We start from the raw sequence: 288,358 nt of genomic DNA on the forward strand, positions 1-288,358 counted from the left end.
CTCTAGGTTCTCCTGTGGCATGATGTTTTGGAATTTGCCTTTATAGCGTGGATCCAGAATGCTAGCCAACCAGTAGTCGTCATCGTTCATCATTTTGGCAATGCGGGGGACCCTTTTTAGGATCTGCTAGGCACAATCAGACATATGGGCCAATGTTCCAGGTGTCAATGATGCATTGCGAGTGCTGGGTGGAGGAACACTTTCTGGCAAATCAACTTCCCTCCAGTCACACACAAACGCTGTACCTGACCTTGCCACGCCAACATTTTTTCTTGCCCCCTGAGAAGCATCCTCCTCCCCAAAATAATCATCCCCATCATCCTCCTCCTCTTCTTCCTCCACCTCGTCCATGAGACTTCCCTGAGCAGACAATGGCTGACAGTCATCAAGGCTTCCCTCCTCCTCTTCCTCCTCGGCTGCAGACACCTGCTCCTTAATGTGCGTCAAAGTTTGCATGAGCAGACGCATAAGAGGGATGCTCATGCTTATGATGGTGTCGCCTGCGCTTACCAGCTATGTGCATTCCTGAAAACACTGAAGGACTTTACAGAGGTCTTTCAGCTTTGAGCACTGCACACCAGACAACTCCATGTCTGCCTGCAAACTGCCTGCCCGTGTATCTTCCCACAAATGAATTACAGCCTGCCTCTGTTCGCAAAGCCTCTGAACCATGTGCAGGGTGGAGTTCCACCTTGTTGCAATGTCGATAATTAGGCGGTGCTTGGGAAGGTGGAGCAATCGCTGCAGCTTCTGCATACGAGTGGAGTGTACGGGCGACCGGCGGATGTGTGAGCACAGTCTTCGCACCTTATGGAGCAGGAGTGTTAACTCTGGATAATTATTGAGGAAGCACTGCACCACAAGGTTCAAGGTGTGAGCCAGGCAAGGTATGTGTCTGAGTTTTGAAAGGGCTATGGCTGCCACAAAATTCCTGCCGTTATCCCTAACTACCTTGCCTGACTAAAGATGTAGACTGCCCAGCCATGACTCAGTTTGTCGCTGCAAGTAGTTGGCCAGTATCTCCGCGGTGTGTCTGTTGTCGCTCAAACACATCATCTTCAACACAGCCTGCTGACGCTTACCACTAGCTGTTCGATAGTGGGACAACTCGTGTGCAACAATGGCAGCAGCGGATGGAGTACTCGTGCGACTGCGGTCTGTGGACGGGCTTTCGCTTCTAAAGGAGGAGGGACAAACGCCTACAGTCAACTGTTTCCTATACCGTGGGCTAGGCAGCAATGTCCCACCGCCGCTGTCCCCTGTGGACCTTGCACCCACATTAACCCAGTGCGCAGTGATGGACACGTAAAGGCCCTGACCATGCCTACTGGACCATGCATCTGTTGTGAGGTGCACCTTTCCACTCTCTGATTGCTTGAGTGCATGGACAATGCGGTCTTTCACATGCACGTGGAGGGCTGGGATGGCTTTTCGAGAAAAGAAGTGCCAACTGGGTAGGTAATAGCGTGGGACTGCGTAGGCCATGAGCTCAAGGAAAGCTTCGCTTTCAAACAAACAGTAGGGCATCATCTCTAATGAGATTAGTTTGGCAATGTAGGCATTCAAACAAAGTGTACGAGGATGAGTACTTTCTTGTCCTACTCAGAGTCTCTGGTAGAGTAAGCTGGACTTGAGAGCTGCACATGGTGGAACTAGCGGTGGACATGGCGGACTGAGAGAGGGTTGGTGATGGTGTTGGTGGTGTTGCTGATGGCTTAGATTCAGTCTTTTGTAGCAATAACATTGTGATTCCATGACTGCTTTGCCCTTGCGACGACACCTCGACATTTGCTGCTGGTGGTGTGCTAACCAGTGGGCTTACAGTGGGGGAAGCGATGTAGCGTTGCTGACTACCTTCATTCGGAGCAGGTGCACATGTGGTACATGAGGTTTGGTATTCCATCCACGCTTGCAAGTGCATGGTGGTTAAATGTCTAAGCATGCAACTGGTATTCAAATTTCTCAGATTTTTCCCTCGGCTAAAGGTCTTTGCACACTTCTTACAGATAACCTTTGCCTGATCATTAGGATTTTGCTCAAAAAAGTGCCACACTGCACTCTTCCTACTATGGAAGACATTTTGAGACCTTGCACGCTGTGCTAACTTGACCGTCTGGCCAAGCTGTCCTGCAACTCTTTTGGTTTTTGTAACACGTTTTTGGACTGCTACGGTCATGCCAGATATCAGCTGTTGCGATGTCATTGCCTGCTGCGGATCCTCCTCCTCCTCTTCTGAGCTATTGACAGCAGCACCCTCTTCCCCCAATGGATGCCAATATGGGTCAACAACTGGATCATCCATCACCTCCTCTTCAATTTCATGTGCACCTTCCTCTGTGTCACCGTGTAAGGTGGTATAGTATGCGGGAAGGGGCACCTGAGTTTCATCAGGGTCTGATTCTTCCTCAGTACACTGCGAGGACAATGTAGTGCTCTGAGTGAATGTACCAGCAGAAAAATCTAGCAGTGGCTGTGCATCAGTGCACTCCATGTCAGATTTATCTTGGACTGGAGAATTCACGATTTGACTTGCTAACCCAGGCATGGTATGTGAAAAGAGCTCCATGGAGTAATCGGTAGCGTGGCCTGCCACATCCTTCACTTTTGGTAGGGGTGAAGAACACAAGGAAAGGTGTTGTTCCTGACCAGGAGCCTCCACTGACGACTCAGTGCTTTTATTTTTTGAAACTTCAGAAGAGGAGGTGAGAGCTGGAGGCGGTGTCAGCAATGTAAGCCAAAACTTGTTCCTGAAGCTCCGGCTTTAAAAGTGGTTTACCTACTCCCAGAAAAGAGAGCCTTCGAGGCCTTGTGGAGCCAGACGATGACGCAGGCTCAACACCTCCTGCCTTAGATGCTATTGTGCTTTTGCCACTACCAACAGATGCAACAACACCACCACCACCACCATCGGGACCAGCTGGCAACCCCCGCCCACTTCCATGGCGTCTTCCATTTTTGTGAAAATGTACCCAAAATACCACCAACTATATGGTACTGTAAAACAAGGTAGAAGATGTATCTACTATTGGTGAGAATTTGAATCTCACTATAGATTTGAGGACGCAGAACTTTTGTCTCAGGACAAGTAGAGATTACACCTCAATGTAACAGGCTGAAATTGGATGGTGTATGACAAGGTGGAGGGTGTCTATAGGATTGGTAAGAATTTGAATCTCATTATCAATTTGAGGATGCAGAACTATTGTATCAGGCCCAGGAGAGATTACACCTCAATGTAACAGGCTGAAATTGGATGGTGTATGACAAGGTGGAGGGTGTCTATAGGATTGGTGAGAATTTGAATCTCACCATAGATTTGAGGATGCTGAACTGTTGTGAGTTAATTCTCGGGTTCACCAGTTGTGAGTTCCCCTTCTGGACTCCCTCTGGTGGTGACGGGAGGTGGTGCGGCTTGTTTGATCGGTGGAGATCTGCCACCTGAGAATGAGGATGACAATTGGATCTCAGGATTCTCAGATTGGATTTAAGACAGCTGACGCCCTATTCAGTTGATGGTGATTCCTTCTGGCTTGTCAGCTCTTGGTTTTCAGCTCTGTTCCAGTCACCTAAAGCTAAGTTTTTCTGTTAATGTTCACACTTGATTTTGTTGGTCTATTCAGTTTTTTGTGTGGTCTGCCAGGGGCGGGGCGGCTGGGGGCTGAGCTGAATTTCCACTCTTATTTATCAGTATTGGCTTTTTGTCCCTTACTAGTTCGGTCTCTTTTTGCTCTGTCTCAGAATATTTCAGAGTGCTTATATAGTGGGAGAAGTCTAGTGACTTCAGGGTTAATTTTGCTCTCAGAAGTGTTGGACATTATTTTTGTAGGGTTTTTTGCAGGTTGCAGACAGTGTCTTCCCTTTCCTGTCTAGATAGTTTGGGTCCCATCATTTGCTCAGCCTATTTTCCTGCTTGTGTTTGTGCCTTCAACTTGTTTCACCGTCAATACATGTGTGGGGGCTATCTATTCCTTTGGGGTCTGCTCTGGGGCAGTTAGCTTTCCCTTTTCTTGCTTTAGGCTTATGTAGTCCTCCGGCCGTGACGAGGTGTCAAGGTTCATCGTAGGCACGCTCCACGGCTACTGCTAGTTGTGTGGTAAGATCAGGGATCTGCAATCTGCATAGTTACCAACTACTCTGGTTTTCTGTGGCTTAGCTTGTTTTGCTTTTATCTCCTCGGTGACCCATTCATAACAGAATCACCAGCCATACCGCAGATTCTAGGGTACTCAGAAGCAGGACAGAATTGTAAAAAAAAAAAAAAAAAAAAAAAAAGGTGTCAGAATTTTTTTTTTTATATGTATATTTTTTCCTCTTTTTCTTTGGGGCCGTAGGAGGATTTTTTTTAAAATGGAGATTAAGCAATTGTCTGATCATGTGGAGCAGCTCACTGCTGAAGTGTGGGGAATTTCCGCCTATCTCACTCATTCACATGCTGCTGATGTGTTTTTTGGGGATCGGTCTAAATTTTTGAATTTTAAGAATAATTGTAAATTATTTCTTGCCTTGAAGCCTAATTCAGCGGGGAGCTCTGCGCAGCAGGTCAAAATTGTCATCTCTTTGCTGCGCGGCGATCCCCAGGATTGGGCGTTTTCTTTGACACCTGAAGATCCTATTCTGACTAATGTGGATGCATTTTTTCAAGCCTTGGGGTTGTTGTATAATGAACCTAATGCTATTGATCAAGCTGAGAAAGTCCTATTGGCATTGAACCAGGGTCAGGATTCTGCAGAGTTATACTGTCAAAAATTCCGAAAGTGGGCGGTACTTACTACCTGGAATGATGGTGCCTTGGCAGCTCTCTTTCGGAAGGGTTTGTCAGAAACCGTAAAAGATACTATGGTGGGATTTCCTGTTCCCTCTGGTCTTTTCTCCTCGGTGACCCATTCATAACACTGAACTATTGTCTCAGGCCCAGGAGAGATTACACCTCAATGTAACATGCTGAAATTGGATGGTGTATGACAAGGCGGAGGGTGTCTATAGGATTGGTGAGAATTTGAATCTCACTATAGACTTGAGGATGCCGAACTATTGTCTCAGGCCCAGGAGAGATTACACCTCAATGTAACAGGCTGAAATTGGATGGTGTATGACAAGGTGGAGGGTGGCTATAGGATTGGTGAGAATTTGAATCTCACTATAGATTTGAGGATGCTGAACTATTGTCTCAGGACCAGCAGAGATTACACCTCAATGTAACAGGCTGAAATTGGATGGTGTATGACAAGGTGGAGGGTGGCTATAGGATTGGTGAGAATTTGAATCTCACTATAGATTTGAGGATGCTGAACTATTGTCTCAGGACCAGCAGAGATTACACCTCAATGTAACAGGCTGAAATTGGATGGTGTATGACAAGGTGGAGGGTGGCTATAGGATTGGTGAGAATTTGAATCTCACTATAGATTTGAGGATGCTGAACTATTGTCTCAGGACCAGCAGAGATTACACCTCAATGTAACAGGCTGAAATTGGATGGTGTATGACAAGGTGGAGGGTGGCTATAGGATTGGTGAGAATTTGAATCTCACTATAGATTTGAGGATGCTGAACTATTGTCTCAGGACCAGCAGAGATTACACCTCAATGTAACACGCCGAAATTGGATGGTGTATGACAAGGTGGAGGGTGTCTATAGATTTGGTGAGACTATGGAACTCTGTGCCATATGATGTTGTAATGAGTGATTCACTACTAAAATTTAAGAAGGGACTGGATGCCTTTCTTGAAAAGTATAATATTACAGGGTATATACACTAGTCTCCTTAATATTGCGTTGATCCAGGGAGCTAGTCTGATTGCCGTATGTGGAGTCGGGAAGGAATTTTTTTCCCCAATGTGAAGCTTACTGTTGCCACATGGGTTTTTTTTGCCTTCCTCTGGATCAACATGTTAGGGCAAGTTAGGATAGGATATGGGTTGAACTAGATGGACTTAAAGTCTCCCTTCAACCTTAATTACTATGTTACCATGTTACTATAGATTTGAGGACGCTGAACTATTGTCTCATGCCCAGGAGAGATTACTCCTCAATGTAACAGGCTGAAATTGGATGGTGTATGGCAAGGTGGAGGGTGTCTATAGGATTGGTGAGAATTTGAATCTCACTAGAGATTTGAGGACGCTGACAATGATGCTCTCAGTCCAAGTATGGACGCAGGCAGCCTAATAAGCAGGACTGCTGCACACACAAAAGGGTGGAAAAATGAACGCTTGGTAACTGTGCAGAAAATAGGAAAAAAAAGTATTTTTGCTTTTAAAAAAGCAATTTGCACAGCAGTGTGCAAACAGCAATGCAGCTATCAGTGAGCCTTATAAGGCAGCCTAATTACCAACAGAGCTGATGCACAAAAATAGAGCCTCCCCTGTCACTGCACACAAAGTGTTGTGCTGTAAGTGAAAATCGCTAACAGCAGAAGCAGTTTTTTGGTTCTTCTTTCCTGCCTAATGCTCTCCCTTATTCTGAATGAGCAGCTGCAACCTCTCCCTAATGCTAAGATCGGCAGAAGTAAGATGGAGATCGGTGTGCACGCCCTTTTATAGCCCCTGTGACGCCACACAAAGCCAGCCAATCACTTGCATGCCCTTCTCAAAGATGGTGGTGACTGATGCCTATGTCATTGCGTTGCCCACAGTGTGCGTCCTCCATCATTGGCTGGACTTCAGCGAAAGTCGCCGACTTTTGAATATGACTGACCCGTTTCGCTCAACTCTAGTCCTATCTTCCATACTGGGGATCACTTTAAGAGAGGCCTGGCGTCAGAACCAGAGCGCTGAGTGGATTTGCCCTGACTTCCATACCAATGATCCCTTTAATAGAAGTCTGGGGTGAGAATCAGATCCCTGCTTTTATCTGTGAAGAGCAAAGGGCACCAGTGGCGAGTTTACCAATCCTGGTGTTCTGTGGCAAATGCCAAGCGTCCTGCACGGAGTTGGGCTGTGAGCACAACCCCTATCTGTGGACGTCGGGCGCTCAGACTATCCTCATGGAGTCGGTTTTTAACCGTTTGTGCAGACACATGCATGTTTGTGGCCTGCTGGAGGTCATTTTGCAGGGCTCTGGCAGTGCGCCTCCTGTTCCTCCTTGCACAAAGGCTGAGGTAGCGGTCCTGCTGCTGGGTTGTTGCCCTCCTATGGCCCCCTCCACGTCTCCTGCTGTACTGGCCTATCTCCTGGTAGTGCCTCCAGCCTCTGGACACTATGCTGACAGACACAGAAACCTTCGTGCCACAGCTCGCATTGATTTGCCACCCTGGATGAGCTGCACTACCTGAGCCACTTGTGTGGGTTGTAGAGTCCGTCTTGTTAGGAACTGCGGAACGCACCAAATAAAAATAATAATGTGCGTTCGCCACTCGGGGTCCACCGTGCAGTAGATGATATGACTGCTGCTAAGTGGTGGCAGGCAAGCAATATGGCGGAAATGCGCACGTGGGTTAAACATCACCCAGGTGCGCAGAGCAATCTCTGTTAAGTCAAAGAGGTGCCAACAAAGACACGCTAGCAACTGTGGATGATGTAGTAGTGGCGCGCTGGTGCAGACTCTAAGCTTAGTCCCTGTCCACATACGTAATATCAGAGGGAAGGGGTTTCAAATGAGTCATTCACCAGAATCAAACATCCATCATCATTCACACAGTAGCAACTAGAGACTATACTAGTGCATGGCAGAACGGCCATGCGCGCTTTTTATAGCAGCCGGGACCTTCCGGAAGCTTCCACATCTCCGAGATGGACCAATGAGATCTGGAGCAGGACCTGAGCACATGACTCCCGATCTCCAATGGGAAATCGTCTCATGAGCATGCTCAGTAGGAGGACAGAGGGACTTCGCCCCTGGAGAGATATGCTGCAAGGCAATCTCCTCTGCGGTAGATAAACAGCCAGAGACCGCAAAATGTAAGGGTCTGTATTCCTGCAGAGCAGAAACCTGAAGCCTAACACGTCTGATGCTACCACGAGTGTGAAAGCACAACCAACATTCAAAAGTGAAAAACGTCAGCCAGAAAGTATTGGTACTGAGATGTGGTCTGTGGTCCCCACCTGCAGAACCACTACTTTATTGAGTGTCTCTTGATAATTGCCAATAATTTCCATCTGTTATCTATTCCATTTGCACAACAGCTTGTGAAATTGCTTGTCAATCAGTGTTGCTTCCTAAGTGGATAGTTTGATTTCACTGAAGTTTAATTTACTTGGAGTTATATTCTGTTGTTTAAGTGTTCCCTTTATTTTTGGAGCAGTGCATATATCTTATATGTACAGTATATAATATATACTGTATCACTGCATCACTGACAGCTATATATATTTACTAGCTGAAGAGCCCGACGCTGCCCGGGCATAGTAACTAACTGTGGTTAGTTATAGAAAATTATAATTATCCTCCATCCCATAGTCCCGTGCCCATATACCCATCATACATATCCACGATCCCATAGGCCCGTGCCCATATACCCATCATACATATCCTCCATCCCAAAGTCGAGTGCCCATATACCCATCACACATCCTCCATCCCATAGTCCCATGCCCATATACCCATCATACATATTCTCCATCCCATAGTCCCATGCCCATATACCCATCATACATATTCGCCATCCCATAGTCGAGTGCCCATATACCCATCACACATCCTTCATCTCATAGTCCCGTGCCCATATACCCATCATACATATCCTCTATCCCATAGTCGAGTGCCCATATACCCATCATACATATCCGCCATCTCAGTCCCGTGCCCATATACCCGTCATACATATCCTCCATCCTATAGTCCAGTGCCCGTATACCCATCACACATCCTCCATCCCATAGTCCCGTGCCCATATACATATCCACCATCCCATAGTCCCATGCCCATATACCCGTCAAACATATCCTCTAGTCCATAGTCCAGTGCCCATATACCCATCACACATCTTCCATCCCATAGCCCCGTACCCATATACATATCCGCCATCCCATAGTCCCGTGCCCATATACCCGTCATACATATCCTCCATCCCATAGTCCAGTGCCCATATACCCATCACACATCCTCCATCCCATAGTTCCGTTCCCATATACCCATCATACATATCCTCCATCCCATAGTCCCGTGCCCATATACATATCCTCCATCCCATAGTGCCGTTCCCATATACCCATCATACATATCCTCCATCCCATAGTCCGGTGCCCATATACTCATCACACATCCTCCATCTCATAGTCAACCATTATGACATCATAATGAGCGGTGGCGGGGCTTGCAACATTTGAGGACATCAGCGTCGCCATGGCAACCATTGTGATATCATAATGAGGGGCGGGGCTTGGCGCGCACACACTGCTTCCCCAGTATGCAAATAGGGTCATTGTGACATCACAATGAGGGGCGGGTGTTATGATTGAGTCACCGTAGGAGGCAAAAACAGAAATGCTAGCTAAGTTCAGAAAACCAGAGAAGTTGGCAGCTATCGGATTGCAGACCCCTGAACCTATCAACACAACTAGCAGTAGCCGTGGGGGGTTCCTACGATGCCCTAGACCCCTCGATCACAGCCAGAGAAATAAATAGGCCTAAAGAAAGAAAGGGGAAATCTAAACTGCCCCAGAGCAGACCCCAAAGCAAAAGGCAGCCCCCAACATATAATGACGGTGAAGCAAGATGAAAATACTAACACAGGCAGAACGATAGACTGAGCAAAGATGGGGCCCAAGCTAAACTAGATAGAAAAGGACAGGAAGGCTGCTGTCTGCAATCCGTGAAAAACCATATGAAAATAAGAGCCAACAGACTGACAGTGAAAAAGGCCCTGAAGACGCTAGGCTTCAAAAAAGCTATGTCAGTACTCAGGAATATTCTGAAGACAGAGCTACCGGCAAAAGGAGACTCAGCTCACCCCAGCAGGGAATGGCAGAATCCACAAAAGCAAGGAAAACAAAAACAAAACACTAATGCTAACAGGGAAAGCAGAAAACTTAGCTTTAGAGGAGCAGGAATCAGACTGGTGTCCTAGAAGTCCACAGAGAAATCACCCGCAGGGCAGAAAGGCGTCGGCAGCCTTATATCCAGTCCGTGACTCCACTCAGCCAGTCATCCTCATTAGACTCAGGTGCCTGATAATCAGGCTCACTACCTTCCTTTACCAGAATAGGGAGCTCACCAGACCCCAGTGACGAAGGGGAAAATGAACTCACAACAGTACCTCCCCCTTGAGGAGGGGTCACCGAACCCTCAACCACGCCACCAGGGCGATCAGGGTGAGCCCGATGAAATGCACGCACCAATCTTTTGGCATGAATATCAGAGGCAGAGACCCAGGAATTATCCTCCTGACCGTAACCCTTCCACTTAACCAAATACTGGAGTCTCCGTCTAGCCAGACGGGAATCCAGTATTTTCTCTACCTCATATTCCATGTTACCTTCAACCAATACAGGGTCTGGAGGTGCCACCCCAGGAACAACAGGTTCAACAAACCTCTTCAACAAGGACTTATGGAACACATTATGGATTTTAAATGTGACAGGAAGAGCCAAACGAAAAGAGACCGGATTAATAATCTCCAAAATCTTGTAAGGTCCAATAATTCTAGGCTTAAACTTAGAAGCAACCTTCATAGCAATATTTTTTGATGATAACCACACCATATCACCAATTTTAAACTGGGGACCAATGGTCCTATGTCGATTGGAAAACCGCTGGGCCTTTTCCTGGGAGAGAGATAACTTATCCACCACTTGGTCCCAGATCTGGTGCATTCTCTCCACCACAGTGTCAACACCTGGGCAGGCAGAAGGCTCCACCTGCCCTGAAGAAAATCGAGGATGAAACCCAAAGTTACAAAAAAAGGTGACATCAAAGTGGCAGAACTAGCTCTATTATTTAAAGCAAATTTGGCCAAGGGCAAAAATGAAACCCAGTCATCCTGATCAGCGGAAATAAAACATCTCAAATACGACTCCAAGGTCTGGTTTGTTCTCTCTGTCTGCCCATTGGTCTGAGGGTGAAAAGCAGAGAAGGACAACTGAATTCCCAGCTTGGAACAGAAAGTCCTCCAAAATCTAGACACAAACTGAACTCCTCTGTCAGATACAATGTTCTCAGGAATCCCGTGTAAGCGAACCACCTGTTGCAAAAACAGGGGCACCAACTCAGAGGAAGATGGCACCTTAGGGAGTGGTACAAGATGAACCATCTTAGAGAACCTATCACAAATAACCCAAATAACAGTCATTCTTTGAGAGACCGGCATATCAGAGATGAAATCCATTGAAATATGGGTCCATGGCCTCCTGGGGACCGGCAAAGGCATCAGCAACCCACTAGAGTGAGAACAAGATTTAGACCGGGAGCAAGTCCCACAGGACTGCACAAAATTCCTGACATCATGAGACAAGGTGGGCCACCAAAAAGAGCGACTCACCAGATCTCTAGTACCAAAAATACCTGGATGACCAGCCAATGCAGAGCAATGAACTTCAGACATCACTCTCTTCTTCCACTGGTCAGGAACATACAACTTTCCACTGGGACAACGCTCAGGTCTGTCCTCCTGGGACTCTTGCAGAGCAAGTCTCAAATCGGGCGAGATGGCAGAAAGAACTACCCCTTCGCCTAAGATGGTAGCAGGCTTGGTCATCACAGGAGAATCAGCAAAGAAACTCCTAGAGAGGGTGTCTGCCTTGACATTCTTAGTTCCAGGAAGAAAAGAGACCACAAAATCAAAACGTGTAAAAAACAAGGCCCACCTAGCCTGTCTAGGGTTCAAGCGTTTAGCCGACTCTAGGTAAATCAAATTCTTGTGGTCAGTGAGGACCACAACTTGATGTTTAGCTCCCTCCAACCAATGTCTCCACTCCTCAAATGCCCATTTCATGGCCAACAGTTCCCTATTCCCCACATCATAGTTACGTTCAGATGGAGAGAACTTTTGGGAAAAGAAAGCACAGGGATTCATTTTAGATGTTACAGGATCCTTTTGGGACAAAACAGCTCCTGCACCAATCTCAGAAGCATCCACCTCTACCTGGAACGGGAGTGAGACATCAGGTTGCCGCAAAACCGGGGCGGAGGTAAATCTTCGCTTCAGCTCCTGAAAGGAAGCAACAGCCTCAGGAGACCAATTCAACACATCAATACCCTTCTTAGTCAGATCAGTCAATGGTTTGGCAATACTAGAAAATTTTGCTATAAATTTCCGATAAAAATTAGCAAAACCCAAAAACTTCTGGAGGGCCTTCAAAGAAGTGGGCTGAACCCAATCATAAATGGCCTGTACCTTGGCCGGGTCCATTTCAATAGTTGACGGAGACAAAATAAATCCCAAAAATGAAATCCTCTGTACTCCAAAAGGCATTTCGATCCTTTGACATACAGGGAATTCTCCCTCAAGATCCGGAACACAGTCCGAATATGTTCCACATGAGAATCCCAATCCTTGGAGAAGATCAAAATATCATCCAGATAGATAATCAAAAATTTATCGACAAAGTCTCGGAAAATATCGTTCATGAAGCACTGGAAGACAGAAGGGGCATTAGTGAGCCCAAAAGGCATCACCAGGTACTCAAAATGTCCCTCCGGAGTATTAAACGCCGTCTTCCATTCATCCCCCTGCTTAATGCGGATAAGATTATACGCCCCCCTGAGGTCAAGCTTGGTAAACCAGCAAGCACCTCTAACTCTAGAGAATAGATCCGAAATCAGGGGTAACGGATACTGATATTTAATAGTAATTTTATTGAGAGCACGATAATCAATACAAGGCCTTAAAGAACCATCCTTTTTGGCCACAAAAAAAAATGGCGCCTAAGGGTGAAGAGGATGGTCTAATATGACCCTTCTCCAACGCCTCCTTAATATAGGACCGCATAGCCTCGTGCTCGGGTACAGATAAATTGAAGAGCCGACCCTTGGGAAATTTACACCCCGGGCTTAGTTCAATTGCACAGTCATAACTCCTATGAAGAGGCAAGGACGCAGACTCATTCTCACTAAATACATCATAAAAGTCCGCCAAATAGTCAGGAACATCATGCGACTGAGGAGAGGTGGAAAAAACCGGAGCCTCACTAAAGGCACACCGACAACCCCAACTCACCACAGACACAGATTTCCAATCCAAAACTGGATTATGAATTTGCAACCAGGGAAACCCCAGAACAACAGCATCATGCAGACCATGCAATACCAAAAATCTGCAATTTTCTTGATGGTCTGGGGCGACCCGCATGACCACTTGGGTCCAAAACTGAGGTTTATTTTTAGCCAAAGGAGTAGCATCAATCCCCCTCAAAGGGATAGGCGTCTGCAGAGGTGTCATCGGAAATCCACAACGTTTAGCAAAATCCCAGTCCATTAGGTTTAGCGCTGCTCCCGAATCCACAAAAGCCTTTGCGGAAAATGTGGACAGGGAGCAGATCAGAGTAATTGCCAGAAGAAACTTAGGTTGAACACCACCTACAGAAAACGTGTGTGGAAAACGTTTCTCTCGTTTAGGACACACAGAAATAAGATGCGAGGCATCTCCACAAAAAAAACACAGCTTATTACGCCTTCTGAACTCCTGACATTGCTCCATGGACAAAACTATCACATTGCATAGGTTCAGACACTTGTTCAACAGGTGGCAACACCTCTCGTGCAGTCCTGCGTTCACGTAAACGCCGATCAACCTGAATGGCTAATGACATAGAATCGTCAAGACCAGAGGGAACAGGAAATCCCACCATAGTATCTTTTACGGCTTCTGACAAACCCTTCAGAAAGAGAGCTGCCAAGGCATTATCATTCCAGGTAGTAAGGACCGCCCACTTTCAGAACTTTTGACAGTACAACTCTGCAGAATCTCGACCCTGGTTCAATGCCAACAGGGTCTTTTCAGCCTGATCAATAGCATTAGGTTCATCATACAACAACCCCAAAGCTTGAAAGAATGTGTTTACATTAGTCATAATAGGATCATCTGGTTTCAAAGAAAACGCCCAATCCTGGGGATCGCCACGCAGCAAAGTTATGACAATTTTAACCTGCTGCGCGGAGCTCCCTGACGAGTTAGGCTTCAAGGCAAAAAATAATTTACAATTATTTTTGAAACTCAAAAATTTAGATCGATCCCCAACAGCATGCGAACGAGCAAGGTAGGAGGAAATTCCCCACACTTCTGCAGCGAGCTGCTCCACACGATCAGACAATTGTTTTATCTCCATTGAGAGAAAAAAAAATTCCTCCTACGGCCTCAGAGATATAGAGGAAAGAATAAACACACCTTTTTTTTTTTTTAAACACAATTCTTTCCTGCTATAGAGTACCCTAGGATCTGCGGTATGGCGGGTGATTCTGTTATGATTGAGTCACCGTAGGAGGCAAAAACAGAAATGCTAGCTAAGTCCAGAAAACCAGAGAAGTTGGCAGCTATCGGATTGCAGACCCCTGAACCTATCAACACAACTAGCAGTAGCCGTGGGGGGTTCCTACGATGCCCTAGACCCCTCGATCACAGCTGGAGAAATAAATAGGCCTAAAGAAAGGGGAAATCTAAACTGCCCCAGAGCAGACCCCAAAGCAAAAGGCAGCCCCCAACATATAATGACGGTGAAGCAAGATGAAAATACTAACACAGGCAGAACGATAGACTGAGCAAAGACGGGGCCCAAGCTAAACTAGATAGAAAAGGACAGGAAGGCTGCTGTCTGCAATCCGTGAAAAACCCTATGAAAATAAGAGCCAACAGACTGACAGTGAAAAAGGCCCTGAAGACGCTAGGCTTCAAAAAAGCTATGTCAGTACTCAGGAATATTCTGAAGACAGAGCTACCGGCAAAAGGAGACTCAGCTCACCCCAGCAAGGAATGGCAGAATCCAGAAAAGCAAGGAAAACAAAAACAAAACACTAATGCTAACAGGCAAAGCAGAAAACTTAGCTTTAGAGGAGCAGGAATCAGACTGGTGTCCTAGAAGTCCACAGAGAAATCACCCGCAGGGCAGAAGGGCGTCGGCAGCCTTATATCCAGTCCATGACTCCACTCAGCCAGTCATCCTCATTAGACTCAGGTGCCTGATAATCAGGCTCACTACCTTCCTTTACCAGAATAGGGAGCTCACCAGACCCCAGTGACGAAGGGGAAAATGAACTCACAACAGGCGGGGCTTGACGCGCACCCACTTTTTCCCCCAGTATGTAGATAGGGGCACAATTGTTTGGTGAATTGGAACGCGCGGGGTTAAAATTTCACCTCACAACATAGCTTAGGATGCTCTCGGGGTCCAGACGTGTGACTGTGCCAAATTTTGTGGCTGTAGCTGCGACGGTGCGGATGCCTATCCCGGACAAACATACATACACACACACACACACACATACATACACACATACACACTTTGAGCTTTATATATTAGATATATTATATTAGATATATATATTATATATTAGATATATGTAATCTATGTGTATCTATCTAGTGTTTTGTGAGCGGTCTGTGATTTTACAGTAGCAGGACATGAATTGCCGGCTTTTCAATGGACACCGATGTGCAAAAATCGGACAGCACTCGCATGGTGTGAGTGCTGTGTGATTTTTTTCTCGCACCCATAGACTTTCATTGGCGAGTCTCGGCCAATATACGGTGCAAATCATAGCACCGCAGCATTTTCTTCCATGAATAATACGGCCAAGAAAAAAATTGATGATGGGAGCTGGCCATAGATTAACACCTGTCCGAGTGAAATGCGATTTTTTTATCGCATAGCACTCGACCTTATTCCTCACTAGTGTGACTCCAGCCTTACAGTGATTGACTGGCCACACAGCATCATCAAGTCTAAGAGACCTGCCGCCAACCAGCTCATCACAGTCACGCCCAGAATCAGACAGTGTAGGGAGAGCTGCTGCTGAGATAGGGTCAGATTTGGGGGTTTATAAGTCAGTGTGGGTATACCATCATAGAGTTCACATATCCAGCTAAACCAACAGTCCTTCTAAGGACTAATTACAGGGTATATTGATTGCAGTGCTAGGTAGGCAGGGAGTGTATGTGGCTATATACACATCAGTGCAAGACATGCACTGTCAAAAAAAAAAAAAAAATGCAGGGCCGATATTTGAAAGTGGGCTATCTCCGTCAGACGCCTCATCTATCTGTGGGCTACAAATTGTTGCATTTCAGGCCTACATTCCCCTTTTTTTGCTGTGTCTTACCCTAGTTCTATAGACTATTTTGGGGTAAAAATAAAAAAATACAGGCCACATATTGAATAGTATGGTATCTCCATCAGATGCCTGATCTATCTGTGGGCTATAAATTGTTGCATTTCAGGCCCACAATCCACTGTATTTGCTGTCTGTTACCCCTAATTCTATACACTATTTTTAGGGTAAAAAATAAAAAAATACAGGCCACATATTGAACCGTGTGGTATCTCCGTCAGACGCCTGATCTATCTGTGGGCTACAAATTGTGACATTTCAGGCCTCCATTCCACTGCATTTGCTGTGTCTTACCCTAGTTATTGATACCAGTTTGATAAAAAAATAATTTTTTACCTAAATTCCAGATATTTTAAAAGTGTGGTTTTCCCGCACACTGATCACATAGAAGTTCTCTCCCAATTCAGCCATTTATAGTGAACGTGGAAAATATTGTAGTCCATTTAAAATGGGCAAGGCACGTGGCAAGGGACAGGGAAGTGGACGTGATGGTGATGGTGCATGCAGAGGCCGAGGTGGTGGGCAAGCTGAAATTGTGCCACAACAAACACAGACATCTTCTCGCATGAACTTCCTGTCCGAATTCATAGGGGACCGCAGAATAGCAATATTGAAATTAGCAGTGTCAAAAGGTTGTTGGTTGGATAGCGGATAATGCTTTCAGTCACTTTTCCACCTTCACCAGCACCCTTTCTTCCACACGGTTAAGTCTGAGTAGCCGTGAGTTTGGACCGCCTATTCCTCACCATGATCCTCCTTCCTCCCACCATGCCGAGTGCCCCCAGACAACCTATCCCACACTTGGACATTCCAAAGAGCTGTTCACTTTTCCATTTATAGATTTGGGTCTCTCGTCCAATCCACTTGAAGCGGGGCAAGATGAGATTGCATGTAGCGATGACAAAATATTTGAGCAGCCACATTCACATGAAGGCAACGGTGGGAATGTGTCACAACAGGTGGACGATGATGAGACACAATTGCCAGAAAGTCAGGAGGATGACCAGGGTGCGGAAGTGGAAGCAAAGGTGGTGGATGATATAGTAACTGACTCAACTGGGCAGGAGGACATGCAGAGCAAGGACAGCAGCATACAAGGGAAGGGAGGCGTAGCATCCCAACAGGCAGGACGAAGCAGTGTGGTGTCCACAGACAGAAGGCGGGCAACCGTTCCTCGTAACACCAACACAACGGAAGTTGGCAGTACAACTGTTAGTTCTTCCCGAGTATGGTTGTTTTTTAAAGACTCTACAGATAACTCCAAACAGGCCATTTGCACCACCTGCCATGCCCGCATAGCAGGGGTAGCAAAACTAACAGCCTGACCACCACCAGCATGATCAGGCACATGGCAGCAAAGCACCCGACTTTGGAAGCCGAACACCAGGTTCCAGGAACAGTGTCTGAGGGTGAAAACACTGCTTCTCCCACTGTTGTGCATGCAAGCCAATCCCCTGATCACGTTGCATGCGAATATGCCTCCTGACCTGCACCTGTCATTGCCCAGACTCAACTACCACCATCAACAAGCACGTCCATGTCCTTGTCCCAGCGCAGCCTTCAGTTGTCCATACCCCAGTCATTAGAACGCAAGCGTAAATATGCGGCCAACGCGCCACAGTACTAAATTCACACATTTTTCGTCTGCTTGCGCGTCGAAATGTTGCCTTTTAGGCTTGGGGATACAGCTTTCCGCATCCTGATGGAGGTGGCTATCCCAAGGTACTTAGCCTTCACTATTTCTCCTGGTGTGCCGTCCCAGAATTACACAAGCATGTGTCCCACAACATTACCCAAGCCCTGAACAATGCTGTTACTGGGAAAGCCACCTAACCACGGACACGTGGACAAGTGCTTGAGGGCAGGGATGCTAAATCTCGTTGACAGGATACTAGGTTAACATAGTGGAAGGCGGGACCCAGAGGAACCTTGGGAAGGAACATGTCCTCCCGACGTCGAGGTTTGCGGGCCATATGTCAATCAGGGTTGCCCCCACAACCTCATCCTCCTCTTCAGCCTCCATCTCCAAAATGATCACATCAGGCACAAGCTGGAAGCACTGCAGCACTGCCTCAGCCAAGCATCAACAGGCTGTACTGAAGCTAATATGCTTAGATGACAAACCACACAATGCTGAAGAGTTGTGTGGACAGCTCTGAAAGAGCAGGTAGATGTGTGGCTGACACCACTGAATCTACAGCCAGACATAATAATAATCTTTATTTTTATATAGCGCTAACATATTCCGCAGCGCTTTACAGTTTTGCACACATTATCATCACTGTCCCCGATGGAGCTCACAATCTAAATTCCCTATCAGTATGTCTTTGGAATGTGGGAGGAAACCGGAGTACACGGAGGAAACCCACGCAAACCCAGGGAGAACATACAAACTCCTTGCAGATGTTGTCCTTGGTGGGATTTGAACTCAGGACCCCAGCGCTGCAAGGCTGCAGTGCTATCCACTGAGCCACCGTGCTGCCCATGGTTGTGTGTGACAATGACTGGAATATGGTGGCGGCTCTGAGGGGAGGTGAGATCACACGTACCATGCCTGGCCCATGTGCTTAACCTCGGTGTTTAAGTTTTTCAAAAGCTACCCGGAGCTGCCGGATCTGCTTGTCAAAGTACGCCTTCTGTGTGCCCATTTTAGAAAGTCAGCTCCAGCTTCGGCCCTCCTTGCCATGCTTCAGCAGCGTTTGCAGATTCCGGCTCACCCACTGGTGTGTGATGTCCCAACGCTTTGGAACTGAACATGGCACATGTTGGAAAGGATTTGTGAGCAGAAGAGGGCAGTTCTTGACTACCAGCATCAGCAAGGCCGTCGGTATTCAGTTCTGTCTCCACACATAAGACCTCAGGAGTCGACATGGATGTCAGACATATGTACCATCCTACAAAACTTTGAGGAGTCCACCAAGATGGTGAGCGGCGATGACGCCATAACTAGCGTCACCATCCCGCTTCTCTATCTTCCGAAATGCTCTCTACTCACAATCAAAGAGGTGGCATTGCAGGCTGAGCACAAGGACATGGGGCAAGGAACCATACAGTGTGATTACACACAGCCCAGCCTCAGGCCTTCCCAATGTGGATTGGTTGACAATGAGGAAGAGGAGGAACAGGAGCTACTTTCATGAGCTATAGACAGCATTACAAGCACAACTGTCTTACCGTCTGTTCAGCGTGGATGGCCAAAGGACAGGGAGGAGGGGAGCATGGTCAGTCATACTCTTGGAGAGGACAAGGAAGTCTTGCCTGTTAGTAGTCTGCCACGAATGGCTGACTTTACGTTGCGCTGCCTTTCCTGGGACCCTCATATTGTCAAAATTTTGGCTGACAGTCATTACTGGTTGGTGACACTTCTAGACCCATGCTACAAGGAGAGCTTTCAATATCTTCTTCCAGATGCAGACTGATGTACTAAAATGTTGTAGTATTAGAAGGCCCTTGTTGCAGAATTTATTATAAAATTCCCATCTGAAAACGCTGGCGGCAGTGGTCATTGTTCGTTGGACAACCAAGGAGTACAGACGAGAGAGAACTCCAGTCCAGCAGAGGCAGGGGAACACTGGCAACGTTCTGGGAGTTTTCTCAGACCCTCCCATCGCAGTGGCCGTGAGGCACGGTGTAATCTCACAAGGAGTGCAAAGTTTTGGAAGATGGTGAGGGAGTACCTTGCTGACCGTACCAACGTCCTCCAAGATTCCTCTGTGCCTTTTAATTATTGGGTCTCAAAGCTGGATACGTGGCATGAACTGTCTCTCTACACCTTAGAGGTCCTGTCCTGCCGCTAGCGTTTTGTCAGAGCGCGTCTTTAGTGCTGCTGGTAGAATTATAACTGATAAGCGCATCCGCCTGTCAACTGAAAATGCTGACAGGCTGACTCTGTCTGGGCCAGACTTCTGTACACCACCGCATAATAACAGTGAAACCCAACCTCAAATCCGGTGTCTTTTTTTGGGTGGTACAGTTGTGGCCAAAAGTACTGACACCCCTGCAATTCTGTCAGATAATACTCAGTTTCTTCCTGAAAATGATTGTAAACACAAATTCTTTGGTATTATTATCTTCATTTAATTTGTCTTGAATGAAAAAACAAAAAGAATTGCCCTAAAGCTAAATTGGATATAATTCCACACCAAACATAAAAAAAGAGGGTGGACAAAAGTATTGGCACTGTTCGAATAATCATGTGATGCTTCTCTATTTTGTGTAATTAACAGCACCTGTAACTTACCTGTGGCACCTAACAGGTGTTGGCAATAACTAAATCACACTTGCAGCCAGTTGACATGGATTAAAGTTGACTCAACCTCTGTCCTGTGTCCTTGCGTGTACCACATTGAGCATGGAGAAAAGAAAGAAGACCAAAGAACTGTCTGAGGACTTGAGAAAACAAATTGTGAGGAAGCATGAGCAATCTCAAGGCTGCAAGTCCATCTCCAAAGACCTGAATGTTCCTGTGTCTACCGTGCGCAGTGTCATCAAGAAGTTTAAAGCCCATGGCACTGTGGCTAACCTCCCTAGATGTGGACGGAAAAGAAAAATTGACAAAAGATTTAAACGCAATATTTTGCAGATGTTGGATAAAGAACCTCGACTAACATCCAAACAAGTTTAAGCTGCCCTGCAGTCCGAGGGTGCAACAGTGTCAACCAGTACTATCTGTCGGCGTCTGAATGAAAAGGGACTGTATGGTAGGAGACCCAGGAAGACCCCACTTCTTACCCCGAAACATAAAAAAGCCAGGCTGGAGTTTGCCAAAACTTACCTGAAAAAGCCTAAAACGTTTTGGAAGAATGTTCTCTGGTCAGATGAGTCAAAAGTAGAGCTTTTTAAGGCATCAACATAGAGTTTACAGGAGAAAAAAAAAAGAGGCATTCAAAGAAAAGAACACGGTCCCTACAGTCAAACATGGCGGAGGTTCCTTGATGTTTTGGGGTTCCTTTGCTGCCTCTGGCACTGGACTGCTTGACCGTGTGCATGACATTATGAAGTCTGAAGACTACCAACTAATTCTGCAGCATAATGTAGGGCCCAGTGTGAGAAAGCTGGGTCTCCCTCAGAGGTCATGGGTCTTCCAGCAGGACAATGACCCAAAACACACTTCAAAAAGCACTAGAAAATGGTTTGAGAGAAAGCACTGGAGACTTCTAAGGTGGCCAGCAATGAGTCCAGACCTGAATCCCATAGAACACCTGTGGAGAGATCTAAAAATGGCAGTTTGGAGAAGGCACCCTTCAAATATCAGAGACCTGGAGCAGTTTGCCAAAGAAGAATGGTCTAAAATTCCAGCAGAGCATTGTAAGAAACTCATTGATGGTTACCGGAAGCGATTGGTCGCAGTTATTTTGGCTAAAGGTTGTGCAACAAAGTATTAGGCTGAGGGTGCCAATACTTTTGTCTGGCCCATTTTTGAGTTTTGTGTGAAATGATCAATGTTTTGCTTTTTGCTTCATTCTCTTTTGTGTTTTTTTTTAATTTAAGACAAATTAAAACAAAGAATTTGTGTTTGCAATCATTTTCAGGAAGAAACTGAGTATTATCTGACAGAATTGCAGGGGTGTCAATACTTTTGGTCACAACTGTATATTCCCATGCACCTCTTCACACCCACACATGTGTATATGCTTCCTGATTTTGGCTATTTGCTGTTATCCTCCTCCTTCTCCTCATGCTCATCATCCACCACCACTAGATCACCATGGTGACCGTGGTCCGTGATGCAAGTCACTAGAAATTTTTGCAAGGGTGTTTATGATGCCCATTCCAAAAATGTTTACACACTATGTTGAGGTGCCTCCCCTTCTCCAGGGGAAAATGTTTTTCAGCCTATACACTTAGTGAATGGGCATTACAAGTATAGGAGACCAGTTCCTTTAAATTGGGAAAACATTTTTCAGAGGCCATCCTCCACGTCTCTTCCGACACGACTAGATCACCAGCGTGAACGTGTTCCATGATGCAACAGTCAAGTAGTTTTTTTCAAGGGTGTTTATGATGCCCGGTCCAAAAATGTTTACACTCTATGTTGACGTGTCCCCCCAGGGGAAAATGTTTTTCAGCCTAAAACTTAGTGTATGGGCATTACAAGTATAGGAGACCTGATCCTGTAAACTGTGAAAAGTTTTTGTAGGCCATCCTCCACGTCTCTTCCGACACCACCACTAGATCACCTAGATCACCAGGGTAATCGTGGTCCGTGATGCAACAGCCACTATAGTTTTGTGCAAGGGTGTTTATGATGGCCGTAAAAAAAAATTTACACAGTAGGTTGATGTGTACCCCCCAGGGGGAAATGATTGTCAGCCCATACACTTAGTGTATAGGCATTACAAGTATAGGAGACCTGCTCCTTTAAAGTGGTAAAACATTTTTCGGAGACCATCCTCAACATTTCTTCCTTGGGGGATTGGGGAGTGTGCAAATTTTGGGTAGACACTGTATTCACTTCCTTTGCCAAACTTTAATTGACTTAAAAAAAACAGAATGGGAACTTTGGTTTCATGTGGTCATCCATGACATCTGTTCAATGGGTTGTTAGGTTGTGTCCAAATTTTGGGCAGCCCTGCCACTTACTGCATATGCAATAACAATATAAGGGACCCAATGTTTAATAATGGGAACAACAAACCCCATGTGTTCAACTTAAACTATAAAGGGGGCTGTAATTTATAAAAAGATTAATTAAATATTACTTCTTGAAAGATTGCTCTTTTACGGTTATAAGCAGATTTATTCAACACTACAAAAATAGATTTAGAAATTATGTGCACTCAAAGCTATAAACTGTACCCTGATACATACCTGTGCTACATTTCTATATAAACTTTAGAATTCCACATCTTATCATTTTACAACTTTAATGCTTGAAAAATCCTATTTTATAGGCACTAGCAAACAAATGGCAAAGTATAATGGATTTTTAATGTATAGTATGGACAATGCATCTTGTGAATATCGTATCTGACTTATAAATCGTGGGTATAATTAAGCATATGTATTAGTGACAATACTTGGGCATGTGTTTTTCATTAGCGACTAAAATGTTGGTCTCAACAGGCACAGACGTTTCATTAGAACTTGTATATATATTCAATAGCTGTAGCGAAATACATGTTATATGTTGTGATTTTTATACTATACTGTAAAAATACAAAAAAATACTAAATATTGTAAAAATAAAAATATTACAAAATCATTCTTGATTTTGGATTACAGATTACAAGTCTCATAATTAACAGCAAATTAATTAGACATTTGTCAATCATCAGCTAATATAAACAGATTACGTCATAGATTTCTACTCATGATAAAACCTGCACATAGACATGGCGTGAAACAATTTTCATATTATGCAAAATATGCTTTAACAATCTAAATTATTACATACAAAACAAATGCTCTATATGGACAAAAGTATTACGGCACACCTCTTTATCATTCAATTTAGATTTTTTCCTTCAGTCTCGGGTATATAAAATTAAGCACCCAGACATGCAACCTTTATAAATCATTTGTGAAAGAATGGATCATTCTAAAAAGCTTACCAAACTTGAGTGCAGTACTGTGATAAGATGCCACCATTATAAATCAGTTTGTGAAATGTCTTAATTCCTAAATATTCCACGATCCACTGTGAATTTTATTATTCAAAAGTGGAAGCATCTAGGAACCGCAGCAACCCAGCCTAGAATTGGACACCACCAAGAGGATGTTACTGAACAAGGTCACTGAATGCTGAGGCGGCCAGATTCATCAAGATAGGCATAGTGCACGCCAGTCTTGATAAGGTGGTGTGCTGGAGTCAAATGCTTCCGTTTCATGAAGGGTGAATTTGGATTGTCTGAAGAGTGGCGTGTGCCTCCGTGCACGATGCCAAAAATCTCGAACTAGTCAGGTATTGGAGTGAGATTTCTGCAAAGAAAATGCCACCGCTCATCATTATGTTAGAAGAGCTGTGGTGTCTTGCCCTAGCTCTCCCCTTTTCGGCACAACTTTGAGTTGCAACTAAATTTGGAGACTTTTTCAAAGCTTTTACGTCAGAATTGTAATGTAGAAGCTTTGATAGATGGGCCCATATTGCAGAAAAGTCACCAATGCTCTGCAAACGCCATAACTAGTACCAAACCTCCTCTGGCATTAACAACAAAAACTGTGTCAGAAGCTTTACAGCTTGGGTTTCCCTGGTTGAGTAGGACCTTGCAAGCGTTCCATCACCAAACACAATGCCAAGCATTGGATGGAGTGGTTTTAAAGTATACTCACACTGCACTTTGAAGTAGGGAAAAATGTGTACTTTGGAGTGATTAAAGGGAATCGGTCACCCATTTTTTGTGATATGATGTAAAGATATCATTCAATTTAGTGTCACATAAGCATTATAGCAGTACTTTTAGTACCCCCTGACTCCCCACCTTTGATGCATAAATACCGTTCTTATCTCTCCTGCGGTGTATGTAAATCACCGCGGTCCGGTCCGATGGGCGGGGCTTATTCTCCGTCTCCCCCCATCCTCGGCTTGCTGTACGTATTGTGATCTGTGAATATCACAGATTCCGTAGAGGTGCCGCGTGTGCGCATTGAAATGTCCTCTCGCGCATTGCACAGTAAGCTTTGCCCAACTATGGGCAAAGCATAAAATCATTACTGTGCATACGCCATGGCGTTCTATGGCCCGGAAGTATCGTAATACTTTCGGGCCAAAGAACATAATGGCGCATGCCGGCGCATGCGCAATAATAATTGTATGCTTTGCCCACAGTTAGGCAAAGACTACTGCGCACGCGCGGGAGGACATTACAATGTACACGCACAGCACCTCTACGGGATCTGTGATATTCACTGATCACAATACGTACAGCAAGCCGAGGAGGGGAGGGGGAGAGAAAGAGAATAAGCCCCGTCCATCGGACTGGACAGCGGTGATTTACATACACCTCAGGAGAGCTAAGAACAGTATTTATGCATCAAAGGTAGGGAGTCAGGGGGTATCAAAAGTACTGCTATAATGCTTATGTGACACTAAATTGAATGATATCTTTACATCATATCACAAAAAATGGGTGACAGATTCCCTTTAATCACACTTCACAAGCAGTTTGTTGGGCAAGTGTGGGTTTGGAGAATGACAGGAAACCATAACCTACTTAACTGCGCTGTATAAATTGTACAGTTTGGAGGAGGAGGGATAATGCTATGGGATTGTTTTTGGACAACTGTATGCTTCCAACATTGTGGAAATATCCTTTCCCGTTCCACCCTGTGCCCAAAATAAGGTTCATAAAAACATGGTTCCGCGAGTGTGGTGTGGTAGATCTTGACCGGCCAACATTGTGCCCTGTCTTCAACCCCATTAAAGATCTTTGGGATGAATTGGAACGGAGATTGTGAGCCAGGCTCTCGTTCACCATCAGAGTCTGACTTCATAAATGTTCTTCTGGATGAATAGGAATTCATTCCCAGACACACTCTTTGTTTAGAAAGTTTTCCAAGAAGAATGTAAGCTTTAATAGCTGCAAAAACGGGAACCAACTCCGTATTAATAGCTATGGGTTTAGAATGTGATGTCATGCATGTGTCTCTATACTTTCGTCCATACGGTGTATTATACAGGATTAGAAGCAATTTGTAACCTTACTTTTTAACAAATAAAAAACTAACTTTACACATATCAAGAAGTTTATACATTTTCATTTGTACTAGTATTAGTCAAGTTTTTGTGCTATAATGTTACATTCTTTTGCATAGGGAAATCATGAGAAGTTATTTAACAGTTATTACTAGGAAGAAAACAACATTTTACTATCTGACTATGCAAGTGTCAAAGTGTGCATATAAAACGTGGGATAACAGAAATATACATTTAAGCTAAGGAATCTAAATATACAGGATGATTCAGTACTACATTTTAATACACTATATTTTGAGTGTAATTTCACATTTTGTATAGAACGGTCATTAACGTCAGTTTTTAATAAGCTAAACTCACACCATGCTCATTTTCAGAGAACAGTTTCAAGTGATCCTGCTAAATGTAAGGCCAGACACATGCTTATACAATTACATATGTCTATCATTATAAAAACCTGTATACATTGTACTATTTATGTAGTTCTACTGAAAGATAACACATACACACACAATAGAATACTCCAGGATCTTGACATATTCGGGCCAAACATATGTCAAAAGGACAATAATGTTTATGGGCAATGTCTGCACATTTTGCCAGCATACAAATATGCTGACCATGCACCACAGTTGTAGTGTGAAACATACCATGACTCCCTGTATTAATGCCTATAACAAAAAGACATTACACGTTAACAACAGACTTAGAGTGTAAAAAATGCATTTTGTGTATTTTTGTCATAAACGGTACTTTTTAGCAAGAAAATCCATGAGACAAGTGTGGAAGCAGACAATCCTGTACTCTAAACCACCGTTTTAGAAATTTTCATTGTCTTTTCCAAGTGTGTTTTCTAGTCTGAAAAAAATAAAAAAATAAAAATATTGCATTGTTCTTTATATTTAGGAGCTTGAGTAGTCCCACAGAAGACACAAAATGTCCTAAACAAACCATTCACAGATCATCACTACCTAAATGCACCTGCAATAACTTGTCATCATACCGACGTGGCACTTGATGACAATGAAAGATAATTAGCAAGTGCCAGTAATTCAAGCTGCTAATTATTTTTGTGTTGCTGGGTCAGAAGACAATGTGAAAATGATCGTTTTACATATAAACTAATAGACCCCATCACAAAATGTGCTAATGGCAGAATGTCAAACTGCCTGATCAGTAACAATTTTACTACATCACACAGTTCAGTATGGCTTTACTTTTGTTAACGGTGATCACACATTATAGAGTATGATAAATCACCACTAAACTAATTAGATATTTTACTGAAACTAATAAAAAAATTTAGACCTAGGTTTAAACATTAGTCATACCTGTTAAGTCGCCTCTGGAGGGAGGCCGCTTATTCTGTGGACTGAAGTCACATTTCTCTTAGTGAACTAAGACCTTAAATTGCTTTACACCTTAGATTACACAGGAACCTGTGCTGCATTTATGAAAATTCATATTGATTTACTCAAGAATTCCCATTCAAGGTGTACTTAATTTTTTGTACCTGAGGGTTCAGTTAGATGAACATTTGTTGAAGTACTAGGTGACAGATTACACAAACAATCTGTATTGCCCGCATCAGTCGTATCAACTATTATTATACTGCCTGCATCATCTTCTTTGCAGAGTTCATTCTCCTCTTCCCGAGTGGGCGACTTAATGGCATAGTCAACGATTGGATGCAACACTGCTTTTGGAGAATGTTCTGAGCTGGAATCATCCTTTTCAGATTCAGTTTTAAACCCCTGCTCATTCCCATCATCCACACCTTCCACCTTGCTGTTCACATCACCAACTTGTTCTCGTTCCATCCTTTTGTCTTCCACTGAAACACTTTGTAGTCTTTCTAGGCTATTTCCCGTCTTGGTATCCTTAGATTTTTGTGGATTTTTCTTCAAAGATCGATTTAAAGATGTCTTTTTTATAGCTTTGTTTTGCCCAGACTTTGGCTTCTTCTGTGGCCCCCAAATAAAGTGCCCAGGGGGTTGGTAATGAAGAGAAGCAAAGCGTAAAAGTTCCCTCCTTTGCCTTTTCTCTTTGACGGTGTACACAAAATACTCTAATGCACTTTGTTTCATGTTTGGGATTGTGTTCTCAACAATAGACTCTTCAAGAAAAGCCTTCACCAAAGGAGACTTAAAAATCTCATATCCAAGTTCCCCAAGACTTTTTAAAATGCGGGTAATTCTCAAGTAATTGTGCTGAGACCTAGAATGATACAAACATGACAGTTGAAGAATATTCTCAACAATATTTACTGTGTATCAAAATTATTAAGATAGAATATTTTCAGAAATCAGTCAAGCACAGTAAATGCGTACATTTGGAAAAACCTGCAGTGTAAGCAGGGTCCTGTCGCTGGAACTTGCTTTCACAATAAATAAATATGGCCTATATTATATAACTTTCTAACTTTATGACAATGTTAATATCATTAAGCAATTTCCGATTTATGTAAACTAGAACTGGTCTTTATAAATGGAGATTCTGAACCACTCTTATGCATGTCTTTATTTACAATACACACAGTAAAGAGAATCTATCACCAGGTTTTCTCTACCTAATCTGAGAGCAGCATAATGCAGAGGCAGAAACCCTGATTCCAGCGATGCGTCACTTACTGGGTTGCTTAGTGTAGTTTTTATAAAATCACTGTTTTATCAGCAGGATATTAACAATAGAGGACCAATAAACCTGGTTCTGTGTAACCATGTCCTCACCAATGATAGGCAGTTTTCAACCTTTACACAGTGTACACAGACAGCTGGCAATCAGTGATGTGTGCGGATTTTACAGAGCCCAGCATTCAGAAAATTGGTAGATCTGCAGCAGATAAATCAGTTTTTAATCAAACCTGCATCATCCAGCAAAGTAAGTGCTACATTGCTGAAATCAGGGTCTACCAATCTCATGGGGACAGATTCCCTTTAAGAACCTACGGATAAAGAACAAGCACATGGAACACACTAGTTGGTGTAGAATACTACCCAAAGAACAAAATGCACAATGAAAATAACTACATGAAAAAGTAGAGATGGGCGAACCTGTCAAGGTTCAGTTCGACGAAAGTACCCGAACCCCATTACATTCAATGGCAGGCCAAACCAAACGTATACACAACACATTAAGGGGTGACAAATAGCTTTCCAAACTGTTAAAATTAGGGGGAGACACCATGAAAAGTGGTATCAGTTGACCAACAGTCAACTATGGGTTAAGCATGAGGTATCAGGGTCTGAGTCAACATTTACTGCTTTGAATTGACGTTTCAAAGAAGATCTTGTATTTAAGGGAGCAGTGTAAGCATTCTTTGCTGGGTGCCCTCATACCTCATAAACAGCTCCAATTTTTAATTTCCCCAGCCACACTCAGATGGCACAAACATCAGTTTCATAGAGTACAATTGATAGAAAAATCTAAAAAAAGTAACACAGGTAGTCGAGTGAAAGTAAGTGTAGACCTGCCTATCTGGGAGCCCTACTTTTTTCTACAGGAAACATACATGAAAGAGACCCAAATTGGATTTTCCACGTTTCAAAAAATTATCGTTACATACCACTAAAGTGGCATCAATTTCCACAGAGTAGAAACAGTATAACAGGCCTCTGACACACTTTCCACTATAGGCAACCAACCAGATGGAGACCCATTATCAAGTCTCCACATTTTAAAAAATGGTTTGTAACAGGAGAAACAGCAGGCACAGAAGCCACAACAATGGTGGAACAGACTGCAATACGGCAACATCAATGCATGATGCTAAAAACGACACCATTGCCTAGTCTGCCCAGTCCCCAGTCTGCGATGAGGGTGCAAAAGTCATTGAAGATCCATGACTTGTTCATTTTGATGACAGTTAGGAGGCCTACACTTTCAGGGGACAGGTGGATGTGCTTATCCATCAGGACACTATTAGCAGCGCTGAAGACACGTTCTTAGAGAATGCTGGCTGCCGGGCATGACCAAACCTCCAAGGCGTTGACAGGTGAGCATTTAGATGACCAAAAGGGTCCAAACCCCCTAATGGCATTGATACTGAGCTCAAGATACTCCTGCACCATCCGCTCTAGTCGTTCACACGGGCTGGTCAAAAAAAAAAAAGTGTGAAATTGCTTATGCCATTTACATTGCTGCTTCTAATCTTTTTGCAATGACGCACTGATATTCCCAGGGTTGGAAGTTTAGAACTGCGATGCACACTGTGCCTCGCTGCTGTCTTAGGGGAAAACCACTCTTAAGATTGTCTATAAGCATCTTTTGATACTCTAGCATGCACGCATACCTTTCCAGGGGGGAAGCATTTGGCAAAATTTATTCTTGTACCGTGGATCTAACAGAGTGGCAACCCAATAGTCAGTGCTATTTCGAACCCTAAGGTTGCTTCCTCCGTTCCTAACAGTTTGTCTGGAACCTTAGGCCCCCTTGATCGCTGTAATCCACCCTCCCAGGGCACCCGCCCGTGCAATTACAGTCCAGAATTTAGAGATATTATCAGATCCACATCCTCCTCTGCTTCCACCTTTTCCTTTGGGACCACCACCTCCTCATGCAGATTACTCGAAGTGTGCTCCAGCATGTAGATGACCAGAATAGTGATGCTGATGATGGCATCATTAGTGCTAACCATCTTAATAGCCATTTTGAATCTGTGCAGAAGTGTGAGATGGGGAAATGAGGCCTCCTGATTCATCACTGCAATTCAGTTTTTGCCCAAATTATTTTGATTAGCAAATGGGGCCTCCTGACTGCAACACAGTTTTAGCACAAATCTAGTTAGATGCTGGAAGATTTCACACAGGACAGGATGCTCTCTAGCCAACTTGAAAAAAGCACCATAATCTGCACCGCTGATATACCTGTTGCCAACTGTGTCAGTCCTCACAGGAAAAGCTGGATATACCACCTCTGGGATCTTGGGTGCCCACCCAGAAATAACAATTCAGGCAATGTCTGTGAGAAAAAGGAATAAGGGTGGCTCTCACCGTCCAGTTTAAAAATACTTTTTATTGATTCACATTAAATATGGAAGCAGGATAGTCCTCTGTGGAAAGTGTTGGACGACAGCCGTTTCATGCTAAATGCGCTTCAATGGGTCCTATGGTGAAGGGGAAGTGATGAAGCCCTTATACAGTGTAAGATGGCCGCCAGACTGGTACTTGAGGGGAGATATGTGTTATCGTGGTTATTAACTGCGGTGATGTAAGATTCGAAGCATGCTCCAGCACAAACTTCGGAAAGTATTCAGGCCCCTTTAAATTTTTCACTCTGTTTCATTGCAGCCATTTGGTAAATTCAAAATTCGTTATTCAGGCCCTTTGCTCAGGCAGTCATATTTAAGTCACATGCTGTTCATTTCCTTGTGATCCTCCTTGAGATGGTTCTACTCCTTCAGTCAAGCTGTGTTTAATTAAACTGATAGGACTTGATTTGTAAAGGCACACACCTGTCTATATAAAACCTCACAACTCACAGTGCATGTCGGACTAAATGAGAATCATGAGGTCAAAGGATCTGGCCAAGGTTACAAAAGAATTTCTGCAGTACTCAAGGTTCCTAAGAGCACAGTGGCCTCCATAATCCTTAAATGGAAGAAGTATGGGATCAACAGAAGTCTTCCTAGACCTGGCTGTCCAGCCAAACTGAGCAATCATGGGAGAAGAACCTTGGTGAGAGAGGTAAAGAAGAACTCAAAGATCACTGTGGATGAGCTCCACAGATACAGTAGGGAGATGGGAGAAAGTACCACAAAGTCAAGTATCACTGCATCCCTTCACCAGTTGGGCCTTTATGGCAGAGTGTCCCGACGGAAGCCTCTCTTCACTGCAAGACATATGAAAGACCGCATAACGTTTGCTAAAAAACACATGAAATTTCTCATAGTTTGGGAGCCCAAGATTCTATGGTATGATGAGACGAAGATAGAACTTGGTGATAATTCTAAGCGGTATATGTGGAGAAAACCAGGCACTGCTTATCACCTGCCCAATACAATTCCAACACTGAAACATGGCAGCACAATACTATAGGGGTGTTTTTTCAGCTGCAGGGACAGGATAACTGGTTGCCACTGAAGGAAACATGAATGCGGCCAAGTTCAGCGATATTCTGGATGAAAGCCTCTTCCACAGTGCTCTGAACCTCAGACTTGGCCGAAGGTTCACCTTCCAACAAGACAATGACCCCAAGCACACAGCTAAAATAACAAAGGAGAGGCTTCAGAACAACTCTGTGAGCATTCTTGACTGGCTCAGACATAGCCCTAACCTCAACCCAATTGAGCATCTCTGGAGAGACCTGAAAATGGCTGTCCACCAACGTTCACAATAAACCTGACGGAACTGGAGAGGATCTGCAAGGAAGAATGGCAGAGGATCACCAAATCCAGGTGTGAAAAACTTGTTGCATCATTGCCCGGAAGACTCATGGCTGTACAAGCTCAAATGAGTGCTTCTACTCAATACTGAGCAAAGGGTCCGAATACTTATGACCATGTGATATTTCAGTTTTTAATACATTTGCAAACATTTCTACATTTCTGCTTTTTTCAGTCAAGATGGGTGCAGAGTATACATTAATGAGAAAAAAAATGGACTTTTTTGAATTTACCAAATGGCTAATGAAACAAAGTGGAAAATTTAAAGGGGTCTGAATACTTTCCGTACCCACAGTTTTGTGCTGAGAGTGTTTTTAAGCCATTCCAGGGATGGGTTTTACGAGCAGTCATAAGAGATGGGTGGGACTGACTGTTCACATATCCCAACCCCAGGGGCGTGGTTTGGCAAATTGTCTCATTCAGTGTCTGGACCTAGAGATGTGTGGATCTCCTGTGTATTGGTATGTGCTGGGACTTAAAGAGCCAAAACACAAACCTGAGCGGGTGTACCTGCTGTATTGTATGGACTTTTTATTTTGTGTTTTCACCTTGTGCTGGAAAAGGCCGTTTTTTGTTTGCCATACTGAGCAGTTTATGAACTTTACATAAACTTGCTTGGACATTTCAGCAATACCGCTTCCTGTGCCTACCTCAACAGCGGCTGAGTACAAATCTCTATAACTGGAGTTTCGAATGCAGGCAGCGATCAAGGAAAATGCATAGCGGCTGTGGACACATTGCATGTCATGGGTAAAATCCGCCCATCCAGCACGAGATGTCTGCAGCATGGAGGAGCTTGTGAAGCATTTGGTCCAGGTCCAACAGCAGCACCAGCTCCCCAGTCAACAGCAGCAAATGGTACAACAAGAACAGAATAAGCTTTTGGCACAGCAGCTCCAGCATCACCAGCAGCAGCGACAGCAACAGGAGGCGCTAACACGACAAATGGAACTCTTCGCAGAGGTGGTTCGTGGGAGACCGGCGATCTCCTTCCCAACTCCAGGTGATAACTCATACGCCAAGAAGATGGTAAGAAGAGAATCGTAAAAGATGACCCTGGGGGATGACGTTGAGGTGTTTGAGAGGATGGCGAAGAGGGAAAAATTGCCTCCGGGGCAGTGGGCGGAGGATCTGGCGCCATATTCATATTTAACAGGTGAACCACAGAAAGCCTATTATGACCTTGCCTTGCAGGACACTAAGGAGTATGCTAAGTTAAAGACAGATCTTGGCACGCCTAGGAGTAACTCACTGCCAGGGCTCAGGGCGTACACCACTGGGCCTATTGCGGTAACAATGCTTAACCTCATACACCTTTTCCAAAAATGGTTACAACCTGAATATTCCTCCCCAGCACAGATGGGGAGAGGGTCATCATGGACAGGTTCATACATTCCCTTTTGACACCAGTGCAATCCTTGGTTGCCCAGGTGGATCCCCGTAATGCCGATGAACCAGTGGGTCTGATCGAAAGGTACCAGGCCATCGAGAGCTCCATGACGAAGCAAGGTGACTTAGTATCTCCATATCAGGTTTCCCAAATGGGGAGCAGACACCCAAAAGAGGGGAACTAGAGCCACATCCAGGGCTGTCCAAGCGCCCAAGAGGCATCTGAGTTATTGCCTAAGTTCCCATCCCATAGCGTGATTTGTGGGAGGTGTCATACCCCAGAACACATAGCCTCCCATTGCCCCATGAATACCAAGACAATGTACTGCAGTCCCATCACTGCTCATATTTTGCATATCATGCCTGCAGTGCTGTCTCAACAAGGTGAGGGACTGCAGGCGTGCCCTGTAACGGTGAACGGAGTGCAAATGGGTGGCCTGCTGGACTCCGGTAGTTGGTAACCCTAGTGAGGGCCACAATACCTCATCGACTGGTTCCTCGCAAGATAGTGGGAGTCCACTGTATCCATGGGGAAGCCAAGAACTACCTTGTGGCCCGAGTCGTCAAAGGCATAAACTGTGGTACTGTGTCCCATGTGGTGGGCGTAGTCAAGGACCTATTGCATCCTATTGGAAGAGGGCGGGACTTTGCATTATTTTAGGACTTGTGGGGGAAAGAGTACACCTGGTTGCCAGGACAAAAGCAAGGTCCCTCCCAAAGAAACATCGTCACAGGCTGCAGCTGATGAGCTTCCTTTTTGTGTCCGTGTTTGCGATGAGGATGAAGATGCATCCCCAGAGGCCAACATCCCTGAGCTGGAGGTGTCCAACTCAGATTTAACCATAAAAGGGGCGTTTAACAATGTGATATCGCTTAATGGTGTTGCTCAAGAGCTGGGGGCTGACACGCGTTTCCCGTACTTTGCTGAGAGGGGAGGTAATTGAGCAGTTGCTGGTGCCAGGGCCATACATAGCCTCATGTTCGGGTCAACTTAAAGCCATATCGGATTCCCGAAACCCTTCGAAAGGCGATCTCGAAAGAGGTAAAGTGGATGTGGATGCCGAGCCTGGGAGTCATCGAAGAATCCAAGAGTGGCTGGTCCAGTCCAATAGCCTTAGTATGAAACCAGATGGAGAATAGTAGTTTTGTAATGACTATAGGAAGCTTAATGAGGTCTCTAAGTTCGATACATACCTAATGTCCCATGTTAATTGAGGGGCTATGGCGGGCTCGGTACGTCACTACCGTTGACCTCACAAAAAGGTATTGGCAAATCCCCATGTCCTAAGACGCCAAGATGAAGACTGCCGTTTCAACGCCAGATGGATGCTTCCAATACACTATTATGCCGTTTGGGTTACAAGGCACTCCAACCACATTCCAGAGAGCCATGGACCAGATACTAGCTCCCCACAAGAGGTACGCAGCGGCCTACCTGGACGACACTGATCTTCAGCCAGGATTTGGGAAGCTATTTGAACAAGGTCCAGGCAATAAAAGATGCTCTACGGAAGGCGGGGTTTTCCATAAACCCCAAAAAATATGCCTTGGAGGAAGCTAAATACTTAGGCTTTGTAGTAAGTAGAGGCAAAAAAGCCCCAGATAAATAAAGTTGAGGTGATCCAGAATTGGCCACAACCCCTTTCAAAGAAGAGCGTTCGCCATGGTAGCGGCCTCTCTGACGGACGTCCTTAAAGGGACAAAGATGGCTATGTCCAAGTGGTCTCCAGAAGCTGACTGCCTTCCAGGAACTGAAGCTAACCCTGTGTAAACAGCAGGTGCTGGTGGCACCAGATTTCTCCAAGGAGTTTGTGGTCCAGACAGACGCGTTGGATGTCAGGCTGGGCACTGTCTTATCTCAAGGTGTACGGGGAGAGCACCACATAATGTGTTTGAGTCGGAAGTTGTCTTCCTGAGAGAAGAATTACTCCATAGTGGAAAAGGAATGTTTGGCCATCAAGTGGGTGTTAGACAGAACTTTCTGCCTAAAAGTATGTTAGACTAGTGTCAGATCATGACCCACTGAAGTGGATGAGGAAGAAGGGGAACAATGCCCAAGTGACCAGGTGGTTCCTAGCATTTCAGGATATTAACTTCCATGTGGAGCATAGGCCAAGGAAACTGTATGGTAATTTTTTTTTATTAATTATTCATTGCTTATATAGCGTCATCTTATTCCGCAGCGCTTTACAGACATTGGGGCTCACAATCTAAGTTCCCTTTCAGTATGTGTTTGGAGTGTGGGAAGAAACCGGAGTACTCGGAGGAAACCCACACAAACACGAGGAGAACATACAAACTCCTTGCAGATTTTGTCCTTGGTGGGATTTGAACCCAGGACCCCAGCGCTGCAAAGCTGCAGTGCTAACCACATGGCAATGCTGATGCTCTGTTGAGGGTCCACTGTTTGATGGCAGAAAGTTCCAAGCCTGGCTTTGGGCAGAGGGGGGGTATGTAAGATGGCTGCCAGACGGGTTCTTGAGGGGAGATATGCATCATCGTGGTTATTAGTTGTGGTGATGTGAGCTCAAAAGCATGCTCCAGCACATATAGTGTTGAGAGTTCTTCGGCCATTCCAGGGCTGGATTTTACAAGCAGTCATAAGTACAGAATGATTGCTCACATATCCCAACCCCAGGGGCGCAGTTTGGCAAATAAAATGGAGACCTAGTGTCTCATTCAATATCTGGACCTAAAGATATGTGGATCTTCTGTGTGCTGGTCTGTACTAAGACCTAAAGAACCGGATACTATCCCGAGTGGGTGGACCCACTGTATTGTATGGACTTTTTACTTTGTGTTTTCACCTTGTTCCGGAAAAGGCTGTTTTTTGTTTGCTAACCTGAGCAGTTTATGAACTTTAAGTAAACTTGCCTGGACATTTCAGCAATACCGCTTCCTGTGCCGACCTCAACAGCAGCTGAGTGAGTAAAAATCTCTACAACAGGCAACAGAAAGAACCTCCCCACACAACATCTCTATATACAAATTAGAACGGAATACATTATTCCTGCATCATAAATGGTCCTCTAAAGCTGTCATAAAGGGACCAAGAAAATTTCCAGCTTGGAACACTCACTAAATGCTGGCATACAAAAAAAAACAAACAAAGTGTGGATCCAAAATAGAGATAAAAATTCAATATTTTATTTATATATGAATATCACCACATAAGATTTCATTTACATAAACAATAAAGGGTCCAAAAAAAGAGAGTGGAAGGAACAAGCAAAGAAGTATATAAACTGAGCCTTAGATATACATATGTAGAGGTGGGGAGGTGACAACACTAATAAATCTAAAATGAATACTTCCTAACAGCAGCCAAAAGTGCAAGTGCCAACATGTAAACAAATAGTATTATCCCATGAGGGTCAGTAGTAAAGTGCAAACACAGAAAAAGGTTTTTCCATAAAAGCTGCATAACACGCTGTGAACAGCATAAGATATTTAGAAAATCCTAATAACTACAAGACCCACTAAAAGCAGTATAGGATATCCAAAAAAATAAATAAGGTAACAAAAGGCCACTCTTTAAAAGAGGGACTATGGGTTTGAGTGGCCTTTTGTTACCTTATTGATTTTTTTGGACATCCTATGCTGCTTTTAGTGGGTCTTGTAGTTATTAGGATTTTCATGGGATAATACTATTTGTTTACATGTTGACACTTGCACTTTTGGCTGCTGTTAGGAGGTATTCATTTTAGATATATTAGTGTTACCATCTCCCCACCTCTACATATGTATATCTAAGGCCCGGTTTATATACTTCTTTGCTGGTTCCTTCCCCTCTCTTTTTTGGACCCTTTATTGCTTATGTATATGAAATCTTATGTGGTGATATTTATATCTGAATAAAAGATCGAATTTTTATCTCTATTTTGGATCCGCACATAATGTCAATATGTAGCAAGGAAAAGCCCCATCACTTTTAAAATCACACACAAATAGAATGGGAATACAACATTTTGAGCCCTATCTAGCCAACTGACAAGTTCACTTTCAGCAGGATCGGCCTCTCTATGCTGTGACACCGAGAAAATGGTGACAGCAAAACAAGATGTCCGCTTTTTATATGGACAGGGACATGTGACTTCAGCAGCCAATCATGACAATGTGGATGATTTTTACGTGCCGATTGGCTGCCAGAATGTACACACATTAACCCCTTCACCCCCAAGGGTGGTTTGCACGTTCATGACCGGGCCAATTTTTACAATTCTGACCACTGTACCTTTATGAGGTCATAACTCTGGAACGCTTCCATGGATCCCGGTGATTCTGACATTGTTTTCTCGTGACATATCGTACTTCATGTTAGTGGTAAAATTTCATTCAAATAACTTGCGTTTATTTGTGAGAAAAACGGAAATTTGGCGAAAATTTTGCAATTTTCCAACTTTGAATTTTTATGCCCTTAAATCACAGAGATACGGCACACAAAAAACTTGATATCTAACATTTCCCACATGTTTACTTTACATCAGCACAATTTTGGAACCAAAATTTTTTTTTGTTAGGAAGTTATAAGGGTTAAAAGTTGACCAGCGATTTCTCATTTTTACAACACCATTTTATTTTTAGGACCACATCACATTTGAAGCCACTTTGAGGGGTCTATATGATAGAAAATACCCAAAAGTGACACCATTCTAAAAACTGCACCCCTTAAAGTGCTCAAAACCACATTCAAGAAGTTTATTAACCCTTTAGGTGCGTCACAGGAATTTTTTTGAATATTTAAAAAAAAATGAACATCTAACTTTTTTTCATAAAAAAAATACTTCAGGTTCAATTTTTTTTATTTTACCAAGGGTAACAGGAGAAATTGGACTGCAAAAGTTATTGTGCAATTTGTCCTGAGTACGCAGATACCTGATATGTGGGGGGGAACCACTGTTTCGGTGCATGGCAGAGCTCAGAATGGAAGGAGCGCCGTTTGACTTTTTCAATGCAAAATTGGCTGGAATTCAGATTGGACGCCATGTCACGTTTGGAGAGTCCCTGATGTACCTAAACAGTGGAAACCCCCTACAAGTGACCCCATTTTGGAAACTAGACCCCCCAAGGAACTTATCTAGATATGTGGTGAGAACTTTGAACCCACAAGGGCTTTACAGAAGTTTATAACGTACAGCGGTACAATTAAAAAATCATATTTTTTCCACAAAAATGATCTTTTCACCCCAATTTTTATTTTCCCAAGGGTAACAGGACCCTAAAAGTTATTGTGCAATTTGTCCTGAGTACGCTGATACCCCACATGTGGGGGTAAACCACTATTTGGGCGCATGGCAGAGCTCGGAAGGGAAGCAGCGCCATTTGACGTTTTTGGCTGGAATTGAGATCGGACACCATGTCGCGTTTGGAAAACTCCTGATGTACCAAAACAGTGGAAACCCCCCACAAATGACACCATTTTGGAAACTAGACCCCCTAAGGAACTTATCTAGATGTGTGGTGAGCACTTTGACCCCCCCAGTGCTTCACAGAAGTTTATAATGCCCGGGCGTGAAAATAATTCGTATTTTTTCCACAAACATGATCTTTTAGTCACCATTTTTTTTATTTTCCCAAGGGTACCAGGAGAAATTGGACCCCAAAAGTTGTTGTCCAATTTGTCCTGAGTATGCTGATACCCCATATGTGGGAGAAAACTACTGTATGGGCACACTTCGGGGCTCGGAAGGGAAGTAGTGACGTTTTGGAATGCAGACTTTGATGGAATGGTCTGCGGGTGTCATGTTGCCTTTGGAGAGCCCCTAATGTACCTAAACAGTGGAAACCCCCCACAAATGACCCCATTTTGAAAACTAGACCCACTAAGGAACTTATCTAGATGTGAGGTGAGCACTTTGAACCCCCAAGGGCTTCACTGAAGTTTATAATGCCAGGGCATGAAAATAAAAAAATCGTATTTTTTCCAGAAACATGATCAATTAGTCCCCAATTTTTTCATTTTCCCAAGGGTAACAGGAGAAATTGGACCCCCAAAAGTTATTGTCCAATTTGGCCTGAGTACGCTGACACCCCATATGTGGGAGAAAACTACTGTATGGACACACGTCGGGGCTCGGAAGGGAAGCAGTGACGTTTTGGAATGCAGACTTTGATGGAATGGTCTGCGGGTGTCATGTGCGTTTGGAGAGCCCCTGATGTACCTAAACTATTGAAACTCCCCACAAGTGACCCCATTTTGGACACTAGACCCCCCACGGAACTTATCTAGATGTGTGGTGAGCACTTTGAACCCCCAAGTGCTTCACAGAAGTTTATAACACTCGGACGTGAAAATAAAAAAATCATTTTTTTCCACAAAAATGATATTTTTGCCCCCAATTTTTTATTTTCCTAAGGGTAACAGGAGAAATTGGACCCCAAAAATTGTTTTGCAATTTGTCCTGAGTAGGCTGATACCCTACATGTGGGGGTAAAACACTGTTTGGGCGCATGGCAGAGCTTGGAAGGGAAGGAGCACCATTTGACTTTTTCAACTGAGAATTGGCTGGAATTGAGATCAGACGCCATGTTGCATTTGGAGAGCCCCTGATGTGCCCAAACAGTGGAAACCCCCAATTATAACTCCAACCCTAACCCCAACACACCCCTAACCCTAATCTGAGCCCTAACCCTAGCCCTAACCCTAAGGCTGTGTGCACACGCTGCGGATTTTGCTGCGGTTCTGCAGCGGTTTTGGCTGCTGCGGACCCGCAGCAGTTTCTGCTGCGGTGTACAGTACCATGATTCCCTATGGGAATCAAAAACCGCAGTGCAGACGGTGCGGAATTTTCCGCGCGGATTATCTGCGGTTTTCAATCCGCAGAAAGAATTGACATGTCAATTCTTTCTGCGGATTCTCCTGCGGTTTGCCATCTCCTCTATTGAGGAGATGAAAAACCGCAGGACAAAACCGCAGAGCAATCCGCAGGTAAAACCGCAGGTCTTTTGACCTGCGGTTTCACCTGCGGATTTTACAAAATCCGCGCGGATGAATCCGCACCTAATCCGCAGCGTGTGCACACAGCCTTACCCTAACGGGAAAATGGAGATAAATACTTTTTTTTTAATTTTATTATTTTTCCCTACCTAAGGGGGTGATATCGGGGGGTTTGATTTACTATTTATGGCGGTTTTTATGTTTGGCGGCTGTCGCACGCTAAAAGACGCTTTTTATAGTAAAATAGTTTTTGCATCACCACATTTTGAGAGCTATAATTTTTCCGTATTTTGACCCACCGAGTCATGTGAGGTCTTATTTTTTGCGGGACGAGTTGACGTTTTTATTGGTACCATTTTCGAGCATGTGATATTTTTTGATCGCTTTTTATTCCTATTTTTGGGACGCAGAATGAACAAAAACCAGCGTTTCATGAATTTCTTTTGGGGGGGTGCGTTTACACCGTTCCGCGTGCGGTAAAATTGATAAAGCGGTTTTATTCTTCGGGTCAGTACGGTTACAGCGATACCTCATTTAGGTCGTTTTTTTATGTTTTTGTCGGTTTTATGCAATGAAAACTATTTTATATAAAAAATAATTATTTTTGCATCGCTTTATTCTGCGAGCTATAACTTTTATATTTTTTCGCTGATGATGCTGTGTGGCAGCTCGTTTTTTGTAGGACAAGATGACGTTTTCAGCGGTACCATGGATATTTATATGCGTCTTTTTGATCGCGCATTATTACACTTTTTGTTTGGCGGTATGATAATAAATCAATATTTTTTGCTTCGTTTTTTATTTTTATTTTTTAAGGGGTTCGCTAAAAGGGTTAACTAATGGGACAGTTTTATAGGGCGGGTCGTTACGGACGTGGCGATACCTAATATGTGTACTTTTATTGTTTTTTTTTTTATTATTTCCAAAAAATGGATTTATTGGGGGAATATATATTTTTTTTTTCTAATTTATTTGGCGATTTTTTTTTAATTATTTTGACACTTTTTTTTATTTTTTTTTTTACTTTATTAAATAGTCCCAGGTGGGACATCACTGTCCTGTGACAGATCGCTGATCTGTCACATCACAGATCACTGTGACAGATCAGCGATCTGACACAGGCACTGCAGAAGGCTTCCTCATGCCTGCGCTTTGCAGGCACTGAGGAAGCCAGCTTCCTCAGGCCCCCGAAGGCCTCCGTCGCCATCTTGGATTCGAGGGCCTGGAGGAAAGGAGTCCCCCGCAGCAGCGCTGCACATTGCGCTGCCGTGGGGGGCTCAGGGAAGCACGGAGGGAGCCCCCTCCCTGCCGATGCTTCCCTTTAACTCCCGTTACACCGCGATCATGTTTGATCGCGGTGTACAAGGGGTTAACGTGTCGGGGGCGGTCCGTGACCGCCCCTGACATATTGTGCCGGGTGTCAGCTGTGATAATCAGCTGACACCCGGCCGCGATCAGCGGCGCTCACCACGTGGGCGCCGCTGATCGCGCCCGACGTATTATCCCGTCCATGGGCATAGGGGCCCAGGTCCCATGGACGGGATATACCGTCGGATGTCGGGAAGGGGTTAAAGGGAATCTGTCATCAATTTTTTTGCCTATCAGCTGCGGCCACCGGCAACAGGGGCTTATCTACAGCATTCTGTAATGCTGTAGATAATACCCCGATGTAACCTGAAAGAGAAGAAAAAGTTATATTATACTTCAGGTCCAGAGGGAGTTGCGGTCCGGCGCCTCCCATCTTGCAGCAATGACGTCCTCTTCATTCCTGGCCGTCGCGGCTCAAGCGCACTGCTCTGTCCTGTTGAGGGCAAAGCAGATTACTGCAGTGCGCAGGTGCCGGAAGAGGTCCTGCGCCTGCGCACTGCAGGACTCTGCTCTGCCCTCAACAGGGCAGAGAAGTGCACCTGTGCCGGAGCCACGACAGGAAGGAAAGAAGAGGACGGCATCGTATGAAGATGAGAGGCGCCGGACCGGACTCCCCTGGGTGAGTATAATATAACTCCTTTTTCTTCTCTTTCAGGTTACATCGGTGATTATCTACAGCATTACAGAATGCTGTAGATAAGCCCCTGATGCCGGTGGCCGCAGCGGATAGGCAAAAAAATTGATGACATAGTCCCTTTAAGATATTAAAGAAAAAAAACCACCATGGTTACTTACCGGTAGCCGGTTTTCCCGGAACCCATGACAGCACACCTGAGAGAGGGATCCGTCCCGCCAGGACAGGAACATACTGAAATATAAGGGGCGGCACCTCTCCCCCGCTTCAGTTGGTTACAGAGCATTGAGAGGACTTCCCGGTTAGTCACATGTTTATCTGACACCACATCACACAAATACACCCTACTAACGTGCACACCCATACGGTGAAAAAGGGGGGGGAATATATGGGTGCTGTCATGGGTTCCGGAAAAACTGGCTACTGGTAAGTAACCATGGTAGTTTTCCCTTCACCCATGACAGCACACCTGAGAGATTTTTGGAGACTTCGAAACATCTTAGGGAGGGACCACCGCTTGCAGCACCCTTCTACCAAAGGTTAAGTCAGCAGAGGAGGATAGATTTAATCTATAGTGCTTAAAAGAGGTTGAAGGTGAGACTCAGGTAGCGGCTTTCAAGATTTGCTCAATCGATACCTCTGCCTTTTCAGCCCAGGAGGTCGCCACAGCTCTGGTGGAATGAGCCTTGATGCCGTCAGGAATCGGAACGCCACTAGCTGAGTAGGCTACACTAATGGCCTCCCTAATCCCTCTGGCAATAGTCCTTTTTGATACTCCATAGCCCTTCCTGGCACCCTGGAAGGCTACAAATAGGGACTGGGACCTCCTCCACTGGCTAGAAACTGATATATACTCTAACAGGGCTCTTTTAACATCTAGTTTGTGGAATTTCTCCTCTCCTGGGTTTTTTGGATTCTCACAGAAGGAGGGGAGGACAATCTCCTTGCTACAGTGGAAATCTGATACAACTTTCGGTAAATAAGCAGGGTCTGTTTTTAGGACAACCCTGTCCTGGTACACCTGGGTATAAGGTGGATTAACTGAGAGGGCCTGCAAGTCACTTACTCTACGGGCCGATGTAAGGGCCACTAAAATAATAGTCCTGAGGGTGAGATATTTTACTGGCAGCTGCTGAACCAGTTCGAATGGCTCTTTCGTGAGAGCTTCTAACACCAGGTTTAAATCCCACGGAGCTATTCTTGGTAATGGAATTGGTCTAGACCTATGGCAGGATTTAATGAATCTGGCTACCCATCTGTTTGCTGCTATGTTGCAGTTATATAGAGCGCCTAGTGCTGACACCTGTACTTTAAGGGTATTTACCGCTTGGCCTAGCTGTAGTCCTGCCTGTAAGAATTCCAAGATGGCCTTGATCGGGGGTTTTTGGTCTAACGGCTTCCCCAGGAACTGCAGAAACTTATTCCATGTTCTACCGAAAATGTTAGTTGTTACTGGCTTTCTACTTTTCATCAGCGTAGCCACCAACCCAGGAGAGAACCCTCTATTTCTTAAAAGTGACCTTTCAAATTCCACGTCGTCAGATGGAACCCCTTGACTTGCGTGTGGAATACTGGACCCTGAGCTAGCAGGTCTGGAATCTCTGGTACCCATGGATCTGAGAGGGACATCATTTGCAGTAGCGAGAACCAGTGCCTTTTCGGCCAGAACGGGGCTATTAAGATCACTCTGGCCTGATCTTCTCTTATTTTCTTCACCACTGCTGGGATTAGAGCTACTGGAGGAAAGGCGTAACCCAGTTTGAAATTCCACGGAATTTGCAATGCGTCCACCGCCCATGGTTTTTCTTTTGGGTTCAACAAACAGAATCTCTCTACCTGTCTGTTGTTTTTGTTGGCAAAGAGGTCTACTACCGGCTCTCCCCAGAGTTGTACCATCTTCTGGAACACTAAGTGATTTAGGGCCCATTCTCCTTGCCTCAATGTGTTGCGGCTTAGGAAGTCGGCTTGTATGTTTTCTACACCTCTTATGTGTAGTGCCGTTAGGGAGAGTAGATGTCGTTTTGCTCTGTGAAAAACTTCGTTGGCCTCGTTCATTAAGGAGTGTGACCTTGTCCCTCCCTGGTGGCTGATATACGCCACTGCCACTTTGTTGTCCGACCTGATCCGGATATTGCGGCCTTCTAGGCTGGGAATTAAGATTTTTAAGGCTTTGTTTACTGCCCGTAGTTATCTTAGGTTGGAGGATGCGTTTTGCTCTTGGGGTCCCCAGGGTCCCTGGGCTTCCTGTCCCCTTAGGTGTGCCCCCATCCCGAGGAACTTGCATCCGTCAGGATCACATCGGACACCGGTCTGTGCCATAATGTTCCCGCTACCAGGTTTGCCCTGTCTAACCACCATCTGAGAGAGTTTTTGACCTCTAAAGGAAAGCTCCAGCCTTCCTTCCAAACGCCCTCTTAGCGATTTCTGTGCTGATAGGATTTCTGCCTGCAGTTGACGGGTATGAAATTGTGCCCATCTGACCGCTGGAATACCAGCTATCAGGGTGCCTAGTAAGGACATCGCACCCCTCAGGGTCGTGTGAGGCTGGTCTAGAGCTGCCAAGGTCATATTCCTCACCTTTTCCACCTTGGCCTCTGGCAACAGACAAGTTTGTTGTTCCGAGTCCAGGATGAACCCTAGAAAGATCTGCCTCTTCAGGGGTTGTAGTCTTGACTTCTTGATATTCACCATCCAGCCAAGTCTCTGTAGGGTATTTGTTACCCTTTCCACCTGCTCTATGCAGTGATGTTCCGAGTTGCCCACTATTAGAAAATCGTCCAAGTAGGGTATTATAATTGTGTTGTGGATTCGGAGGAAGGCTGTCATCTCTGCTATGACTTTCGTAAACACCCTCGGGGCTATGGATATGCCGAATGAAGGGCTCTGAATTGAAAATGCCTGAAGTTGCCCTGGATGTAGAGAGCTACCCTTAAGTATTTTTGGTACTCTGGATGGATTGGGATGTAATAGGCATCCTTTAGATCGACTACGGCCATAAAACAATTGTGGTGTAATAGTTTTATGGCCGAAGTTACCGACTCCATTTTGAAGGTCTGGTTTTCTATCCATTGATTGAGGCCTCTGAGGTTTATAATCGTCCTGAATGACTGGTCCGGTTTTTTTTATTAGGAAGAGGGGTGAGTAGAACCCCCTTCTCTCCTGTCCGCTTGGGACTTCGGTCAGAACGCGTTTGTCTAGCAGACTTAAGATTTCTGACTCCAGGGCCAACTGCTTTTCTAGCCCCTTCCTGACGGGGGTCACCACAAATGATGCTCTCGGCTGTTGAAAAAAAAGGGAATTTGAGGCCTTTTTTTTTTTTTATAATGTTTAAGATCCAGGCAATGGAAGAGATACTTTCCCAGTCCTGATAAAAGAGCATCAGTCTCCCCCCTACCGGGATCCCAGCGTCATTGTGGGGATTTTTTTTGCGGATGAGGTGGCTCCGCCGAACATAAATCCAGACTCCTTCTTCCTTTTGTCCTCCCATCTTTTCCTCTCCGAAAGGACGGCCTTCTTTCATCTCCTGGAAATCTGGGGAAGCCCTTCTTTCTATCACTTGCTTTTTCCAGGATGTCGTCCAAATTTTTTCCAAATAGAAATTGTCCATCACATGGAAGAGAGCACAACTTAGCTTTTGATTGTAGGTCTCCTGGACAGCCTTTAAGCCATAATGCACGCCTTGCTGCGTTTGATAATCCTGCTGCCCTCGCCGTCAGTCTCATGGAATCGGCAGAGGTGTTGGCCAAAAAAGCTGCTGCTTCATGTAGAAGATACATATCCGCCAGAATTTTTTCCCTCGAAACTTTACATTCGAGTTTTTCTTCCAGCTGCTGTAGCCAAATCATTAAGGATCGTGCTGTGCAGGTGCCGGCTATTGCCGGTTTCACTCTCCCTGCCGCTGCTTCCCATGTATGTTTTAGGTAGGAGTCTGCCTTCTTATCTAGTGGGTCTCTCAGTACCCCTGAGTCTTCCAGGGGCAGGGACAATTTTTTGGATGATCTAGACACTGCTGCGTCAATCTTTGGGACTTTGTCCCATATTTCCGTGTCTTTAGGCTCAAAGGGGTATATCTCCTTTTTGAGGAGGAAGGAAGGCTTCCTGATCTTTCAGGCTTCTTCCATTCTCTTTTAATGAGTGCCTGGATTTTCTCATTGACTGGAAAGGTGCGCTTTTTCCTTTCCTGTAACCCCCCCGATCATGATGTCTTCTAGGGACTTAGTCGTTTTCTCCTCCTGTAGGCCCATGGTTGTCCTAATGGCTTTAAGGAGAGCATCCGTATCTTCTACCAGAAAACACGGCTTGCCCCTCGTATCACTATCCGAGGAAGAGGAGATGTGTTCGGCCTTAAATATTCAGCCGAGGAGGAGTCTGATGAAGAACTAGGGGAGTCTCTCCTACTCTTTTTCTTTAATAACACTTTAAGTGAGCCTTCCACCTCAGACCTGATGACTGATCTGAGGTTAGTTGCCAAGCTCGGCACCTCCTCCGCCATAGTTCACTGGATATAGCTGGCGAAAAGGTCCTTTTGCCAACATCTCGCTAGGGGGCTCTGACATATGGCACACTCCCTATTATTTCTTTTGCTCCCTGCTTTTTTGGCTTTTCCCTAAGGGAACATAACACACAAGAAGGACCCCATTAACATGAGTCTAGCATTCACGGAGATCACTCACCACCCATAAAGTCGGGTACCGGACTCGAAGGCTGTGTTACAGAATGTGGCCTGTGCTCTCTCGAGCTTGAGGAATCCCTCGATCTGTTGCTCGGGTGACTGCTGCTTTGGCCGCTTGAACGGCTGCCATGCTTACGAGCGGAGGTTTGCGATGGGGGCAGAGATGGTGGAGATGGTGAACTTTCCTGCTGTGACCCCATTGTATTACCTGGCCGCCCTGCCGCCCGTCCTCCTTTAAATAGGTCCGTCCGGTGAGCGATTCGTCTTCCCCTCCCCCTGCGACCGCGCCATTCTTAATGCGGCCGGCGTCGCACCAGGCGCCATCTTGCCGTCGTGTCTGTGACATCAGCCGGCGCGCTCCCAGGGTGCCCTGCATCGCTGACGTCAGACGCCGGAAACCGCCCCCGGCTCTCCCTGACGTGTCAGAGGGAGAAGGGTCGGGCGCGCGCAAGGGGAGGGAGGCACGGAGGAGCGCCCCGCTACAGAGGCCGCCTAGCCGCAACCGCACGAACCCGGGGCCTGCAGGAGGATCCCCGGGTACTGCGCTTTCAGGCCACCGACGGCCGGCGCTGCAGGTAAGCTGACCTGCTCTTCCCGCGCCAGGACGGCCCTGGGTCCATTTCATCCATGACAGGCACCGCCACTGTCAGACTGGGATTCCGTTCCAGGACAGGACCCAACTGAAGCGGGGGAGAGGTGCCGCCCCTTATAGTTCAGTAAGTTCCTGTCCTGGCGGGGCGGATCCCTCTCTCAGGTGTGCTGTCATGGGTGAAGGGAAAATTACACTTCACAGCTCCCCTGACATAGACACACCCCCTCACCTCAAAAAACATGTCCCCCCACTCATTATACAACACCTTCATCTTAGACAAAGTTAAAATTAAAGCATTAGTGGAAAAGCAAAAATTTACTGAACTGTGACCGAATTTTGCCAACTTTGAGGAAAAATGCTTGTGAAACCAAACACGAATTCCGAATGTGTTATTTTTGTGACAAATTTTAAATTGGTGAACGTTTTCCGAACAAGTTCGCTCATGTATAATCATAAGCATTTCTAAAGAAGGGTTCCATTTATAATAGGCGAAGCCAGCAATGTTTTCAAAAATGTCTGTGCTAAACATGTCCCAATAAGTAAACCTATACACTGTCTACCATTTCTAACTTACATAGATTAGTAAAAGCTGTGGAAGGCAGTGGGCTATCAGTTTAACAGCAGTCTTTGGAAAGAAACAACGTACAGTACCCTACCAATTTTCACACGCATCCAATAGTTTAGACCTCAGAGAAGATCTTTTTTTTTTTAATAAGGTTTCAATATTGCATTTAACCTTTTTATGCTGTAACAAAAACAACCTTATCTGTTCATTTTTGACTAAAATCATAAATGTCATTTCCATATTCTATTTTTTCAAACATCTTTTAACATTTTCTTATTTGTTGCTTTTGATTTTGGTAGAATTCCATATGGGAGATTAGGGGAGATAACACAAACCCAGTATGACTGCCAAGACATAATACCAAGTCAAATGTCTGGGATCTGTTGTGAAAATCGACCTCCTAGTTCCTCTTAGGCTGAATTCACACGTGGCGTTTTTTTCGCGTTTCCGCGGCGGTTTTAACCGCGCGATTTTGCCGCGAAAATTAAGCATCCCATGCATTCCTATGGGATTCCGCAATGCTGTGCTAATGCTGCGGTTTTTACCGCGGCGGAATCGCTTTGCGGTAAAAACCGCAGCATGCTCATTAATTTGCGGAATCGCGGTGATCCCGCACCCATAGGAATGCATTGTTCCGCTTACTTCCCGCATGTGGCTGTGCACACCATGCAGAAAGTAAGCAGAACATTTGCGGATGGTACCCACGGTCCGGAGGAGAGGAGTCTGTCCTCCGGGCTTTGGGTACCATATCCCTGTAAAAAATAGAATTTAAAAATAAAAAATATTGTTATTCTCACCCTCCGACGTCCCGCGCAGCCTTCCCGCTTCTCTTCACGCTCTCGTTCCCAGTAGTCCTTTGCGAAAATGCCCGCGATGGCGTCCGTTCTCGCGGGATCGCGAAGTCTCGCGGTCATTCGCGCGACGTCATCGCGAATGACCGCGAGACATCGCGATCCCGTGAGAACGGACGCCATCGCGGGCATTTTCGCAAAGGATTACTGGGAACGGATGCGCGGGACGTCGGAAGGTAAGAATAACACCATTTTTTTTTTTACATTCTATCTTTTACTACTGATGCCGCATAGGCGGCCTCAGTAGTAAAAAGTTGGTCACACTTGTCAAACACTATGTTTGATGAGTGTGACCAACCTGTCAATCAGTTCTCCAAGCGATGCTACAGATCGCTTGGAAAACGCTAGCATTTTGCAAGCTAAATACGCTTGCAAAATGCTAGTTTTTCCGCGGGAAAATCGCGGGAATTTAAAATGCGATTTTCCCGCGGACTGGAATTCCGGAATTCTCGCGGTAATTTCCGCGAGAGTTCCGGTACGTGTGCACTTGGCCTTACAGTTTCATTTATGGATTTAAAATAGTTTATTAATAACTAGTCATGAAAAGAAATACAATGTAAAGCGACACAGTGGGTCTTATGCTAATTACACTTGTGCCCAATTATGTGACTCAGGGGCATTTATTCCCACTGAAGAGCCAACTTCTTCACCTTATTCCCTGTCAGGCTATGAAAAGCTTCTGTTATTAACACAATATACCGTATTTTTCGGACTAAAAGACATTTTTTTCCTCCAAAAAATTTGGAGAAAAATGAGGGTGCTTCTTATAGTCCAGATGTATATGCTGTGGCTGCGGATGGAGAGCGGCAGAGGTAGGAGACGGCTGCTGCACGTAACTCCTGTGCCCGCTGGTAAAGAGAAATGAATTTTCACTGCTCCCTACTCCCATAGTCCTTCCCACCTCTATGCACTGAAGCCGGCGCTGTCAGGTGAGAAGGACTATGGACGTGAGGAGCAGTGAATATTAATTTCTCTTTAATAAAAGGCACAGTGTTAGATGCAGCAACCAGCTCCCGCAGTCGCCAGGCGATCAAGTGTGCCCCCTATTAAAGAAAATGAATATTTACTGCGCTCCTCTCCCATGGATATGGGGAGCAGTGAATATTCATTTCTCTTTAACAGCGGGCACGCTGCTAGCCGGAGCTGCCGACTCCAGCAGCTGCCGGGTGATCATCTGTGCCTGCTATGAATATTCACTGTTCTCCAAGGCCATGGGAGTGGATAGCAGTGAATGTTAATTCTCTTAAGTAGCAGGCACACATGATCGCTCGGCAGGTGTGGACTGATGAGGTTAAAATAGAACTGTTTGGTCAATGATCAAAGGTATGCGTGGCAAAAAAAGGGTGCAGAATTTCAGGAAAAGAACATCTCGACACATATTAAGCATGGAGGCGGATCAATGATGACTTGGGGTTGGGTTACAACGAATGGCAGAGGGAACATTTCACATGTAGAGGTAAGAATGTGTTCAATGAAATTTCAACAAATTCTTGATGGAAACAAGTTGAAAAGAGAATGGCTTGAAGAAATTGATAAGGATCCTAAACACACGGCAAAATCCACAATAGACTACCTTTAAAGGCGCAAGCTAAAGATTTTATAACGGCCCTCACAGGTCCCCTTTATCTGATCATCATTAAAAATCTGTGGCTAGACCTAAAAAAAAAGCAGTGCATGCAACTGCAATACGACTCAGGAATCTCACAGAACTGGAAGAATTTTTCAAGGAAGAATAGATGAAAATCCTTCAAATAAACAAATAGTTGAAAGACTCTTGACTGGCTACAAAAACGTTTACAAGCAGTGATTTGTTCAAAAGGGGGTGCTACTAGGTACTGTGTTATCTTTCACTTTAGCCTTTTAGAGATCATTTCATTTAACCAGGGGTTCTCAAACTTTTACATGCCACTGTATACAAGACCTTAGATTGACCACTAATTAGTCTCATAACATTTATCTAGAGAATTGCTGCGTCCCTTTTAAAATTTTCTCAAGATTGTTCACATTGAATTTAGGTAGCATATCTGGTATTTGATTTGAAAACGATCCTGCAACATACACTGCCTGCATCAAATATCCTAAGTTTTCAAACTTGTATTGACATTGTTATCTTGCAGCTCAAAGTAAGAACCAAATATTTATTACCTGAAGCAGGACTGAAGCTAAGTCACTGCCACAGGATCAGATCTTTTTTTATCTTAGCTCAGTACTGCCTTAAACTCTTAAGGCCCAGTCACACACTGCGATCTCGCTAGAGAGATCGCTGCTGAGTCACAAGTTTTGTGACACAACAGCGATCTCACCAGCGAGATCGCTGTGTGTGACAGCGATCAGCCCCCCTGCTGGTATCGCTGATCGCTGCAGGAAAGCCCAGGACATTTCTTTGGTCGCTGGGCTCCCACTGGCCAGCACGCATTGCTGCGTGTGACCGGCGGGAGCCCAGCGATCAGCTGGTAACTAATGTACACATTGGGTATCCAAGGGACGCATGTCCCTTGGATACCCGATGTGTACGTTAGTTACCAGCTGCCTGCATCAACGCACTGGTAACTAACAGAACACAGCGATGCCACGGGCTCGGCATCGCTGTGCTAATCGCTGGTGAAGCTGTCTGTTTGACAGCGATCACATAGCAACTTACCAGCGATCCTGACACGTTGATATCGTTGTCGGGATCACTGGTAAATCGTCATGTGTGACGGGGCCTTTAGGTAAAGAGGTCTTGTAAGATATATCTGCACATTAAAGGGGTATTCCCGCCTCCAAGGTCCAATCCCAACTGTAGTAGGTGCAATAAAATTATCAAATACCTCCAATTAGAAATGTAGCATACTTCTCTTGATAAGCTATGTCGCTTACCCCATGTGCAGGGCACTACAGTAGCTTACAAATCCATGATTACATCCACTAGCAACTAACTGTCACTATAAGGGTACCGTCATATTTAGCGATGCACCAGCGATCCCGACAATGATACGACCCGGTCAGGATCGCTGGTGCATCGCTAAATGGTCGCTAGTGAGCTGCCAAACAGGCAGATATCACCAGCGATTCAGCAGCGGTCGGTGGTCGTTACTTACCTGTCAGATGCGGCGAAGAAGACGTCCTCCCGCCCGCGTCCACGTGTCGCTCATCGGCGCCAGCAGGAAGCCCAGCAGGAAGCGGCCGACGAGCAACGGCCCAGGATGTTCTTGCGTGATCAGCGATAGACAGCAGAGGAGACGGTCGGAGGCAAGTATCACACATAGCGATATCGCTAGCAATATCGTTGCTGCGTCACAAAAATCGGTGACACTTAAGCGATATCGCTAGCGATCTCGCTTAGTGTGATGGGGCCTTAAGACTGGTTGGAACCATTGATATCTAGCTACTGCAATGCCCTGCACATGGGGTAGGCAACGTAGTGAATTAGAAGAACTATACTACATTTCTGATTGGAGGTATCTGCTAATATTTTTACATCTACTACATATTGTGTAGAATTTTGGGAGATGGGAATGCCCCTTTAAACACTGTTGAGCGTACTTTCTTTGCACCAGAATAAAATTACACCAATACAATTGATTTTTACCTGATAATTAACCAAGGATCATTCGTAAAAATATAAGTGCATTATCCTGAAGGCAATGATTAAAAAGTATACATACTCATTTAAGTGCTGGAATCTATCTTGCCAGTTTGCAGCCCGTGAAACAGTACCATTCTTGTCCACAAGTTTTAAGCCAAAGAAATCCAGCATCATTTTGTACGCAGAGATAAATCTCTTAATAGCTTCTTTTGTTTTTTTAAATTCCTTAAAAAAAAAAAAAAAAAAAAAACTTACTTTCTTACTTTTACAATTTACGCTCCTCAATGACTACACAATCACAGTCATGCCCAATACTCTATACTGATTTCCCATAACTCAACAAAAAGGGGGGGAGAGAGAGAGGGAAAAGGGGTGGGGAGAGAGAGAGGGAGAAGGGGGAGGGAGAGAGAGAGAGAGAAAAGGGGGAGGGAGAGAGAGAGGGAAAAGGGGTGGGGAGGGAGAGAGGGAAAGGGGTGGGGAGGGAGAGAGGGAAAGGGGTGGGGAGGGAGAGAGGGGAGAGAGGGAAAAGGGGTAGGGAGAGAGAGGGGAGAGAGAGGGAAAAGGGGTGGGGAGAGAGAGAGAGAGAGAGAGAGAGAGAGAGGGGGAGGGGAGAGAGGGAAAAGGGGTGGGGAGGGAGAGAGGGGAGAGAGGGAAAAGGGGTGGGGAGGGAGAGGGAGAGGGGGAGAGAGAGAGAGAGAGAGAGAGAGAGAGAGAGAGAGAGAGAGAAGGGGTGGGGAGAGAGAGGGAAAAGGGGGAGGGAGAGAGAGAGAGAGAGAGAGAGAGAGAAAAGGGGTGGGGAGAGAGGGAAAAAGGGTGGGAAGAGAGAGAGGGGAGAGGGGAGAGAGGGAAAAGGGGTGGGGAGGGAGAGAGAGAGGGGAGAGAGGGAAAAGGGGTGGGGAGAGGGAAAAGGGGGGAGGAGAGAGAGGGAAAAGGGGGGAGGGAGAGAGGGAAAAGGGGGGAGGGAGAGAGGGAAAAGGGGGGGAGGGAGAGAGGGAAAAGGGGGGGAGGGAGAGAGGGAAAAGGGGGGGAGGGAGAGAGGGAAAAGGGGGGAAGGGAGAGAGGGAAAAGGGGGGGAGGAGGGGGGGAGAGGGAAAAGGTTCAAGTTCTGGTTCAAGTACACTTTGGTACCAGAATCGAACTTTGGAATAAAGTTCGGGTCGGGTACCAGAACTTCCAAGGGTCTGGTAATCCACAAATCAACACATGCCACAACAGAGGTCTCATTGTGTGGATAAAGTTCCTGTAGTGGTAACGTGTGTTAACGCTAAACTGCTAGATTATATATTTTTCATAAAAACATATTGCAAGAAAAAAGAAGAGGAAATTATGAGAGTCAATATTGTCGCTAAAATAGTAAGTGAAAAGTTTTGGTTAGTGTGTTGTGCTCTGAATATAGTCTTAAACATTTTAGTTTTCCTAAAACAAATACCTAAGAGACAATAAATGTAGCCTATAAATATATATTATGTTTGTACTTTCTTTTTTGTTTGCGAGGATTAAATATTAGGTATTCTATGTTGGATATGGGTTCCAAAAGCATTCAATTTATTCTTAATGCTAGGCCATTTAAAGAAAAATATCTGGGGACAAGGAAGGATGCTTTGTCTTTAACTGAGAGATTCTGAAGCAGCAACCTTCCCACGCTTAATACCCTTAGCCATCTTCCACCCAAAAAGGAATGCGGAATGGAACAAAGGTGATGGATTCATTTCACTCCATTAAGTATGAATATGCAGACCTCAACACATCATCTAGTCTTAGTATAGCGTTTCATATCAAACATACAGTTAGGTCCATATACTGTATATTTGGACAGAGACAACATTTTTCGAATTTTGGTTCTAGACATTACCACAATTAATTTTAAACAAAACAATTCAGATGCAGTTGAAGTTCAGACTTTCAGCTTTCATTTGAGGGTATCCACATTAAAACTGGATGAAGGGTTTAGGAGTTTCAGCTCCTTAACATGTGCCACCCTGGTATTAAAAGGGACCAAAAGTAACTGGACAATTGACTCCAAGGCTATTTCATGCACAGGTGTGGGCAATCCCTTCGTTATGTCATTCTCAATTAAGCAGATAAAAGGCCTGGAGTTGTTTTGAGGTGTGGTGCTTGCATTTGGAATGTTTTGCTGTGAAGGAAACATCCGGTCAAAGGAGCTCTCCATGCAGGTGAAACAAGCCATCCTTAAGCTGCAAAAACAGAAAAAACCAATCCGAGAAATTGCTACAACATTAGGAGTGGCAAAATCTACAGTTTGGTACATCCTGAGAAAGAAAGCAAGCACTGGTGAACTCATCAATGCAAAAAGACCTAGGCGCCCACGGAAGACAACAGTGGTGGATGATCGCAGAATAGTCTCCATGGTGAAGAGAAACCCCTTCACAACAGCCAACCAAGTGATCAACACTCTCCAGGAGGTAGGTGTATCAATATCCAAATCTACCATAAAGACAAGACTGCATGAAGGTAAATACAGAGGGTTCACTGCATGGTGCAAGCCACTCATAAGCATCAAGAATAAAAAGGCTAGACTCGACTTTGCTAAAAAACATCTAAAAAGCCAGCACAGTTCTGGAAGAACATTCTTTGGACAGATGAAACCAAGATCAACCTCTACCAGAATGATGGAAAGAGAAAAGTATGGCGAAGGCGTGGTACAGCTCATGATCCAAAGCATACCACATCATCTGTAAAACACGGCGGAAGCAGTGTGATGGCTTGGGCATGCATGGCTGCCAGTGGCACTGGGTCACTAGTGTTTATTGATGATGTGACACAGGACAGAAGCAGCCGAATGAATTCTGAGGTATTCAGAGCCATACTGTGTGCTCAGATCCATCCAAATGCAGCCAAACTGATTGGTCGTCGTTTCATACTACAGATGGACAATGCCCCAAAACATAAAGCCAAAGCAACCCAGGAGTTTATTAAACCCTTCATGACCCAGCCCAGGGCCGGCCCGAGAGATTACGGCGCCCTAGGCGAAACTATTTTGTTGCTCCCCTACTATTCTTGGCAGTAGATGAAAACTTGGGATATAAATTTAGGAGCAAAATAAACCACAACAACAATTAATTAACTCTCTCCTAACTCTTTAATCTTCTGAGAAGTTGTATAGGACAAATATATACAAAGTAATCAATAACACAAAACAAAAACGACCATAGGTAATTAAAATTTTTGTTTCCTTGCCTTTTTTTTTTGAAAAGGATGACACTAAGTCACAGAGATTAATTTGTTTAGCAACTTCAGATTCTATCGAAATTGTTGCCAACCCAACCAACCTCTCTTGCGTCATATTTGCCCTTAAATATGTTCACTTTTCTTTCCATCCCTAAAACTTTTTGCCTTTTGAAAAGAATTTTTATAATTTTTTCTATTTCTTCTCTGGCGCCCCATTTGGGTCGGCACCCAAGGCGGCCGCCTAGGTCGCCTATACGTTCGGGCCGGCCCTGACCCAGCCTATTTTGACCTTAATGACATGGCCATTTTTTGCAATTCTGACCAGTGTCCCTTTATGAGGTAATAACTCAGGAGCACTACAACGCATCCTGGCGATTCTGAGAATGTTTTTTTGTGACATATTGGGCTTCATGTTAGTGGTAAATTTAGGTCGATAATTTTTGCGTTTATTTGTGAAAAAAACAGAAATCTGGCGAAAATTTTGCAATTTTGAAATTTTTAATTTTTATTCTGTTAAACCAGAGTTATGTGGCACAAACTAGTTAATAAATAACATTTCCCACATGTCTACTTTACATCAGCACAATTTTGGAAACAAAATTTTTTTTTTGTTAGGAAGTTATAAGGGTTAAAAGTTGACCAGCGATTTCTCATTTTTACAACGAAATTTACAAAACCATTATTTTTAGGGACCACCTCACATTTGAAGTTACTTTGAGGGGTCTATATGGCAGAAAATACCCAAAAGTGACACCATTCTAAAAACTGCACCCCTCAAGCTACTCAAAACTACACTGAAGATTATTAACCCTTCAGGTGCTACACAGGGACTAAAGCAACATGGAAGGAAAAAATGGACATTTTAATTTTTCCAACAAAAATTTTCTTTTAGCATCATTTTTTTCATTTTCACATGGGTAACAGGATAAAATGGATCCTAAAATTTGTTGGGCAATTTCTCCTGAGTACACCGATACCTCATATGTGGTCATAAACCACTGTTTGTTTTGCACGGCAGGGCTCAGAAGGGAAGGAGTGCCATTTGACTTTTGAATGGAAAATATGCTGGAATATTAAGCGGTTGCCATGTCACGTTTGGAGAGCCCCTGTGTGCCTAAACATTGGAGCTCCCCCACAAGTGACCCCATTTTGGAAACTAGACCCTCCAACGAACTTATCTAGATGCATAGTGAGCACTTTGAACCCCCAGGTGCTTCACAAATTGATCCGTAAAAAAAAGTACTTTTTTTTCACAAAAATTTTCTTTTATCCTCAGTTTTTTCATTTTCACATAAGCCACAGGGTAAAATGGATCCTAAAATTTGTTGGGCAATTTCTCCTTAGTACACTGATACCTCATATGTGGTCATAAACCACTGTTGGGTGCATGTCATGTCGCGTTTGGAGAGTCCCTGTGTGTCTAAATATTGGAGCTCCCCCACAAGTGATCCCATTTTGGAAACTAGACCCCCAAAGGAACTTATCTAGATGTGTGGTGAGCACTTTGAACCCCCAAGTGCTTCACAGAACATTATCACACAGAGCAGAGAAAATAAAAAATCATTTTTTTCCCTCAAAAATTATTTTTTAGCAAGCTAATTTTTATTTTCCCAAGGGAAACAGGACAAATTGGATCCCAAAAGTTGTTGTCCAGTTTGTCCTGAGTACGCTGGTACCCCATATGTGGGGGGGGGGGGGGGGGGACCGCTGTTTGGGCGCACAGCAGGGCTCAGAAGGGAAGGAGCGCCATTTGACTTTTTGAATGGAAAATTAGCTCCAATCGTTAGCAGACACCATGTCGTGTTTGGAGAGCCCCTGTGTGCCTAAACTTTGGAGTTCCCCCACAAATGACCCCATTTTGGAAACTAGACCCCCTAAGGAACTTATCTAGATGCATAGTGAGCACTTTGAACCTCCAGGTGCTTCACAGTTTATAACGCAGAGTCTGATTTTTTAGACCGCTAATTTTTATTTTCACAATGGCAACAGGAGAAATTGGAGCCCCAAAGTCGTTGTGCAATTTTTCCTGAGTACGCTGATACCCCATACGTGGGGGTAAACCACTGTTTGGGCTCACGTCATGGCTCGGAATGGAGGGAGCACTGTTTGACTTTTTGAACGCAAAATTGGCTGGAATAAATGGTGGCGCAATGTCGCGTTTGGAGACCCCCTGATGTGCCTAAACAGTGGAAACCCCTCAATTCTAACTCTAATCCTAACCCCAACACACCCCTAACCCTAATCCCAACCCTCATCATAATCCTAACCACAACCCCAACCACAAGTCTAACCCTAATCCCAACCTCAACCCACCCCTAACCCTAATTCCAACCCTAACCCTAATCCCAACCCTAACCCTAACCTCAACCCTAACCCTAATTCAAACCCTAACCCTAATCCAAACCCTAACCCTAATTCAAACCCTAAGGGAAAAATTAAAATATTTTCTTTATTTTATTATATGTGCCTGCCTATGGGGGTGATAAGGGGGGCGGTGATTTACTTTTTTTTTTTTTTTATTTTGATCACTGTGAGAGTTTATCACAGTGATCAAAATAAATGAGTGAATCTACCGGCCGGCATATTAAGGCGGGCGCACTGCGCATGCACTCGCCATTTTCCAAGATGGCGGCGCCCATGCAGGAGGGACGGAGGGAACACCGGGAGCCAGAGCGGGACATAGCAGGTACCGGGGAGGGTGAGGAAGGGGGGGAAAATCGGACTGTGGGGGGGAGCGGCAGATCGTGACAGCAACGGCCGATCGCTGCTGTCAGTTCGTGGCGGGGGCGATCGCCGGTGTGAGGGGGGTCAGGGTAGTGTCTCCAGCTATGTCCGATGCTACTGCAGCATCGGCCATGTCTGGATTGTAATATTTCACCAAATTTCATTGGAGAAATATTAGAATCGTACTGCGCATGCGCCTGCCATTTTCCAAGATGGCGGCGCCCATGATCCGGGACGGCGGGGCACCGGGACAGCCAGAGGGACATAGGAGGTACCGGGGAGAGTGGGGGGGGGGGAAACGGACTGCGGGGGGAGCGGAGGGAAGGGGATTGGGAGCAGATCCTGATGGCAGTGTCTGATCGCTGCTGTCAATCCGTGGCAGGGGGCCGATTGCCCCTGCCAGCAATGTGTGTGTGTGTGTGTGTGTGTGGGGGGGTGTCATGTTAGTGTCTCCAGCCATGTCCGATGCTACTACAACATCGGCCATGGCTGGATTGTAATATGTTATCAAATTTCATTGATGAAATATTACTATCGCTCCGATTGGCTGTTTCACTTTTAACAGCCAATCAGAGCGATCATAGCCACGTGAGGGCTAAGCCACGCCCCCTGTGGTGAAGCACAAAGCCTCCTGTCTGTGCGGGTCAGGTGACCTTTCAGTGACCCCGGTCACCCGACCCGCAGGAGGGTGATTTATACCATGACGCCTATGTAGGCGTCATGGGTCGTTTAGGCACGACTTTTCAGACGCTTATGTAGGCGTTATGGGTCGGGAAGGGGTTAAACCAAAGAAGTGGAATATTCTTAAATGGCCAAGTCAGTCACCTGATCTCAACCCAATTGAGCATGCATTTCACTAAAGACTAAACTTCAGACAGAAAGGCCAACAAACAGCAACTGAAAACCACCGCAGTGAAGGCCTGGCAGAGCATCAAAAAGGAGGAAACACAGCGTCTGGTGATGTCCATGAGTTCAAGACTTCAGGCAGTAATTGCCAACAAAGGGTTTTCAACCAAGTACTAGAAATGAACATTTTATTTACAATTATTTAATCTGTCCAATTACTTTTGGTCTTTTTAAAAACAGGGTGGCACATGTTAAGGAGCTTAAACTCATAAACCCTTCATCCAATTTTAATGTGGATACCCTTAAATGAAAGCTGAAAGTCTGAACTTCAACTGCATCTGAATTGTTTTGTTTAAAATTCATTGTGGTAATGTCTAGAACCAAAATTAGAAAAATGTTGTCTCTGTCCAAATATATATGGACCTAACTGTAGTTTTATGCCACAGATACTTGTCAGTTGTTAATTTTACTACAATTTTATTTCTTACCTAAATGCATGCAAACAATCCCAATTTTTTTAAAGGAACCCAGGTGCAAAAAATATTTTTAACCTAATTCAAGAATTTAGGCAAGAAAAAAAAAAAAAAAAAAAAATTGCCCACAAAGGTGAACAACCCCTTTAAAGACAATTTTACCACACTGCGCCAAGACTAAATTTGATAACAATCCCAATAATACATTTGTTTTAAACATTTTTTTATACCTCCTCCATTTCAAACCAAATCATCACATAATTCTCCTTACATATTTATTTTTGTACTAAACGTAATGCTTTAGAGTCAGATCGAGACAATACTTGCAAACCTCAGTATCTTGTGCTAAGGGGAGACGCTAAGCACTCATAAAAAAAGAAAGCTTATTACAGTTAGCACAGGGGTGACAATAAATGGGAGGCTTTTCTTGTCATCTGTTTGCCTAATATTTGTGCGCTGCGTGATGTATTATTAGATGGCATATGGGAACTTGTAAGAACATCAAAGATGTGGCCTTCTCCATTTCCGAGGAATCCATTACAGCAGCCGTCAGCTCTCAGAGCAGTCGCGTATCGGTGAATTCATGCTCTCAACATTTCATCCTCTACTTGTAAAAGGAAAAGTAATTTTCATTAGAAAAGCGGTCTTCATGAAAGAATACTGGTGAAAGACAGCATGTATATTGCTTTATTCTGTAAAAAAAATAATTAGAAGCAAATATTTACAATTACTTTTCATATTAACAGTGTGGGTGCTGGTTTTACCTCAATTTCATAGGAGGTCAGCTCCTTAGCGTAAAAATTTAAGCCTTGCTCTCGAAGAGGGAAAAGCCTGCAAAAATGAGAAAATTAGCAATAAATCTGGATTCTCGTACAAAAAAAAAAAAAAAAACCCAGAAGAGGCGCTGATATCAGGTAACAAAAGGAATTGATTTTTCACAGATGATTTACTGTAGTATTAGGACATTTGGCCATTATGCTGGCAAACATAGCTCTAAACTCAGTCTTCCCCAGGCATTTTTAAAGGTATAAGAAAATTGAGATTTGCTTGCTACAGACTTCCATAATGTAAAAGAAAGCACAAATGTCAGTAAGTACCGTAAATTAAAAAAAGGTCTGAATTCTTTTGCTACACCCCTAAAATGTATTATACAAGTTTATCCACATGTAATAAGTGTTGGCTTTTTCTTGTGCAAGCCAAAAATTATCCTCAAACTTAAATGGAGTTCACCTAAATAAGGCCTCTTTCACACATCAGGTTTTCGCCGTCAGGCGCGATCCGGCGCTTTTGACAGAAACCGGATCCGGCGAAATGCAATGCCGGATCCGGTTTCCCCCCCATTGACTTGCATTTGCGCCGGATCGCGCCGGATGGCCATGCGTTTCATCCGGTTTTCGCCGGATCCGGCAATGTGTCGCAATGTGTCGCGATCCGGCGTCTGGAAAAAACGTCTACTGTAACGTTTTTTGTCTCCGGCGAAAAAGCCGGACACGCCGGATCCGGCGCGTCCGGCTTTTTCACACAATGAAAGCCTATGAGCGCCGCAATGCGCCGGATCCGGCGAAAGCCTGATCCGGCGGCCGGATCCGGTTTTTTGGTCTGAGCATGCTCAGTAGCTCTGCCCACAAGACATATATAAAAGCAAGACAGTGGGACCCACAGCCACACCCAACATGCCACCCAAGACAGCAACCAGGCGCAGGAGAAGGCAGGAGACATCTGCAGCAGCACCATCAGCACCACCCCAATTGGAGCAGCATGCTGAACAACGGGAGGGGAGTCCAGCAGCAGATGAGAGACGGTAATTATCAAATCACCCATTCCTCCAAACTAGGGCTATTGAATATCAAGATATTCATTGGCCCTTTGTTTCTCTTTATTCAACAGCCGCCCAATAGATGCAGCAGCAGCAGCAGCAGCAATGGCAGCAGCTGGAACACCACCCACAGGCATGGAGTGTGGCCACCAGGAAGACAGCACATCATCTTCTGGGAGCCCTCCCTCGCATCGTCAGCGTTTGACGGTAAGTTTTTATTTCCAAAATCCATCTTCTCTGTAATATATGTCTATTCATGGCCTTTTATTTCAAAACAGGAATCACAAGATGAAGAGGAGCTCCCAGAAGAAGAAGGAAGGGGTGGACAGACACCTGGAGTGGGCTCACAATTCGTAAGTTTTTTGCATCAAACGCAGAAACACAACATCACACTACACACAACACATAGAAAACAATGTTCTGCAGACCACACACAGCAAACAAATGCCTACATCCAAAGACATAACTTTTTTTTGTTTTCTTCTCTAGTCTTCCCAATCTGGTGCTTGGCCAAGAGGTGCTCGCAGTGCCTCCCAGGGTCGTCGGCGACAGCAACGCGGCGGTCACCAGCGTGTAAGTATAAATATTTTTGCTTTGTTTTTTTGCACTTTTTATTTCATTTCTTTTGTGGAGGCTAATTATGTTATTTTTGTCTTTTTCTTTAACAGCCTTCACAGCGTGCTCCCGACTCTGACGTTGAGGATGGAGGGATTGATGTGGACCGCCTCATCGATCTCGTCAGAGAAAGGGAGCCGCTCTGGAATATGGCTGACCGCCGCCACGCTGACCTGATCGTTACCCGACGACTCTGGGAGGAAATCTGTTCGCTCCTTGTGGGCCGCTGGGAGGACCTCGATGTTCGGGCCCAGATTACAGAGCGTAAGTATATACAGTACCGGTTGCTTGATTTAAACCAGTGTTTCCCGAACTCCAGTCCTCGTGGTCCCCACGGATCATGTGTTCAGGATTTCTATTTACTATGGAAATCCTGAAAACATGACCCCTGGGGACCATGAGGACTGGAGTTTGGGAAACACTGATGTTGTATACTAACCACTCCTTTCTCGTTTCAGGGAACAGAATTGTGAATCGGTGGCGGTCTGTGAGAGATCGTTTCAAGAAGGAGTTCAATAAAGAGATGCGGGCCCCGAGTGGATCTGGAGGACGCAGGAGCAAGTACAAGTACGCAGAAGCCCTGTCGTTCCTCCGGGAAACAATGGTCACCAGAAGGTAAATATTACACACCACATGTGAAAAAAAATGTTAGATGTAAATTTTTTTTTCAGCCAGGGCCATACCATGTCAGTATTTTAATTGTTTTTTTTTCTCTTTATTCCACAGCACGGTGAGCAGCACTCGGGAGCCGGCACGATTGGACCCTTCTGAGGCGATCCCTGAGGAGACCGGCACCGAGGGACACTTCGACCGCCCCGGTACATCTGCACCTTCCCAGCCTTCCCACACATTCGACCCATCTGTCCCATCCACCAGCACAGGAGCATCGTGGCCGCCTACATTACATGAAGCTGCTGGTGAGGAGATCGCTTTCCCTTTACCCCACCCTTCTGCCCCTGCCGCCTCTAGTACACCTGCGGGTACTGGGCGGCAGCGGCAGAGGGGTCAGGAAAAGACTTATGCGCCAGAGTTCTTGCATCTGAATGCATCTTTCCAGAACTGTCTAAAAGTCTTGTCAGAGCAAATCTCCGCAGGCTATCAGCAGATCAACTCCAGCATTCTGGAGGTGAAGACACTTCTGCAAACCATGCATTCAGAAGCAAGATCTTCGCCAAACCACACCTTTTTCAGGTCTGTTGTGGAGCGCATGGAAACGCTCTCTCCTGCCCAGCAGATGCATGTAATGCATTCATGCCACGCTGCTCTCCAGCAAGTTACCTCCCAACCTCCTCCTCCTCCTCCCACCACAGTAGTTCCTCCACCTGCACCCCCTCCAGCCACTTTCCATCCTCCCCCTCCTATTACATCTACACCCCCTCCAGCCACTTTCCATCCTCCCCCTCCTATTACATCTACACCCCCTCCAGCCACTTTCCATCCTCCCCCTCCTATTACATCTACACCCCCTCCAGCCACTTTCCATCCTCCCCCTCCTATTACATACCATCCACCTCCAGCCACTTTCCATCCTCCCCCTCCTATTACATACCATCCACCTCCCCAGCACCATCCACCTCCCCAGCACCATCCACCTCCCCAGCACCAGCCACCTCCCCAGCACCAGCCACCTCCCCAGCACCAGCCACCTCCCCAGCACCAGCCACCTCCCCAGCACCAGCAACCTCCCCAGCACCAGCAACCTCCCCAGCACCAGCAACCTCACCAGTACCAGCAACCTCCACAGTACCTGCAAACTCCCCAGTACCAGCAACCTCCCCAGTACCAGACATCTCCCCACTTCCAGCAACCTGCCCCGTACCAGACATCTCCCCACTTCCAGCAACCTGCCCCGTACCAAACTCCTTCCCCATACAACTTGCCATCAACATCATCTGCTCCTACAGTCCCTGCCCAACCCTCCACTCCACCACCCACCACCTCTTCTGCTTCCCACATGTCCACCCATTCAGTAGTTTTTTCCACACCTTCACCTCTAACTGTTCCTTCCCCACAACGATCCCAGTCCTCTCTCCACACTCCCAGTGTCGAAGTGTCCCGCAGCCCCTACAGCAGTATTTCCACCACACACTACACAGAATTATAATGTGTGTATTTAAATAAAAATGACCAGTTTTATGGTTTCAGTTTTATAGTTTCAAATTTTTATTAAACATGTTTATTAAAATTTTAAAAAAGTTTACTAAAAAAAACATTTTTCAATAAAAGTTAAATTATTTTACACTGGTTGTCTGTCATTTCTTTCTGCGGCGAAAAAGGTTAAATACAGGGTATTTAAAAGGTGAAATGGTATTCAAAACTAGGTATATAACTGTGGGTAAATTTTAGCTTTTTGCCACAGTTGTGTTCCTGGTTGTGTTTGAAGCAAAGTATTTCACCTAAAAAGTTGTGTTTATTGTTGGTGATTTCCGAACAATGTACACAACTTTTGTTAAAAGGTGAAATACTTTGCATAAAACACAACCAGGTACACACCTGTGGCCTAAAGCTAAAAATAGAGACCATGACAAGATAGCCAACTTTGGTTGGCAAAGGTATATACTGTTGGTACAGAAGGTACACAAGTTTGGTTAGGGCACAAATCTTTCACACTCTGTCATCCTGCCAGTGTACTCTGCCTTGAGGTGACATAAAGTATAGTGCAAAATTGTCCCTCATTACTGAAACCGTCACAGAACTTCTAGTGGTAATGTCATGGTAATCTTGCAAGGTGGTTTCTTCAGAGGTGTCCTCAATGGAAATGGGTTCCTTGCATATAACAAAATTGTGGAGTACCACGCACGCTTTGATCACCTCGTCCACAGTTTCTGTCTTGAGGTTGATCGCAGTCAATAGGACCCGCCATTTGGCTGTCAGAATACCAAAGGTACATTCAACCATTCTTCTTGCTCTTGTGAGGCGGTAATTAAAAATGCGTTTTGGTCTTGTCAATCCTCTGCTAGAGTACGGTTTCAAAAGGTGTTCTGACAGCTGGAAGGCTTCATCCCCTACACAGACAAATGGCATAGGTGGACCAGATGTTTGCGGCAGCGGTCTAGGTGGTGGGAACTGGAAGGTGTTTCCATACAGTTTACGCCCCATGGCAGACAGTTTGAAAACTTGAGAGTCATTGGAGCGGCCATAGGCCCCAATATCAACCGCAATAAATTTGTATTCCGCGTCAGCGATGGCCATGAGGACAATTGAAAAATATTTCTTGTAATTGAAATATTCCGATCCAGATGGCTTTACAATGCGGATATGTTTCCCGTCCACAGCGCCCAAGCAGTTTGGAAACTGACATATCTGTTGAAACTTGTCAGCAATTTCAATCCACCTCTCTGTTGTGGGCTCTGGTAAAAACTCTTCAGCTAAGGAGTCCCACAGTGCACGGCATGTGTACTTCACAATTCCAGATATGGTGGAAATCCCGAGTCTGTACTGGAAATGCAGTGACGAAAGGGATTCTCCAGTTGCAAGAAATCTGTGGGGAATTAACAAACAATAAATTAGTTTTAAATCACAGCATTACAAACCAAAACTGACCTAACACTTGGAGATACAAATTACCACCAACAAGATTGCAGTGAAAGTGTGCTCTGATGCGATCATATCCAATAAATGTGGCTTACCTTAAAGTCACCATCAGACGCTCTGCGGGTGAAACGGAGAAGCGGCAAAAGGTGTCCGCTTTTCTTATGAGGTGTGCAATGCGCTCCACCAAGTAATCAAAATTCTCCATTTTCATCCTAACATATCCAAAAAATTTATCCGGGTTTCGTCGAAGGTCCATGCATAGTGTAGAATAGACCCCACGCGTCATTCTCTTGGCTGTGATGGGGTGGATCCACAAACGTCGTCTACGATGCCTGATGCGCTGCTGTCTCGCTCTCTCCTTCTCCAGAACAATCACCCTCAAACGATTTGCCTCCGCTGTAAAATCCGCCAAATTCTTCAAAATATTTCCAATGACAACATCCATCTTCGCCAGTAAACTTGCTCTTCTCTCCAACCTGCACTTTCTCCTCTACAACCTGTCAAAGAAGGGCTGTAGGAACATGCTATATATAGTTTTCCAGTAGCCAATCCCGTTCGGAAGGCCACAAGGGTCAATTTTAAAAACCGGATCCGGCGTAATCCGTCGAAAAACGGATAGAAAAACGGATGAACCGGATGAGACGGATCCGGTTTTGTCTGTCAAGAAAAAGACGGATCCGGCAGAAAACCGGATCCGTCACATCCGGTTTTACTAAACATTTGCCGGATCCGGCGTTCCGGCACGACGCCGGATCGCTCCTGACGCCGAAAACCTGATGTGTGAAAGTAGCCTAAACAATCTTTTCTCAAAATCAAGTAGTCCACGTCATCAGATACTTAAGAGTAATGAATCTTCACCTTTCTGGGCATGGAGAGAGGTGAAGATTAATTTCTCTTAAGTAGAGGCACACATAACCGCCAGCAGCAGCAGCAGGACGGCTACGGCTGACACTGTGCGCGCTGCTGAAGAGCTATGAATACCCACTGCGCGCACAGTCCCGGCGTGGAGAGCAGTGAGTATTCCAGCAGCCTTACTCTGCTTGTGAGCAGCGCATGACGTCCCTGCCATGTGCTGCTTGTAAGCATAAGGCAGCTGCTGGCAACGGAGAAGGACTCTGCGAGGGAGCGCCAGGAAGGTAAGTGTAATTATTTTTTACGTTTTCTGATGCCAGAATAAGGATGGGGCCATTCATACTAGGATGACGAAATGGGGGCCCTGCATACCAGGACAGGGAAGGGGCCATGCATAATAGGACGAGATGGAGGACCTGCATACCAGGAAAGGGATGGAGCCATGCATACTAGGACGAGATGGGGGCCCTGCATACCAGGATAGAGATTGGGGCCAAGCATTCTAGGACGAGATGGGGGCTCTGTATACCAGGATAGGGATGAAGAGGCATGCATACCAAGATAAGGATGGGGCCATGCAAACTAGGATAGGGATGAGGGCGATCATTCCTGCCAGAATAGGGATGAGGGAGCCAGGTGTATCAGGATAGGAATGAAGGGATGTTTTACCAAATCAAGTTAATGAGGGCAAACATGCCCTTACTTACGAAGCGTTCACTAACATGCGAGTTAGGCACACTGAAAACAGTTTTATGGTAAACAGAGTATTTTATTTATATATATAATAGCAGTTTTAAGCATGAATTAAAGGATATATAGTGACTATCAGAGTCATGTCAAACATGTAACAAATTACATAGGAATGAATAAGCATTAATACATCACCGGATATTACAGCTTCACTCCTCAATCGGAGGGACCTCGATTCAGTGAGGAGGGGGGAATTCCGGGAAAAACATCAATACAGTCAGCACGTCTGCTTCGCCCGTCTGAAAAGTCCCTCCCCACTGAGAAAATCCCTGTCTTTTTATACATTATGTAAATCTACCAGCACATGCGTAGTTAATATAACTGTTCACGCTAGCGCAGTCGCGGTTCAGTTATCTCGAACATTCCAGCACGTGATCAGCTCGTGTGGTCATGTGCAATTATCCTGTTTTCCAAAAGGCCTTAACAGTTATTTTGTTCTTTTTCAAGGACATACATCCAGCTAAAATCAGAATTTTCCACTTATGCGAGAGCAATTATGAACTTAAATAACTGTATTCTGCACAAATAAGTTTATACCAAGTCAAACCTCGTGCTCATAAATTATACAATATAAACCATATTATACAAATATATACCATATTATACAATATAAACCATATTGATCACGATACCTATTTAGATATCACTAACACTCATTCTTATCACATTTGTATCACAAGGGACCATATATACACCAGGAAAAGGGATATTAAGTATAGAATTGACCACGTTTTGCTTCAATTTTTTTTCCTAATTTCCTCCTCTAAAATCTAGGTGCGTCTTTTGAGCAGGTGAGTCTTAGGCTGTGTGCACATGTAGCGATTTTTAAGCGTTTTTGCCGCGATTTTCGGCACGAAAACGCTTAAAAATCGTGTACAGAACGCCCCCCATGCATTCCTATGGCATTCCGCACATGCTGTGCTAATGCTGCGCTTTTTTCCGCGGCGGAATCGCATCGCGGAAAAAAATCGCAGCATGCTCATTCTTTGTGCGGAATCGCAAAGAATTGCCGCAATTCCGCACCCATAGGAATGCATGAGAATCGCTTACTTCCCGCATGTGGCTATGCCCACCATGCGGGAAGTTAAGTGTCTCATGTGCGGTTGGTACCCACGGTGTGGAGGAGAGGAGACTGTCCTCCAGGCCCTGGGTACCATACCCCTGTAAAAAAATAATAAAAAATAAAAAAAAAAAAAATCGGGGTATATTTACCTTCCGACGTCCCGCGATGCATTCCCGGCCTAAGCGTTCCCAGTAATGCCTTGCGGCAAGGACCTGTGATGACGTAGTCTCGCGTGACTCTAGTGGTCTCGCGAGATCGCTATAGCAACGCGAGACTACCTCATCACAGGTCTCGCAAGGCATTACTGGGAACGCTGAGGCCCGGGAATGCAGTGCGGGACGCCGGAAGGTAAATATACACCGATTTTTTATTTTTTTTTTAGCATTTTAACAACCTATCTTTTACTATTGATGCTGCATAGGCGGCCTCAATAGTAAAAACCTGCTCACACTTGTCAAACACTATGTTTGACGAGTGTGACCAACCTGTCAATCACTTTCCAAGCGATGCTTCAAATCGCTTGGAAAGTGCTTGAATATCGCACGCGAAAATCGCGGCGAAATCGCGATCATAATCGCGGTAAAATCGCGGTGAAATCGCGATTTCTGGGAAGGAGTCCGGTTTTTAGTAAGCGTTTTAAAACGCTACGTGTGCACATAGCCTTATAGTCCGAAAAATACAGTAAACTGAAATAAATTTTTGAGAGAAATACTTCATTTTCTGGAACAATTTCAAGAGTGCCAACTAGTGCTGGGCGAGCTCTAAAATGCTCGGGTGCTCGTTGCTCGGGTTGAGCAAATTGGAATGTTTGGGTGCTCGACCCAAGCAACGAGCCCAATGTAAGTTTATAGAAAACACAAGCATTTTTGCCGTAGCCCTCCCGGGGGGGTCTTTTAAGGGTCTAAAAACGGCAAAAAAAGAAAAAAAAAAAAAATCAATGGGAACAGCATGTGGAAGACCCTTGGAAGCATTTCTGACTCTCAGGTCATTGCTGTGTGAACAATGTTGTCAGAGTCTTACGTCACTTTTACAGGTGTACAATAAAGCATACTGTAACTACAGTAAATCAAAATGGATTTTCCTGGGAAATATATTAAGGAACATCCTTTCCAGGTTAATGATTTGTATGTAAGGCAAAATTTATAACCCAAAACAAAAATGTTCCTCCACCACATGAGCTATTTTAACACATAGCGTTTTTGATGCGCTTTTCAACTTTAGCATTGCTTCCAACCAAGACGTGTGTGACACATCATCTGACACATCCTATTTCATTTATGAAGGAGGGACTCTGAAAGTCACAAAGCCTATTTTTATAGGGCAATCAGGTGGCCTTAACTATTCTTAAAGGTCCAGCAGTCAGTCCTCACTATTCTTAGAGAGCCATCAGCCACCTATGCTTTGTTGTTCCCATTATTAAAAAGTGGGTCTCCCATACTGTTATTGCCTATGCACTGAATGCAAGGCCTGCCCCAAATTTGGAGGCACCCCAATAACACTTGTTTGAACAGACATCCTGGATGGCCACATGAAACCAAAGTTCCCATTATTACTCATTTGGTACTCCCATAATGTTTGCCTATGCATTCAATGCAAGGCCTGCCCTGCCCCAAAGTTATACGTACCTGAATAACCCATTGAAGAGATGTCCTGGATGGCAACATAAAACCAAATTTCCCATTATTACTCATTTGGTACTCCCATACTGTTTTCCTATGCAGTGAATTGCAGTGTTGGAAAGTGCTTGAATATCGCACGCGAAAATCGCGGCGAAATCGCGATCATAATCGCGGTAGAACCTGCATTGGAGCATTACAGTGTTGAGGCTGAACACCCGGCAGTGCAGCATTTCAGTCTTGAGCTTTAAGAACCAGCAGTGAAGAATTGCATTGTTGAAGCTGACCAACCAACAAAGTTCACATTATTAGGAAGTGGGTCACCCATACTGTTTGCCTTTGCAGTTAATGGAAGGCCTGCCCCAAATTTGGATGCACCCCAATACCCCTTGAAAGAGACATGAAGGAGAGCCTCATAAACATCTGTTCCTACCCATTACAAAGGAGCAGGTCTCCTATACTTGTAAGGCCCATGCAGTAAGTGTATGTATGGACTGACAAAGATTTCCCCCGGGGGGGGGGGGGTGTTATACATAAACATACTGTATAAAAAAAGATTGCGGGCATCATAAACACACTTTTCACAACATTATGTGGGTGTTACATCACGGACCACAGTCACCCTCGTGGTATAGTGGTGGTGGATGATGAGGATGAAGAGAAGGAGGAGGACAACAGCAAATAGGCCAAATCAGGAAACGTATACCCATGTGTGGGTGTGAAGACGTGCAAGGGAATAGACCTCCCAAAAAGACACTGGATTTGAGTTTATGTTACGCTGCTATAATTCGGTGGTGTAGAGAAGTCTGGCCCAATTCAGCCCTTGTTCATTTTTTATAAGAGTCAGCCTGTCTGCATTTTCAGTTGACAGGCGGAGCGCTTATCAGTTATAATTCCACCAGCGGCACTAAATACCCGCTCAGACAAAATGCTAGTGGCAGGGCAAGCGATGACCTCCAAGGGGAAGAGAACCAGTTCATGCCACGTATCCAGCTTGGATACCTAATAAATTATAAGCCACAGAGGAATCACGGAGGACGTTGGTACGGTCAGCAAGGTACTCCCTCAGCATCTTCCAAAACTTTGCACTCCTTGTGAGAGTACCACGCTCCTCAGGACCAGTGCAATGGAAGAGTCTGAGAAAAGTCTCCCAGAACTTTCCAGTGTGCCTCTGCTGGATAGGAGTTGTGTCTCTCTCACATGTACTCCTTGGTTTTCCAACGAAGTGTGACCTCTGCCATCAGCGTTTTCAAATGGGAATTTTTTTAATAATTCTGCAACAAGGGCCCTCTGGTACTGCATTTTTGTACACCTGTCTGCCTCTGGAATAAGAGATTGAAAGTTCTCATTGTAGCGTGGGGATCTAGAAGTGTCACCAACCAGTAATGACTGTCATCAAAAATTTTGAGAAAGGGAGGGTCACGGTCAAGGCAGCGTAACAAACTCAGTCATGCATGCCAGACTGCTAACAGGCTAGATTTCGTGTCCTCACCAAGAGGACAACTGACCATTATCTCCTCCTCCTCGCTGTTCTCAGGCCATCCACGCGGAACAGATGGTATGACAGTTGTGCTTGTAGTACCATCTATAGTGCATGAAACTAGCTCCTGTTCTTCCTCCTCCTCCTCATTGTCACCCAATCCACGTTGGGATAAAATGAGGCTGGGCTGTGTGTAATCACTCTGTATGGTTCCTTGCTCCATCTCATCGTGCTCCGCCTGCCATGCATCCTCTTTGATTGTGAGCAAACAGAGTTTCAGAGCACACAGAAGTGGGATGGTGACGCTAATTATGGTGTCATCACCGCTCACCATCTTGGTGAAGATCTCAAAGTTTTGGAGGATGGTACATATGTCTGACATCCATGGCCACTCCTGACATCTTATGTGTGGAGTCTGAACTGAATTCTGACGGACTTGTTGATGCTGGTAGTCAACAAACTTCCCTCTTGTGCTCACAAATCCTTTCCAACATATGCAGTGTAGAGTTCCAACTCGTGGGGACATCACACAACAGTTGGTGAGCCTGAAGCTGCTGAAGGACGGCAATGGCAGAAGCCGCAGCTGACTTTCTAAAATGGGCACACAGGCGGAGTACTTTCACAAGCAGATCTGGCAGCTCCAGGTAGCTTCTGAGAAACCATTGATCAACGAGGTTAAGCACATGGGCTAGGCATGGTTCATGTGTGAGCTTACCTCAAAGCTGCCACCAGGTTCCAGCCATTGTTACACATGACTATGCCTGGCTGTAGGTTCAGTGGTGTCAGCCACAGATCTGCTTGCTCTTTCTGAGCTGTCCACAACTCTTCATAATTGTGTGGTTTGTCATCTAAGCATATTAGCTTCAATACAGCCTGTTGCCGCTTGGTTGAGGCAATGCTGCACTGCTTCCAGCTTGTGACTGATGTGGTCATTTTGGAGATGGAGGCTGAAGAGGAGGAGGTGCAGGAGCTGTGGACTATGGGGGCAACCCTAATTGATGTGGGTCCCGCAATCCTCAGCGCCGGGAGGACGTGTTCCATCCCAAGGTCTGACTGGGTCCCAGCTTCCACTATGTTAACCCAGTGTGCCGTCAGCGAGATGTACCGTCCCTGCCCACAAGCACTTGTCCACGTGTCCGTGGTTAGGAGGACTTTTCTAGTAACTGCATTGTTGAGGGCACGGCTAATGTTGTGGGATACGTGCTTGTGTAATGCAAGGACAGCCCTTCAGGAGAAATATTGGCGACCGGGGACCGAGTACCAAGGGATGTCCGCCATCAGATTGAGGAAAGCTTCCGTCTCCAGAAGCCTAAAAGGCAACATTTCTAGTGCAAGCAGATGAGAGATGTGTGAATTTAGTAGTGCGGCCGGTGGGGCGTTGGCTGTGTATTTGCGCTTGCGTTCCAAGGACAGGGGTATGGACAACTGAACGCTGCGCTGGAAAATGGATGTGCTTGATGGTGCTAGTTGAGTATGTGCAAAGACAGGTGCAGGGCAGGAGACATCTTCGCATGCACCATGGACAGGGGATCAGCTTTCACACACAACAGCGGAAGAAGCAGTGGTGCACCCGCAGACACTGTTCCTGGACTGGGGTTCGGCCCACAAAGTCGGGTGCTTTGTTGCCATGTGCCTGATCTTGCTGGTGAGGCTGGTAGTTTTGCTAACCCTGCTGATGCCGACATGGCAGGTGGTGCAAATGGCCTTTATGGATTTATCAGCAGAGTCTTTAAAAAAAACAACCACACTCGGGAAGACCTAACAGTTTGACTGGCAACTTCCGTCGTGTTGGTGTTATAGGGAGTGGTTGCCCACCTTCTGTCAGCAGCCACAACACTACTTCTTCCTGCCTGTTGGGGTGCTACGCCTCTCTCGACTTGTGTGCTGCTGTCCTCGCTCTGCATGTCCTCCTGCCAGCTTGGGTCAGTTACTATAGCATCCACCACCTCGTCTTCCACTTCCCCACCCTGGTCCTCCTCCTGACTTTCTGGCAATTGTGTCATCATCGTCCACCTCTTGTGACACTTTCCCACCATTCGTCTTCGTATGATCGTGGCAGCTCAAATATTTGGGCATAGCTACATGCGATCTCCTCTTGCCTCGCTTCAAATGGACCAGGTGAGAGGCCAGAATCTATAAATGGAAAAGTGAACACTTCTTCGGAGTGTCCAAGTGTGGGATCAGTTGTCTAAATTTTTGAATTTCAAAAATAATTGTAAATTATTTTTTGCCTTGAAGCCTAACTAGTCAGGGAGCTCTGCGCAGCAGGTTAAAATTGTCATCTCTTTGCTGCGTGGCGATCCCCAGGATTGGGCGTTTTCTTTGAAACCAGATGATCCTATTCTGACTAATGTGAACGCATTTTTTCAAGCCTTGGGGTTGTTGTATGACGAACCTAATGCTATTGATCAGGCTGAAAAGACCCTGTTGGCATTGAGCCAGGGTCGAGATTCTGCAGAATTGTACTGTCAAAAATTCCAAAAGTGGGCGGTCCTTACTGCCTGGAATGATAATGCCTTGGCAGCTCTCTTTCGGAAGGGTTTGTCAGAAGCCGTAAAAGATACTATGATGGGATTTCCTGTTCCCTCTGGTCTTGACGATTCTATGTCATTAGCCATTCAGGTTGATCGGCGTTTATGTGAACGCAGGACTGCACGAGAGGTGTTGCCACCTGTTGAACAAGTGTCTGAACCTATGCAATGTGATAGTTTTGTCCATGGAGCAACGTCAGGAGTTCAGAAGGTGTAATAAGCTGTGTTTTTTTTGTGGAGATGCCTCGCATATTATTTCTGTCTGTCCTAAACGAGAGAAACGTTTTCCCCACACGTTTTCTGTTGGTGGTGTTCAACCGAAGTTTCTTCTGGCAATTACTCTGATCTGCTCCCTGTCCACATTTTCCGCCAAGGCTTTTGTGGATTCGGGAGAAGCCCTGAATCTAATGGACTTGGATTTTGCTAAACGTTGTGGATGTCCGATGACACCCCTGCGAACGCCTATCCCTTTGAGGGGGATTGATGCTACTCCTTTGGCGAAAAATAAACCTCAGCTTTGGACCCAGGTGGTAATGCGGGTCGCCCCAGACCAAGAAAATTGCAGATTTTTGGTGTTGCATAATTTGCATGATACCATTGTTCTGGGGTTTCCCTGGTTGCAAATTCATAATCCAGTTTTGGATTGGAAATCTGTGTCTGTGGTGAGTTGGGGTTGTGTGCCCTTAGTGAGGCTCCGTTTTTTTCCACCTCTCCTCAGTCGCATGATGTTCCTGACTATTTGGCGGACTTTTATGATGTATTTAGTGAGAATGAGTCTGCGTCTTTGCCTCCTCATAGGAGTTATGACTGTGCAATTGAACTGAGCCCGGGGTGTAAATTTCCTAAGGGTCGGCTCTTCAATTTATCTGTACCCGAGCACGAGGCTATGCGATCCTATATTTAGGAGGCGTTGGAGAAGGGTCATATTAGACCATCCTATTCACCCTTAGGTGCCGGGTTTTTTTTCGTGGCCAAAAAGGATGGTTCATTAAGGCCTTGTATTGATTATCGTGCCCTCAACAAAATTACTATTAAATATCAGTATCTGTTACCCCTGATTTCGGATCTATTCTCTAGAGTTAAAGGTGCTTGTTGGTTTACCAAGCTTGACCTCAGGGGGGCGTATAATCTTAGAATCATAGAATCGTAGAGTTGGAAGGGACCTCCTGGGCCATCTGGTCCAACCCCCTGCTCAAAGCAGGATTCGCTAAATCATCCCAGTCAGATGTCTGTCCAGCCTCTGTTTGAAGACTTCCATTGAAGGAGAACTCACCACTTCTCGTGGCAGCCTGTTCCACTCATTGATCACTCTAACTGTCAAAAACTTTTTTCTAATATCTAATCTGTGTCTCCTCCCATTCAGTTTCATCCCATTGCTTCTAGTCTTTCCTTGTGCAAATGAGAATAAAGTTGATCCTTCTACAATGTGACAGCCCTTTAGATATTTGTAGACAGCAATTAAGTCTCCTCTCAGTCTTCTCTTTTGCAAACTAAACATTCCCAAATCCTGCAACCTTTCCTCATAAGACAGGGTTTGCAGACCGGTCACCATTCTGGTCGCTCTTTTCTGAACTTGCTCCAGTTCTTATCTGCATTAAGCAGGGGGATGAATGGAAGACGGCGTTTAATACTCCGGAGGGACATTTTGAGTACCTGGTGATGCCTTTTGGGCTCACTAATGCCCCTTCTGTCTTCCAGTGCTTCATGAATGACATTTTCCGAGACTTTGTGGATAAATTTTTGATTATCTATCTGGATGATATTTTGATCTTCTCCAAGGATTGGGATTTTCATGTGGAACATGTTCGGACTGTGTTCCGGATCTTGAGGGAGAATTCCCTGTATGTCAAAAGGATCGAAATGCCTTTTTGGGGTACAGAGGATTTCATTTTTGGGATTTATTTTGTCTCCGTCAACTATTGGAATGGACCCGGCCAAGGTACAGGCCATTTATGATTGGGTTTAGCCCACTTCTTTGAAGGCCCTCCAGAAGTTTTTGGGTTTTGCTAATTTTTAATCGGAAATTTATAGCAAAATTTTCTAGTATTGCCAAGCCATTGACTGATCTGACTAAAAAGGGTGCTTATGTGTTGAATTGGTCTCCGGAGGCTGTTTCTTCCTTTTAGGAGCTGAAGCGAAGATTCACTTCTGCCCCGGTTTTGCGGCAACCTGATGTCTCACTCCCGTTCCAGGTAGAGGTGGACGCTTCTGAGATTGGTGCAGGAGCTGTTTTGTCCCAAAAGGATCCTGTAACATCTAAAATGAATCCCTGTGCTTTCTTTTCCTGAAAGTTCTCTCCATCTGAACGTAACTATGATGTGGGGAATCGGGAACTGTTGGCCATGAAATGGGCATTTGAGGAGTGGAGACATTGGTTGGAGGGAGCTAAACACCAAGCCGTGGTCCTCACTGACAACAAAAATTTGATTTACCTGGAGTCGGCCAAACGCTTGAACCCTAGACAGGCCTTGTTTTTTACAAGTTTTGATTTTGTGGTCTCTTTTCTTCCTGGCACTAAGAATGTCAAGGCAGACGCCCTCTCTAGGAGCTTCTTTGCTGATTCTCCTGTGGTGACCAAGCCTGCTACCATCTTAGGCGAAGGGGTAGTTCTTTCTGCCATCTCGCCCGATTTGAGACGTGCTCTGGAAGAGTTCCAGGAGGACAAACCTGAGCGTTGTCCCAGTGGAAAGTTGTATGTTCCTGACCAGTGGAAGAAGAGAGTGATGTCTGAAGTTCATTGCTCTGCATTAGCTGGTCATCCAGGTATTTTTGGTACTAGAGATCTGGTGAGTCGGTCTTTATGGTGGCCCGCCTTGTCTCGTGATGTCAGGAATTTTGTGCAGTCCTGTGGGACTTGCTCCCGTTCTAAGCCTTGTTCTCGCTCTAGTGGGTTGTTGATGCCTTTGCCGGTCCCCAGGAGGCCATGGACCCATATTTCAATGGATTTCATCTCTGATATGCCTGTCTCTCAGAGAATGACTGTTATTTGGGTGATTTGTGATAGGTTCTTTAAGATGGTTCATCTTGTACCACTCCCTAAGTTGCCATCTTCCTCTGAGTTGGTGCCCCTGTTTTTGCAACAGGTGGTTCGCTTGCACGGGATTCCTGAGAACATTGTATCTGACAGAGGAGTTCAATTTGTGTCTAGATTTTGGAGGACTTTCTGTTCCAAGCTGGGAATTCAGTTGTCCTTCTCCTCTGCTTTTCACCCTCAGACCAATGGGCAGACAGAGGGAACAAACCAGACCTTGGAGTCGTATTTGAGATGTTTTATTTCCGCCGATCAGGATGATTGGGTTTCATTTTTGCCCTTGGCCAAATTTGCTTTAAATAATAGAGCTAGTTCTGCCACTTTGATGTCACCTTTTTTATTTGTAACTTTGGGTTTCATCCTCGATTTTCTTCAGGGAAGGTGGAGCCTTCTGCCTGCCCAGGTGTTGACACTGTGGTGGAGAGAATGCACCAGATCTGGGACCAAGTGGTGGATAAGTTATCTCTCTCCCAGGAAAAGGCCCAGCGGTTTTCCAACCGACATAGGACCATTGGTCCCCAGTTTAAGGTTGTTGATATGGTTTGGTTATCATCAAAAAATATCGCTATGAAGGTGGCTTCTCCTAAGTTTAAGCCTAGATTTATTGGACCTTACAAGATTTTGGAGATTATTAATCCGGACTCTTTTCGTTTGACTCTTCCTGTCACATTTAAAATTCATAATGTGTTCCATAAGTCCTTGTTGAAGAGGTTTGTTGAACCAGTTGTTCCTGGGGTGGCACCTCCGGACCCTGTATTAGTTGAAGGTAACATGGAATATGAGGTAGAGAAGATACTGGATTCCCGTCTGGCTAGACGGAGACTCCAGTATTTGGTTAAGTGGAAGGGTTATGGTCAGGAGGATAAATCCTGGGTCTCTGCCTCTGATATTCATGCCAAAAGATTGGTGCGTGCCTTTCATCGGGCTCACCCTGATCGCCCTGGTGGCGTGGATGAGGGTTTGGTGACCCCTCCTCAAGGGGGAGGTACTGTTGTGAGTTCATTTTCCCCCTTCACCATTGAGGTCTGATGAACTCCCTCTTCTGGTGAAGGAAGGTAGTGAGGCTGATTACAAAGCACCTGAGCAGAATGATGATGACTGGGTGACTGGGATTGCTGACTGGATATAAGGCAGTCGACGCCCTTCTGCCTTGCGGGTGATTACTCTGAGGGATTCTTGGAGACCAGTCTGATTCCTGCTCTTCAAAAGCTAAGTTTTCTGCTCTACTTTTTGCATTTGTGTTTTGGTTTTGTTTGCCTTGTTTTTCTGGATTTCTGCCTTTCCCTGCTGGGTGAGCTGAATTCCTTTTTGCTCTGTCTTCAGATAATACCTGAGTACTGATATAGTCTTTTTGAAGCCTAGCGTCTTCAGGGCTTTTTTCCCTATCAGTCTGTTGGCTCTTGTTTCTGAGAGGGTTTTGGCGGATTGCAGACAGCAGCTTTTCTATTCTGTCCTATTTAGTTAGCTTGGGCCCCATCATTTGCTCAGCTTATCTTTCTATCTGTGTGAGTGTTTTTTCATCTTGCTTCACCGTCATTATATGTTGGGGGCTGCCTATTGCTTTGGGGTCTGCTCTGGGGCAGTTTAGATTTCCCTTTCTGTCTTTAGGCTATGTAGTTCTCCGGCTGTGATCGAGGGGTCTAGGGCCCCGTAGGAACCCCCCACGGCTACTGCTAGTTGTTGTTGTTAGGTTCAGGGGTCTGCAATCCAATAGCTGCCAACTTCTCTGGTTTTCTGGACTTAGCTAGTATTTCTGTTTTTGCCTCCTATGGTGACTCATTCATAACAGGAATCATGGTTTCTACTTTTGTTTATACTTAATTTGTAGTTTGCTATGTTCAAAGGTCATTTTAGCAGAAGTTATGAGAGCACTAAACAATGAGTTCTATATGTATATGTCCTCAATCTGGCTAAGCAGGTGGGGCACGCTTCTACAGTCATACAATTGCTTAAAGAGCACTTCCATGGTGATTAGTTTGAGTATACTTAAATAAAAGTTAAATTTGAGAGTAAACTTCTTGGTTTTAAAGGGGTTATCTGGTCTAAAAATTATGTGACTGCCGACTTCTGAATTCTCACATCATGCACATTGCACACTGAAGAGTCTCCGGTGTCGGCAACAAGAACAGTGATCATGTGGCCACAAGTATGGGATATGCATACTCCCGACCACATTCTGAGTAGATGGGCATGGCAAATGTATTGAGCGAGGCCGAAAACAGTCTAACTGGATTGTGACTGGGAATATTGCATACTTGCAGTCACATGATAGCCGTTCCTGGCACTAACATCGTAGAATCTGCGCGCTGTGAGGATTCACAAGTTTGCAGTCAAATGGAGTAACTGCATACTTGTAACTTAAGACAGGACAACCCTTGTAATGGAAAATCGACAACACACCTTTACTTCATTTCAGTGTCTTCTCTACTACATTTAACACTTACCACTGTATATAAGTGTGATTATGTTCTAACTTGTCATAGTCGCCTTTCCATTTATTTAAAATTTCTTCGATATAAACACCTAAAAATATTTAAAGATACAGTTAAATAATGCTGGTATACAAATGCAATACAAACAAATAAAATACTACAGAAATTAATATAGGGAATTGAATTACGAGAAATTTGTAAAATGCGCAAACTAGTGTAGCTAAAACTTGTGAAAAGTCAGCATAGGAGAGTAAGATCATACAAAGCTCCTTCCTCAAGCAATTAACAATACCACTGGACTAATACAGGTTTATGCTAACAAATGGGAACATCTAGACCTATTACAATAAGATCGGTGTCTATAATAAATCTTATTGTGGCCAAAAATGAATACATAACATACCTGTTGGAATACTTACTTTTAGAATCTTCTTCCATTCCACTGCTGCCATTGTTTGGGTCCCCCACCACATTTTTTTATTTGCCCGTTTGATCATCATGAGAGATGGCCCAACAACCATGGGCTGCTGCAGTAATGTGTTTCTCATGTACAGTCATGGCCAAAAGTTTAGAGAATGACACAAATATTATATTTTCACATGATATGCTGCCCTCTGGTTTTTATGCGTGTTTGTCAGATGTTTTTATCACATACAGAAATATAATTGCAATCATATTATGAGTAACAAAAGGTTATATTGACAGTTAGAATGAGTTAATGCAGCAAGTCAATATTTGCAGTGTTGACCCTTCTTCTTCAGGACCTCAGCAGTTCTCCCTTGGATGCTCTCGATCAACTTCTGGATCAAATCCTGACTGATAGCAGTCCATTCTTGCAAAATCAATGCTTTTATTTTGTCTGAATTTGAAGGTTTTTGTTTGTCCTCCCGTCTCTTGATGATTGACCACAAGTTCTCAATGGGCTTAAGATCTGGGGAGTTTCCAGGCCTTGGTCCCAAAATCTCTATGTTTTGTTCCCTGAGCCATTTAGTTATCACCTTTGCTTTATGGCAAGGTGCTCCATCATGTTGAAAAAGGCATTGTTGATCGCCAAACTGCTCTTGGACGGTTGGGAGAAGTTGCTCTTGGAGGACATTCTGGTACCATTCTTTATTCATGGCTGTGTTTTTAGGCAAGACTGAGAGAGAGCCCATTCCCTTGGCTGAGAAGCAACCCCACAGGTGAATGGTTTCAGGATGCTTGGCAGTTGGCATGAGACAAGACTGGTGGTAGCGCTCACCTGGTCTTCTCCGAATAAGCCGTTTTCCAGATGTCCCAAACAATCGAAAAGGGGATTCATCAGAGAAAATGACTTTACCCCAGTCCTCAGCAGTCCACTTCCTGTACCTCTTGCAGAATATCAGTCTGTCCATGATGTTTTTCCTGGAGAGAAGTCGCTTCTTTGCTGCCCTCCTTGAGACCAGGCCTTGCTCCAAGAGTCTCCGCCTCACAGTGCGTGCAGATGCACTCACACCTGCCTGCTGCCATTCCTGAGCAAGCTCTGCACTGCTGGTAGCCCGATCCCGCAGCTGAAACACTTTTAACACTTGGTCCTGGCGCTTGCTGGTCTTTCTTGGGCGCCCTGGAGCCTTTTTGGCAACAAGGGAACCTCTCTCCTTGAAGTTCTTGATGATGCGATAGATTGTTGACTGAGGTGCAATCTTTCTAGCCGCGATACTCTTCCCTGTTAGGCCATTTTTGTGCAGTGCAATGATGACTGCATGTGTTTCTTTAGAGATAACCATGGTTAACAGAAGAGAAACAATGATGCCAAGCACCAGCCTCCTTTTAAAGTGTCCAGTGGTGTCATTCTTACTTAATCATGACAGATTGATCTCCAGCTGTTGTGAGTTCATTTTCCCCTTCATTACTGAGGCCCGAGGAACTCCCTCTTCTGGTAAAGAAAGGTAGTGAGCCTGATTATCAAACACCTGAGGCTGATGATGATGACTGGCTGAGTGGAGTTACTGACTGGATATAAGGCTGCCAACGCCCTTCTGCCCTGCGGGTGATTTCTCTGTGGGATCCTTGGAGACCAGTCTGAATTCCTGCTCCTCTAAAGCTAAGTTTGCTGCTCGGCCTTTTGCTTTGGTGCTTTGACTTTGTTTTTCTGGATTTCTGCCATTCCCTGCTGGGGTGTGCTGAATTCATTTAGCTCTGTCTTCTGAAAATACCTGAGTGCTGATTTAGTTTTTGAAGCCTAGCTGCTTCAGGGCCTTTTTCATATCAGCTTGTTGGCTTATGTCTTTGATAGGGTTTTGGCAGATTGCAGACAGCAGCCTTCCTGTCCTTTCCTATCTAGGTAGTTTTGGGCCCCGTCTTTGCTCAGTCTATCTTTCTGTCTGTGTTAGTATTTTCATCTTGCTTCACCGTCATTATATGTTGGGGGCTGCCTATTGCTTTGGGGTCTGCTCTGGGGTAGTTTAGATTTCCCCTTTCTTTCTTTAGGCCTATGTAATTCTCCGGCTGTGATCGAGGGGTCTAGGGCATCGTAGGAACCCCCCACGGCTACTGCTAGTTGTGTTGATAGGTTCAGGGGTCTGCAATCTGATAGTTGACAACTTCTCTGGTTTTCTGGACTTAGCTTGTATTTCTGCTTTTGCCTCCTACGGTGACTCATTCATAACATCCAGCCCTGTCCTCCTCAACACCCACACCTGTGTTAATGGAGCAATCACTGAAACGATGTTAGCTGGTCCTTTTAAGGCAGGGCTGCAATGATGTTGAAATGTGTTTTGGGGGATAAAGTTAATTTTCCAGGCAAATATTGACTTTGCAAGTAATTGCTGTTAAGCTGATCACTCTTTATAACATTCTGGAGTATATGCAAATTGCCATTATAAAAAATGAAGCAGGAGACTTTGTAAAAATTAATATTTGTGTCATTCTCTAAACTTTTGGCCATGACTGTATTGCTACTGCTGGCTGTGATTAGCTTGTGCAATAAAGTGATGTCCATATGGATGATGACTCATTGTTCAAGCATGGAAACGAGCCACAGCAAAGGAATGGTGAGGAATGTTAGCTTGCATTATTAAGTGTATTGTCTAAAGAAGTCTGAAATCCACTTCCATTCTCAGCTCAAGCTGCTGATCAGTCTCAACACAGAACCAGCAGATATAAAGGCAAGAAAAAAGGTATCGGATATATACTTACCTTGTAATGTCTTCACATCATGTTCCGTCCAGATGTGTCCGGATCCCAGAATTCCAAGCAGCGGAAGTTCTCCGACCGCTATATTGGGACACCCAAGTGATGGGAGTCTCAATATGGAAACTGCTGGTGGTACCAGCCTCTTGCGCGGTACCACCAGCGGAACACTGTCACTCCACACACACACACTGTATATGCCGTACGCACCACACACACACTGTATATGTCGTATGCACCACACACACTGTGTATGCCGTACGCAGCCTCTTGCGCAGTACCACCAGCGGAACACAGCCGCGAAGACGACGCCACTGGGATCAGCCGAATGAATCACTGGCCGCTGCCATCTTTGTACAGGAGGAGCGCATGCACAGTTTTAATGTGACTGCCACTATCTGTCTGCACAAGGATTGCCGCGGTCTGATTTTCTCCGCAGGCGCAGTGAATCATTCGGCTGATCCTGGCGGCAGATGCATGATGTGTCTACAGGCAGAGGAAGCCGGTCACATTAAAGAGGTTTTCCCACGAACAAAAGTTCATTTTAAAAATTGTCTGTGTCTGACCGTGTACGGAGCATACCACATATGCTGGGCAGGGGAGGAAACAAAATACTATACTGACATTACAGCAGGGGATCACAGAGGATTCATTTTGTGAGGTAAAATATTTCACTGACTGTTTTTAAACAATATTTTATCTCACAAAATGTATCCTTTGCAATCACCTGCTGTAATGTCAGTATTGTCTTTTGCCTCCTCCCCTGCCCAGGAGCTGTGGGGAGACAGCTCAAATGAGAGAAGAAGACAACACAGTGGTGGGGAGAGAGAGAGAGAGAGAGAGAGAAGACAAAGGGGGAGAGCACATGGGGGTACACAGGTCAAAGAAGAGATGACATGACAGGTGAAGACTGTAGATGGGGGAGAGAAAAAGCGCACAGGGGGGACAGCTCAAATGGGACAGCACGTGAGGTGAGAACACAGCACAGGAAGGAGCGAGACAGCAGACAAGGGAGATAGCACATGGGGTAGAGAGGTCAAAGAAAAGAGTACATAGTAAAGTAACTTGGCAATCAACTGAATAATCCTTTACAGATGGTTTATTTTATATTTTTGCAGTCGTAGAGGACTCTCTAGGAATGCAAAAATATAAAATAAACTTCATCTGTAAAGGATTATTCAGTTGAGTGCCAAGTTACTTTATTATTCACTTTGGTCTGGGTAGCCTACTTGTGCACCTTGTGGTAGTGCCACGCTATATTTGACAAAGAAAAGAGTACAGACGGGAGAAGTCAGCACATGGGGAAAGAGAGAGTGGATAGGTGGGTGAACACATGGAGGGAGGGGGGAGATTCTCAAGGCTGCGCAGCCTGCCCCCATGGCGACATTTCCGCCCTCGCATCGGGCCTCCATCTAGTACTTTATAAACTTAATTTGCAAGCAACTATAAACTAGCTTTAAGAAAAAGAGCTAGTAATTGGAGGTGGTCAGATCTAGAGACCAGCATTTCCTTAAAGTGGCAAAATTATTCAAAATGACAAGAAAGCATATACCAGTTATGTTCTTTAAAGAGGTTATCCAATACTTTTTCTTTGATGACCTATCCTAAGGATAGTCAAACAAATAAGACAACACTCTGTAGCGCCATAGCATGCAAATATGAAAATTGAATTGCATTACTGCACTGGAAATATGAAAAATGTTAAATGCTTAGTGCATAAATTGGCTAATTCATGTGTACCTGGAAGCCACGTTAAGGCAACTCTCATTTCCAGGACCTAACTTAATGCCAATCCTCTCTTAGACTAATGTCTTCATCTGTATGGAAACCTAAATGTGAATCCTCTCTTGGACTGAAATCTATATCTCTGAGGGGTAGGGTCCTGCTGTGATTAAAAATGCCAGAGGCGAAGAGGCGGAGTGCTCAGTCAGAAGGCTAATGAATACAAATTTTAAAAAATCTGACCGTCACATCCAAACATAAACTAGACATGAACAGGTGCCTACCAAGAGTCACCAACTCATATACAATCAAACAAATAAGGCAGCATTCTGTAGCGCCATAGCATACAAATATGAAAATTGAATTGTATTACTACACTGGAAATATGAAAAATTCAAAATGCTTAGCACAATATGGTGCTTACCCATAGTGAAACCAGACTTGCAAAGACCTTCCCACGGCCCCTGAAGTGCATTTCGCGTGTTCGCTTTATCAAAAGGGGATGATTACCATTTGGATATTTCAATATATGCTCTTTGACTACTATAATGTGTTTGCACACCCATGCTTTCTTTTCCCAAAATTTTATGCCCTGACCCGCCTCCCCTGCTCATTTTGTACCGGCAGCTTCCCTTCTTTCATGCATTTTTGTAAGAAATATGGTTATGATTTTGCAATAAATTGAGATTGTGATATTGAAAAAGGATATTTGTATATTTTATATACAGTGGTTTTTGCTACTCATTTGTTTTGGTTTCATACTATGAGTAGTGCTTCTAAAGTGTTCTTGTCAGATCAGGTGCCTTCACAATAAGCAATCATGTGTGTACATGAGGAATAACACTTATTTATTATCATTATTTGATGTGTGTACTATACTGTACTTTTCACCAATTCCCCCAGCCACTCCCCAGTATGTACGTTTTCTAATTTTCAATTCTCTCTGAGCTGGTGGGTGGAATCTAACTTTGTTACACATTGAATACACAATGAAATTAGCCGGAAGTAGCAGCAGAATAGAGGACAATATAGAGCAGCACGGCTGTGAATCCGCAATAGAATGGTCACATGCACAAGTTGAGTATTTGGTGAGGTTTTTTACCTCAGTATTTGTAAGCCAAAACAAGAAGTGGAACAATCAGAGAAAAACTATAATAGAAACAGGTTATCACTTCTGTATTTTTCACCCATTCCTGGTTTTGGTTTATAAATACGGTACTGAGGTAAAATACTGAACGTGTGTACATGTCCTAACAATTGAACATTTTGCCACCTGATATTTGTGATGTTTAATTCCTTCACGACGCAGCTAATTCCTACATGGTGTACTGAAAAATGGAAAAACAAATTAAGCGGGGAGAAAATGAAAAAAAAAATTAAATGCAATTCTGAAGGGCCTGTCACACTAAGCGATATCGCTAGCAATATCGCAATAAAGTCACTGGCATTGTGACGCTATAGCGATATCGCCATGTCTGATACTTACCTCCGACTGGCTCCCCCGCTGGTTATCGCTGATCGCGCAAGAACGTCCTGGGCCGTTTCTCTTCGTCAGCTTCCTGTTGTGGTGACGAGCGACATGTGGACGCGGGCGGGAGGACGTCAGGATCGCCTCGTCTGACAGGTAAGTAGCGACCGCAGACCACTGCTATATCGCTGGTGAGATCTTTGTGTGGCAGCTCACTAGCGACTACTTAGCGATGCACCAGCGATCCTGACCGCGTCATATCGTTTGTCGGGATCGCTGGTGCATCGCTAAGTGTGACAGTACCTTGACAGTTTTTTGGGAATGGTTTTTATGGTGTACATTTTGTGGTAAAGATTAGAAAGTGGGCGGACACCCGGATGTTCGGGTCCGGCTGAACAGTTACAAAAAGTTCGGGTTCCAGAACAGTACCCGGACTTGAATGGGGGTCCCGAACATCCAGTGTTTGCCACGCTGTCATGTGCAGGACAGCACAGCAAACACCGCTTCTTAATCGGCGGTGAAATCATCCCTGCTGGTCTGAGAGCCGCAGTTCCCACGCTGTCAAATGACAGCATGAGCACTCAGCTGTGATCAGAGGTATACAGTTTACCTCCAGTCACTTGTGTCAGCTGATGGGAAAACCGCTCCCATCATCCGACACCTGCTGCCGCTAACAAAAGTGAGAACAGGCGCTGCGGATGGGAGTACTCAGCCGCTCCTGAACAGTAAATAAATAATAAAAAAAGACACACGGAGTGGGTTCCCCTGTATTTTTGCTAACCAGCCAGGCAAAAAACTCACAGCTGAGGGCTGCAACCCTCAGCTGTCCGCTTCAGCAAGGCTAGCTATCAAGAATAGATGTGTCCCCACGCTGTTCTTTAATTCTATAAATAAATTAAAAAAAAAAAAAAGGCATAGGGTCCCTCCCATTTTTGATAACCAGCCTTGCTAAAGCTTTGTAATTGAGATGCCTCAATAAGACGCCCCTATTACTAACCCCATAGCCACATTGTAAGAAACCACAGACACCGAGAAAAAAGTCCTTTAATTGAAAGAATGACACAGACTCCTTTAATAATCTTAATTAAACCATACTTACGACAACGCCTAATTCCACCGAAGCCCTCGATCTCCTGTAATAAAACTAATAAAAAAGTCAACAATAAACCTTACCTGTCCGTCGTTCTGTCCCACACCGTAATCCATGTATGGGGGAGAAATTGTTTTCAACCTGGACAGTGCCAAGATGTGACGGTAAAGGCTGAGAACCACTCGTAATCATCAGTAATGTGACCGCTCACCACACCAGCTGCAACACACTGAGCGGAGAGTGAGAACCGCTGCCTATGACTGGCAGTAAACTTTGCAATGTCACCGCCGGTCACCAGCAGCCGCGTTCTGATGTCAAGCTCAGCATGGTTAGCAGTAGCACTGTTGGCCCCTTTCTGGAATATTAACACCAGATTTCTGCTCTCCCTCAGCTGGTTAGGAAAATTAAGGAGTACCCCACATCATTTTTTGTATTTATTTATTGAATAAATACAAGTACACGAAAAAAAAGCAGGTAATGCACTGATTATATATCAAACTGACATTTCTCTATCTATCATGTTCCCCACCGCTATCTATCTCAATCAATGAACATCTTTAGTACATAACACTATTTAATTTCCATGCTGCATTTCATTCCACATTTTTTTCACACTCACAGCACACGGACTCGGGCATCACGCGGATGTCCCATACGTGGTCGATATTCATGTATTTCACCAGTAGTGATTTTTCCAGCACCGGAATCACCAGGACATGTGAACGGGGTCTAATACACAGACATCACCTTCCGGGTATGGGGGCGGGCTTGCTGCGCGATTCCACTCCATACACCCGCTTACGACTTGCAACATACTTTTCCTACATTTTTTTCACGTTACACCACAAATATATTTTATTTTAAAATAGCAAGTATTTGTGAAGGGTAAAAGGAAGGGATACATGATTTTCTAATTATTTTAAAATTATAAACCTAAAAATTATGACGTGCATTTGAGTTCAGCTCCCTGTAGTCAATACTTTGTGCGACCACTTTTTGCTGCAATTACTGTAAGTCTTATGAAGTGTGGCTCTACCAACCAGCTTTGCACAGCTAGAGACTGATTTTTTTTCCCACTCTTCATTGCAAACTAGCTCTAGCTCAGTGAGACTGGATAGAGAGCATCTGTGAAATGTAATTTTAAAGTCTTGCCACATACTCTCAATGGGATTGGTGGCCGTAAAAAAAAAAAAAAATCATCATCAATTTGAAATTAATTCTGCTATAATTGGTCAAACAATTAAATTCACCACCAATAAGGTGATGGCTGGAGTTGCTTCTCTTTGGCAAGGCGTGTTATGTTAGGTGGAAGTGAATGATGAGGATAATACTTGCAACAGCTTTTCCAGGTTTGTGTTGGTCTGGATCCAACTCTTTGTGATGAATTTTGAGAAGAACTTGCAGCAGTAGGTTCTGAACACAGCAGACACTGGCGGCATTTACATCATAGGAGACGCTAGGGGGATTGTGACCTCCGTCTGGTGCGAGTCCGGACTGCAATTGAGACAGCACCCCGAGCAACCCCGAGCCCCTTTACCCCTATACAGGGATCTGGAATTAAAGCAGAGCCCAGTAGGTGGCTGTCTGTATAAGAGCAGTGGACCAGAGCAGGACGGTCGCCAGAAAGGTATAAATTAACGGAACCAAAAGCGTAGTCTAAACCAGGCGGGTGGCAGAGGTACAAGATCGGCAGGCAGTAGCAGATTCGGAATCCAGGCCAATGTCAGTCATTAACCAGGAGGGCAGCAGAGGTACAAAATCGGCAGACAGTAGCAGAGTCAAAATCCAGGCCAAGGTGAGAGTATTAAGCCAGGAGGGCAACAGAGGTACAAAATCGGCAGGCAGTAGCAGAGTCAAAATCCAGGCTAAGGTCAGGGATAGCAACAGCAAATAACACACTAGCACACTGGGGAAATCAAGACTATATCTGGCGGCCAGCAAGACAGGCCCCAAGGTATTTGAAGGATCAGGCTATCCCTCACAGGCTCACAATCTGATGACATCATTTGGACCTCCCCCAGGACCAGGCCAGATGGTGATGCAACAACCCCTTCATGACTGACAGAGAAGCGGAGCCTGCGCCCACCAGATGCCTGCGTAGGAGCCCCTTCTCTGTCACCACTACCCACGGGCGAACCACGGCGCCTCCTAGTGGCCAAGGCAGGAACAGCCGTCCCCGAGTCTGACGGCGACGTGACAGTCTGATGCCTCCCAGTCGCCGAAGCAGGAACAGCAGTCCCTGTGTCTGATGGCGACGTGACAGGGATATTATATATAAACACACATCACAGGAGAGGCTGAGGCACATACAGTTGTGTGAAAAAACAGGGTTTTGGTTGCTTACCGTAAAATCTGTTTCTCAGAGTCTTCATAAGGGGAAACATGAACCGTGGGTGTGTGCTGCTGTCAATAGGAGGTTGACACTATGCATGAAAAAAAATGTTAACTCCGCCTCCGCAGTATACACCCCTCCGACCGGCTGTAGGACAATCAGTTAGTGAAAAAGCAGTAGGAGGAGACATCATGTAAGTCATCATATATTCATTACACGTAATAAAATCATGGGAGGGCGCTGTGTCCCCCAATGAAGACTCTTAGAAACAGATTTTACGGTAAGCAACCAAAATCCTGTTTTCTCTTTCGCCTCACTGGGGAACACAGGAACCATGGGACGTCCAAAAGCAGTCCCTGGGGTGGGAAAAGACAGAAACTTCCTTCAGGTCGGAGAACTCACCACTGCCGCCTGCAAGATTCTTCTGCCTAGGCTGGCGTCGGCTGAAGCATAGGTATGGACCTTATAGAACCTTGAAAAGGTATGCACGGATGACCATGTGGCAGCCTTGCACAACTGCATGGCTGATGCCCTGCTGTGTACCGCCCAGGAGGCGCCCACCGCCCGGGTTGAATGGGCCTTGGCCCCAGCAGGGGACACCCTGTCCTTTACCCGGTAGGCTTCCAGAATTGCCATTCTGATCAAGCAGGCAATTGTTGCCTTAGAGGCCGGCAGGCCTCTTCTCACCCCATTGGGGATAACAAAGAGCGAGTCCGCCTTCCTGAAAGGAGCGGTCCTGGCCAGATAGAGCCTTATCGCCCTGACCAGGTCTAGCTTATTCAAAGAACGCTCCAGAGGATGGGTTGGAGCGGGACAAAATGACAGAAGGATTATATCCTTGTTCAGGTGGAAGGCCGCTACCACCTTGGGAAGAAAGTTAGGAGGAAGCCGCAAAACAACTTTGTCCTGGTGCATAATTAGGAATGGAGGACGACAGGACAATGCCGCTAATTCTGAAACCCGCCTAATAGAGGTGATGGCTACGAGAAATACCACCTTCCAGGACAACAAAGACATGGGAGCTTCCTGTAGGGGTTCAAAGGGTGAACCTGTCAAGGCTTCCAAGGCCAAGTTAAGATCCCATGGAGCCACAGGGGATCTGTAAGGAGGGGCCGCATGTGCCACTCCTTGCAGAAAGGTCTTAACCTGTAAGCGGGAGGCAACATTTTTTGGAAAAAGAATAGAGAGAGCAGATACCTGGCCTTTCAAGGAACTTAGGGCTAGACCGCCATCTAACCCTGCCTGGAGAAAAGCTAGGACAGATGGCAGGGAACAGGGTATAGGCGTGACGTGATTAGACTCACACCAGCCAAAATAGGCCTTCCAGGCTCAATAATGGACCCTGGAAGAGGAAGGCTTCCTAGCCTGGATCATTATATTAATGACTCGGTCCGAAAAACCCGCTGCTCTCAGTATTGTGGTTTCAACGGCCATGCCGTCAAATTGAACAACCGAGAATTCGGGTGGTAAAACGGTCCCTGAGCCAGGAGATCTAGTCTATGGGGGTGCCTGTGAGAAGATTGATAATTTCTGCGAACCAGGCCCTCCTGGGCCAGTACGGGGCGATCAATATGACCGGCACCCCTTAAGCCGTGATCTTCTTTAGCAGCCTGGGCAGGAGAGGAAGGGGAGGGAACAGGTAAGGGAGTCTGAACTGTGTCCACGGAATAACCAGCGCGTCGACCCCTATTGCTAGAGGATCGCAGTATCTTGAGACAAACTGTTGGACTCTTTTGTTCTGTTGCGCTGCCAGGAGGTCCACATCTGGAGTCCCCCATAACTGGCATATCTGACGGAACACTTCCTGGTGTAAGGACCATTCCCCTGCCGTGAGCCCCTCCCGACTGAGGAAGTCGGCGGCCGTGTTGTCTGTGCCGGGAATGTAAACTGCCGAAATTGCGGTTTCTGCCCAGTTGAAGATTCTGGATACCTCGGCCAGTGCCCGGGGACTTCTGGTTCCCCCTTGGTGATTGATGTCTGCCACCGCCGTGGCGTTGTCCAGTTGAATCTGGACTGGCTGGTTGTTGAGGTATCTTTCCCAATGTAGAAGTGCTAGAAAGACCGCCCTCAGCTCTAGAATGTTGATTGATAGTGAGCATTCTTGCCTCGACCATCGTCCCTGGACAGTCAGGTGGTGGAATACTGCACCCCAGCCCAGGAGACTGGCATCTGTAGTTACTACCTGCCAGTGGACAGGGGGAAAAGGCCATCCCAGATGAACAAGGGCAAAGAGTATTGCCTCTGAAGCTGCCACCATTCTTCCCAGTTCCCAGGACTCTAATGGCAGCGCGAAAGGCTAGAAGCCGGAATTTCAACAGAGAGCGAATTCCCTGCTGGAGGGTAATCCACTTTATTTCTGGGAGAAAGACCCTTGAGCGGCAGGTGTCGATTACCATTCCTAAGAATTCTAGGCGTTGTGTTGGCGCTAAGTGGGATTTCTCCCTTTTTATGATCCAACCAAACCGGGAGAGCGTGTTTTAAAACTACCGCTAGATTTTCCTGAGCCTGAGCGAAGGAGGGCGCCTTGACGAGAATATCGTCGAGATATGGTACCAATATTATGCCTCTGACCCTTAATATAGCTACCATCACTGCCATAATCTTTGTAAAAATTCTGGGGGCTGTTGCAAGCCCAAATGGCAGGGCCACAAACTGGAAATGCTGCTTTTGGACAGCAAAACGCAGAAACCTCTTATGCCCCTGAAAAATGGAGACGTGTAGGTAGGCATCCCAGATATCTATAGAACAAAGGAATTCCTGATCCTCCATAGACGTAATTACCGACCGAATCGATTCCATCCTGAAATGGCGTAAGCAGACCCATCTGTTTAGCCTTTGGAGGTCTAGTATGGGACGAACTGAGCCATCCTTTTTTCGTATCACAAACAGGTTTGAGTAAAAGCCGGTAAAACATTCCTGCTCGGGAACGGGGACGATTACTCCCGCGTTGAGGAGAGAGTCGACTGCCACAAAAAAACCTAGAGCCATAGCAGCGTCTTTTGGTGGCTGCGATAGAAAGAAGCGATCTCGCGGAAGCGCGTTGAAGTCTATCTTGCATCCTGATGGTACTGCCTACTTTACCCAGATATCCTCTACTGAATTCTGCCAGACATCTCTGAAGAGGAGAAGGCAGCCTCCTAGTCTGGGAGAGGTACTGGGAAGGGAGTTGGACTCCCTGCTGGCGTCAGGCTGAAGTGGCTCTGCCCGGCCCTGACCTGGTAGCTCTGCTGTTGGAACTGCGGGAATGCAATGACGGGGTGGCCTGAAATGATACCTTCCTCTTATCTCTCGGTGCTTGCGACCTTTGCAGGCCCTGAGCATAAGTGCCTGTCGCTGGGGTACAGCGAAAGGGCTGAGCCCTACGTTTGAAATCATATCGACGAGGTTTGGCCTGAGGGAGAAGGGAGCTTGTACCCCCCCCGTTGCATTCTTAATGATTTGATCTAACATTGACCCAAAGAGCCGGGTGCCTTGAAACGGAAGATTGGTCAGTGATTTCTTTGAGGACAAATCAGCCTGCCAAGCCTTTAGCCAGACCGGCCGCCGGACGGCTACCATGTTATTGGATGCTTGAGCTGTGCAAGACGCAGCATCCAGGGCTGCTGATACCATATACCTCCCGGCATGAGAGATTTGATCTGCGAACTCCGCCAGTTCCGCTGGTGGTGCCCCGGCCAATATGTCCTGTCTACGCTGTTTGGCCCATTCTGTAACAGACTTAGCTACCCAGGGTGAGGCGAAGGCTGGACACAATGTAGCGGCTGCTGCCTCAAAGGCAGATTTTGCCAGGGATTCTATCCTCCTATCATTGGGATCTTTTAGGGCTGCCCCACTGGCGAGTGAGAGAACTGTATTGGTAGCGAGTCTGGACACTGGTGGGTCCACCGAAGGGGAGGCGGTCCAGTTGGCAGTGAGATCTGGAGGGAAGGGATATAGAATCCCAAAACTTATGAGCTCATTTTCTCCTTCACCTTTAATGTCCGATGAACTCCCTCTGCTGGTGAAAGGAGGTAGTGAAATTGATTTGGATGGGAAAAACCTGTCATCTGAACAGGTGGAGTGTGATTGGACATCCGGAATCTCTGAGTGGATATAAGGCCGCCGCCGCCCTGCTGGGTTGCTGGTGATCCGCTCTGCTCTGAGCTCTGGCCTCCAGTTTAGTCCTGTCTACTAAAGCTAAGTTTTTGCTCTGCTATTGTTCCATGAGATTTTGTCTGTTTACTTAGTGTTTGTGTTCAGCCAGCCCTGGTTGGGACTGGCTGAACTCCATTTTTGTCTCTGATCAGTTGATCTCTTTGCTCTGTTTTCAGAATATACCTGAGTGCTGATATAGTGATTTTGAAGTCTAGTGACTTCAGGGCCTTTTCTATCAGACGTGTTGGACATTATTTTTGGCAAGGTTTTTGCGTGATTGCAGACAGTTGCTTTTCTTTCCTGTCCTATCTAGTTAGTGAGGGCCCCATCGTTTGCTCAGCCAGTCTTTCTGTCTGTGTTTGTGTTTTCATCTGTTTTCACCGTCAATACATGTTGGGGGCTGTCTATTGCTTTGGGGTATGCTCTGGGGCAGTTTAGATTTCCCCATTCTTTCTTTAGGTTTATTTAGTTCTCCGGCTGTGATCGAGGTGTCTAGGACCACCGTAGGAACACCTTACGGCTACTGTTAGTTGTTGTGAATAGGATCAGGGGTCTGCAATCCGCTAGCTACCAACCTCTCCGGTTTTCTGGACTTAGCTTGTATTTTTGTTTTTTCCTCCTCCGGTGACTCATTCATAACACAAAACGATTTCCTTTCTGAAACCGCCTGGTTGGGTTTTCCCTCTTCCTGGTCAACACTTCCTCAAAATCCTTGTGGGAGGCGAAGACCCTAGAGGGGGACTTGACGCTTAAATGAAAAAACCTGATCATTAGGTTTTGATGTGGTGTCCCCAATGTTAAAAGTCTCATTGACTGCGGCAATGAGGCCCTGAACCATATCCTTGACCTGGGACTGTTCTGGTCCGTACTCAGAACCCTCCTCTGAGTGTGTCTTTGATAATGCCTCGCCTGATTCCGGGGATGAGGACCGGGAGGAAGCAGATGGCCAGATGAATTCTGGAGGTGAAATGGAGTGAGAAGGGGACCTGGGTTGGTGGTCCTGTCTAAACCTTTTACGGCCTCTAGAAGGCCCAAAAGGAGGCTCCTTTGGTGCTCCCGTGTCCACTGGAGTCTGAAGTGGCAATCTGTTAAGCACCATTACCAAGGTCTGTGATACCTTGGTAAGGTCGGCCACGGACTTAGATAAGGAAGAGGCCCATCCTGGACACTCGCTGTCTCCCGTGGTGATGGATGGCCCATGGGCGGCAGGCAAGGTGGCTTCCTCCTGCTCCAGGGGTAATGTGGGAGCTCTGACAGGCAAAGCAGGGGGGCTGCACCTGCTCTCTAGCATAGGTGACACCGTAGGTCTGCTGCAATCTGAGCAGAGTGGCAAGGACTGACATGAAGGAAGCCTGACATTGCATTTGGTACATACAAAATATTTGACCAAGGTCACTGAAGCAGATGAGGAGGAGGAGCGGGACTGCTCTCCCTTGGGCATACTGACAAGTCTTACCTGATGCCGACCGTCGGGGGTAGAGAGCGGAGTGAGGGAGCAACCTGTAGTGCAGTACTCACATACCCACGACCTGTGTCCCCGCCGCAGCTGCCGCCCGAATTCTGATGAGAGAGAGAGAGAGAGAGAGAGAGAGAGAGAAAGAGAGCGAGAGCGAGTGAGATAAACAGCCCTGCCGCTGCCTAGAAGCCTTATGAAACACCTGCCCGAAAGTGGTGGGCGGGGCCCTACTCTGGCCTCCTGGAGCACCAAGATGGCGCTGGTACACGAAGACGAAGCCGGGGGCGGTGCCTGCCGGGAGCCGGAATCTGGCGTCGGCAGTGCTGCAACGCGTGCTTGAAAGTAAGTGTTGGCTCTTAAACTAAGTATAGAGCCATCGGCTGCAAGCCCGAGTGCTGATTACAGCGGTCACATTCAGCCATAGCGGCTGGTGAGCAGATCATACAACGCTTCAGCCTCTTACCTCCATTTCCCCCCGTAAAGGGGCGGTTTACCTGCATGAAAAGATTGCTGTCCCAAACCTTTTCTGCAGGGCGTCTCTCTCGATCATCAGGCTCTGGTGGGCGAGTGATGGGAGACGAAGGTCAGGACCAGGAACTGCCACCTGAACACGAGTACTGTATTAGGGGATAGGGTCCTGACCGTGGGATTCAAGAGGATACGGGGTGGCAGTACACGCCATACTCATAATCCTGGTGTGGGAATACAGATGTAGCATATCTACTCTGTATCCCTCCATGGTTACCTGAAAATGAACAACGCACATTGAGGTAGGCATGGGTCTGCGAGAGACCTCTGTCCACCTCCTGCTGACACTAAGCAAAAACTGATTGTCCTACAGCCGGTCGGAGTTGTGTATACGGCGGAGGAAACTTTTTCATGCATAGTGTCAACCTCCTAGTGACAGCAACACACACCCACGGTTCCTGTGTCCCCCAATGAGATGAAAGAAAAAGTGTTTGCCCCCTTCACGAGTTCCTATTCTTTCGCAAGTTTGTCACACTTAAATGTTTCAGATCACCAAACAAATTTAAATATTAGACAAAGATAACAATTTAAAACAAAACGCAGTCTTTCAATGAAGGTCTTTATTACAGAACCCTGTATGAAAAAGTGATTCCCCAACCTTAAAACATAAATTAACTGTGGTATATCACATGTTTGGGGAGCAAAGTTCAAATTACCTAGCCACACCTAGGCCTGATTACTTACAGTAAACAAACAATCAAACTAACAATCACAGACTGATACAGAGGGGAGATGACCCTGCCCTTGCAGGTTTTCATTCTACAGGATGGTGGGAAAAGAGACAGTAGGTTGGGGGGTTGTAGCAGCTCTGGTGTTGGTGAGGCGGTAGCTCCAGTAGCGGCGAGGAGACAGTGGGGTCATTGCACGCTGTAAGCTTTCCTGAAGAGGTGGGTTTTGATGTTCCGTCTGAAGGATCTGAATGTGGGCGATAGCCGGACGTGTTGGGGAAAAAAAATTCCAGAGGATGGGGGATATTCGAGAGAAGTCTTGGAGGTGGTTGGGTGAGAAGCGAATAAGTGTGGAGGAGAAAAGGTCTTGGGAGGACCGGAGATTACGTGAGGGAAGATATCGGGAGATTAGTTCAGATGTACATGGAGGAGACAGGTTATAGATGGCCTTGTAGGTAAGTATTAGTAATTTGCAGAACACAAGCCGCGGAGACACCATCACATGTTTCTCAACGCAAGCAATGACTAGCCAGGTCTTTCCCCGGGAAGGAACAACCACGGGAAGGGCAGTCTCCAATGAAGGAGACCACCTATGCCAAAACATGGTATCCATCCACATCTGTGGAGACTGCCCTTCCCGTGGTTGTTCCTTCCCGGGGAAAGACCTGGCTAGTCATTGCTTGCGTTGAGAAACATGTGATGGTGTCTCCGCAGCTTGTGTTTTGCATATTTTTATATATTTCTCATAAGGGATGGGGGCTTTGCTCTAGAATCACTGCGTTGAGAAACATGTGATGGTCTCTCCGCAGTGTTGGATGTTGATCTCCATGAGTTCATTCATCCTCATTTTTCACAGTATTAGTAATTTGAACTGGATGTAATGAGGGAATGGGAGCCAGTGAAGAGATTTGCAGAGGGGAGAAGCAGAGGAGTAGCGAGGACAGAGATTAAATATTCGGGCAGCAGGGTTAAAGGATGGACAGGAGAGGTGCGACAGTGTTAGCAGGGAGGCTACAGAAAAGGATGTTGCAATAGTCAAGGCGGGAGATGAGGGCATGCACAAGCATTTTAGTAGACTGAGGGTTGAGGAAAGGACGGATTCTGGAAATATTTTTGAGCTGGAAGCGACAGGAGGTGGAAAGAGCTTGGATGTGCGGTTTGAAGGACAGGGCAGAGTTAATGTTTACTCCGAGGCAGCGAACTTCCTGTACGGGGGAAAGCATGATGTTGTTAATTGTGATAGATAGGTCAGGTAAGGAAGATCTGTGAGATGGAGGAAAAAAAATGATGAGTTCAGATTTGTCCACATTGAGTTTGAGAAAGCGAGAGGTGAAGGAGGATATGGCTGATAGACACTCTGGGATTCTGGAGAGCAGAGAGGTGATGTCTGGGCCAGAGAGGTACATCTGATTGTCATCAGCATGAAGGTGGTACTGGAATCCATGTGACTTTGAGTTTTCCCAGGCCAAGTGTATCGTGTGAGAAGGGGAGAGGTCTTAGAACAGAGCCTTGGGGGACTCCACCAGAGAGAAGGTGGGATGAGGAGGTAGTGTGGGAGATGCTGAATGTGCGGTTGGAAAGGTATGAGGAGATCCAGGATAGGGCGAGGTCTTTGATGCCAAAGGAGGAGACGATCTATATAGTAGGAGGCAGTGGTCAACTGTGTCAAAAGCAAAGGACAGGTCTAGAAGGAGGAATATAGAGTATTGTCCATTAGCTTTGGGTGTAAATAGATCGTTCGTTAGTAATTTTGGTCAAGGCTGGCTTAGTGGAGTGATGAGGGCGGAAACCAGATTGTGGATTCTCAAAGAGCAAGTTAGATGAGAGGTGGGAGGAAAGTTCAGCGTGGACATGCTGAATGGGAGCAGCGATATTGGGCGATAGCTTGATATAGCGGTTGGGTCAAGGGTTGGCTTTTTAAGAATATGCGCATTTGTGGCATGTTTGAAAGCAGAAGGGAAGATACCAGAAGTTAGTGCTAGGTTGAAGAAGAGGGTTAGGGATGGGATAAGAGTGATAGTGAGGTTGGACAGGAGGTGGGATGAGATGGGGTCGAGTACACAGGTGGTGAGGTGCGATTTGGAGAGGAGACAATTAAGCTTCCCTTCAGTGATGTTGGAGAGGGAGTTTACAGGTTTTGGCATTTGTCTGGTATACAAAGGGGTTGTGGTGGTTGATCAATCAAGACTTGCCTTGTTTGGTTGATCTTATTTTTGAAGTGTGTGTCAGAGTCCTCAGCAGATATGAGGGAGGTTGGAGGGGGCAGTGGTGGGCGAAGGAGGGAGTTATAAGTTTTGAATAACTATTTGGGGTTGTAGGATAGGGAAGAAATGAGGGCTGTGAAGTAGGCCTGTTTAGCAGAGGTGAGGGCAGATTTCAAAGCAAGTGTTGCTTATTTGAATGCAGTGAAGTAGTCTTGCAAATCTGTTTTCTTCCAACCTTGCTTTGCATCCCTGGACACTTGCCAGAGCTTATTAGTGGTGTTATTGTGCCAGTGTTGTCTGTTGATACGTTGCAATCTGCCATGAACGAGAGGGGCGACTGCGTTAATAGCTGATGTGAGAGTGGCATTGTAGAAAGCAGTGGCACTGTGTTGTGAAGTGAGGATATGGATGCCAGTGGTAGAATAGAATCAGAGCGTGTGGGTGTCTAGGTGTGCGAGGGTTCTGTGGGGGTGCGCATGTTGCTGGACATGGGTGACAGGTGAGGTGGACAGGGCTGAGAAAGTGAGTAGATGGTGGTCAGATAGAGGGAGAGGGGAGGTGGTGAATTTAGATTTAGCAAAGACGGGTGAAGACAAGTCTAATGTATGTCAGTCTGTGTGGGTGGCTGAGGAGGACCACTGAGCAAGTCCAAAAGATGAAGTAAGGGACAGGAGTTTGGAGGCTGTTGACTGAAGGGTATCAGTGGGGATGTTGAAGTCACCCATGATGATAGTGGGGACGTCAGTGTAAAGAAAGTGAAGAAGCCAGGTAAAGAATTGGTCAATAAAGGCAGTGGCCCGGCCCGGAGGTCGGTATATGACAGTCACTTGGAGGTTGGAGGGAGAGTAGATGAGGACAGAGTATATGCAATCCCCTTCTCATGTGCAGCACCATGGAATCAATGGTGCTATATAAATAATATTATCTAATATATAAAGCTCAAAGTGTGTGTGTGTGTGTGTGTGTGTGTGTGTGTGTGTGTGTGTGTGTGTGTGTGTCCGGGATAGACATCCGCACCGTCGCAGCTACAGCCACAAAATTTGGCACAGTCACACGTGTGGACCCCGAGAGCATCCTAAGCTATGTTGTGAGGTGAAATTTTAACCCCGCGCGTTCCAATTCACCAAACAATTTTGCCCCTATCTACATACTGGGGAAAAAGTGTGTGCGCGTCAAGCCCCGCCCCTCATTATGATGTCATAATGCTCCTATCTACATACTGGGGAAACAGTGTGTGTGTGTCAAGCCCCACCCCTCATTATGATGTCACAATGGTTGCCATGGCGACGCTGATGTCATCAAGCCCCGACGCTCATTATGATGTCATAATGGTTGACTATGGGATGGAGGATGTGTGATGGGTATATGGGCACTGGACTGTGGGATGGAGGATATGTATGACGGGTATATGAGCACGGGCCTATGGGATGGTGGATATGTATGATGGGTATATGGGCACGGGACTATGGGATGGAGGATAATTATAATTTGCTATAACTAACCACAGTTAGTTACTATGCCCGGGCAGCGCCGGGCTCTTCAGCTAGTTTATTTATATAGCACCATTAATTCCATGGTGCTGTACATGAGAAGGGGTTACATACAAAGTTATAGATATCATTTACAGTAAACAAATTTACAATAACAGATTGGTACAAAGGGGAGAGGACCCTGTCCTTGCGGACTTAAATTCTACGGGATAATGGGGAAGAGACAAAAGGTCAGGGGTGTAGCAGCTCTGGTGGTGGTGAGGAGGCAGCCCAGGTGGTGGTGAGGTGGCAGAATGGTTATTGCAGGCTGTAAGCTTTCCTGAAGAGATGGGTTTTCAGGATACGTTTGAAGGATCCGAGGGTGGTGGATAATGAGACGTGTTGAGGCATGCAATTCAAGAGGATGAGGGATATTCGGAATAAATCTTGGAGGTGGTTGTGTGAGGAACAAATAAGTGTGGAGGAGAGTAGGAGGTCTTGAGGGGGATCGAAGATTACATGAGGGAAGATATTGGGAGATTAGTTCCGAGATATAGGGAGGGGACAGGTTGTGGATGGCTTTGTAGGTCAGTGTTAGTTTGAACTGGATTAGTTTTGGAACTGGGAGCCAGTGGAAAGATTTGCAGAGGGGAGAGACAGGGAAGTAGCGAGGACAGAGGTGGATTAGATGGGCAGCAGAGTTGAGGACAGACTGGAGTGGCGCAAGAGAGTTAGCAGGGAGGCCACAGAGGAGAGTGTTGCAGTAGTAAAGGCGGGAGATGATGAGGGCGTGTACAAGAGTTTTAGCAGATTGAGACTTGAGGAAGGGATGGATTCTGGAAATATTTTTGAGTTGGAGGTGACAGGAAGTGGCAAGAGTTTGGAAGCGTGGTTTGAAGGACTGGGCAGAGTCGAGTGTTACTCCGAGGCAGTGGATTTATGGTGCAGGAGAGGGCGTGATGCCATTTACCATTAAATAGATCAGGTAAGGAAGATACGTGAGATGGAGGAAAGATGAGGAGTTCGGTTTTGTCTACATTGAGTTTTAGGAAGCAAGAGGTGAAGGAGGTGAAGTATTTTGCTGTGTTCCGGGGCTTAGTTAACCGGCGCATGCGCAGTCCGGCTTTTCAGCTTTGCCCGCAGTTGGGTAAAGCATACTGCGCGTGCGCTAGCTATGAATGCTTAGCGCACGTGCAAAAAATGGTGTACACCTACTCCAATTCAGCAATAATCTGCAGACGGCAGGCAAGGATGGGGAGGCGGCACACATCAGGAACACCGCCCATCGGACCGGACCGACCTCGTTTTCATCGCCCGCCAAAGGGTAGGTGACAGATTCCCTTTAATGTATGTCCATCTGTGTGGGTGGCTGTGGAGGACCACGGAGCAAGTCCAAAGGATGAGGTAAGTGACAGGAGTTTGGAGGCTGCTGGCTGGTGGGTGTCAATGAGGATGTTGAAGTCTCCCATGATGATGGTGGGGATGTCAGCAGAGAGAAAGTGGAGGACCAAGGTGGAGAATTTGTTAATGAAGGCAGTGGCTGAGCCCGGTGGTCGGTATGACAGCCATTTGGAAATTAGAGGCAGGGTAGATACGGACAGAAGGGAGGGTGGGGGGTTGGATAGGGTTAAAGGAGCAGTTTTTAGAAAGGAGGAAACCCACTCCTCCACCATGTCTGTTGCCAGAGCGAGGAGTGTGGGTAGAGTGGAGGCCGCTGTAACTCAATGCAGCAGGGGAGGCTGTGTCAAAGGGTGTCATCCAGGTCTCAGTGAGGGCCAGAAAGGAAAGGTTGCGGATGGGTAAGAGATCATGTATCACGTGGAGCTTGTTGCAGACGGAGCGGTCATTCCAAGGTGCTCCAGAGAGGGAGCAGGGGGTAGAGGTCAGTGGCACAGATTTTAAGTGTGAGGGATTGCGGTAGTTACGCTTAGTGTGAGAAAGATAGGGGTGAGGATTAGTGGGATGTAGGAGGTGGGTCCAGGATTGGGGGATATGTTGTCAGCAGTGAGAAGAAGCAGAGAAAGGGAAAGCAGGTGGGTGAAGGAGAGTGACCGACTTGTATTATATTTTATTTGTAGAGGTCTGAGGTTAAGGAGCAGGTCTGCAGATGAAGCGAGGTGGGGGGGTAAGAGAGAGGGGGAGATAGTTGTTCGGTTCAAGAGTGCAGCGTAAGAAAAGAAAGGAAGGTAAAATTAGAAGACAGTGATTATTCTTACCTTTCTGGCCAATTTCTGGACTATTTCTGGTATTTTTCTGATGTAACACTTAAAAGATGTCACATTTCAAATGATGTCACATCTGACCAAGGTCAGATCTTAACTACTCCATGCAACTTATACCGTTCAAATGTCCATGAAATAAGCCACACCTGTCTCATTTAAATATGATCTGTATGACAAAGTGAAGTAGAAAGCAATTACTAAAGCTTTGGGACTCCAGCAAACCACAGAGAGAGCCATTATCCACAAATGGCAAAAACATGGACCAGCAAGTCCACCTCTGTATGGCTTAAGAAAAACAAAATTAAAACTTTAGTGGCCCAGTCAAAGTCCTGATCTTAATCAGACTGAGATGCTGTGGAGTGACATTAAAAAGGCAGTTCGTGTTCGGAAACCCTCCAATGTAGCTAATTTACAACAATCCTGCAAAGATGAGTGGGCCAAAATTCCTCCAGAGCGTTGTAAAAGACTCATTGCCAGTTATTGCAGACACTTGATTGCAGTTGTTGCCGCTAAGGGAGACCCAACCAGTTATTAGGTTTAGGGAGCAATCACTTTTTCAACACAGGGCCCTGTAGGTTTGGATATCTTTTTCCCTTAATAAAAAACTTCATTTAAAAACTGCATTTTGTGTTTACTTGTGTTATCTTTGTCTAATATTTAAATTTGCTTGGTGATCTGATATATTTTAAGTGTGACAAACATGCAAAAGAATAGGAAATCAGGAAGGATGCAAACACTTTCACCCAACCGTATATATTTATGTTTTATTCCTATTTTCAAAATTAGGTCTGTAGCACACAACTTTACATAAAGCTGAAACTGTGAATATCATGTATAAATCGAATGTAAATTAATCATACCATCAGGCTTAAATGGGATCTTGTTCATGTAAAATCTGAGATTGCACAAGTCATTTTGACAGCGAAGATCCTTAAAATTCTGCTGAGAAAAAAAACAGCAATGTAATAAGCTTATGAAATTTTATATACAATTATTCATAACATGTATTTGAGACACAAGAGGTTGAGTTTTCAGAAAAAGAAAAAAAATAAAACCCCACCCCATTCGCTACAGCCAAACTACCATATTCCTTACATCAATACAAGAGAATAGACTTTCAGGCAATCTGAATACACGATTATATGTTTAAAATTATTTTAAGTAACTGCACTTTTATGGATATGGCAGAACTAAAACATGTTTATTGTTATTTTATTTTAAGACTTGAAAAAGGTCTATCTTCTTTAGTTGAATTATTTAAATGACTGACTAATCGTTGCTGTTATGGGCAGATGCCTGCTATATATTACAGCCAGATTTTGATCTGTACTCGGCTCCTGAGCCTGCTCATACAAGCACAACCAGACCATGACAAACATGTAAAAGCAGGGTGTGCAAAGTGGTTAAGACTTGAAAGTGAAGCTCACATATTGAAAAGGAATCTGTCACCAGGTTTTTGTGACCCTATTTTAAAACAGCACGATGTAGAGAATGAGATCCGGATTTCAGCACTGTGTCATTTACTGGGCAGAACTCACAATTTTGATAAAAATCACTTAAGTGCTGCAGATCTACCAGTTCTCGAATTGCTGAGCTCTGTATAACCCCGCCCACACCACTGATTGGCAGCTTTCTACCTATGCACAGTGTACACAGAAAGCTGCCATTTAGTGGTGGGGTCAGGGCTGCAGACAGTTCCTCTGCTGTCAGACTTTGAATACTTTCATTTAAGGTAATTTACCCGATTTTGAATCACTATGACCTAATCTCTGTCCCTATTACTGCATTGTATACTCCCCATGTATCCCTATGGGCAATTATGCCTTCATTACTATTATATTAATGGGGTGTTGTTGTAGATTTCTACAGGCCATTGTTTGCTGATGTCTGACTTGTTTGTGGACCTAGTCTGCCCTTGTCTGTGAGGGTTTATTAAGACTCATGTATTTTGCAACCATTTTTATCTGTTTCTCCATTTAACCCCTTAACGACTGCTGATACGCCTCTTAACGGCGGTAATTAAGGGTACTTAAACCACAGCGCCGTTAATTCCCGGCGCTGTGGAGAAAGTGAATAGCGCCCCCAGTGTCGGATTTTCTCCGGGGTCTTGGCTGCCGGGGGTAGCCGAGACCCCAGAGAACATGAATCGGTCGGTTTTTACCGATCCCGCTTTTGCGATCGCCGTTATTAACCCTATAACGGCGACCGCAAAAAAAAAAGCCGCGATTTTACATTTAATTTCTCTTTCGTCTGATGTGATCGCACATCAGAGGAGAGAGAGAGAAAGAGGGACCCCGATCCCCCCCCGGTACCTCTCCGTGGTCCTCTGTCCCCTCCCGGTGGTCCTGTGTCCCCGCCGGGAATCTGCCGGCTCCGGCTGGCAGATTCCATTCATTCATTTTGATCACGATGATAAACTATCATCGTGATCAAAAATAAACAAAATAGTACATAACCCCCCCGTTTAGCACCCCGTTAGTTAGGCCAACATAACGAAATAAAGAAAATTTTTTTTTTTCAGTTTTCCATTAGGGTTAGGGCGAACTAGGATTAGGGTTAGAATTAGGATTAGGGTTGGGATTAGGGTTAGGGGTGTGTTGGGGTTAGGGTTGGAGCAAGAATTGAGGGGTTTCCACTATTTACCAACTTTGGGGGGTCTGAAAATTGGGTCTAAAAAAAAAAAAAAAAAAAAAAAAAAAAAATCACTTGTGTAAATAAAAAAGACTTTTCACGGCTCTGCGTTTATAAACTTCTGTGAAGTGCTTGGGGGTTCAAAGTGCTCACCACACATCTAGATAAGTTCCTTAATGGGTCTAGTTTCCAAAATGGGGTCACTTGTTGGGGGGGTTTCCACTGTGTAGGCCCATCGGGGCTCTGCAAATGAAACATGATGCCCGCAGCCCATTCCATCAAAGTCTCCATTCCAAAATGGCACTCCTTCCCTTCCAAGCTCTCCCATGCGCCCAAACAGTGGTTCCCCCCCACATAAGGGATATCAGCGTACTCAGGACAAATCGCACAATAACTGTGGGGGTATGATTTCTCCTGTTACCCTTGTAAAAATAAAAATTTGGGGGTGAAAAGATCATTTTTGTGGGAAAATATGGATTTCTTATTTTCACAGCCCTACGTTATAAACTTCTGTGAAGCACTTGAAGGTTCAAAGTGCTCACCACACATCTAGATAAGTTCCTGGGGGGGGTCTAGTTTCCAAAATGGGGTCACTTGTTGGAGGTTTCCACTGTTTAGACACATTAAGGGCTCTCCGAACGCAACATGGCATCCGATCTCAATTCCAGCCAATTCTGCGTTGAAAAAGTCAAACGGTGCTCCATCACTTGCGAGCTCTGCCGTGTGCTGAAAAAGTGGTTTACCCCCACATATGGGGTATCGGCGTATTCAGGAGAAATTGTACAAGAAATTTTCTGGTTGATTTTCTCTTTTAACACTTGCGAAAATTAAAAAAATTGGTTCTGAAGTAAATTTTTTGCAAAAAAAAGTTAAATGCTAATTTTTTCCTTCCACATTGCTTTAGTTCCTGTGACGCACTGAAAGGGTTAATAAACTTCTTGAATGTGGTTTTGAGCACCTTGAGGAGTCTAGTTTTTAGAATGGTGCCACTTTTGGGTATTTTCTGTCATGTACACCCCTCAAAATGACTTTAAATATGATGTGGTCCCTAAAAAAAATGGTTTTAACCCTTATAACTTCCTAACAAAAAAAAAAAAATTTGCTTCCAAAATTGTGCTGATGTAAAGTAGACATGTGGGAAATGTTATTTATTAAGAAATTTGTGTGACACAGCTCTCTGATTTAAGGGCATAAAAATTTAAAGTTTTAAAATTGCAACATTTTCGCCATATTTCCGTTTTTTTCATAAATAAACACAAGACTTATCGAAGAAATTTTACCACTACCACGAAGTACAATATGTCACGAAAAAACAATGTCAGAATCAGTGGGATCCATGGAAGCGTTCCAGAGTTATAACCTCATAAAGGGACAGTGGTCAGAATTGTAAAAATTGGCCCGGTCATTAAGCTGCAAACTGGCTCTGTCACTAAGGGGTTAAATAAAATTTTGTATTCTTTTACACTACCATCTGTGTCAATTGTTGTGTTGGTTTCCCCCCCCCCCCCCTTCATTCAGTGGTGGGAGCAAGGTCATAAAGAGTTCATGAATATGAAATACTAGCTGAAGAGCCCGGCATTGCCGGGGCATAGTAACTAACTGTGGTTAGTTATAACAGCGGCAGTTAAGGGGCCTTATTCCTCCTGCACCTCATGCCCCTTTTTACACAGCCTCCTCCTGCACCTCGCGCTCCTCCTTTATACACAGCATTTTTCTGCAGCACAGCTTTTATATACACACAGTGGCAGGCAGTATAACCGGGCAGACAGCGCTGCCCCATCCCCTCCATGCCAGCACTGCCCCATCCCCCTCTACGGCAGCAGTGGCCCTCCTCCGCTCAGGTCGTTCCTCCTATTAGGCTTGTGGGGACCCGTAGTGGGGCACGGGTGTGACTTACGCTTTCTGCAGGGGTTTGCACCTTTTCCTGCCGGCGTACATGATGTTGGTGTTCATGTTGCTGCTGTTCTCCAGTGCAGACTGACAGTGGGGGTCCGCCTGTGTGTGGAGGGTTTCTTCTTTCCTCCTTCCTGCCAGGCCAGAAGTTGGTGCACAGATCCAATCCCGAGTCCAGAAAGTTTGAGATTTATGTCCCCATCAACACACTCACGTCAGCGAGCAGCACATACCGAGTGAAACTCCGGAGAGGGGCCGACACTGCTGCCGCCCCACGCGCTGCTTTTTTCCCCCTCTCTTCCCTGCCTGAACTCTCGGCAGATGCGAGATCCTGGGCAGCTAAAAGGACCTGTGATGATGTCACGACCATGTGACCTGTCACGTGCTCGGGAGGATGAGTCAGACACAGGGCTGTGCTGGAGTAGAAGTGTCAGCAGGTGTCACAGAGCAGGGTCTTATATCACATCACTGGGGGAAGTATACATGGGATCAGAGGGTCCCTGCGGCAGAACTGTGTGTGCAATGTATGTGAGGCCAAGGTGTGTGTCACATCTGTTGTCGCGAGTCCCCGGAGCAGGGCTATGTGGAGTGGGCGTGGCTTGATACACTAAAATATAAATATCAATATATACAAAAAAAAACAAACAAAAAAAAAAACGAGCAGCACCTCCTAGTGTGAACACGTGCAAGCTGCACAATATAGACAAAAAGAATACAGCAGCACACGTGCATGAATCTAGGCCATGTGAAAACACAAAAACACATAAAACCATTCAATTTAGATAATAATCCTCAAATACTTTTTTCAAAAATTTTTTTTAAACTTACAGTAAGATGAAAATGAAGGTTCTTAGTGCACAAATTGGCCAATACATGCAAGTCCATCAACCACGGCAAGGTGACCTCCCCTGATGGGTCCCTGCTCTACAGTACATAAGCCACTTCTGGGCCACCAGCCTACAATTTTGGACAAATATATATATCATGGCAGTAGGTTTTCTAGTCCTCTGGTGATCATCTCCTGAAGATAAACAGTGTTTTTATAAAAATGTTAAAATGACAGCAAGCAGCCCAGTAAGTGACACATCACTTAAATGGAATTAAACTATAAAAATCAGTGTGCAGAACTAGGAAGATTATGAAAATGGCAAACAAGGTTATTCTAGGCTAAGGGTACCGTTACACTTAGCGATGCACCAGCGATCCCGACAACGATATGCATCGCTGGTGCATCGCTAAGTGGTCGCTAGTGAGCTGCCACACAGGCAGATCTCACCAGCGACATCGCAGGGGTCGGGGGTCGCTACTTACCTGTCAGACGCGGCGATCCTGCGTCCTCCCGCCCGGCTCCACGCTCGTCGCTCGTCTCTCCACAGGAAGCCCAGCAGGAAGCGCCCGACGAGAAATGATCCAGGACCTTCTCGCGCGACCAGTGATAATCAGCGGGGGAGCCGGTCGGAGGTAAGCATCACACATAGCGATATCACTAGCAATATCGCTGCTGCATCACAAAATCGGTGACGTTACGGCGATATTGCTAGCGATACCGCTACGTGTAACGGGGGCTTTACAAATGCTTCTGATAACCTTGGAGTGCTATGGATTCAAACTATTAATGCAGAGTGACAGTGACTCAATTACAAAAAAAAAAAAAAAAAGAACCCCCCCCCCCCCACACACACAAAACGACATGTATTTAGACGTCAACCCCTTGTACACTAGGTCTAAGAACACAGAAAGCAAACAGTAATAATTTGGGTAGCCTTGCCGTCATCTACATGCATTTGTCCCACAGTAATTGGGAAAGACATCCAAAATGACAGTATTTTAACCCCTTTCTGTCATGTGACGTACTATCCCGTCCATGTGCCCTGGGACTTATTTCCCAGGGACGGGATAGTACGTCACAGCGATCAGCAGCGCCCACGTGGTGAGCGCCGCTGATCACGGCCGGGTGTCAGCTGATTATCACAGCTGACACCCGACACAATGTGTCAGGGGCGGTCACGGACCACCCCCGACACGTTTACCCCTTGTACACTGCGATCATACACGATCACGGTGTACCGGGGGTTAAAGGGAAGCATCGGGAGGGAGGGGGCTCCCTCCATGCTTCCCTGAGGGGGCTCCATCCCTGCAAGTCCCCGAATCCAAGATGGCGACGGGGACCTTCGGGGGCCTGCAGGGAGCCGGCTTCCTCAGTGCCTGCAAAGCGCAGGCATGAGGAAGCCTTCTGCACTGCCTGTGACAGATCACTGATATATATATATATATATATATATTCCCTAATAAATTCATTTTTTGGAAAAAAAAACACAATAAAAGTACACATATTTGGCATCGCTGCGTCCGTAACGACCCGCCCTATAAAACTGTCCCATTAGTTAACCCCTTTAGCTAACCCCTTAAAAAAAAAAAAAAAATAAATAATTTATTATTATACCGCCGAACAAAAAGATGCATATAAATATCCATGGTACCGCTGAAAACGTCATCTTGTCCTGCAAAATACGAGCCATCGTACAGCATCAGCAGCAAAAAAATAAAAAAAGTTATAGCTCGCAAAATAAAGCGATGCAAAAAGAATTATTTTTTATATAAAATTGTTTTCATTGCATAAAAGCGACAAAACATAAAAAACTACCTAAATGAGGTATCGCTGTAACCGTACTGACCCGAAGAATAAAAGTGCTATATCAATTTTACCGCAGGCAGAACTGTGTAAACGCACCCCCAAAAGAAATTCATGAAACGCTGGTTTTTGTTCATTCTGCGTCCCAAAAATCTAAATAAAAAACGATTAAAAGATGTCACGTGCCCGAAAATGATACCAATAAAAACGTCAACTCGTCCCGCTAAAAATAACACCTCACATGACTCTGTGCGTCAAAATATGGAAAAATTATCTCTCAATATTTCGTGATGCAAAAACTATTTTTACAATAAAAAGCGTCTTTTAGCGTGCGACAGCCGCCAAACATACAAACCGCCATAAATAGTAAATCAAACCCCCGTTATCACACCCTTAGCTAGGGAAAAATAATAAAAGACAAAATGTATTTATTTCCATTTTTCCATTAGGGTTAGGGCTAGGGTTAGGGCTAGGTATAGAGTTAGGGCTGAGATTAGGGTTAGGGATGTGTTGGGGTTAGGGTTGGAGTTATAATTGGAGGGGTTTCCACTGTTTGGGCACATCAGGTGCTCTCCAAATGCAACATGGCGTCTGATCTCAATTCCAGCCAATTCTGCGTTGAAAAAGTCAAATGGTGCTCCTTCCCTTCCAAGCTCTGCCATGCGCCCAAACAGTGTTTTACCCCCACGTATAGGGTATCAGCCTACTCAGGACAAATTGCAAAACAACTTTTGGGGTCCAATTTCTCCTGTTACCCTTAGAAAAATAAAAAATTGGGGGCAAAAATATCATTTTTGTGGAAAAAATATGATTTTTTAATTGTATGGCTGTACGTTATAAACTTCTGTGAAGCCCTTGTGGGTTCAAAGTTCTCACCACATATCTAGATAAGTTTCTTGTGGGGTCTAGTTTCCAAAATGGGGTCACTTGTGGGGGGTTTCCACTGTTTAGGCACATCAGGAGCTCTCCAAACGTGACATGGCGTCCGATCTGAATTCCAGCCAATTTTGCATTGAAAAAGTCAAACGGCGCTCCTTCCCTTCTGAGCTCTGCCATGCGCCAAAACAGTGGTTCCCCCCCACATATCAGGTATCAGCGTACTCAGGACAAACTGCACAATAATTTTTGCAGTCCAATTACTCCTGTTACCCTTGGTAAAATAAAAAAAAAAATTGAACCTGAAGTATTTTTTTTGTGAAAAAAAAGTTAAATGTTCATTTTTTTTTGTAAATATTCAAAAAATTCCTGTGAAGCACCTGAAGAGTTAATAAACTTCTTGAATGTGATTTTGAGCACCTTAAGGGGTGCAGTTTTTAGAATGGTGTCACTTTGGGGTATTTTCTATCATATAGACCCCTCAAAGTGACTTCAAATGTGATGTGGTCCGTAAAAATAAAACGGTGTTGCAAAAATGAGAAATCGCTGGTCAACTTTTAACCCTTATAACTTCCTAACAAATAAAAAAATTTTGGTTCCAAAATTGTGCTGATATAAAGTAAACATGTGGGAAATGTTACTTATTAAGTTTTTTTGTGTGCCGTATCTCTGTGATTTAAGGGCATAAAAATTCAAAGTTGGAAAATTGCAAAATTTTCAAAATTTTCGCCAAATTTCCGTTTTTTTTTCACAAATAAACGCAAGTTATATGAATGAAATTTTACCACTAACATGAAGTACAATATGTCACGAAAAAACATTGTCAGAATCACCGGGATCCATGGAAGTGTTCCAGAGTTATTACCTCATAAAGGGACAGTGGTCAGAATTGTAAAAATTGGCCCGGTCATGAACATGCAAACAACCCTTGGGGGTTAAGGGGCTAAAACACCCCCAGAAAGGGCCAAAATATTAAAAGCAAATCCACAGATTCCATTTTTCTTGCTACATTTTATTACAGCTACGGTAACTGCACCTTATGTGTAATGTAAATAGGAAACTGCTCCAACCAGTTATGTTTGACACATAAAAAGGGTACATTACTTTTAGAAGTCTGCAAATGTCTTACTGGATATTGGTGACGATACTTGTACAAATCTCTCGCTGCATAAAAGCTCCTCTTTGGCTTGATGTTCAGCTCGGCTGTGCTGCAGTCACTCTGTAAAACACAGGCACATTGTATGTGTTCTTGTGAAATTTACATGAAATTATTATCACTTTATATGTGGTAACAGCCATCATACACCGAGATGTGTCATAAAAAGAAATCAACACTTCATGTTCTGTATATCTGTAAGGTTGATAATATATTATGTGCAAAAAAATGTCCACAGTCTTGTCTGGTGACAGCAGTATAGAGGTGAAAAACAGTAAAAAAAAAAAAAAAAACTCTTGATATTAGAAAGAATCTCTAGTCCTCCATAGAGAAACATTAAAAAGCTTGTCTAGGCTTATGATATTGATGACCTACAGGAGTCCCTTTAGTCACTATGAGACTGCAGACTGTGCGCAGCGAGTATTCTCTGGTGCCAAGGCGGGCACATGAGCACAAGTAGGCGAGTTGCATATATGTGGTCACATGCAGACTAGACAAGCACAGCTTCGCTCAACACGTCCAGTCAGAATGTGGCTCGAAGTATGCAAATTGCATACTTATGGTCACAAGACTGCAGACTTGTCTGCTAAGGCCACTTTCACCTGATTTCAATCAGTTTACTGTGCTACATGTATTTTTTTTAAAAATACACATATTTCTCTTTGTGGCCTTATTTTTTCACATGGTGATCTTTATTAACTAGTTCATAACCAGATCACTTACCTCACTTCCTGATACGTACTGTCAACTTATTGTACGTGCGCCTTTAACGACACTAGATTTTTCCTCTCGTTCAGATATTCAAATTAATTTTACCTCTTTTTTGCAACACACAAGGCTGACTTTATATAATTTTATTTTTTTTTTTGTTTGCTGACATCAGGGGAAAAATGAAGAATAGGAAGTGTGTACATTTTTCATAACCACAAAAGACCACTACAAACATTATAAATTGCATTTTCCTTTCTGTAGGAATTATTCTTATACATTGGGCATACCGTATTTTTTGGCCTATATGACGTACCCAGGTTTTATACGTGGAAAATAGGGGGGAAAAAAAATATTTGAAGCAAAAAATGTGGTAAAATATTTAACAACAAACATACTATATGTGGTAATATTATCTATAATAATAAATGCCCTAACCAGCTTCCGGTTGTAACAACTTCCGTCCAGTTGTAACCGGTGACGTCACCACACACACGCACATGTTAACCCTCAACACACCACACCGCCTCAACACACACTCCTCTCACCTTTCACCTCCACTCACTCTTTCACTCCACATACGTTCCTTTCTCTCACTCCGTTTCTCATACTCACACCGTCATCGTCGCTGCCCCGACATCTTCCTCCGCGATCCAGGATCCAGACGTTCTCCAGGCCGCCGACATGTTCTTGCGGGACGCCATCTTGGATATCGTGAAGTCCCGCGATATTAAAGATGGCGTCGCCGCAACAACATGTCGCTGGCGTGGACGACATCGGGATCCAAAAAGATGGCGTCGGCGAAATCTCGCGAGATTACGCCGACGCCATTTTGGATCCCGATGTCGCCCATGCCAGCGACATGTTGTTGCGGCGACGCCATCTTTAATATCGCGGGACTTCACGATATCCAAGATGGCGTCCCGCAAGAACATGTCGCTGGCGTGGGCGACATCGGGATCCAAAATGGCATCAGCCTAATCTCGCGAGATTTCGCCGACGCCATCTTTTTGGATCCCGATGTCGTCCACGCCAGCGACATGTTGCGGCGACGCCATCTTGAATATCGCGGGATTTCACGAAATCCAAGATGGAGTCCCGTAAGAACATGTCGGCGGCCTGGAGAACGTCTAGATCCTGGATCGCGGCGGCGGAGGAAGATGTCGGGGCAGCGACGATGACGGTGTGAGTATGAGAAACGGAGTCAGAGAAAGGAACGTATGTGGAGTGAAAGAGTGAGTGGACATGAGTGGAGGTGAAAGGTGAGAGGAGTGTGTGTTGAGGCGGTGTGGTGTGTTGAGGGTTAACATGGCAAGAGGTGTTAACGACGTCGGCGAAATCTCGCGAGATTTCGCCGACGCCATCTTGCATTCGTGAAATTGCGTCATTTACCTCACGCCGACTTGCTGTGCGGACGCTTGGCATTGCCTGTACCACCATAACTACTGCTGCCTTGGTCCTATGCCTGTTTACTGCCGGTGTCTAATTACTGGACCAATTTGCCTCTACCGCCATAACTATTGCTACCTTGCTACTCTGCCGGTGTCTAATTACAGGGCTAATTTGCCTCTACCGCCATAACTACTGCTGCCTTGCTCCTCTGCTGGTGTCTAATTACAGGACCAATTTGCCTCTACCGCCACAACTACTGCTGCATTGCTCCTCTGCCGGTGTCTAATTACAGGGCCAATTTGCCTATACCGCCATAACTACTGCCTTTGTCCTCTGCCGGTGTCTAATTACAGGACCAATTTGCCTCTATCGCCATAACTACTGCTGCTTTGGTCATCTGCCTGTTTACTGCCGGTGTCTAATTACAAGGCCAATTTGCCTATACCGCAATAACTACTGCTGCCTTGCTCCTCTGCCGGTGTCTAATTACAGGGCCAATTTGCCTATACCGCCATAACTACTGCTGCCTTGCTCCTCTGCCGGTGTCTAATTAGAGGGCCAATTTGCCTCTACCGCCATAACTACTGCTGCCTTGCTCCTCTGCCGGTGTCTAACTACAGGGCCAATTTGCCACTACCACTTCATAACTACTGCTGGGCAATTACAGGGTCAATTAGTGTCTGTTTACTCTACAATACTCCAGGACGCCTTCTTCACTGCCAGATAACTGCCAAATAGACTCCTTTACCTGTGTCAACATGAGTCATAACAAAAAGTATGCCAATGCCAGTGAAAGGAAAGCAGCTTTAGCACTACGACAAAAACAACGCCGTGCTAATGAGACTCCTGAGGAAAAACACCATCGCCTTGAGAAGATTAAGGCTTATAAACGCCGTTGCCTCACACACAAATCTCCTAACTCTAAATCCATAAGATTGGCTGAAGAAGCCTCTGCACGCCGTCACCGCCGACAACAGACGGCCTCTTCCTCATCATTATTATTAGACTCACAACAGGATGCTTCCACATCAGCATGTGGAACAATTTACTGTTACACTTCATCCCATATGCCGTTCACTGACATAACTAATCAGCAATCTGTTTCTGCCCTATCAATACCACCATTAGTCAATACCAACGCACAGTTTCTTCACATACAAGCTGCAGTTAGCCCGCAGAAAGTGCAACCAAGACAAATATACGTTGGTCTCAAAACTAGGCGCACCCCATCGGTTGGACATACACTTCTACTACAACCTCACATTTTCACTAATGATGAAAATAGTATTACCGAACACAGCTGTGGTGACATGACCCATGTATGTGAGCATTGCGAAGCTTTGCATTTTGTAGCAGAGATACCTTCTGATAACAACTTTACGCTCTGCTGTCAGAAGGGTAAAGTCCATGTACACATACTACAATATCCTGATGTCTTTACACGTTTGCTGAAAGGGCAAAGTGAATTTAGCAAAAAATTTCATGGATAATATTCGAAGTATTAACAGTTCCTTTGCTTTTGCCTCCATGGGTGCAAATATTTCACCACCTCCTGGATATGGCCCATACTGTTTCCGCATACATGGCCAGATCTATCATAGAACTGAAACACTACATCCCTCAGATGACCAGCAACGCGCATTTGCCCAACTTTACATTCTCGATACCACTACCGCAAACGAACAACGCTTACGATGTAAAGAAAATCAAAAATGTCATCCTACATTGATGAACATTATTGCCCTTCAAATCCAAACTATTAATCCTTTTGTGGAAGCTTATCAAATGTTACGTGATGTGGAAGAACAAGAAAAAATTAAATCTCTACAAAACGGAACTGTCATGCCAAACATCACTATGGCTATTAAACAAGATCGTACTCAAGACCCTCGACGCTACAATAATCCCACTGTCAGTGAAGTAGCAGTCGTGTTTCAAAATGACAATGGTGAGCCACTAATGTCCACTCGCAGGATTTCAGAATACTCAAGATGGCATGGCCGCAAGAACATGTCGCCGGCGTGGACAATGTCGGGATGTCGGGATCCAGGATGGCGCCGGCGGAAGAAGATGTCGGGGATCGTGGAGCAGCGACGATGACGGTGAGTATGAGAGACGGAGTGAGAGAAAGGGTCGTATGTGGAGTGAAAGAGTGAATGGACGTGAGTGGAGATGGTGAAAGGTGAGAGGAGTGTGTGTGGAGGCGGTGTGGTGTGATGAGGAGGTGTGTGTGTATTGAGGGTTAACATGGCAAGAGGTGTGTCACTATCCTCTCGATGCGATAGCATCGGGCCTTAATCTACTATAATAAATGCGCTAAGCAGCTTCCGGGTTGTAACAACTTCCGTCCAGTTGTAACTGGTGACGTCACAGCACACCACTTGCCATGTTAACCCTCAACACACCACTCCTCAAAACACACTCCTCTCACCTTTCACTATCTCCACTAATGTCCACTCGCAGGATTTCAGAATACTCAAGATGGCATGGCCGCAAGAACATGTCGCCGGCGTGGACAATGTCGGGATCCAGGATGGCGCCGGCGGAAGAAGATGTCGGGGATCATGGAGCAGCGACGATGACAGTGTGAGTATGAGAGACGGAGTGAGAGAAAGGGTCGTATGTGGAGTGAAAGAGTGAGTGGATGTGAATGGAGATGGTGAAAGGTGAGAGGAGTGTGTGTTGAGGAGGTGTGTGTGTATTGAGGGTTAACATGGCAAGAGGTGTGTCACTATCCTCTCGATGCGATAGCATCGGGCCTTAATCTAGTCTATAATAATAAATGCCCTAAGCAGCTTCCGGTTGTAACAACTTCCGTCCAGTTGTAACCGGAACACCTCTTTCCATGTTAACCCTCAACACACCACTCCTCCTCAACACACACACTCCTCTCACCTTTCACCATCTCCACTCACTCCACATACGACCCTTTCTCTCACTCTGTCTCTCATACTCACGCCGTCATCGCCGCTGATCCACGATCCCCGACATCTTCTTCCGCCGGCGCCATCCTGGATCCAGACGCCCTCCACGCCGGCGACATGTTCCTGCGGCGATGCCATTTTGGATCGGCGAAATCCTGCGATACTCAAGATGGCATCGCCGCAAGAACATGTCGCCGGCGAGGACGGCGTCGGGATCCAAAATGGCGTCGGCGAAAACTTGCGAGATTTCGCCGACGCCATTTTGGATCCCGACGTCATCCACGCCGGCGACATGTTCTTCCGGCGACGCCATCTTGAGTATCGCGGGATTTCACAATACTCAAGATGGCGTCGCCGCAAGAACATGTCGCCAGCGTGGACAACGTCTGGATCCAGGATGGCGCCGGCGGAAGATGTCGGGGATCGTGGAGCAGCGGCGATGACGGCGTGAGTATGAGAGACGGAGTGAGAGAAGGGGTCATATGTGGAGTGAAAGAGTGAGTGGAGATGGTGAAAGGTGAGAGGTGTGTGTGTGTTGAGGGTTAACATGGCAAGAGGTGTGATGCTATCGCATCCTCCCGATGCGATCGCATCGGGCCATAATCTAGTCTACTATATAATTGTCTAATTCTGTCTGCCTGTCTGTCATGGAAATCCCACCTCGCTGATTGGTCGCGGCAGTTAGGCCGCGACCAATCAGCGACAGTTGCTTAGTCGTCGTTGCAACACAGCCGCATTGCTTATTGTACAGGCACATTACAGCCGTTAAAGGCATCACTGCTGCGTTGCTCATTACACAGGCACAGTCCTGTACGTATTCTGGAGTACAATACATTAGGTAATTAGGTAACAGTAGAACAGTGACTGCAGCTCTGGGTGTAACTAGCGTAGAATACATTAGGTGACAGCAGCTCTGGGTGTAACTGGAGTATAATACATTAGGTAACAGCAGAACGGTGACTGCAGCTCTGGGTGTAACTGGACTACAATACATTAGGTAACAGCAGAATAGTGACTGCAGATCTGGGTGTAACTGGAGTTCATTAGGTAACAGCAGAACAGTGACAGCAGCTCTGGGTGTAACTTGAGTACAATACATTTGGTAAGATCTGAACAGTGACTGCAGCTCTGGCTGTAACAGGAGTATAATACAGTTGTGGCCAAAAGTATTGACACCCCTGCAATTCTGTCAGATAATACTCAGTTTCTTCCTGAAAATGATTGCAAACACAAATTCTTTGGTATTATCTTTCATTTAAGACAAATTAAATGAAAACACACAAAAAGAATTGTCCTAAAGCCAAATTGGATATAATTCCACACCAAACATAAAAAAGAGGGTCGACAAGAGTATTGGCACTGTTCAAAAAAATCATGTGATGCTTCTCTAATTTGTGTAATTAACAGCACCCGTAACTTACCTGTGGCACCTAACAGGTGTTGGCAATAACTAAATTACACTGAATGAAAAGGGACTGTATGGTAGGAGACCCAAGAAGACCCCACTTCTTACCCCGAGACATAAAAATGCCAGGCTGGAGTTTGCCAAAACTTACCTGAAAGTATTAAGTTACGTACCGGTAACGGTATTTTTCGGAAGCCCATGACAGCACCACAAGAGAGGGGATCCGCCCTTCGGGAACAGGAAACCTACAGATACAAAAGGGTGGCACCTCTCCCACACATCAGTTGGATTACAGAGCTTGAGAGGCTACCATGATTAGTACACCGCATATACAACCTATCTATCCTATTTACAATTCTTTATACCATCTCCCACATAAGGTAAATTCGTGAAACAATCTTCTAAAGGGGTGCACCCCTATACGTGAACAAGGGAGGGAACTAAGGGTGCTGTCATGGGCTTCCGAAAAATACCGTTACCGGTACGTAACTTAATACTTTATTCGGACTCCCATGACAGCACCACGAGAGAATTACAGAGATGTAAACTAATTTAGGGAGGGACTACAGCCTGCAGCACCCTTAGCCCGAAGGTGAGATCTGAGGAGGCACCCATGTCTAACCGATAGTGGTTAAAAAAGGTGGAAGGAGATGACCAGGTGGCCGCCTTACATATCTGGTCAATTGATACTCCCGCTCTCTGCCCAGGATGATGCCATGGCACGAGTGGAATGCGCCCTCAGGTTCTGAGGAGCCGGACCGCCACCTGCTGTATAGGCAAGAGAGATAGCCTCCTTAATCCACCTCGCTAACGTGCGCTTTGACACTCTATACCCCTTCCTGGAACCTTGGAAGGATAAAAATAATGCGTTCTCCTTCCTCCAAGGATCTGTGGCTGCTAAATATTTAAGTAGGCATCTCTTAACATCTAGAGCCTGAAGTTTTTGTTCTTTAGAATTGGTTGGATTAGGGAGGAAGGAAGGCAGAACTATCTCTTGTATCCTATGAAAATGAGATGCTACCTTGGGAAGGTATGCCGTGTCTGGCCTTAGGATTACTCTATCCTGTAAGAATTCTGTGTACGGAGGTAATCTGGAAAGTGCCTGTATGTCGCCTATTCTACGTGCCGATGTTATTGCTACCAAAAAGGCTGTCTTAAGTGATATCGTTTTTAGTGAAGCCGAATCCAGAGGCTCAAACGGTCTCTCTGTCAGGACTAAATTTAAGTCCCAAGGCATACACCTATCTTTGAGTATGGGTCTCGATCTGGTAACTGCCTTAATGAATCTTGCAACCCAATGGTTACCGGCAATGTCGCATGCAAATAGGGCCCCTAAAGCTGAAACTTGTACTTTCAGTGTACTCGTGGAAAGGCCCAACTCGAGACCCCTCTGGAGGAATTCTAGAATTTGTTTTACGGGTATTCCATCCCTGATATCAAACTCACAGGTGGACAGGAATCGCCTCCAGGTTCTAGCATATATACCTGTGGTGGTTTGTTTCCTACTTTTTAGAAGTGTATCGATTAGGTTTTTTGAGAACCCTCCATCCCTCAATAGTGTCCTCTCAAACACCATGCCGTCAAACGGAGTCTCGCTACTTGTGGGTGGTTGACTGGCCCCTGGTAGAGGAGATCTGGAAGGTTCGGCAGTACCCAAGGATCGCTTACTGACATGGTCCTCAACCATGCAAACCAGGGCCAGAAGGGGGCAATCAATATGACTCTTGCCCCGTCTTCCCTGATCTTCCTCACTACCAGAGGTAGAAGGTTTAAAGGCGGAAAGGCATAAGCCAGCGAGAAGTCCCATTTTATTAGGAGGGCGTCCACTGCCAGTGGATTTTCCCTGGGATTTAGGGAACAGAAAGTTTTTTCCTTCCTGTTTTCCTTGGTGGCAAAGAGGTCCACCTCCGGTTGACCCCATTTGTGGACAATCTGGTTGTAGATGTGTGAGTTTAACGCCCATTCTCCCTGCCTTAGGGCCCTGCGGCTTAGAAAGCCTGCCTTCATGTTGTCTTTTCCGCTGATGTGGAGCGCGGTTAAAGATAGAAAATTTTTCTCTGCTATCTGAAGGAGACGTTCCGTTATCCGCATCAGGGCGTTGGAGCGGGTTCCACCTTGGTGGTTGACATAGGCTACCGCTACCTGGTTGTCCGAGAGTATCCTCACATGATGGCCCTGTAGATACATGAGTTTCTTAATGGACAATTCAATTGCCAGCAGCTCCCTCTGGTTAGAGGATATCTCAGCATCGGAGCCCCATTGCCCCTGTACCACTATTTCACCCATATGGGCCCCCCAACCCCAAGGACTAGCGTCTGTGGTTATTACGCGGGTTATCTGTATTACCCAGGGCATCCCCGAGGCCAGATTTCCGACATCGAGCCACCACCTAAGAGATGTAATAGTTGAGGGGCTCAGCAATACTTGACCCTGCAAGGAGCCTTCTAAGGTTCTACTATTAACCAGGACGTCTTTCTGAAGGGCCCTAGTGTGGAATTGTGCCCACTTGACCGCTGGAATACATGAGGTTAGGGAGCCTAACAGGGACATGGCCTGCCTGAGGGTCATGGAGGGTCTATCGATTGCCCGAAGAACCTGCTGCTGTATCTGCTGTAATTTATCTACAGGTAACAGACACTGCTGAGTTTCTGAATTTAACAGCAAGCCTAGAAACTTCTGGACCCTTAAGGGCTGAAAACGGGATTTCTCGTAATTTATTATCCATCCGAGGTTCTCTAATCTGGACTTAGCTTTTTTTAATCTGAGATAGACAATGGTCCACCGAATTTCCCACAATCAAAAAATCATCCAAGTATGGAATAATTAAGATGTCAACTTCCCGTAAATGAGCCATAACTTCGGCCACTATTTTTGTAAATACCCGGGGCGCTGCTGAGAGACCAAAGGGAAGGGCTCTATATTGATAATGACGGATTATACCGTCTATTGATACCGCCACTCTCAGGAACTGCTGAAAAGCTGCGTGAATGGGCACATGATAATATGCGTCTTTTAAGTCCACTACCGCCATAAAACACCCTTCAAACAGCATCTTTATTGTCGAACTAATGGACTCCATTTTAAAGGTGCGTTTAACCAAAAACTCATTAAGGAAACGTAAATTGATAATCGTTCTGAATGTTTAATCCGGCTTTTGGATTAGGAATAAGGGAGAGTAGAACCCTCTTCCTCTCTCAGACTCTGGAACCTCTATCAGGACATTTTTTAGACACAGGCTCACGACCTCTGCTTCTAAAGCCGCCTGCTCGAAGGGTGAAGACCTTAAGGGTGTAGGTTTAAAGGTATCCCGTGGGACCTCAGTGAACTCCAACTTGAGTCCGGTGGATATCACATTCCGCACCCAGTCACTATTGGTGATCTGCAGCCATGCTGGGAGGAAGGATGACAGTCTACCCTCCACGGGAATTGCTAGTCATTGATTTTGTCTTTTACGCTCTCTCGACGAGCGTCTGAACATGAAGCCCGTACCTCTTCTCCTTCTATCCTCCCATCTGGGACGGTCTCTATTAGGTGACGGGTTACGCCTTCTCCCTTGACCGAATCTCCTTCTATTAAACGGACGTCGGTAAGATGCGGACCAAAGATTTGGGAATTTCTTTTTATCATCCCCGGCCTTCTCCAGTAGCTCGTCCAGGACTGCTCCGAATAAATATTCCCCCTCACACGGGATAGTGCAGAGTTTCGCCCTGGACTGAACATCTCCCGGCCAGCACTTCAGCCACAGGGCTCTCCAAGCCGCATTAGAAAGTCCTGCCGCCCTGGCGGCTATTCTGACTGCATCAGCTAGAAAGGCTGCGCCATCCTGGATTATTGGAAGGGCCCCCGAGGATTGCCTGTCTAGATGTTCCTTGTTTTAACTGTGACTCTAACTGGTCCAACCAGACCATCATGGACCTGGCCGTGCAAGTCGATGCTACTGCTGGTCTTAAGGAACCGGCTGCCATTTCACAGGTATTTTTAAGGAAGGTGTCTGCCTTCCTGTCAAGAGGATCTTTAAGGGACCCCATGTCCTCAAAGGGTAGCGAGGATTTTTTCGATGCTTTCGCTATAGCTGCATCTAACTTGGGGGCCTTGTCCCAAGTATTCATTGCTGTATCGTCAAAAGGATATCTCCGCTTGAGGGCTGGTGGTAGCGACCCTTTTTTATCTGGCTTTTTCCACTCTCTGCGGATGAGATCCTGGATCTTTTCGTTTAGTGGGAAGACCCTACGCTTCCTCTGCTCCAGCCCCCCGAACATCACATCCTGCATGGATAATTGAGGCTTCGGTTCCTCCACCTCCATTGTTCCTCTGACCGCTTTTACCAATTTGTCTACACGGTCGAGCGGCAGGCAAAACCGACCAGAGTCCTCGTCTTCTGAGGAGGACGAGGGAGATGAAATGTGGGAGCCTTTACTTCTCCTCCACTCTGTTGAGGAATCCGACTCCACCGGGTCCTCACCTCTCACTCTCTGGTTGTGACAGGGATTTTAGGGTTTCCTTCATCTCTGCCCTTACTATATCCCTTAAACACGCCGCTACTGCAGGCGACTCCTCCGCCACTGTCTGCTGGATACAGGGGGGACATAACTTTTTGGGGCATGAATCTGGTAACGGGCATGCACAGAGTGCGCATTCCCTGTGTCTGGTTTTACTCGTAGCTTTCTTCCCCTAGAACAAAACACAGAAGGAGGCCCTGTCACTGAGTGAACATTCACGAAGATCACTTACCAGTGCCACAATCAAGTACCGGAGAATGAGGGGGATTTTTCTCAGTCGATGCTCCTGTCCGCCTAGCGGAGCTCTTATGACTGGACTGGTCACTTCGTCCCGGACGCTCCTTACTGTCACGGGCCTCTTTCTTCTTCTGTTTGACCTGCCTAAGGTCATCCAGGGGCGGCAGTGAAGATTGTCGCTGTTGCCGCCGTAGCTGCTGCTTTTGCTGCTGCTGCTCCTGATCGCTCTCCATTACTGCTTGCAATAATGTGGCCAAGGCAAGGCACCCATCTAGGGTCCTGCCTATATACCCCTCCTCCGGACAGCAGCCATCTCCTGCCGCGCCCCCCCTTCTACTAGGGCTCCCCCCCCAGCTGGCGCCGCTTCTAGCAGGGGAACTGGCGCCTACCGGCGTCCTCCCGATGGGCGCCGCCATCTTGGGTTCCGGCGCCTGCGCAGTGCGCCGCCGACCTGGAAGCGCCCCGAGGCTCCGCCCCCTGACGTCACCGCGACTCCCGGCGTAACCGGAAGTCACGCGGAACGCCCGGGCCCTGCACTATGGAGCGCTCCCTGGCCCCAACGCCCTGCAGCCGCGCCGCCCCCCCCCGACCACCGCGATCGCACCGCTGGAGCTGGGAGTCCCCGGGGGGCATACTCACCGGCGCGGCCTGCTTATGGAGACGGACCTCCTCCGGACGCCGCTCCCTGCTGTCTACGCCACTGCCGTGCCACCCATCCTGGGCCACCGTGGCGTCTTCCAGGAGCTCCGCACCAGGCCGAGGTAGGAGACCCCCCCGCTACCTGAACCGGCTGGCCGGCCTGGGATCCGGTCATCTGCAGGATCCCGTCCCCTCAGGAACAGGAAACCAACTGATGCGTGGGAGAAGTGCCGCCCTTTTGTATCTGTAGGTTTCCTGTTCCCGAAAGGCGGATCCCCTCTCTCGTGGTGCTGTCATGGGAGTCCGAATAAAAAGCCTAAAATGTTTTGGAAGAATGTTCTCTGGTCAGATGAGACAAAAGTAGAGCTTTTTGGGCAAATGCATCAACATAGAGTTTACAGGAGAAAAAAAAAAAAAAAAAGAGGCAGTCAAAGAAAAGAACACGGTCCCTACAGTCAGTCAAACATGGCGGAGGTTCCCTGATGTTTTGGGGTTGCTTTGCTGCCTCTGGCACTGGACTGCTTGACCGTGTGCATGGCATTATGAAGTCTGAAGACTACCAACAAATTCTGCAGCATAATGTAGGGCCCAGTGTGATAAAGCTGGGTCTCCTTCAGAGGTCATGGGTCTTCCAGCAGGACAATGACCAAAAACACACTTCAAAAAGCACTAGAAAAAGGTTTGAGAGAAAGCACTGGAGACTTCTAAGGTGGCCAGCAATGAGTCCAGACCTGAATCCCATAGAACACCTGTGGAAAGATCTAAAAATGGCAGTTCGGAGAAGGCACCCTTCAAATATCAGGGACCTGGAGCAGTTTGCCAAAGAAGAATGGTCTAAAATTCCAGCAAAGCATTGTAAGAAACGCATTGATGGTTACCGGAAGCGGCTGGTTGCAGTTATTTTGGCTAAAGGTTGTGCAACCAAGTATTAGGCTGAGGGTGCCAATACATTTGTCTGGCCCATTTTTGGAGTTTTGTGTGAAATGATCAATGTTTTGCTTCATTCTCTTTTGTGTTTTTCATGTAAGACAAATTAAATGAAGATAAGAATACCAAAGAATTTGTGTTTGCAATCATTTTCAGGAAGAAACTGAGTATTATCTGACAGAACTGCAGGGGTGTCAATACTTTTGGCCACAACTGTACATTAGGTAAGAGCAGAACGGTGACTGCAGCTCTGGGTGTAACTGGACTATAATACATTAGGTAACAGCAGAACAGTGACTGCAGCTCTGGCTGTAACTGGAGTACAATACATTAGGTAACAGCAGAACAGTGACTGTAGCTCTGGCTGTAACTGGAGTACAATACATTAGGTAACAGCAGAACAGTGACTGCAGCTCCGGGTGTAACAGGAGTATAATACACTAGATGGTGGCCCGATTCTATCGCATCGGGTATTCTAGAGTCTCTGTTAAAATAAAAAATAGCGATATACTCACCTCCCGACGGCCCCCGGACTCTTTCTCTCCTCTCACCACGTTCCCGGCATCTTCCGGTCCCAGTAATGCTTAGCGAGAAGGGCCAGAGATGACGTCACTCTCGCGAGAGCGCGACGTCATCAGCGGTGTTTCGCGCTAAGCATTACTGGGACCGGAAGATGCCGGGAGCATGGTGAGAGGAGAGAAAGAGTCCGGGGGCCGTCGGGAGGTGAGTATATCACTATTTTTTATTTTAACATAGACTCTAGAATACCCGATGCTATAGAATCGGGCCATCTAGTATATAATAGTATGTTATGTCGGAAGCTACGGGTAGAAGATGGTGCTGCGGGACCAGTGTGGTATCTGTAAAGTACTATATGAAGATGCTGGGGGGTGAGTATAAGAATGGGGGCACACGGCTTATATTTAAAGCCCTGAAAAATAACACTGGAGTGTTTAAGATCCCATGGGAGAACTATAACTCCCAGCATGTCCTGCAGATCCTACGACATGCAGGGAGTTATAGTTCAAAACAGGAGTTACAGAGTGCTTTTTTGTGTGTTGTAATTACTAAACTTTTAATTCTTAATTGTACAGGCTGTGCTCACATCAATGCAGGTCTTGCAGCCAGCCATGATAGAAAACAGAACATCTCTCTCTACAGCTTACAGGACCTGTGGTGAGGTAATGAAGGGCTGGAGCCTCACAGGACCACACAGAGCCGTCCTTCTTATTACCACACCACAGGTCCTGTAAGAGGAAGTTGCATTGTTTGTAGTGCGGTGTCTGCAGGACCTGTTGTGACATAGGGAAGAGGGAGGACTCTGTGCTGTCATATGATGCTCCAGCCTGCACTCTTCATTCCATCACTACAGGTTCTATAATGATGGGAGCACTCAGCATCAGCACAGCTTTTTTTACCCTATACATTTTATTTTTGCTTTTAATTTGCCGATTTCCCTTGTACTTGGGGAGAACATATTAGCTGCAGATAAATATCAGCCTCCTGGCTGCATAGCAGAGATGTCAGTTTCATAGGACCCAGCAGCTCCTGTTCTCTCACTATACCTAGTAATCACATGTTCACTGGGTTTGGAGGAGGAAGCAGGGTAAGTGCTGCCTAATTTATGTACACACAGCAGCTAGTTCAGCACTATGTATACAGGGATTAAGAAGGTAACCATGATAATAACCCATGCTTATCTTCTCTATGGGAAGTCTGGCTGTATTTGACAGCCAGCTTCCCTCTACCAAAGCTTCACGATCTTGTGAAAGTTGCTTAGACTGCATTGACGTTTTTACAACGTCAGCGAAGGGATAAGAGTGGACTGCCAGACGTTTAAATTCTACAGGCAGTCTTAAAGTAGTAAAAAACAAAAACGTAATTTTCCAATTTTCACGCAGGCCAACCAGGCTTTTTTCAGACTAATACTTCATGCTCTTTCAGGAAGAGTTTTCAGCAGCCTCTTATCAGAGTCAGGTGTACAATGAGAGAACATCTCCTAAACAACTCGGTACACAACTAATAAAACAGGATACACCAATTCCAATAGGCGGTCACACCAGCTCCACCTCCCTTACAGTGATCTTTCCACATGCTCATTAGATGGTTCAATACAAAAAGATAGGGCCAGAGTCTTTTCATTGCTGGTAATGTGTCATGGTTAGGACATGGTTAATGTCCTGTTCTCACAGGTTTAACTTTTGTGTATACTGCATTGATTGTTTGATTCCCGTGTATGACCCGGTCTGTCCCCTCACTCAGTTCTCTGTCTCTTGGTATTATTGTCTTCTCCGGTTCTGACCTCCTGGCTTGGCTATTGTTACTCCGTTACAGTTTGTCCCTATTGTACCGTCCATTGCCCGTTCTGGTTTTCTGATCTATTGCTACGTCCTGACTATTCGCTCTGTCTAACCCTTTGGTACTGTCCTGCTATCTCGTGCTTTGACCCGGCTTGATCTGGTTTACGTCCCTGTCTATGCCCCTTGGTAAATTGTCCAGTAGTTACCTTTCTAGGAGTTTCCCTGCAGCTCTGTGGAGCTTAGGTCACGCCCCCGGCAGTCACGTGCTTCAGGTCCTGATAGTCTGAAGCACGCATCGTCACCACTGCTGCCCTGCTCCACAGGTATCTTTGAGCACTGTTTTTGAACTCAGGACACGCGCACTGGCTCAGTGAGCAAGTGCAGTGCGGTATTCCTGACAATTTCAGTTTTTTTCCCTCTGAAGGATAAAAAAAAAAAAAAAAAAAAAAAAAAAAAGTGTGTGGTATCCTCATGGATCGCATACAAGCTTTGGCTAATCAGCTCAAGCACCTGACCCAAATGTTCCACAAACAATGTGGAACAGCGCACGATGGCCCACACCCAGCAACAGTTGGTGGATACTGTGCAGGGGCTCCTAGTGCTGGGGATAGAGATGTGTCATTGGCATCCCCAGAATCTCCGGTCAAATTGCCAGACCCACTCTCAGGGGATAAAAGGGAGTTCAGGTCATTCAGAGAAGGATGGAAGCTTTTTTATTTCTGAGGCCCCGCTCCTCCGGAGATGAATTCCAGAGGGTGGGGGTTGTCATTTCCCTAATTCGGGGGGCTCCACTGGCATGGGCTCTCTCTCTCTCTTCCTCTGCTCCTGAACGTATGTCTGAATTTGTTCTTTGAGGCTCTGGGGCACATTTATGATGTTGTGCGTCTGGCAGAGGATATGGTGAGGAGTGTGACACAGGGGAGGCACTCTGCTGAATGGTTCTGCTCAGAGTTTAGATGTTGGACCGCCGAAGTATCCTGGAACGACGACGCCCTGAGGGGGTTGTTCCGCAGGGGCCTGTCTGACCGTCTGCAGGACGCTCTGGCATTACATCCTCCCCCCCGATACCCTGGAGGACGCCATGATGCAGGCGGTCCGTATGGACCAGAGACTCCGTGCTAGAGGAATGATGCAACAAGAGTCTCCCTTGTACCCCAAATTGTGTGACACTGCACCTGTATCTGAGCCCATGGAGGTTGGGTCAGTCTCTGTTAAGGAAAAAGAGAGAAGGCACCATAGAGACAATTTACTATGCTTTTACTGTGGAGCCTCTGGACATTGGAAAAGGAATTTCCCCTCCTGCCCTTCTTCAGAGAAACCATCAGAGAAACGACTGAGTCTGGGCAACAATCGAGGAGGTTGTCCAGACTCCCAGGTACATTTTTTTTCCATGTACAAAGATGGTGCTCCAGGTTGAATTGGAACGTGCTGGCGGTCCTGTTATGACCACCGCCTTTGTTGACTGTGGTTCCTCCATTAATCTGATTGATGCCCAAGTTGTAACTCTTAACAAGATAGGGACAGTCAGGTTAAAAGAACCTGTTAAAATTGTGGCTGTGGATTCATCCCCTCTTACCCGGGATGGAATTTGCTTTATGTCTGAAGTTTTTTCTATGAAAATGGGTTCCACTCATGTGGAAAAGTTAAGTTGTTTCGTTATGAATAATCTGCCTGCAGGACTGGTATTGGGGATGCCCTGGTTGCAACGCCACAATCCTCTCATTGATTGGTAGAAGGGGGAGATCATCCGATGGGGATGTAATGATAATGGTCTGTGTTGTAACCCGGTGCCTTTTGTCAATCCGATAAGATCTGTATCTGTGTTGTCTGTCGGTCTGGAGGGTATTGCGGAGTACCTGAGAGACTTTGAAGACGTGTTTTCCGAAAGCGAGGCTGAGGCGCTCCCACCACATAGACCATATGATTGTGCTACCGATTTAGTACCTGGAGCCAAATTACTCAAGGCTCGTTTGTTTAAATTTGTCCGGGCCTGAGCGCCAAGCTATGAAAGAGTACATCAAAGAGAGCCTTCGCAAGGGGCATATTCGGCCCTCGGTCTCACCCGTGGCAGCGGGGTTTTTCTTTGTAAAGAAAAAAGATGGTGGGTTGCGACCGTGCCTCGACTTTCGGGAACTGAATAAAATTACTGTTAAGAACACGTACCCTCTCCCGTTGATTCCTGATCTATGCAACCAACTCACTGGGGCCAAATGGCTTTCTAAGCTCGATCTACGAGGTGCATATAACCTTATAAGGATCCGGGAGGGGGACGAATGGAAAACAGCGTTCCTGACAACTGAGGGGCTGTTTGAAGACCTGGTTATGCCCTTCGGCCTCACTAACACGCCTGCTGTTTTTCAGAACTTCAGTAATGTTGTTTTTTCTGACTTGATTGAGCGTTATGTAGTCATCTACTTGGATGACATCTTGATATACTCTGAGGACAGTCAGTCACACTTACACCATTTACGTACGGTTCTTGTGAGACTCCGGGAGAACCATTTGTATGCCAAGCTCATTTTTTATGCAAGAACTGTCTTTTCTGGGTGTAATTGTATCCGGGGAGGGATTCCGCATGGATCCAGGGAAGGTTCAGGCCATTACCGACTGGGTGCAGCCTCATGACCTGAAGGGGTTGCAGCGATTTCTGGGCTTCGCTATTTATTATAGGAAGTTCACTAAAGGGTTCTCGCAGGTGGTGAAACCCTTGACGGACCTCATTCTTAAAGGGGCAGATGTAAAAAATTGGTCCGTGGCCGCAAAAAATTCCTTCCTTGCATTAAAGAAGTGTTTTACCACAGCCCCTGTGTTGGTACAACCCGATTTGTCAAGACCTTTTATCGTCGAGGTCGACGCTTCAGAGGTGGGGGTGGGGGCAGTATTGTCACAGGGCCCCTCTACCCTGACTAACCTCAAGCCCTGTGCCTTTTTCTCTAAGAAGTTCTCTTCGGCCGAGAGAAACTATGTCGTCGGTAACAGGGAATTGTTAGCGGTTAAATTGGCCTTCAAAGAATGGAGGCATTTTTTGGAGAGGGCCGCTCATCCCATTACGGTCATCACTGATCATAAAAACCTGGCCTATATCGAGTCTGCTAAGAGATTGACCCCCAGACAGGCTCGGTGGGCGCTTTTTTTTTTTTTTTTTTTTTTCCTCCTCGATTTCATCTTACCATCACGTTCCGACCAGGGTCTAAAAATGTAAAGGCGGATGCCTTATCCTGAAATTTTGATTCTGTGTCCCCTCCAGAACCTCCTTCCTCCATTCTTCAACCAGGAGTGGTTGTAGCCAAAATCTCCTCTGAGTTACAGAGAGAGATTCTGGAAGCACAAGCTCCCAGGAATAAACCTCCAGGTAAATTGTTTGTACCCGAACAATTCCATCTCACACTCCTTCAAGAACTTCATGATTCTGTGTTAAGTGCACACCCTGGTATTGCAGCTACCCGGGGGGGCAGCAGCTAGGGGTTTTTGGTGGCCCTCTATGGGAACTGATATAAAAAGGTTTGTAAATACTTGTGGGGTGTGCGCGCGCTCTAAAAGCTCTCAGGTCCGGCCGGGGAATTGGTGACTTTGCCAATTCCGGATAAACCATGGACACACCTGTCCATGGACTTTATCACTAATCTTCCATCTTCCAAGGGCAACTCAGTGATATGGGTAGTGGTTGATAGATTTTCTAAGCAAGCCCACTTTGTGCCATTACCTGCGTTACCATCTGCTGAAACCTTGGCCCGCTTGTTTATACAGCACATTGTTCGATTCCGTGAACGTGGTGTCGGACAGGAGTGTGCAATTTGTGGCTAGGTTTTGGAGAGCGTTTTGTATGAAGTTGGGGGTCACGTTGTCATTCTCCTCTGCTTATCACCCGGAATCCAATGGACAGACTGAACGCACAAACCAGTCGGAGCAGATTCTGAGATGCCTGGCCTCCTCCAGACAGGAAGACTGGTGTGAGGTATTGCTCATAGCAGAATTTGCATTCAACTGTCGTATTAATCAGCCTACCGGAAAGTCTCCCTTTCAGGTCAATTATGGGTTTGTTCCGCAGTTTGGGGAATTTTCCCTTATGGATTTGGATTGCCCTGGTGCCGAGGGGATGGTACAACAGTTAAAAACCCTCTGGAGGGAGGTGCAGGGGAACATCTCCAAAACCCAGAAGAAGTACAAACATTTTGCGGACAGGAGGAGGGGGTTGGGTCCTGCGTTAACAGTGGGGGAAAAAGTCTGGTTGTCCACCCGTAACATCAAACTTAAAATACCCTCTATGAAGTTGGGCCCAAAATTTATTGGCCCATACAAGATTGTGGAGGTGATCAACCCGGTGGCATACAGATTACAGTTGCCCACCTCCTTCAAAATATCCAACGTCTTCCACAGGTCCCTATTAAAACCTGTGGGGACAGTTAGAGAAGATCCCTCATCTGTGGCTCCACCAGTGTTGGTAGAGGGTCAACTGGAGTCCGAGGTAGGGCGCATCATTGATTCACACAGTGGGTGCGCCGGAGACTTCAGTACCTTATTCACTGGAAGGGATATTCCGTTGAGGATCGGTCATGGGTTCCGGCCAGTTCGGTGCACGCTGATTGACTGGTGCGGGCTTTTCATGCCAGAGACCCTGAGAAACCTGGGGGTCCAGTGCCCCCCCCCCATTAAGAGGGGGGGGTACTGTCATGGTTAATGTCCGGTTCTCACAGGGTTAACTTTTGCCAGCCTCTCTTTGGATCTGGGAGGGGTATTTATACTCACTCCAGACTAGGATTCCCTGTCAGCTATACTGTTATTCTGGCTGTGTGTCTGACCCCCCTGGTGTGCTTTAATGAGCAGTACCATGTGACCAGCACAGGAAGAAGACAGGAAGGGAGATGCAGACGCCAGAACCGAGATGTGGCAGAGCCGGATATGCAGACGCCAGGAGGGGGAGGGCGAGTAGAAGTGGGGGAGGGTGCATTGCTTGTTTGATTCCCATGTATGACCCGGTTTGTCCCCTCACTCTGTACTCTCTCGTTTTGGTACTATTGTCTTCTCCAGTTTTGACCTCCTTGCTTGGCTATTGTTACTCCATTACAGTTTGTCCCTATTGTACCGTCCATTACCCGTTCTGGTTTTCTGACCTATTGCTACGTCCTCACTATTCGCTCTGTCTAACCCTTTGGTACTGTCCTGCTATCTCGTGCTTTGACCCGGCTTGATTTGGTTTACGTCCCTGTCTATGCCTACCGTGTATACTCATGTATAAGCTAAGTTTTTCAGTCCCTTTTTGGGCTGAGAAAGACCCTCTCGGCTTATACACGAGTCTTACACCTGAAAGCCGGTGGGGGAGGGAGGAGCAGGAGACATCATACTCACCCTCCTGGCATCTGCAAATCAGGCTCTGCTACATCTCGGTCCCAGCGTCTGCATCTCCCTTCCTGTCTTCTTCCTGTGCTGGTCACATGGTACCGCTAATTAAAGTCATGAATATGGATGTGTCTCCACTCCCATAGGGGTGGAGAGCATATTCATGACTTTAATGAGCAGTACCATGTGACCAGCACAGGAAGCAGACAGGAAGGGAGATGCAGACGCCAGAACTGAGATGTGGCAGAGCCGGATATGCAGACGCCAGGAGGACGAGTAGAAATGGGGGAGGGGGAGCCAGCCATGTCATATTCACCTGTCCCCGATCCACCGCTGCACGGTGTCTCCAGGCTACTCTGTCAGTGACGTTCCGGTCAGAGGGCGCGATGATGTGGTTAGTGCGCGCCCTCTGCCTGAACAGTCACTACAGAGCTAGCGACGCTGAGGAGCAGCTGGCAGCGAAGAGGAGAGTTTTTGGTTTTTTTTTTTTTAAATCGTAGCAGCATTATTATATGGGGCATATATATTAATATGGAGCATCTTATGGGGCCACCAGTTTACTTTTATTAATATATATTTTTACTTTTGAAATTTACCAGTAACTAATGCATTTCCCACCCCCAGCTTATACTCAGTTTTTGTGGCAAAATTAGGGTCCTCGGCTTATACTCAAGTATATACGGTATGTGAAATATAGGTCACATTTTATGCTTAAAACCCAGGACTAAGGGATTTGGAATGCTTCACACTGTACAAGTGATTTTGTGTTAATAGGGTAAGTGATGCACATATTCCCTTACCTAATCTATAGGATCAGGCAGATTGTTACATGAATTCTCAGGGCGCAGACTATGTTGATGAAGTCTAGTTATTCTGTCTGCATTAGCAGGTTCTCGTAATTAGTCTATTTTGCCAATCTAAAATTGTAAAAAAAAAATAAATACTTACCGTATTTTTCGGACCATAAGACGCACTTTTTTCCCCAAAAAATTTGGGGGAAAAAATGGGGGTGCGTCTTATGGTCCAGATGCACTTACCAGGAGACACCATCCGAGGCTGATGGGTGGCGATTTGGCAAATGATCTGTGTTGCGGGGGCTCTGCCGCATTGGTGGAAGTTCCAGAGCCCCCGCACATCCATCCCGGGCTGGTGCGGCACTTTTGCAGGTGATCGGCGGTGCAGGGGCTCCGCCGGCATTTTGTGAAAGGAGCCCCCGCACTTCCATTGTTGTAATGCTGAATTGATGGCCGCGCATAGTGAGATCTTGGGAGACGAGATGTCGTCCCGGAAGACGAGATCTTGTCTCCCGAGATCCCACTCTGCGCTTGCGCGCCTCCTGCGGCCATTTTCCTGAAGCTGAATTAAGCTTCAAGAAAATGACCGCAATAATGCTGAATTGAGCTTCAGGAAAATGGCCGCCGGAGGCGGCGCATGCGCAGAGTGAACTCAGGAGACGAGATCTCACTATGCGCGGCCATTTTCACATCAGCACTGCAACAATGGAAGTGCGGGGGCTCCTTTCACAAAACGCCGGCGGAGCCCCTGCACTGCTGATCACCTGCAAAAGTGCCGCACCAGCCCGGAATGGATGTGCAGGGGCTCCGGGAATTCCATCAATGCCAGCGGAGCCCCTGCACCACCGATCATCTGCCAAATCGCCACCCATCAGCCTAGGATGGATGTGTGGGGGGGGCCCCCCCTTCACAAAATGGCAGAGCCCCCACACCACCAAACCTGCTGCACCAGCCAGGGATGAGCCAGACCACCTCCTGTGGCCCCACTCCACCAGCGTTCCACATCACACCCTACCCCCCAGGTAAGCTGAATAATTCGGACTGTAAGACAGACGCTCATTTGACGCATTCATTTTTTTCCCTATTTTTCTTCTGAAAATTTGGAGTGCGTCTTATGGTCCGGTGCGTCTTATAGTCCGAAAAATACGATAATTTTCAAAGATAATACAGCAGCCATATCAGGCCTAAAAGATCAAGTTATAATGTATGCAGTTGGTACTGTGAAATCTGGTGACAGATCCGGTTTAATCCAGGTGTTAGGGACTCTTGAAAAAAATTTTTTAAGAGAGAGCTCAAAAGCCTATCAACCTAGGGCTGCCATTATTATTTCATAAAAAAGAGTTGACAGCCCAGATTGGTGATTTTTCTACATATCTACAATAAAACCGCTTAGACGCATCCTTAATCCCTAGCAGAAGTCAGACCCAGACTTCCGAGTGTAATGCTGATGGGTGTGGACAGATAGTGCTATGGACTGGCACAATGTCTAAGTTAGTGAAAGTGAGAAAAATTATAGGCATAACTTAAATTTGTGATCAAATAACTAAAAATTGGCATGTGTATATGTATTCATCCCTTTTGTGATGAAGACCATAAAAGTTTCTGGTGCAAGCAATCACCTTTATAAGTCACATGCTAAGGAAGTCCCCCTGTGTAAGTCCCCCTGCGTGCAATCTAAGTGCCACATGGTCTGTCAGTATATACACATACACACCTTTTCTGAAAGGCGACTGAGGCTGCAACATGATTAAGCAAGAGGCGCCACTAACCAAACACCATGAAGATCACACACACGGTACCACAACAAACCTGCCAAGTGAGGGACAGGCACCAAAACGCTCAGCCCAGGCAAGGAGGGCATTAATCAGAGAGGTAGCACACAGACCAATTAGGTAACCCTGAAGGAGTTGCAGAGTCTCCAAGCAGAGACTAGAGTATCTGTGCATAAGACCACAATAAGCCATACACTCCATGAAGGTGGCCTTTATGGAAGAGTGGACAGAAAAAAAGACGTGAGAAACTCCCCAAATGTATGGAGTAAGGTGTTGTGGTCAGAGGTGCCCAAAATTTAACTTTTGTGCTATTAAAGGTAAACACTATGTGTGGTGCCAAACTAACACAGCTCAAGAACATCATCCCCACAGTGAAACAGTGATGGCAGCATCATGCTGTGGGGATGTTTTTCGGCAGCAGCGACAGGGAAAATGGTCTGAGTCAGGATAAAGATGGATGGTGTGAAATACAGGGATATACTTGAGCGAAACTTGTTTCAGTCTGTCAGTGATTTGAGACTGGGACGGAGGTTCACCTTCAAACAAGACAATGGCCCAAAGTATACTGCTAAAGCAACACTGTGTGGTTTAAGGGGAATCTTGTAAATGTTTTGGAGTGGCCTATTCAAAGCTTAGACCTTAATCCAATTGAGAATCAGTGGTCAGCGTTGAAGATTGCTATTCACCAGAGAAAACCAGTTAACTTGAAGGAACTGGAGCAGTTTTGCCTCGAGAAATGGGCAAAAATCCTAGTGACAAGATGTGGAAAGCTCATAAACTTATCCAAAGCGACTTGCAGCTATAATTGCCGCAAAGTAGGAATTAGTCCTACAGGTAATGTTTCCAGGAGTCAATCATGACAGCACCACCAGGAGTTTGTCCTTCATATCCTTGACAGGGACTCAGAAGAGGTTAAATAGCCCCTCCGCACCACCACCCTTCAGTGTCTTTTCCAAGTACCACACCAGGATGGATGCAACGCTATTTTATTGAATTTTCCCTTTACACGTTTATCTCACATATCAGATAGGAAATCCAAGGGAGGATATATAAGGGGTGCTGTCATGATGGACTCCTGGAAACATTACCGGTAGGACTAATTCCTACTTTCCAGGATGTCCCTCCTGACGGCACCACCAGAAGAATACCAAATAACTCCTATTAGGGCAGGATTACTGCTTGGAAGACTTTCCTTCCAAAGACCGTCTGTTGGTTTGACAGAACGTCCAGTTTATAACGCTTGCAAAAAGGTATTTACTCTAAACCAGGTTGCAGCCCTGCAGATTTGGTCCATGGAAGCCCCTGCACTCTCTGCCCACAAAGCAGAGATTGCTCTCAGTGAGTGAGCCTGAGGCTTTCAGGCAGAGTTTTTCCTTGACGAAATATATGCTGCGGTAATCGTTGACTTTATCCATCTGGCTTTTGATGCTTTCTTTCCTTTTTTTCTTTCCTGCCATCTGGACGAAGAGATTTTGAGTCCACCCTCCAGCTCTCCGTGAGCCTTAAGTACTGTAGGACTGTCCTTTTAACATACAAAGAGTGGAGAGAGTGTTCTCTCTCATTGTTATGGTTTTGGCAGAAAGTGGGCAATACTCTCTCCTGATTTCTGTGGAAGTCAGTCACCACCTTGAGAAGAAAAGCAGGATCCAATTTTAAGATGATACAGTCCTCCTGGATCTTTAGATACGGGTCTCTTATGGAAATGTGCACACCCCCTCTGAGGAAGATACCAAAACGTGTGTCAAGGGGTACATTGCAGCAGCTTGGACTTTGGGTAAATATGCTCATGATTAGCTCCTCTCAATTGTGTTTACTGCTGCTGTTTAAACAATGACTGGCCCTGGTATATAAATAAACTCTTATTTAACTTGTTATTATATTATCTATGATGAATTACCTTCTTCCAGGAGTTAGGCTTATATTGCCTTGTGAGCATTTAGCACTCCAACAATTGTCCTTTGGGATCTGTTCTAGCCCTTGTATACCTCTTTAAATTAAATTTTTGCATGTTCCAATTGTTTCACTTTTTTTGGGCTGAACTTTTTCTCCTGCTCCATGTTTGCATTTTCTCCTTGCATGTGTATTTCCCCTTTTTTAACTTTTGACATTGTTCAATAAAATAAAATTGCTTTTAAGTGCATTTTTGAGGACTTGCTCTATTTTGGTCTTGTACCTTTTCAGAGCCAGCCTGAAGAAAGTCTAGAACCTGAGAAATATTAGGATCCTGACTGAGGGATATTGGGCCTGCACAGTGTTAACAGAATCTTTTCCAGACTTTAAAGGTATATAGCTGAGGTAACAGGTTTTCTACTCTTTTGCAAGGTAGATATGACTGACTCCAACAATCCCCTCAATCTGAGGGTCTCCTCAGGATCCAAGCTGAAAGAACTCTAGATTCCGATGAACAAGAGGGCCCTGCGTCAGAAACTTCCCTTGTGATGGTAAGAGAATTGGCTCTTCTAAACGCCATCTGTTTCAATACCAGGAACCAGCTACTTTTGGGCCAGTAAGGAACTATCAGATTGACATCTGACTTTCCTGGATTTTTCATAGAACCCTTGGTATTAAAAAAGGTAGTGGAGAGGTGTATGCCAGCTCCATATCCCAGTTCTGTGCTAAGGAGTCTACTGCAGTCGGATTGTCTCCTGGATTTTAACAAGAAGAAATCTTTTGTCTTTGTATTTCCCTTTGAGGCGAACAAGTCTATTTTTGGTGAACCCCAGAGCTTGGTTAGTTGCACAAAGACCTCTTGGTTTAAGGCCCACTCTGAGGGTGGTATTTTCTTCTGCTACCTGGTTCTTTTAGTCTTTCAGATGTACTGCTGTTATGGACTTTACATTGAGTTCTGCCAAGGAAAATATTATCTCTGCTAAATCCTGCAAGTGAGGGTGCCTCGGACCTCCCTGATGTAGCAGGAAGGATACTGTGATTGAGTTGTCTGAGAGCACTCTGACATGAAGATTGTGTAGCGGTCTCTGGCATCTCCTCAGCGCTTCCCACACTGCTGAGTTCCCTGAGGTTTGATGAATCGTTGTGCACTGATATGCACCATGTTCCCTGGAGGTAGCGTAATTCTATGTGGGCTCCCAACCACTGAGGGTTGCGTCCATGGTAATGTTTATGCATAGAAACAATCTCCATGGTCTCCCCTGCTTGAGGTTTTTTTTATGTTGACCCACCATGACAGACTTTCTTACTTCTTTGGATATCATCATTCTGCTGTCCAATGAAGTTTCCTTTCCATCCCATGCTGAAAATATCTCTCGTTGTAATATCCTTGAGTGACATTGGCTCCATTGGACGCTAGAAATACATGAAGTCATTAGGCCTAGAACTCTCATGGCCTTCCTGATAAAGATGTATTTTCCCTTTTGTAGCGTCTGAGCCTCCTGTTTGATCGCTTGTGAGATGGAAGGAATGAGTGCTCCTGATCTCAGTCTAGGAGTACACCCAAAAATGTTTTCCACCTTTCTGGCCTGAGACTTGATTTTTTCAGGTTTATCACCCTTCCCCGCCTCTCCAGAAGTGACATGGTTGCTGTCAGATACGCTTCCATTTGTTGCAGCGAGTCTGCCACTAGCAGGTCGTCCAAGTATGGGACGAAGAGAATGTCTTTTACCCTTAAGAAGGCCATCACTTCTGCCATGAGTTTTGTGAAGACTCGAGGCACGGAAGAAAGACCGAATGGCTGGCACCAAAACTGGAAATGCTGTATCCTTCCTTGGTCTTGTATTGCAAACCTGAGATACTTCTGATGAGAGGCATGGATGGGCACATGGTAGTACACGCTTTTGAGATCTAGCGTGCACATTACCGAATTCTTCCTTATCAGCGGTATGACTGATCTGAGGGTTTCCATTTTGAACAGCTTGTAGGAGGATCCATTGGTTTAAGGACCTTGGGTTTATTATAGTCCAGTACTAGTTTTTTTTTTTTGTTTTTTTTAATGGAAAAAATAGACTGGACTAGTGTCCACGGAATCGTTGGGAATGGGGTACTGGAATTATGACTACTAATTCTACAAGCTCTTGTATGTCCTTTAGAAGTCTTTGATGGACCACTGGGGACTGGCTGCATGTTAGGCAATCTCTTCTGGGGGGGGTGTAACTGGGCAAATTCCACCTTGTATCCCTGAGCAAATGTCTGCAGGATCCATTGATTCTGGGTAATCTCCCAACTCTCTAGGAAGTACTAAAGTCTCCCCCCTGTGCATCTGGCGTCAATGTCTGCCGGATCCAGACCCCTGGTCTCGAAAGGAGCTTCTACCCTTACCACCCTTGGGGTAGCTCCACCTTCCGGTTTTACCCTTGCCTTTATAATCCTGCCTCAGGTGGGATCGAGTCCTCTGAAAGGACGGCATCGTCTTTGGCTTTTGTTCTGGGAAGCCCTTCTTATCTGATGCTTTCTTGAGTAACTCATCAAAAACTGGTCCGAATACATGTAGGCCGGAAAACGGTATCAAGCAAAGTTTATTTTTTGATTGGGTATCCCAGGACCACGATCTCAGCCACAAAGAATGCCTTGCTGCATTGGATAGCGCATTGCTTCTAGCTGTGAAACGGACTAACTCTGCCGAAGCGTCCGCCACAAAATCTGTCGCCATTCTCAGTAATGGTAGGGATTTCAGGATTTCTTCTCTGGGGGTTCTGTTCCGTATGTGGCTTTCTAGCTCCTTTACCCAGAGACTCATCGATCTGGCTACTGAAGTTGCAGCTATGTTGGCTTTCATGATGGATGCGGACGCTTCCTACGCCTTTTTAAGGAGGTCCTCCGCCTTTTTGTTCATCGGATCCTTAAGGCCCGATGAGTCCTCGAATGGGATAGCTGTCTTTTTTGACACTCTAGCTACTGGTATATCAATTTTTGGTATAGTTTCCCAAATCTTAGTCTCCTCCAGATTATTAAAGGAAAGGCAGAACTTAAAGTCCCTTGGGACCACCAGTTTTTTCAGTCTTCCCATTCTTTTAGTATCATTGCCATTATATGATTTACTAGGAATACCCTGTTCCTACAAGCCCTCAGGCCACAGGAATATCTCATCTTGAACTTTTAATGGTTCCGTGGAGTCCTCCACTTTCATGGTACCCCGGACTGCTTGCAGGAGCGTGTCCGTGTTCTCGGACGAAAATAGATATCTTTTTGGGTCCTCTGAAAGGAACATTGAGGAACCCTCACCTTCGCCCGAGTCTGGGTCAGAGTAGCCCGATACTTCCCCTTCCTCTGAGCTTGGATCCATGTCCCATCTGGGTCTCTTAGGACAGGGAGATTGGGATGGTCCTAATGTAGAGACACTAGCCTGAACTTTCTCCCTGATCATGGTCCGTATGTTGGTCAATAAAGAAGTCTGCTCCTGTTTAAGCAGCTTGGCAATACATGCTTCACACAGTTTTTTGTCGTATGCTTCTGGAAGTCTGGTGAAGCATAATGGGCACTTATTGGACTTCCTTTTGGCTGCTGCGGTGGATCGCTTAGGCGTCTTTGTCCTAGAAGACAATATTGAAAGGAAGGCCCTGTAGCTATTGGATCTAGCTCAGCTGAGAAATCCTCGATATGCCCCACACAAATGGTCCAGGGACGGCTCTAAGGACTGGACGTCAGGACTGCTAGCACTCTCCATCTTCACTAAGTCAATTGTGCTGTCAGTCTTATGTAGTGTGCCTCACCCGGCTTCAAGACATCCGATTCGTCCTCCTTCCAAGCTCAGCTGCTGTCAATCTTGGTGCTGCTGGTACTCAGGCGGACCGTGCATGTGCCTTGTGGAACACACGACAACCAGAAGCATCCATGCTCGGCGCCTTGCTTCTCCTGGGATGACGCGGCGCGCCAGAAATGAAGGAGAGAGACGTCGGCCACCTTTTCACGGCCTGAGAGGAACTCACCGGCGGTGTGTCTCCAGACCAGAAGTTCAGGCCCCACGAGCCATCCGCCTTGAGGACACCGCTACAGCAGCTGCTGCCCAGAGCCCTCCGAGGAGGGATAAAGCCGATGCCAGGAGCACACCGCTTGACCGGCCGCTGAGGGACCTCCTGAGGTATCAGAGATACTGTGGAGCCCGTTCCGAGCCTCCACCACCCCAGAGCCCCCTAGGGAGGGGATGGGCTGTCCCGGGAGCCTTCCTGCTCGACCGGACTCAGGTATCCGTTTGCGCACCTTCTGTGCTCCTCTCCTGCGTCTGTCCCCGATAGGGACAGGAAAGCCACTGAAGGGTTGTGGTGGAGAGGGGCCATTTAACCTCTTCTGTGTTCCTGTATCTTTCAGGTATACGAAGGACAACCTCCTGGTGGTGCTGTCAGGAGGGACATGCTGGAAAAGGAGGTTATAAGTTGGGTCAGTAACAGTAGGAATAAACAATTAAGCACATTGACAGGAACTCCCTGCTAAAAGCAATTGGAAACTAACCTCAGGCAACCTGTGGAGGGTGGCGCTGCCTGATATAACACCTGCTGGCTGGAGACTGTTTGAGGATCCTAACCCTGCAGGACACAGCAGTATTAAATTCCTGTAGGATCTGGCCGTGCCTCCCTATAGCCATGTGGAGACATCAGGGATATGCAGCAGATTTGGAAGCGCTGCATGGACTCAGCCCGGTGGCCAGGCAGAGTGGAGAATGCAGCAAGTAGCACTGCAGTGGGAACAAGTAACAGCTGTGACACCCAGTTGTGGGATCCCTGCAAGCAAAGTGGGATTCCACAACCCTTCAAGGCTGCCAGAGCAATGTATAAGTGAGGTCTCGCGCTTTGTATTAAATGGGTGCTGCCACGAACGCTACTAAGCAGTTACCCAACAGGCTAATGCAAAAAGCACAAATCACAATTTTTTACTGTAAGAGGACGCGGTGGCTTGTGAGGTCCTGATCTAAACGTGAGGCTCTCACATCCTGGGGACATTAATAAGAGATTTTGACACTGGATAATATTTAGTAAGTTACCAATTAAATAAAAAGGGCAGATCCTTATTGGTGTTAGGTTCTTTTTAAGTAAAGATATAGAATCATAGCTGTGTTTTTTCCAGCTGCATAGATTTGATTTTAACGTTACAATGTATTAAAAAAAGGGTAGTTTATATTAATCAAAATAATCAATTGTATCACCCTTATTTCTGAACTTAGCTATAATGTGCCATACAGGGCTGTGGAGTCGGTAAGCCAAACCTGCGACTCCGACTCCTCAATTTCCCTTACACCGACTCCACGACTCGGACATATATTGCTTATGTTTAAGTGATAAATTTATTGTAGTACAATGTGAACATCAGACATTTAATAATTTCTATGATCCAATAATCAAGATATTTAGATAGAACATAATATATATTTATTGGAATACAACTTTAGAACACAAAAAACTGTAATAAATTGTAAATATGTAATACACTGTATAATATCAATTACATGCCGTACATACGGTACAGACCAAAGTTTGGACACACCTTCTCAAAGAGTTTTCTTTATTTTCATGACTATAAAAATTGTAGATTCACTCTGAAGGCATCAAAACAATGAATTAACACATGTGGAGTGGAATTATATAATTAACAAAAAAGTGTGAAACAACTGAAAATGTCATATATTCTAGGTTCTTCAAAGTAGCCACCTTTTGCATTGATTACTGCTTTGCACACTCTTGGCATTCTCTTGATGAGCTTCAAGAGGTAGTCACCGGAAATGGTTTTCACTTCACAGGTGTGCCCTGTCAGGTTTAATAAGTGGGATTTCTTGCCTTATAAATGAGGTTGGGACCATCACTTGTGTTGTGCAGAAGTCTGGTGGATACACAGGTGATAGTCCTACTGAATAGACTGTTAGAATTTGTATTATGGCAAGAAAAAAGGAAGTAAGGAATACCTCTTTAAGGAGCTCCCAAAATTTGTTCTAGTGATTGGACACAACTAATAAGTTATGGCAGGGCTGTGGAGTCGGTGCTCATTTTGGTGGAGTCGGTATAAAATGGACCGACTCCTAAAATATATAATAAATTGGGTACAGTAGTTTAATGCAGAATGTGCTGAATATTTTTCCATAGGAATTTGGGAAAGTTCTGAAATGTCCTATAAATGACTGTTCTATTCCTGATCTAAGGCTACATTCACACACACCGTTTTTTGCTTGGAGACTACACCATTATCTTTATATGTACGGTACATATAGAGATAATAGAGTCTTTGAACAAGCACACAGCTCATGAGAGCGAGAGCCATGATTCAGAGAACTGCAATAGAAACCTGAGGGACTGTGATTATACAGGACTGATAAGAGAACTGTCCAGAGCTGAGAGAGAGGGCAAGGAAGGTGAGTAACTAACAGCTGTGTAGAAGTCAATGGGCTGGAAAGAGCTGACTAGTATGTTAAGATAACACTCCTGTTATGGAATATAACTACTTTGCCACCACATTGCCAGGGTCTGGAAAACCATCTGTACACTATGCAACATAAATACTCTCATGAATGACAGCAGATCGAAAAAGCAAGTAAACTGCAAAGTTGCTAATTTTCACGTTAACTAACTAAAGGTTACAATGTAGGACTGGAGATGGGACAACCCACAATTAGTGTTCACTTCACAATATATGCAGTGTGACCAGTCTGCAGGGTAATAGAGTCGTCCTATAGCCAGAGGGTGACTCCTAAATTAAATGATTACCGTAGCTATTACTCCCAAATCTCAAAAACATAAAAACTTTCTAATATTGTTACCAATAAATTGGTCCTGCTATTTCCCATTGCCCATGTATCTCATGTATTCTGTGCATCGTGCTGTACTATTGTTTGGCTACAATGTATAAGCTATGGCTCACTTATGTATCGGAGGTGAAAATATGGTACGATGACGCATCAGCAGATACTGGACAGGATGTGGCATCAGGCTCCCGTCCTTTAATAATGATCCCTGGCAGCAGAAAGCAATATGACCGTGAGTTCTGGCACACATGGGAGCGGAGGGCATGGAGAGCTCATAGACAGACACTTTTATTGTATTTGATCCACTTTTTGTGCTATTTTGGAGATTGGATAGAGAAATCTCCCTCATTCTAGCTAACATATGAAGACACACAGAAAGACAATAGCAGCAGGGGGCAAAAAGTGGGGACCTCCTATCTATAGCTATTAGATACAATACTCCAGAATGTGATGACGAGAGCAAGCAAAAAAAAACGGAAAAATAAGACAGAGTATAAGGTGGTCCTGACTTGATTGCTGCACCAGTATATTATCCTGATATATCCACAATACCAATGTGTCCGACCCGTGTGCCTGCACAGTAATATGGCAAGGACTGCCAGCCATGCCAACCACGCTGTATCTCTATCAGCATACCCACATTGCACCCAATGAGCCCATTCTGCTGCACAGCAATTGCTAGGGCACAGCAGGGATCAGAATATAGCAAGGATTTCCAGCCATGCCACCCTCCACTGTACCTATATCAGCATGCCCACATAGCACCCAGTGAGAGCCCATGCTGCTCCACATTGATTGTTAGGGCATCATAGTATAGCGAGGATTTCCAGCCATGCCACCCTCCACCGTACCTATGTCAGCATGCCCCCTAGCACCCAATGCTGCTGCACAGTGATTGTTAGGGCATCATAGTATAGCGAGGATTCCCAGCCATGCCACCCTCCACTGTCCCTATATCAGCATGCCCACATAGCACCCAGTGAGCCCATGCTGCTGCACAGTGATTGTTAGCAGGGCTGTGGAGTCGGTAAGCCAAACCTGCGACTCCTCAATTTCCCTTACACCGACTCCAACACCCACATATATTGCTTATATTTAAGTGAAAAATTTATTCTAGTACAATGTGAACATCAGACATTAAATCATTTTTATGGTACAATAATCAAGATATTTAGATAGAACATAATATTTATTGGAATACAACTTTAGAACACAAAAAACTGTAATAAGTTGTAAATATGTAATACACTATGTAATATATCGAAAATATATATATATATATATATATATATATATATATCTCTTACTATGTAATAAACTAGATCATATATAACACTATGTAATAAACTATGTAAGTGGCAAAAAACAGTTTAACAAAAACATACTAAATAACATTTGTGCAGTCTATGAATTTGTTCTAAGAAATAAAAAAGGCCTCCATCAGATCCTCCTTCATAGATGACCTCAAATCTGACCTAATAATTTTAAGGCTAGAGAACAACCTCGCTACAGTAACTTGGGTTGGAGGCAAAGCCGAAACCACATGGGCAACATCTCTAGCAATTTCCGGGTATAAAGGAATTGCCTCGTGCACAGTCAGTTTTGAAGAACGGATGAATTTTTCTATTTCTTTGAGAACAAGTGAAACATTTTGCTGAAATATGGTCATTCTGCTTGCTATAGGAGACTGAGTGAAATCTTTTTCCTTGCGGCAACGCTTTGCCTGCTCCATGTCATCCAAATACTTGTCAAAGTCAAACTCCTCATCTGATGAGGATGAAGATATGGCAGCAGTAGCACTGTCAGGACCCCAGTCCTCTTGCACCTGGCAGTCCTCCTGTAGGCCACTCTTCCTAACTGCTACCTCAGTCAGAGCTTCTTTTCCTTTAGTAAGCTGTTGATCATCAAGCAATATACGATGACTTGGGTCCCCATAAACAGCTGCCAGAAAAATTTTATTTTCCAATAGCTGTGTCTCCGTTTCATTGAAGCAGAAATGCCATCTGCGATTAAACAGCAAAATAGCAAGTTCTTCCACTTCCTCATGAAATGCCAGGAGTTAAATCCTCAGCTTGTAATTTTTTAGTCACAGTAAATGGGTGATTAAGCAATTCAGCCACCTGTGTCCATTGACCTTCATTTAGGGTTACCTGAGGGTTCGCCATATCTATAAGAAACGGTTTTAGTTGATCAACATTTGCCCTTTTCCAGCACGTCTCTTCAAGATGGAATCAATTTTTGGGGTTCTGGCGGCAAAAACCAATTTCCCCACTTTTCCAATCAGATTTCCAGCATGTCCCTCTTGCAGACTATCTCTTATTGCCAGCTGCAGCGTGTGCACAACACAGCGCATGTGATGAATAGGAAAGTGTTTTGAAGCAGCTTCAACAAGATCATCTATTTCTACAGTATAATTTTGCTGTTCTTCTGTAGTAATATCTGTTTGTTCCTCAGTTACATGAATAGCACTGTGGCCTTCCATCTCAAACATACTGAATCCTAAATGTTCCTCTAGCTGTTGTTCATTACTCTCATTCATCAGTGTAATTGTACTTATCATGTTTGAAGCATTGTCCGTTACAATAGCAAGAACCTGTTCTTTTTTGAGTTTGTAATCTTGCAGAACTTTTTCCACTAAGGCCTGGAGAAACTGGCTGCTGTGATGAGCTTTAGTATCTTTTACTGCCAGCGTGTTGGTAACAATTTTTGTTGTCACAAACATATCGAACATTGATGGCAAAATAGTTGACTCTGTGACGTGTGCAGGCATCCATTTTAAGAAACATGAAGCGTCTTTTGAGAGTCTTTTTAAGGCTGGTTTCACATTAGCGCTTTTTAAGCGCACGCACGGCCGGGGGTAGCTCCGCCCCCGAGCCGGCTCTCTGCCCGGCGTGCCCGCCCCTTGCTTGTAGCGCCGCCTCCTAGCGCACAGCGGCGCCTGCGATCGGCGCACCCTATCTTTAGCATAGGGTGCGCAGATCGTGCGCTAGTTGCGCTTTGACCTGCGCTGCGCACTTTTGACAGGGCGCCGAGCACGCCGAAATCCGAAAAGTTTGATTTTGGCGCGCACGGTCAAAAGTGCGCAGCGCAGGTCAAAGCGCAACTAGCGCACGGCCTGCGCACGATCTGCGCACCCTATGCTAAAGATAGGGTGCGCCGATCGCAGGCGCCGCTGTGCGCTAGGAGGCGGCGCTACAAGCAAGGGGCGGGCACGCCGGGCAGAGAGCCGGCTCGGGGGCGGAGCTACCCCGGCCTTGCGTGCGCTTAAAAAGCGCTAATGTGAAACCAGCCTCAGATCTTCCTTTTGTTTAAGGGCTTCTTCAATCACTAATTTTCTAATACTTTCTCTTTCCAGAGAAACACCAAGTTTGCGGCCCTTTCTCCATTAAGGGCTGTAAAAGCTGGTCGTGCAAATAGTGATAATGGTACACCGTCCTTCACAACAAGCTGGAGGAGCTGTCTTTTAGACATATCTGCTGTCATTCTTACAGTAACTTTGTCACTTACAAAATATCTTGTTAATGATGTTTGAGACGCTCTTTCCTCCTCCTTTGCCTGGCAGGAAGTGTTAAGGGGGTTTTACACTAAGCGATATCGCTAGCAATATCGCTAAAACGTCACTGGTTTTGTGACGTTATAGCGATATTGCTAGTGATATCGCTATGTGTGATACTTACCTCCGACCGGCTCCCCCGCTGTCCATCGCTGATCGCGCAAGAATGTCCGGCTCCATTTCTCGTCGGGCGCTTCCTCCTGGGCTTCCTGCTGTGACGTCCAGCGACGCGTGGAGGCGGGCGGGAGGACGCAGGATCGCTGTGTGTGAATGGTAAGTATCGTGCGCTGCTGCATCGCTGTGAGATCTTTCTGTATGAAAGCTCACTAGCGATCATTTAGCGATGCACCAGCGATCCTGACCGGGTCGGATCGCTGGTGCATCGCTAAATGTAAAAGGGCCTTTAGTCTGTGTGCTACCCGGCTTTCATTCTTTTTGGTACAGATAAGCTATGGAGACAGATATGGATATATAGATAAAAGCAGATTAGAAATCTGCTCTGATATTGAAAACATTATCTATGAGTTCAAAAACCTATCAGGTGATGCGGTTTTTTAAAAATCTGATCGGCTTTTGCAGCTGAAAAACTTATCCTCAAAAAACGCAGCAAAAATGCTGTGTGTGAATGTAGCCTTAGATCAGGAATAGAACAGCCATTTATAGGACCTTTCATAACTTTCCCAAATTCCTATGAAAAAATATTCAGCACATTCTGCATTGAACTACTGTACCCAATTTATTATATATTTTAGGAGTCGGAGAGTCGGACCATTTTATACCGACTCCACCAAAATGAGCACCGACTCCGACTCCACAGCCCTGGTTGTTAGGGCATCATGGTATAGCGAGGATTCCCAGCCATGCCACCCTCCACTGTCCCTATATCAGCATGCCCACATAGCACCCAGTGAGCCCATGCTGCTGCACAGTGATTGTTAGGGTATCATAGTATAGCGAGGATTCCCAGCCATGCCACCCTCCACTGTCCCTATATCAGCATGCCCACATAGCACCCAGTGAGAGCCCATGCTGCTGCACAGTGATTGTTAGGGCATCATAGTATAGCGAGGATTCCCAGCCATGCCACCCTCCACTGTCCCTATATCAGCATGCCCACATAGCACCCAGTGAGAGCCCATACTGCTGCACAGTGATTGTTAGGGCATCATAGTATAGCGAGGATTCCCAGCCATGCCACCCTCCACTGTCCCTATATCAGCATGCCCACATAGCACCCAGTGAGCCCATGCTGCTGCACAGCGATTGTTAGGGTATCATGGTATAGCGAGGATTCCCAGCCATGCCACCCTCCACTGTCCCTATATCAGCATGCCCACATAGCACCCAGTGAGCCCATGCTGCTGCACTGTGATTGTTAGGGCATCATAGTATAGCAAGGATTTCCAGCCATGCCACCCTCCACCGTACCTATGTCAGCATGCCCCCTAGCACCCAATGCTGCTGCACAGTGATTGTTAAGGTATCATGGTATAGCGAGGATTCCCAGCCATGCCACCCTCCACCGTACCTATGTCAGCATGCCCACATAGCACCCAGTGAGAGCCCATGCTGCTGCACAGTAGATCAATAACAGCTAGTGAGTTGTGGAGCAGCAGCCATGCCCACTCTGCACATCTGTGCCCATGTCCCCGGCTAGAGTCTGGTAGTCCTATAAAGTTGGCAGTGTTTGCCATGCCCACCCTATGCCATAGCCAGGACCCGATGAGCTGCCTGTGCTTACAATGGCAGAAGTGGCACACACGTACCTGGCTGCTGGCGTCCTCACTGCCGCCTGCCATCACATCAGTGCCACGCTCGTCCTCCATGCCACACTGCTTCTTCTCCTCCAGTTCCCCCTCCGCTTCTTCCTCCTCGTCTTCTCCTCCGGAGTCGGTGTCCCAGGTGGAATCGCACTCCTCTACAGTGGTGGGCTCTTTAAAGCTGACCCCAGTCAGGAGATTGCCCATTGGCCCGGCGGGTACTGGCAGCGCCCAGCAGCGGAGGCTGGCATGTCCCGGAGCACCGCTCCCTCTGCTGCTGCTGAGCTCGGACAGCGGAGGAGACAGGTGACCCCTCCTTTATGGCCGGGGTAGCGGCTAGTTCCCCTTCCCCAGAAGGCACACCCCGCGTCATCACATCATGTGACCCAGCACTTCTTACAGTCACGTGGTGCTGCTTCTTCCCGGGGGGCAGCACGGATCCCAGAAGTGGGGAGCGGGCTCGCGGAGGCGGGGGAGTGAGGGGAAGGTGGGCACGGGGTCTCAGGAGGAGGAAAAGAGGAGCCCGGAGGGGGAACGAGGTCGTAACGCGAGTTTAACCCCTTCCTGATGGGGACATTGTTTTCATTTTTACATTTTAGGTTTTTGCCGCTGCTTCTTCCAGTTGTCATAAGTTTTGTTCTCTGTTGATGTGGTAGCAGCTCTTGGTTTTACCTTTTTTTTTTTTTTGCTAGGTGAGGTGTGATTTCGAATGGCGCCATTAGTTTTTACTATGAAATGTCCTGAAAAACCGGGAAAAGAATCCAAGTGTGTTATTATACTTTCCACCATGACGTTTTGTTTTTCCGCTATTCGTTGTGCAGTAATAATGAGCTGGCGGTGATTCTCCGGGTCCGGACGAGTACAGCGATGCCAGCGTTCCTAGGTGGCTCACAGAAAGCCGACATTTTGTAAGAATAAAGCTTTTTTATTTCTGTCACCAGTCTCTGGTGCTGGGAACTATTCTTATTCCATTGCTGGTCTTGGGGGTTTGCACTGTGCAGTGTATACAAGAGAGAAGTACTGTGCATTGTCTAGACCAGGGGTGGGGAACCTCAGGCCCCAGGGCCATTTACGGCCCTCGATGACCTTTTATCAGGCCCCCGAGCAGATTCTCAGGGACCGCATTCTTTGGCAGGGAGCTGTATTTTGATTGCCACAATCTCATTAATTTCTTCTTGCTCAGCACACACACGCAGTGTTCACTACTGAACATTGCATGCAGTGAAAGATTAAGTCATGAAACCAGTGCCAGAGTCAGGATGTACTTTGTGGGCGGAGTTTGTACGGCCCCCGAAGGATGGTATAAATATTCAAATGGACCTTGGCAGAAAAAAGATTCCCCACCCCTGGTCTATACAGTGGGTACGGAAAGTATTCAGGCCCCTTTAAATTTTTCACTCTTTGTTTCATTGCAGCCATTTGGTAAATTCAAAAAAGTTCATTTTTTTCCCTCATTAATGTACACTCTGCACCCCATCTTGACTGAAAAAAAAAAGCAGAAATGTAGACATTTTTTCAAATTTATTAAAAAAGAGAAACTCAAATATCACATGGTCATAAGTATTCAGACCCTTTGCTCAGTATTGAATAGAAGCACCCTTTTGAGCTAGTACAGCCATGAGTCTTCTTGGGAATGATGCAACAAGTTTTTCACACCTGGATTTGGGGATCCTCTGCCATTATTACTTGCAGATCCTCTAAAGTCCCATCAGGTTGGATGGTGAACGTTGGTGGACAGCCATTTTCAGGTCTCTCCAGAGATGCTCAATTGGGTTTAGGTCAGGGCTCTGGCAAAACAAATCCAGGTGTGAAAAACTTGTTGCATCATTCCCAAGAAGACTCATGGCTGTACTAGCGCAAAAGGGTGCTTCTACTCAATACTGAGCAAAGGGTCTGAATACTTATGACCATGTGATATTTCAGTTTTTCTTTAATAAATTTGCAAAAATTTCTACATTTCTGTTTTTTTCAATCAAGATGGGGTGCAGAGTGTACATTAATGAGAAAAGAAATAAACTTTTTTGAATTTACCAAATGGCTGCAATGAAGCAAAGAGTGACAAATTTAAAGGGGTCTGAATACTTTCCGTGCCCACTGTATACAAGACAGGAGAAGTGGTACTGTGCAGTTTATATATACAGGTCAGGTAGAGTGGTTTCGTACAGTGTATATATACAGGACAGGAGGAGTGGTACCGTGCAGTGTATATATACAGGACAGGAGAAGTGGTGTAGTGTATATATACAGGGCAGGAAGAGTGGTATTGTGCAGTGTATATATACAGGACAGGAGGAATAGTACTGTGCAGTGTATATATACAGGACAGGAGAAGTGGTACTGTGAAGTGTATATATACAGGGCAGGAGGAGTGGTATTGTGCAGTGGATATATACAGGACAGGAGGAATGGTACTGCGCAGTGTATATATATGTGGTGCCCCTGAGGGCTCAGTCGCCACAGAGGTACTGCACCTCCTCCTGAGGTGTGGTACCCCACCATCCAGGTAAGGTGGAGACACCTGACCACACTCCAACACCTGCATCCCACACAACATAGTAGTGTAGCAAAGCATCCTTTGGTGGCTCCCTGCTTGGAACACGAAGCGTGCTGGGAGGCGGGTGGAGTTTAGTCTGCACCAAAAGAGCGGGAAGAGTTTAGGATTTAGTCAGTCTGACAGAGTCAGTGGAGGAGTGACGATCCCCTGAGTGGGATGGATGAAGGAAGTGCTGCAGCCGACCTCAGTGACCGCTGGCACAGGAAAGAGACATTGATGGGAAGCCTGACTCCATAAGAAAGAAGGATTAGTACGCAATGTAAGGAGAGGAGGACTAAGGATCAGGGTTAGAGCAGAACCCTTCCCAAGTTCACAGCACAAGGCCGGGGTCCGGTCCCCGAGGTTGTACGGATACTAATGGTTCTGCTGCAGACACCGGAGGAATAGAAGTTGTCACCACTTTATTCCCACACAAGACTTGGGGGCACAACAGCAACGATAGTGAGCCGGGACTTGGTAGCAAGGAGTCCCCAAAGCAGGCTACAGCTGTCTGCCGTACAAGTAGAGTTCATAGGAACATCTGACAGGAGGAACTCCAGTGTAACTCAGTACTGAGAGTACTTCACTAAAGGCGCAAAAGGGAGACGTTCAGAAAAGGCACTTGTGTTGGAACGGAGTACTTCATCTTGCCTGGTGGTTGGCTGAGCCCCTGACCTGGAGGACACGGCACCGAGGCTGGCACCTGTATGCATCACAGACTGTGAGTAAAGCTTTGGAACTACATGCCCTGGTGTCCTCCACTTATTCCTGCGCCAACATATTCAGCACTGCTACATCGCTGTGCCTGACACCACACCATCTACGTCTCCTCCCTATCTCTTCACCTCCATTGCCCTGGGACTACAGCCCTACCTGTGGAGGGCCACAACATCATTGCTTCACCACACCATCTGTCCCAGAGGATCTGTCTGCCGCGTCGGCTTAACATTTTCAATGCCGAACACCACAGGTGGCTTCACGAATCATTCACTAATAAACTTTAATCCTCATCCACACACTCAACATTCCCCTTTTTCAATGGATGCCCAGGGCCACGGACCGGGTCACAGCTACCGTGACAACTCCCATTGAAATCCACCGGGCCCAGCTCCGAGTACCCCGCCGACCTGGCGAGACCCTGGGGGCGCTCCATATACACAGGACAGGAGGAGTGGTACTGTGCAGTGTATATATACAGGACAGGAGAAGTGGTACTGTGCAGTGCATATACAAAGGATAGGAGGAGTGGTATTGTGCAGTGTATATATACAGGACAGGAGGAATGGTACTGTGCAGTGTATATATACAGGACAGGAGGAAAGGTACTGTGCAGTGTATTTATTGTGTTGTTCCGTCTAAAGTTATGCTTATATGGTTTCATAGATTGTGTTATATTACCATGATAACACAGACCCAACTCTCATACATAAAAAAGACACAGGAGACGGAGTTCTAAGTTTGGCATAAAATGGCCGTGGCGTTTATTTTAAGTTACTCTAAAACCAATTTTATTTCATCATAACAATTAAAACCATAAATATTCCCATCACTGAATAAAATTATTCCTCTCATGACCCAATCCTCCCTAAAACAGGGAGATTATCTCACAAATAAACGACACAAAAAAACAACTAAATACTTTTTAACAGGGCGAGAGGGAGGGATCTTGAAATCTTCTTGAGGTAAACTGAGGAAACGGTCCCAAAACAGCTGATTATATACCCATAAATTATTCCCGCTCATACTCTGTAAGCCAATCAAAAAGGTTAAAAAAAAAAAGAGCAGGAAGCCAATCTGCCTAACAACAGGGGAGCCTGCTCGTGAAATATCACAGCTTACTGAAAACATTAACTCTTTGTAGACCAGGGCTTAAAACAAAATGATTACCATCAAATTATTATTTATGGGAGCCGCGTTATCGTGCGGCCCCCCTTGTATTCACTAAGGGGAGGGTGTTCATGATAACATAGGCCCCACTCGCATACATAAAAAAGACACAGGAGACGGAGTTCTAAGTTTGGCATAAAATGGCCATGGCGTTTATTTTGAGTTACTCAAAAAACAATTTTATTTCATCATAACAATTAAAACCATTAAATATCTCCATCACTGAATAAAATTATTACTCTCATGACCCAATCCTCCCTAAAACAGGGAGATTATTCAAACGCCGTGCATATTAATGCATGGCCCCTCCAAAGCGCCACAGCCATTTTTCAATGATGTCCTGGAAATCTAAGTTAAAGATGTCCAGGCCAACATCTGAAAAGTACACAAGGTCCCTTCTGTACATACCGGGGATCTTTTCTTCCAAGTCGACATGTCTATAAGAAAATCCGTCAATCAAAACCATAAACTTCTGCATACTCCTGTTAATCCTTTTCCTTATTTTTTCAACAAACAACATATTGTGTTATGCCCATAACAATCTAGGGACAATTTCTTAAAATACAAAAAATGATTTAAAATATTCCATTTTTAGTAAACTCAAATCCTTCCTCATGAAGGCTAACAAATTGAGTGTGCTAACTTTACCTAAATCGTTACCCCCTAAATGCAAAATTATTAACTCTGGATACGAATGACTTTTTGACAGCTGTTGCATAAATCCAATCAAATTCTTCCATAACATTCCTCTTCTGCTAAACCAAAAAATGTGGAGGGAAGAAGTTTTAAATGAGAGATTCTCTGTATAGCACCGCATTGTCGCCCTTTCTTCGGCCCAATAAATATACGAGTGTCCGATGATCCACACAATTAGCGAACCTACAAAATGAATAAGATGTTAGCATTCATATAAATTCGGCCGAACATACAATTTGAACCTTTTTGATTCCCACCTTCCAATCTTCATTATATTATTGTCTTGAAAACCCAACCTAGCAGTTTCCATTGCTGCTCCAATACGAAAAGAGTGCGACGTGATTTTAAGATTTTCCAAACCAAATTGGACCAGGCATTTTTTCAAAATGAAATTGAATTGAAAAACCGTCACCGGTGTACCATTGTGGTGAATGAAAAATGGACCGTCGAATCTTGGTCTCATGCTAAGCCATCTCTTCACATTTGAAACTGGACAAATGACTGAATCCGAGATTGCAGATAAACTAACTGAAACTCCTCTTCCTAACTGATCCGTTTTTGACCTTTTTATAAATAAAACAACCGAGGATTCAAATACCATTACATCCTCGATTAACAGGCCAGAAGGTGAATTTTTTGACTGAGAAACTATTTCCCCAACACGAAGCGCTGCAAAAAATGCTAATGTAAATGTTGCTGAAAACAATTTTCTTCAAAATTGTCGCAAACCGATGGGAGAGACAAGTAAATGTCTTTTAGCAAACAAAATGGTATGGGACGACCATCATCCTGTTTAAAATTAGCCCTTCTGAATCCTTTTAAAAATTTTTTCATTAAAAAATTGTCATTCAATGATTTTTTGCCCAAAATTTTAAGAAAAAATGAAACACCAGCAATGTGTTTTGCTAACGCTGAATAAGACAGACCATTCAAAACCAAGTGCTCTGCAAATTTCAGAGCAGCTTCATCCTTAGGTTCGTTATATGAGTAACCGTTTGCGATACAAAATCTTATCCATACATTCCAAGTGCCCGAATACTCGGACCAAGTTTTATCAGCCAAGGATTTTCCAATAAAGTATGGAATTAGGCCTGTACTATGTACCATATATTCTCTGGACAAGTCATTCTTTCCTTGTCGGCTCCGGGAACATGCTCCAAAAACTTTGACCACTGGCGGTGACAAATAAGTTTAGCACAATCATTAATTAACTCATTTTGAAAATGATGCTTTTAACCAGATATTACACTCCATACAGGCTAGGACGAAAGGCCTAAGAATTTGATTAGCCCATCTGTTTTTAGCTGAAAAAGTATTTAAAATAAAAACCAAACCTTGGTTGTTAGAACGGAATAGTGTACGCTTATTGCAAAGGCTAGGTCCCCACAAAAGAATGGCTACATATATGGCGAAAAGATCTAAAATTGCTCCCTTCTTAAGAATATTACTGTAAAACCAAGAACTAGGCCATTTGTTTGCCGACCAGTGCGATTTAAAAGATAAACCAAAACCTTCTGATTCGTCCGTAAAAATATACAAGTCCAAATCTTCCGTAAATACAAACGGAGTCTGCCACATTGTCTTGCCATTAAATTTAGAACCAAGTTCTCAAATCCTCCCTAAGCTCGCTACCTAATCTCAGGTGTGAATTAGGAGCAAGGTTACCTGCTGTGGCATCGTATAGCCTTCTAGAAAAAACCCTACCCATGGGTATGATTTTTAAGGCAAAATTTAAGGAACCTAATAACGACTGTAAATTCCTCAATAAAACTTTTTCTTTCGACAAAAACAGATTAATCATATAGCAAATTTTGTCAATCTTTTCAGCAGGGAGAGAGCATGTCATAGATTCAGAATCTATCAGAATACCCAAAAATTCCAAAGAAGTACAAGGGGCCACAGTTTTTCTTCTGCAATAGGTATTCCAAAATGCTAGCAAACCTTAACAAACTTATCCATCAAAGCAAAACAAACTTCAGAATCTCTGGGACCAATAAACAAGAAGCCATCAAGATAATGCACTACTCCACCACCTTTTGAATTGAACTCCACTACCCATTGGAGAAAAGTTGAAAACGTCTCAAAATGATAACAAGATAATGAAAACCCCATAGGGAGACATTTATAAAAAAAAAAATGTATCTTTAAAACAAAAACCAAGGGAATTGAATCCTCTCAGGTCAACTGGTAGCAACCTGAATGCAGCTTTTATGTCAGATTTTGCTAGCAATGACTTGTGACCAAAGCTTTGCAGAAAGTCCACAGCAACATCAAACGAAGTGTACTTTACTGAGCAAATTTCTGTATCCACTTCATCATTTAGGGAACTTCCTTTGGGGTATGATAAGTGATGAATTAATCTAAACGAACCCATTTCTTTTTTAGGAACTAAACCCAAGGGAGAGACCCTGAAATTAGCAAACGGAAGACAGTCAAATGAGCCCTCTACTCTACCTGCCTCAATCTGTTTTAATATTTTTTCTTCGACTATCAATGGATATTCTAACGCTGATTGCAGATTGTTCCATTGTTTGCAACCAGTACCTGAAAATGTTGGAACAAAAAATCTGTTACAGAAACCATTCTTCAGCAGGTAACTTCTCTTCATGTCTGGGTACATTTCTAACCATGGGATCATATTTTGTAACTTCACCGGAGTCGGAGCTCTTTGGAAGTGCCTCTTTATTGGGTCCTTGCTGACCGTTTTGTGACTGACATTTGAAGCATCTAAACATTGCTTGTGCACCCCCGGAAAACGAGCACTCATGGCGAAAATGACAGTTTGCAGCCCACTTACAGCTTGTTTCATTGAATGCAAAACATACCCCTTTCTTACTAGGTGTATTCACATTCTGTCTATATGGTGGGAACTTCTGGGGCAACATCAAATTCAGCCATAATCCCAGGTCTTTTTTACCCCATGATAGGTTAGGGTACATGGCTAAGTTTTGACGAAATGCTTCGTCACATTGTAACCATGACATGCCCCCAAAGTTCCGATATGCATCCAAAATTGAATCTAAATGCTGAAACAGCCCCGAACATAAAGAAGAGTGTTTTTCACCCAGTACAGCAGCATAGATAGCAAATGCCTGAAGCCAATTATTAAATGACCTCTGAATAACAACACGTTTCTTTTCTTCCGGTTCATCTTTTCTTTCATATCTATGCTGTTGTTCTTTAACCGACGGTAAAAGGGAGAAAATATCAATGTACTCCCTGTGCCAAATTTGTTCTTTTACAGACATATTAATATGAAGACCCAGTGGGGACATCTCACATGACAATGATTCTTTTAACAGGACTTCTGGCAGCCCCGGTTTTACAACTACTTTGCTGCTAGCTGAAACCTCAGGAGGGTGCAACACTGGGGCTGTTCCTGCAGACAGACATTCACTCAACACTTATTTAACCAAAGACCTCAAATTAGCATACAATAGGGTAGATAAAGGGACATTGAAAATCTCACCCCTCTGATCCTGTATGTCGACCGGGTCCAAGGAAACTTCGGCACTCAAGCCTGTCACGGCAGGCCAATGCTGCTGAGGAGATGATTCCTGGCATACTTCAGTATCCATTGCCATCGAGACTGCCAGGATAAAGCAGCAGCAACAGCCTCGCTGTCTTCGGTTGCACAAACCGCTGCTGCTTGATGCCTGGCCAGTACTGGGGTTCCCTGGGCCGCTGCAGCTCTTTTATGGCTGCCGCGGCTAGATGTCTCCGATGTGTTCAAATTTACCGCTGTTTCCTCGAGTGCTCCTCCACGTCACCTCACTGACGTGCCGGCGGCCGTGTCTGATGACGCGGACCGGCTTCGCTGGACATCTCGCGTTGAGCTGCCTGTGTTCCGGCGTGACTTCTCCTGACTCGTACCGCGCATATCCTGTGCGCGGTCAGCCGACCTGGATGCCTGCGGCGGAGGGGAATATGTAACCCAGGCCCTCCGATTCCTCCCGGAGCTGCGACCTGACGTCATCGGGATGGAAACCGCTCTGGCAGAGTGTGGAAGAGGTGGGGATCCTGTCAACGGAGCCGGTAAAACCACCGGAACGGGGGCCGGTTCAGTAGCGGGACTCGTCTCTAGGCAGCTCCTTAACCACTGGATGCCACCTTCTTCCGCCCTCAGAAGTAACTGCCGAAGTAATGAATGCATCTCCATCCTGCTTATATTGAAACCTTCTTGAGGTAAACTGAGGAAACAGTCCCAACACAGCTGATAATATACCCATAAATTATTCCCGCTCATACGCTGTCAGCCAATCAAAAAGGTTGAAAAAAAAGAGCGGGAAGCCAATCTGCCTAACAACAGGGGAACCTGCTCGTGAAATATCACAGCTTACTGAAAACGTTAACTCTTTGTAGACCAGGGCTTAAAACAAAATGATTACCATCAAATTATTATTTATGGGAGCCGCGTTATCATGCGACCCCCCCTTATATTCACTAAGGGGAGGGCGTTCATTCTTTGTGTAGTTGTCCTGCATTTCCTCTGCTACCACTTGCTGTCCTTTTTCGTATTGCCGCATGCTTCTTATTAATTCTTTAAAGAAAATGATACTCGCGCTATGAATCAATGGAGAATAAAAAAAAAATATATATATATATATATATATATATATATATATATATATATATATATATATATATAGTTACCTGTAGGATCAAGGCAACAAACTCATAAGCATTAGATGTTAGAGGATACTGAGTATTGATGGATCAAACTACAAAAAGACAAAACAAAGCATAAGTTTTAAATCTGAAAATGCAAAGTCATACCAAAAAAAAAAAAAAAAAGTGTGAGGTGTCCGGGTTAGACTCTAGTGACTAAGAGCATGGTCGGTATTGCGTTCTAATACTTAATTAAAAACACCTACCATATAACTATACAAACATAAATAAAAACAGAAACAAACACACTGGGGGAGCCATAAAGTGCTATATATGTACCTTGCACATACCCCCCTGTGACTATTACCTCTGAATAGGAGTGCAGTGGCAAACGCCCGATGGTTCACTAATGTGAACAGACTTTTAAACAGTAGATTCACCGCTGTGAGCGGACTTTTGCTTTTGAGCGGTAGAAGCCAGCGGCATATACTTGCTAATCGTTTAGGAAGTCTCTCAATCAGTAGAAAAAAACAAATAAAACACCGAGCTCTGTTCCGGCCGGTAACAGGCTCCAGGTGCAGGCAAACGTCCGATAATTCTCCGATAGTGATAGATCCCGTGTGAATGGCGTGAGAGCAGGGAAAAGAGCATAAATAATCGCTCACCAAAGTAGACACAGTCCAACGGCGGTCAGCATACCAGCCGTATCATAGGTGGTAGACACCCGCGGTCAGCGTGGTGTGAATCTGGCAGGACCTGCGATGATAATCCAGATCACGAGAGGCGTGCAATCACGTGATGTCTGATAACAAGAGTGCTGCTTTGTTTTTTTCTACTGATTGAGAGACTTCCTAAACGATTAGCAAGTATATGCCGCTGGCTTCTACCGCTCAAAAGCAAAAGTCCGCTCACAGCAGTGAATCTACTGTTTAAAAGTCTGTTCACATTAGTGAACCATCGGGCGTTTCCCACTGCACTCCTATTCAGAGGTAATAGTCACAGTGGGGGTATGTGCAAGGTACATTTATAGCACTTTATGGTTCCCCCAGTGTGTTTGTTTCTGTTTTTATTTATGTCTGCATAGTTAGTTTTTATCTACTAATTGAGAGACTTCCTAAATGATTAGCAAGTATATGCCACTGGCTTCTACTGCTTAGGCCTGTTTCACACTTCCGTTTTTTCAAATCCGTCAAAATCCGTTGTTTTCCGTAAAAAAACGGATCCGCCATTTTTTGCAGGATCCGTTTTTTTTGTCCCATAGACTTCCATTACGGTTACCGCGGATCCGTCAAAAAAACGGATCCGTTTTTAAAAAAACGGATCCGTTTGCATCAGTTTCCGTCAAAAAAACGGAAACGGATCCGTTTGGCGGACACAAAAACGGAAGTGTGAAACAGGCCTTAAAAGTCAGCTCACAGCGGTGAATCTACTGCTTAACCCTTTCGCGCCTGAGCCTGTTTTTGCCTTCGTGACCAGGCCAATTTTTTCAATTCTGACCAGTGTCACTTTATGAGGCCATAACTCTAGAACGCTTCAACGGATCCTGCTGATTCTGACATTGTTTTCTCATGACATATTGTACTTCAGGATAGTGGTAAAATTTCTTAGATATGAACTGCGCTTATATGTTAAAAAAAATCAAAATTTGGCAAAAATTTTGAAAATTTTGCAATTTTCAAACTTTTAATTTTTATGCCCTTAAATCAGAGAGTGATATCGCACAAAATAGTTAATAAATAACATTTCAAACATGTCTACTTTACATCTGCACAATTTTGGAAACATAATTTTTTTTTTTAGGAAGTTATAAGGGTTAAAAGTTGACCAGCGATTTCTCATTTTTACAACAAAATTTACAACACCATTTTTTTTAGGGACCACCTCACATTTGAAGTGAGTTTGGGGGGTCAATATGACAGAAAATACCCAAAAGTGACACCATTCTAAAAACTGCACCTCTTAATGTACTCAAAGCCACATTCAAGAAGTTTATTAACCCTTCAGGTGCTTCACATGAATGAATGGAATGTGGAAGGAAAAAATAAACATTTAACTTTTTTTCACAAACATTTTACTTCAGAACCATTTTTTTTATTTTCACAAGTGTAAAAACAGAAAATGAACCACAAAATTTTTTGTGCAATTTCTCCCAAATACGCCGATACCCCGTATGTGGGGCTAAACCACTGTTTGAGCACACGGCAGAGCTCAGAAAGGAAGGAGTGCCGTTTGACTTTTTCAATGCAGAATTGGCTGGAATTGAGATAGGACGCCATGTCGCATTTGGAGAGCCCCTAATGTGCCTAAACAGTGGAAACCCCCACAAGTGACCCCATTTTGGAAACTAGACCCCTTAAAGAACTTATCTAGATGTGTCGTGAGCACTTTGAACCCCCAAGTGCTTCACAGAAGTTTATAACGTAGAGCCATGAAAATAAAAAATCATTTTTGTTCCACAAACATGATCTTTTAGCCCCCAATTTTTTATTTTCACAAGGGTAACAGGAGAAATTGGACCCAAAAGTTGTTGTCCAATTTGTCCTGAGTACACTGGTACCCCATATGTGGAAGAAAACTACTGTTTGGGCACACGGTGGGGATCGGAAGGGAAGTAGTGACGTTTTGGAATGCAGACTTTGATGGAATGGTCTGCGGGTGTCATGTCGCGTTTGCAGAGCCCCTGATGTGCCTAAACAGTGGAAATCCTCCACAAGTGACCCCTTTTTGGAAACTAGACCCCCCAAGGAACTTATCTAGATGTGTGGTGAGCACTTTGAACCCCCAAGTGTTTCACTAAAGTTTATAATGTAGAGCCGTGAAAATAAAAAAATCATTTTTTTTCCACAAAAATGATCTTTTAGCTTCCAATTTTTATTTTCACAAGGGTAACAGGAGAAATTGGACCCTAAGATTTGTTGTCCAATTTGTCCTGAGTACGCTGGTACCCCACATGTGGGGGGGACCACTGTTTGGGCACACGGTGGGGCTCGGAAGGGAAGTAGTGATGTTCTGGAATGCAGACTTTGATGGAATGGTCTGCGGGCGTCATATTGCATTTACAGAGCCCCTGATGTACCTAAACAGTGGAAACCTCCAATTCGAATTCCAACCCTAACCCCAACACACCCCTAACTCTAGCCCTAACCCTAGCCCTAACCCTAACCCTAACCCTAGCCCTAACCCTAGCCCTAACCCTAGCCCTAACCCTAGACATAGCCCTAGCCTGCCTACCTGCTTTTTTTTTCTTTACTTTTTTTTTTTATTTTTGTGTTTTTTATTTTTTGTATTTTTGACTCATAGTAACGCCACTTCTCCTCTGATCTCACACTGGCAGATGATCAGAGGAGAAGCAGCGTTACTATGTGACAAGATCGCTGCCCGGCACATAGTAACGCCACTTCTCCTCTGATCTCACACTGACAGATGATCAGAGGAGAAGCAGCGTTACTGTGTGACAAGATCGCTGCCTGACACAGCTGTGCCAGGCAGCGATCAGCTGTGCCAGGCAGCGATCTAGTCACACTGTAACGCTGCTTCACCTCTGCTCATCTGTCAGCATGAGCTCAGAGGAGAAGTCGCGTTATAATGAGGGAGATCGCTGGGAAACAAGCAGCTTTCCCAGCGAGCTCTCTCATTGGCTGCTGTGACGCGACGTCATCAGGACCTGAACCAATCAGGTCTCGATGACGTCGGGGGTCCCAGCATGCATTGTGCACCGGGATCCCCGCGTTATAAGGTATGAGGGGGTCCCGGGGGGCACAAAACCTCCGACAGTAGATAAACGTCGGCGCTGCACAAAGCCCAGCAAGCGCCAACGTTTATCTACTGTGGGCGGTCGCGAAGAGGTTAAAAGTCTGTTCACATTAGTAAACCACCGGGCGTTTCCCACTGCACTCCTATTCAGAGGTAATAGTCACAGTGGGGGTATGTGCAAGGTACATATATAGCACTTTATGGTTCCCCCAGTGTGTTTGTTTCTGTTTTTATGTTTGTATATTTATATGGTAGGTGTTTTTAATTAACTATTAGCATGCAATACCGACCATGCTCTTAAGGTACTGTCACACTTAGCGATGTACCAGCGATCCCGACCAGCGATATGACGCGGTCAGGATCGCTGGTACATCACTAAGTGGTCGCTAGTGAGCTGCCACACAGGCAGATCTCACTAGCGACATCGCTGGGGACGGGGGTCGCTACTTACCTGTCAGACGAGGCAATCCTGACGTCCTCCCGCCCGGCTCCACGCGTCGCTCATCTCTCCACAGGAAGCGCCGCAGGAAGCTGACGACGAGAAACAGTCCTGGACGTTCTCGCGCGATCAGCGATAACCAGCGGGGGAGCGGGTTGTAGGTAAGTATCAGACACAGCGATATCGCTAGCAATATCGCTATAACGTCACTAGTTATAGCGATATTGCTAGCGATATCTCTTAGTGTGACATGCCTTTTAGTCACTAGAGTCTAACCCGGACACTTCACACTTTTTTTTTTTTGGTATGACTTTTCATTTTCAGATTTAAAACTTATGCTTTGTTTTGTCTTTTTGTAGTTTGATCCATCAATACTCAGTATCCTCTAATATCTAATGCTTATGAGTTTGTTGCCTTGATCCTACAGGTAACTATATATATATATTTTTATTCTCCATTGATTCATAGTGCGAGTATCATTTTGTTTAAATTGTTTATTTTTACCCCTGGTGGTGTGGGGGTTCCTTACTTGCTGCTGAATCAACCCTGCACACTAGCGCCGTTGGTATATTGTATATATATCTTATTAATTCTTGTACATGCCTTTCACATGCGGGCCAAGGTTCAGGGCTTCTCTTACTGCTAGCAGCCATTCTTAGTTTCACTTTCACCCGGGAGAGACACGCTTGTACCGAGCTGCGAAAGGCATCAGTTTTTCGACCACCTTGCACACACATTCGTTGCACAATTTGCTGTACCACTTTGCTCACACTTCGTTGCTGTACCACCTTGGTTGTTACACCTGCATTTCTGGAGAACTACTGCATTACCAATCATACGCTGTATGTCCAGATTTCCAAATAAACAAGTTTGGACTTCACAATCCCTGGTGTGTATCATCTCTCCGGACGCTGGAGCAACATGGTCCTGTCTGCCCTGAATTAAGGAAACGAAGGTAGGAATCTCTCCCAGCCCCTATTCACCAGCCACATCTTCATTCGCCTTATGCGGGAATAGAACAGTCGAAAAACTGCCTTGAAGCCTGGCAAAAAAACACCCTTATATCCTAACCCGTCTGCCTGCTCACACTCTGCAGCCCTGCCCTGCCAAGAAACTCTGCAGCATCACCCCAAACCGCATTGTGCATAGAGACTCTCTGTATATTATACAACATTGCTGCAGATTGTCGGACTGCAAAACCCCACAATTCTCTAAAAACACCTTGGGAATCTTGTCAGGACATCTTAACTAAGCTGCACTGCGATTTCAAGCCCCCAATTCAAAAGTTCAGTTTCTTAAAGCGACAGCGCACCTTAAATCAAAATGACCGAAAAAGACTGCACAGTCTCCCACTGCTGAAACAGAGCAAATACAACCCGATACTATCCATTATGAAGAGGGGGAAACAGCCAGCTTCAGAAACAGGCCAAGACTCATGACCAGTACGCCCCCTTAAGCCAACGTTAAAGGTCCTCGAGAACTACCTTTCCACGAAGGATGAGTTCAATGACAACCTGGACAACCTCCCTCATGTCAAGCATCCAACGCCACAAAAATGATGCAGCGAGTCTACAGGACACTATAAAACGGCTAGACACAGCCCATGGGAGAAACAAGAGACTCCGCAAGGTACGCCTCCTTCCTAAAAGACTCTAATATTGATGAAGCCTCATCAGACTTAAGAAAAGCAGATTCCACAGACAGAGAAAGGAACGCCGCTGTGCAAGACACCATAGATAAAGCGGAGCTCCGTATTGCTCATCTGCAAGAATCAACATCCCACAGGTCAGGCTCATCCAGACACTCTTCTCGGTCATGCAAATCATCCTGCTCAAGGATTTCAACCCTCAGCGACAGAATCCTAGAGGCCCGTTTAATCGCAGGGCAATCCAAACTTAGACGTTCCTATATAGAAAAGAAAGCAGAAGCAGAGGCAGAAGCCAAGAAAGCAGAGGCAGAAGGCAAGAAAGCGAAAGCAGAGGCAGAAGCCAAGAAAGCATAAGCAGAGGCAGAAGCCAAGAAAGCAGAAGCAGAGGCAGAAGCAGAGGCAGAAGCCAAGAAACACAAGCAGAGGCCCAAGCAAAGATCCTTCAAACAGAAGCAGAGGCTCGTGCAAAGATTCCTCAAACAGAAATGGAGGAAAAAATCGCATTAGCTGACGTAAAAATACTCGAGCAAGCATTGAAGCAAAACCTCAACCTGATTTGCCTACCACCACTGGAAGAAGAGGACCCAGCTGTCCGTACCAGTGATTACATGCAGAAACAGATATCTGCAGCACACACCTTCTCCAGCGACGTTCAACCCAACAATGTGGAAACGTCCAAGTCAGCCCAACTTACGGTACCAGTTCTACCCACAGCATCTGCAGAGACCCAAGACCAACGCCATAATGTGTCCCCTCAGGAGCAGCAATCATCACAAGATGACCACAAGACGCACTCCAGTCCATCTCCACAGTTCAAGCCGCAGTCATCGAAATCTCCAGAGGTTAAACCACAGCTCATTCTTGCAGCAACATCATTATACCCGGGAACAATTCACCCTTCCACACCACACAGCTTATACGCCCGAGGGGCAACACAAGCTAACACGGTAACAAGGAGTGAAGGATCGGACATGTCCGAGTTTGCCAGGTTTATGGTGAGCAAAGATCTAATCAGCACCAGCCTCTCAAAGTTTGACGTTTGAGTGCAAAGAACTACAGAGCCTGGAAAGCAACATTCCAGGCCACCATTGCTGACCTCAACCTATCCGCAGAACATGAGCTCGACCTCATGGTAAAATGGTTGGGTCCTGACTCCACAAACCGTATCAAGAGTCTTCGGACCGTCTACGTGGGGCAAGCTGAAGCAGGTCTCGCTGCTGCCTGGCTGAGACTCGAAAGACCCTATGGCAGCGCTGAAGCCATAGAAAAGTCCCTATTCAAGAGACTGCAGAACGTTCCAAGGATCAACCTTAAGGAAGCCCACAAGCTTCTGGACTTAAGTGATCTACTTATGGAGCTGGAACTTGCAAAAGGAGACCCTCGTCTGTCTGGATTAAGCTACCTGGACACTGCCCATGGGGTGAACCCAATCGTCTCAAAGCTGCCGCATATTCTGCAAGAGAAGTGGGCAGTATGCGTTTCCAGGTACAAAAGGTCACATGATGTCACCTTTCCTCTGTTCAATCAGTTCTGCAAGTTTGTCAACGAACAGGCCCAAATGAGAAATTACCCTAGCCTAGACTTCCTGGAGTCTAAGGCTACTTTCACACATCAGGTTTTCGGCGTCAGGCGCGATCCGGCGTCGTGCCGGAACGCCGGATCCGGCAAATGTTTAGTAAAACCGGATGTGACGGATCCGGTTTTCTGCCGGATCCGTCTTTTTCTTGACAGACAAAACCGGATCCGTCTCATCCGGTTCATCCGTTTTTCTATCCGTTTTTCGACGGATTACGCCGGATCCGGTTTTTAAAATTGACCCTTGTGGCCTTCCGAACGGGATTGGCTACTGGAAAACTATATATAGCATGTTCCTACAGCCCTTCTTTGACAGGTTGTAGAGGAGAAAGTGCAGGTTGGAGAGAAGAGCAAGTTTACTGGCGAAGATGGATGTTGTCATTGGAAATATTTTGAAGAATTTGGCGGATTTTACAGCGGAGGCAAATCGTTTGAGGGTGATTGTTCTGGAGAAGGAGAGAGCGAGACAGCAGCGCATCAGGCATCGTAGACGACGTTTGTGGATCCACCCCATCACAGCCAAGAGAATGACGCGTGGGGTCTATTCTACACTATGCATGGACCTTCGACGAAACCCGGATAAATTTTTTGGATATGTTAGGATGAAAATGGAGAATTTTGATTACTTGGTGGAGCGCATTGCACACCTCATAAGAAAAGCGGACACCTATTGCCGCTTCTCCGTTTCACCCGCAGAGCGTCTGATGGTGACTTTAAGGTAAGCCACATTTATTGGATATGATCGCATCAGAGCACACTTTCACTGCAATCTTGTTGGTGGTAATTTGTATCTCCAAGTGTTAGGTCAGTTTTGGTATGTAATGCTGTGATTTAAAACTAATTTATTGTTTGTTAATTCCCCACAGATTTCTTGCAACTGGAGAATCCCTTTCGTCACTGCATTTCCAGTACAGACTCGGGATTTCCACCATATCTGGAATTGTGAAGTACACATGCCGTGCACTGTGGGACTCCTTAGCTGAAGAGTTTTTACCAGAGCCCACAACAGAGAGGTGGATTGAAATTGCTGACAAGTTTCAACAGATATGTCAGTTTCCAAACTGCTTGGGCGCTGTGGACGGGAAACATATCCGCATTGTAAAGCCAGCTGGATCTGGATCGGAATATTTCAATTACAAGAAATATTTTTCAATTGTCCTCATGGCCATCGCTGACGCGGAATACAAATTTATTGCGGTTGATATTAGGGCCTATGGCCGCTCCAATGACTCTCAAGTTTTCAAACTGTCTGCCATGGGGCGTAAACTGTATGGAAACACCTTCCAGTTCCCACCACCTAGACCGCTGCCGCAAACATCTGGTCCACCTATGCCATTTGTCTGTGTAGGGGATGAAGCCTTCCAGCTGTCAGAACACCTTTTGAAACCGTACTCTAGCAGAGGATTGACAAGACCAAAACGCATTTTTAATTACCACCTCACAAGAGCAAGAAGAATGGTTGAATGTACCTTTGGTATTCTGACAGCCAAATGGCGGGTCCTATTGACTGCGATCAACCTCTAGACAGAAACTGTGGACGAGGTGATCAAAGCGTGCGTGGTACTCCACAATTTTGTTATATGCAAGGAACCCATTTCCATTGAGGACACCTCTGAAGAAACCACCTTGCAAGATTACCATGACATTACCACTAGAAGTTCTGTGACGGTTTCAGTAATGAGGGACAATTTTGCACTATACTTTATGTCACCTCAAGGCAGAGTACACTGGCAGGATGACAGAGTGTGAAAGATTTGTGCCCTAACCAAACTTGTGTACCTTCTGTACCAACAGTATATACCTTTGCCAACCAAAGTTGGCTATCTTGTCATGGTCTCTATTTTTAGCTTTAGGCCACAGGTGTGTACCTGGTTGTGTTTTATGCAAAGTATTTCACCTTTTAACAAAAGTTGTGTACATTGTTCGGAAATCACCAACAATAAACACAACTTTTTAGGTGAAATACTTTGCTTCAAACACAACCAGGAACACAACTGTGGCAAAAAGCTAAAATTTACCCACAGTTATATACCTAGTTTTGAATACCATTTCACCTTTTAAATACCCTGTATTTAACCTTTTTCGCCGCAGAAAGAAATGACAGACAACCAGTGTAAAATAATTTAACTTTTATTGAAAAATGTTTTTTTTAGTAAACTTTTTTAAAATTTTAATAAACATGTTTAATAAAAATTTGAAACTATAAAACTGAAACCATAAAACTGGTCATTTTTATTTAAATACACACATTATAATTCTGTGTAGTGTGTGGTGGAAATACTGCTGTAGGGGCTGCGGGACACTTCGACACTGGGAGTGTGGAGAGAGGACTGGGATCGTTGTGGGGAAGGAACAGTTAGAGGTGGTGGGTGGTGGAGTGGAGGGTTGGGCAGGGACTGTAGGAGCAGATGATGTTGATGGCAAGTTGTATGGGGAAGGAGTTTGGTACGGGGCAGGTTGCTGGAAGTGGGGAGATGTCTGGTACGGGGCAGGTTGCTGGAAGTGGGGAGATGTCTGGTACGGGGCAGGTTGCTGGAAGTGGGGAGATGTCTGGTACGGGGCAGGTTGCTGGAAGTGGGGAGATGTCTGGTACTGGGGAGGTTGCTGGTACTGGGGAGTTTGCAGGTACTGTGGAGGTTGCTGGTACTGGTGAGGTTGCTGGTGCTGGGGAGGTTGCTGGTGCTGGGGAGGTGGCTGGTGCTGGGGAGGTGGATGGTGCTGGGGAGGTGGATGGTGCTGGGGAGGTGGATGGTGCTGGGGAGGTGGATGGTATGTAATAGGAGGGGGAGGATGGAAAGTGGCTGGAGGTGGATGGTATGTAATAGGAGGGGGAGGATGGAAAGTGGCTGGAGGGGGTGTAGATGTAATAGGAGGGGGAGGATGGAAAGTGGCTGGAGGGGGTGTAGATGTAATAGGAGGGGGAGGATGGAAAGTGGCTGGAGGGGGTGCAGGTGGAGGAACTACTGTGGTGGGAGGAGGAGGAGGAGGTTGGGAGGTAACTTGCTGGAGAGCAGCGTGGCATGAATGCATTACATGCATCTGCTGGGCAGGAGAGAGCGTTTCCATGCGCTCCACAACAGACCTGAAAAAGGTGTGGTTTGGCGAAGATCTTGCTTCTGAATGCATGGTTTGCAGAAGTGTCTTCACCTCCAGAATGCTGGAGTTGATCTGCTGATAGCCTGCGGAGATTTGCTCTGACAAGACTTTTAGACAGTTCTGGAAAGATGCATTCAGATGCAAGAACTCTGGCGCATAAGTCTTTTCCTGACCCCTCTGCCGCTGCCGCCCAGTACTCACAGGTGTACTAGAGGCGGCAGGGGCAGAAGGGTGGGGTAAAGGGAAAGCGATCTCCTCACCAGCAGCTTCATGTAATGTAGGCGGCCACGATGCTCCTGTGCTGGTGGATGGGACAGATGGGTCGAATGTGTGGGAAGGCTGGGAAGGTGCAGATGTACCGGGGCGGTCGAAGTGTCCCTCGGTGCCGGTCTCCTCAGGGATCGCCTCAGAAGGGTCCAATCGTGCCGGCTCCCGAGTGCTGCTCACTGTGCTGTGGAATAAAGAGAAAAAAAACAATTAAAATACTGACATGGTATGGCCCTGGCTGAAAAAAAAATTTACATCTAACATTTTTTTTCACATGTGGTGTGTAATATTTACCTTCTGGTGACCATTGTTTCCCGGAGGAACGACAGGGCTTCTGCGTACTTGTACTTGCTCCTGTGTCCTCCAGATCCACTCGGGGCCCGCATCTCTTTATTGAACTCCTTCTTGAAACGATCTCTCACAGACCGCCACCGATTCACAATTCTGTTCCCTGAAACGAGAAAGGAGTGGTTAGTATACAACATCAGTGTTTCCCAAACTCCAGTCCTCATGGTCCCCAGGGGTCATGTTTTCAGGATTTCCATAGTAAATAGAAATCCTGAACACATGATCCGTGGGGACCACGAGGACTGGAGTTCGGGAAACACTGGTTTAAATCAAGCAACCGGTACTGTATATACTTACGCTCTGTAATCTGGGCCCGAACATCGAGGTCCTCCCAGCGGCCCACAAGGAGCGAACAGATTTCCTCCCAGAGTCGTCGGGTAACGATCAGGTCAGCGTGGCGGCGGTCAGCCATATTCCAGAGCGGCTCCCTTTCTCTGACGAGATCGATGAGGCGGTCCACATCAATCCCTCCATCCTCAACGTCAGAGTCGGGAGCACGCTGTGAAGGCTGTTAAAGAAAAAGACAAAAATAACATAATTAGCCTCCACAAAAGAAATGAAATAAAAAGTGCAAAAAAACAAAGCAAAAATATTTATACTTACACGCTGGTGACCGCCACGTTGCTGTCGCCGACGACCCTGGGAGGCACTGCGAGCACCTCTTGGCCAAGCACCAGATTGGGAAGACTAGAGAAGAAAACAAAAAAAGTTATGTCTTTGGATGTAGGCATTTGTTTGCTGTGTGTGGTCTGCAGAACATTGTTTTCTATGTGTTGTGTGTAGTGTGATGTTGTGTTTCTGAGTTTGATGCAAAAAACTTACGAATTGTGAGCCCACTCCAGGTGTCTGTCCACCCCTTCCTTCTTCTTCTGGGAGCTCCTCTTCATCTTGTGATTCCTGTTTTGAAATAAAAGGCCATGAATAGACATATATTACAGAGAAGATGGATTTTGGAAATAAAAACTTACCGTCAAACGCTGACGATGCGAGGGAGGGCTCCCAGAAGATGATGTGCTGTCTTCCTGGTGGCCACACTCCATGCCTGTGGGTGGTGTTCCAGCTGCTGCCATTGCTGCTGCTGCTGCATCTATTGGGCGGCTGTTGAATAAAGAGAAACAAAGGGCCAATGAATATCTTGATATTCAATAGCCCTAGTTTGGAGGAATGGGTGATTTGATAATTACCGTCTCTCATCTGCTGCTGGACTCCCCTCCCGTTGTTCAGCATGCTGCTCCAATTGGGGTGGTGCTGATGGTGCTGCTGCAGATGTCTCCTGCCTTCTCCTGCGCCTGGTTGCTGTCTTGGGTGGCATGTTGGGTGTGGCTGTGGGTCCCACTGTCTTGCTTTTATATATGTCTTGTGGGCAGAGCTACTGAGCATGCTCAGACCAAAAAACCGGATCCGGCCGCCGGATCAGGCTTTCGCCGGATCCTGCGCATTGCGGTGCTCATAGGCTTTCATTGTGTGAAAAAGCCGGACGCGCCGGATCCGGCGTGTCCGGCTTTTTCGCCGGAGACAAAAAACGTTACAGTAGACGTTTTTTCCAGACGCCGGATCGCGACACATTGCGACACATTGCCGGATCCGGCGAAAACCGGATGAAACGCATGGCCATCCGGCGCGATCCGGCGCAAATGCAAGTCAATGGGGGGGAAACCGGATCCGGCATTGCATTTCGCCGGATCCGGTTTCTGTCAAAAGCGCCGGATCGCGCCTGACGGCGAAAACCTGATATGTGAAAGAGGCCTAACACTGCAGCTCCAGCAGCACCCTCATCAAGGTATGAAAGCGTCACACATAGACGCAAGGACTTGAGGAGCAGTATTAGTGTCACAAAGACTAACCTGGCACCACCTGCAGTAACTGCTGATAAACAGTACACTATTCCATTGAGAGATAAGTCTTTCAATCGTGAGTGTCCCATTCACAAAAAAACCACACTCATTGAACAAATGTAGAGGCTTCAGGTCCAAAACCATGCAGGAGCGCAAGAAAATCCTCAGTGAACTTGGGGTGTGTTTCAAGTGCTGCGCTTCATTAGAACAGATGGCCAAGGACTGCAAATCTGCCATTAAGTGTGAAGAGTGTCATAGTGACAAACACCCATCAACTTTGCATCCAACCTCAGCCACCAGCGATCCAGCAGTCGCAGTTACCTCTAGTCCGGCTACAAGCCATGGCGGGGAGCCACAGAATAACGCCAAGTCTACCACGGCTGTCTCCTGCTCATGGTCAGAGGTATGTGGGGAGAGCCAAAGTGATAAATGCTGTGCCAGGACATGCCTAATCAGAGTTGATTATTATTATTGTTATTTATATAGCACCATTGATTCCCATGGGGCTGTACATGAGAAGGGGGTTGCATACAAATTACAGATATCACTTACAGTAAACAAACTAACAATGACAGACTGATATAGAGGGGAGAGAGGACACTGCCCTTTTGGGCTTACATGCTACAGGATGGTGGGGAAGGAGACAGTAGGTTAGTGGGCTTCAGCAGTTCCGGTGTTGGTTGAGGTGATATCACCGGTAGTGGTGAGAGAGAATGAGGTAGAGGGGTCATTGCAGGCTGTAGGCTTTCTTGAAGAGGTGGGTTTTCAGGTTCCGTCTGAAGGATCCAAATGTGGTTGATAGTCGGACTTGTTGGGGCAAAGAATTCCAGAGAATAGGGGCAGTTTGGGAGAAGTCTTGGAGGCGGTTGGGTGAGGAGCGAATAAGTGTGGAGGAGAGAAGGAGGTCTTGGGAGGACCGGAGATTATGTGAGGGAAGGTATCGGGAGATTAGTTCAGAGACATATGGGGGAGACAGGTTATAGATGGCCTTGTAGGTCAGTATTAGTAATTTGAACTGGATACGCTGAGGGAATGGGAGTCAGTGAAGAGATTTGCAGAGGGGAGAAGCGGAAGAGTAGCAAGGAGAGAGATGAATTAGCAGCAGAGTTAAGGATGGACTGGAGAGGTGCGAGGGTGTTAGCAGGGAGACCACAGAAAAGGATGTTGCAGTAGTCGAGGTGGGAGATGATGTGGGCATGCACAAGCATTTTAGTAGATTGAGGGTGGAGGAAAGGACGGATTCTGGAAATATTTTTGAGCTGGAGGCGACAGGAGGTAGAAAGAGCTTGGATGTGCAGTTTGAAGGACAGGGCAGAGTCAAAGGTTCCTCCGAGGCAGCAGACTTCCGGTACTGGGGAAAGTGTGATGTCATTAATTGTTATAGCTTGGTCGGGTAAGGAAGATCTGTGAGATGGAGGAAAGATGTTGAGTTCAAATTTGTCCACATTGAGCTTGAGGAAGCGAGAGAAGAAAGAGGATATGGCTGATAGACACTCTGGAATTTTGGACAGCAGAGAGGTGACGTCTGGGCCAGAGAGGTAGATCTGAGTGTCATCAGCATAAAGGTGGTACTGGAATCAATGGGACTTTATGAGTTGCCCCAGACCAAGTGTATAGATTGAGAAGAGTAGGGGTCCTAAAACAGAGCCTTGGGGGACTCCAACAGAGAGAGGGTGGGATGAGGAGTTGGTGTGGGAGTGGGAGACGCTGAATGTGCGGTTGGAAAGGTATGAGGAGATCCAAGATAGGGCAAGGCCTTTGATGCCGAAGGAGGAGAGGATCTGTAGTAGGAGGCAGTGGTCAACTGTGTCGAATGCAGAGGACAGGTCTAGAAGCAGGAGTATAGAGTATTGTCCATTTGATTTGGCTGTAAGTAGGTCATTAGTAATTTTGGACAGGGCTGTTTCAGTGGAGTGATGGGGGCGCAAACCAGATTGTAGATTGTCAAAGAGCAAGTTAAATGATAGGTGGGAGGAAAGTTCAGCGTGGACGTGCTGTTCAAGGAGTTTGGAAGCAAATGGGAGCAACGATATTGGGCGATAGCTGGACATAGCGGTTGGGTCGAGGGTTGGCTTTTTAAGGATAGGCATGATTGTGGCATGTTTGAAAGGAGAAGGGAAGGTATCGGACGTTAGTGATAGGTTGAAGAGGTGGGTTAGGGATGGGATAAGTGTGGTGGTGAGGTTGGAGAGGAGGTGGGATGGGATGCGGTCGAGTGCACAGGTTGTGCGGTGCGATTTGGAGAAGAGACGATTAAGCTCCCCTTCAGTGATGTTGGAGAGTGAGGTTATGGGGTTTGGGCATTGGTCTGGTATACAAAGGGGTTGTGGTGGTTGAGTGATGAAGACTTGCCTTGTTTGGTCAATCTTATTTTTGAAGTGTGTGGCAAAGTCCTCGGCAGAGATGAAGGAGGTTGGAGGAGGCAGTGGTGGGCGGAGGAGGGAGTTAAAAGTTTTGAATAACTGTTTGGGGTTGTAAGATAGGAAAGATACGAGGGTTGTGAAGTAGGACTGTTTAGCAGAGGTGAGGGCAGATTTGAAATCAAGTGTTGCCTGCTTGAATGTGAAGTCATCTTGCGAATTTGTTTTCTTCCAGCGCTGCTCTGCAATCCTGGACACTTGCTGGAGCTTTTTAGTGGTGTTATCATGCCAGGGTTGTCTGTTGATACGTCGCATTCTGCCATGAACGAGAGGGGCAACCGCGTCAATAGCTGATATGAGAGTGGCATTGTAGAAAGCAGTGGCACCATCTGTGTCATGGAGTGAGGATATGGATGCCAGTGGTAGAATAGAGTCAGAGAGCGCGTGGGTGTCTAGGTGTGCAAGGTTTCTGCGGGGGTGCGCGTGTTGCTGGACATGGGTGCCAGGTGAGGAGGACAGGGATGAGAAAGTGAGTAGATGGTGGTCAGATAGAGGGAGAGGGGAGGTGGTGAAGTTAGAGCAGAGACGGGTGAAGACCAGGTCTAATGTGTCCGTCTGTGTGGGTGGCTGAGGAGGACCACTGAGTAAGTCCAAAGGATGAAGTAAGGGACAGAAGGGCAATCAGAGAAGGCAGTAAAAATGTATGCCATCATTGACAATTAGAGCAATCGATCCCTAGCTGGACCTAAGTTCTTCGAAGCCTTTGGAATCAAGGGACCAGCAACGCCCTATACTCTGAACACTTGCTCAGGCTGCATAGAGACTAGCGGCAGGAGGGCACAAGGTTTCATTGCTTCTCCTGTCAACGGAGGCGTAGAAATACCCCTACCTATGCTATTCGAATGTGATCAAATACCCAGCCAAAGGCATGAGATTCCTACCCCAGAAGCTGCGTTCCACCAACCACACCTAAGGCACCTAGTCAGCGTTATCCCACCTATGGCCACAGATGCTGAAGTCCTACTTCTGCTCAGCAGAGACAATTTAAGCATACATAAGGTCCGCCAGCAGTGTAATGGTCCTGACTATGCCCACTACGCACAGAGACTTGACTTTGGATGGGTAATCATAGGAAATGTGTGCTTGGACCGAACAAGAGTTGACTCCTTTAAGACCTACGTACGCAGAGACGGACAAGCTACTTTCTGCATACCATGCCCTCATCACTATGAGGTGAAAGAGAAGCCTCCAGATCCCATACAGCTGCCTTGATGTCATGCCTTCTCCCTATGCAGACGACTTGGGAAGATCAGTGTTTCATACAACTAAGGATGACAACAAGATAGCCCCGTCAATGGAAGACAAGGAATTTGTCAGGATAATAGACAATGAGTTCCTTAAGGACGAGACTAATCACTGGGTTTTTCCCCTACCCTTCCGAGCTACCAGGGTAAGACTCCTGAACAATCGTGAACAAGCTTTGTCCAGATTCAACTCTCTCCAGCGCACACTAAGCAACAAACTAGAGATGAAAGAACACATTGTCACCTTTATGAGCAAGATATTCCGGAATAACCATGCGGAGCCAGCGCCTCCCTTAAAGGAAAACGAGGAGTGCTGGTACCTACCCTCATTCGGAGTATATCACCCACGGAAACCAAAGCAAATTAGAGTTGTCTTTGATTCAAGCGCCAAACATCAAGGCATATCTCTCAATGATGTCCTCTTCACGGTTCCTAATCTTACAAACTACCAAGTAGGAGTTTTGATGAGGTTCCGGAGCGAGCCCATTGCCATCACCGCCTACATTGAACAGATGTTCCACTGTTTCATAGTCAGAGAGGACCATAGGAATTTCCTCAGGTGCCTGTGGTACAAGGACAATGACCCTAGCAAAGAGATGGTGGAGTATCGCGTGAGGGTGCACGTATTCGGGAACAGCCCTTCCCCCGCAGTGGCAACCTGTGGCCTGCGGGGAACCGCTCAAGAAGGAGAGTCCGAATATGGAACAGACGCCAGAGACTTTGTAGAGAAAGACTTCTACATAGATGATGGACTAAAATCTCTACCCACAGAAGGAGCGGCGATCGACCTACTCAAGAAGACCCAAGGTATGCTGAACTGAGCTAAGCTTAGATTGCACAAAATTGCTTCAAACAACCTGGCTGTCATGAGAGCCTTTGAGTCAAGTGATCACCAACCAGGATTCAAGGACAATGACCTGGGACCAGACTGCACGCCTCTGCAGGGAAGCTTTGGCTTGAGGTGGAAACTGTCAGTCGACACCTTCAGTTTCCAAATCAACTGTGCAGACAAACCATTCACTAAACGTGGTGTCCTGTCAGTGGTGCATAACTTATATGACCCACTGGGATTCGTAGCACCAATTACCAAACAAGGTAAATCCCTTCTGAGACAGCTTTCCGAAACCATCAAGGACTGGGATGCCCCACTCCCTCCTGAAAAGGAACCAAAATGGGAAACCTGGAAGCAGTCTTTGTGTGCCTTGGATGAGATCCACATACCGAGATGCTACTCCAGAACCTCACTTGCTGCTAGCACTAGGACGGATCTCCATACGTTCTCAGACGCATCCACAGAAACCATTGCAGCTGTCGCCTACTTGAAGGTGATGGGACCCGACAATCAAGATCACTTTGGGTTCATTTTCAGCAAGGCTAAGTTGGCTCCCAAGCCTGACCACACTATTCCCAGGCTTGAACTCTGTGCGACCATGCTTGCAGTAGAACTCGCAATCTTTATACAGCATGAGCTGGACACCAACATAGATGACGTACAATACTACAGTGACAGTAAAGTTGTCGTAGGTTACATCTACAACCAAACAAGGAGCTTCTATGTGTAGGTCAGTAAGGACATCGAGAAAATAAGGAGGTCTTCCAAGCCTGAACAATGGCAATATATCCCATCTGAACTTAAATCAGCTGACCATGCCACTAGACCTATGTCTATAAGGTCCTTTGCTAACTCTTCTTGGCTTTCAGGTCCTAAGTTTCTGTTGAAACTAGAGTTGAGCGACTTTTGGTTTTTTAGGGTCGCGTTTCGTTTCGTGAAACCCGACTTTTCCAAAAGTCGGGTCGAGCAAGATCGTCCGATTATAGGGAAAAGTCGGGGTCGTCCCGAAACACGAAACCCAATGTAAGTCAATGGGGAATAAAAGTCGGCAGTGAGAGGAGGACAGGAAACACACCTACAGTGCCCATTTGAATGCCAAAAGCATCAATTCTTCTTACTTAAGCTTGTCAACCTTAATTAACTTCATAATACAAGTTACGCACTGAAAAATGGGGGTTATTTGGCTAAAGTTGTGGGGGGGGGAGGGCTGGCTGCAGGTTTTCATGTGTCCTGGGCGAAAGAGCGCCCCTTTAACACATACCACAACTCATCATGCTCCGATACGGCAGATAAATAGCGGTATAGTACAATGAAAAATACCTCACTTTTTACATCTCATGACGAGGCCCATCTATTTCTCCATACAGAATCATTGGTCCCATATAATGTTTGAAACAGTATATGATGAGCTCCACATAATGCTACAGTATATGTTGGTCCCCATGGATGAAGCTCCACTGTCTTATGGGCCCAAATAATGCTCCAAACATAATGGACCCCATTTCTAATGCTCTAGTGTATAATGGGCCCTGTAAATGCTGCTCCAGTGTCTGATGTCCACCTTTGGAATGTTCCAGTGTATGGTGGGCCCCATCTATCATTCTCCAGAGTATAGTGCTCCCCAAAAATTGCTGTCCCAACATTGAAAACAATCAAATAAATCTCCTCGCTAGGGAATCCCTGTACTTGTCTGGACAGGTGCTGTAGCTTGCTTAACAGCTCGCCAGCCGTTCTCACGCCCAGTATGGATTGCACGTGATTGCACAAAGGTTAGAAAGGGTACCGTATCCCTGGATAACATGTATGGATAGCGTACACATTCAAAATATATGTCTCAGGAGGCAGGCTCAGACGGTGTCAGGCCCAGTATGGATTGCACGTGATTGCACAAAGGTTAGAAAGGGTACCGTATCCCTGGATAACATGTATGGATAGCGTACACATTCAAAATATATGTCTCAGGAGGCAGGCTCAGACGGTGTCAGGCCCAGTATGGATTGCACGTGATTGCACAAAGGTTAGAAAGGGTACCGTATCCCTGGATAACATGTATGGATAGCGTACACATTCAAAATATATGTCTCAGGAGGCAGGCTCAGACGGTGTCAGGCACAGTATGGATTGCACGTGATTGCACAAAGGTTAGAAAGGGTACCGTATCCCCGGATAACATGTATGGATAGCGTACACATTCAAAATATATGTCTCAGGAGGCAGGCTCAGACGGTGTTAGGCCCAGTATGGATTGCACGTGATTGCACAAAGGTTAGAAAGGGTACCGTATCCCCGGATAACATGTATGGATAGCGTACACATTCAAAATATATGTCTCAGGAGGCAGGCTCAGACGGTGTCAGGCCCAGTATGGATTGCACGTGATTGCACAAAGGTTAGAAAGGGTACCGTATCCCTGGATAACATGTATGGATAGCGTACACATTCAAAATATATGTCTCAGGAGGCAGGCTCAGACGGTGTTAGGCACAGTATGGATTGCACGTGATTGCACAAAGGTTAGAAAGGGTACCGTATCCCCGGATAACATGTATGGATAGCGTACACATTCAAAATATATGTCTCAGGAGGCAGGCTCAGACGGTGTTAGGCCCAGTATGGATTGCACGTGATTGCACAAAGGTTAGAAAGGGTACCGTATCCCCGGATAACATGTATGGATAGCGTACACATTCAAAATATATGTCTCAGGAGGCAGGCTCAGACGGTGTCAGGCACAGTATGGATTTGACGGCCCAGATTACACAGCGGAGGAGCAGGGAGAGGTAAAGATTGCAAATGCTGGGGCCCTGCCCAAGCAAGGGGGGCCCACTCGTGGGCGTCGGTACTGGCACTGGGCCCCTCATAGTACAGCGGTGTGTCTGACGGCGGGTGTGCACCACCACCGTCAGAGACACTTGATTGCACTATGAGGGACCCTGTGCCAGTGCCCGCGCCCAAGAGTCGGCCTACCCACCTGTCCAGGGCAACGGCACTCGCACGGTGTCGTGCGGTAGGTGGTGACCCCAGCCATGGGGGGGGAGGCAGCGCAGTTAGGGAGTTTTAGAAAGTGGCATATGTTGATGTTGGACATTCAGCTGATGCAAAAGGCGAAATAGGTGAAGTACCAGGAAGAGGTGGACCAAAGCAAGCCATTTTTCTGTCACCCTATGTGTCATCAGGGGAAGGTGGGACAAAATCCTTGGAAACCCATGCGTGGTTCATTTTAATGAAGGTTAGATCATCCACATTTTGGGTTGACAGACGGGTCCTTTTTTCTGTCAGGATTGATCCAGCTGCACTGAAGACTCTTTCCGATAGCACACTTGCAGCCGGGCAAGCGAGCTCCTGTAAGGCATATTGGGCCAATTCAGGCCAGGTGTCCAGTTTAGCGGCCCAATAGTCAAAGGGGAATGACCTGTGTGGGAGAACATCGATATGGGAGGAAAAGTAGTTTGTAACCATAGTTGACAACTGCTGTCTCCTGTCACTTTCCATCGATGCAGTATTACCAGTTGTGTGAGCGGTATTTGAAAAATCAGTCCACAACATTGTCATGAAACCCCTGTCTCCAACGCCACTTCTGCTGTGTGCACCACGAACACCTCTGCCAAGCTGCCCCCGGCCCGTATGGCTCGTGTGAGAACCATCACCGCTGCTGTGTGCTGGGAATGCCTCAAGCAACTGATTTACCAGAGTTGCTTGTTTATTAGCCAATATTAGGTCAAGGTTCTCCTGTGGCATTATGTTTTGTAATTTGCCTTTATAGCGTGGATCCAGGATGCTGGCCAACCAGTAGTCGTCATCGTTCATCATTTTGGCAATGCGGGGGTCCCTTTTTAGGATCCGCAAGGCATAATCTGACATGTGGGCCAATGTTCCCGGTGTCAATGATGCACTGCGAGTGCTGGGTGGAGGAGCACTTTCTGGCAAATCCACATCCCTCCAGTCACGCACAAACCCTGTACCAGACCTTGCCACGCCAACATTTTCACTTGCCCCACGAGATGCATCCTCCTCCCCTAAGTAATCATCCCCATCATCCTCCTCCTCCTCCTCTTCTTCCTCCACCTCGTCCAGGAGAGGTCCCTGAGCAGACAATGGCTGAATGTCATCAAGGATTCCCTCCTCCTCTTCCTCCTCATCAACATTGGCTGCAGACGCCTGCTCCTTAAGGTGCGTCAAAGTTTGCATGAGCAGACGCATAAGTGGGATGCTCATGCTTAGGATGGCGTCGTCTGCGCTTACCAGCCGTGTGCATTCCTCAAAACACTGAAGGACTTTACAAAGGTCTTTCAGCTTCGACCACTGCACGCCTGTCAACTCCATATCTGCTCTCAAAGTGCCTGGCCGTGTATCCTCCCAAAAATGCATTATGGCCTGCCTCTGCTCGCACAGCCGCTCCACCATGTGCAGGGTGGAGTTCCACCTTGTTGCAATGTCGATAATGAGGCGGTGGTTGGGAAGGTGGAGCAATCGCTGAAGCTTCTGCATACGAACGGAGTGTACAGGCGACCGGCGGATGTGCGCGCACAGTCTTCACACCTTCTGGAGCAGGGCTGTTAACTCCGGATAATTTTTGAGGAAGCACTGCACCACCAGGTTCAAGGTGTGAGCCAAGCAAGGTATGTGGCTGAGTTTTGAAAGGGCTATGGCTGCCACAAAATTACGGCCGTTATCACTAACTACCTTGCCTGCCTCAAGATGTACACTGCCCAGCCATGACTCAGTTTGTCGCTTCAAGTACTCAGCCAGCACCTCGGCGGTGTGTCTGTCGCCCAAACACATCATCTGCAACACAGCCTGCTGACGCTTTCCACTAGCTGCTCGATAGGGGGACACATCGTGTGCAACAGTGGCAGCTGCAGATGGAGTGCTCGTACGACTGCGCTCTGTGGACGAGCTTTCGCTTCTGGAGGAGGAGGAGGAGGAGGGTCGAACGCCTACAGCCAACTGTTTCCTATACCGTGGGCTAGGCAGCACTGTCCCACCACCGCTGTCCCCTGTGGACCCTGCATCCACCACATTAACCCAGTGCGCAGTGATGGACACGTAACGGCCCTGGCCATGCCGACTGGACCATGCATCAGTTGTGAGGTGCACCTTTCCGCTCACTGACTGCTTGAGTGCATGGACAATGCGGTCTTTCACATGATAGTGGAGGGCTGGGATGGCTTTGCTAGAGAAGAAGTGGCGACTGGGTAGGTCATAGCGTGGTACTGCATAGGCCATGAGTTCGCGGAAAGCTGTGCTTTCCACCAACCGAAAGGGCATCATCTCAAACGAGATTAGTTTGGCAATGTGGGCGTTCAAACCCAGTGTACGCGGATGAGAGACTGAGTACTTTCTTGACCTACTCATAGTGTCTGGGAGGGTGAGCTGGACTTGAGAGCTGCATATGGTGGAAGTAGCGGTGGACAGGGCGGACTGAGAGAGGGTTGATGATGGTGATCGAGTTGGTGTTCTTTCTGATGGCCTAGAATCAGTCTTTCGTTGATATAACAGTGGGATTCCCTGACTGCTGTGGTCTTGCAACGACACCTCAACATTTGCTGCTGTGCTAACCGGTGGGCTTACAGTGGGGGAAACAATGTAGCGTTGCTGACTGCCTTCGTTGTGATCAGTTGCACATGTGGCACTTGAGGTTTGGTGTTGTGTCCACGCTTGCAAGTGCATGCTGGTTAAATGTCTAAGCATGCAACTGGTATTCAAATTTTTCAGATTTTTCCCTCGGCTAAAGGTCTTTGCGCACTTCTTACAGATAACCTTGGCCTGATCATGAGGATTTTGTTCAAAAAAGTGCCACACTGCACTCTTCCTACTTTGGCAGAAATTTTGCGGCCTAGCACGCTGTGATCTTTTGACCCTCTGGACAAGCTGTCCAGCAACTCTTTTGATGTTTGGAACCTGTCTTTGGAGTGCTCCGGGCCTGCCAGATAACAGCTGTTGCGATGTCGATGTCTGCTGTGGATGCTCCTCATCTGAGCTATTGGAAGCAGCACCCTCTTCCCCCAATGGATGCCAATCTGGGTCAACAACTGGGTCATCCATCACCTCCTCTTCTATGTCATGTGCACCTTTCTCTGTGTCACCGTGTATGGTGGTATAGTGTGCGGGAAGGGGCACCTGAGTCTCATCAGGGTCAAAATCTGGCTCTGTACACTGCGAGGACAATGTAGTGCTCTGAGTGAATGTACCAGCAGAATCATCCATCAGCGGCTGTGCATCAGTGCACTCCATGTCAGATTCATCTTGGCCTGGGTAATTCACCATTTCACATGATAATCCAGGCATGGTATGTGAAAACAGCTCCAAGGAGTAATCAGTAGTATGGCCTGCGTCATCCTTCAATCTTGGTTGGGGTGAAGGACACAAGGAAAGGTATGGTTCATGAACATGAGCCTCCAATGACGACTCAGTGCTTTTACTTTTTACAACTGAAGAAGAGGAGGCAATAGAGCTGGAGGCTGAGTCAGCAATGTAAGACAAAACTTTTTCCTGATGCTCTGCCTTTAAAAGCGGTTTGCCAACTCCTAGAAAACTAAGCGTTCGAGGCCTTATGTAGCCAGACGATGACGCAGGGTCAGCACCTCCTGCATTCGGTCCTATTTTGCTCTTGCCACTACCATCAGATCCACCACCAACACCATCATTACCAGCTGCCAACCCCCGCCCAATTCCACGGCCTCTTCCACCAGCCTTCCTCATTTTTGGTAGAAATGTAGACAAAATCCAACAAACTATATAGTAATGTAAAACAAGGTACAAGGTGTCTATAGGACAGGGGAGATTTAGAATTTCTGCACACACTTGTGGAAAGTGGACACTTTTGGATTGTGTGAGGCCCACTGATATCTGAGCGCTATGTGACAGGCTCGATGGCACAGCTGCCTGTGACCAAAGTGACGAGAGGATAATGGAGATTTTGAATCTCTGCGCACACTTTTGGACACTGGACACTTGTGGATTGTGTGAGGCCCACTGATATCTGAGCGCTATGTGACAGGCTCGATGGCACAGCTGCCTGTGACCAAAGTGACGAGAGGATAATGGAGATTTTGAATCTCTGCGCACACTTTTGGACACTGGACACTTGTGGATTGTGTGAGGCCCACTGATATCTGAGCGCTATGTGACACGCTCGATGGCACAGCTGCCTGTGACCAAAGTGACGAGAGGATAATGGAGATTTTGAATCTCTGCGCACACTTTTGGACACTGGACACTTGTGGATTGTGTGAGGCCCACTGATATCTGAGCGCTATGTGACACGCTCGATGGCACAGCTGCCTGTGACCAAAGTGACGAGAGGATAATGGAGATTTTGAATCTCTGTGCACACTTTTGGACACTGGACACTTGTGGATTGTGTGAGGCCCACTGATATCTGAGCGCTATGTGACACGCTCGATGGCACAGCTGCCTGTGACCAAAGTGACGAGAGGATAATGGAGATTTTGAATCTCTGCGCACACTTTTGGACACTGGACACTTGTGGATTGTGTGAGGCCCACTGATATCTGAGCGCTATGTGACACGCTCGATGGCACAGCTGCCTGTGACCAAAGTGACGAGAGGATAATGGAGATTTTGAATCTCTGTGCACACTTTTGGACACTGGACACTTGTGGATTGTGTGAGGCCCACTGATATCTGAGCGCTATGTGACAGGCTCGATGGCACAGCTGTGACAAAAGTGACTAGAGGATAAGGGAGATTGGATTGCTTTTAAAAAAGCAGTTTGCGGAGCAGTGGGTAAACAGCAATGCCAGCGTGTCAGGAAGCCTTAAAAGGCAGCCCAACAACCAACACCACTGATACACCACAATATAGCCTCCCCTTGCACTGCACACACAGTGACTTGTGTGTTGTGCAGACCAAATCGCTAGCAGTAGAAGCAGTTTTTTTGTCTTCTTCCCTGCCTAACGCTCTCCCTACAGAATCAGCAGCAACCTATCCCTATACTAAGATCGGCAGAAGTAAGATGGCGGTCGGCGTGCACGCCCTTTTATACCCCCTGTGACGCCCACCAAAGCAAGCCAATCACTTGCATGCCCTTCTGAAAGATGATGGTGACCCGTGCCTAGGTCATCACGTTGCCCACAGTGTCCGTGGATCCTGATTGGCTGAAAAAGAGCGCAAAACAAACTTTTGAAATGCGACTTTGGCGCGTAAGTCGCCGACCTCGTGGCCGACCTCATCCTAGGGTCGGGTTTCGTTTCATGAAACCCGACTTTGCCAAAAGTCGGCGACTTTTGAATTTTTTCGACCCGTTTCGCTCAACTCTAGTTGAAACACAAAGGAAGTGAACGTGTCCAGGAAGTCTTCAGCATCCAGGATCCGGATGGCGATCCAGAAGTCCGCTCCGAGGTCAGTGCTTTGGCGACGAACACTAAACCAACATCCAGCCTCGGTTGCCAGCGCTTCGAACGCTTCTCCAATTGAATGAAACTCGTCAAGACTATTGCAAGGTTAGTCCACATTGCGAGATCTTATCACAACTCACGTGAAGACAAAGACTGTCACGGTTGGCACGTCTGCCATAAACCACTCTCTGTTGAGGACATTCTGGTAGGATGAACCATGAACAGAACACTGCCCTAGTACTTTGTCCATTTGATTACCGTTGGGTCAGAGACAGTTTGGCCTAGTGCGGCTTCTCCGATCCGAAGATGGGTTTTCTTTGGATTGTCTAAGGAATTGTCTGTCATCTACCTCATTTTGAAGTTATTATTGCATTGCATGCATATTTGTGTTTCTTTTCTAGGTTATTGAACTTTATTTAAAATAAATAAATAAATATTAATATAGTGAAATCCCTTACGGCATTTCAGACGGGGAGTGTGCTGTTCCGTCTAATGTTATGCTTATATGGTTTCATAGATTGTTTTATATTACCATTCTTTGTGTAGTTGTCCTGCATTTCCTCTGCTGCCACCTGCTGTCCTTTTTATGTATGGCAGACTGCAGCTAATTAATTCTTGTACATGCCTTTCACATCCGGGTCAAGGTTCAGGGCTTCTTTTCCTGCTAGCAGCCATTCTTAGTTTCACTTTCACCCAGGAGAGACACACTTGTACCGAGCTGCGAAAGACATCAGTTTTTTGACCACCTTGCACATACATTCGTTGCACAATTTGCTGTACCACTTTGCTCACACTTCATTGCTGTACCACCTTGGTTGTTACACCTGCAATTCTAAAGAACTACTGCATTACCAATCATACGCTGTATGTCCAGATTTCCAAATAAACAAGTCTGGACTTCACAATCCCTGGTGTGTATCATCTCTCTGGACGCTGGAGCAACATGGTCCTGTCTGCCCCAGTGTATATGTACAGGACAGGAGGAGTGATATTGTGCAGTGTATATGTACAGGAGAAGTGGCACTGTTCAGTGTATACAGGGCAGGAGAAGTGGTACTGTGCAGTGTATATATACAGGACAGTAGGGGTGGTACTGCGCAGTGTATATACACAGGATAGGAGGAGTGGTACTGTGCAGTGTATATATACAGGGCAGGAGAAGTACTGTGCAGTGTATATTTACAGGAGAGGTGGCACTGTGCAGTGTATACAGGCAGGAGAAGAGGTACTTTGCATTGTATATATACAGGACAGGAGAAGTTGTACTGTGCAGTGTATATACACAGGACAGGAGACGTGGTAACGTGGAGTGTATATGGACAGGAGGAGTGGTACTGCGCAGTGTATATATACAGGACAGGAGGAGTGGTACTGCGCAGTGTATATATACAGGGCAGGAGAAGTACTGTGCAGTGTATATTTACAGGAGAGGTGGCACTGTGCAGTGTATACCGGGCAGGAGAAGTGGTACTGTGCAGTGTATATACACAGGACAGGAAGAGTGGTAATGTGCAGTGTATATACACAGGACAGGAGAAGTGGTACTGTGCAGTGTATATATACAGGACAGTAGGGGTGGTACGGTGCAGTGTATATACACATGACAGGAGAAATGGTGCTGTGCAGTATATATATATACAGGACAGGAGGAATGGTACTGTGCAGTGTATATATACAGGACAGGAAGAATGGTACTGTGCAGTGTGTATATATACAGGACAGGAGGAGTGGTACTGTGCAGTGTATATATACAGGACAGCAGGAGTGGTACTGTGAAGTGTATATATTCAGGACAGGAGAAGTAGTACTGTGCAGTGTATATATACAGGACAGGAGGAGTGGTACTGTGCAGTGTGTATATACACAGGACAGGAGGAGTGGTATATACACAGGTCATACATGTATATATATATAGGTCAGGACAGGTGCTACTGTACAGTGTATACATACAGGACTGGAGATGTGGTACTGTGCAGTGCATATATACAGGACAGAAGAAGTGGTACTGTGCAGTGTATATACAGTACATGAGGAGTGGTACTGTGCAGTGTATATATACAGGACAGGAGGAGTGATGCTGTGCAGTGTATATATACAGAACACGGGAAGTGGTGTAACGAATGGAAGTGGAGGCTCAGGTGATTTGTTTTTTATTTTTTGAGTGGGACCTCGGTCTGGGGGGCTCCGAAGGGGCGTAACTAGTGAGCCCCAGGTATCCGTAGTAAGATCCCTCGAACAGGATGTTTATCAGTCTTGTTACGGGCAATGAAGGACTGCTGCGACATACTCCTGGATATCCTTACCCATGGTAGGCCACCAGTAGTGACAGGTGATGAGTTGCTGAGTCTTTTTCTGGCAGGCGTGGTCAGCCAACTTGGAAGAATGACCCCACCACAGGACACGATTACGTTCCGAGGCGGTCACGAGAGTTTTCTCTGGGGGAAGCCGGGCAAGATCAATGGAGGCAACTGAGACTAACTTTGAAGGTTCAGTAATGTTCTGAGGTTCTTCCTCCAGCTCAGGAGGCAAAAAGGCTCTGGAGATTGCGTCTGCCTTGACATTTTTGTCAGCTGGACGGAAATGAAGAACAAAATTAAAACAAGCAAAAAACAGGGGATTCAGCCTCTGTGCGGATTGGAGGTAGGCAAGATTTTTATAATCTTTGAATATGGGTACCTGATGAAGGGCTCCCTCAAGAAGATGTCTCCATTCTTGTACAGCTAATTTGATAGCCAGCAATTCCCGATCTCCAACGGAATAGTTCCTTTCTGCGGGGGAAAAAACTTTAGAAAAAAAAAACACAGGAGATCATCCAACCTGTAGACGATTTCTGGGAGAACTGCTCCTGCACCTATGAAGGAAGCATCTACCTCAAGAAAAAATTGCTCATTAGAATTTGGATGAAGGAGAACGGGTGCGGAAGTGAAGGCTTTTTTGAGAGAAACAAAGGCCTCTTCTGCCTCGGAGGAACATTCCTTGGAGTTTACACCTTTCCGGATTAAAGCTGTGATGGGACCCACTCGGGTGGAAAAGTGTGGGATGAATTGCCGGTAGTAGTTGGCGAACCCAAGGAACCGTTGTATGGCTTTTAGCCCAGACGGACGAGGCCACTTGAGGACGGCAGACAACTTCTCCGGGTCCATCTTTAACCTTGTGGAAGATACATTATAGCCGAGGAAAGGCAAAGAGGATTGTTCAAAGAGGCATTTCTCAAATTTGGCATAAAACCTGTTCTCTCTGAGTCTTTGTAAGACCAGGTGCACTAACTTCCGGTGTGAGGCCAAGTCTGCAGAGAAGATCAGCATGTCGTCCAGGTAGACAACGACACAAGTATAGAGTAGATTCCTGAAAATGTCATTAACAAATTCCTGAAAGACCGCGGGTGCATTGCTTAGGCCAAACGGCATTACCAGGTATTCATAGTGGCCATCATGGGTGTTGAAGGCTGTTTTCCATTCGTCTCCTTCTTGTATTCAGATCAGGTTGTAGGCCCCTCTGAAATCCAATTTGGTGAAGGTCTTGGCGCCTCAGAGACGATCAAACAGCTCTGAAATAAGAGGTAATGGATACCTGTTTTTTTTACCATGATCTGGTTTAGGCCCCGGTAGTTGATACAGGGCAGCAGGGATCTGTTCTATTTCTTCACAAAGAAGAATCCTGCTCCTGCCGGTGAAGATGACTTTCGGATAAATCCTCTTGCCAGGTTCTCTTGGATGTCCGACATGGCCTGAGTCTCTGCTTGAGAAAGAGGATAAACTCTGCCACGAGGAGGAGATGTTTCGAGGAGAAGATCAATCGGACAGTCATACGACCTGTCTCTCAGCCTCTTTTTTCCCAAAGACATCAGAGAAGGACCAGTAAGAGGAAGGCAACCCTGGCAGGGTAACTGGTTGGACTGGAGGCGGAACAGGTTAAACCCGGGTTAGGCATCGATCCATGCAGCAATCTCCCCAACGCAGAACCTCTCCAGTTCTCCAATTTAGGACCGGTTCATGCATCTGAAGCAATGGCAGACCTAAAAGCAAGGGATGAAACAAACCGGGGTACACATAAAAATGGATTCCTTCAGAATGCGTTAGACCTACCCGGAGTTCCACAAGCTGGATGGGCTCAGTCAGTGGTTTGCCATCTACGGCGGTCACCCGTAACGGATTAGGAAGACACTGGATTGGTAAGCGGTAATGATCCACAACCGCTTGCTGGATGAATTTCCCTATGGCTCCAGAATCCAGCAAACAGAGCTCAGAGAATTTTATTGCTCCGAAGGACACGGAGACCGAGATTTGCAATGATGGAGAGGAACATTCTCTACCTAGGGTGGCCTCTCCAACAGAACCTAGGCACTGGAGTTTTCCGACCTCTTTGGACAGGTATGAATCAGGTGCTCAAGACTACCACAGTAGAGACAACTTCCCTCTTTGTGACGCGCCTCCTGGCGACGGCTGGCCAAACTTACACAATCAACCTCCATGGCTTCAGGGGAGGAAGATGAGGTAGCCAACTTAGGTGAAGTAGAGCCCAGGTGGTAGGGCCTTTTGTCTCGCTTGATCTCCTTGAAAGATTCCTGAAATCGCAGATCTATTCGGGTTGCAAGGGATATCAGATCATCCAAGGTAGTAGGCCTGTCTCGTCAGACAGAGTGTGTCCCTGTGTCCCAGAGTGGAATACCTGGGGGACACAGGTGCTACCTCCAGTTAGACCACGGACACGTGGCAGCTGTCCCAGCGGGACAAACGGGTAAACAGATATTACAGATATGGTGGAGCTGACCAGCGGACATCGGGTATATGAGATGAAGCTGGCTCTGGTGAGGATAGTCAGGTTCAGGGTAGATGAAAGGAAGCTGACTCCAGTAACTTTAGCATTGTCCATGGGTTTGGATGGCGAGTGGCGGAACGGGATAGCACTTGAGTGTATAGGTAAAGATGTCGTCTAGGATACAAAAAAGAGAAAAACGGATGCCACTCACTGGTTAAAAACTTCTTTATTTCAATACTTTAAAACATCGGCATAGGGAGGATGGGAGCAGGAGTGGAAAGGACGACAGTCGTTTCTCGCTGCAGTAGCGCTTCTACTTCTAGCGCTTCCACGGTTTATACAACACATAAGTAACATATAGTTCATAGAACATGGCTTCCTTCATTTGACAGACACTACACCCGCCAGTCCTCCTCTGACTAATTACTGGGGGTGACCGTACGCCGTATCAATGTCTCTGTCATGCCGTTCCGACGTACTCACCCGGCCATCGCTCCCATGCCGTCTCTGTATACTCACCTGGCCATCGCTCCCACGCCGCAGCCCCTCTTTGCATGCAATGCGCATGCGCCATAGGCCGCGTCTCCCTTCTGCTTCTTGTGCTCCGGCTATGCCCTGACCCGGAAGCACCCCCTGACCAATGGCAGACCAGACAGGGGCATATCAGGCCGCTTCCCCCTGAGGGAGGCGTCTGATCGTTGTGTTTCCTAGCACACTGGGCCTCGCATCTTCGTGTGCTCTCTGCAGTCTCACAGCCCCATTCTCGTGTGCTCCCTGTAGCAGCCTCGCATTCCTGCTATCCGTGTCCCCTGCTGTACTCCGCAGTCTGACTCCAGCCCTGCCTTCCTCCAGTCGGAGAAGGACGGAACTGTACGGCCGTGCATTGACTATAGGGGCTTGAATGAGATTACCATCAAGAACAGGTACCCTCTTCCACTCATTCTGGAGTTGTTTGACCGTCTCAGAGGGGCTCGGGTTTTCTCCAAGCTGGACCTCAGAGGAACCTATAATCTGGTCCGTATCCATGCTGGAGACGAGTGGAAGACGGCTTTCAACACTCGAGACGACCATTACGAGTACCTGGTCATGCCCTTTGGTCTCTGCAATGCTCCTGCGGTGTTTCAAGAGTTCGTCAACGAGATCTTCCGGGACCTCTTGTACTCCTGTGTGGTCGTGTACTTGGACGACATCCTCGTCTTCTCGCCGGATCTCTCGTTCCATAGAAAGAGTGTCCGCTTGGTGTTACAGCGTCTTCGGGAGAACCGCCTGTATGCGAAGATAGAGAAATGTCTCTTCGAACAGACCTCTCTGCCGTTTCTGGGATACAGTACGTCATTTCTCCAACGCCCACCAGAACGATTGGGGTGACTTACTTCCCTGGGCAGAGTTCGCTTACAACAACCATGCTGGCGAGTCCTCGGCCAAGTCTCCATTTTTCATTGTGTTCGGCAGACATCCTGGCGTTCCCCTTCCGATAACCCCTGCCTCCGAGGTACCCGCGGCCAACGCTTTGTCCCCCGAATTTTCCAAGATTTGGGCTGAGACCAACACGTCACTCAAGAGGTCCGCTGATCGGATGAAGAATTATGCCGACAAGAAGAGATTGGATCCTCCACCCTATCGTGGCGGGGACAAGGTCTGGCTCTCGTCCAAATTCATCCGGTTCAGACTGCCCTCCTACAAGTTGGGGCCACGCTACATCGGTCCGTTTGAGATTCTTGGACGTATCAACGAAGTCACCTACAAATTGAGGTTGCCTGCTTCGCTCCGGGTCCCGAACACCTTCCATGTTTTCTCCTGCAATCTGTGGTGCTGAATCGCTTCCATTCCTTGCCTGATTCCGGTCCTCAGCCGGTGGGTGCCGATGATGTCTTTGAAGTGGAGGACATTATCGCCATGAAGAAGGTTAGAGGTAGGACTTTTTTTCTTGTTGATTGGAAGGGCTTTGGTCCTGAGGAGAGATCCTGGGAACCTCGGGAGAATATCAATGCTCCCGTATCCTCAAGAGATTTCTTGCTAATCTCCGGTGAGGGCAGCTTAGGGGAGGGGGTACTGTCACGCCGTTCTGACATACTCACCCAGCCTCCGCTCCCATGCCATCTCTGCATACTCACCCAGCCATTGCTCCCACGCCGCAGCCCCTCGCCAACCGACAACCACGGCGGTCACCTCTGACAGGTGCGTGGCCGACGGCATCTTTGCATGCAATGCGCATGCGCCATAGGCCACGGCCGAGTCTCCATTCTGCTTCTTGTGCTCCGGCTATGCCCTGACCCAGAAGCACCTCCTGACCAATGGCAGACCAGACAGGGGCATATCAGGCCGCTTCCCCCTGAGGGAGGCGCCTGATCATTGTGTTTCCTAGCACACTGGGCCTCGCATCTTCGTGTGCTCTCTGCAGTCTCACAGTCCTGCTATTCATGTCCCCTGCTGTACTCCACAGTCTGACTCCAGCCCTGCCTCCGGTGTTCCTGTTCCATCCTGCTCCAGTCCTGCCTCCGGTGTTCCTGTTCCATCCTGCTCCAGTACTTCCGTCCTACTCCAGTCCTGCCTCCGGTGTTCCTGTTCCATCCTGCTCCAGTCCTTCCGTCCTACTCCAGTCCTGCCTCCGGTGTTCCTGTTCCATCCTGCTCCAGTCCTTCCGTCCTACTCCATCCCTGCCTCCGGTGTTCCTGTTCCATCCTGCTCCAGTCCTTCCCTCCTACTCCAGTTCTGCCTCTGGTGTTCCTCTTCCAATCCTGTCTCCTGTGTTCCTGCTCCAACCATCCCTCCACGTTCCAGTCTACAGTCTTACTCCACTCCTGTCTCCTGTGTTCCAGCTCTGTTCTGTCATCTACACTTCAGTCCCACACTCCTACTCCTGTCCATCCTGAGCCGCCCCTCTCGGTACCGGCTACCATGGTAGTCGAACACCTGGGCCTGCTCCTAATGGTCCCTGTATAGGGGTCGGTTCCACCTGGCAGCTCACCCGGGGCCCTTCAGTGCCACGGACCAGAGGGTTCACTGTTGTGAGTTCATTTTCCCCTTCGTCACTGAGGTCTGGTGAACTCCCTATTCTGGTAAAGGAAGGTAATGAGCCTGATTATCAGGCACCTGAGCCTAATGATGATGACTGGCTGAGTGGAGTCACGGACTGGATATAAGGCTGCCGACGCCCTTCTGCCCTGCGGGTGATTTCTCTGTGGACTTCTAGGAAACCAGTCTGATTCCTGCTCCTCTAAAGCTAAGTTTTCTGCTTTGCCTTTTAGCATTTGTGTTTTGTTTTTGTTTGCCTTGCTTTTCTGGATTCTGCCATTCCCTGCTGGGGTGAGCTGATTCTCCTTTTGCCGGTTGCTCTGTCTTCAGAATATTCCTGAGTACTGACATAGTCTTTTTGAAGCCTAGCGTCTTCAGGGCCTTTTTCACTGTCAGTCTGTTGGCTCTTATTTTCATAGGGTTTTTCACGGATTGCAGACAGCAGCCTTCCTGTCCTTTCCTATCTAGTTAGCTTGGGCCCCGTCTTTGCTCAGTCTATCTTTCTGTCTGTGTTGTGTTCTTTCTTCTTGCTTCACTGTCATTATATGTGGGGGGCTGCCATTTGCTTTGGGGTCTGCTCTGGGGCAGTTTAGATTTCCCTTTCTGTCTTTAGGCTATTTAATTCTCCGGCTGTGATCGAGGGGTCTAGGGCATCGTAGGAACCCCCCACGGCTACTGCTAGTTGTGTTGATAGGTTCAGGGGTCTGCAATCCGATAGCTGCCAACCTCTCTGGTTTTCTGGACTTAGCTATCATTTCGGTTTTTGCCTCCTGCGGTGACTCAATCATAACAGAATCACCCGCCATACCGCAGATCCTAGGGTACTCAATAGCAGGAAAGAATTGTTTAAAAAAAAAAAAAAGTTTGTATATTCTTTCCTCTATATCACTGAGGCCGTAGGGGGAATTTTTTTTTTTTCTCTCAATGGAGATAAAGCAATTGTTTGATCGTGTGGAGCAGCTCGCTGCGGAAGTGCGGGGAATTTCCGCCTACCTTGCTCGTTCGCATGCTGTTGAACCAAAGATCCCTACACCTGATGTATTTTTTGGGGATCGATCTAAATTTTTGAGTTTCAAAAATAATTGTAAATTATTTTTTGTCTTGAAGCCTAACTCGTCAGGGAGCTCCGCGCAGCAGGTTAAAATTGTCATCTCTTTGCTGCGTGGCGATCCCCAGGATTGGGCGTTTTCTTTGAAACCAGATGATCCTATTCTGACTAATGTGAACCCATTCTTTCAAGCCTTGGGGTTGTTGTATGATGAACCTAATGCTATTGATCAGGCTGAAAAGACCCAGTTGGCATTGAACCAGGGTCGAGATTCTGCAGAGTTGTACTGTCAAAAGCTCCGAAAGTGGGCGGTCCTTACTACCTGGAATGATAATGCCTTGGCTGCTCTCTTTCGGAAGGGTTTGTCAGAAGCCGTAAAAGATACTATGGTGGGATTTCCTGTTCCCTCTGGTCTGGACGATTCTATGTCATTAGCCATTCAGGTTGATCGGCGTTTACGTGAACGCAGGATTGCACGAGAGGTGTTGCCACCGGTAGAACAGACGTCTGAACCTATGCAATGTGATAGAGTTTTGTCTAAGGCGCAACGTCAGGAGTTCAGAAGGCGTAATAAGCTGTGTTTTTTCTGTGGAGATGCCTCGCATATTATTTCTGTTTGTCCTAAACGAGAGAAACACTTTGCACACACGTTTTCTGTTGGTGGTGTTCAACCTAAGTTTCTTCTGGCAATTACTCTGATCTGCTCCCTGTCCACATTTTCCGCCAAGGCTTTTGTGGATTCGGGAGCAGCGCTAAACCTAATGGACTTGGATTTTGCTAAACGCTGTGGATTTCTGATGACACCTTTGCAGACGCCTATCCCTTTGAGGGGGATTGATGCTACTCCTTTGGCGAAAAATAAACCTCAGTTTTGGACCCAGGTGGTCATGCGGGTCGCCCCAGACCATCAAGAAAATTGCAGATTTTTGGTGTTACATGGTCTGCATGATGCCGTTGTTCTGGGGTTTGCCTGGTTGCAAATTCATAATCCAGTCTTGGATTGGAAATCTGTGTCTGTGGTGAGTTGGGGTTGTCGGTGTGCCTGTAGTGAGGCTCCGGTTTTTTCCACCTCTCCTCAGTCGCATGATGTTCCTGACTATTTGGCGGATTTTAAGATGTATTTAGTGAGAATGAGTCTGCGTCCTTGCCTCCTCATAGGAGTTATGACTGTGCAATTGAACTGAGCCCGGGGGTAAATTTCCCAAGGGTCGGCTCTTCAATTTATCTGTACCCGAGCACGAGGCTATGCGGTCCTATATTAAGGAGGCGTTGGAGAAGGGTCATATTAGACCATCCTCTTTACCCTTAGGTGCCGTTTTTTTTTTTGAGGCCAAAAAGGATGGTTCTTTAAGGCCTTGTATTGATTATCGTGCCCTCAACAAAATTACTATTAAATATCAGTATCCGTTACCCCTGATTTCGGATCTGTTCTCTAGAGTTAGAGGTGCTTGCTGGTTTACCAAGCTTGACCTCAGGGGGGCATATAATCTTATCCGCATTAAGCAGGGGGATGAATGGAAGTCGGCGTTTAATACTCCGGAGGGACATTTTGAGTACCTGGTGATGCCTTTTGGGCTCACTAATGCCCCTTCTGTCTTCCAGTGCTACATGAACGATATTTTCCAAGACTTTGTCGATAAATTTTTGATTATCTATCTGGATGATATTTTGATCTTCTCCAAGGATTGGGATTCTCATGTGGAACATATTCAGACTGTGTTCCAGATCTTGAGGGAGAATTCCCTGTATGTCAAAGGATCGAAATGCCTTTTTGGAGTACAGAGGATTTCATTTTTGGGATTTATTTTGTCTCCATTAACTATTGAAATGGACCCGGCCAATGTACAGGCCATTTATGATTGGGTTCAGCCCACTTCTTTGAAGGCCCTCCAGAAGTTTTTGGGTTTTGCCAATTTTTATCGGAAATTTATAGCAAAATTTTATAGTATTGCCAAGCCATTGACTGATCTGACTAAGAAGGGTGCTGATGTGTTGAATTGGTCTCCGGAGGCTGTTGCTTCCTTTCAGGAGCTGAAGCGAAGATTTACCTCCGCCCCGGTTTTGCGGCAACCTGATGTCTCACTCCCGTTCCAGGTAGAGGTGGATGCTTCTGAGATTGGTGCAGGAGCTGTTTTGTCCCAAAAGGATCCTGTAACATCTAAAATGAATCCCTGTGCTTTCTTTTCCCGAAAGTTCTCTCCATCTGAACATAACTATGATGTGGGGAATCGGGAACTGTTGGCCATGAAATGGGCATTTGAGGAGTGGAGACATTGGTTGGAGGGAACTAAACATCAACTTGTGGTCCTCACTGACCACAAGAATTTGATTTACCTAGAGTCGGCTAAACGCTTGAACCCTAGACAGGCTAGGTGGGCCTTGTTTTTTACACGTTTTGATTTTGTGGTCTCTTTTCTTCCTGGAACTAAGAATGTCAAGGCAGACGCCCTCTCTAGGAGCTTCTTTGCTGATTCTCCTGTGGTGACCAAGCCTTCTACCATCTTAGGCGAAGGGGTAGTTCTTTCTGCCATCTCGCCTGATTTGAGACTTGCTCTGCAAGAGTTCCAGGAGGACAAACCTGAGCGTTGTCCCAGTGGAAAGTTGTATGTTCCTGACCAGTGGAAGAAGAGAGTGATGTCTGAAGTTCATTGCTCTGCATTGGCTGGTCATCTAGGTATTTTTGGTACTAGAGATCTGGTGAGTTGCTCTTTTCGGTGGCCCACCTTGTCTCATGATGTCAGGAATTTTTGTGCAGTCCTGTGGGACTTGCTCCCGGTCTAAATCTTGTTCTCGCTCTAGTGGGTTGTTGATGCCTTTGCCGGTCCCCAGGAGGCCATGGACCCATATTTCAATGGATTTCATCTCTGGTATGCCGGTCTCTCAAAGAATGACTGTTATTTGGGTGATTTGTTATAGGTTCTCTAAGATGGTTCATCGTGTACCACTCCCTAAGTTGCCGTCTTCCTCTGAGTTGGTGCCCCTGTTTTTGCAACAGGTGGTTCGCTTGCACGGGATTCCTGAGAACATTGTATCTGACAGAGGAGTTCAGTTTGTGTCTAGATTTTGGAGGACTTTCTGTTCCAAGCTGGGAATTCAGTTGTCCTTCTCCTCTGCTTTTCACCCTCAGACCAATGGGCAGACAGAGAGAACAAACCAGACCTTGGAGTCGTATTTGAGATGTTTTATTTCCGCTGATCAGGATGACTGGGTTTCATTTTTGCCCTTGGCCAAATTTACTTTAAATAATAGAGCTAGTTCTGCCACTTTGATGTCAGCTTTTTTTTGTAACTTTGGGTTTCATCCTCGATTTTCTTCAGGGCAGGTGGAGCCTTCTGCCTGCCCAGGTGTTGACACTGTGGTGGAGAGAATGCACCAAATCTGGGACCAAGTGGTGGATAAGTTATCTCTCTCCCAGGAAAAGGCCCAGCGGTTTTCCAATCGACATAGGACCATTGGTCCCCAGTTTAAGATTGGTGATATGGTGTGGTTATCATCAAAAAATATTGCTATGAAGGTGGCTTCTCCTAAGTTTAAGCCTAGATTTATTGGACCTTACAAGATTTTGGAGATTATTAATCCGGTCTCTTTTCGTTTGGCTCTCCCTGTCACATTTAAAATCCATAATGTGTTCCATAAGTCCTTGTTGAAGAGGTTTGTTGAACCAGTTGTTCCTGGGGGTGGCACCTCCGGACCCTGTATTGGTTGAAGGTAACATGGAATATGAGGTAGAGAAAATACTGGATTCCCGTCTAGCTAGACGGAGATTCCAGTATTTGGTTAAGTGGAGGGGTTATGGTCAGGAGGATAATTCCTGGGTCTCTGCCTCTGATATTCATGCCAAAAGATTGGTGCGTGCCTTTCATCGGGCTCACCCTGATTGCACTGGTGGCGTGGTGAGGGTTCGGTGACCCCTCCTCAAGGGGGAGGTACTGTTGTGAGTTAATTTTCCCCTTCGTCACTAAGGTCTGGTGAACTCCCTATTCTAGTAAAGGAAGGTAATGACCCTGATTATCAGGCACCTGAGCCTAATGATGATGACTGGCTGAGTGGAGTCACGGACTGGATATAAGGCTGCCGACGCCCTTCTGCCCTGCGGGTGATTTCTCTGTGGACTTCTAGGAAACCAGTCTGATTCCTGCTCCTCTAAAGCTAAGTTTTCTGCTTTGCCTTTTAGCATTTGTGTTTTGTTTTTGTTTGCCTTGCTTTTCTCGATTCTGCCATTCCCTGCTGGGGTGAGCTGATTCTCCTTTTGCCGGTTGCTCTGTCTTCAGAATATTCCTGAGTACTGACATAGTCTTTTTGAAGCCTAGCGTCTTCAGGGCCTTTTTCACTGTCAGTCTGTTGGCTCTTATTTTCATAGGGTTTTTCACGGATTGCAGACAGCAGCCTTCCTGTCCTTTCCTATCTAGTTAGCTTGGGCCCCGTCTTTGCTCAGTCTATCTTTCTGTCTGTGTTGTGTTCTTTCTTCTTGCTTCACCGTCATTATATGTGGGGGGCTGCCTTTTGCTTTGGGGTCTGCTCTGGGGCAGTTTAGATTTCCCTTTCTGTCTTTAGGCTATTTAATTCTCTGGCTGTGATCGAGGGGTCTAGGGCATCGTAGGAACCCCCCACGGCTACTGCTAGTTGTGTTGATAGGTTCAGGGGTCTGCAATCCGATAGCTGCCAACCTCTCTGGTTTTCTGGACTTAGCTAGCATTTCGGTTTTTGCCTCCTGCGGTGACTCAATCATAACAGTCCACTCCTGGAGATTCCGGCTCCAGACCAGCCACGCTAACAGTCTCTACTCACATAGCATTACACGACATTAGGTCGCAGTCTCTAATCACGCTGGACCTCACTTCGTCCAGTTACCGTGGGTGACCGCCCAGTTCATAATAGCCCCTTTTGTCTGGAGTTACCTTAAAGGAGCTCCTGCTCCCCACACTGACTCCTCGTCAGTCCTCTCTCCCAGGGAAGTTGCGTAACTGATCACTGTCCCCGACAATGCCTTGCTCACCAGGCCACCTGATAGTTCCAGATCCTCAGAAGGACAGTAGCTTCCTACTCCCAGGACCTTCCAACACAGAGGCCATCCAGGACCTTACACTCTGACCATGTGACCTAAACCCTGGTCACATTATGTAGCTGTAACCACCCCCATAGGTGTTCGGTGTATGTGTGGTTAGCCAGTCCCGCCCAGCTCTCCGACTAACCCTGTAAGCCCCCCTTATAAATTAAACAAATACTTGTGGACTACTGGAACTACAAGTCCCAGAGCAATATTACTGGCTTACAGTGCAGAGGACCTCCTCTGCGACACATACTGGCCATTTACAATAATGCTGGTCACTGTCTCACTATCACAGTTACTCCTCCATGCGTATCCTGAGGAGCACATACCGCGCCCCCTAGCTGTAACAGGAGTCACTGCCTCACAATACAGATACTTAAATTTACAGCACACAGGTAATATATACTATATATCATAACTGAGCAGCACCTAATCTTTAAGGAGTTGTCCACTACCCCTTAAATGTTCGGTCCCGATAAAATAATAAAGCCTATACTCACCACCCATTCCAACACCATTCTCACAGTGTTGGCACTTGCTCTACCTGGGGCTGTTATGCGATGTTGGGATGCCCGGTGCTCAATTAGCGCTGGCATCACTGTCTCCACCTTCAGACATACTTAACATAAAGAGGAAGCTTGGGATGAGCTGCTTGATACTGGATTTCTTCATGTTCAGTTTTGTCGGAAGGTGGAGACATTAACGCCAGCACCAATTGGTGATGGGCATCACATATCACAACACTGCATCACAGCCTCAGAGAGTCATCACAGCCACTGTGCGCTGCGAGGATTCACCGGTTTCTGAGCCCGGGATCGGAAGATATGTACATGTGTTCTGCATACTCCAGGCCAGCAGGGCCAGCGTTAGCGGCAGGCAGACCAGGCAGCTGCCTAGGGCCCCCACTCCCCCATGGGCCCCAGCCAGTGGCAGGCTGCAAATAGCAGCACATTATGCAGCCACTCTGGGCCTGTGAGTCAGGGGGGCCGGCCTTCCGCCAGCGCCAACGCATTTAACTATACCGATGTCTATGACGCCAGTATAGTTCAAAGCAATGATGGAGGAGAGAGCGTCATATGATGCTCCCTTTCCCATCATACCCCTCTGACACTGTGCGATGACTTCACTTCACCACATACCTGCTGTGCGCCAGGCAGACTACAGCCGCTGAGACCGGAGTCAAGCTGGGAGCAGCGCGGGGTACAAGGAGAGGTGAGGATTCTGTGTTTTTTTTTAAAATATATCAGTGAGTGAGTACTGAACTGTGGGGGCTACATTATATTCTATGGGGGGGCTGTATTATATTCTATGAGGGAGGATTGCATCATACTCTGATGGGGCTACATTATATTCTATGGGGAGGTGGGCTGTATTATATTCTATGGGGGGCTGTATTAAATTTATTATATTCTATGAGGGGTGATTGCATCATACTCTGAGGGGGCTACATTATACTATGAGGGGGCTGCATTATATTCTATGGGGGGCTGCATTATACTATATGAGGAGGGCTACATTATATTCTATGGGGGCTGCATTATATTCTATGGGGGGCTACCATATATTCTATGGAGGGGCTGCATTATATTCTATGGGGGGGTTACATTTTATTGTATGGCGGGGCTGCATTATATTCTGTGAGGTGGCAGCATTAAACTATATGTGAGCTGCATTATACTGTATCTAGGGCTATGAGGAATATAGAAGAACTATGGGGTGCATTATACTATGGGAAGTGAATTGTACTTCATGGATGACGATGGTGGTGCCTTATACTATATGGAGCACTATGAGGAGTGTATTATACTATATGAAGGAATGAGCAGTTTATTTTAATATATAGAGGACTATGAGGAGTGTATTTTACTATATGGAGGGCAGAGGAGTGTATTTTACTATATGGAGGACTGAGGAGTGTATTATACTATATGGGGGCTGAAGAGTGTATTATACTATATGGAGGACTGAGGAGTGTATTATACTAAACAAGCAAAATGCTGCATATTCATCGAGTGATTGGATTGTTTATGGTGGAACAAAAATCATTGTTCTCAGCAGCACATCGCCCGGTATAAACTGTAGATATGTTGCTGATAACATGATACTGTATGGGGATAGATTGATCTAATAGTGATTGTTCTGTTCCCGTCATTCTTTCTCAGTCGGTGCAAAGAGGCCAGGAAACAAGCGAACGACTTGATTATTGTCGAACACACTCGCTTAGCGGCCTGAACTCAGCGCATGCAAATACAACAGAAATGCTTCTGTGTGATGTGCAATATGTTAGCATTTGGGGCCCCATTTTAAACTTTTGCCTAGGACCCCACTTTGCGTTAAACTGTCCCTGTCGAGAGCCCATCCAGTGAGCGCGGCCTCTCTCCATACACTTGTATGACCACTAGACGGGCTCTGGCACTTGAACCAATGTTATTCAATGAGACAGTGCAGATCTGCATATTTTTTCTCTGATGTATTCAGCATGAGAGAAAAATTGCAGCGTGCTGAGATTTCACTCTGAAATCGGACACTGCGAGAAAAAAAATTGTAAGCCATACGGACCATCAGTATTTCATCCGATTATTACAGATACAGTACTATTCTGTTACATAGGAAACACTAAATGGTCTTGTAAATGATTAATAGCAAGCTGAGTAAAAAAAACAGATTGTACATGGACAGCACATGGGTGACAAGTGAGAAAAAAAATCATCTCGCTCTCCTTTATTAGAATGGGACAGAATTTTTATACGCTAATGTGAGCGAACCCTAAAAAGGACCGTGGCACACAGGAGACCAGTCGGACTGGCTGGTCCTTGGTGGCTTCTCCCTGCTCACTCCTATATACTGTATATATGCACATGTGGAGAAACCTGTCATTCCAGGGCAGCAGAAGGGGAGAAGCCACCAGGGAACTGCTTGTCCGACTAGCTTCTCTTGTGACTCAGACCCTGGCCGCTTCTAAGGCATGTTTTTCTCTGAAATGCTGCAGGGTAGCAGAGTCAAACATACGGTACCTGGCTGAGATAATACAGTCAGTGCTTGATACATGTAGAACGGGCAGCATGTATCAGGTGCCAGGTTCACTTTAAAGGAGTTGTCCATCCAAAACCGATGAGTCTGCAGTCACTCTGTGTGACTGCAGATTTATGAATCACCCCAGTACATGCATTTTGCGCTGCGAGGATTCACCGGTTTCAGGACCCTCCCGGAGGGAGGATATGTAAGAATCATACATACTCCCAGCCAGTGGGTGCGGCCTTGCTCCATACACTTGTATTGAGCCGAAGTCATGCCCCATTAGGGATGTGGCCAGCCAGTTGGCATGTCCAACTAGAGGGTGCGGCCTCGCTCCATACAAGTGTATGGAGAGTGAAACCGCACCCACTGGCCGGGATATGTATAACTCATACATACTCTCTGGTTCCAGGTCTGAAACCAGCGAATCCCTGCAGAGTGACTGCAGACATACCAGTTTTGACTGGGTAACCCCTTTTAAACCCTTTAATACACTTATGTGGTACGTGTTTTGAACCCTTTTGATTGCTTTTTTTGGCAAGAAGTGCAGTGCTGAAAAACATCAAATATGGCATTTTGATTTTTCTTTCTTACGTTTACTATATGCATTAATTTAACATTGTCATAAACTGTACATTTACAAAGGGAATGATACCAAATATGTATATTAAAACAAGTAAAATAATTTCCTCATTTTTAGATTAGGGAAAGGTTTTTTCATACCTTTTTATTTTTTAAATATTTTTAAAAACTGTTTTCAAAAATATTTTTTCTTGCACCTGCATTTGCTTGCTAGTACAGTATAAGAACCTGCAATTGATTGCTAATACAGTATACGTATATGGTATTTTGAACAAAATTTGGACTAACATCTTTGTTGGCTGATGGAAAAGACCCATCTAGTTAGTTTAAAATAATAATCTTTGATTTCAATTATTTAAAAATATATTAAAATCCATAAAAAAAATCACAAAGTGCCCAGCAGGGGGAACCCAATCCAATCTTGTTGAGGGATACATAGAATACAATTAGGTATAATTATAATAATCAAAAGAGAAAAAAATATATAGGTAGGATCTGAATGAATAATTAAAGCCTACTGACCATACAATAGATGAGAGTACAATATAATAATTAAGAAAATACTATGTAAATATATCGGTTTAAAGACCCCTCTTATACATATTAATATAGCCTTACCACCTTAGTGCATAATAAGGGCATACAATTCCCACATGATAAGTACTAACATAAGTCTAATATGTGAGACAAAGTTAACACCTACCATCTATAGTCTCACATAGGCTATTTCCTATATGGTAGTATTGTCAACATATAGAATGCAGTTAATAGACAGATATATTTTTAACCGCATAGCCAGAATATCATAATGGAGGATAGAGTGCTAACCTGAACAAAGGAGTAGATGAAGCTTCCCCCCTCACCACGACATACATTTCGCCTTTAGCTTCTTCTGGGGCACACCCTAAAAGCCCAGAATGAGGGAAAGACCTGTCAGTCATGGGAGCTGGGCGGGAAGAAGCAGCCAGGAAATTACTTAGGACTAGACATCTGAGATGCCTAGTCCCCACCAGCTTTTCATTATGTTTCAAAGTACAACATACACTGTTTCACTAAAATAGACAGTGTCTAATTCATGATTAAGGAAATCTCCTATGAAATTTTAAAATCTGTTGAAGATTTGCCGCAAAATAAAAAAGAAAATCAGCGAACATATGAGGACCCAGCACAGCTACAGTAGTTATATTGTAATACATATAAAAACAAAGAGCATTATCTGAAAATTGAATTATTAAATGAACCTTACATTCTAAAAACTGTATGGAAATTCCACTTCATGTTATACTCACTTATGATATACCGTAATACAGAGACAATAAAAGAGAAGTTTCTATATTTGGAAAATGTAGACTAGTATCACCAGAAACTAAGGAAATAGCAGGAACAAGAACAGAAAATACAGTATGTTGTGTACTTTTCAGAAAATTGCTTTTCTTTTAAAGAAACACTAATAATGTTATATACAAAAATTGGAGCTATTGGTGTTATTCAAAATTGAAAGTTGACGCTTAAATAAACCGACCACAATATTTATTTATACTGCTGTTGGCACAGTCAGCATAGTATAATGGTGGATAATAGGGCACTAAATGCGCTCAGCTGCAGTCTTGGCTGTGTTTGGTGTACAGATGTAGAGAGTGGACGTTCTGATATATAATCCAGCTAGGTCCTCTCAAAATGTTCCTTGTAGCGCCTCTGCGTCCTGTGAATGTTGGCGCTGTGGCCAGCAACATGTCATGATCCAGGATGGGGTTTTGCTTTGGCCCGTCCTGGTCAGACAGGGGGTTAATTGTTTCTGCCTCTCTCTGGCAGAGGGTGGCTATTTAATGCTCACTGGACCTAGGTCCGGTGTCAGTTATACTCCTGCCCTCGGCTGAGTTAGTTGACCTCTTGTGAATGTGTGCCTTGTGCCTGATAACTTGTTGCTTGTTTGGTTTTGATACGGTTCTGTCCCTGTTACGAGTTCTGCCTGTCCCTCTTGTACCGCACCACCCTCTCATGTATGACTCTCTGCTTGTGACTTGACTATTCTCTGCTCGTCTCTTTGGTACCGCACCGCCCTCTCGTGTATGACCTCTGCTTGTCTGACCTGCGTTTTCCTCTCCTCTACTACAGTATTCCTGCAGTAGGTACATTACATCATCTGCAGTAGTAGGACGCTAGGCCCTGCCCCCCTGCAGTCACATGATCGTAGGTCCTGGTACTCCTTACTATTTTCCATGCCTCAGGTCCTGTCTGCTTAAACCTTCACTACCGTATTGGGCCCTGTGCTCTCCCGCAGTGTGGGTAAGTCACCTTGCTCAGCCGTGGCAGTTGCCGACGCTGACAGGATCCTGACATTATAACTGACCGTTACCATTTTTTTTCTCTGCTCCCCTTCTCCTGTGTGTGTGATGGATCCTATGCACGCTCTTTCTGAGCAGGTAAAGCACCTGACTCAGATGTCTCAGAGACTCTTGGGGGAACAACTAGCCCTGGCTCAGTCTCAGCAGCTGATCGCTGACACTGTGCAGGGGGTTTTATCATCAGGGGCTCGGGAGGTTACAGTAATTTCCCCTGAATCTCCGGTTAAGTTACCGGATACTTTTTCTGGAGATAGAAGGGAATTCAAAGTGTTCAAGGAGGGCTGTAAGCTTTTTATTTCATTGACACCACACTCTTCGGGGGATGAAAGTCAGAGAGTAGGGGTCATTATGTCTCTGTTAAGGGGAGCTCCCCAGGCTTGGGCTTTCTCCCTTCCTACCACTGCCCCTGAGTGTATGACTGTGGATGCATTTTTAGAGGCCTTGGGGCATATTTATGATGAGCCTGATCGGAAGCGTATGGCTGAGGACAGGGTGATGAGTGTGTGTCAGGGGAAGCACTCAGCCGAGTGGTTCTGCACAGAGTTCAGACGCAGGGCTGCCGAGGTCTGCTGGAATGATGCCACCCTCCAGGGTTTGTTCCGTAGAGGCCTGTCTGAACATCTGAAAGATGCCTTGGCTCTCCACCCTCTGCCTGATTCCCTGGAGGAGGCTATGACACAAGCCGTCCGAATGGATTGCAGGCTACGGGCCAGGGGAGTGATGCAGGTTGAAACCCCATTATTTTCTCAAGGAAGGGGAGCCAGTCTTACATTGGAAACCATGTAGATGGGAACCATCGACTTCAAGGAGAAAGGAAAGAGACAACGGCACTTGGGAAAGTGCTGTTTTTTCTGTTAGGATTCCGGACATTGGAAAATGAGTGCCCTTCTTGTCCACCAACCTGCAAGCGACTGAGCCCGAGTGATTGTCGTGGAGGTCACCCAGGCTCTCAGGTACCCTTTTCTCCATTTACTAAAATGTTGTTACAAGTGGAACTTTGTTGTGGGAGGGTCTCCACAACCACTTCTGCTTTCGTGGATTGTGGATCGTCGTTGAACTTTATTGACTCTGACTTGGTGTCCAGGTGTAAGTTAGGGACAGTTAGGTTGGAGACTCCTATTCACGTTGTTGCCATTGACAAAACACCACTGGCTAAGAATGATGTCATATTTCGTACAGAAGAGTTTCTCCTTAAAGTGAGTTCCTTGCACCAGGAACATATTTCAAGTTTTGTTATGGACAACCTGCCTGCGGGACTGGTGTTGGGGTTCCCCTGGTTACAATTACATAATCCTGTGATTAATTGGGAATCTTGGGACATTGTTAAATGGGGTCCCTATGGTTCTGAAAAATGTCTTGTTACTGTGTCTGTGTCGTCCGTGGGTCTGGAAGGTATTCCGGAGTACCTAAAAGACTATACAGACGTTTTCTAAAAAGAGGCTGAGGCTTTACCACCACACCGCCCATTTGATTGTGCCATTGACCTGGTTCCAGATGCTAAATTGCCCAAGGCCTGCTTGTATAACCTTTCAGGTCCAGAACGGGCTGCGATGAAGGAATACATTTCCGAGAGTCTCCGTAAGGGACACATTCGTCCTTCTGCTTCTCCCATGGCGGCGGGGTTCTTTTTCGTAAAGAAAAAAGATGGTGGTTTACGCCCATGCCTCGATTTTCGTGAGTTAAATAAGATAACTGTGAGAAATATGTATCCCCTCCCACTTATTCCTGATTTATACAACCAGATGTCCGGAGCTAAGTGATTTTCTAAATTAGATCTACGGGGAGCATATAACCTTATCCGAGTCTGGGAAGGAGATGAGTGGAAAACTGCTTTTCTCACTACTGAAGGGTTGTTTGAAAATTTGGTCATGCCTTTCGGTCTGACCAATGCTCCAGCGGTCTTCCAAAATTTCATAAATCATGTGTTCTCTGATTTTCTTGGACGTTTTATGGTGGTGTATTTGGATGACATTGATCTACTCTCCTGATAAACAGGCTCACATTGCTAATATACGGGCAGTTCTCCGAAGGCTTCAGGAGAACTGTCTCTTTGCTAAACTAGAGAAATGTTTATTTTTTGTTCAGGAACTGTCTTTTATGGGGTTCATTGTATCTGCTGAAGGGTATCGCATGGATCCTAATAAGGTGCAGGCCATTGTCGAGTGGGTTCAACCTTGTGATTTAAAGGCTCTGCAGTGTTTCCTAGGATTTGCCAATTATTATCGCAAATTTATAAGGGGGTTCTCACAGCTGGTTAAACCCCTCACAGACATGACTCAAAAGGGGGCCGATATCAAGAATTGGTCAGCCGCAGCGATAACGGCGTTTCAGTTTTTAAAAAAATGTTTCATGTCTGCTCCGGTTCTTATTCAACCAGCCCCGTCTGAACCATTTATTGTTGAGGTGGACGCTTCAGAGGTGGGGGTGAGGGCGGTATTGTCCCAGGGATCTGCCACTTTGACCAATTTGAGACCTTGCGCCTTTTTCTCGAAGAAATTCTCCCCTGCGGAGAGAAACTATGATGTTGGGAATCGAGAACTTCTGGCTGTAAAGTTGGCCTTTGAAGAATGGAGGCATTTTTTGGAGGGGGCTGTCCATCCTATAACCATAATTACGGACCACAAAAACCTAGCTTACATTGAGTCAGCTAAAAGGTTGACTCCCAGACAGGCTAGATGGTCACTTTTTTTTCCGATTCAACTTCTCGATCACTTTTCGGCCAGGATCCAAAAATGTCAGAGCTGATGCCTTGTCACGCAGTCTAGATCCGGTGTCCCCCCTGAACCTCCATCCTCCTTTCTTCAGCCTGGGGTGGTGGTGGCAGGTGTTTCTAATATGTTGGAACGGGAGATAAGGGAAGCCCAGTCTCTTGCACCTCCGACTAAGCCGGTGGATAAACTTTTCATGCCAGCTCAGTTTCGTCTCAAGGTCCTCCGGGAGTTCAATGACTCAGTTCTGGGTGGACATCCAGGGATCTCGGCTACCCAGAAGGCCATTGCTAGAGTATTCTGGTGGTCTTCTTTAGCCTCTGAGGTTGGGGAATATGTATCTGCATGTGATGTTTGTGCCCATGCAAAAACCCCCATAACCGGCCGGCCGGGGAATTGATACCACTGCCAATTCCTGAGAGACCATGGACTCATTTGTCCATGGATTTCATCACCAACCTTCCCCCCTCCAAGGGTAATACCATCAATTGGGTTGTGGTGGACAGGTTTAGTAAGCAGGCACATTTTGTACCTTTGGCAGCTCTACCTAATGCAGAAACATTGTCCAGATTGTTTGTTGAGCATGTGGTGGGGTTGCATGGGGTACCCTTGAATGTGGTGTCTGATAGAGGAGTGCAATTTGTTTCCAGATTTTGTAGGGCTTTTTGTAAGAGGTTGGGTATTGGTCTGTCCTTTTCATCCGCTTATCATCCAGAGACTAATGGGCAGACCAAGCGGACCAATCAGTCTCTGGAGCAAATTCTGCGTTGCTTGACCTCAGCCCGACAGGATGATTGGTGCTCTGTGTTACCATTGGCCGAGTTTGCATTTAACAACCGCAACTGCTGTTGCAGAACCTCTTGCTGCTCTGCTTCTCTTCTCTGCAGTCTTGCGGCTCTGCTCGTGCTCCGCTACCTTGCGACTCTGTCTGCTCTGTACTCTTTAGGCTCTGCTTGTGCTCTGTACTCTTGTGGTTCTGATTGGTTCTGGTTCTGCTGCGCAGAACCTCTCACTGCTCTACAACTCTTCTCCACAGCCTTGCGGTTCTCCTCCTGTGTGAACAGGTCCAAACCTGTTCCGTCATACTCCACTCTTTCCTGTCAGTACCCATACCTGCTCCACCTGTGTGAACAGGCCTAAACCTGTTTTGTAATACTCCACTCTTTCCTGTCAGTACCCGTACCTGCTCCTCCTGCTGTGCCTGCCCTGTGTCTCAGCCATTCCTGCTTGCCCTGTGTCTCAGCTGTGCCTATCTGCCCTGTGTCTGAGCTGTGACAACCTGCCCTATGTCTCAGCCATGCCTGCTTTCCCTGAGTCTCAGCCGTGCCCACCTGCCAGTGTCTCAGCTGTGCCCGCCTGCCAGTGTCTCAGCCGTACCTGCCTGCCAGTGTCTCAGCCATGCCACTTTCTCCCCAAGTGGGATCAGCAGCCACAGCCGGACACCACCCTGGAGTGGCACCTGGCAGCTGCCTGCCGCACAAGCCTGAACTCACCATCAGAGACTCCAGTGAAAACCAAGGCAGCTGTCCTAGTCACGCCCCTTCCAGTGTAGTCTGGTTTGTGGCACAGAGGGGCCACAACCCCCTGGCTCATGCCCACCAGTCAGGGTGTGAGCGTGACAGTTTGTACAGGCCCATCTCCCCAAGTGGAATCAGTAGCCACAGCCAGACACCACCCTGGAGTGGCACCTGGCAGCTGCCTGCCACACAAACCTGACCTCACCATCAGAGGCTCCAGTGAAAACCAAGGCAGCTGTCCTAGTCACGCCGCTTCCAGGGTAGTCTGGTTTGTGACACAGTGGGGCCACAACCCCCTGGCTCACACCCACCAGTCAGGGCGTGAGCATGACACTCTGTAACCTTCGTGATGGTCTCTCGTAATGGCCTTCCATCTACTGAAGAAATCAGCTGGGGTGCCTCCAGCACTCTAACCGGAATCTGAAGCTTGCTGACCTCCTCTAGACTTATGAAGTTGCCTGCCGCGCCCGAATCCACATACGCCAATTCAGAGTAGCGCCTATTCTCAAAAATTATTTGGACCAACATAGTTAAGGGTAGAGAGGATTCACATACGCCTAGGGGGGGCCTCTCTCACCTGACCTAGGCAGAGGAGTTTCCCGGTCGCACGGGACAAGAGCGGAGTAAGCCCTGGCATTTGAAGTCACACAGGCCCATGTTGTCACCGTCTCCAAGTATCAGATGGGGATATATTACTAATATTACTCTGGATCGAAGAAAGCAAGATTTACTGCAAGACCAATATTTCTAATGATACCCATGACCTGCTGGGGTAAGTGATGGAGTCAGTGACTTTGTGTTCCCTCACAACTCTTAACAGTAATAGTGTCTTGAGAACACCGATTCTGTTAACAATGTAGCAGACAAGGCAGCCCATGACCAGACAGGCCCTTCTGGCGTTTGCCAGAATTGCCAGATGGCCCGTCCGGCCCTGCTCCTGGAAGCATAGATCAATACGTGTGGCCAAGGAAATTAAATCTTCTAGGGAGGTAGGAGTATCCTGACCTGTGATTTCATCTTTAATTCAGCCCTACAACCCCCGCCAGAGCGCTCTGACCAGTGCCTCGTTATTCCACCCCAGTTCCGAGGACAAAGTACGAAAACGAATGGCATATTGTCCGACGGTGAGAGTGCCTTGGTGGATATTAAAGAGGGACTCCGTGACCAAAGCTACGTGACCCGGTTCGTCAAACACTCTGCGAAAAGTCTCCAAAAAGGTTGACAGCTGAGAGGTTATGGGATCATCCCATTCCCACAGAGGATTAACCCAAGCCAGAGCTTCACCCTCTAAATGAGAAACCACAAATGCCACCTTTGCCCGATAGGTGGGGTATTGATGCGGCGATAACTCAAAATGCAAACGGCATTGATTAAAAAAAACCCAGCACAACTTGGGGTCGCCATTATACCAGAGGGGTTTACCAAGGCGGGGTGCGGGGTAGGATTGGGATTACGAGACAGTACTTGTGCAGAAACCAAGGCGGCGGACTGGAGGGATAGCAGACGGTCATCCACAGAAGCCATATAGCTTAAAATGTGAGTCTGGGTGTCATTCTGCTGAACAAGCTCCTGTTGGAGACTGGCGAGCTGGGGAGCATTCCCTGGGTCAGAGGCCTGTAAGGCGGACAACCGAGACTCCATAGTCTTCATAAAAGACATTATACGTGTCTGATTCTCACTCCTTTTGAACAGCAGCCGAGGCACCAGCTGGGTCCATGGCCTGATTATTCTGTTATGAATCCTGGAGTGCACCCACTGGATCACAACACCGACCAGTCCCGGGCGAGCTGATCAGGTGGAGCCAACCCCTATACAGGGACTGTTAAGGGCAGGCCTAGGAGGAAGGTTTACCACAATAGCTTGTGCCAGAGAGGTGGCTTGAAGACAACTAGAAGAATCAGGGTACTCACCGAGAACCAGATGGAAGGAGCAGCCACAGGAGTCACGGGGTCCAGAACAAGGCAGAGTTCACACCGAGGGCACGGGGTCTTGGATGGAGCAGAGCATGTACTGGAGGTGTACAGGGACAGAGCAGAGCACACACTGGAAGCATACAGGGACAGAGCAGAAGCCACACTGGAGGTGTACAGGGACAGAGTAGAGCAGAGCACGCACTTGAGGCGTACAGGGACAGAGCAGAGCGGCGCACGCACTGGAAGCATACAGGGACAGAGCAGAGCACGCACTGGAAGCGTACAGGAATCTGGGAAAGAACCTGCACAGGGCAAGTGCAGGAAACAATCAGGAGCGGAAGCATGGGAGAAGCCATCAGATATAACTGACACCGAACACAGGATATGGTCACTCCCGGGTCAGGTTCTCAGAGTACAGCGTAAAACCCCTGGCAAGAGCACGGCCGAGCCCCAACAGCGCGCATTGCGGATGCGTGGGCAGTGGAGGACCCTGGGAGGCCGCAAGGCTGGAAGCACAGCGGCAGCACAGCGCGGACCAAAACCAGCAGCCCGCCAGGAGACCGGAGTGCAGACGGGCATGGTGGTAACATCTATGACTAGGTAAGTATAGACATTAGCAAAATCTAGGATCCCCAAAAACTATATTCTCCCTATAATTGTGAAAATTGTTCAATATGTCTTGAGGTACTATTCTGCATAATGATAATTTTGGTCGTTTAAGCTATTATTGTGATGAATCACGGTTGTGGTTTTAATATTACTCAGTAAAGATTTATACAATATACATACAAATTAAAAACAGTTCTTATTTGTTTCTAAAACTCAATCACTGATTATGTTATATTTACCATTATGTGTTTTTACTTAGCCAAAGCCCATGTTTTTGATTTGTATGTATCTCACATGTTCTCACTTTGTCTGTCTTCAGTAAATATGCTAATTAATCAAACACACTGGTGTCCTCACCGGAACTTCGCATAAAAAGAGTTACCCATAGTCCCGTGCCCATATTCCATCATACATATCCTCCATCCCATAGTCCTGTGCCCATATACCCATCATACATATTCGCCATCCCATATGCCTGTGCCCATATACCCATCATACATATTCGCCATCCCATAGTCCCGTGCCCATATACCATCATACATATCCTCCATCCCATGCCCATATACCCATCATATATATCCTCCATCCCATAGTCCCGTGCCCATATTCCATCATACATATCCTCCATCCCATAGTCCTGTGCCCATATACCCATCATACATATTCGCCATCTCATATGCCTGTGCCCATATACACATCATACATATTCGCCATCCCATAGTCCCGTGCCCATATACCATCATACATATCCTCTATCCCATGCCCATATACCCATCATATATATCCTCCATCCCATAGTCCCGTGCCCATATAACCAAACAAACAAACATACACACACACACACAAACACACACACACACATACACACTTTGAGCTTTAGATATTGATAAACAAGCCATGAAAAAATTATTTGTTTTAAATGAAAATAAATGCAAAAAAAGCAACAAACATCGAAAAAAACAACCATGAAAATTTAAAAAAAAAAAAAAAAAAAACCAAAAAAAAAAAAAAATTAATAAACCAGACTAGAAAATAAGTAAAAAAAAAAAAAAAAACAGTCCGTCTGTACTTACATCACGTCTACCCGCCCGCACTTGGCCTTGCTGCTCCTGCCGTTCCTCCGGTGGTGGTGGCGTGATGGAGGATGAGGTCTGAAAATTAAACCGAAAAAATTAATCACATGTGTTTATTTTTTCAAATCCATACGGAAGCATAGTACTCACTTCTTCTGCCTCTTGCCCTGTCCCGGGGACATATTCTTCACCAGATGAAGACATGCTGCAATAAAAAAAAAAGAGACATAAGTACATAGAAATGTATTGAAATTTCAGCCAGACATTAGGTTTTTCATACTTACATTGGTGCAGCTTGTGCTGTGTGTCCACTAGTGAGCAATCCTTAAAGTATTGTGGAATCCCAGTGCCCACACCATTTTATCACCTTGGGTTTTTTTTTTTTTTTACTGTCTAGACCAAATTTCAGTCATGTTTATTTAAAAAACGCATGCGCATAAAAACGCAAGCGTGCGCAAGACCATGCGCAAGTATTGCGCTCCCATAGGCTCCAATGTGGTGTTTTTGCGCATTCCGTGCGCATTCCGTGCGCATGCGTTGTTTTGACGAGACAGGGCGGAACCAAAAATGCAACATGTTGCGTCTGACGCGCCTGGCGCGAAAGACAAAAAAACGCATGCGCACGAAAGCGCAAATATGCGCAAGACCATGCGCACATCATGTAAAATATAGGTGCGCAGTGCGCATGCGCACTGGTGCGCCCGATGCGCTGCGCACAAAAGCGCTAATGTGAAACCAGCCATACACAGATTTAAACTAAAAATATATATATCAAACACCAATAACAATAAATATATCATGTGCAGTGGGATACCTTTAATAATTATTAAAAGCAAAGTGCTTGAGTGCATGTAAACATTACCAGACCGAATCAATGCATAAAATGCTATCAAGATATTATTGCCTCAATAATTTAATATGGCAATGCCACTCATAAGGTATTCCTTGGGCAATATTATGAAGCTGCACCAATTTAAACAAAAATAAAAGTGCAAAAGTGCAACTGGTTGGTAGGGGACCAACAAAGACCTGCTCCTACCCCAACACGCGTTCCAATTTATTATTCTTCCACGTCCCCTACTGAGGTAATAATATCTGGACAACACTGTGATACATATATTCGGTTTGACAATGTTTGGAGGCATTTAAGCCCTTTGCTTTTGTTTGTTTTTTAGGGCAATTTATTTGCACATTTTTTCAAGATATATTCATGATGATTTTTGTTGCACTTTTTCACTTTTATTTTTGTTTAAATTGGTGCAGCTTCATAATATTGCCCAAGGAATACCTTATGAGTGGCATTGCCATATTAAATTATTGAGGCAATAATATCTTGATAGCATTTTATGCATTGATTCGGTCTGGTAATGTTTACATGCACTCAAGCACTTTGCTTTTAATAATTCTTAAAGGTATCCCACTGCACATGATATATTTATTGTTATTGGTGTTTGATATATATTCTTGTAGTTTAAATCTGTGCATTTAAGTAATTTTGCCCAGTGCATATTGTTATGAGTGGCATTGTCTAGTCTGTACTGTCATTTATTTTGCCAGTGTATAATATTTTGGACCAATTTTGATCGGCCTTTTGGTAGGAGGCATCATCATCGTTTTTATAAAAAATATTATTTGTTTTTTAGAGCATATACTCTACAGCAAGTAAATAGTAATAGTACATGTAAATAACATACCAAGTAAGTAACGTACTTACGGTACTTAGCGCTATTTTGATTAAAAAAAAGTAAAAAAGCCATCCCATCACAACAAGGTGTACCCATTTTGACGGTCCTAACCTGTCCATAGTATTAAAGCCTTACCTTGTGTCAAATGACCTCAGTGTGAATAAGGGAAGAGCAGGACTGGGTCCTGACTGAGACACCCATCTTTGCGAAGCTATATAGATTAAACTAGCATGGCCCTGGCGAAATTTTCGCACATTGGTCATCAGGAGCGCAGGCAATTTCAGCAAACGCAGGCTGGTCAAATGTAAATGTATTTCATGAGATGATGAACACAGACAGGTATTTATATATGTAGACTGGTAATACAATAAATTGTTTTGATAAGTAGAGGCCAAAAAATGTTTTTCGGTTGAGGTGCCACCTGCAGGTCATTGTGTCTTTCTGCAGGTTTGTAAAAATGAATGTTTACACTGTATTTAGTGATAAAATCGTGAATGTATGGTTTGTTTGGCTGTTTTCTTGCTGAAGGGAGCAAGTTTACCTTTCAAATGGTGTATCATGTGTGTTTGTGTGGGGCAAAGTAATGAGCGAAAAAGCAGTGCATGTTTACAAATGTGTTGGAAGTGTGCTTTGGGGTACTGTGGTGCCACCTGCAGGTCAGTTTTCCTTACTACAGGTTTATGAAAATTAATGTTTAAACTGTATTTTGTTATCAAATTGTGGATGTGTGATTTGTTTGGCTATTTTCTTGCTGAAGGGGGTAAGTTTAACTTTCGAATGGTGTATCGTGTGTGTGTGTAGGTGCAGTATGAACTGGGATACAAAGGAATCACCGAAAAAAGTGGTTAGAAATAATAGAATAGAGACTTAGCACAGAAAGGGGGACCACGATGTGACTGTAGACATAAATCTGGACTAGTCAACCCCCTTAAGGGTTTGCACACACTTGTATGGAGCGAGACCGCACCTATTGGAACGGCTTTGGCTGGGAGCGTGTATAACGCCGGTTTTTGAGCCAGGATCAGATAGTATGGATGTGTTATACATAGTCCATTCCAGAGCCTGTCCAGTGGGCGAGGACTCGCTCCACACATTTGTATGGAACTCGGCCACTTGTATTGAACAAATGTATGGCGCAAGGTCGCACCCACTGGGCAAGCTCTGGCTGGGAGTATGAATAACGTATGTAGAATGTAAGCCTGCAAGGCCAGGGTCCTCTCTCCTCTGTATCAGTCTGTTATTGTAGTTTGCTTACAGTAAGTGATACCTGTAAGTTGTATGGAATCAATGGTGGTATTTAAAGAAATAATAATAATAACAACATACTCTATTCCCCTGTCCAGTGGTGTACCGCCAATGGAAGCAGGCCACACGACTGCTATGGAGCCCCGAGGGGTGGCGGGCCCCGCCGGAGTCGGACCACAAAGGCTGTGCCGTGACGTGTGCCTTTAATTAAATGTGTGCGTCGCTGTCACTCTATACCTGGCTCCTCCTAACGCCTCCTTTCTAGTCCTGCACTGCTCCAGGCTGAACTCTCTGGCTGGATTTGCATAAGGACACCACGCCTCCTGGCTGATGTAGCTTTCCAGCCAGAGAGAACAGTGTATGCTGGGCCCGGCCTGAAATAGTTGCACATTCAGGGTCGACACTGCACTTTTAATTGTGCTTGTGTGTCGCCCCGGCCACATCATTACTAACAGACACAGCCGCACTGCACGCCACCATGTCTGTTGAAGTGACCGCACTCAAACACGGGGGGGAGCGGCCCAGGCCCCGAAGGCGAGTGGGCCCCTCTGATTGTCCAGGGACGTATCTGTGACTGTGGCAGTCCTGCACTACCACATGCTTGAGGAGCTGGATGGGACACACACAGACTGGGGGCAGGTGAGCGAGGCTTGCTGCAAGCTTCCCCAATCCCCATATTAAATATATTTCTAATATGTGTGTGTGTGCATGTATGATGTGAATATCTGTGTATGTCAGTGTGTATGACTGTGTGTATGTCTGTATGTACATGTATTTGTATATACTGTATGTCTTCTATTTCAAGGCAGTCTCATTCTTGGGCAATGTTTGGCCTATAGCTATAACATGCATGCTTGGAGTTAAGAGCGCCTGCTGATTATTTAATTTTTTTTTTTGGGGGGGAGGGGACATTCAGATTTTTGCTGTGGGGCCCCATGAATTGTATGTACGCTCCTGCTCAGGTCAGAATCTGGAGATAGGCCGGAGTCACACTAGAGAGAAATACGGACTACCGCTGACGTCAATGAGGCTGCGCAGACTCCCCGCCTGACCTGAGGTGAACTGACAGCATGGGAAATTGTTCCGAAACGTAACCATGCTAATCAGTTCATCAGGCAGGGAGGCTGCGCAGCACCTCTGTCATTCCTCCATGGTTTACAGCCGGGTCGGTCACATTAGCGACCGCTCCCGGTTGTAAACTATTTATCCCCTTCAGATGGATTGCGGCATGAGACTTGACTGTATGGCGAACAGGTATGAATATTGTGGCTTTTTTATTTTGGATTTTTTTTTACAGGAGAACGATGGCATCGAATGGATTGGGAGTGTAATAAAGATGGAAAAAATTGTGTGTTTATTTATTTCATTAAAAGTCTTTTTTCTTAATGTGTGTGTGTGTTTTTTAACCCCTTTCTGACTAGTGGATTAATACTGGATAGTCATCTTATTGATACCTCTCCATTATTAATCAGCCTTAATGTCACTTTACAATAACAAGATGACATTAACCCCTTATTACCCCATATGCTACCCCTATACGGCAGTGGGAAGAGAGCGGGTAAGTGCCAAAATTGGCGCATCTCACAGATGCACCTTTTCTGGGGTGGCTGGGGACAGATTTTTTCAGCTGGGGGGGCAAAAACAATGGTCCCTCTCTTAGCTATTAATATCTTACCTCAGTCACTGGCTTGCACTCTCTGGCGGACAATATTGGGCTGGAGCCCATGCCAGTTTTTTCTATGAATTAATCCTTTAATTTATCACCTACAGCTCCAAAATTTTACACACATACACTACTGACATTATTAGTGAGGGACATATAAAAAAAATAACGGATATGCAATGGTTTACTGTATGTAAACCATGTCTCATATTCTGTCAGGTTCTATAATGATTTTACAGATGCCGAGAATTGATTTTTCACCTATTCTGCTTTCTAGATCTCTATGGAACATAAATATATATATATATATATGTGTGACTCACTGATATATACAGTGTATATATATAGACTGTATAAACATATATATTTGTGTATAAGCCAAGATTTTCAGCCCATTTTTTTGGGTTGAAAGTCCCCCTCTCGGCTTATACGTGAGTCATATACTGGGGGTCGGCGGGGGAAGGGGAGTGGGTGTGTGGTGTCAGAGACCATACTTACCCCCTCCTGGCATGGTCTCTTCAGTTCCCACTTCCCCCATGATCTCAGAGTCCCAGCTGTTCCTGCATTCAGCGGTCACGTGGTACCGCTCATTAAACTCATGAATATGCACATATTTAATGAGCGGTAGAATGCCATATTCATGAGATAAAAAGTGATTCTGAAATGGAAGCAAAGTGAACCACATTCACTTGCAAGCATGTAAAATAGTCACTAGTACTCACCCTTTGCTATTTCAGCACTGGCTTCCTGTGCTGGACTCTGTGTTTTGGCTGCAGAGGTGATTTCTCATCTACAGCAAGAACTACTGCTGCCGAAAATCACTGATCTTAGCTTCTCGTGCTGTCTATGTGGCGCCCCCAGGAGTATGGTCGCCAGAGTGGCATTACCTTCCTCCAGGGAGGGTGATGTCATGCTTGGAAACAAGGAAGGGTCTCTCTGACAGTTAATCAATTTCATGCAACACAGTTCCCACTCCAGGCCAGCAGAGGGAGCTCTGAACCAGGATTGGGGGATGAGCGCGCTCTGAGGGCCAGGAGGGGAAATAGTTAGTGTGAGGAGGGCAATGAGTGTAGACATGTGTAAAGGAGCTGGAGGTTGAGCTCAGGAAAGAGAACTCCCTCCCGGTGATAGGGCATGATCTGGAGCCTGGTCTCCACGGTTGTATGGATACTGAAGATCCTGCAACAGAAACCAGAGGAATAGGAAGCTGTAAATGCTCTATTCCCAACTAAGACTCGGAGGCACAACAGCGACGGGTGAGCCAAGAGAGATAGAGGGCTACAGCTGTCTGCCATACGAGGTAATTCTAAGAGAAGATAAGAAGGAGGAACTTCAGTGTAACACTGTACTGCATGTACCTCAAGGCAGCGCTAGGAAGGAGACTACACAACCCATCTGATAGAGAGATTCCTGAGTTGCTTCCAGGCTAGCCTGCTCCTGTGCCATCTGTAATCAGGACCCTGGACTGCGTTTGCCAAGTAAAGGTAAAGAACCTGCACCCTGTTGTGCCCTTGCCTCCTCCCTGCAACACCCTCAGCACTACTACATCTCTGTGCCAAACACTGCACCTTCTTCCTAACCCTTTATCTACACTGCCCTGGGATGACAGCCCTACCTGTGGACGGCTACAACATCATTGCTGCACTACACCATCTGTCCCAGAGGATCTGCTTGCAGCGTCGGCTTAACACCTCCCTTACCGAACACCACAGGTGGCGTCACGAATCACTTATAAACTTTATTCCCAATTCAATACCTTTTACATGGGTGTCCAGGGCCACGGACCAGGTCACCGCTACTGTGACAACCCCCTCTGAGAGACCGGCTCGGTACCGAGTACCCCACAGCCCTGGGAGGGTGACCCTTTTTTGGCGTCACGAGCAGGATTACGGAGCCCGGTATCCCCGGGTCCTGTGTGCCAGAGACTGTTGTGCACTATAGACTGTGTGGAAAATTGGCCCCATTGCCGCCATTATCCCGCTGATTGGCGCGCGCGGGAAGAAACGGGGCAGGCCTTCGTGGGCGGAGCCTGCCACAGAGCGCGAAGAAGTGAAGTGCCGCGTGAGAAGGGGAGGAGCTGAGGCCTACAGCCGGTAAGCTGCTCAACCCCGGGGCCTGGCAACCGTTAATTAGGGGGGAAGGAGAATGTCTCAAGCAGGCACCGATGCAGCGGCGAACGCCCCCGCCAGCCCTCAGCGCCGCAAGCTGCAGTGCCCAACGTGGCTGCGGCTCCGGTAGCACCCACCGCAACGGTCCCCATAATGCCGCTGTCTATGCCCTACATACCGGGAGCGGCCTGGCTACAGCAGTACTCGGGTGAGTCCCATACCCTGAGTGAATTTTAAGAGAGACTGTGCAGTTTGTTTGAGGTGTTTCCTCTGTCTGAAAGCCAGAAGGTGAACATCCTGATTGGGCAGCTAACAGGTGCAGCACAGAGAGAAGTAAAAGCCTGGCAGGACACTGACAAAGAGACTGTTAAAAAGATTTTGGCCAAGCTAAAAAGCACCTTTGACTTCCGCACTGCAGCTGAAATAAAGATGAGGTTCTTTGGATGTAAACAGAAAGTGCAGGACAATATACGGGACTATGCTCTTAACCTGCAGGAGGCGCTGCGAGCTGTCAAGCAAATTGATCCTGACAGTGTGAAAGAGGAAGACAAACTGTTAAAAGAGCAATTCATTGAAGGACTCCTCTCCAGTACCCACCGAGCGCAGCTGCGCATCATAACCCTACAAAACCCTGACCTGGACTTTGCTGATTTCAAGGACAGGGCTATTCGGGTACTGCAGGAATCAACTGTCAGCCGTCCAGCGCCCCCTAGGCGTCCAGCAATCACCTACCACCAGGAAGCAACATCTTTCCCTTCCATCCCTGTGGAGGCTGATGCACAGACTCTGGATAAAGACCCAACAGAAGAGATGTGTCTTCAAGTCCAGGAGTTGACCAAAGGTATGGCTGCACTTACTAAAACCGTGCAGTCCCTGTAGGTGTCCTCCAAGGAGAAGATCCAGCTTGCTTCCAGTCCAGAGGATGTCCCATGGCTCCGGAAGAGGAGAACCCCGCCACTCCGAGGGAGGAACAACGATTGCTATGACCAGGACGGACATCCCATCTGTCGTCGCTGCTACAAGGCAGGTCATCTTGCAAGATTTTGTCCTTTAAACGAGCAACCCCTGGGGCAGAGGGCCAACCCCCAGGAGAAGGGCCACAAGGCCCAAGGAACTGGCGAGTCAAGTATGTTGGAGGGAGACCGGTCCTTCCTGTGGTGATTGACGGCATCCCCATGAACGCTTTGCTGGACACTGGCTCCCAGGTGACCACTATGCCCTATATCCTCTGCAAGCGGTATTGGGCTGACTCTGATCTCACCGGTGGCCCAACTGATGAACTGACAGTAGTTGCCAGTAATGGTCAGTCTTTACCACAAGTGGGATGTAAAGAAATTACTGTTAAAGTGGGAAGGGTGGAGTTAAAATCTCAAGGTCTGATAGTTGTGGATATTGATCGACGAGAATGTAATCCCATGATGACTCTTGGTACAAATGTAATTGAAAATTGTCTTTCCGAGGTTATTGTCTTGTTACAACAGGTGGCTGAGACTGCTGGTTCCAGTGAACAGCGAGTCCTGCAGAAGGAGATCAAGGCCCTGATGCAAAGACAGCAGGTAGAACTCTCTGGCGGAGAAATTGGCAGCGTCAGAGTGAGTGATGCTTTCCCCATTGCAATACCCCCCAGATGTGAAATGTTGATTTGGTGTCAGGCAGCCATAGGCCTCAGAGGGAAAGATTACCAGGCATTTGTAGAGCCAGTATACTCTGATAGCAGGCCCACTGTCCTGACAGCTAGAGGGGTAGTTGATGTACAAAAGGGGAGAGTACCTGTATGCCTTTTGAATTGTGGGGAGGAGGAGGCCACAGTACCTCGGTATGCCACAGTTGCTAAGCTGCTCACTGTCAGTAACAATGCAATGCAGGCAGCAGAGCCCTTGGTCTCATCCGACCAGGTGGAGGACAATGGTTCTGTCAAGCAGCAGAAGGAGTGGTGCCAGCAACTGCAGGTGGGGACTGAGTCTACACCATCATACCAGAAAAATGGGGTTTACAGAGTGACCCAGGAGTATGAGCGGGTATTCACCAAACACCCCCTAGATTTTGGGAAGGCGAAAGGGGTTCAACATCATATCCCCAGTGGAGATCATCCACCCATTAAACACAATATCAATGTGCCAAAGGTATGTTGAGAGAGATGAAGGAAGCAGGGGTCATCAGAGACAGTTGTAGCCCCTGGGCAGCTCCAATAGTTTTTGTAAAGAAAAAGGATGGTACCATGAGAATGTGTGTTGATTACAGAAAAATTAACAGCATTACACATAAAGATGCCTACCCATTACCCAGAATTGAAGAGTCATTAGCTGCACTTAAAACTGCTAACTACTTTTCCACCTTAGATCTCACTAGTGGGTATTGCCAGTTTCCCGTGGCAGAGGCAGACAAGGAGAAAACAGCATTTACCGCCCCAATGGGTCTCTGTAAGTTCAATTATATGCCATTTGGGCTCTGCACCACACCAGGAACTTCAATGGCTAATGGAGTGCTGCCTGGGACTTATGAACTTTGAGACAGTCCTGTTGTACCTTTATGATGTCATTGTTTTCTCCAAGACTTATGAAGACCATATGGAGCACCTGGCTGAGGTGTTTGAAACCTTGTCCAACTTTGGCCTGAAGGTGAAGCCTTCCAAATGCCACCTCCTGAAGCCCAAGGTACAGTACCTCCGTCATGTGGTGAGTGCAGAAGGTGTGGCACCAGATCCTGACAAAGTCACAGTCATCGGGGACTGGCCGAAGCCCAGCAACCTCCATGAAGTACGCCAATTCCTCGGGTTGGTAGGCTACTACCGAAGGTTCATCAAAGGCTTCACTGAAATAGCCACTCCTATGCAAAATGTTCTGGTGGGGCAGTCCAAGAAAGCCAAACAGAAGAATTCCACATTTGAATGGACTGAGGAGTTGGAGAGGTCCTTCACCCGACTGAAGATGGCTCTCACAGAAGAGGAAGTTCTGGCCTACCCAGATTATGACAAACCCTTTGTGTTGTATACTGATGCCAACAACGTGGGACTGGGAGCAGTACTGTCACAGGTACAGAATGGCAAAGAAAGAGCGATCTCCTACGCCAGCAGGAAGCTTCGTTCCACTGAAAGGAACACTGACAACTACAGTTCCTTCAAGCTGGAGTTCCTCGCCATAGTCTGGGCTGTGATTGAAAGATTCAAGCATTACCTAGCTTCAGCCAAGTTTACCATTTTCATGGACAACAACCCGTTGACTCACTTGGACACTGCAAAACTAGGTGCACTGGAGCAGCGATGGATGGCTCGCTGTCTAACTATGAATTTACCATCAAGTACCGAGCAGGGCACAAGAATGCCAATGTTGATGCGCTGTCCAGGATGCCTAATCTGCCAGATGCAGGAGAAGACCCTGAGGCTCTTGAAGAAATAGAGTTACCTCCCTTCCACCGGCCAATTGCAGCCCAACATGCTCAAAGAGTGAGAAACAGGCGGTCTGGCTTGAAAGAGGTCACCCTAAATCCATTGCCCCATCATGACTGGGCAGAAACGCAGGATAGTGACCCCACAGTCTGCATAGTGAAGGAGCTACTGTCACAAGCTGACTCACGCCCAGAGTCGGATGCTCCTGATGAAACCCAGCAGTTGTGGAAGAAAAGAGGTCGGCTGTTCATTTATGAAGGAAAGCTGTGTCGGAGGAGTATCAATGCCCGCACTCATGAGCTGGTTTGGCAAGTGATAGTCCCAAAGAGAGAGGCATCAATGGTCCTGGAAGCATACCACAATGGAGCTGGCCACTTCGGATGTAAGAAGTTGGAAGCATTGCTCCGGGAGAGGTTCTACTGGGCTGGTATGAGGAAAGCCATTGAAAAGTGGTGCCGGGAGAGTGGACAATGCAACCCGCGCAGAAAGGATCGAAACAGCCAGAGAGCTCCTCTACAGCCAATAATAACCAAACAGCCACTTGAGTTGGTCGCCCTAGACCATGTGAAGCTGGTCCCAAGCCGGTCGGGCTACATCTATGCTCTTACTATCGTGGACCACTACTCAAGATTCCTGGTAGTTGTACCTGTAAAAGATCAAACAGCCAGGACAGCATCCAGAGCCTTTCAACAGCACTTCTGTAGACCACATGGTTACCCTGAGCGAGTGCTTACAGATCAAGGTCCCGCTTTTGAGGCAGAAGTGTTCCAGGAATTCTGTAACTTGTACGGTTGTAAGAAGATCAGGACAACCCCGTACCATCCACAGACCAATGGCATGTGTGAGAAGATGAACCAGGTGGTGATCGACCCGCTGAGGACCTTGCCTTTGGAGGAGAGGAATCTGTGGCCAGAAAAGTTGCCAGATCTGGTAGACCTCTACAACCACATTCCTGTGAATTCCATCAACTGCACTCCAGCCTACCTAATGAGAGCAAGGCCTGGTAAGCTGCCTATTGATTTGGACATGGGAGTCCTTACACCTGAAGTGACATCACCAGAAGCTGACTGGGATACAGAGAGGCAGCAACAGTACAGAAGAGTACAAGAGTGTGTGGAAAAGAGTCTAGCTCAGGCAAGACAAAAGCAAGAGAGAAACTACAATCAGCATGCACCTGCAGTTCCCTTGTCACCAGGAGAACAAGTCCTCAAGAGGAAAAGAAGACTGCATAAATTGGATGACCAATGGGAAGCAGAACCCTACACCATTCTACCCTCAAACTTTGACAATACCAAGGTGTGCCTTATTAGTAAAGATGGAGGAGAGACATCAACAGCAATATCAAGAGATCATTTGAAATTATGCCCTGATCAGCTAAAAGAAAGAATGGAAGAACAAGATAACATCCAACCCATAGAAGAAGAAAAGGTCAGCACCATACTTGGAGAATTCCCTGCAAATTGGACTAAAGTAAATGATGCAATAGTGTTGCCAGTGTTGACATTTCCCCAACTGGTAGTACAAGAAGAAGTGACTCATGAGAGCTCTGAAAATCGGGAAGTTCAGGTAGCAGATGCCATACCAGCAGTGGAGCCAGAGAAGCCTCGCCCTGCCAATGGTGAATCTGTCATACCCATGGTGAGACTAAGAGTCAGTAGGAGAGTACTACCTAGTTTATCTGCACCAGTAGTTAGCTCTAGACCACCAGTAAGATCTCCAATCACACCAGTGTTACGCAGGTCTACCCGTACTACACATGGTATACCACCCATCAGATATCGTATATAGCTGAGTTCATGTGAATGTTGAAATTGTGTACATACACTCACTGGCCACTTTATTAGGTACACCTGTCCAACTGTGTGTTAAGACTTAATTTCTAATCAGCCAATCACATGGCAGCAACTCAGTGCATTTAGGCATGTAGACATGGTCAAGACAATCTCCTGCAGTTCAAACCGAGCATCAGTATGGGGAAGAAAGGTGATTTGAGTGCCTTTGAACGTGGCATGATTGTTGGTGCCAGAAGGGCTGGTCTGAGTATTTCAGAAACTGCTGATCTACTGGGATTTTCACGCACAACCATCTCTAGGGTTTACAGAGAATGGTCCGAAAAAGAAAAAAAATCCAGTGAGCGGCAGTTCTGTGGGCGGAAATGCCTTGTTGATGCCAGAGGTCAGAGGAGAATGGGCATACTGGTTCGAGCTGATAGAAAGGCAACAGTGACTCAAATTGCCACCCGTTACAACCAAGGTAGGCAGAAGAGCATCTCTGAACGCACAGTGCGTCGAACTTTGAGGCAGATGGGCTACAGCAGCAGAAGACCACACTGGGTACCACTCCTCTCAGCTAAGAACAGGAAACTGAGGCTACAATTTGCACAAGCTCATCGAAATTGGACAGTAGAAGATTGGAAAAACGTTGCCTGGTCTGATGAGTCTCGATTTCTGCTGCGACATTCGGATGGTAGGGTCAGAATTTGGCGTAAACAACATGAAAGCATGGATCCATCCAGCCTTGTATCAACGGTTCAGGCTGGTGGTGGTGGTGTCATGGTGTGGGGAATTTTTTCTTGGCACTCTTTGGGCCCCTTGGTACCAATTGAGCATCGTTGCAACGCCACAGCCTACCTGAGTATTGTTGCTGACCATGTCCATCCCTTTATGACCACAATGTACCCAACATCTGATGGCTACTTTCAGCAGGATAATGCGCCATGTCATAAAGCTCGAATCATCTCAGATTGGTTTCTTGAACATGACAATGAGTTCACTGTACTCAAATGGCCTCCTCAGTCACCAGATCTCAATCCAATAGAGCATCTTTGGGATGTGGTGGAACGGGAGATTCGCATCAGGGATGTGCAGCCGACAAATCTGCGCCAACTGTGTGATGCCATCATGTCAATATGGTCCAAAATCTCTGAGGAATGCTTCCAGCACCTTGTTGAATCTCTGCCACGAAGAATTGAGGCAGTTCTGAAGGCAAAAGGGGGTCCAACCCGTTACTAGCATGGTGTACCTAATAAAGTGGCCAGTGAGTGTATGTAACTGTTTTCAAGTTTGTGCCTACAGGTAATCTGTAAGAGTTTCCTTTGAATCTGCCAGTTTTGTTTTATGGACATTGTACCACAGGACTTGTTTGGTCACCAATTTGTATATAGTTCACCATTTGCCCAGGAATGGACCATGGACATTGATGCTTGGACTTATTATCAATAGACCATTTTTGGAGCTTGTGGTTTTTGTACACTTTTCATTTTTAAAAAACTTGTAGCCTTCATACTGTTTACATGTTTATATGTTTTTCATGTTTTTCATTAGCCCAGGAGTGCTCACTTGCACTAGGGGGGAATGTGGCACCCCCAGGAGTATGGTCGCCACAGTGGCATTACCTTCCTCCAGGGAGGGTGATGTCATGCTTGGAAGCAAGGAAGGGTCTCTCTGACAGTTAATCAATTTCATGCAACACAGTTCCCACTCCAGGCCAGCAGAGGGAGCTCTGAACCAGGATAGGGGGAGGAGTGCGCTCTGAGGGCCAGGAGGGGAAATAGTCAGTTAGTGTGAGGAGGGCAATGAGTGTAGACATGTGGAAAGGAGCTGGAGGTGGAGAGCTCCCTCCTGGTGATAGCGCATGATCTGGAGCCTGATCTCCATGGTTGTATGGATACTGAAGGTCCTGCAACAGAAACCAGAGGAATAGGAAGCTGTAACTGCTCTATTCCCATCTAAGACTCGGAGGCACAACAGCGATGGGTGAGCCAAGAGAGATAGATGGCTACAGCTGTCTGCCATACGAGGTAATTCTAAGAGAAGATAAGAAGGAGGAACTTCAGTGTAACACTGTACTGCATGTACCTCAAGGCAGCGCTAGGAAGGAGACTACACAACCCATCTGATAGAGAGATTCCTGAGTTGCTTCCAGGCTAGCCTGCTCCTGTGCCATCTGTAATCAGGACCCTGGACTGCGTTTGCCAAGTAAAGGTAAAGAAATTGCACCCTGTTGTGTCCTTGCCTCCTTCCTGCAACACCCTCAGCACTACTACATCTCTGTGCCAAACGCTGCACCTTCTTCCTAACCCTTTATCTACACTGCCCTGGGACGATAGCCCTACCTGTGGATGGCTACAACATCATTGCTGCACTACACCATCTGTCCCAGAGGATCTGCTTGCAGCGTCGGCTTAACACCTCCCTTGCCGAACACCACAGGTGGCATCACGAATCACTTATAAACTTTATTCCCAATTCAACACCTTTTACATGGGCGCCCAGGGCCACAGACCGGGTCACTGCTGCTGTGACAACCCCCTCTGAGAGACCGGCCCGATACCGAGTACTCCACAGCCCTGGGAGGGCGACCCATCTACATTGGTAGAGCCACTGAGCTCAGCGATTGGCTGCATCGGTGATGCGCTCTATTGATGTGATGTCAATTCTACAGGCAATACATAGAGAAAACCAAAAACAAAAAAGAAATATCCTAAAATAAAAAAGTAAAAAATAAATTGCAAAAATTGCATGTAGGTAGTAATAATAATAAGGGTATTTAGTAAACATAACTTTGACCAAAAGAATGCACAAGCCATCCCGCCACATCAAGGCAACCCTTATGTGACTGTCCTAACTCTTGTATTTAAAACCTTTCCACTTGTCAAGTGGCGTAAATGCGAACAAGGATCGAGGGACTGAACCACCAGTAATAGCATAGGCTAGACAGGATGGATTCCCCAACTCAGAAACAGGGCGGTCACACCCTTAGGGTATGTGCACACGCTGCGGATTCTGCTGCGGATCCGCAGCGGATTTAGCCTCTGCGGATCTGCAGCAGTTCTGCAGACAGTGTACAGCAGGGGTGGGATTCAGCGGGTTCTCCCCGGTTCGGTGGAACCGGTTGTTAAAAAAGCAGCCGGTTCTTCGAACCGGGGAGATCCAGAGCCGCAATCCGGTCCTCTGATGTTGCTGGCGGCGCTGCCTGCAGGCAAGGAGCAGAGGAGGACTCTTGCTCTGCTTCCTGCTGGATACCGCGCGTGCATTGATACTTGACGTGCTGCTCTCTGTCTGCTAACTGCTGGACAGAGCAGCACAGCACACCCCGGCGGCCCCTGCTGCCCGTGCACTGATTCCTGCGGCGCAGTGCGGCTATAATTGGCGGGTAACTAGACTCTGGAGCTCGCTGGACTGGACTCAGGAGTTACCCGCCGTTGTATATGTGCAGTGCTGCTGCTTATTGGGGACCTGTGCTGTGCAGTGCTGCCTATTAGGGACCTGTGTGCATGCCTATTGGGGCCTGTGCTGTGCTGCCTACTAGGGACCTGTGCCTGCCTAATGTGGACCTGTGCCTGCCTAATGGGGACCTGTGCTGCCTATTGGGGACCTGTACTGCCTATTAGGGACCTGTGCAGCACTGTGCTGCCTATTGGGGACCTGTGCCTATCTTTTGGGGACCTGTGCTGCCTATTGGGGATCTGTGCTGCCTATAGGGAACAACGCTGCCTATTGGGGACCTGTGCCTGCCTATTAGGGACCTGTGCTGCCTATTAGGGAACAATGCTGGCTATTGGGGACCTGTGCCTGCCTATTGGGGATTTGGCACTTTGTAGTTCTGATGTGATTTTATAAGTACTATACATTAATAAATTATTATTACTCTGTCGATTATACTTGTGGTTGTGATATTTTCATGAACCATTCTTTTTGTGGTGTTCTAGTTGTGGAAATATGCCAATTTAACCCTGCAATTAAAATCATCATTGTTTGACATAGATGGGACTTGAGTAACACCAGTTTGCAGGAAGGGTATGGTGATTTTTACTTTTAATTTCCATTAGGACACAGACATGTAGTGCACAGCCTGGCCAGCCGGACAGTCAAGTGAGACAGCGGCATAGAAATATATGCTGCTGTCACACTCGGGTCAGGAGAGCCGCTGGCCAGAATGTGCACTGTTCTGATCTCATTCCAATTTTTTTTTTCAACTGTTTGACTGCGCCCCTACTTGTATATGTTTGAGGAGAAGGTGTAAATGGGTGTGGCTTAATAATGGGTGTGGCTTAAAATGGGGGTGGTTTTCCTACACACAAACACACAACCTGTTGTTAAAAATTTGAATCCCACCACTGGTGTACAGTACCATGTAAGTCTATGTGATTTACAATCCGCAATGCACATGCTGCGGTTTTTTCACTGCGGAAAAGCTGCGGTTTTAAATCCACAGAAAGAATTGACATGTCAATTCTTTCTGCGGATTCCGCTGCGGTTTGCCACCTATTGCATTGTCCAGTTGTCAAACCGCAGGGGAAAACCGCTGGTCAATTTACCTGCGGTTTTACCTGCGGATCCGCACAGAAAAATCTGCTGGTGAATCCGCAGCATGTGCACATAGCCTTATATGCACAGAATGCACATTGAACTAAATGAGAAACTAGATCTGAGCTGAAAAAGTAAAATAATGTGTATGCAAAATGTAAATGCTTATAAACACATGACCTTTACACAAAGAAAACCAAAAACAAAAAAGAAATATCATAAAATAAAAAAGTAAAAAATAAATTGCAAAAATTACATGAAGGTAGTAGTAATAATAAGGGTATTTAGTAAACATAATTTTGATCAAAAGAATGTACAAGCCATCCTGCCACGTCAAGGCTACCCTTGTCGGACAGTCAATACATAGAGACCGGAGCAATTGTGGAAAGCTGGCACTGGAGCAAAAGAAGGTGAGTGCTGGCTCGCTTAATTATTTTACATGTCTGCCACCATTTGGGTTCCTCTTTACCAGAGGCGTAGCTAGGGTTTCGGTTCGGGGGGGTGAAACTTCTGAGTGATCCCCTAACTAGGTAACTGTGATTACAACTTGGTGACGCACCCTAATAGTGGATGTAGGAGATGACTGCGCTGTTACTGAAAATAATCCCTATATAAAGACCAACATGGATATTACCACAATCTGGTCAGTGGTAAATACCAGTCCTACAAAACATATGTGATTACTGTACAGGTATAGTTGGTGATTTACCGCCGACGTTCTTTCTGATGGAATCGTTCACTTTTCACGTCTTTTCCATCTGGCCCAGACCGATAATGACAATTCTCCAGCCAGGACTCAGCTGCAGAGAATACAACAAAGACACTTTTCACTTCTCATATTCCAGGCCCATCACCATGTATCTCCAACCTGCACAAACCCCACATCCTGCTGATACCCCAATGCTGAGCCGTTGCTGCTGTATGTGTCCCTATTACTACACCTGATACCCCAATAATGAGCCTCTGCTGCTGCTGTATGTGTCCCTAGTACTGCACCTGATACCCCAATGCTGAGCCGCTGCTGCCATATGTGTCCTTATTACTGCACTTGATACCCCAATGCTGAGCCACTGCTGCCGTACGTGTCCCTATTACTGTACCTGATACCCCAATACTGAGCCTCTGCTGCCGTATGATTCCCTATTACTGCACCTGATACCCCAATACTGAGCCGCTGCTGCCATATGTGTCCCTATTACTGTACCTGATACCCCAATGCTGAGCTGCTGCTGCCGTATGTGTCCATATTACTGCACCTGATACCCCAATGCTGAGCCGCTGCTGCCGTATGTGTCCATATTACTGCACCCAATACCCCAATACTGAGCCGCTGCTGCCGTATGTGTCCCTGTTACTGCACCTGATACCCCAATGCTGAGCCGCTGCTGCCATATGTGTCCCTCTAACTGCACCTGATACCCAAATGCTGATCCGCTGCTGCCATATGTGTACCTATTACTGCACCTGATACCCCAATACTGAGCCACTGCTGCCATACGTGTCCCTATTACTGTACCTGATACCCCAATACTGAGCCTCTGCTGCCGTATGAGTCCCTATTACTGCACCTGATACCCCAATACTGAGCCGCTGCTGCCGTATGTGTCCCTATTACTGCACCTGATACCCCAATGCTGAGCTGCTGCTGCCGTATGTGTCCCTATTACTGCACCTGATACCCCAATGCTGAGCCGCTGCTGCCATATGTGTCCCTCTAACTGCACCTGATACCCAAATGCTGATCCGCTGCTGCCATATGTGTACCTATTACTGCACCTGATACCCCAATACTGAGCCACTGCTGCCATACGTGTCCCTATTACTGCACCTGATACCCCAATACTGAGCCTCTGCTGCCGTATGAGTCCCTATTACTGCACCTGATACCCCAATACTGAGCCGCTGCTGCCGTATGTGTCCCTATTACTGCACCTGATACCCCAATGCTGAGCCGCTGCTGCCATATGTGTCCCTCTAACTGCACCTGATACCCAAATGCTGATCCGCTGCTGCCATATGTGTACCTATTACTGCACCTGATACCCCAATACTGAGCCACTGCTGCCATACGTGTCCCTATTACTGCACCTGATACCCCAATACTGAGCCGCTGCTGCCGTATGAGTCCCTATTACTGCACCTGATACCCCAATACTGAGCCGCTGCTGCCGTATGTGTCCCTATTACTGCACCTGATACCCCAATGCTGAGCTGCTGCTGCCGTATGTGTCCATATTACTGCACCTGATACCCCAATGCTGAGCCGCTGCTGCCGTATGTGTCCATATTACTGCACCCAATACCCCAATACTGAGCCGCTGCTGCCGTATGTGTCCCTATTACTGCACCTGATACCCCAATGCTGAGCCGCTGCTGCCATATGTGTCCCTCTAACTGCACCTGATACCCAAATGCTGATCTGCTGCTGCCATATGTGTACCTATTACTGCACCTGATACCCCAATACTGAGCCACTGCTGCCATACGTGTCCCTATTACTGCACCTGATACCCCAATACTGAGTCTCTGCTGCCGTATGAGTCCCTATTACTGCACCTGATACCCCAATACTGAGCCGCTGCTGCCGTATGTGTCCCTATTACTGCACCTGATACCCCAATGCTGAGCTGCTGCTGCCGTAAGTGTCCATATTACTGCACCTGATACCCCAATGCTGAGCCGCTGCTGCCGTATGTGTCCATATTACTGCACATGATACCCCAATACTGAGCCGCTGCTGCCGTATGTGTCCCTATTACTGCACCTGATACCCCAATGCTGAGCCGCTGCTGCCATATGTGTCCCTCTAACTGCACCTGATACCCAAATGCTGATCCGCTGCTGCCATATGTGTACCTATTACTGCACCTGATACCCCAATACTGAGCCACTGCTGCCATACGTGTCCCTATTACTGCACCTGATACCCCAATACTGAGCCGCTGCTGCCCTATGTGTCCCTATTACTGCACCTGATAACCCAATGCTGAGCCGCTGCTGCCATATGTGTCCCTATTACTGCACCTGATACCCCAATGCTAAGCCGCTGCTGCTGCCGTATGTGTCCCTTTTACTGCACCTGATACCCCAATACTGAGCCGCTGCTGGCGTATGTGTCCCTATTACTGCACTTGATACCCCAATGCTGAGCCACTGCTGCCATATGTGCCCCTATTACTGCACTTGATACCCCCTATACATACACGGCTCTGATCCACACCCCCTATGCACACACGGCTCTGCTCCGTACACCTTGTAAACACACGGCTCTGTTCCATACACCTTGTACACACGCGGCTCTGTACCGTACACCTTGTACATACGCACCTCTGCTACGTACACACGCGCCTCTGCTACGTACACGCTGTACACTCACACCTCTTCTACGTACATGCTGTTCACATGCGCCTCTGCTACATACACGCTGTACAAACGTGGCTCCGCTCCATACACCTTGTACACACCTGGCTCCGCTCCGTGCACTTGTACACATGCAGCTCTGCTCCATACACCTTGTACACATGCAGCTCTGCTCCCTACACCCCGAACACACGCGGCTCTGCTCCGTACATGCTGTACACATGCGGCTCTGCTCCATACACCTTGTACACACCTGGCTCTGCTCTGTACACCTTGTACACACACGGCTCTGCTCCGCACACCACGTACACACACGGCTCCGCACCATACACCTCGTACACATATGGCTCCAATCCGTACACCTTGCACACATGGCTCCACTCTGTACACCCCACACACACACGGCTATGCTCCGTACACCCCGTACACACTTGGCTCCGCTCCGTGCACAAACAGCTCCACTCACCCCATACACATGCGGCTCCGCTCCTCTGTACACCTCATGCATGCATATCTCTGCTCCGTACACCTTCTACACACACGACTCTGCTCTGTACACCTCATATACACACAGCTCTGCTACATCCACCCTGTAAACCCCTCCTGACCCCACACAGAAACTTACTTCACCTCATCCAGCACCATGACAACCAGCACAGCCGAGCCCTGCAGCCACTGAAGCCCCTGATCATGTGACCCCCTGACTCCGCCCCTCCCGTGACCTCATCACAGTTCCTGTGCGCACAGAATAGCCCAGGACGACATTGCTGGCTGTGAGGTGGGGGGCCCACTGCTGGCACCGGGGCCCCCCACCGCCCTCTCAGGGGCACATAGCGGCTGGGCGGCAGAGTAGGGAGATCGATTCTCCCTGCTCTGCCGCAGAATGTAACTGTATGGGCGTGCTGTGCACGCCGATAGAGTTACAGTAGCGTAGCTCGGTGGGCCCCCTCAGAGTTCAGGGCCCGGGGCGACCGCCCTCTCTGCCCCCCCAGTAGCTACGCTACTGCTCTTTACTGAAAGTGGAAACACCTTTGGTGATTCACGGTGTACTTTCCTGAAAAAGAATACTCACAATGTCTCACAATGCAATATAGAAAAAGGAAAGTCCAGCTCAAGGAGTAAAATCCAGAATAGCCGCACAGAAAGTATCTGAGTCTAAGAGCGTATACTACTCGAAATGCGTACAGAACCTCCTGGGCACTTTCTGTGTGACTATCCCATGTCAGGGTAAAAACCGCAATGATGACTATAGCAGCCATGCTTGTATTTTGATGAAATAAATAAATAAAATTCGGGATTTTACTCCTTGAGCTGGACTTTTCTTTTCCTATGAAGTATTCCAAGACGTCCAAGTGGAGACGTGTCCTTGCTCGGACCTGGCTGCAGCATCAATGAGGGGTGAGCTGAGCTAAATCCTTTTTTCTCCAATGCTCACAATGCAGTACCTATTTAAGCACCCATAGTGTTAGTCACAGTGTCCTACATACAGTGGCAGCTACTCTCTGCCTCCATTCACACTTGAGAAACGGTCTTTAACTATCTGGTTAGAAATGAGAGGCAGTAATCTCTTGCTCCTCATTTTCTGTTAAATTCTGACATTAAATCTTGCCAATGTTGCCACCATTATTTTCAGACCCATCAATGGGTGACATAAAGTAATAAAACAGAGTAAAGAAGCTGAATTCTAGAAAACTAGCTTGGCTCATGCAAAATTTTCACACATTGGTCATCGGGGGCGCAAGCAATTTCAAAAAAAGCAAGCTGGTCAAATGTAAATGTATTTCATGAGAAGATGAACACAGACAGGTATTTATACCGTATATGTAGACTGGTAATACAATAAATTGTTTTGATAAGTAGAGGCCAAAAAAGTCTTCCGGTTGAGGTGCCACCTGCAGGTCATTGTTTCTTTCTGCAGATTTATGAAAATTAATGTTTAAATTGTATTTTGTGATCAAATCGTGGATGTGTGGTTTGTTTGGCTGTTTTCTTGCTGAAGGGGGCAAGTTTACCTTTCAAATGGTGTATCATTTGTGTGTGTAGGACAAAGTAATCAGCGAAAAAGCAGTGTATGTTTACAAATGTGTTTGCATATGTGACTCACCATTTGTGTGTGTGGGGCGAAGTAATCGCAGAAAAAGCAGTGCATGTTTACAAATGTGTTTGCATATGTGACTCACCTGCAGTGAAGTGTGCAATCCTCCAATGTGCCTGAAATAGGCTGGGCAAAAACTTTGTCAAGCTGGAAAGACCCCAAGGCAAATGTTTGGATTTGTTTGTGATCTCTGTAAGCAGCTTTGGGGTAGTGTGCTGCCACCTGCAAGTCATTTGACCTTTTCAAATGGTGTATCATTTGTTTGAGTATGAAAGGAGCAAGTGTGCAATTCATTAGGGAATGCATGTTGTGTTTGCATATGTGACTCACCTGAAGTGTACAATCCTCCAATTTGGCTGAAATAGGCTGGGCATGCAGTTCAGCTAGCTTGAAATCCCCCAAGACAAATGTTTGGATTTGTTTGCGATGTCTGTAAGCAGCTTTGTGGTATTGTTCTTTGGGCTAGTGTGGTGCCACCTGCAGGTCATTTTTCCTTACTGCAGGGTTATGAAAATTAATGTTTAAACTGTATTTTATGGTCACATCGTGGATGTGTGGTTTGTTTGGCTATTTTCTTGCTGAAGGGGGCAAGTTTACCTTTCAAATGGTTTATCATTTGTATGTGTGGGTGCAGGATGAACAGAGATACAAAGTAATCACAGTGTTTAGAAATAACAGAATAGATACTGTAAAGCATTTAAAATTCTCTTAATAGAGAGAGAATGGCAAACCTGTATTATAGATTAGTAAAATGTATGTATTTTATGCTTGAATTACAGCAATAAATACAGAATATTAGTGAAGTATAACATTCGATATTTTATTAGTTTAATATTTCTACAAATTCTTATGGATTTCATTTCATGAATATTTAAATAAAATGCACCATCTAGTGGTCATGTGCACTAATAGCATGTACATTGTTTCCATTTTCTTTTATTACTGCTTGCTATGTAATACTGAATTTCCTGAAGGGAATGTCACAATGAGTCTCGTTCAGATGTTATACTAGGGCATATAGACATTACCAAGAAACCCTCAATTAGAATCCCCCCACCCTTAGCCAATGAAAGAGCGCCTGACACTCACTTGGGATCAGTTTGGCTTAGATATTCCCGTACAATATTTGCCTTGATGATAAAAGGTTATTGCAAGTAGCATGAATATTGTGGCTTTTTTGTTGCATTTTTTTTTGTAAAGAAAATCTGCTGCTTTTTAGAGCTCAACAATGTGGATGTGATTTAGTAAAAATTCATACCTAATGTACATTTAAATATACTGTTGCTCTGCATTTATGGGGAACCTGAAAAAAATGCATGTAAAAATGCAGGTGCATTTTTAAGTGCAGAATGAATACCTTATTGTACTTAAAAATGCATTAAGAAAAGCTGCTTCAAATCTGCTCAAAAATACATCAAATAATGGGGAAAATGCATTAACAAAAACAGCAAAGAAGATTATTATTATGTATTTTGGCATCTTCACTAGAGATAAGCGAATATTTCAATGTTCGGTTTGGATTACGATCACCAAATTTGCAATATTCACCGATTAATTTGTGGAATATTCGCCGAACATAACTGAATGCCATTAATCTCAATGGGAGGCAAAAACAAATGCATGCACAACACCTTATAACAGCGCCAAATGCAGCCAAAACACATCAAATGAGGGACAGACACCTGTCCTCAATTCACCCACAGTACAAATTGCAGCATGGCACTGCAGCAATCAGCCAGGCATGAGTTATCGGGGTCTGGGACAGAATTTACAGCTTTCAATTGAACGTCACAGTAAGACGAGGTGGGTGAGGGATTGGTGAAGGCCTTCTTTGCTGGGAGCCCTGATAACACATGCAACACCTCTACCTGCTTTCATGCTGAGCCACACTCAGTTGGCACAAATATTAGTTTTGTAGACTACCATTGTAAGAAAAATTTAAGGATAGTAACACGGGTAGTTGAGTCCAAGGAAGTGGAGGCCTGACGGTCTCGGAGGCGTAGTGTTACAGGCAACACGAATGAAGGAGACGCAACCAGGAGTGTTCACATTTCCAGTAATTACTGGCAGATACCACAAAAGTGGCAACAATTTCACAACAGGAGAAATAGTGTAGGTACAGCAGGTACGCGGGATGCAGTGACGAGGCACGAGACGGATGTAACTTTTGGTGGTGGCTTTTATATATTTGGATGTCGACGAGGCTATCCTGAGCAACCGAAAAAGGTAACAACAATTGTCCTCGCAGGGACCAAACACAAAGAAACACAGTAATGAGAACACGACTAACTCGGCAAAGGCCGACTACGGGTCCTTAGTTACTATGTGTCACTTAACCATCCTGATGTCCCACGGTGTGCTGTCCGATGGTGCTTGGGCCCAGCTGTTGAGAATCTTTCGGAGGCTTCGGGCGTTCCTACGGCCAGGGCACAACAGGCCCTGGAAGAGTCCTTTGGCGGGGTAACCCCCCCGCGGAGGCAGCGGGATACAGCCTGTTAGCAGGAGGATGGAGGCCGCAGCCCCCGGGCAGGGACGAGCCGCAGTGATGCGGAGTGGCGGCTGGCAGGCCACTGGCACAGCCTAGGACTGTGCTGGGAATCGCACAGACGGTGAAGGGCAGGCCCCAGCTGCGGGCTGAAGCGGGGCGGCTGTCGGTGGCAACAGGCAGGCCGCAGCCATGAGCTGGAGTGGAGTGGCAACTGCCGCAGGTGGCAGCGGGCAGGCCGCAGCCGCGGACTGGAGTGAAGTGGTGTTCTTTGGTCGGTCGGCTTGGTGCCGTCTCCCTGCAGTCCACATCGAGTCACCCTCCCGTCTCTCCTGCCGCTGTCTTCCTCTCTGGTGGCTGCTGGAGGCTCTCTCTCTCTCTCGCTTGGGGTCTCCTACTCCTCCTCTGCCGATCTGCTGACTCCCTCACTCTAGCATCCTCCGCCCCTTTTATATTAGCTCCTCCCCCAATTGTTCTGGAAGTCTCTGCCGTCCGTCCTCTAATTCTGTCCCCCTGAAACAGACCCCCTAGAAACCTTGATGACGGTCCCCTTGGTTCCAGCCCGGACACACGGCGGGGGCCCTTCCTCCTACACTCCCCTGTCCTGTATGCATTCCAGTCCTCGGGCGAGGCCTTGAGCAGGTCAGGGTTGGCTTTCTGAGATGAAAGTTTTCATTTCCATATGAACTGATCTTGCTCGTAGCATTCGGGGGGTTTGCCGGCTGTTCAACGGGGCCTGCGGAGATATAAGTCCTTGGAGGACCTGTTTGTACTGCTGGGAAATCCTCCTCATCATTCAGATCCCAAACCGTTGGCAGGGGTTCAGGGGCCTGGGGAGTGGCCTCCGGTTGGATAGGGTCAGTGGACTGCAGGGCCGTAACATAATACGGTGCACAGTGCGAGTAGGGAGAACTCTATCTTTTTCAGGTCGCATCTCATACACGGGCCCGTCAGGGCTTTTTCAGCGCAATACTCAATAGGGACTCTCTTCCCACCGGGGTTCCAACTTGTTCTGAGGGTGCTGGTCAAGAACGAGTACTCGATCCCCAGCTTGGAGGTCGATGGGCGGAGGCAGAGTCCCCCCTGAATGCTCTATGTCCCGGAGTTTCGTATGGACGATTCGGTGGAGGGTTTGTAGTCGGTGCCGGTGGTTCCGGACCCATGACGAAACCCCTGTACAGGGTTGAGGTTCATCCGGGTCCAGTTCTACCTCCGTAATCCCTTTACCTTCTCGTCCAAATAGCAGTGAGTAGGGGGTATAGCCGGTGACTCGTGTAACTGGTCATTATATACCCACACAAGTTCGGGAATGTACTCAGGCCAGCGGGCCTTCCGGTCGCTCTCCAGGGTGCGCAACATTTTGATGAGCGTTCGCTTAAATCATTCACAGGCCCCGTTTCCCTGTGGGTGGTACAGCATGGTTCGGGATTTATCGATGCCATAGAGACTGTGTGATTCCTCCATGACTTTCCTTAGGAAACACGCTCCCTGATCTGAATGTATCCGTTGGGTGCAGCCGTACACTTGGATGAAGTTTTTGCAAATCGCATAGGCAGCGGACTCCGCAGTTTGATCTCGGGTGGGGGTTACCACGGCGAATTTGGTGAAATGATCCACCATGACAAGACAATGTTCATACCCCTGGTGTGCGGGGCCAATAGATAAATAGTCCACCATCAAGAGTTCCAGGGGAGCTGATGTTACTATTGTCTGTACCGGGGCCCGTTGTGCGGGTGGTTTGGCCAGCTCGCACAGGCGGCATACCTGGCAGACGTCTTCCACTGCCGTTTGTAGGCGAGGGTGGTAGACCATTTGCTGCAACCACTGGAAGGTCTTTTGAGCTCCAAAATGGGCCCCATTTTCATGGGCTTCCTGAGCCTGTTCACCGAGTTGGGCTCTGGGCACAACCACCTGCCAAGTTGTTGTAGATGTAGTCCATGATACCGCCTTGTGACATAATAATCCTTTCCTGATGTCTAACTTTTCCCACTGGCGTAGCATTAGCAACATGTCCTGAGTCAGAGTTTGCCTCTGGATGTCGGTAGGTAGTTTGCCGGTGACTACCCATCGGCGTAGGGCCCCTACTTCCCTGTCTTCCTGCTGCTGAATCCATGTGTCACGAGATTGTTCCAGCATACCCCTAGGAGGTCCTAGATGAGTTTGCTCTTGGGTGGTAGCTGTGAGTACAGCGGGGGCAAGAGCGAACGGCATTTCTTCTCCTTCTAGTTCATCGTCTCTGTTCTGCCCTGGAGTTGCATGCCGGATCCTGGAGAGTGCGTCAGCGTGTACATTCTCTGCTCCTCTCGTGTAAATGATTTTGTAATTGAACTTGGCCATCTGCATCACCCATCGCTACTCCAGGGCCCCTAGTTTGGCATTCTCAAGGTGGGCCAGTGGATTGTTGTCGGTTCGTATCACCACCTCGGAGCCCGCCAGGTACTCTGCGAATCGCTCCGTCATGGCACAGACTACCGCGAGGAGCTCGAGCTTAAAGGAGCTGTAATTGTCGGGATTACGTTCGGAGTCATGAAGCGATCGGCTGCCATAGGCGATCACTCTCTCCCGGCCGTCTTGAACTTGTGCAATACAGCTCTCAGCCTGTGAAGGCTCCCATCGGTGTGCAGTATGAACGGCTGCGAGAAATCCGCATAAGCTAACACCGGGGCACCCAAGAGTGCGGCCTTAAGGTCTAGGAAGGCTGCTTCCTGCGGTTCTTGCCACTGAATCTTACACCCATTCACCCCAGTGGGAGCCCCCTTTAGCAGGTCTCGCAGGGCCCGAGCACGATGTGCAAAATTCTTTACGAAACGACGGTAGTATCTGGCCAACCCCAGGAAGGCCCGCACATCTTTTACCGTCCCGGGGGTAAGCCACCTCTGAATTGCGGCAACCTTTTCCAGGGACGATCTAACACCCTCGGCGGAGATGGTGTGCCCCAGATATTCAATCTGGGGGCAAAACAGGTGGCATTTCTGGGGTTTTACCTTCAACCCGTACTTCTGCAGCCGGCCGAGCACCTGTCCCAACCGCCGCAGGTGGTCCTCGAACGTGGTGGCGTAGACGATGATGTCATCCAGATATATCAGCGTGGCCTCAAAGTTGAGATCTCCCAAGTACCGCTCCATCAGCCGTTGGAAAGTTCCCGGGGCGTTGGCCAGCCCGAACAGCATCCGATTGAGCTCGAGCAGTCCCATGGGGAGGATGAACGCAGTCTTGGCCCTGTCTTCCTCCAACATTGGTACTTGCCAGTACCCGCTGGCCAGATCCAAAGTTGAGAAGTACGTTGCTTTTCCCAATGCGGACAAGGACTCTTCGATGTGGTGCAGCGGGTATGAGTCTTTGATGGTGCAGGCGTTCAATTTCTGATAATTAAACAAAACCGTTGGCACAACCCTGTAGTATTAGTGGTGCTCAAGTAGGATCCCAATCCGTGACTCGTGATATACAAAAACTTGGCACAAAACTCGTTGCTTGTAAATAGTAAATGGACGCGGTATCCGCTATTGACTTGCGGCGGATACCGCGTCCATTTACTATTTACAAGCAACGAGAAACGGCCTTTTGTGCCTCCTCATTTATTGGATTTCTAAATTTATGCCCAGTTATTTTTGAGCTCACAGTACAGTCTCACGTACACTGATGAAGGTCATAGACCGAAACGTCTATTTGTATGTACTGTACTTTATTAAAATCAATCACTTTTCTGCATCAGAATCCACAAGTGTGTGCCAAGTTTCAATTTCTGATAGTCCACACAGAACCGTAGGGTGCCGTCTTTTTTATGAACCAACACGATAGGGGCTGCCCCGGGGCTCTGGCTTTCTCGGATGACCCCCTTCCGCAGCATCTGGCCCAGTAATGTTTTCACCTCCTGGTATAGTTGAGGAGGCATCTGCCAATATCGCTCCCTGATGGGAGCCGTCCCTGCTGTGGGAATACCGTGCGTGATGGCAGTGGTACATCCAAAATCGTCCTCATGGCTGGTGAACACCTCCTGGTACTGCCCAAGTAGCGTTTCACTTGGAGGATTTGGACTGGAGTCAGGCCAGAGTTCAGCCCGCATTCTCTCCAGGATGGTTCGGCCGTCTTCCTGGGCCAAGGACCCGGCAGTCTGCAGAGAACGAATAGTCACCGGCCACGGGTCCTCGGGCTGCGCCTTTATTTGGATTCCAGGGGCTGGCAGCACCTCTTCCAAAGGCCGCACAAACTTCGCCATTTCGTCCCGAGGCCTTAGGACGATGTCTTGGTCTTCAAGATTGACGCAGTGCACCAGGACGGTCCCCCTCCATACAGCGGCCAGGGTGCGGGCCACCAGTATGCCAGGGTGAAGGTGTTCCGAGAAACATGGCTCCACCTGCATCTCCACGCCCTCCAGAGGCACCGAAGCCCATATAGGTAGGGCCAACACCGTCTGTCCAGGCAGCAGCATGAGTGGAGGAGCTGCCGGCATGATCACTTTTCCCAGTACCTCACCCTCCTGGCACTCCTGGAGAACTCGCGCCCCCCACATCAACTGCTGGAAGACCTGCCCTTGGGGTGTGCGGGAGCCCCACTGGTTCAGCATCTCTTGTGTGGGGTTGTTAAGGAGTACAATGCCGAATTCCCACAGTATAATCATACCCAGGGTGACTGGGTGTTTGTTGTTGGTCTCCCCCTGGGTTAGGACCACTCCTTGGCGGCCGAGGGATTTGCCGCACAGCAACATCTGCATCCAAACCACTCCAGCGACAGGAATCGGCAGATGGTTGGCGGCTACCAGTCTTATCATGGACCCCCACTGGGGTCTTACTGCCTCGGGAAAATGCTGCAAAAAATAAGCTGCAGGCATGGTTGTTACTTGCGAGCCCTTGTCTACTAGGCACCGTACGGCACGGCCCTCGACCTCCACCCATACCACCGGACACCTTGCGACCAGGTCTTCGGGACTTCCACCACTCCATGTCGTGGCTTCTGGCTCCGAGCTGCGTCCCCCCAGCCCGGAGCCCTCTAGTTTAATGGCCGCCGGGGTGGGCACTCTCGCGTGAAGTGGCCCAGCTCCCCGCACTCATAACACCGGGGTTGCGAGAGGCGGCTGCTCCGGGCATTGCGAGGCCCCCAGGACCCTGAGTTCGTCTCGGCCTTTCTCTTTACTTTGGCCAACTCACCCCTGATATTCTTCAACTCTTGCTTCACCTCCTCTATCCACAGGGGGTCCCCGATAGAGTTCACGGAGGCCTCCACGCTCTGGACCTTCCCCAAGGGGACCGTCAGCCCCTGCTCCTGCTCTCAAGCGCACACCTGACTTCCCACCTCGGAGAAAGCCATACGCGGGTTCACCTGGACTTGCTCTCGTAACGCCTGTTTCATCAGAGGGTCTCGAAGTCCAGTGACTAGCAGGTCGCGTAGGGTAATGTCGATGGTTCCTACACCTATGCCGTCCTTCCGCTCGATGGCGGTGTATAGCTCCTTAAGGACATTCATATACTGAGAGATGGTCTCCCCCTCCCCCTGCATGCGACTGAACAACTGGGTCCTCAACTCCCCCACATTCGTTGGATCCCCATGGGTCTCTTCCAGGATCCGCAGGACCCTACCAAAGGTGTTGCGGTGTCCTGGGGGCTTCAACATTACTGAATCCCTGGCCTCCCCGTCCAATGCCATGAGAGCTACCTCGGCTTCCAGGTCAGGGGTCATCGGATGCATGCGAAAGAGCCCTCGTATCTGCTCCATCCAGCCCGTGGCTGCGGCCTGTCTGCTACCGCCCACGGCCATTGCTGCTTCACTCCAGCCCGCAGCTGCGGCCTGCCCGCTGCCACCCATGGCTGCTGCCGCTTCACCCCAGCCCGCGGCTGCGGCCTGCCCGCTGCCACACACGGCCATTGCCACTTTACCCCAGCCCGCGGCTGCGGCCTGCCCGCTGCCACCCACGGCCATTGCCGCTTCACCCCAGCCCCATCAGCTTTCAGAAACCCTCTGTATCTACCAGGCGGAAAGGCAGCATTTCCATGGCCAACAGATTGGAGATGGTGGAGTTCAACCTCTTAGCTTGACACCTCCTGAAGACATACTGATAAGGAATCTAGATTGTTAGCCCCATCGGGGACAGTGATGATAAGAATCATAGAATCACAGGATCGTAGAGTTGGAAGGGACCTCCTGGGCCATCTGGTCCAACCCCCTGCTCAAAGCAGGAATTGTTAACTCAGCCTTAAACTAAAGAAATGTAAAAAATAAAAAATGCACATATTTTGTTTTGCCATGTCTATAAATGTCTAATCCCTATGTGAAACTCATGAATTGAAAAAAAGAGAAAACTCTAGAATTGCCATATTTTTACTTGCCTTGCCTCCTCCCAAAAATGCAATAAAAATCACTTAAAACAGCATATATGCCCCAAAGTGTTACCAATAAAAATGCCGGGTCGTCACGCTAAAAACAAGCCCTCCCATAGCTCTATCAATGTAAAAATGAAAACATTCATGGTGTAAGAAAATGGTGACAGAGACCATTTTTTTTACCTATTTATTTATTTTTTGCCAATTTCTGATTTTTTTCATCATTGCTTAAAGTTTGGTGTCGCCTAATTTTATTCATCTAGAAAATTACGATCACCGGTAATTTTAACCACTCAATAAAATTAAAACCTCAAAACTAAAAGCAGAATTGCTTTTCTTTGTACTATTTCTCCACCATTTAATTTTTTGTTACATAGATTCCAGTACATTGTATAGTAAAATATATGGTGTCCTTCAACACTGCAATTTGTCCCACAAAAGGAAAAGAAAACCTTCATATATCTATGTTGATACAAATAAAAAAAATGTCTTTTGGTCAGGAAGGAGTGAAAAAGCAGATGTTAGTGTAAAGCATGGGCAGCATGGGGACTCAGTGGTTAGCGATTTTGCTGTGCAGCGCTGGGGTCCTGGGTTCAAATCCCACCAAGGACAACATCTGCAAGGAGTTTCTATGTTCTTCCCATGTTTGCATGGGTTTCCTCTGGGTTCTCTGGTTTCCTCCCACATTTCAAAGACATATTGATAGGGAATTAAGATTGTGAGCCCCAATGAGGACAATGATGTCTATAAAGTACTGAGGAACTAATGGTGAGTAAAATTAATAAATGAAGCCAACAGATGCTATGTACTTTAGCTTGTTAAACAACTAAACAACTTTACGAGCTTCCAAGACAGAGAGAAGCAGTAATGCTAGGTAAATAGTTATTTCAATTGAAGCTGTATCTTTAGATTACATTTTGGAGACTATATTAATGTATCTGCTCATTTACTGAACTGAAATAGATTTTATTTCAGTATTTTTTTAATATTTTTGCTTTTATGCATTTTTGTAACTATAATTCTTTATATTCTTTTACTGGTTTAGATATATGAGTTTTCTTTGTGTAGGAGAAATGTCATTATTTCAGAGCAAATATCATTTACTGTGTTAAAGAATATAGAAAAAAAATTATTCTGAGTATTTTTTTATATTGTTCATGTTTCACGGTAAATAACCCATTTAATTAATGTTTCAGTACATCATGGTCCACTGGATACATACAGAGTGAAAGGTTTTTTTATTTGATGGTTACACGAGAAGTTTTTTTAATATATTGTGACAATGCAGCTGGTAGAGTGCTGGAAGGGAGATATGTTTCACCGTGCCTAAAGTCGTCCGTGATAAAAAACCCAGAGATTTTCCTCCAGCACACTAAGTGCGGCGAGGGGTTAACAGATAATTTTTATAATGGGCTGAGTTTTATGTGGACATCCATAGAGGATGTCCACCTTATCTACACCCTAGGGTGTGGTCTGGGGCTTAAGTAGCTGCCCTCGAAAGGCAGCAGTGTTCAGTGTCTGAAGAGGAAACATTCCAGAGAAGTGGTTGTGCTGGAACCAACCTGAACCGTGTGTGTTCTGCTAGCAGTGAGCGGGAGGAACCCCACTCTCAGAAGGAATGTGCTTTGTGCTACCATTTTGTTTTGTTTTCCTGTTTTGCCCAGAGGCCTGTATTTGTTTTACTACACCTTGGTTTATGCTGCCTATAATAAACCAAAGGAAGTTCTTAAAGAGACAGTGTTCCTGCGTCTACCTCCGTGTACAGCCGAGTGAGTCGATCTACCACAATATATATACACAAAGAATGTACCGTATTTTTCGGACTATAAGACGCACCGGACCATAAGACGCACCCCAATTTTCAGAAGGAAAATAGGGAAAAAAATAATAATGTGTCAAATGGGGGTCCGTCTTACAGTCTGAATTCAGCTTACCTGGTAAGGGATCCGACACAGGTGGCGGAGTTGTCACAGGGGTCATTCAGTGGTCCAGGCTCGTGCGGTGGCGGCAGGTTGGTTGTGCTGGAGCAGCTGGGCTGTACTGTGGCAGGTGGGCTGGGCTGTGCTGGGGCAGCTGGGCTGTGGAAGCTGTGCTGGGGCAGCTGGGCTGGGGCAGCTGGGCTGGGCCAGCTGTGCTGTGCTGGGGTAGCTGTGCTGTGCTGGAGCTGGAGCAGCTGTGCTGGGGCTGGGGCAGCTGGGCTGTGCTGGGGCAGCTGTGCTGGGGCTGGGGCTGCTGGGTTGGGCTGGGGCAGCTGTGCTGTGGCAGCTGGGCTGTATTGGGGCTGGGGCAGCGGGGCTGTGCTGGGGCAGCTGGGCTGGGGCAGATCGGCTCTGTGGGGTGAGGGTGGCGGCTCTCTGTGCTCCGGTGCAGGGGCGGCGGCTCCGCCGGCATTTCCTCCAAGCCCGGAGGCCCCCGCACATCCCTTGCTGGCCGCCGCCATGTTGCGGTGGCCTTCGGGAACATGGACACCGGGAAGATGGCCGCCGGTCCAGGGACGGTGCATGCGCAGATTCAGATCTCGTCCCGAAATCTCAGGGGACGAGATTCAAATCTCGGCAACGAGATCTCGTCCCCCGAGTTCTCGGGACGAGATCTGAACCTGCGCATGCGCCGTCCCCGGACAGGCGGCCATCTTCCCGGTGTCCATGTTCCCGGAGGCCACCGCAACATGGCGGCGGCCAGCAAGGGATGTGTGGGGGCCTCCGGGCTTGGAGAAAATGCCGGCGGAGCCGCTACCCCTGCACCGGAGCACAGCCCGCTGCCACTACCGCACTACAGAGCCCCCGCGGCACCCGCACCAGCCTCACAGGTTAGTACATTGCGACCATAAGACGCACCCCCCACTTTCCCCCAAAATTTTGAGGGAAAAAAGTGTGTCTTATGGTCCAAAAAATACGGTACATATATATTTATAGATATAGATTTACAGTTTTGTGAAAAAGTGTTTGTCCCCTTCTTGATTCCCTATTCTTGTGCATGTTTGTCACATGTAAATGTTTCAGATCAACAAACAAATTTAAATATTAGACAAAGATAACACACATAAACACAACATGCCGTTTTTAAATGAAGGTCTTTATTATTAAAGGAAAAATAAATCCAAACCTACAGGGATATGTGAGAAAAAGTTATTTCCCCCACCTTCCTATTAAAGCATAAACTAACTGTAGTTTATCACATCTTTGGGAAGTTGAGTTCAAATTTCCTAGCCACACCTAGGCCTGATTACTGCCACACCTGTTCTCAATCAAAAAATAACTTAAATGGTGTTAGGAATGGCGGAACTCGCTAAAATAAAAATAATAATAAAGTGCGTTCACCGCTCGGGGTCCACCGTGCAGTAGGTGGCAGGAGCAGTATGGCGGTATTATGCACACGGGTTAAACTTCACCCGGAGTGCGCAGAGCGGCCTCTGTTCACACACAGAGGTGCAGCAACAAAAAACATACAAAACGCTGAACCTGTTAGAGACACAGGCTTCAGGTAGATGCACACACGGTATCTGGTCACAGGAGCAGGACCCAAGACAGAGGAGCTGCGTCCATCTAGACCTACTGTGTTGCGACGTCGCTGCTGCGAACGCCTAGAAGGGCTGCAACTGCAGCGCGGCGTAGGACACTGCCGCTCGACGACAAAGCCAGATAGCAAGCGCAATGTCGGACGCTAGCGTAGTGGTGCGGTGAGCAAAGTGGCTTAAGGCTTGCCACTGACTGGCGCTGACTACCAAACTAATTCCCTATCACCATGCGTAATATCAGAGGGAAGGGGTTTCAAATGAGTCAGTCACCAGAATCATACATCCGTCACCATTCACACATAGCAAGTATAGCCTATACTAGCGCATGGCGGAACAGCCATGCACGCCTTTTATAGCAACCGGGACCTTCTGCACACTTCCAAATCTCTGAGATGGACCAATGAGAACTGGAGCGGGACCTGAGCACATGACTCTCGATCTCCAATGGGAGATCGTCCCATGAGCATGCCCAGTAAGAGGACAGAAGGACTTAACCTCAGGAGAGTTTTGCTGCAAGGCAATCTCCTCTGCAATCTCCTCTGCAGTGGAAAAATAGGAGGAGAGTGCAGAATGTGAGGATCTGGATCCCTGCTGAGTAAACGCAGTAATCCGACTCCTAACATTATCCCCCCTCCTAGGACCCCCCCTCCCTGAGCCTTACGATCCACCAACTTGTGCCCGTAAGAGGTATAGGCCTCAGACTCGTCCGCAGGCAAGTCTGATGTCCCGGTAGATGACAGAGAGACCCGGGACACGTGGAAGGCCTCAGGGGTGGCAAGATCGCCAGGTCTGAGAAGGGACCCATGGGAGACAGTGGGAGCGGAAGTTAAAGTGGAACGCCACCGTGTGTCGGTAGGCATCTCCGCTCTTCGCTTAAGGAGGCTATTCCGAGCACAAAAGGCGCAGGCCCGAATATATTTTTTAACATCCCGAGCCCTCTGCGGCCACCAGTAAGACCCTGCCAGGAGTTTTGTGGTCTGCATATAGCCACAGTGACCACCCCTCCTGGACGTGTGTGCCCAGGCAAGAACCTTCGGCCGAAGGTGGGGAGGAACAAGGGTCTTACCCGGCGGTACAGAATTTGGCCGTTGCGGGGCACTGTTGTTCTGAGACACCGGGTGTTGACAAAAAAGACCGCGAGTGGAGTCTTCTGCCAGACACGTCTGGAGAACGGCGCAAAACACCTCCATGGGCTCTGGGGGTGGAACCTCGGGCTCGGGTAGTTCCAGAGGCTCAAAAAAATTGGGAGCCAGAGTAACCTTCCGTTTGGATTGAGCACGCTCCATACCGTGCTCTGAAAAACGGAGGTCAATGCGGGTGGAAATGGCAATCATCTCTTCCAAACTGGCAGGAACCTCTCTAGTGGAGAGAGCATCTTTAACATGCTCCGCCAAACCTCTCCAAAACACTGGGATGAGGGCTTTATCGGACCACAACTCCGAAGCCAGTGTCCGAAAACGGATGGCATACTGACTAACCGAGAGAGCACCCTGAGTCAAAGCAAGAAGCTGAAGAGAGGTATCGTGCGTGACCCATGGACCGAGGAAGACCTGCTTAATAGCTGTTAGAAAGTGACCAGCGGTCCGGACCTCTGGGTCACCACGCTCCCATAGTGGCGTAGCCCACTCCAACGAAAGCAGGGAAACAATAAACCCCACCTTGGCCCATTCCGTAGGGAATCACACAGCCAGTAACTCCAGCTGAATGGAGCACTGGCTGATGAAAACCCTACAGGAGGCGCCATCGCCAGAAAATATCAGGCAACGGGAGGCAGGTTGCCTGTGATTGCCTTTACAGCAGCTTCGGTGGATTGTGCAGCTGAGAGAGCCCTCTCAAGAGTGGCCAGCCGGCCCTCAAGCAGCCGAATACACTGTAAGAGTTGCTGCTGTTCTGCCATCACTAGCCAGACCCTGGTGCTAGTATAATGTTAGGAGCGGCGGAACGCACTAAAATAAAAATAATAATAAAGTGCGTTCGCCGCTTGGGGTCCACCATGCAGTAGGTGATATAACCACTGCTAAGTGGTGGCAGGAGCAGTATGGCGATATTATGCACATGGGTTAAACTTCACCCGGAGTGCGCAGAGCGGCCTCTGTTCACACATAGAGGTGCCGCAACAAAAAACATACAAAACGCTGAACCTGTTAGAGACACAGGCTTCAGGTAGATGCACACACGGTATCTGGTCACAGGAGCAGGACCCAAGACAGAGGAGCTGCGTCCCTCTAGACCTACCGCGTGTGCAACATCGCTGCTGCGAACGCCTAGAAGGGCTGCAACTGCAGTGCGGCGTAGGACACTGCCACTCGACGACAAAGCCAGATAGCAGGCGCGATGTCGGACGCTAGCATAGCGGTGCGATGAGCACAGTGGCTTAAGGCTTGCCACTGACTGGCGCTGACTATCAAATTAATTCCCTATCACCATGCGTAATATCAGAGGGAAGGGGTTTCAAATGAGTCAGTCACCAGAATCACACATCCATCACCATTCACACATAGCAAGTATAGCCTATACTAGCGCATGGCGGAACAGCCATGCGTGCCTTTTATAGCAGCCGGGACCTTCTTGCACGCTTCCAGATCTCTGAGATGGATCAATGAGAACTGGAGCGGGACCTGAGCACATGACTCCCGATCTCCAATGGGAGATCGTCCCATGAGCATGCCCAGTAAGAGGACAGAAGAACTTAGCCTCAGGAGAGATTTGCTGCAAGGCAATCTCCTCTGCAGTGGAAAAATAGGAGGAGAGTGCAGAATGTGAGGATCTGGATCCCTGCTGAGTAAACGCAGAAATCCGACTCCTAACATTTGGGACCTGTCTGACAAAGAGAAGTGGCCCAAAAGCTAGATATCATGACATGATCCAAAGAAATTCTGGAACAACTTAGAAACAAAATAATTGAGATATGTCAGTCTGGAAAAGGTTATAAAGCCATTTCTAAAGCTTCGGGACTGACTCACAGTGAGAGACATTATCCACAAATGGCAAAAGCATGGAACAATGGTGAACCTTCCCAAGAGTGGCCAACCAACCAAAATTTTCCCAAGAGTGCAGCGACGACGCATCCAAGAGGTCACAAAATCCCCCTCAACAACATCCAGAGAACGGCAGGCCTCGCTTGCCTCAGTTAAGGTCAGTGTTCATAACACCATCATAAGAAAGAGACCAGGCAAAAATCGCCTGCATGGCAGAGTTTCAAGACAAAAACCACTGCTGAGCAATAAGAACATAAAGACTTGTTTCAGTCTTGCTAGAAAACATCTTTACGATCCCCAAGACTTATGGGAGAAAACTGTGTAGACTGACGAGACAAACGTTAAACTTTTTTGAAGGTGTATGTGCCATTTCATCTGGCGTAAAAGTACCACAGCATTTCAGAAAAGGAACATCATACCTACAGTATGCTGAAGTGCACTTGGGTTATGCAGCAGGATAGTTATCCAAAGCACACCAGCAAGTCCACCTCTGAATGACTTAAGAAAAACAAAATTAAGCCTTTAGTGGCCTAGTCAAAGTCCTGACTTTAATCGGATTGAGATGCTGTGGGATGACCTTAAAAAATTGTTCATGTTCGGAAACCCTCCAATGTGGCTGAATTACAACAATTCTGTAAAGATGAGTGGGCCAAAATTCCTCCAGAGTGTTGTAAAAGACTCATTGCCAATTATCGCAAACGCTTGATTGCAGCTGTTGCTACTCAAGTGGTCCAATCAGTTATTAGTTCTTTTTCACACAGGGCCCTGTAGGTTTGGATTTTTTTCCATTAATAATAACCCTTAATTTAAAAACTGCATTTCTGTGTTTACTTGTATTATCTTTATCGAATATTTAAATTGGTTTTATGATCTGAAACATTTAAGTGTGACAAACATACAAATGAATAGGAAATCAGAAAGGGGGCAAACACTTTTTCGCACAACTGTATATATATTTTTTTATAACATGTTACGTTTTGTTTACTATATATTTTTGCAATTTTTCATAAAAGATCTGTGGAAATCATTATATGTTTTATTGTGCAGTTTTTGTCACATATCTGGGGCATCCTTGAGAATTCCATGGATGCAAATACCACCTATATATCAGATACATACAGCCCACACATACAACTTAAATATCAGACACATACAGCACAGACATACCACTTATATATCAGGTACATGCAGCAGCACACACATACGACTTATATATCAGACACACACACACCATTTGCATATTGGATACACGCTGCAGCACACACATACGACTTATATATCAGATACGCAGAGCACACATTATATTTTGAAAGACAAATGAGTACATAATAAACTTTACTAAATCACATTGTACTACTTACCTGCATAAATAATCACTTCTAAGTAAGCTGTCCAACTGTACTCCCAAATCTCTCCCACTAGTTGACAAGGTCCTGCCCCCACCAAGTCGCTAAGCTATGCCCCCAGTATAACGCAGACTAGGCTCCTTTCATTTTTGTCCTTCCCCCTGACTGCAGTACTATTGATAATACCATAATAGCAGCTTTGGGATCATTCCATTGACACAAACTTATAATGAGTGTGGATTTTAATGGATAAAATACAAGTTTTACTCCTCCTAATCTGTAAAATGCTTCCTAAAAAGCAAACTGATTGTTTAATGTGACAGATTCTCCTTAACCTCTTAAAGGCCAAGCCACTTTGTACTTTAATGATAAGGCCACATTTTTTAAATATGACCTGTGTCACATTATGTGCTAATAACTCTGGAATACTTCTATGTGGCCTGGTGATTCTGAGATTGTTTTTTTCATGTCACATCGTGCAAAATGTTGGCTGTAAATTTAGGTTGATAAATTTTTCCTTTTTCTGCGAAAATATCTGAAATTTGATGAAAATTTAGAAGAATTAGCGATTTTCCAACTTTTAATGCTTATATCTTGATAGTCATATCACCCAAAATAGTTAATAAATAACATTTCCCATATATCTACTTTAAGTCAGCAAAAATTTACAAATCCAAATTTTTACTGACTTATTTTGAAAGGACTTTAAGGTATATATATACTGAAACCTCCTCATAAGTTATATCATTTTAAAAACTGCACACCTATGCTAAACTGCTGTAATAAAATGTGATATCCCTTCATCTGCTACACAGGAATTAAGGAAAAGTAGAATAAAAAAAATAAATAAATAAAAATTATATATTTTTCCATCAAAATATTGCTTTAGCTGCTAATTTTTCATTTTCACAATGGGTAATAGAAGAAATTGGACCCTAAAACGTATTGTGCAATTTCTCACGAACGTGGCTACATCTCATATGTGATCAATAACTGTTTGGGCACATGGCAGGGCTCAGAAGGGATGAAGCAATATTCATTATTTGTAGCATAAATTTGGCTTGAATAGATTGCAGACACCATGTTGCCCCAAAGGTATCAAAATAGCAGAAACTCCCACAATGTCCCTCATTTTGGAAAGTAAACCCCTCAAATTACAGGTGCTTCTCACAAAATTAGAATATCATCAAAACGTTAATTTAGTTCAGTTCTTCAATACAAAATGTGAAACTCATATAATATAGAGCCTTTACAAACAGAGTGATCTATTCCAAGTGTTTGTTTCTGTTAATGTTGATGATTATGGCTTACAGGCTACAGTCAATGAAAACCCAAAATTCATTATCTCAATAACTTAGAATACTTTATAACACCAGCTTGAAAAATGATTTTAAAATCCAAAAATGGCCTACTGAAATGTATGTTCAGTAAGTGCACTCAGTACTTGTTCGGGGTTCCATTTGCATCAATTATTACATCAATGCGGCATGGCATGGAGGAAGTCAGCCTGTGGCACTGCTGAGGTATTAACAAGCCCAGGTTGCTTTGATAGCAGCCTTCAGCTTGCCTGCATTGTTGAGTCTGGGGTCTCATCTTCCACTTGACTATACCCCAAATCTATGGGGTTAAGGTCAGGCGAGTTTGCTGGCCAATCAAGCACAGTGATACAGTTGTTTTTAAGCCAGGTATAGATACTTTTGGCAGTGTGGACAGGTGTCAAGTCCTGCTGGAGAATAGAATTTCCATCTCCAAAAAGCTTGTCAACAGAGGGAAGCATGAAATGTCCTAAAATTTCCTGGTAGATGGCTGCGATGACTTTGGTCTTGCTAAAACACAGTGGACCTACACCAGCAGATGACATGGCTTACCAATCACTGATTGTGGAAACTTCACACTAGACCTCAAGCAGCTTGGATTGTGTGCCTCTGCACTCTTCCTCCAGACTCTGGTACCTTGATTTCCAAATGAAAGGCAAAATTTACTTTAATCTGAAAACAACACCTTGCATCACTGAGCAACAGTCCAGTTTTTTTTCTCCTTGGCCCAGGTAAGACGCTTCTGGCATTGGCTTGACACAAGGAATGCGTGCTTCACTTGTAGCCCATGTCCTGGATATGTCTGTCTGTGGTGGCTCTTGAAGCAATGACTCCAACAGCAGTCCACTCCTTATGAATCTCCCCCAAATTTTTGAATGGCCTTTATTTAACAATCCTTTCAAGGCTGCAGTTATCCTGGTTGCTTGTGCACCTTTTTTTACCACATTTTTTCCTTCCGCTCGACTTTCCATTAATATGCTTGGAAACAGCACTCTGTGAACAGCCAGCATCTTTATCAATGGCCTTTTGTGGCTTACCCTCCTTGTGAAGTGTGTCAATGATTGCCTTCTGGACCTCTGACCAGTCAGCAGTCTTCCCCATGATTGTGGAGCCTGCTGAAACAGACTAAGGGACCTTTTTAAGCACTTAGGAAGCCTTTGCAGTTAGAGTTGAGCGAAACAGGTCGGTCAGATTCAAAAGTCGCCGACTTTCGCCAAAGTCGGGTTTCATGAAACAAAACCCGACCACAGTGTGAAGTTGGCCATGCAGTCGGCGACCCAAGCGTCAAAGTCGGGTTTCGCCGAATGCTTGTACGTGACTTTTTTCAGTCAATGAGAGAAGCGGAGTGGATCGTAGCGGGAGCGTAGCTGGAGTGGGAGTGGGAAAGAGAGAGAGAGGGAGAGGAAGGAGAGAGAGAGAAGAGAGAGAGAGATTTTGCCGCCTCTGGGGTTACAATTCATGCCAGGTGTGTTTACAGTCCTCCACTCACTGCCGACTTTTCTCCCCATTGACTTGCATTGAGTTTCGTGTTTCACGACTTTTCCCTATAGTCGGCCGATTTCACTCGACTCGACTTTTGAGAAAGTCGGGTTTCATGAAACCCGACTCGACCCTAAAAAGGGCAAAGTCGCTCATCTCCATTTGCAGGTGTTTCTTGTGAATTATTCTAATTTACTGAGATAATGACCTTTGGGTTTTCATTGGCTGTAAGCTATAATCATCAAAATTAACAGAAATAAACACTTGAAATAGATCACTGTGTTTGTAATGACTCTATATAATATACGAGTTTCAACTTTTATATTGAAGAACTGAAATAAATTACTTTTTTGATGATATTCTAATTTTGTGAGAAGCACCTGTAATTCATCTAAGTATGTCGACAATTTTGAACCCACAGGTGTTTCACATAACTATATAACATTTGGATGTGTTACTTTCCTTACATTTTTCTATCAATAGTACTGTATGAGTTTGGCAGGAAAAATAAAATAAAAATTTGGAGGTGAGAAATACTGGAGGAAAAACAGAGTCCAGATCCATCTTAAGTAATATACATTTTATTAGTAGCAAAAGGCACATAGCAGAGAAACAGGACAGTGAAAAATAGTAAAATGGGTAATTAAATAAGTAACCCGGAGCCAAAAAGAAAAACAAGTCAGCAGCCTGATGGTAAGTATTAAGTCCCGCAAAAACACTCCAGAAAAAATTGTGCAGTTGAATAATATTATTAAATAATATCTAGAGGTTACTGCTAGAGATGATCAGTCCTATAGTAAATTGCACTTAGCCCGGACAGTAATATATGATAATACCCATATAAAAATGGGTTAAGTGTAAGCAACTGATGCTGCAGTGGAGAGTGCAGCCCCTGTCAGCCAAATAGAAATCTGATTGCTAGCACAATTGCCTATAAATAGTTTGTGTACAGTAAACTGAGGTAAACAGACACCACCACAGGATCAAATGCAATATAGCCTCTATGGCCAAGTGCAGAGCAATCAAAGCAGTAAACCGCTGAGAAAACACATTACCAACATATTACACAATGTCCATGGAGGAAAAGAGGGAAATAACCAAGGTAAACATACCCATCATGTCCTAATAAGTTGCAGGCGCCAGCTTGTGTACCCCAACACGCGTTTCGCGGTATACAAACCGCTTCCTCGACGCCCCCCGAGGAAGTGGTTTGTATACCGCGAAACGCACATTGCTACTAATAAAATGTATATTGCTTCAGATGGATCTGGACTCTATTTTTCCTCCAGTATTTCTCAGTTTCAATGAGAGTTGTCTCCATACAGTGAGATTTAATGAAGCATTATTTCTTTACTAACAGTAATGGAATAAGAATTTTTTTTGGAGTATTTTCTTTATTTAAAAATTTGGAGGAGTTGCATGAGATATCAGGGCTTCCACCTAAAAAGGATTACACCGCTCCCTTAACAACCAGGTCCTCATTGAAATTTCAATTCAAAGATGTAAATGCTAGGCCAAAGCCTGTTACCTCATGCATGGCCCATGGCTGAGTGCTTCTGTGCCAATAGAAAAGTTTCTACTGTGAGTCAATTGATCAGTCAACTGCCTGTGTAACTTTCCTTACATTTTTCTACCAACAGTACTCTATAAAACTGATGTTTGTGCCATCTGAGTGTGGCTGGGAAAAAATAAAAATTTGGAACTGTTGCATGAAGTATCAGGGCTCCCAGCAAAGAAGGCTTACAATGCTCCCTTAACCACCAGGTCTTCATTGAAACTTCAGTTCAAATATGTAAATTCTGTCCCAGACTCTGATACCTCATGGATAGAGTTGAGCGACTTTGGTCGGATCGGGTTTCATGAAACAAAATTTGTTTCAGATGAAACTGGTCCGACTAGGGCAAAAAAAGTTGGAGTTTCGATGGCCCATGGCTGACTGCTGCTGTGTTATTTGCAAATTTCTACTGTGGGTCAATTTACACCTCTTTTCATGGTGTCTGCCCCTAATTGTATCTGTTTGGGAAGCTTTTTGTCACCCCTTAAGGTGTTGTGTATACGTTTGGTTTGGCCTCCCATTGAATTTAATGGGGTTCGGGTACGTTTGTTGAACTGTTTGGAAATCAAGTTCGGAGAACGTCTAAACATTCTGCAAATGGAACCGAACCAAACGTTAAAAGGTTCGATCATCTCTACTGAGGAAGTGGACCACCATATATATCGAGCTATTCTTCTTGTTCTCAATCGTAACCCTATTAATATAGGTTTCACTGAACAATGGAGCCCAAAATGGGTGGAACACCCTGTGGCTTTTTAGGGCATAAATTAAGCATAAATGATTATAGCTAGCTGGAAAAGCAATATAACCTGTCTAAGTCACCCCATTTTAAGATTTACTCCCTTATAGGATTTATGTGTGGGTTTAGTGTCCATTTGAAAAGCAGGTGGGGTGAAAGTACACACAGCAATTTAAAGGCACAGTACTCTCACAGCAGGGGTTGCAGAGTACATACAGCGGCTTTTGGCACAGTATTCCCTCTGATATGGGTTGCAGATGGCACACAATGGCTTTTTGGCTCATTATTCCCACATATATGGGTTGATGAGTACACACAGCGACTTTAGGCACAGTATTCCCACATATATGGTTTACAGACAGTGGACTTTTTAGCAGAATGCGCAGACAGAATCTGTCCCTCAATTCAGCTGTGTCCTATCTCTACACTAATGAGAGCATAATGGTGATGGCATTGAGATTTGGCCTTTATACAGATTCGGGTCCTGTGCTTCAAGATCCAAGTTTCGGGTCAGGTGCTTCACCGGTCAATCACAGCAATGCCAATACTTGATATGGCTGTGATGGCTCCAGAAGTGCCCACAGTCTTAACACTAGAAGTCCCAGAAATTTCGAGCTCCCCCCTGAAGTCCCGAAAGAGGGTCAAATGATCCTTAGTCAGAACTGACTATTCTGATGGCTCCAATTAGCATCTTTTCATTTGTAAATGTGGCCATTGTCTGAGGAATCTGCAGGGGGGGAGTAGAACTGAATTCATCCTCAAAACGCTGTGTGAAACACAGGTCAAGATACTTTGCATTTTGAGGGAACTGACAATTTGTATAAACCACACATTTTGTTTTGAAGCACACATGAAGTGTTTTGGGAGAGATGTGACCTTTTGCTGCTGATCCGTGATGTTGTGCTGGTCATTTTGCCAAATGTACATATAGTTTGCAAAACATACAATCTGTTTCAATTTTTCAAGTTTTTCTAAAAGAATTTAGTTATGTTTTTCTTTTAAGCCGACGCTGCAGACAGATCCTCTGGGACAGATGGTGTAGTGCAGCAATGATGTTGTAGCCCTCCACAGGTAGGGCTGTTGGTCCCAGGGCAGTGTAGTGGAATGTTTAGGAATAGGGTGCAGTGTTTGGCACAGAGATGTAGCAGTGCTGAGGATGTTGCAAGAAGGAGGCAAGGACACAACAGGGTGCAGTTTCTTTACCTTTACTTGGCAAACGCAGTCCAGGGTCCTGGTTACAGATGGCACAGGAGCAGACTAGCCTGGAAGCAACTCAGGGATCTCTCTATCAGATGGGCTGTGCAGTCTCCTTCCTAGCGCTGGCTTGAGGTACATGCAGTACAGTGTTACACTGAAGTTCCTCCTTATCTTCTCTTAGAACTACCTTGCATGGCAGACAGCTGTAGCCCTCTATCTCTCTTGGCTCACATGTCGCTGTTGTGCCTCCGAGTCTTAGTTGGGAATAGAGCATTTACAGCTTCCTATTCCTCTGGTTTCTGTTGCAGGACCTTCAGTATCCATACAACCGTGCAGACCAGGCTCCAGATCATGCGCTATCACTGGGAGGGAGCTCTCTATCCTCAGCTCAACCTCCAGCTTCTCTCCACACGTCTACACTCGTTACCCTTCTCACACTCACTCCTCATTTCCCCTCCTGGCCCTAAGAGAGCAATCCTCCCCCAATTCTGGTTCAGAGCTCCATCTGCTGGCCTGGAGTGGGAGCTGTGTTGCATGACATGGTTAACTGTTAGAGAGACCTTTCATTGCCTCCAAGCCTGACATCACCCTCCCTGGAGGAAAGCAATGCCACTGTGGCGACCATACTCCTGGGGGCACCACATCATACACCATCCAATTTCAGCCTGTTACATTGAGGTGTAATCTCTTCTGGGCCTGAGACAATAGTTCAGCATCCTCAAATCTGTAGTGAGATCCAAATTCTCACCAATCCTATAAACACCCTCCACCTTGTCATACACCATCCAATTTCAGCCTGTTACATTGAGGTGTAATCTCTCCTGGGCCTGAGACAATAGTTCAGCGTCCTCAAATCTATAGTGAAATTCAAATACTCACCAATCCTATAGACACCCTCCACCTTGTCATACACCATCCAATTTCAGCCTGTTACATTGAGGTGTAATCTCTCTTGGGCCTGAGACAATAGTTCAGCGTCCTCAAATCTATAGTGAGATTCAAATTCTCACCAATCCTATAGACACCCTCCACCTTGTCATACACCATCCAATTTCAGCCTGTTACATTGAGGTGTAATCTCTCCTGGACCTGAGACAATAGTTCAGCGTCTTCAAATCTATAGTGAGATTCAAATTCTCACCAATCCTATAGACACCCTCCACCTTGTCATACACCATCCAATTTCAGCCTGTTACATTGAGGTGTAATCTCTCTTGGGCCTGAGACAATAGTTCAGCGTCCTCAAATCTATAGTGAGATTCAAATTCTCACCAATCCTATAGACACCCTCCACCTTGTCATACACCATCCAATTTCAGCCTGTTACACTGAGGTGTAATCTCTCTTGGGCCTGAGACAATAGTTAAGCGTCCTCATATCTATAGTGAGATTCAAATTCTCACCAATCTTATAGACACCCTCCACCTTGTCATACACCATCCAATTTCAGCCTGTTACAATGAGGTGTAATCTCTCCTGGACCTGAGACAATAGTTCAGCGTCCTCAAATCTATAGTGAGATTCAAATTCTCACCAATCCTATAGACACCCTCCACCTTGTCATACACCATCCAATTTCAGCCTGTTACATTGAGGTGTAATCTCTCTTGGGCCTGAGACAATAGTTCAGCGTCCTCAAATCTATAGGGAGATTCAAATTCTCACCAATCCTATAGACACCCTCCACCTTGTCATACACCATACAATTTCAGCCTGTTACATTGAGGTGTAATCTCTCCTGGGCCTGAAACAATAGTTCAGCATCCTCAAATCTATAGTGAGATTCAAATTCTCACCAATCCTATAGACACCCTCCACCTTGTCATACACCATCCAATTTCAGCCTGTTACATTGAGGTGTAATCTCTCTTGGGCCTGAGACAATAGTTCAGCGTCCTCAAATCTATAGGGAGATTCAAATTCTCACCAATCCTATAGACACCCTCCACCTTGTCATACACCATACAATTTCAGCCTGTTACATTGAGGTGTAATCTCTCCTGGGCCTGAAACAATAGTTCAGCATCCTCAAATCTATAGTGAGATTCAAATTCTCACCAATCCTATAGACACCCTCCACCTTGTCATACACCATCCAATTTCAGCCTGTTAAATTGAGGTGTAATCTCTCCTGGGCCTGAGACAATAGTTCAACGTCCTCAAAACTATAGTGAGATTCAAATTCTCACCAATAGTAGATACACCTTCTACCTTGTTTTACAGTAGCATATAGCTGGTGTTATTTTGGGTACATTTTCACAAAACGCCATGGAAGTGGACAGGGGTTGCCAGCTGGTCCCGATGGTGGTGGTTGTGGTGTTGCATCTGTTGGTAGTGGCAAAAGCACAATAGCACCTAAGGCAGGAGGTGTTGAGCTTGCGTCATCGTCTGGCTCCAAAGGCCTCGAAGGCTCTCTTTTCTGGGAGTAGGTAAACCACTTTTAAAGCTGGAGCTTCAGGAACAAGTTTTGGCTTACATTGCTGACACAGCCTCCAGCTCTCTCGCCTCCTCTTCTGAAGTTTCAAAAAAATAAAAGCACTGAGTCGTCAGTGGAGGCTCCTGGTCAGGAACAACACCTTTCCTTGTGTCCTTCACCCCTATCAAAAGTGAAAGATGTGGCAGGCCACACTACCGATTACTCCATGGAGCTCTTTTCACATACCATGCCTGGGTTAGCAAGTCAAATCGTGAATTCCCCAGTCCAAGATGAATCTAACATGGAGTGCACTGATGCACAGACACTGCTAGATTTTTCTGCTTGTACATTCACTCAGAGCACTACATTGTCCTCGTAGTGTACTGTGCCAGAATCTGACCCTGATGAAACTCAGGTGCCCCTTCCCGCATACTATACCACCTTACACGGTGACACAGAGGAAGCTGCACATGAAATTGAAGAGGAGGTGATGGATGACCCAGTTGTTGACCCAGATTGGCATCCATTGGGGAAAGAGGGTGCCGCTGCCAATAGCTCAGAAGAGGAGGAGGAGGATCCGCAGCAGGCAAAGACATCGCAACAACTGTTATCTGGCATGACCGTAGCAGTCCAAAAATGTGTTACAAAAACAAAAAGAGTTGCAGGACAGCTTGGCCAGACGGTCAAATTACCACAGCGTACAAGGTCTCAAAATGTCTTCCATAGTAGGAAGAGTGCAGTGTGGCACTTTTTTGAACAAAATCCTAATGATCAGGCAAAAAGTTATCTGTAAGAAGTGCACAAAGACCTTTAGCCGAGGGAAAAACTTGAGAAATTTGAATACCAGTTGCATGCTTAGACATTTAACCACCATGCACTTGCAAGCGTGGATGGAATACCAAACCTCACGTACCACATGTGCACCTGCTCCGAATAAAGGTAGACTGCAACGCTACATCACTTCCCCCACTGTAAGCCCACTGGTTAGCACACCACCAGCAGCAAATGTTGAGGTGTCGTTGCAAGGGCAAAGCAGTCATGGAATCACAAAGTTATTGCTACGAAAGACTGAATCTTGGCCATCAGCAACACCACCAACACCATCATCATCTCCAACTCTCTCTCAGTCCGCCATGTCCACTGCTAGTTCCACCATATGCAGCTCTCAAGTCCAGCTCTCCCTACCAGAGACTCTGAGTAGGACAAGAAAGTACTCATCCTCTCATCTGCATACACTGGCTTTGAACGCCCACATTGCCAAACTAATCCCGTTAGAGATGATGCCCTACCGGTTGGTTGAAAGCAAAGCTTTCCGCAAGCTCATGGCCTACGCAGTACCATGCTATGACCTACCCAGTCGGCACTTCTTTTCGCGAAAAGCCATCCGAGCCCTCCACGTGCATGTGAAAGACCACATTGTCTTGCAGCGTGGAGGTGTTGACAGGAGCTGCCGATGGCATGGCAGCAGCCGCAGGTTCTGCAGGTGCTGCCTGAGGGATAACCAGTGCAGCGGCGGTGGGTACCGGTGGTGAAGGTACCGTTGGTGTAGGCCCCTCCTGGGCGCGCTGCAAGTTCAGAGTCCACAAAGCCTCCTGCTTCAGCCGCAGACGGTGGGTTAGCTGGGCAATTTCGTCCTCCAGCTGCTGGTGGTTCATGGTGGAAGTGGGGTTGGAGCCTTCAGTCAGTGCGCCGAGGAAGATCAGCTCAGCCTCCTCGCACTCTTCAAGCCTCCGTGCTTCTTCCAATATGGCGTCCTGGAGTTCTCTCTCCCTCCTGGGCTCCCTTCCCGCCACAGGGCCTCGCTCCTCCTTCTGGGGGCAGCATCTCCTTCCTCTGCCTCCATACCAAGCCAGCATACGAACCCCTCTGGGGGTGGGCCATGTTGCAGTTGCATAGAAGTTCAAAAATGGCTGCCTCTCAGGGATAGATGGTGTGGTGCAGCAATGATGCTGCAGCCCTCCAAAGGCAGGGCTGCAGTCCCAGGGCAGAGTAGATGAGGTTGGCAAAATGAGGAGATAGTGAGGAGAAGCAGATGGTGCAGTGTTAGGCACAGCGATGTAGCAGTGCTGAGTGGGTTGGCGCAGGAAGAAGGCAATGAGACAGATGAATGCAGTTCCAGTTCTTTTACTCACGTTCTTGGCACAGACAGGTGCCCGCTTCAATGCTGCGGTCTCCAGATCAGGGGCTCAGCCAACTCCCTGGCAGATGAAATTAACCTTTCCAGCTCTCCCTTATTTGAGGTACTCACAGTACTGAGTTACACTGAAGTTCCTCCTTTCAGATGTTCCTTAGAACTCTACTTGTACGGCAGACAGCTGTAGCCTGCTTCGGGGACTCCTTGCTACCAAGTCCCGGCTCACTCATGTCGCTGTTGTGCCCCCAAGTCTTAAGTGGGAATAAAGTGGTGACAACTTCCATTCCTCCGGTGTCTGCTGCAGGACCATTAGTATCCATACAACCTCGGCGACCGGGCCCCGGCCTTGCGCTTGGAACTTCTAGGAAGGGTTCTCTTCTAACCCACGTCCTCTGTTCCCTTTTACGCCTCACGTTCCGTACTAGTCTTTCTTTCTTATGGAGAATCAGGCTTTCAGTCTATGTGCTGTCTCTCTACCTTTACTGTGCCAGCAGACCCAGGTCACGGGGATATGCTGCAGCACTTCCATCCTTCCATCCCTCTCTCCAGGGATCTTCTTCTCTCCAACTCTCTAACCAACTGACTACTGACCACTCACTGTTGTCCTAAACTCTTCTCGCTCTTTGTAATGTCATCTAACTCCACCCACCTCCCAGCACATTTCGTGTTCCAAGCAGGGAGCCACAAATGGGTGCTTTGCGATACTCAAAGCAGGGAGCCGCCCAAGGTGCTTTGCTACACTACTTTGTGGTGTGGAGTGCAGATGTTGGAGTGTGGTCTGGAGTCTCCACCTTACCTGGATGGTGGGATATCACACCTCAGAAGGAGGTGCAGTACCTCTGTGGCGACTGAGCCTCAGGGGCGCCACATTAGATCCTGAGCAGAGGTGGTCATGAGCCTCCTGATAACCTGTAGAGGAAAATCAGTAATCATGTGTGCTGCTGTTTTATTAAAGTACACTATAAACCAGCTTTGGGCAATTAGTTTTCCCGCGAGGCATCATGAGGGACTCTGACTCTTGTGGAGGACCAAACCAATAGGCTGAAATTAATTCTGCTCAATACTAATATTAACATATTAATTATAATAATAATTTTCTATTAATATTCTGTAATTTAAGGGTTGTCTAATCTATAATGAAAAGTCTGCTGTGACTCTCTGTTCCTGCAAACTTGTGAATCCTCCCAGCACATTCATTGTATGCTGTAAAGATTAGGAACAGCGGTCAAGTATGTGATATGCTAGGCAGAACTTGTGTAGTGGGCACAGCCTCACTCAGTACAATACTTGACCACTGTTCCTGGGGCACACAATGGCAAATCCTCTCACACAATGCATACGCTGTGAGGATCCACAAGGTCTGCAGTCACATAGAGTGACTGCAGACTTTTCATTTTAGATTGGACAACCCCTATGTTGAACGGAATTAAGTGTGTCGACCCCCTATATACAGTATGATCCCACACAACACCCTCTATAGACACTATGAGCAACCACCCAGCCCCACTATATACAGTATGAGGCTGAACCGTCCCCTATATACAGTATTTTCCCCCACATCGCCACACAGCAGATGTGTTGTATTGACATCATCCCGTCTGCTGTTTCAGTCGCAGACACTGAATGATGGAAGAAGGAGCTGGCGGTTCCCTCTTCCACCATTCTATTCACCTCCATTTTTGTCCTGAGGATGCAAATAGCAGTGAAATCCTCTTTTGTTAGGTGAAATGATCCTGTAGGCCGCACAAAAGATCCACAGGTCTACAAAAATATTTTTAACCAAAATATGAGCAGAAATTAAAAGTGCTTGACATTAGACTGTCGTTGATACGATTTTTCAGGGTTGTCCGTATATAACATTCAACAATAATTTACCATCATTGAGTCATTCCAAAAACCCTGGTAGCGGTATTCCATTACTTTAATGTCCTGGTGAAACCGCTCGCCTTGTTCATTGCTTACATCCCCAAGATTTTGAGGGAAGAAATCTAATTGTGAATGCAAAATATGCATTTTCAGAGACATGCGACATCCAAGACACTGGTATGCATTTAGCAGTTCCTCACCACCTTCAACATATTCTCGAGATTTTTGTTTTCCTAAGAAGTTTTCACAGATCCACTTGAAACTTTTCCAAGCTCTCAATTCCTTATCATTTAAGGCCCTGTCACACAGGCCCTCGCCAGCGACATCGCTGTGTGTGACACACATCAGCGACCGGCCCCCCTGCCGGATATCGCTGATTGTGCAGGATTGTCCTGGGCCATTTTTTGAATGTTGGTCTCCCGCTGGCCAGCACGCAAAGCATGTGGCAGCGGGAGACGAACGATCAGCGACGCTGCACGCTGGTATCTAAGGTAAACAGCGGGTTTCTAAGAGCCGCGCGGCTCTTAGAAACTCGCTGTTTACCTTAGATACCAGCTTCCTGATTGCTGGAGAGGCTGTCTATGTGACAGCTCACCAGTGATCAGCCTAATGATGTCCCAGCGATCCCATCCATGTCGAACAGTTGGTGGTGTAGTAATGGCCCAGACTGGGGGGTGGTCCACTGCTTACCGCAATCAGACGACACAGACACGAAACGGAGGCAGCTTTTAGTTGTAACAGGTCCGAGTTTATTGGCCATCCTCCTGACGACCGTAGCCATACACCGCAGCACCTTTACAGCTCTCCGTATCCAGGCCCGGGTACCTTCACCTTTCCTTCAGTCATAGTGACATTCCTTGCGGATCTTTCGCTGGGGCTGTCCTAGACCAATCTACCGCCAGCGCTTCACCTGCCCGAGGTCGTCGTCCAATCGGTACCCCCGGGGTCTCATCTGTTCTGCGGTTCGTTGTGCCAGGGCCACCTCCTGCCTGTCTCTTCCTGTCAGTCCCCTAGTCGAGCTCTCCACCGTCGTCAGTCTTCTGTACTGAGTCTCTTCCACCTGAGCTCTTCCCGGGACTAGCCTCTCCTGGAACCCTCACCTGTCCTTATCCCCTCTCTCACTGGGAATTTCCCTCCTGGGTTCCTATCTCCCCGCCCCCATGACTAAGTGGTTTCTTAAGCCCTAAGCTGATGTCAAGTCCTGAACTACACTCCCCCTGCCATCTTGTGGTCAATTCTAGGTACTGCACTCCCTTTTCTATCTTTCCCAGCTGTTACCCTTCTGTCATTGCCAATCTCCGTCTATAGTGCCCAAACCGTCCCCTCTTCCTCCAGTCAAGTCTGTCCGTCAAGTCACCTTCCCCACAGTGTGATCGCTGGGACATCGTTATGTGTAACGGGGCCTTTAGAGTACCTTCAAACACATAAGCTCTCTGATATGAGGACCAACAAATACCCCTTCCTTCAGTTTTGCTGGTGAAATGCTGGAGAATTTCTGTGAAATGTACTTGAACCCTTGTGAATTTGTCTTTGCTATGGCTTTCACAAAGATGTTAAGCAATCCCAACTTTTTATGTAGTTGAGGAAAAACGATTTTTGTATTTTTGTTGGAGCAACTAAAAGATTATGCTGAACATTGTCTCAACCTGGAGCATAGATGTTTCTCTGTCCCCAATAATGACAAACATAATGCTCTACTGTATTTCTGTTGTCCCATAAAAACAAGAAGCCTCAAAACACCTCCTTGCATTCCCATTAGCAGACCAATCACTTTCAAATCTCCACAGATATTCCATTGATGATGCTTATATTGTATAGCATCCAAAACAACTGACAGATTTTCATAATTTTCCTTTAGATGACATGAGTGAGCAATAGGGATTGATGGATTCATATTTCCATTGTGAAGCAACACTGCTTTCAAACTTCTCATGGATGAGTCAATAAACAATCACCAATCTGTAACAAAATACTCTTGATTCAGTTCTTCACAGAGGCCATTCACATTGTTACAGTACACCATTGGTCAATCAACTGTGAAGAATTGTGTTAAAGTGTTACTTCTGTTTCGGTAATAACACACTTTGACATCATCATGAATAAGATACTTCTGTTTCAACCTAGATGCAAGAAGTTAAGCTTCATCTTTTGACAATGAAAGTTCTCTGAAGATCAGTTATTTTCCATCTCCAGAGTCACTGGTTAAGTCTTTCTCTCCTGTAGAGTGTAAGCTCTTATGGTCAATAGAGTCCTGTATCTCTCTCTTATGGCCAGTAGGTTCCTCTCTATCTTGCCTGTAGAGTGTAAGCTATTATTATCAAAAGGCACCTCTATCTTTTATAGAGTGTCAGCTCTTGTGATCACCAGGATCCTCGCTCTCTCTCAAGGCTCATTAAAGGGTCGACATTGACTTTTAGGATTGCTACTTCCAATAGGTGGCACTAGAGTTCTAGTCCTCTTCCTCTCTGAAGAGACAATTTGCATAATTAGCATATTTCCATAGGAACATTGTGGCTTTAAGTCTCCTCATCTTGACATGCTTAGCATATCATTCTCTGCAAGGAGAAATGATACTTCTTGGATATCTCCTCTAGAGTGTAAGCATTTATCGACAGTGGGTCGTCTCTCTCCTGTAGAGTGTAAGCGCTATGCCCAGCAGAGATGTATCTCTCTCAGCCACATGTATTTTCTGGGCGATTACAAGCTTTCCAGTATTGAGATTTGCACTAATTTATTCACCTCAAATCAAACTTTTGAGGAAAATTTTCAGAAGTCGGTGAATTCGAATTTAAAAAAATTTAGTCGCCTTAACTAACTAGTCTTTAGACTGAAAACTATGCCTCATTTGAGATCTTTCAGATTGCTTCACTTTTCTACTTAACATTGACATTGATGTGCAGAAAACATATTCTCTTGATTTTATACTGCACTCAAGGGGTTAACATAGTAACATAGTTAGGCCGAAAAAAGACATTTGTCCATCCAGTTCAGCTTATAAAATTCTGTCAGAATAAATCCCCAGATCTACGTCCTTCTAAAGAACCTAACAATAACTCTAAGATACAATATTATTACGCTCCAGGAAGACATCCCGGCCTCTCTTGAACCCTCCGACTGAGGTCACCATCACCACCTCCTCAGGCAGGGAATTCCAGATTCTCACTGCCCTAACAGTAAAGAATCCTCTTCTATGTTGGTGGAAAAACCTTTTCTCCTCCAGACGCAGAGAATGCCCCCTTGTGACCATCACCTTCCTTGGTATAAACAGATCCTTGGAGAGATATTTGTATTGTCCCCTTATATACTTATACCTGGTTATTAGATCGCCCCTCAGTCGTCTTTTTTCTAGACTAAATAATCCTAATGGGTTACTTGTATAAATTCCATACAGCGAATCTACATTCATGTCTCTAATAATTAACGATATATTTGACATTAACTGTAAGTTTGACAAAAAGGTTGGTTTCTATTCTGTTGACAGATTGACTAATAACTTGCAATGAATCAATAACCTGCAGGGAAGGTTTGATAGACAGAAAATTATGTAAAGTCATAGAGCCTTTTGATTACATTTGAAGTCTAATTCCAAGTAAATTATGTGTGTACTGAAAGCTATTTGTGTGGTTTCTTTTGTTTGTGCTAGTAGATGAAATTTGAAAACTAATTAGAAACAATTATCATGACAGCAAATTAAGGAGGTTAATAGAAAAACCTTTGTACAAAACCATCACTGATTGATCTAAAATGAAACCATTGTTTTCTACAATAACTCAGATAAAGATATTATAGAACCCCACATATACCTGTCATTTACAAGAAAAATTACAGTGAATATAATTAGAGCTGTCTTCTAACATACAAATCCCCTCAAAAACAATGCTATACAACAGTGAACCCAATTAAATCATCACGACAGTAGGGCATAGAAGTTATAAAAGAAAACACATTTCTCTGCTGAGCACATCAAAGCCAGCCGAGCACAGTTACAAATTGATGACTCTCAAAACTTCCTGATAACATTAAAAACAATCATTCTTCGTAGTCTGAAGTAATTATTACAATAGTCATAAATAATAGTCTGCAAAATATGAGCAGTAGGCATGACAGGTGTTTACAATATGTACAATTGGCAAAAGCATAATCTCTGGAAGGGAAAAGACAAATTTGCTTTATATGAAATGTTATACAGTCATGAGTAAAAAATAAGCACAACCACTATATGATTTTGCATATAAGGACATAATAAAAACATATATTCCTAAGTAGGACTTAAAATTAGTTAAGTGCAACCTGATACAAACAACAACACATGGGAAATTACCCCATGTTATTATTTATTTCAATAGGCCAAATTGCAGACGCTTTGTGTGAAAAATAAGTACATCCTTAATGTTTTTATAGGAATTAAGGGGTGTAAGTAACAGAGAATAAAAGCAGAAGTTTTGGCAGATTGCTGGTCTGGAGAATTCAGGTGTTAACACAATACCAAGGAGGAAATACATCAGCAATGACCTTGAAGAAGCAGTTATTGCTACCCATAAATCTGAGTTCCTATACCTGAAGTCACACAGCATATCAACTGCCAGTCAGGAAGAAGGAGGTGGTGCTGAGTGAGGATTAGAGCAAGAAACATAGGCTTTAGAACTCCAATAGCTCTTAAGCCTCATTTAAATATAAAGTCAAACACTGGTTTCTCAGTAATGGAGAATCAGACCGGTCATGTAAAGGTATTGCTGAAATTGTCTTTGAAAGAGGTACATGGGCAGATAAATAGGTTTGGGATGGAATCCTGCTGACAGATTCCCTTTAACCCATTCATTACCAAGGGTGGTTTGCACGTTAACTCCCGGGCCAATTTTTACAATTCTGACCACTGTCCCTTTATGAGGTAATAACTCTGAAACGCTTCCATGGATCTCGGTGATTCTGACACTGTTTTCTTGTGACATATTGTACTTCATGTTAGTGGTAAAATTTCATTCAAATACCTTGTGTTTATTTGTCAAAAAAACAGAAATTTGGCAAAAATTTCGCAATTTTCCAACTTTGAATTTTTATGCCCTTAAATTACAGAGATACGGCACACAAAAAACCTAATAAGTAACATTTCCCACATGTTTACTTTACATCAGCACAATTTTGGAAAAATTTTTTTCGTTAGGAAGTCATAAGGGTTAAAAGTTGACCAGCGATTTCTCATTTTTGCAACACCATTATATTTTTACGGACCACATCACATTTGAAGCCACTTTGAGGGGTCTATATGATATAAAATGCCCAAATGTGACACCATTCTAAAAACTGCACCCCTTAAGGTGCTCAAAGCCACATTCAAGAAGTTTATTAACCCTTCAGGTGCTTCACAGGAATTTTTTGAATATTTTTAAAAAAATGAACATTTAACTTATTTTCACAAAAAAAAAATACTTCAGGTTCAATTTTTTTTATTTTACCAAGGGTAACAGGAGAAATTGGACTGCATAAGTTATTCTGCAATTTGTCCTGAGTACGCAGATACCTGATATGTGGGGGGGAACCACTGTTTCCGTGCATGGCAGAGCTCAGAAGGGAAGGAGCGCCGTTTGACGTTTTCAATGCAAAATTGACTGGAATTCAGATCGGATGCCATGTCACGTTTGGAGAGCCCCTGATGTACCTAAACAGTGGAAATCCCCCACAAGTGACCCCATTTTGGAAACTAGACCCCCCAAGGAACTTATCTAGATATGTGGTGAGTACTTTGAACCCACAAGGGCTTCACAGAAGTTTATAATGTACAGCGGTACAATTAAAAGATAATATTTTTTTCACAAAAATGATCTTTTCACCCCCAATTTTTATTTTCCCAAAGGTAACAGGACCCTAAAAGTTATTGTGCAATTTGTCCTGAGTACGCTTATTCCCCATATGTGGGTGTAAATGACAATTTGTGCACATGGCAGAGCTCGGAAGGGAAGCAGCGCCATTTGACTTTTTGGCTGGAATTGAGATCGGACACCATGTCGCATTTGGAAAGCCCCTGATGTACCAAAACAGTGGAAACCCCCCAAAAATGACACCATTTTGGAAACTAGACCCCCCAAGGAACTTATCTAGATGTGTGGTGAGCACTTTGAACCCCCCAGTGCTTCACAGAAGTTTATAATGCCCGGGAGTGAAAATAAAAAAATTGTATTTTTTCCACAAACATGATCTTTTAGTCCCCAATTTTTTTTATTTTCCCAAGGGTAAGAGGAGAAATTGGACCCCAAAAGTTGTTGTCCAATATGTCCTGAGTTTGCTGATACCCCATATGTGGGAGAAAACTACTGTATGGTCACACGTCGGGGCTCGGAAGGGAAGTAGTGACATTTTGGAATGCAGACTTTGATGGAATGGTCTGCGGGTGTCATGTTGCCATTGGAGAGCCCCTAATGTACCTAAACAGTGGAAACCCCACACAAATGACACCATTTTGGAAACTAGACCCCCTAAGGAACTTATCTAGATGTGTGCAGAACACTTTGAACCCCCAAGGGCTTCACAGAAGTTTATAATGCCCGGGCGTGAAAATAAAAAAATCGTATTTTTTTCCACAAACATGATCATTTAGTCCCCAATTTTTTTATTTTCTCAAGGGTAACAGGAGAAATTGAACCCCAAAAATTGTTGTCCAATTTGTCCTGAGTACGCTGATACCTCATATGTGGGAGAAAAACACTGTTTGGGCGCATGGCAGAGCTTGGAAGGGAAGGAGCACCATTTGACTTTTTCAACGCAGAATTGGCTGGAATTGAGATCAGATGCCATGTTGCGTTTGGAGAGCACCTGATGTGCCCAAACAGTGGAAACCCCCCAATTCTAACTCCAACCCTAACCCCAACACACCCCTAACCCTAATCTCAGCCCTAACCCTAGCCCTAGCCCTAACCCTAGCCCTAACCCTAATGGGAAAAAGGAAATAAATACATTTTTTTAATTTTATTATTTTTCCCTAACTAAGGGGGTGATAACGGGGGGTTTGATTTACTATTTATGGCGGTTTTTATATTTGACAGCTGTCACACGCTAAAAGACGCTTTTTATTGTAAAAATAGTTTTTGCATCACCACATATTGAGAGCTATAATTTTTCCATATTTTGACCCACTGAGTCATGTGAGGTCTTATTTTTTGTGGGACGAGTTGATGTTTTGATGTTTTTATTGGTATCATTTTCGGGCACGTAACATTTTTTGATCGCTTTTCATTCCGATTTTTGGGACGCAGAATGAACAAAAACCAGCGTTTCATGAATTTCTTTTGGGGGTGTGCGTTTACACCCTTCCGCGTGCGGTAAAATTGATAAAGCGGTTTTATTCTTTGGGTCAGTACAGTTACAGCAATACCTCATTTATGTCTTTTTTTATGTTTTGGCGCTTTTATGCAATGAAAACAATTTTATATAAAAATAATTATTTTTGCATCGCTTTATTCTGCGAGCTATAACTTTTTTACTCTTTTGCTGATGACGCTGTGTGGTGGCTCGTTTTTTGCGGGACAAGATTACATTTTCAGCGGTACCATGGATATTTATATGAGTCTTTTTCATCGCGCGTTATTGCACTTTTTGTTCAGCGGTATGATAATAAATCATTATTTTTTGCTTCGTTTTTTATTTTTATTTTTTAAGGGGTTTGCTAAAGGGATTAACTAATGGGACAGTTTTATAGGGCGGGTTATTACGGACACGGCGATACCAAATATGTGTACTTTTATTGTTTTGTTTTTTTTTATTTCCAAAAAATGGATTTATTAGGGAATATTTTTTTTTAATTTATTTAGCGATTTTTTTAAAATTATTTTTACTCGTTTTCTTTTTTTTTAACTTTATTACATTGTCCCAGGTGGGACATCACTGTCCTGTGACAGATCGCTGATCTGTCACATCACAGATCACTGTGACAGATCAGCAATCTGTCACAGGCAGTGCTGCAGGGTTCCTCCTTGCCTGCGCTTTGCAGGCATGAGGAAGCCAGCTCCCTGCAGGCCCCCGAAGGTCCCCGTCGTCATATTGGATCTGGGGACCTGCAGGGAAGGAGCCCACCGCAGCAGCACTGCACATTGCGCTGCTGTGGGTGGCTCAGGGAAGCACGGAGGGAGCCCCCTCCCTGCCGATGCTTCCCTTTAACCCCCGGTACACCGTGATCGTGTTTGATCGCAGTGTGCCAGGGGTTAACGAGTCGGGGGCGGTCCGTGACCGCCCCTGACACATTGTGCCGGGTGTCAGCTTTGATAATCAGCTGACACCCGGCCGCGATCAGCTGCGCCCCCCCCCCATGAGCGCAGCTGATCGAATTAGATGTAATATTCTGTCCATGGGAATTAGGTCCCAGGCCACATGGACGGAATATTATGTCCATTGTAGAAAAGGGGTTAAACAATGTCATAAAGAAGAGTGGGTGAAAAATTACTTTAGAACAATGTGAGAGGCATATAAAGTTATAGAGATAACAATTGCCACAAATTATTGCTGCCTAACATGGCTCTACAAGTTATTGATTCATGGGTTGTACTTATTTCTCATGCGCTGTTTCTACATTTTGTACTAGTGTTCGTTAAATAATGACACTGTATTTTATCATGTTGTAACACTGGGGTCCCTGCATGCCTCTGATCCTGTCACCAGGTAGGGACATCGATGTACTCACCGCCCTTTTGTGTATCCTGCTCTGACTCCCCATGTCTCACCTGCGGCATGCATGTCGGTCTCGTAAAGAGATAGGGCGCTTAATCCTAAGTCTCTCCTGCCAATAGCTTGGAGATACTTAGTACTTAATCCACCTCCACCTATTGGGAGGTGCCTGAGCAACAATTGTAGTTTGTCAGTCTGCAAGCTACTAGCTTGTGATGAGGTCCCTGTACCAGTCCAGTTAAACCTGTACCAGTACCAGTTCTGCTTTCCCGTTCCCATCTTGTCTGAGACTATACCTGAACCTCAAACTGCTCCAGCGGTACGTGAACCCGAAATCGCTACGGCGGTACTCGAATCTGAAACTGCACCTGGGATACAGTTAGGTCCATATATATTTGGACAGAGACAACATTTTTCTAATTTTGGTTCTAGACATTACCACAATGAATTTCAAACAAAACAGTTCAGATGCAGTTGAAGTTCAGACTTTCAGCTTTCATTTGAGGGTATCCACATTAAAATTGGAAGAAGGGTTTAGGAGTTTCAGCTCCTTAACATGTGCCACCCTGTTTTTAAAGGGACCAAAAGTAATCGGACAGATTAAATAATTGTAAATAAAATGTTCATTTCTAGAACTTGGTTGAAAACCCTTTGTTGGCAATGACTGCCTGAAGTCTTAAACTCATGGACATCACCAGACGCTGTGTTTCCTCCATTTTGATGCTCTGCCAGGCCTTCACTGCGGTGGTTTTCAGTTGCTGTTTGTTTGTGGGCCTTTCTGTCTGAAGTTTAGTCTTTAACAAGTGAAATGCATGCTTAATTGGGTTGAGGTCAGGTGACTGACTTGGCCATTCAATAATATTCCACTTCTTTGCTTTAATAAACTCCTGGGTTGCTTTGGCTTTATGTTTTGGATCATTGTCCATCTGTAGTATGAAACAATGACCAATCAGTTTGGCTGCATTTGGCTGGATCTGAGCACACAGTATGGCTCTGAAAACCTCAGAATTCATTTGGCTGCTTCTGTCCTGTGTCACATCATCAATAAACACTAGTGACCCAGTGCCACTGGCAGCCATGCATGCCCAAGCCATCACACTGCCTCCACCGTGTTTTACAAATGATGTGGTATGCTTTGGATCATGAGCTGTACCATGCCTTCGCCATACTTTTCTCTTTCCATCATTCTGGTAGAGGTTGATCTTGGTATCATCTGTCCAAAGAATGTTCTTCCAGAACTGTGCTGGCTTTTTTAGATTTTTTTTTAGCAAAGTCCAGTCTAGCCTTTTGATTTTTGATGCTTATGAGTGGCTTGCACCGTGCAGTGAACCCTCTGTATTTACTTTCATGCAGTCTTCTCTTTATGGTAGATTTGGATATTGATACACCTACCTCCTGGAGTGTGTTGTTCACTTGGTTGGCTGTTGTGAAGGGGTTTCTCTTCACCATGGAGGTTATTCTGCGATCATCCACCACTGTTGTCTTCCGTGGGCTCCCAGGTCTTTTTGCATTGATGAGTTCACCAGTGCTTTCTTTCTTTTTCAGGATGTACCAAACTGTAGATTTTGCCACTCCTAATGTTGTAGCAATTTCTCGGATGGGTTTTTTCTGTTTTTGCAGCTTAAGGATGGCTTGTTTCACCTGCATGGAGAGCTCCTTTGAACGCATGTTTCCTTCACAGCAAAACCTTCCCAATGCAAGCACCACACCTCAAATCAACTCCAGGCCTTTTATCTGCTTAATTGAGAATGACATAACGAAGGGATTGCCCACACCTGTCCATTAAATAGCCTTGGAGGCAATTGTCCAATTACTTTTGGTTCTATTAAAAACAGGGTGGCACATGTTAAGGAGCTGAAACTCCTAAACCCTTCATCCAATTTTAATGTGGATACCCTCAAATGAAAGCGGAAAGTCTGAACTTCAACTCCAATTGAATTGTTTTGTTTAAAATTCATTGTGGTAATGTCTTGAACCAAAATTAGAAAAATGTTGTCTCTGTCCAAATACAGTATATATGGACCTAACTGTACCTGTGCCTGTAACCGCACCTGTGGTATCTTATCCTGGTAGTTGTTCAGTTGGTACATGTGTCTGAAACCCACACTTTCATTTCTGGTTCCAGGATCTGTCCTGTCAGAACCAGCAGCTACATCTATAACATCTGTATCTGATCTTGCCTTGGACTCCTAGTCCATTTCTGCTGTCCTTACCCTTGGGGGGTCACCTGCCGCAGTACTGAAATCTGTCCTGGATTAACACCTGACCAAGGAAACTGTGGGAGAGATCTGCGCAAATAGGGTCTTATCCAAGAAATACAGTGAGCTTTACGCTCAGATTAAACTCACCGCTTTAATCTGTAAAAACAATGCATAATGTGAGGTCAACTGCTGCAGATCTACGGGTCAGCAAGTGAACATCAGACATCAATAGGATAGAGTTAGTTGGTAATCTCCGTGCTGCTGACAGGATTATGACATATATCCCAGTGTAGTAAAATAAGATGATGGTTTATTTTGACGCATTTCGAAGTACAAAGTTACTTCTGAAGTTTACTCACGTCTTTATATGTCACTAGATGGTGGCCCAATTGTAACGCATCGGGTATTCTAGAATATGTATGTAGTTTATTTATGACTTTTTAATAATAATGCAATAATGGACCCCCCAATCTTGATATGCATGGTCCTCTCACCCCCCAATCCTGATATGCATGGTACTCCTCCCCCCTATCCTGGTATGCATGGTCCCCTCACCCCCAATCCTGATATGCATGGTCCCCTCACCCCCCAATCCTGATATGCATGGTCCTCTCACCCTCCAATCCTGATATGCATGGTTCCCTCACCACCCAATTCTGGTATGCATGGTCCTCTCACCCCTCTTTCCTGGTAAGCATGGTCCCCTCACCCCCCTTTTCTGGTATGAATGGTCCCTGTCACCCCCTTTCCTGGTATGCATGGTCCCCCTCACCCCCCTTTCCTGGTATGCATGGTCCCCCTCACCCCCCTTTCCTGGTATGCATGGTCCCGTCACCCCTCCTTTCCTGGTTTGCATGGTCCCCTCATGCCCCAATCCTGATATGCATGGTCCCCTCATGCCCCAATCCTGATACGCATGGTCCTCTCACCCCCAATCCTGATATGCATGGTACCCCTCACCCCCCAATCCTGGTAAGCATGGTCCCCTCACCCTCCAATCCTGGAATGCATGGTCCTCTCACCCCTCAATCCTGGTAAGCATGGTCCCCTCACCCTCCAATCCTGGAATGCATGGTCCTCTCACCCCCCAATCCTGGTATGCATGGTTGGTCCCCTCATGCCCCATTCCTGATATGTATGGTCCCCTCACCCCCCAATCCTGATATGCATGGTCCTCTCACCCCCCAATCCTGATATGCATGGTACCCTTCAGTCCTGGTAAGCATGGTCCCCTCACCCTCCAATCCTGGAATGCATGGTCCTCTCACCCCCCAATCCTGGTATGCATGGTCCCCTCACACCCCATTCCTGATATGCATGGTCCTCTCACCCCCCAATCCTGGTAAGCATGGTCCCCTCACCCTTCAATCCTGGAATGCATGGTCCTCTCACCCCCCCAATCCTGGTATGCATGGTACTCTTACCTCTCTTTCCTGGTAAGCATGGTCTCCCTCACCCCCCTTTCCTGATATGCATGGTCCCGTCACCCCCCTTTCTTGGTATGCATGGTCCCCTCACCTCACTTTCCTGGTATGCATGGTCCCCTCACCCCCCTTTCCTGGTATGCATGGTCCCCTCACCTCCCTTTCCTGGAATGCATGGTCCCCTCACCTCCCTTTCCTGGTATGCATGGTCCCCTCACCCCCCTTTCCTGGTATGCATGGTCACCCTCACCCCCCTTTGCTGGTATGCATGGTCCCCATCCCCCCTTTGCTGGTATGCATGGTCACCCTCCTCCCCACTTTCCTGGTATGTATGGTCCCCTCACCCCCCTATCCTGATATGCATGGTCCCCTCACGCCCTATCCTGGTATGCATGGTCCCCTCACCTCCCTTTCCTGGTATGCATGGTCCCCTCACCTCCCTTTCCTGGTATGCACGGTCCCCTCACCCCCCTTTCCTGGTATGCATGGTCACCCTCACCCCCCTTTGCTGGTATGCATGGTCCCCCTCCCCTCCTTTCCTGGTATGTATGGTCCCCTCACCCCCCTATCCTGATATGCATGGTCACCCTCACCCCCTTATCCTGGTATGCATGGTCCCCTCACCTCCCTTTCCTGGTATGCATGGTCCCCTCACCTCCCTTTCCTGGTATGCACGGTCCCCTCACCTCCCTTTCCTGGTATGCACGGTCCCCTCACCCCCCTTTCCTGGTATGCATGGTCCCTCTCACCCCCCTTTCCTGGTATGCATGGTCTGGTCACCCCCCTTTCCTGGTATGCATGGTCACCCTCACCCCCCTATCCTGGTATGCATGGTCACCCTCACCCCCCTTTCCTGGTATGTATGGTTACCCTCTCCCCTCTTTCCTGGTATGCATGTTCACCCTCACCCCCCTTTCCTGGTATGCATGGTCACCCTCACCCCCCTTGCTGGTATGCATGGTTCCCCTCCCCCTTTGCTGGTATGCATGGTCACCCTCACCCCCCCTTTCCTGGTATGCATAGTCCCCTCACCCCCCTTTGCTGGTATGTATGGCCACCCTCATCCCCCTTTCCTGGTATGCATGGTCACCCTCACCCCCCTATCCTGGTATGCATGGTCACCCTCACCCCCCTTTCCTGGTATGCATGGTCACCCTCACCCCCCTTTGCTGGTATGCATGGTCCCCATCCCCCCCTTTGCTCGTATGCATGGTCACCTTCCCCCCCACTTTCCTGGTATGTATGATCCCCTCACACCCTATCCTGATATGCATGGTCACCCTCACCCCCTATCCTGGTATGCATGGTCACCCTCACCCCCCTTTGCTGGTATGCATGGTCCCCATCCCCCCCTTTGCTGGTATGCATGGACACCCTCACCCCCCTTTCCTTGTATGCATGGTCCCGTCACCCCCCTGTCCTGGTATGCATGGTCTCGTCACCCCCCTTTCCTGGTATGCATGGTCTCTGTTAAAATAAAAAATAGTTAAATACTCACCTTCCGACGGCCTGCGATCTCCTCTCCACGCGCCCGACTTCGCGGTCCCAGTAATGCTTTGCGCGAAACACCGCTGATGACGTCGCGCTCTCGCGAGAGTGATGTCATCTCCGGTCTAAGCAGCAAGGCATTACTGGGACCGCGAGGCCAGGTGCGTGGAAAGAAGATCGGATGCCGTCGGAAGGTGAGTATAACCTTTTTTTAAAAATTTTAATTCTATTTTTTACAGATTAAGCGCTGCACCCGATTGAGCGCTGCGCCCGACTGCGCCTGCCCGACTGCGCCAGGCGCAGCTTACCGTTACAGACAGCCGTGCCTGTCGCTGATTGGTCGCGGCCTGGCAGCCGCGACCAATCAGCGCAGCGGGATTTCGGTTACAGACAGACGCCATAAGACGATTATATATATAGACTAGATGGTGGCTCGATTCTATTGCATCGGGTATTCTAGAGTCTCTGTTAAAATAAAAAATAGTGATATACTCGCCTTCCGACGGCCCCCGGACTCTGTCCCTCCTCTCACCACGCTCCCGGCATCTTCCGGTCCCAGTAATGCTTTGTGTGAAACACCACTGATGACGTCGTGCTCTCGCAAGAGTGATGTCATCTTCGGCCCTTCTTGCTAATCAGATCTTACCAAATGTATTGTACTCAAGTTACACCCAGAGCTGCAGCCACTGTACTGCTCTTACCTAATGTACTGCTGTTACACCGAGAGCTGCAGTCACTGTTCTGCTGTTACCTAATGTAGTGTACTCCAGTTACACCCAGATCTGCAGTCATTGTTCTGCTGTTACCTAATGTATTGTCCTCCAGTTACACCCAGAGCTGCAGTCACTGTTCTGCTGTTACCTAATGTAGTGTACTCCAGTTACACCCAGATCTGCAGTCACTGTTCTGCTGTTACCTAATGTATTGTACTCCAGTTACACCCAGAGCTGCTGTCACTGTTCTGCTGTTATCTAATGTATTGTACTCCAGTTACTCCAAGAGCTGCAGTCACTGTTCTGCTTTTACCTAATGTATTGTAGTCCAGTTACACCCAGAGCTGCAGTCACCGTTCTGCTCTTACCTAATGTATTATACTCCTGTTACAGCCAGAGCTGCAGTCACTGTTCAGAGCTTACCTAATGTATTGTACTCCAGTTACACCAAGAGCTGCAGTCACTTTTCTGCTGTTACCTAATGTATTGTACTCCAGAATATGTACAGAACTGTGCCTGTGTAATGAGCGAAGCAGCAGTGATGCCTTTAACGGCTGTAATGTGCCTAACTGCCGCGACCAATCAGCAAGGCAGGATTTCCATTACAGACAGACAGACAGAATTAGACAATTATATAGTAGATGTGTCTTATCATGTGGGACCCAACTGAACTATGACATTTGGTCAAGTGTTTTGTTTTTTGGTGTACAACTGTTTAACACATGTTTTTCTTTTAAGAATATGTTTACTATTTATTAGGGGCAGTTCTTTATTTGGACTTTAATATACCACTAAGAGAAAATTGAGAAGGATGTTTCTGGCAGTGAATTACAAAAGATGGCCTAAAACAGATGTCTTGCAGATATTTTGTGAAATAGTATCAGTTCAACACGTTGTGTTCTTTCTACAGCATGTGTATGAAGTGTACAAATTTCTGCCACAAATCTGCGGCATTATTTATTTTTACTCACTTAATTGTAACATTAATTCCTCAGTACTTTACAGACATAATAATCAGTGGCGGGCTGGGCCGGGTGGCAGGGAGGCATTTGCCCCCCGGGCCGGTCCCCAGACGGCTGTTCAGGGCCGCCGGAGGCCTGGCACTGTACTTTTTATTGCGGCCGCCAAAACTTCATTTGTGGCCGGGCTGGCAGACTCCTTCCTGATTGTGCATGAATGATGCATCCAGATGTATTTGCATCTTTGAGACGCGAATACATTTGAATGCATTATATCTGGCACAGAGCAGAGCATCGCCGTTGTTGCTGCTCCGCGGCCTAGCGTGCAGCAGAGTGATGAGGTCATCAGTGGCGGGCTGGGCCGGGTGGCAGGGATGCATTTGCCCCCCGGGCCGGTCCCCAGATGGCTGTTCAGGGCCGCCGGAGGCCTGGCACTGTACTTTTTATTGCGGCCGCCAAAACTTAATTTGCGGCCGGGCTGGCAGACTCCTTCCTGATCGCGCATGAATGATGCATCCAGATGTATTTGCATCTTTGAGACGTGAATACATTTGAATGCATTATATCTGGCACAGAGCAGAGCATCGCCGTTGTTGCTGCTCCGCGGCCTAGCATGCAGCAGAGTGATGAGGTCATCATGCTGCGACCTCCTCACACTGCTGCTGGCGACGCAGAGCAGGGCAGAAGAGGCGGGGACAAGGCGGCCGGTGGGAAAAATGGTGAGCAGCAGCACTCCAATGAGGTGCAGGAGCTGAGCTGCTGAAGATTGGAAAGCTGTCATTTGCTGTGCATGCATAAGGTATGGGGCATGAATCCATGGTGTTAGTCAACAAGGGCAGCCACACAGCATTGTGTGTATGAGAGTGTGTGTGTATGAGTGTGTGTAAGTGTGGTGTGTGTGTATATGAGTGTGTGTAAGTGAGTGTGTGTGTGTATGTGTAAATGAGTGTGTGTGTATGAGTATGTGTGAGTGTGTGTATGAGTATGTTTAAGTGACTGTGTGTGTATGAGTATGTGTAAGTGAGTGTGTGTATGACTGTGTGCGTGTGTGTGTATGAGTGTGTGTGTATGAGTATGTGTAAGTGAGTGTGTGTGTATGAGTATGTGTAAGTGAGTGTGTGTATGAGTGTGTGTGTGAGTATGTGTAAGTGACTGTGTGTGTGTATGAGTATGTGTAAGTGACTGTGTGTATAACTGTGTGTGTGTGTATGAGTGTGTGTATGAGTGTGTGTATGAGTATGTGTAAGTGAGTGTGTATGTGTGTGTGTTCAGACGGGAGTGTGGAGGGAGGACATTTTAGAGACTAGGGGCAGTATGTGGGGGACATTATGGAGACGAACATTATGGAGAGGGACGGTGTAGGTGGGATATTATGGGATGGAGAGGTATGTTTTGGAGAGGGGTGGTGTATGGGGTATATTATAGGGAGAGTCAGCGAAGGGGATATTATGGAGAGGGGTGGTGTAGGCAGGATATTATGGAGAGGGACATTTATTATGGGGAGGGGCGGCATGTGTGGGGGTATATTTTGGTGAGGGGTGGTGTGGGGGGTATATTATGGAGAGGGGTGGTGTGGGGGGTATAATGGTGAGTGGCAGTGTAGGGGGTATATTATGGAGAGGGGTTGTGTGGGGGTATATTATGGAGAGGGGTGGTGTGGGGGGTATATTATGGGGAGGGGTGCAGTGTGTGGGAAGTGTCTTATGGGGCGGTGCGGTGTAGGGGTAAATTATGGGGAGGTGCAGTGTAGGGGGTATATTATGGGGAAGTGTGGTGTAGGGGGTATATTATGGTGAGGGGTGGTGTAGGGGGTATATTATGGGGAGGTGTGGTGTAGGGGGTATATTATGGGGAGGTGCGGTGTAGGGGGTATATTATGGAGAAGGGTGGTGTGGGAGGGATATTATGGAGAGAGACAGTCTAGGGGGATTTTTTGTGCAGGAAGCACATTGAAGGGTAATTATTTAGTCAGGGGCACAACATGGTAGATATTTATACTTTGTTGGCAGTATAATGATTTTACAACAGCACAAAATACTCCTGGCCATGATGAGAGCCACGCACGTTGTTTATAAAAGCTCGGCGTCCGCGCCGCCGCATGCGGCTCTCATCGTGGCCAGGAGTATTTTGCGCCGTTGTAAAATCATAAGCGTACAGCAAAAGGGCTAGGCCTCCTGATGTACCCTAATATGATACGCGTTGAGGCAACATTGCTGAGGTGTGACAGAGCTTAATATCACGGCTTAACATCTCAGGCACATTGTGGACATATTAATCCCATTATGAGTACGGGGATGAGGCAAAATTGCCGGGATGTGGTAGAGCCTTACGTTTATGGCTCAGTATACTGGCAGACTATATTAATGTTACTCCCATGTGAATAAGGGGATAGCATGTGCATGTGAGAGGTGACATAAACGGACTGAGTGAGTGAGATAAATCATTCGGTCACTGGCTGGCATCTGTTTCAAATGGGCAAAGGAGAATTTGTGTAGTCATCGGATGACACTGTATTAGGGAGATTCCATTATTCTATTGGGGACAATGTGCAATAGCATTAGCACTTTAGTCTACGGATATTGGAGTGTAAAATTGGCTATTAATGATTGAGAATGATGCAATGGTATATCCATATATGCAATAATTGTTAAACACTTCCCTTAAAAAAGGATGCCTAGTGAGATTTTCCCTCATTAAAGGGTGTCTTGGAGTCCATGAATACAATGTTGTATAATTATATTAGTGTCCTTTATGACCCCCTCTTGTGGTAGGGGTTGATTGGACAGACTGCACACAAGCACGGTGGAAGATTTGATATATTATTTATTCACAATTTATTAAAAGATAAGTTTTATTATTTTTCCACCACAGTCAGTGATTTTTGCAATTTCGGTAATTGGTTGGCTTTGTATCTGGTGTAAGGGTGCCAATTCAGTGATATCTCTAATACTGACTACATCTCATAAGTAGTGAGGTTCCTGTATGGTCCTTTGTCTGATGATAAAGGTAGCAACAACTCCCAGTATCTTCTTACCATAGTTAAGGACATACTGGGAGCTACATGTTCATGTCATACAAGTGTATCATGGGGCTGATCTAACACTGAAATTGACCACTGTAATAAGCGTGGTGCTGCATTCATCTACTGACTGTGGTTCTAATGTTACATTCATCTACTGACGGTGGTTCTAATGTTACATTCATCTACTGACGGTGGTTCTGTCGCTGCATTCATCTACTGATGGTATTCATGACCCTGCATTCATCTACTGATGGTGGCTGTGTCCCTGCATTCATCTAGTGATGGTGGTTCTGGCCCTGCAATCATCTACTAATGGTGGATCTGTTGCTGCATTCATCTACTGATGGTGGTTCTGGCCCTGCATTCATCTACTGATGGTGGTTCTGACCCTGCATTCATCTACTGATGGTGGTTCTGTTGCTGCATTCATCTACTGATGGTGGTTCTGGCCCTGCATTCATCTACTGATGGTGGTTCTGTTGCTGCATTCATCTACTGATGGTGGTTCTGCTGCTGCATTCATCTACTGATGGTGGTTCTGTTGCTGCATTCATCTACTGATGGTGGTTCTGACCCTGTATTCATCTACTGATGGTGGCTGTGTCCCTGCATTCATCTACTGACGGTGATTCTGGCCCTGCATTCATCTATTGATGGTGGTTCTGTTGCTGCATTCATCTACTGATGGTGGTTCTGTTGCTGCATTCATCTACTGATGGTGGTTCTGACCCTGCATTCATCTACTGATGGTGGCTGTGTCCCTGCATTCATCTACTGACGGTGATTCTGGCCCTGCATTCATCTATTGATGGTGGTTCTCTTGCTGCATTCATCTACTGATGGTGGTTCTGTTGCTGCATTAATCTACTGATGGTGATTCTGTTGTTGCATTCATCTACTGATGGTGGCTGTGTCCCTGCATTCATCTATTGATGGTGGTTCTGGCCCTGCATTCATCTACTGATGGTGGTTCTGGCCCTGCATGTATATACTGATGGTGGTTCTGGCCCTGCATGTATCTACTGATTCTGGTTCTGTTTCTGGATTCATCTACTGATGGTGGTTCTGTTGCTGCATTCATCTACTGATGGTGGTTCTGTTGCTGCATTCATCTACTGATGGTGGTTCTGTTGCTGCATTCATCTACTGATGGTGATTCTGACCCTGCATTCAACTACTGATGGTGGCTGTGTCCCTGCATTCATCTACTGATGGTGATTCTGGCCCTGCATTCATCTACTGATGGTGGTTCTGTTGCTGCATTCATCTACTGATGGTGGTTCTATTGCTGCATTCATCTACTGATGGTTGTTCTGTTGCTGCATTCATCTACTGATGTTGGTTCTGTTGCTGCATTCATCTACTTATGGTGATTCTGTTGCTGCATTCATCTACTGATGGTGGTTCTGGCCCTGCATTCATCTACTGATGGTGGTTCTGCTGCTGCATTCATCTACTGATGGTGGTTCTGTTGCTGCATTCATCTACTGATGGTGGTTCTGTTGCTACATTCATCTACTGATGGTGGTTCTGACCCTGCATTCATCTACTGATGGTGGTTCTGACCCTGCATTCATCTGCTAATGGTGGTTCTGGCCCTGCATTCATCTACTGATGGTGGTTCTGGCCCTGCATTCATCTACTGATGGTGGTTCTGGCCCTGCATTCATCTACTGATGGTGGTTCTGGCCCTGCATTCATCTACTGATGGTGGTTCTGGCCCTGCATTCATCTACTGATGGTGGTTCTGGCCCTGCATTCATCTACTGATCGTGGATCTGTTGCTGCATTCATCTACTGATGGTGGTTCTGTTGCTGCATTCATCTACTGATGGTGGTTCTGTTGCTGCATTCATCTACTGATGGTGGTTCTGTTGCTGCATTTATCTACTTGTCCGTGGTTCTGGTGCTGCATGTATCTACTGATGGTTCTGTCACTTCATTCTACTACTGGTTCTGATCATGTACACATTTAGCAAACCATAATGTGCTTCATGGCTATGTTAAAACTGAAACTTATATGGCTCCATATGTGATATCTGAGGTTCTGTAGGCAGGTCCAGGTGTGACCAGTATAGAGCATTGGAAAAAAAAATCCTAGGTAATGATGAGAAGCATAGCATACTTTGCTTTACTACATATCTGAAAATGTATATGCAGTTAAAATTAATAATACATGAGCATAATATGTGATTTGTCTGATCAATAGAAACGCTCATCTGAGCTGATCCCAGTACTTTCTGGTTTTTCATTGAATAGCTCTCAGTCAATACAGTAGTAGGCATATAGCCTATGAAGCAGCCGGAGATAAACATGTTAAAGGGGTTGTCCAGATTTAAGTTACAAGTCAGTCTGTGATTGCAGACTCGTGAATCCTCACATTGCTCGCAGTGCTGTCATGATTCGGCGGGCGTGTGACTGCAGGTATGTGATTTGCATACATGACAACTAGCCTTGCTCGGCCCCACTTATTACACTTGTATTGAGCAAGGCCAGAAACAGTCTAGTTGTAATATGACCGGGAATATACACATCACATACTTGATCACATAAGTGCCCGCTCCCACCGCCAGCACCAGAGAATCCTCACAGCGCACATAATGTGAGGATTCACATATAGTGACTTTAGACTTGTAGCTTAAGATCGGACAACCTTTTTAGCGATGGGCCGCTACTCATGGGCCACTGCTGTGTGCTTGCCCCCGAGGCTAAAATGTGCCAGCCAGCCCCTGATAATAATCACTGTCCCCATTGGGGCTCACAATCTAAATTCCCTATACATGAGGAAATTTGGGAACCTGGAAGTGGACAGCTAAAAGCTATTATAATGTAAGGGTTCCCAGATATAACTAATAATGGTCAAACACACGTTAATAGCTTTCAGATTTCCACCTCCTGGTTCTCAGATTTCAGAAGAGCATTGTGTTTGTGTGTTTTTTTTCATAGATGGAGGAGAGTGACAGCATTAACCTCCTGGTGGGAAAAATGATCAGGCATGTTCAACAAACTGGATCATTCTTACATGACAAGTTCTGGAAACTTCCATACACGTTACATCATCTCTCAATCCAGCTAGCTTTATATGGTACAAACTGATTCTTTAAAAGGGTTTCAAGGTTGAAGAGAAATTTGTGTAGTCACTCTATGTGACTTCAGATTGACGAATCATGAAGGTGTGCAATATACACACTGTCAGAAATTTCCTCCAGAGGGACTGGATAGTCACGTGATCTCAATTATGAAATTTGCATACTTGTGGTCACGTGCCGACTAGTTTCCCATCCATTTCTTTCAATCTTCTATCTACAGAAGCAAAGGAGAATCTAGTCAGCATATGACCACTTCTCCCAGTATTCTCTAATAAGCTTATGTCATTGTTCTATGGAGAGAAGTGAATGAGAATCTAGTTGGAATATGACTGCAAGAATGCAAATCACATATCTGCAGTTATGTAGCAACCCACTTGCGCTGGAAAGAGTGGGAACGTCTCTCAGTGTGCACCTTGCACACCATCAGGATTCTGCAATCTGTACTCATACAAAAAAGTGAATGAGAATCTTGTTGACACATGACTCTAGGTGGCACGTAACCCCAATTATGCAAATTGAATACTTGCAGTTACATGTAGAGTTGAGCGATACCGTCCGATACTTCAAAGTATCGGATCGGAATGGATCGGCCGATCTTAAAAAAAGTATCGGTATCGCCGATTCCGATACCGGAAGTCCCATTCAAGTCTATGGGACTTCCGGTATCGGAATAAGAAAAATCCTGTTTTTCCCTTGTACAGCCTCTCTGGGGTCTGTACGGGCCTTTCGGGGGGCTGTGCCGGCCTGCCAGGGGGTCTGTGCAGGCTCCGGTGGTCTGTGCTGGCCTGCCGGGGGGCTGTGCCGGCCTGCCGGGGGGCTGTGCCGGCCTGCCGGGGGGCTGTGCAGGCTCCGGGGGGCTGTGCCGGCCTGCCGGGGGGCTGTGCAGGCTCCGGGGGGCTGTGCCGGCCTGCCGGGGGGCTGTGCAGGCTTCGGGGGTCTGTGCAGGCATCGTCCGATGGGACTACAAGTCCCATCGGGCGATGCCTGCTACCATGACAGTGATTGACACATTAGCCAATGATGGGACAGTAGTAGTCCCATCATCCGGCTAATGTGTTGAATGTAAAAAAAATAAATAAAAAAAAATTACATGCTACATACATACAACATGCATACTACATATATACTACATGTAACATACATACTACATGCAACATACATACTACATACTACATACATGCTACATTCATACTACATACTACATACATGCTACATTCATACTACATATATACTACATGCAACATACATACTACATATATACTACATGCATGCAACATGCATACTACATATATACTACATGCAACATACATACTACATATATACTACATGCATGCAACATGCATACTACATATATACTACATGCAACATACATACTACATATATACTACATACATACTGCATGCTACATATATACTACATGCATGCAACATGCATACTACATATATACTACATGCAACATACATACTACATATATACTACATACATACTGCATGCTACATATATACTACATGCATGCAACATGCATACTACATATATACTACATGCAACATACATACTACATATATACTACATGCAACATACATACTACATATATACTACATACATACTGCATGCTACATATATACTACATGCATGCAACATGCATACTACATATATACTACATGCAACATGCATACTACATATATACTACATGCAACATACATACTACATATATACTACATGCATGCAACATGCATACTACATGCTACATAAATACTACATATATACTACATACATACTGCATGCTACATACATACTACATACATACCACATACATACTACATGCTACATATATACTACATATATACTACATGCTACATACATACTACATATATGCTACATACATACTACATACATACTACATGCTACATACATACTACATATATACTACATGCATGCTACATACATACTACATGCTACATACATACCACATACATACTACATACATACTACATGCTACATATATACTACATATATACTACATGCATGCTACATACATACTGCATGCTACATGCATGCTACATACATACTACATGCTACATACATACCACATATATACTACATACATACTACATACAATACATTCATACAATACATACATAGACATACAGTACATATAACATAGAGTAACATACTTACCAATACTTGTCACATTGTTCCCCGAAGCCATTGTCTTTTACGGAATAAATATTAACATAACAAACCACAAAAATACTCACCCACGATCCGAAGCAGTCCACGAGTGTGTCCCACGACGATCTTGGGTAGAGAACTGCAGCATCAGCTGTTGCTGCCGTTCTCTACGGACTGCAGGAATCCAATGACGGAAGGTAGGTATCCTTCCGCACTGTATTCCTCCGCCACTTAAAAAAAAAAAAAAGTCCCTAGTCTCACTTTATGACATTGCTGCGTGGGAATTTCCCACACAGCAATGGCATAAAGTGAGACTAGGGACTTTTTTTTTTTTAAGTGGCGGAGGAATACAGTGCGGAAGGATACCTACCTTCCGTCATTGGATTCCTGCAGCCCGTAGAGAACGGCAGCAACAGCTGATGCTGCAGTTCTCTACCCAAGATCGTCGTGGGACACACTCGTGGACTGCTTCGGATCGTGGGTGAGTATTTTTGTGGTTTGTTATGTTAATATTTATTCCGTAAAAGACAATGGCTTCGGGGAACAATGTGACAAGTATTGGTAAGTATGTTACTCTATGTTCTATGTACTGTATGTCTATGTATGTATTGTATGAATGTATTGTATGTAGTATGTATGTAGTATATATGTGGTATGTATGTAGCATGCATGTAGTATGCATGTAGCATGCAGTATGTATGTAGCATGCATGTAGTATATATGTAGTATGTATGTAGCATGTAGTATGTGGTATGTATGTAGCATGTAGTATGTATGTAGCATGTATGTAGTATGTATGTAGTATGTATGTAGCATGTAGTATGTATGTAGCATGCATGTAGTATATATGTAGTATGTATGTAGCATGTAGTATGTATGTAGTATGTATGTGGTATGTATGTAGCATGTAGTATGTATGTAGCATGCATGTAGTATGTATGTAGTATGTATGTAGTATATATGTAGTATGTATGTAGCATGTAGTATGTATGTAGCATGCATGTAGTATATATGTAGTATGTATGTAGCATGTAGTATGTATGTAGCATGCATGTAGTATGTATGTAGTATGTATGTAGTATGTATGTGGTATGTATGTAGCATGTAGTATGCATGTAGTATGTATGTAGTATGTATGTAGTATATATGTAGTATGTATGTAGCATGTAGTATGTATGTAGCATGCATGTAGTATATATGTAGTATGTATGTAGTATGTATGTAGTATATATGTAGTATATATGTAGCATGTAGTATGTATGTAGCATGCATGTAGTATATATGTGTTATGTATGTAGTATGTATGTGGTATGTATGTGGTATGCATGTAGTATGTATGTAGTATGTATGTAGTATATATGTAGTATGTATGTAGCATGTAGTATGTATGTAGCATGCATGTAGTATATATGTAGTATGTATGTAGTATGTATGTAGTATATATGTAGCATGTAGTATGTATGTAGCATGCATGTAGTATATATGTGTTATGTATGTAGTATGTATGTGGTATGTATGTGGTATGTTTGTGGTATGTATGTAGTATGTATGTAGTATGTATGTGGTATGTATGTAGTATGTATGTAGCATGTAGTATGTATGTAGCATGCATGTAGTATGTATGTAGTTTTTTTTAGTTTTTTTTTTTTTAACATTTAACACATTAGCCGGATGATGGGACTACTACTGTCCCATCATTGGCTAATGTGTCAATCACTGTCATGGTAGCAGGCATCGCCAGATGGGACTTGTAGTCCCATCGGACGATGCTTGCACAGACCCCTGGACATCAGCACAGCCCCCCGGCAGGCCGGTACAGACCCCCACAGGGTGCACAGACCACCGGCAGGCCGGCACAGCCCCCCGGCAGGCCGGTACAGACCCCCACAGGGTGCACAGACCACCGGCAGGCCGGCACAGCCCCCCGGCAGGCCGGTACAGACCCCGGGCAGTCCACACAGCCCCCCGGCAGGCCG

At 46.0% G+C, this 288,358-nt stretch overlaps 1 protein-coding gene across 4 annotated transcripts; it reads right to left on the reverse strand.

The window, feature by feature from the left end:
* Positions 1-25,864: 25,864 nt before the first annotated feature.
* Positions 25,865-148,678, reverse strand: OGFRL1 (opioid growth factor receptor like 1). Of its 4 annotated transcripts, none has more exons than XR_012231035.1 (8): positions 148,304-148,678; positions 111,347-111,436; positions 103,046-103,127; positions 79,755-79,833; positions 60,787-60,853; positions 52,870-53,015; positions 27,164-28,049; positions 25,865-26,690 (listed from the first exon to the last, which is right to left on the reverse strand). XR_012231035.1 is itself a non-coding variant. In XM_073569370.1 (8 exons), the coding sequence occupies exons 1-8, from the start codon at positions 148,502-148,504 to the stop codon at positions 26,686-26,688; spliced, it is 1,374 nt and encodes a 457-aa protein (XP_073425471.1). In that variant the 5' UTR covers positions 148,505-148,677; the 3' UTR covers positions 25,865-26,685. The 4 variants fall into 4 exon arrangements, 3 of the variants coding, with proteins under 3 accessions (XP_073425471.1, XP_073425469.1, XP_073425470.1); XM_073569370.1 differs by having other exon boundaries at positions 27,346-28,049; positions 148,304-148,677; XM_073569368.1 differs by having other exon boundaries at positions 25,865-28,049.
* Between the last annotated feature and the right edge of the window lie 139,680 nt (positions 148,679-288,358).

This window comes from Dendrobates tinctorius, unplaced genomic scaffold (genome assembly GCF_039654945.1).
Source record: "Dendrobates tinctorius isolate UK_male_01 unplaced genomic scaffold, ASM3965494v1 ptg000024l, whole genome shotgun sequence".
NCBI lineage: Eukaryota > Metazoa > Chordata > Amphibia > Anura > Dendrobatidae > Dendrobates > Dendrobates tinctorius.

Bases quoted from the DNA above. Each gene is read 5' to 3' on its own strand.
- OGFRL1 (XM_073569368.1), bottom strand. From the start codon at position 148,504: ATGGGCAATCTCCTGACTGGGGTCAGCTTTAAAGAGCCCACCACTGTA. The intron at 111,437-148,303 runs GTACGTGTGTGC...TGTGTTTTACAG, and splicing joins GTGAGGACGCCAGCAGCCAG to AGTGACTGCAGCACAGCCGA. The intron at 103,128-111,346 runs GTAAGACATTTG...TTTTTTTCTCAG, and splicing joins AGTATCGTCACCAATATCCA to CAGAATTTTAAGGATCTTCG.